Source organism: Myxine glutinosa, chromosome 9, assembly GCF_964187855.1.
Source record: "Myxine glutinosa chromosome 9, kmMyxGlut1.1, whole genome shotgun sequence".
In the NCBI taxonomy this organism is placed as follows: domain Eukaryota; kingdom Metazoa; phylum Chordata; class Myxini; order Myxiniformes; family Myxinidae; genus Myxine; species Myxine glutinosa.
In genome coordinates, this window is record NC_136269.1 from 84,948,332 (window position 1) to 85,236,689 (window position 288,358).

Here is a 288,358-nt window from a genome sequence, read left to right on the forward strand (position 1 = left end):
TCAAAAAGGTTTGTTTTTTTTTACAATCTTTATGGTATGAGGAAGGAAGAGAATGGAAAGAACATCCACAGAGGTTATTTCCAGGACCTTGGCAGCTTTAAAGCCAAGAATCAGGTAAGGACAATAGCTCAATAGAAGATAAATGGCTGGTGTGTGTGTGTGTCTGTGTGTGTGTGTGTGTGTGTGTGTGTATGTGTATGGTTGTCTGTGTGTGTGTGTGTGTGTCTGTGTGTCTGTGTGTGTGTGTGTGTGTGTGTGTGTGTGTGTGTGTGTGTATGTGTGTATGTGTATGGTTGTCTGTGTGTGTGTGTCTGTGTGTGTGTGTCTGTGTGTGTCTGTCTGTGTGTGTGTGTGTCTGTGTGTCTGTGTATGTATGTGTTTGTGTGTATCTTTGTGTGTGTGTATGTTTGTGTGTGTGATGTGTCTTTTCATTGTGTCATTGCATTGACTTTGCTATTGTCTGTCAGAAGGACTGCAGGAGATGCCTGGAGACTGGATGGCATTGTCAGCATCGAGCGGCATGCAATGCGGACCATCGATTGATTAACATCAGGCTGAATATTAAAGAATGAAGTTTTGCAGTGAACGCCTGGACAGAGGATCAACAAGGTTTGTTCTTTCCAATTTGTATGGTCCGAGTAAGGAAAATAATGGAGAGAATACCCACAGAGGTTATTTCCTGGAGCTTGTCAGATTTAAAGCCAAGGAGTCTTGCAAGGAGGATTACATCATTACATATACCTGCACTAAGTTTGAATTGGATCACTTCAGCCGTCCTCAAGTTATAGACCTTTTTCAGACTTTGACCTTTGACCTCTTGACCGCAAAATCTAACAAGTTCACCTTTACATCATTCTCCATAAGTGTACCAAATTTGGTCAGAATCCCATTACTGGTTCACAAGTTATCCCGGTTGCAGGATTTTTACCTTACGTGACCTTTGGTCATGGGCCTTTGGCCTTTGACCTCCTGACCCCAAAATCGAATCAGTTCATCTTTACCTCATTATACATATCTGCGCCAAGTTTGACTAAGATCCCTCTAGCCGTTCTCAAGTTATCACGGTAACGAAAACCTATCACGGACGGACGGACGGACAACCTGAAAACATAATGCCTCCAGCGACTTTGTGGGTGGAGGCACAAAAAGGGCATAGATTCCCAGTGGTTCGTAATTCATAAGGGAATTTTTAATTTATTTGATGAATGCGAATGCACATCATTACAGTTTCATTTAAAATGCTTACAAATAAAAGAATAAGAACAGCTGCAGGTCCTATTTCCAATTTTTAGTGAAGATACGGTACCTGCAGTACGAAGTAACTTTTGATGTCAATGATGATTTAGAATCCAGTAAACTCGATGAACTCCTCTGAAGAGGATGCAGGTGAGGGTACTCATGAGTTGTGCACCTAAAGGAGGGTAGGTGAGGCCACTGAAGAGGATGCATGTGAGGTCACTGAAGAGGATGCATGTGAGGTCACTGAAGAGGATGCATGTGAGGTCACTGATGAGGATGCAGGTGAGGTTGCTAATGAGTTGTGCACCGAAGGTGATGCAGGCGAGGGCGCTGATTGTGTTGAGGTGGGATAGTGGGGGGCAAAACAATGGCCGATTGTGAGCTGTTTCGCCGAGTTCCAGGTTTCAGTGTAGCTCTTTGTATATGAGAGCAAAACATCATCCAACTCCCTCTTGAACCGGAGGTGCTGCTCCATCACAGGGTCAGCTTCTTGCAACCTGCCAGAGACTGACCTCATATCCTGCAGCACCTAACCAGGAACTTGATAGTCAGGTTAGGCTTTGCCACCTGTTCCTCCTCTTCACTGCCCTCCTCCTTGGAAGCCTTAATGATGGTCTCCAACTCCACAGTCAGCTTCTCACCATGCGAGGCGATGACCTCCTCCAATTCCACAGGCTGCATGTCGTTGAAGCCTTCCCCTCCCACCTCCTGTGCCAACCTGGCATTTGGCTGCCTTTCTTCTGTGGTGTCAGGAAAGTCCCTGAAGAACGACAAGAATAATAGTACATGGAATCAAAAATGTTTACAGTGGATGAAAACCACAACAACGGAAGTGACGAATCCGTAACAGAAGGATACAGCATCATCGGTTTAATCATGCAGTCCCTTTTGGTGTTGGCACAGAGAAGAAGAGATACCCGCTCCTTTGCAGCCTTAAATTTCCATGCTGTCCTCTCTTGCTTCGAGATGAAAACCCTCGTGGGCACTTTCTTCCAGAACAGGCCGGTCTTGTTTGCATTGAAGACCTGCTCCATTACATACCCCTTCTTCTCGATAAGCTACGTGAGTCGAGCAGGGAAACCTTCACTCCTTCATTCCTCTTTTCTCCCGCCTCTGGAACAAACTCCCTCACTCTCTTCAATCCCACTCCTCCCTCCAGGTCTTTAAAACAGCTGTTCACCACCATCTCATCTCTTATCTTCCCCCATCCAAAACCTTGATCTTTTCTACCCCCGATAATTTCACCCCAATTCCACTTTTTTGAAATACCAACTTCTGTCCTGGAAGTCCTTGGTGTCCTTGTGTTTTATACTTCTCCCACCCCCCCCCCCCTCCTTCCCATGCCTCCTCCCCCCAAGCCCTCTCCTTCCCACACATCTCCTGATGTCCCTGCCCTCAAATGTTGTGTTTGTGTGCTTCCCCTGCTCTCCCCATCTTGTCTACCGCTCCCTCTTTTTATATATTTAGTTTGTCTGTCTGATTTGTTTGTGAAATAAATGTTAGCTCTTTCACGAGCTTCGATTCAGTATACAAAAAAACAAACAAAAAAAAACATTGAGATGCCTCGTGTTCTGCTGGGGCACACTCGCCTGTGAACTTTACATTGCGGAAACTGTACTGCTGATTGAAGCGCTCAAACCATCACCTACTGGCTTGGAAGGGACTGGGGCCACTCATACCCATATCACTTGTGTTCGCAGCACCACCTGCACCAGCGAGACTATCATAAATTTGCTCTGCCTTTTTTGCGAATCAGAGGTCCGCTTGAAGGAATGGTCCTCTGGGCATTGTCCTCTATCCACATGTTGAATGCCTACTCCATTGCTTCTATGTGAACGTCCCTGATAGTGTGGTATGAGGTGTCATGAAAAACAGCTCCCGTGCGATTTGCGTGCTAAAATTGATTTTTTTGCTTTGTTGGATTGATTTTAGGTCAATTTATTCGAAAATAATGGGGTTCAAATTTTCCGACCCCTGGACCCCCTTTTAAGGGGTGTTTTGTTTCCAGTGACCCCCGGGACTGACCATGCGACTTTCTCCCCTAACAACTGAGAGATTTTATCGATCTCGGGGTCGTTAGAGAGGTTTTCGATGACGCTAAATCCATTTATGATACTTTCGAAGCCACCGGAAGTGGCGATCCCCGACTTCCGGTTAGGTTCCATGCCAAGGTCAAGGTCATTTCGAAGGTAGCGATAAAACCTGGTCATATAGTACCACTCTCTGAGGGTTTTCATGCACGAGAAGACGGCTGAAGCAGTTATTTTTGCGATCAGACTGGCCAGTCACAAATAAATCTACGTTTTAAAGCCATTCTTAGTCAAATTTAGAAAATATTTACCGAAATAGCAAAAGTCTTACAAATGATATAAATACAGAACTATGTGTGTTTAGCTTGTTTAATGTCACAAAATGTTTTTGTTTACACAAGTATGTAATAATGTAACACAATTCCTCTAAATTCTCAAGATAACACATCCGAGAATCATGCAAGATAATTTTGATAATTAAATAGCTTTTAAACTAAAATTACTGGACGGATTATTCGTCAAAATCTTCGCTAACTATATCATTTCTTACCAAATGTACACAATTATCGACACAAGTAGTTAAGAAATGTAACACAATTCCTCTAAATTCTCAAGATAACACATCCGAGAATCATGCAAACTAAACTACTGTACGGATTATTCGTCAACGTCTTCGCTATGTATATCATTTCTGACCAAATTTACACAGTTATCGACATAACATTTACATAGAGGAGTGCATGGAAGACCGTTCTTCCAACAACTGCATCTGCCTTTGCAGCTTGATTTACATTTACATTTCGTAAGCTCAATCACAGCTTTTGGGGCAGGGAGGTTGAGACATCCCACCGGAACATATAGACCTTTCTTTACAGTCCATCCATTTTGTTCAATAGAAGGCAGAGTCGGGCAGTTTGTAGTATATGATTTATCCCGCATGGCGATGTAATTTGCGCGATGGATGTGGGGCAATAACGCAGCGCGAGTAGGAGGTAACATCTCTCCCTCTAAGTTTTTTGACCGAAATAGTTCCCATCTAAGCGCCGGTAGGGTTGTAGGACCGGTCGAGCAGTATACGCGACAGACAAACTTCTCCAAATCCTTGACCTGAGAGGGCAGTTCACCATTCGTCAGCGTGGTCGGGATAGGACCCTCACCAAGCTCCCGGAAGCAGCTGATGGCAGGATCATCTTCATCAAGCTTCATGTCGGCACCAACCCAGGTCTTCTTGGTGATTCCCATGAATTTCCCACCCCAGTCAGCGCCAGAGAAATTGTGGAGTCCAATCAGTCCTTGACATTTCCGAAGACCTATTACTCCAACTCGGTCCACGACATCAATTTCGCGGTACTTCGTTCCCTTACCAGTTAAAAACTTCAGACGAGCTTGAGCTCCAAGACGACCACAAGAGACCAGGTCCAGGAGAAGCGTGAGGACGTCTGTGTCGGGTGACCAAACACATATGTATCTCTCAGCACTTTCAGCGATAGAAGCCAAGACTTGATGAGGTATCAGTGTATCAGCTTCTTCGTGTGAATGATCTTCTTCAAAATTGTGACCCTTGATCTTGGTGTTGTACACGACGACTAGTTTGAAGGTATTGTTACCGGAGAAGTGTTCCAACAAACCCTGAGCGAACATAGAAGTCAGTTTACTCTTAGAACTTGATGCAGACAGAATCTCCTTTAGAGACATTGTGAGCTTCATATCTGGGTGGATGGCATATTCTGTGGAGGTCTTACTTCTCTTCTGGCGCGTCTTGTTCTTCAGAGTTTGATCCAGATAACGATCAAATACCACTCGAGCCTCATTGTAGCCTGTCATCATGTACTCAATCCGCTTGATAAATGTGTCTTGGAGGTCCGATAGCTTTCGCATTATCGTTGTTTTCTTCATACTCTGAACCACAGCCATGGCGTCAATGACAAGAACTCGCGATGGACCATCCGCCGGAGATATATCGAGAAGAGGAGGCGATTGAAGTGGTTGCCCCTTCGCCCCTTCAACGGCATGCATCAGACTGGCCTTGTCCGTCGGAATGTACAGAGACCCATCAACAGCGCAAAGGGAGCGGGGTAGCACTGACATCTCATACTCTCCGATTGTCTCTTCTAGTTTTGGCACCAGCTGAGGCCGGCTTCTTTGGATGATAAGAAATCTGCCGAGCAGTTCACGATCTTCACGCAACTTGATGACCTTATCACCAACGCAAACTTTAGTTTTCTCCATCAAGTTCGAAAAGGTTTTTAGCTTCAGTTTCTTCATTGGGTCCCAAACCGAAAGTGTTGATGTGGGCAGTAATCTGTCTTGAACGAAATCGTTAAAACATTTCTGTCCCTTCCCTGCAAATTGCAAGATATCGTCTTTCGCATCTTCTGCAACAAGGGCTGAAGACACCAGGCTCTTCAAAGCAGGCTTTACTGTAAACGGATTGCCCGCACAATGCAACTCGATGGAGTGACGGATCTTCAGAGCGTTTTCTCTCGATCTCACTGCAACTTGTCCCGAAAGCTGGTAATGTTCACTTCGCTCAGTAGATTTAGAGGCTTGAGGGAAACTGTTGAGATACTGCTTCACTATACGAGCGAGGTGAGGTGTGGTAGTAAGAAGTCGGTCTAGGGCAGCTTCGTCTTGGCTCAATCCAACCATCCTGCCGTGACGCTTCAACCCTTTGATCTCTTGCTCCAGGGCCTGGTCGGTGAAAAGATGAGTGAAGGGAACTTCTGATTTTGCCACAACGAAGTCTCCTGATTTCAGGGCCTCCCATGTAACTGGATCATCCTCTTCCAGAGCATTCATTTGTGCAAGATGGACTGGCATTAGGCAAGCATAATTCAGGAGATCGCGCGCGAAGAAATACTTGATGAGGTTCTCTAAGGCAGCCAAGTAACCTTCCCAGTCAGCTGAACGGCAGGCACCTATGAGATGCAAAAGACTTTCCACTTGCTCGAGGTACTGGTTGAGAAATTGAGCGGGCTCGCCGATGTTGTCATCTTCTTTCTCATGGGGATTTTCTGAGTACGAGGACCGGATGTCGTTGTAGATATCAACCATGTCTTAGCTACGGTCGTGGAGAGCTTTCTTGAGAGCAACACATTGGTCACGAAGTGGTTCAGGTGGATGATCAGAGAAAATGGCGTCAAACTTCATCATCATGATCGCCAGGCTAGTCGTGATGTGGTACTCAACTCCTCGCTTGTATGCCTTGCCACCATAGACCCCACGAAGACCTGCAGAAGTGTATGTGCCGCTTTCAATCGCACACGTGTCAATGCCACTTCCGTCGATTGTTTTGCCAAGAGCGTGCAGGGCAGCAAACGCAATATGCAGAACGCCCGCTCGGAGAATCCAGTTGGTGTTATTCACTGACTGCTGAATCTTGAGGGCGCGGCTGTAAAGATCAAGATCGAGCGTTATGAGGGTTCTTCTCTCAGGACCAACCACAAAAGCAGATATGCCCTGAGTCAACATCAGAACAGTATAGAGGGTCGAGTAATCCGTTGGAGAAGTCTTGAATAGCGGAGCGATCACTTCTGTGTTAGTCGGGCTCAGACTCTGACAGGAGCGTGATAACAGAAGAGATTTAGTAGCACTCCATGTTGGCATAACTTCTTCCTTTGCTAACTCCTTACCTTTAAGGATTCGTTTTGTCACTGAAAGAATAGGATCGTTGGAATATCTGGGGTTTTGACCTGCGGTCTGACCTTGCAGTTCTTCAGTCTCTTGCTGCTCTATATTCTACACACGTTGGTCATTTAGCTTTTCACCACCTCTGTCATCAGTACCGTAGTAGTTGGCAAGCGCCCAGGTGTGAGTGAAGTCTTTGGAAATCTTACTCCTCCGCTTTTCTAGATGGTAGACCTCAAATCGAATTGGTTTAGGTTTAATGATTGGCTCTTGCTGGTACTTGACTTCGAACGCGAGTGGTGCCAGTGCGAGAAGTTTCTCTGGGATGACAAGTGGTTGGTTGATGGGCTCGCCATCTTCTGCTCGCTGGTTGATCACGATCACTGTGCCATGGAATGTGTTCTGTCCAGTCGGTGTGTCTTCTAAGAGGTCGATGTTATCAACAGCGAACCAGATGTTCAATCCCTTCTTGATGAAATGAGGCAGACAAAATCCACCAGCCTCCTTCATTCGCTGAAGAACGCCTTGCTCTATGCGCTTTTCGAGATCAAGGAGCCTCTGGTAGTCACTCCCAATGTAAACTTCTGATAGGTTATTGACGAGGTTTTTGTCACGAACTCTGGAATGAATGGTGAGCGGCAAGCCTATTGAGAGGGGCGTCTGGGCAGTTTGCTGAAAGATTTCGTTTTGTTTTGGCTGATGCTTTACCTGGCGATCGGTTCGAGTATTCTGGACGAGAAACTGGCAAGCAACATCAACAGTTTTGTCCACTTGTGCAATGCGCATTTCAGAAACTTTGAGAACATGACGGCCAAATAGGAGATGAGTGAGGAAGAACTGGAGAAGTGGAGGATTCTCAAAGTCTTCAAACATTCCCCTGAACGACCAGCTTCGATGCTGCATTATCTCTTCCCTTAGAATGTTTGCCATGTTCTTCAAGTTGCCAACTGTGTCGTCGTTATCCAGCTGTGCAGACCTCAGTTGCATGGCCTTCCTAACCGCCAGTGAAAGAACGAGGTTGTCAGGCTCATTTTTGCGTAGTGATTGGACGAACTGGATATTCGGAAGCCATTCAGTAATGAGCTTTTTCAAATGCTTGCGGTAGTTGGTTGTCTGATTGATCTCTACATTATACCTCTTCAAAATGGACAAATATGCACCATTCACTTCAGCCATGTTCAGAGTAAGATCGTCCGCAGTAAGAGTATTTTGGACGGAGAGAAGCAACTGTTCATCACATAGAGAGCCAATAAGCTGGGTATTACTACGATCTTTTCGCGTTAAAGTGCGCTGCGCGTATCGTAAACATTTCCTATGATAGTATTTTTCAAGAGCAGAGGCATCCCCAGCGTCTTCTAACTCGGACACGCAAGTTCTGATGCGGGCATTCCTGAGTCTTGAGCTTTATTTCGAGGAAGTTTTCACCCATCTTGTCAGAGTAAACGCGATGGAGAGGTTCTGATATGTTATTAGAACAAAAGCTACATGACGAGAACAGACACACCTTTTCCTTCGGGATGGTTTTTGTTCTTTTAGGTCGGGTAGTCAGCCACACTGGAAGGTCGTCCAGGCCCACGCGCAGGGCATGCAGGAGAATCAAACCGGACTCGTTTAACCCTTAGCCGTTCAATCATGCTTGTGTTGACGATGGGTTTTCGACATTCGCTATGATACCATACTGATTTCCGTTCAGATTCACCTAAGCTAGCTAACCGATCTGTAAGTCGCTTAATATCACCCTGACCCAAAGACAGTCGCTCGTTAGCACAATAAATAAGTTCGCCAATCATATCAGGATTGTTTATCAGTCTCTTCTTTGATGTAGCTCCCTCATTGCAGATGATGCACACGCTGTTCTTCTCAGACATGACCTCTAGATGGTTTTGTACTAGTCTCTGTCAGCCTTCTTTCTGAAAAACAAACAAAAAAAAGCCTTGAGCATTTTACCAATATTTTTTTGTCCTTATCTCGCGACAGGGCATCTAGATCGCAAAAATAACTGCACCAAACGTCTTCCTGTGCCTGAAAACCATCAAAAAGAGGTATTACATACCTAAGTTTATTGCTACAACTGAAATGACCTTGACCTTGGCATGGAACCTCACCGGAAGTCGGGGAGCGCCACTTCCGGTCGCTTCGAAAGTATCATAAATGGATTTAGCGTCATCGAAAACCTCTCTAACGACCCCGAGATCGATAAAATCTCTCAGTTGTTAGGGGAGAAAGTCGCATGGTCAGTCCCGGGGGTCACTGGAAACAAAACACCCCATAAAAGGGGGTCCGGGGTCGGAAAATTTGAACCCCATTGTTTTTCAATATTTTGACCTCGAATTAATCCAACAATGCAAAAAAATCAATTTTAGCACGCAAATCGCACGGGATTACACTTCATACCACACTATGACCTGGGTAACCACTTTGGTGCTGGGCAATGCGCTCGCTGCGACACTTTCCCGAATCTCCTTCTCGTTTTTCTTTATGTAGCACACAGTCGACTCTTTCATGCCAAATAGTGCCTGTCCACAGACGCCACACTGTCACCTTTTGATAGTTGGTCAAGCTGCTCCATTTTCTGTCGCAGGCTCATGACTTTTGTCTGCCTCTTGGGAGCGGACACATCTCCTGCACTACTCAAACACTTAGGACCCATAATCGAATGATGTGCGCAAAAGTTCACGAGTGTGAGGAATCACAGCAGGTCAAGGCAGCAGACAGAAGAAAGAATGAAATCTCGGACACGCTGCACATGTGCAGGGGTTGTGGATAGATGGAGGATGGGTGGGTGGTGTGACCATTGTTTGTGGGGGATGGTTGGCGGGGTTTTTGCATATGTACAGATGCTTTATGCGTGGCTAGTGGCAGATGGTTTTAGAACTGTTATGTGCGCGGCTAGTGGTAGATGGTTTTAGGACTGTTATGTGCACGGCTAGTGGCAGATGGTTTTAGAACTGTTATGTGCACGGCTAGTGGCAGATGGTTTTAGAACTGTTATGTGCGCGGCTAGTGGTAGATGGTTTTAGAACTGTTATGTGCGCGGCTAGTGGTAGATGGTTTTAGAACTGTTATGTGCGCGGCTAGTGGTAGATGGTTTTAGAACTGTTATGTGCGCGGCTAGTGGCAGATGGTTTTAGATCTGTTATGTGCGCGACTAGTGGCAGATGGTTTTAGAACTGTTATGTGCGCGGCTAGTGGCAGATGGTTTTAGAACTGTTATGTGCGCGGCTAGTGGTAGATGGTTTTAGAACTGTTATGTGCGCGGCTAGTGGTAGATGGTTTTAGAACTGTTATGTGCGCGGGTAGTGGCAGATGGTTTTAGAACTGTTATGTGCGCGGCTAGTGGTAGATGGTTTTAGATCTGTTATGTGCGCGACTAGTGGCAGATGGTTTTAGAACTGTTATGTGCGCGGCTAGTGGCAGATGGTTTTAGAACTGTTATGTGCGCGGCTAGTGGTAGATGGTTTTAGAACTGTTATGTGCGCGGCTAGTGGTAGATGGTTTTAGAACTGTTATGTGCGCGGCTAGTGGTAGATGGTTTTAGAACTGTTATGTGCGCGGCTAGTGGTAGATGGTTTTAGAACTGTTATGTGCGTGGCTAGTGGCAGATGGTTTTAGAACTGTTATGTGCGCGGCTAGTGGTAGATGGTTTTAGAACTGTTATGTGCGCGGCTAGTGGTAGATGGTTTTAGAACTGTTATGTGCGCGGCTAGTGGTAGATGGTTTTAGAACTGTTATGTGCGCGGCTAGTGGTAGATGGTTTTAGAACTGTTATGTGCGCGGCTAGTGGTAGATGGTTTTAGGACTGTTATGTGCACGGCTAGTGGTAGATGGTTTTAGAACTGTTATGTGCGCGGCTAGTGGTAGATGGTTTTAGAACTGTTATGTGCGTGGCTGGTGGTAGATGGTTTTAGGACTGTTATGTGCGCGGCTAGTGGTAGATGGTTTTAGAACTGTTATGTGCGCGGCTAGTGGTAGATGGTTTTAGAACTGTTATGTGCGCGGCTAGTGGTAGATGGTTTTAGAACTGTTATGTGCGCGGCTAGTGGTAGATGGTTTTAGGACTGTTATGTGCGCGGCTAGTGGTAGATGGTTTTAGAACTTATGTGTGCGGCTAGTGGTAGATGGTTTTAGAACTGTTATGTGCGTGGCTAGTGGTGGATGGTTTTAGAACTGTTATGTGCGCGGCTGGTGGTAGATGGTTTTAGGACTGTTATGTGCGCGGCTAGTGGTAGATGGTTTTAGAACTGTTATGTGCACGGCTAGTGGTAGATGGTTTTAGAACTGTTATGTGCGCGGCTAGTGGTAGATGGTTTTAGAACTGTTATGTGCGCGGCTAGTGGTAGATGGTTTTAGAACTATTATGTGCGTGGCTAGTGGTAGATGGTTTTAGAACTGTTATGTGCGTGGCTAGTGGTAGATGGTTTTAGAACTGTTATGAGCGTGGCTAGTGGTAGATGGTTTTAGAACTGTTATGTGTGCGGCTAGTGGTAGATGGTTTTAGAACTGTTATGTGCGCGGCTGGTGGTAGATGGTTTTAGAACTGTTATGTGCACGGCTGGTGGGGGATGGTTTTTGCACCCATTGAACCGCGAATCCATGGAATCTGCAAGTGTCAAGGTTGTGCAGTAGTGTGCAGTAGTGTGTGTGTGTGTGTGTGTGTGTGTGTGTGTGTGTGTGTGTGTGTGTGTGTGTGTGTGTCTTGCTCCTCTACCCGCCTTAGACAATGGAAAAAATGCTAATTTTTTTTTTCTAATGCTTTCTTGTTAGAAGCTGTTACTCTAATGCTAATTCCTGTTTCTTGGATGTTTTCCTGCTATGTTTTCTTTCTTTATTTATTTTTATTTTGCTTTATCCTTATCTATTTCTAACCTTCCCTTTGCCCCTTAGAGTGGCTTTATGTTTTGTTTGGGGCGATTTCCATAAAAAAGAAAAAAAAAAGAACTAGCTATTTCAATGAAGGCCTCTTCAGAAGAACTTGGAAAGTTTGGTCAGGATAACCGATTATGTAACTGAAAAACCTTTTCGGAAATCTTTGTAACACACCACAATAGCTGTGTGGTAATTGCTAATTGTGGCGAAAGTTAACGCCTTATCAAATAGGGAGATGAGGAAATCAGCCTGCTGAAGGGGCAACACCCAGATCCACCTCTTTATCCTGGCACCCTCTACCGAAAACTGCCAAATGAGAATCATGGGTAATTGAGGCGGCTTCCTCGATGGCACAAGGCAGCGAACCTTCCAGAAAGGCCTGCCTCTTCCTCGTATCTCCTCAGATCTGCCATAGTGCTATCTGAAGTTGGGCCCGGGTTATTTGTATAATTCCCGAGAAGGGTTGTGAGAGGAGGTCCTCCGTGAGAGGCAGGAACCTCAGTAACCCCACTAGGAGGCACAAAAGCTCCCCAAACCAGGGGCATCTGGACCATCAGGTTGGATGGTCAATAGATGGTCTTATTGATGTTTGAATCCATATTGACGATTCAATCTCTCTTTCTCCCCTCCCTTCCCTGAGCCGAGATTGTGCCTCTAAAACGTGATGCTGGCATCCGACGTTTATGTTGGATCCACACACATGATTTTTTTTTCAATTTAGATTTTCGTGCTTGTGTTTCAGGACGGAATTGTAATCGTAAATATAAACAGATTTGTAATGACTCTGCAAAGGTTAATATGCAAACAGCTTCTTTACGAATTCAAGTGTTGCCATCCTCAGTCCTTTTCATTAGTGTTGTGAACTTTTTATTTTAAATAACTCGTGAATTTTCCGTGAAACAGTTCTCTCTTAAATACGGTACATTCATGAAACTTAAGGTCAACCAGGACCAATGGGCCTAAATGATGAATTTGTTGTTTTTATCGGCTATGCAGTGTACAAGTGAAAACTACTCAACATGCGGAAACTCTATCTGGTTGGGCTCTGGTGACCATCTCTACAAGCAGCTTTTCGTCATCTTTTTGGGTCCAACGTTGGTGCAAAGTCCTTCTTTCTTTTCTTCAACGGTGAGATGGAGATGAAAATTACAGTGGTTGTGCATCACTTTGATGGGTGGGATTGGGGCCCATCAATCTTTTCCTTTGGTAGCTTGGTTGTGGATGATTTATTTTCCTTTATGCCATAACGTTTTTTAGCATTTCAGATTTTGCCATCAAGTTTCAACAAAGCTTTATTATTAGAATATGAAGAAGATTAATTAATAATGAGGTCAAAGTCACAGGAAGTACAAAGTGCCACGAGTTAGCGTGAGATGCCTGGGTTTTGCTATCGCTTCCATGTTTCTTTATTTTTATGGGGGAGCCCGAGCCCATAAGGCAATGCCGTCTGGAACAGCTTTTGTCTGTCTGGGCCCACAAATGTACATTAATCAGAGCTGAGCATCTGGTCACATTACAGGGGGACGTGTTTAGTAACCATTACAGTTGCATATTTTACTAAACGGAAATGTAATAACCTTCTGTGGAACGTTTTGGGGTCCCAGCGGGTGTAGAAAGGTAGATAGGAGGTTTCAGAAAGTCCTCCATACAATTACAATTTTGAGTGTCCTCAATACCTTTAGAATTACCCTTTAGAATTACTCTTGAGAATTAACCTTTAGAAATTCCCATTTAGACTTCCCGTTTAGAATTACCCTTTAGAATTGCAATTTAAAATTCCCATTCAGAATACCATTTATAATTACCCTTTAGAACCCCCTGGAATTAGCCTTTAGAATTAGCCTTTAGAATTAGCCTTTAGAATACCCATTTAAAATTCCCATTCAGAAATACCATTTATTACTACCCTTTAGAACCCCCTGGAATTACCCTTTAGAATTACCCTTTAGAATTACCATTTAGAATTCCCATTTAAAATTATCCTTTAGAATTCCCATTTAGAAAATTCCCGTTTAGAAAATTCCCATTTAGAATTCCCATTTGGAATTACCTTTAAAAATCCCACTTAGAACTACCATTTAGAAATACCCTTTAGAACTCTTTGGAATTACGCTTCAGATTTACACTTTAGAACCCTTCAGAATTACCCTTTAGAATTTTCCGATATAATTTCCCAATTGAATTACCCTTTGGAATTACCATTTAGAACTCTTTGGAATTACCCTTTAGAATTTCCATTTAGAATTCCCGTTTAGAATTACACTTTATAACCCTTTTTTTTTTTTGTACTCAAGATCGAGGCTCGTGTAAGAGCTAACATTGATCACAAAAAAGACAAACTGACATAAAACATAAGATAAAGGGAGTGGGAGACAATATGGCGAGAGAGAGGGCAGCACACAAGTACAACAGTAGAGAACAGGGACATCGGGAGATCTGTGGGAGGGATAGGGCTTGGGGGAGGAGGCATGAGGTACGGGAAGGGGGGGGGGGGGTGGGAGAGGTATAAAACACATGGACACTGTTAGGACTTCCAGGAAAGAAGTCGGAACTTCAAAAAAGTGTATCTGGGGTGAATTAACGGGGGTAGAAAAGATCAAAGTTTAGGATGGGGGAAGATAAGAGATGGTGGTGAACAGCTGTTTTAAAGATCTGGAGGGAGGAGTGGGATTGGTGAGAGTGAGGACGTTTGTTCCAGAGGCGGGAGAAAAGAGGAATGAAAGAGTGAAGGTGAGTAGAGAGTCTTGATTTTGGCAGTTTAGCCATAAGAGTGTTGCAGGCAGATCTTTTGCGACCTGTAGGAATATTTGGTGGACAGATCACAGACAGAGCTGGGGGAGCTAGACCGGAGAGGAGTCGGTCAAAGACAGAAAGACCACCAACCTGCCTGCGGTGGGTGAGTGAAAGGCCCTTGGAGTTAGCTTCATCGTGGGAGATTCCAATCGTAACGTGTGTGCGTGCGTAAGCGAAGGACCGCATTCGAATTTGGTGTGTGGGTGCAACCCACGTCAAAATCCAAGATGACCGCCGCCATGTATGTCTGACGCCATGTATTGCTTTTTTTTTTTTTTTTTTTTGTATACTGAATCGAGGCTCGTGAAAGAGCTAACATTTATTTCACAAACAAATCAACCAGACAAACAAAATATATAAAAAGAGGGAGCGAAAGACAAGATGGGGAGAGGAGGGGAAGCACACAAACATAACATTTGAGAGCAGGGAGATGTGTGGGAGGGAGAGGGCTTGGGGGGGGGGGGGAGAAGGTGTGGGAAGGTGGGGAGGGGGGGGGGGGAGAAGTATAAAACACAAGGACACCAAGGACTTCCAGGACAGAAGTTGGTATTTCAAAAAAGTGCATTTGGGGTGAAATTAGCGGGGGTAGAAAAGATCAAGGTTTTGGATGGGGGAAGATAAGAGATGGTGGTGAACAGCTGTTTTAAAGACCTGGAGGGTGGAGTGGGATTGAAGAGAGTGAGGGAGTTTGTTCCAGAGGTGGGAGAAAAGAGGAATGAAGGAGTGAAGGTGAGCAGAGAGTCTTGATTTTGGCAGTTTAACCATAAGAGGGGTTGCAGGCAGATCTTGTGCGACCTGTAGGAATATTTGGTGGACAGAGCACAGAGAGAGCTGTGGGAGCAAGGCCGGAGAGGAGTCGGTAGAAGACAGAAAGGCCACCAACCTGCCTGCGGTGAGTGAGTGAAAGGCCCTCCGAGTTAGCTTCATCGCAGGAGATTCCAGGGCAAGAAGGACCTTGGTCGGGGAGGTGGCCAAGAACCCAAATGACCACTCTGACAGAACTACAGTGTTCCTTGGCTGAGATGGGAGAACCTGCCGGAAGGACATCAGTCTTTGCAACACTTCACAAATCTAGGCTTTATGGGAGAGTGGCCAGACTGAAGCCACTCCTGAGAAAAAAGGCACATGACACCATGTCTGGAGTTTACAAAAAGGAATGTGAAAGACTGAGAGCATGAGGCATAAGATTCTGTGGTCTGATGAGACGAAAATTGAACTCTTTGGCCTGAATGCAATGCGCTACATCTGGTGGAAATCAAACAAAACTCATCACCCATCTAACACCATCCCTGCCATGAAGCATCATGCTATAGGGATGCTTTTCAGTGGCAGCGTCTGGGGGACTTGTAATGATAGAGGGAACAATGAATGAATGGATCCAATACAGGCAAATCCTTGAGAACCTGCTTCAGAGTGAAAAACACCTAAGACTGCGGCGAGGATTTACGTTCCAACAGGACAATGACCCCAAGCATGCAGCCAAAGCAACATTGGAATGGCTTCAGAACAAGAAAGTGAAAGTCCTTGCGTGGCCCAGTCAAAGCCCAGACTTGAATCCCATTGAGAATCTGTGGAAAGACTTGAAGATTGCTGTTCACCGACGCTCCCCATCCAACTTGACAGCGCTTGAGCAAATCTGCAAGGAGGAATGGGAGAAACTCATCAAATCCAGAAGTGCAAAGCTGATACAGACATACCCAAGAAGACTCAAAGCTGTAATCGGTGCCAAAGGCGCTTCTACGAAGTTTTAACTCAGGGGGTTGAATACTTATGTAAATTAGATATTTCGGTGTTTCATTTTTTTTTTATTTAGTAATGATTTCTAAAAAAACAAGACCGAAAGTCTAACAGCGGCGTAGCCGGGCTTGTAAAATATTGTTGCGGATATGAGATTGGCCTCCATCCATATCCGCTTGTAAATATTCCCCTATTTCCCCAATACTTCCCAACTATCCCCAATCCCCCATTCCCTAGTCCCATTTTCTGTAAACAACACTCTGTAGACCCGACCTTCCCCTATTTCCCCCATTAAATGTCGCATCCAGGTCCACCGCATCTCACGTAGACAACTATAGGACATCTTGCTAGTTATTCTTAGTCTATGTCAGTTAAGGACTCGTTTCCATTAATTCTGACTCTTCGTTGCACCAGAATGTGATTGTATGGCACCGTTAGAAAGTTTAGGACCTCCCAATACCTCCCTGCAGCTCTTCCTCATGGTACAACAACAACAACAACAACAGCGGCGGTGGCGCGGGGAGTGTGCGTCCTCACTCCGGCTTGGTTAGCCGCCATTGAACATGTGCTCCGACGGGGTTACCACACAGGGGCTCGCTGTCAGCTCCTCGTCAAGGGCGGAGCCTGGTAACCCCCCGCACCCAATAGAAGCGGCGGACCGATTCCATCTGGGGCGGAGCCAACGAGCCGAGGGCGTGTCACTCCCCGCTGAGCATGCGCAGGAAGAGGGAGGTGACGTCAGATGCGCCCTCAGCTTGGAGAGAGAAGACGCCACCTCCGAGCGCGGCAATACCTCCCCGCATCTCTGGACTGGACCGAGCTGTATCCTGTCCCTGAGCCAAGGTGCACCTTGTGCTATCAACCGACCTGTCCTTCCTTGCCATCAATCCCTGTGTAAGTCAGTCTTGTCCCGTTTGTCTGTGGTCTGTCGGGGATAAGATAAGACTGTGTCTAAGTGCCCATCTTTTCTGTGCTTTACCTCTTACCTTGTAATCTACCCCTTTTTTCCACCACCAATTATATCCTCCTCCGGAGGTCTTGAGAACTGTACCCCTTGTGTGGTTGCATTTATCCCAGCCGTTGTGTCCTTTCCTTCATTGATTTAGCGTAGCGCGATTCGGCCAACGTTCGAGTGGAATCGGGCGGGATCGGGTTCTAATCGGGGAGTAACTGTTCGGACGCGGTAATACACCACCGCTCGGTCAATATAACATCTGTCCGCGATCCGCAACAATTGGTGTCGGGAAGTGGGATTGGACCCGAAGCGCGCTTCACGCACTCGAAATTATTAACGGCGAAATTTGATTTTGTTTTACAAAAATAAAAACCCGAATTTTGAAAGTCGCGCTATGGCGGATCAAGACGGCTGGGTTCCGGTAGAGGAGAGTGAGGCAGGGTCGATCCAGGACCAAATTGAGGGACAAGAGGAGAGCGAAGCAGTGAGGGCGGCAGGTTCGCAAAATAGCGCCTCGCACATGGCTGCGGCGGCCGCACCCGCTGCACAAGTGGGAGGGATGGCCCAAATGCAGGCCCTCATGGAGCAATTTATGGCGCAAATGCAGGCGTCCCTCAACCTGCAGAAGGACGATATGAGGGCTAATAGTGAGCAAATGAGGGCTGATAGTGAGCGATTGGGTGAGCGATTGGAGGGCCAAATGGGGGTAATGGGGAACCGGATGGATGCTCAGGGTGAGCGATTGGAGGGCCAAATGGGGGTAATGAGGGACGAAGCGAGGGGTACCGGTGAGGGGTTAGAACAAAGGATGGGGGCCCAGATCGGAGGGTTAGGGAGTAGAATAGAGGGATTAGACAATAGATTAGGGGAAATACAGGAGGGGTTAATTGGGGGTAGAAAACAGAATGGCCGCTCAAGAGAATCAAATGGAAGGGATGCAAAAGGGGTTAGAGGGGTTAGAAAACAGTATGGAAGGCAAATTGAGGGACATGAGGGACCAAGTGGAAAGGGAAGTTTAAAAAATGGGGCAGCAGATAGAGGGGGTCAGAATGGGGGTAGAAACTAAGTTGGATGCTCACAGGGAGGAAATGGAGCAGATGAGGGTGGCATCTGGGCAGGAGATGCAAGTGATGGGAGAAGAGATCAGAAGAGGTGTGAGTGAGGAGGTCGGAGGAGTGCGCGAGGAGGTGAGGCACTGTAAGGAGCGCATGGAGAAGGAGGTGAGAAAGGGGACTGTAAAGTTACAAGGGGGCATAGAGGACCTGACGCAGGAGGTGGAACAGCTGACGGTGGGACAGACTGAGTTAGTGGAGCAGGTACAAAGGAACACTGCGGTACTAGGAGGGTTAAAAGCGACACAGAAAGAACTAAAAGACGACTTGATAGCGACGAAGAGGGAATGTCAGATGGTACGTGAGGGACTGACAACGAGGTTGGACGAGGTGACAGAGGTAATGGAGACGAAGGACCGGCAGGTGAGGACGCACATGGAAACGGTCAAGGTAGCCTTAGAGGACGAGCTTGAGGAGACGTACCGGGACATAAAAGAGGTGAAGCAGAAATTAGAAGAAGTGGAAGAAGGGGTGAGCGAAATTAAGAAGCGACGGAGAGAGGATAAGAAAGAGATAAAGGAGGAAGTAAAAGAATTGGTCCAAAGTCTGTGTTCGGATCGTGATGATGTGCTCATTAACCGGATGAGGGATTCGCAGGTGATGGAGGAGAAGCGAAGAGAAAGAGGACCCGGTGTAAGTGGTGACCAATATGGTCGTGCGTATGATGCGCCAGGTGATTTAAGAAGCTTGGGGGTCGAGATGGACCCGGGTGTTCGTGAGAGGCCGTTGGTGAAGTGTGCGACAGGTCTGGTGTGCGAAAAAGGAGGTGTGCGAGAAAGTCCGACCCTGGGGTGTGTGAGGAAAAAGTGCGTGCCAAGGAGTGAGGGTGCTGTCGAGAGTGAGTCGGTCGTAGCGCGTGTGCGAGGGAGCACATGGAAGCGCGGTGTGGTAAGTGTTACGGAGGAAGTGACGGGAGAGTGTGCGCAAGAGTGTGCGCGAGAAAGGTGTGTAACGGACAGGTGCATGGGGAAAGAGTGCGCTGTCAAGAGTGAAGGAGAATGCACGCCTGTGGTGAGAGTTACAGAGGATGTAACGAAAGAGTGTGCGCAAGAGGATGCGCGAGAAAGGTGTGTAACGGACAGGTGCATGAGGAAAGAGTGCGCTGTCGGGAGTAAGGGTGAGTGCGTTGTCAAGAGTGGTGGTGAGAGTAGTGAGAGTGACAAGGAGCGTGAGTTGGTTGTGACAGGTGAGCGAGGATGTACACCTGGAATGGAAGGATGCACACCTGGAATGGTAGAGCGTGTGTGGGAATGCACACTTGAGTTGGTCGTGAGGCACGTGGTTGGGTGTGCGAGTAAGAGCACACCTGTGATTGTCACAGAGGAGGTGACCAAGGAGGGGGCGCGAAGAGGTGTGTTGGTGAGGTGTGCGAGCAACGAATGTGTGCCAAAGTGTTCGGTGGTCAGGTGTGTGACCAAGGCTGGGAGTGGAATGAGTGTACCTGGGTGTGTTAGAGAAGGTACGACGAGGAGCATGGAAACGGCTGGATGTATGAGCAAGAGAGGGGTAGCGTATGCATGTAAGCATGCAGGTGAAGCATCGACGGTAACCGGGTTAGAGGTTAGAACGACTTATAGCCGAATCGGGCCCTCGGTGCGTGCCGGGCTTCGCGTGCCGCGAGAACCAGCGGGGATCCGAGCCACGGCGGGTTCGAAAGGACCGCCGTACGCGATCCACGCTGGGCCTCGCTTTGAACGGCCGCGTCCGTGCTCCACTAGGCGGAGCGGGCAGCCCGATAGGAAGGGTCGTCATGGCGACCACTTTTTGTTGAGGCATTCCGGCAGGTCGAGATCGGGCCATGGGATGGCTCCGTGCCGAGATGGTGCATGGGATCTCGGCCCGGGTAAACCTCCTTCCCTGCACCGAATGCGGGACGTATCCAGCCGCTGGCACCAAACAACCCGCATTCCTGGCTTGGCTGTACGGAGCCGGGCTTTGGACAGGAATTGGCGCACCGAGAGGCATTAGTGAGTAGACTGTGTGATGAGGTTAGTGTTTTGGCCCCGAAATTAGAAAAAAAACAAAATTTGATGATTGGCAAAGGATTGGCAGTAATGATTGGCAGATGATGGGTAGTGATTGGCAAATTTTTGATTTGTTGAAATTTGATGTGCAAAATTGGTAGTGGGAGATGCCCGATGTGGTGGGAGGGCAACTCTGTCATCCCTCACAAAGTGGGGGCAAAGGAGCTATAGTTTATGGGGTGTATGGCAGTGAAAACTAGCCCGGGTGGGCTAGGTTATATTGTTAGGGATCTAGAGATGACATTAGGTAACGTTAAGATTAGTTAGTGACTGATACCTGTAGTGGGGACGCAGGTAGTTTAGTGTGGATGATAATGACGAGGGAGCGCAATAGTTTAAAGGGACGACTGGGAAGCGCAAGTTTCAGAGGGGAGTAGTTAGATGAGATGATGCTGTGTGAGAACTGGACAGGTGTGTGGAGCAGTGAGGGAGTAGTGAGTGTTGTGGATCAGCGCGAATGCGCTTGGGGAGAGAAGGGTGCAGGTGGCACCAGGTGTGAGAGCACAGGTGTGCAAGTACAGGTGTGTGGAATATATGGAGCAGAGAATGAGTGGTGTGGAGAGAGTTGGAGTAAGTGGTACGGAGTGGTGTGCATGGTGCGAAGGTGTGAATGGGGGAAGAGTGGACCCCCATCACGGATAGGTAAATTGTGGTTGGATATTGGCATTTGTGGTGCGGTTGCAGAATGGTATTGTGGATGGGTGCATTAGTGTTGTGGAAATGGCTGGGCGTGTAGCCTGTTAGTGTGTGTAGTTGGTTGGGCGCTCCACCACTGTGAGGATGTCGGCCAGGTGAGGCCGCAGGTGGGCTCTGGGAGCCGTTAGTGTCAGTGGGTGCCTGAGGATCCCGGGTGTGGATCGGGCAGCCCGTGCCAGAGAGGGCACTGAGGGGGTGAGAGTGCGAGAGGGCCTTCCCCAGTTAGTTAGGTTAGGGTGAGGAGCAGGTAAGCTCGGGTGGCAACTACAGTGGTGGAGGTGTGCAGGTGGGTAGACCTGCTGGGAGAGCTACACGTCACAGCCCAGAAATTGTGCGAGGGCACCGGGAGATGAATCGGGGGGGAGTGAGACCCCAAATTGAGAAGCACCACAGTTTGGTCAATGGGAATTGGTTTTTAGAACCCATAGTGTAAGTTGGCCAATGGATTGGCAGGGAAAGACCCCGGGTAATGTAAAGTTGTTAAAGTCATTTAGGAAATAGTTAGGATTGATGAACCTGTCGCACCATACGCAGCCACTTACCTGAGGTGATGATGATGACTCCACACCTGTGTTCCTTTGTTCTGTGTTGCAGGAAATAAGAATTGCTTGTTGGATTGGTGAGACGCATCACGACGTGGATGAGACATTGGGGTGATTCCATCTCTCCCTCCTTCGGAGGGACTGATGATGAATTGGTGATGGCAAATTTTGATGTTGAATTGGAGATGGCAAATTTTGATGAGAGTTGGAAATGGCAAATTTGATTGGTTAGGAGGGAGAGAAGACGAATTTGGTTTATGGGAGGAACGGGGAAGACAGTAGGGACGTTTGTTGATGTGTAAAGTAGATGTTTATGGGTAGTGTTGTGTTTTGTGGATACAGTAAGGGGTAAGGGAGGGGCAATGTAGGTTACCTGGTGGGGGGTGGGGGGCGTACGGTAGGAACGTACCTGTCTCACCTGGTTCCCATGTGCCCCTAGTGTGCATTACCTAATATTGCGTGCACTTTTGCGCCCTTACCACCTTACTCACTTGTCTTTTTTTTGTCTCCCACCTCCGAGGATCTGGCTTTGGGGCAGAGAGAGAGGAGAGAGAGGTGCTGGCTCCGCAGTTGTGGGCCTGTACTTTCGCTGCTTGCTGCCTGGATCGATACACCATATGGACCGCAATTTTTGTGGCCGCCCACCATGGACCGCAGTTCTTTTGCGGGCAAGCACCACCCGTTGATGGACCTCTGGGTCAACCTGGCACCTATGCCATACAGGTGAACCACTTATAGTTGGCCCCCCTGATGGCCACAATTTAGAAATGGACGCGGTTGGCGCCTTTCTTTATTTTTAAAGAAGCCAGAAGGCCAAGTACACCACATGAAGGCAAGACCAGCGGCAGAACATCGGCCGGCTGCGACACCACCGGTGACCATGGACACTTGATTGTGCATTATTGTTGAACACTTTATTGGTGCACCGGATGGTGCTGACTGTACATGATGGGGTGGTGCTTTTGGTGCTTGGATGGGGTGCTCTGCACATTATTAAAGGCCGTAGGGCCACAGGGCACTCGTGGGTTGGTGTATCGATGCTGGCATGCGTGCTCTCTCTATGCATAACATCTGCATGTGTTCCTCAAAGAACAGGTCCTGGATCGTAGTGTAAATATCAGTCTTGTGTAAATAATGCTCCCTACCGGCTGTATGTTTAGTTTGAGGATTCTTTCCGCGATTCGGTTATCCTGTGGGTGTGTTTCTGTGAGGAGAAGGGTGCAACGTCGCAGGGGGACATATTTACTCATTTGTGAACATCTGTAAAACTGTCGCACTCAGGGTTGAGTTAATAGTAGAGGGAACTACATCTGAGTGCCACACTAAAGTAAGTAAAAATTTATCGGGTCGGGACGCCCCGAGGTAGAGAAGGGTGCAATGTTGCGGATATGAGATTGGCCTCCATCCATATCCGCTTGTAAATATTCCCCTATTTCCCCAATACTTCCCAACTATCCCCAATCCCCCATTCCCTAGTCCCATTTTCTGTAAACAACACTCTGTAGACCCGACCTTCCCCTATTTCCCCCATTAAATGTCGCATCCAGGTCCACCGCATCTCACGTAGACAACTATAGGACATCTTGCTAGTTATTCTTAGTCTATGTCAGTTAAGGACTCGTTTCCATTAATTCTGACTCTTCGTTGCACCAGAATGTGATTGTATGGCACCGTTAGAAAGTTTAGGACCTCCCAATACCTCCCCGCAGCTCTTCCTCATGGTACAACAACAACAACAACAACAGCGGCGGCGGCGCGGGGAGTATGCGTCCTCACTCCGGCTTGGTTAGCCGCCATTGAACATGTGCTCCGACGGGGTTACCACGCAGGGGCTCGCTGTCAGCTCCTCGTCAAGGGCGGAGCCCGGTAACCCCCCGCACCCAATAGAAGCGGCGGACCGATTCCATCTGGGGCGAAGCCAACGAGCCGAGGGCGTGTCACTCCCCGCTGAGCATGCGCAGGAAGAGGGAGGTGACGTCAGATGCGCCCTCAGCTTGGAAAGAGAAGACGCCACCTCCGAGCGCGGCAATACCTCCCCGCATCTCTGGACTGGACCGAGCTGTATCCTGTCCCTGAGCCAAGGTGCACCTTGTGCCATCAACCGACCTGTCCTTCCTTGCCATCAATCCCTGTGTAAGTCAGTCTTGTCCCGTTTGTCTGTGGTCTGTCGGGGATAAGATAAGACTGTGTCTAAGTGCCCATCTTTTCTGTGCTTTACCTCTTACCTTGTAATCTACCCCTTTTTTCCACCACCAATTATATCCTCCTCCGGAGGTCTTGAGAACTGTACCCCTTGTGTCGTTGCATTTATCCCAGCCGTTGTGTCCTTTCCTTCATTGATTTAGCGTAGCGCGATTCGGCCAACGTTCGAGTGGAATCGGGCGGGATCGGGTTCTAATCGGGGAGTAACTGTTCGGACGCGGTAATACACCACCGCTCGGTCAATATAACATCTGTCCGCGATCCGCAACAATATTATAAACCACAAACATATGATTAGCTTTTTAAACAGTCGCTAATGTTGTGAATAACATTAAACAAATAAATTTGGAGGAATCCTGACATCTGCGAGGTAAGATTTTACTTGCAGAACTCAGCAAAGATCTACTGTAATCTATATACCCCACAATGGCTGGGTAAATAGCATGACCCTTCCTGCCGCAAAAGTGGCGTTTTTCATAGCTGCCTTTTGAAACCCACCAATTAAGGTTTTGTTTTGAAAACCACCAATTAAACCCACTTTTCCTGCTGTTCAACATGAAACTAAAAGGGAGGGAGACCGGGGTGTGCTCATTTACCAAGCAGCTAGCTAGCGCTTGCCAAGCCAGCCATTCCTTAATGGTTTTGAATGGAGTGCTTGCTCAAATGCTTAAACCACTTGGCGATCTCTCCACAAAAACTTGGTAAATGAACACACACCCAATGCTCTTGAGACCCGACCATAGAGAGACTGTAATCTCTATACCCCAAAGAGGAATGACCCTTCCTGCCGCTCCCGTAGTGAGCGGGTGTACCGTGTACTATTAAATTAAAATGTCGGTCGGTGGAGTCAGCCGTCGTACGCCGTAATGACATCATAGACGTAATGACTGGCTTGACAGATGGACATAAAACTGTAGCTGCTTTAATATATAAAAGATGATATATTTTAACCTCCAGTAACTTTGCAGTTTACGAAGGGATTAGTGTTGCGATTAGATTTACTATAATATTAACGTTACGTTATTATTATTACTATAAAAAAACCGATGTGAATTCCTTACTTCTGCAGTTATTAATATTAGTGCCGAACACCGCTCATCATTGATTCATAACCATACACCGCTTCAATCCATTAACTTTGTATTCACAACATTGGGATTAAAGTGTTATGGTTATAATTACTATTTTGTTATTATTATTATTACAAAAACGATGCTACTGAAACGATACACAACTGTATTAATAAACCTGGGCATAATTTGTCTGAAGTGACCCAAAGGTGAGGCATGAAGCCTAAGGCCTATACGTACCGTATTGTTGCAAGAGCCGTAACGCCGATGCTTTCGATATTTGATGATCATTTTAACAATCGGTTGGTTTGTGTTTCACACTGAATGAAAAACGTGAAGGTAGAGCATGGTGATTGTGATATATGACAGGTTCGACGATATGTTCGGCCTGAACGACATAGGAATCAAAATGGCGGTGTGCGGAGAGTCAGCCGCCGTACTGCCGTAATGACATCACCCTGTCATGTGACCAGATCCTCAGCTCTGATTGGTATACGTTTGAGGGGACATACATACATACTATACATACAACACTCTGTAGACCCGACCTTCCCCTATTTCCCCCATTAAATGTCGCATGTGTACATACATATGGACGGACAAACACTGTTCTAGACGGCTTTGCCCTATACTCTATAGGACACCATAAAAATTCCACTTTGATATTAAGGGGTATTATGTGTAGATCAGTGACAAAAAAAATCTCAATTTAATCCACTTTAAATTCAGGCTGTAACAAAACAAAATGTTAAAAAAGTCAAGGGGTGTGAATACTTTTGAAGGCACTGTAGATCATAATGAGCATCTGTTCAGGGGGTGACCAGCTTTTGCCACAAGCCTGGATCTGGATGCCAATAGAGTACAGGTCTATAAGTTAAAGAGACTGAACTTTTTACAGTAGATGACCGAGGAAATAGATAGATTGGTGGACATTAAATATCCCACCTCCTTTCCTTCATTTTTTTCCCCTATACCCTTTAACTGGATTTAAGTGGACAACCTTTCGTGGTCTCACCACTCGGCCATCATTTGTATCTCCATGCTTTTTGAAAAAAATGGGGGTGGGGGGGGGGGGGGGGAGGGGATATTGTAATCGGCTCCATGTGTCTGGCCATCCGTCATGCTATCTCCTAAACAGTTGTGCAAAAATTCACCAAACATGGTAGTTATGATCACCACATGGCAGGAGGAGCAAGAGTAGTACAATTTTGGCCCGCCCCGTGGGGCAGGGTCAAAAGGTCAAATACCAAAAAATGCAATTATAGCCACATTTTAAAAAGATTTTATATATGCAATCAACATTGGGAGACGCATGAAATATGTAAAGATTTTTTGGATTTAACGTCTGGTTTATGCCTAAGGGATGGGGACTTATGGTCACAGGGGTCAAAACGTGAAAATTAGTTTAACTTAAAATTTGATATTGAGTCATTCCTGGTGGAACCTTTTGCCATCTTTCAACTTTGCTTTTGCGACTTTGCTCTACTTGTATTTGTAGGTGGCTCCTTGTATGATATTCATTAAAACACAAGCACTTGTTTCTTTGCATAAAGCACCCCATGTCTCAGGCAAAGCAGTCTTATTTGATTATGTCTCCATATTGAGGGACGGTGATCGAGTCAAAAGACAAGATTAAAATAAGCATTGGGAGACGGTGGGAGAATGTATTATGTATGTTCGCAAACATATAATGTTCTCGTGGAGTGCCAGCAGAGGGTGTTCTAGTTGTGCCAGCAGAGGGTATTCTAGCGGAGTGCCAGCAGAGGGTGTTCTAGCGGAGTGCCAGCCGAGTGTGTTCTAGCGGAGTGCCAGCCGAGTGTGTTCTAGTGGAGTGTCAGCAGAGGGTGTTCTAGTGGAGTGCCAGCAGAGGGTGTTCTAGCGGAGTGCCAGCCGAGCGTGTTCTAGTGGAGTGCCAGCCGAGTGTGTTCTGGTGGAGTGTCAGCAGAGGGTGTTCTAGTGGAGTGCCAGCCGAGGGTGTTCTAGCGGAGTGCCAGCAGAGGGTGTTCTAGCGGAGTGCCAGCAGAGGGTGTTCTGGCAGAGTGCCAGCAGAGGGTGTTTTAGTGGAGTATCAGCAGAGTGTGTTTTCGTGGAGTATCAGCAGAGTGTGTTGTCGTGGATTATCAGCAGATGGTGTTCTAGTGGAGTATCACCAGAGTGTTTTCCAGCGGAGTGCCAGCAGAGGGTGTTCAAGCGGAGTTTCAGTAGAGGGTGTTCTCGCGGAGTGCCAGCCGAGTGTGTTCTAGTGGAGTTTCAGTAGAGGGTGTTCTAGTGGAGTGCCAGCCGAGCGTGTTCTAGTGGAGTGCCAGCCGAGGGTGTTCTCGTGGAGTGTCAGCAGAGGGTGTTCTAGCGGAGTTTCAGCAGAGGGTGTTCTAGTGGAGTGGCAGCCGAGGGTGTTCTAGTAGAGTGCCAGCCAAGGGTGTTCTAGCGGAGTGCCAGCCGAGGGTGTTCTAGTGGAGTGCCAGCAGAGGGTGTTCTAGTGGAGTGTCAGCAGAGGATGTTCTCGTGAAGTGTCAGCAGAGGGTGTTCTAGTGGAGTGCCAGCAGAGGGTGTTCCAGTGGTGTGTCAGCAGAGGGTGTTCTAGTGGAGTGCCAGCCGAGGGTGTTCTCGTGGAGTGTCAGCAGAGGGTGTTCTAGCAGAGTTTCAGCAGAGGGTGTTCTAGCGGAGTGCCAGCCGAGGGTGTTCTAGTGAAGTGCCAGCCGAGGATGTTCTAGTGGAGTGCCAGCCGAGGGTGTTCTAGTGGAGTGCCAGCAGAGGGTGTTCTAGTGGAGTGCCAGCCGAGGGTGTTCTAGTGAAGTGCCAGCAGAGGGTGTTCTAGCGGAGTTTCAGTAGAGGGTGTTCTAGTGGAGTGCCAGCCGAGCGTGTTCTAGTGGAGTGCCAGCCGAGGGTGTTCTAGTGGAGTGCCAGCCGAGCGTGTTCTAGTGGAGTGCCAGCCGAGCGTGTTCTAGTGGAGTGTCAGCAGAGGGTGTTCTCGTGGAGTGTCAGCCGAGGGTGTTCTCGTGGAGTGCCAGCCGAGGGTGTTCTAGTGGAGTGCCAGCAGAGGGTGTTCTAGTGGAGTGCCAGCCGAGGGTGTTCTAGTGGAGTGCCAGCAGATGGTGTTCTAGCGGAGTTTCAGTAGAGGGTGTTCTAGTGGAGTGCCAGCCGAGCGTGTTCTAGTGGAGTGCCAGCCGAGGGTGTTCTCGTGGAGTGCCAGCCGAGGGTGTTCTAGCGGAGTTTCAGCAGAGGGTGTTCTAGTGGAGTGCCAGCCGAGGGTGTTCTAGTGGAGTGCCAGCCGAGGGTGTTCTAGTGGAGTGTCAGCTGAGGGTGTTCTCGTGGAGTGTCAGCAGAGTGTGTTCCAGTGGAGTGTCAGCAGAGGGTGGTCTAGTGGAGTGTCAGCAGAGGGTGTTTCAGGGCAGAGGGCAGAGGGTGCAAACATATGGTTTGCAAACATATACAGTCATGTGAAAAAGTAAGTACACCCCATGTAAAGTTTTGACTTTTACAACATATTTCAACATACAGCTATTCGATCTTCATTTCAACAATATTGATGATAAAGGTGATATAATATAACAAATATCATAAAACATTTACATTTTGTAGTCCATTGTATAATTTAAATAAACATAAATGCAAATTTCGCATGTGGAAAAAGTAAGTACACCCCGACATTTATCACTACTTCAAATACCTAAAATTGGAATCAGGTGCACCAGCTCACGTGCAAATGATTACAACATCGTCAGAGAGGATCTTGGAGGAACCTGTCTTATTTAAACCTCAGACATTTAGTTTGGCTTGCTCTTTGTTGTTGAAGTGTGCGACGTCACCAGGCCTCGATCAAAAGAGCTCTCTGAGGCCTTCAGAAAGAAGGTTATAGATGCCTACGAGTCTGGGAGGGGATTTAAAAAGATCTCCAAACAATTTGAAATCAATCATTCGACTGTCCGGAGAAGACAAGCGTTACGCCTAGGTCCCCCGACGTTGAAGTTATGTGAGTTGACAAAGTGGAAGACGCAAGGCGGCCATCTTGGATTTTGATGTGGCGACCCAATTTTCAATAGCGTTCTCCCTTATGCGTAGATACACCCACACACCAGATTAGAAGTTAGTAGTTCGTTTATTTTTCAAGATATTTCGTTCACAAGGTTCAGACATATATATATGGTGGCGGCCATCTTGGATTTTGACGTGGCGACCCAATTTTCAAGAGCTTTCTTCCGTATGCCTAGATACACCCACACACCGGATTAGAAGTTGGTACTTCGCTTATTTTTCAAGATATTCCGCTCACAAGGTTCAGACATACATGGCGGCGGCCATCTTGGATTTTTACGTGGCGACCCAATTTTCAATAGCGATCTTCCTTATGCGTAGATACACCCACACACCAGATTAGAAGTTGGTACTTCGCTTATTTTTCAACATATTCCGCTCACAAGGTTCAGACATACATGGCGGCGGCCATCTTGGATTTTGACGTGGCGACCCAATTTTCAATAGCGTTCTTTATTATGCCTAGATAAACCCACACACCAGATTAGAAGTTGGTACTTCGCTTTCAAGATATTCCGCTCACAAGGTTCAGACATACATGGCGTCAGACATACATGGCGGCGGCCACCTTGGATTTTGACGTGGGTTGCACCCCACACGAAATTGAAATTCGGTCCTTCGCTTACGCATGCACGCACGGACGCACACACGTTCGCACGCACGCCTGCACGCACGGACGCACGCACACACGCAAGGACGCATGCACACACGGACGGAGGGGAAAACCATAGTCCCCCTTTCGCTCCACGGTGCGATGGGGGACAACAACTGCCAACTTGTTCAGGCCAGGCTGCCCCAGCAAGTTCAGTCCGAGAGCAGACCGCAAGATGCTGAAAGAAGTCTCGAAGAACCCCAGAATGTCATCACAGGACCTACAGGTAGCTCTTGCCACTGTTGATGTCAAAGTGCACGAGACTACCATTGGAAAGAGGCTGCACAAATTTGATCTACATGGGAGGTGTGCCAGGAGGAAACCTTTGCTGTCCAGAAAGAACATCAAGGCAAGACTAAAGTTTGCCAATGAACACCAAGGCAAAGACCAGCACTTCTGGAACAATGTGCTCTGGACAGATGAGTCAAAGGTAGAGCTATTTGGCCACAGTACCAGAAGACATGTTTGGCGAAAACCAAAGACAGCATTTGACCACAAGAACCTGATACCAACTGTAAAGCATGGTGGTGGAAATATTATGGTTTGGGGCAGCTTTGCTGCATCAGGGCCTGGGCAGCTCACCATCATAGAATCCATTATGAATTCTTCATTGTACCAGAGGGTGCTTGAGGATAATGTGAGGCCATCTGTCGGAAAGTTGAAGCTCAACCGAGGGTGAACCTTGCAACATGACAATGACCCTAAACATACCAGTAAATCCACCAAGGAATGGCTGAAAAGAAGGAAATGAAGGGTTCTGGAATGGTCAAGTCAAAGCCCGGATCGAAACCCCATCGAAATGTTGTGGGGGGATTTGAAACGAGCTGTGCATGCAAGAAACCCCTCAAACATCGCACAGCTGAAATAATTCTACATGGAGGAGTGGGCAAAAATTTCTCCCAGTCGATGTCAGAGACTGGTAGACAGTTATAAGAAACGCCTACTTGAGGTTGTTTCTGCCAAAGGGGGCAATACCACCTATTAGAGCCAAGGGTGTACTTACTTTTTCCACATGCGAAATTTGCATTTATGTTTATTTAAATTATACAATGGACTACAAAATGTAAATGTTTCATGATATTTGTTATATTATATCACCTTTATCTCTCAATATTGTTGAAATGAAGATCAAATAGCTGTATGTTGAAATATGTTGAAAAAGTCAAAACTTTACCTGGGGTGTACTTACTTTTTCACATGACTGTAACCCTGGCCGAGTCATACCAAGGACTTTAAAAAGTACGTGTTCCTTCCTTGCTTGACACTCAGCCATTAAAAAAGATTGAGCACAGACAAACAACCACGGGTTGGCAACCTATGTGCAGACTTGATGAGCCCATTGCATTCCTCCTGCGTTGAAGCTCCTTGTCAGGTAGCTCATTTAAAGAATTGTATGTAACATAAAGAACGGTTGATTTGGAGGTAGCGCTGAGTAAAGCAGCTTTTCGTGCACATCCTAAGTTCCCTTTTGGTATCTCTCCCACGATGAGGCTGAAGCACAAGGTCTGTTGCTTTCATATCCACGCAGTTCGGTGGTCTTCCTGTCTTTTTTCACCACGCCTCCAACATTGCTCCATCTGCTGTTTCAGTCCTCCTACCCTCCCCAGCAACTCCAAGATGCAGTAACCCATCCTGGTTCAATTTCCAAAATCCAGGTTGGCTGCAACTCTCAACTCTTATTCCTCACTTCTCCCATCTCTGGAACCTGGATATAGCAGAGGCTGTTCTGTCTTATCCTTCGCTTCAGGGCTTCAAGCAAGCAGTACAACACCATCTCTTATCATCCCCAATTCTGACTCTTTATTACCCCCATTAACCTTTCTTAACCCAACGATCTTACTTGCTAGTTTCAGTATTTCTTCCCCCTCCTTCCTGACATTCATCTTATCCTATTAGTTCATTCCCTTGATGTTTCGTCTACTGTATGATGTTTGTCTTGCTCTCTGATCTACCTTACTGTTGCTCCTGTCAAGAAAAAAAGGTCAACCACAAAGTGCAGAATTGCAGATCATGTAGACCCGATTGGTATACAAGCTACCCCCCTCCGTGAAGGTCATTAATGAGCCCGCTGGGTTTTTGAGGACAATCCTATAAAAGCGTGGAGATTATCCTGAGACTGGCTCGTTTTCCACAAGCTTGGGATGCAAAACCTAAATATCACTGTTGATCCCTTCAACATGAGTGGTGTGAGGTCTTCAATCTGCAATGTACTGACATTTTCTGGTTTGTAGTTTGCGGTTATGTAATCTACAACTTCAAAGTGTGGTGGTGGTTTAACAGTGAAGGTAACTGCCTTAATATTTCAAGGTTCAAGTCCCGGTCGTGCCACAAATAACAACAGGTGGTGTTATTGATGAGTACCAGTTCTGGGAAAAATGAGCCATTCGAGTATCCTGCGTCGAGGGGTGAGTGACCCTTCCAGGATTGTGCCCCCTAGCCAATGAAACTGCCTCAGTAACCCTATGCGTCAGACGGTGTGTAAGGAATGATTATTATTATTAACCCACAACCCCTAGCTCATAACTCCAGCTGGATTGAAATGTACAACCTCCAGTGGTTTCACCAGTAGGCCGCCATTTTTGTATACGTTGATAGCCCCTTATCCGATACATTCATTACAAACATAATCTAAACTAGGGGGTGTGCGGGGGAATTTGTTGTGCTTTTATTATCGCGCTTCCATCAGGAAGTTGACATTATGTGGCCTTTCCCATTTAGGAATAGCTGTGACTGCCATTTCCGTCAGGGTTGGGTGAACAGGGTGGACATGCAGGTACTCCATTGTCATTATCATGCAATGTCGAGGCAACTGCCATAGCTGTCATGTGGAAAGAAGTACATGCCTGGGTCAAATGAGAGTGTTGATCCCCTCCATGCACGGAGATACGTTGGAGATGTAAAGAGGTCACCAGGTGGTACAACATCCATGTCTGGGACGCTGGTATCCCGTTAATTCTATATCGTGCACAGTGAGCGTTTCAAGGGAAATACCCCTGAATTTCCAAGCAAATCGCTCCAAGGGAAATGACACATGCGGAATGAGTAATGATTTACAAAGCTGAAAGTTGGAAGGTTTTTTTGCTCGTTATTTCGTGTTCATTGCAAATCCACCAAAAACGCAAAGCGGTAACTCCAGGAAAATCTGGAGAGCATTGCGGAGTGATCGTGGACTTGCTCAATAAGAATGTCGAGGAGGTGCAGTAGGCATCTTCAATGTTGGCAGCAACTGCATGTCAGTAATCAGCAGATTGTGAACCAGGCATCAGCAAAGCTTCAACACCACGTTCTGAATGCCCAAGGGCGACCGGTGGTTTTTAATGAGATTCCTTGCGGATCCCCTGCAGGTGTAATAATATAATGTTCCCTGGAAATGACGCCCCCTGCTTCAGTCGAGATTTCAGATGGCAGAATATGTCGTGAGATGTGCATGAGAGGTACTTCAGGCAGTGATTGATGGATGATGTAGAAACAGTAGAGAAACTGTAACTGGATATTTATTTCATCTGTATGCATCAATCAGGGGGTGCCATATTGAGAATTAAAATCGAGAAAAATCAAGGTAAAGGAAACGAGAAAAAAAAAGAGTTTGGGATAGTGTTCGATGGAAACAGGATGGAAAATGATAGGAGTAAGGAAAGAGAAGGGGGTGGTCATACGAGGGAGGGTGGAGAGGGGACGGGGGTTAACCTTTGCTATTATATTGCTTATCTACTAAATGTAGACAGTCTAGAAGGAAATATACATTTTTACACACTTTTATTTAGCTTCATCTGAACTTTGTTTACTTGTCCCGTTTCAAATCTTTGAGCCGTTCGTTTTATCGGTTCCATACGTCCTAGAGAGCTGAAATTTGGCCAACGGTGCTCTTTTCTGGTACAATTACATCTATCAAAATTTAATTAAAAAACTAGAAAAAAAACAAAAAAACATTTGGTTTAAAAACTTTTAAAAAAGGAAAAAATGTGTGTAGCCCTAAAACATGTTTTTTCGTTTACTTGTCTAATCTTAAAAGAATACGCTATTTACAAATTATTGGGAACACATCCTTCCCACACAGTTTCCGATCATTAAGTTGTGCAAATGGTGTAACAGTTCATTTTCCAAGATGGCAACTCATCTCCAAGAAGTACCAATGATGACTCAACCCCAACTTCCCTTTCCCCGCCCTCCAACCCTCCATGTTGCTTTCCAATTGCTGCACCTCCGACTGCAGGCCCATACTCTCAACAGAGCATTAGAGCCACTAACCACGAACGTTTCCCGTGGCGAAGAACCAATTAATTATGGATAGGTCGCCACTCCAAAACGGTGTGGAAATTCCAACTAAGCTTACATGGGAATCAAACCCACGGCAGTTAGGGCAATTAAAATGAGGCTTTACCTGCTACTGTACTGCTCACATACTGCAGGTAGTGCTAATTACAGAAGTAATTCCAAACAGTTTTGGCCATGAGGCCCACGGTACTGACACGCAATGAACCAATTTTTTCCAATGTACTATGGGATCATTTTACATCCACAACTTAAATGCAGATGGACAGCTGGCTGCACATCTCCATACAACCTTTTGCAACCCCATTCTGTGCTGGCACTCCACGAGAACACCCTCTGCTGAAACTCCACGAGAACATCCTCTGCTGATACTCCACGAGAACATCCTCTCCAGATAATCCACTAGAACACCCTCTGCAGATACTCCACAAGAACACCCTCTGCAGATACTCCACGAGAACACCCTCTGCTGAAACTCTGCTAGAACACACTCTGCTGACACTCCACTAGAACACCCTCTGCTGGCACTACACGAGAACACCCTCTGCTGATACTCCACGAGAACACCCTCTGCTGATACTCCACAAGAACACCCTCTGCTGATACTCCACGAGAACACCCTCTGCTGATACTCCACGAGAACACCCTCTGCTGATACTCCACGAGAACACCCTCTGCTGAAACTCCGCTAGAACACCCTCTGCTGATACTCCACGAGAACACCCTCTGCTGATACTCCACGAGAACACCCTCTGCTGAAACTCCGCTAGAACACCCTCTGCTGATACTACACGAGAACACCCTCTGCTGATACTCCACTAGAACACCCTCTGCTGATACTCCACTAAAACACCCTCTGCGGATACTCCACTAGAACACCCTCTGCAGGTACTCCACTAGAACACCCTCTGCTGATACTCCACTAGAACACCCTCTGCTGATACTCCACGAGAACACCCTCTGCTGATACTCCACTAGAACACACTCTGCTGACACTCCACGAGAACACCCTCTGCTGGCACTCTGCGAGAACACCCTCTGCTGACACTCCACTAGAACACGCTCTGCTGGCACTCCACAAGAACACCCTCTGCTGATACTCCACTAGAACACCCTCTGCTGGCACTCCACTAGAACACCCTCTGCTGGAAACTCCACTGGAACACCCACTGCTGACACTCTGCTAGAACACACACTGCTAGAACACACACTGCTGGCACTCTGCAAGAACACCCTCTGCTGATACTCCACTAAAACACGCTCTGCTGATACTCCACTAGAACACCCTCTGCTGATACTGCACTAGAACATCCTCTGCTGGCTCTTCGCTGGACACCCTTGGCTGGCAGTCCACGAGAACATCCTCTGCTGGCACTCCATTGGAACATCCTCTGCTGGCACGCCACTAGAATATCCTCTGCTGATACTCCACAAGAACACTCTGCTGATACTCCACAAGAACACACTCTGCTGACACTCCACAAGAACACCCTCTGCTGACACTCCACAAGAACACCCTCTGCCGAAACTCCACTGGAACACACTCTGCTGAAACTCCACTAGAACACCCTCTGCTGAAACACGCTCTGCTGATACTCCACGAGAACACCCACTGCTGACACTCTGCTAGAAAACACACTGCTAGCACTCCGCAAGAACACCCTCTGCTGATACTCCACTAAAACACCCTCTGCTGATACTCCAGTAGAACACCCTCTGCTGATACTGCACTAGAACATCCTCTGCTGGCACTCCGCTAGAACATGCTCTGCTGGCACTCCATTGGAACATCCTCTGCTGGCATGCCACTAGAATATCCTCTGCTGATACTCCACAAGAACACACTCTGCTGATACTCCACAAGAACACCATCTGCTGATACTCCACTAAAACACCCTCTGCTGGCACTCCGCTAGAACACCCTCTGCTGGCACTCCATTAGAACATCCTCTGATGGCACGCCACTAGAATATCTTCTGCTGACACTCTGCTAGAACATCCTCTTCTGAAACTCCACTAAAACACCCACTGCTGAAACTCCACTAAAACACCCACTGCTGACACTCCACTAGAACACCCTCCGCTGACACTCCACTGGAACACCCTCGGCTGACACTCCACAAGAACACACTTTGCTGATACTCCATGAGAACACCCTCTGCTGACACTCAACTAGAACATCCTCTGCTGACACTCCATTAGCCCACCCGCTGCTGACAATCTGTCATAACACCCACTGGTGACACTCCATTACAACACCCACTGTGGACACTCCATTACAACACCCACTGGTGACACTCCATTGCAACACCCACTGGTGCCACTCCATTACAACAACCTCTACTGACACACCATTAGACCACCTGCTGCTGACTATCTGTTATAACACCCACTGGTGACACTCCATTACAACACCCACTGATGACACTCCATTACAACACCCACTGGTGACACTCCATTACAACACCCACTGGTGACACTCCATTGCAACACCCACTGGTGCCACTCCATTACAACAACCTCTACTGACACACCATTAGACCACCTGCTGCTGACTATCTGTTATAACACCCACTGGTGACACTCCATTACAACACCCACTGATGACACTCCATTACAACACCCCACTGATGCCACACCATTACAACACCCACTGGTGACACTCCATTACAACACCCACTGATGACACTCCATTACAACACCCACTGATGCCACACCATTACAACACCCACTGGTGACACTCCATTACAACACCCACTGATGACACTCCATTACAACACCCACTGGTGACACTCCATTACTACACCCACTGATGACACTCCATTACAACACCCACTGATGACACTCCATTACAACACCCACTGGTGACACTCCATTACTACACCCACTGATGACACTCCATTACAACACCCACTGATGCCACACCATTACAACACCCACTGGTGACACTCCATTACAACACCCTCTGCGGACACTCCATTATAACACCCTCTGCTGACACTCCATTAGAACACCCTCTGCAGACAATCCGTTAGAACACCCTCTGCTGACAATCCGTTATAACACCCTCTGGCGGCACTCCGTTACAACACCCTCTGCTGACAATCCGTTATAACACCCTCTGGTGGCACTGCGTTACAACACCCTCTGCTGACACTCCATTAGAACACCCTCTGCAGACACTCCATTGGAACACCCTCTGCTGACACTCCATTAGAACACCCTCTGCTGACAATCCGTTATAACACCCTCTGGTGGCACTCCGTTACAACACCCTCTGCTGACACTCCATTAGAACACCCTCTGCTGACAATCCGTTATAACACCCTCTGGTGGCACTCCGTTACAACACCCTCTGCTGACATGCAGTTTTTCATTAAGTTTCACCCTGTTGGGACAGATCCCAAAATAGACAATGGTCAGCACTCCACAAAGTTAATTATACTGCCACCCACCCTACCTTGTGTAACGTAGACATTTTACCCACTGAAAATGGTGGTAGAAGGGGCTTTGGTGCCATTAATTTATTGCAAATGCATGGGGGTTACATTGAGGAAATTAAAAATGAGATAAAGGAAGGGAGAGATCATGAGCGACAAAGGGGGCCAAGGAAGTGTGGGAGGGAGTTAGAAAAGGGATATAAGGTTTTGAGGAAATGAAAGTAAAGCAAGGGAATAGGTAAGGAGAGGAATAAGTATAATTGTGAGATTTGACCAGGCCCAGGGTACCAGAGCGCAGGAGGCTGGAGGTAAGGGAGAGGGTAAGTGAAACATTCCACTATGTTAACTTAGATAAGAAATATCCCCTTTGAAGATAGTAGGTATGCAACCTTAAAAGGCTCACCTCTGTGGATTGAACATCTTGTTTATGGTATCAATGTATACATTGAAACATTATTCTATTTCTAAAGAGCTGATATGCTGGAAAATACGTCGTTTTATAGTAGGTGTCAAACTTTCAACTTTTTTCACCAATAATTTTCTAAATCAGAGTTAATGACTATATGAGTCCTCTCTCGCGCTCTCTCCCTCTGAAGTCAAAATAACAAATGGAATCTGCTGGACACTGAAAGTTCAGCTCCATTTTATCTTGAAGTGATATCATCCAGGGTATTACACCAACTCAACTAGAACGGCACTCGGTAGAGCTCCACCAGGCTGAACATGAGTTTATGTTTTGTATCCCACTGTAGCCTGGTGTTGGCTTAGCGGTTAGGGTGCCGGCTTGGGATCCTAGGATCCTCGGTTCGAATCCCGGTCGATCGCTGAATTAACGCCAGGGGGGTTGACTCAGCCTGTCATCCTTCCGAGGTCGGCAAATTGAGTACCAGCTTGCTGGGATGAATGATCACGGTGTGTACCCTGGTTTAGAATAGGTACACCGTATCCCTGCGCATCGTAAGAGGCGACCAAGGGTTGGCGTCAGGAAGGGCATCTGGCCATAAAAAAAAACATTGCCTCAAACAGGGAACCATGATTGTCATGGGGCCCGCAAGGCAAGGCTAACCCCCACTCTAGTGGGGAAAATGGCCTTAAAACGATCATTCATTCATTCATTCATATCCCACTGATGATAGGCCCTATCTACATCTGGACCATTCGTCCTTGTCACACAACAGAAATCGCATCGGCTTGTTCTTGTCACCTACCCAACTCATCCACGAAGTGGTCATAATCTGTCCACCACTTTTTGAAATACTATTACGTTTGTGGGGGTAGGGGATGAAATACCGTAGTGGAGATAGGATTGTATAGTAATATCATGGACCGTGTACGAGTAGGAGACATCTCGATGTATTAAGTAGGGAAACTGTGAGCTTAAGATGATTCTGTCTTCACAGAGGGGGGCAGGGGGGGGGGTGGTGGAGCTATGTTAACTAGGTAGGGTCTAAGGCTAATTTCTCCCAGTATGTGATTGCCCCCTGTGATCTTTTCCTACGTTTTTACAAGCAACAATAACCACAAACACCATTAAATCACCATAACCGCCGAAAGTGCCGGACATTGCCGATCGGCGAGTAGCCACGCCTTAATGAAGCTCACGCCAAGCTAAGCCAGCAGGCCATGCCCCGAAGTTCGTCATTGGTCGTGGAGATGGGGTAATCCAATACAGCTGGGCGATTGGACAGACACAGAGTGACGTCAGAGCAAGAAGGTTCAAAAATGAAGAAGAAGGCTGTCTGTCTCTGTCTCTTGGCATGGACAAGAAGGCTGCGCCATTTTTCCTTTGCTCGTGCTGGTGCAATTTTGCTCGTGGACTTGAGCAGAATGCCAGTTTTGGTTGTTCGGCTGGGTCGTGGAGTTAGTGCGCTTTGAAGGAGAGAGAAAGCAGAATCGCATTCTGGGAGTTGTGGCATCGAGGAGGAAGGTTGGCCATCTTTGGTTTGCGCCTGTGAGGAGAAGGCTGGCCTTTTTGGTGCACTTTTGATGGGTGAGGAGCTCTTGGCTGTGTGGGCAGCATTGTGAGGGAAAGAAGAAGAAGAAGAATTGCTGACTCACTCTCTCTCGGTCTGGCTTTCGGCTCGGTCACTTTGTCTCGTGTGCACCTGTGAAGAGAACTTTTCGGAGCTTTGTAGAGCCTTTGCCATAGTCCGTGGGCTGAGTAGGGTTTACATGCACCCCCCCCCCCACAACTTAACTTCCCGGGTATGTCCATGTACCCCCCACCCTAGGGGTTAGGAAAAACCATGTTAACAGAAAATAACTCATTCCCTCATAGTTTGACCTCTGGTGACCTCATTTGCATATAACACATATCATTGTAAAGAGTGTCCCAGGACAAACATTTTGAGGGGTCATATGCAACCATAGGATGACTAGGTAAAAAGTTATGGCCATTTGAATTTCGCCTACCCCTAATTTTCGGAAATCACTGACACAGGGGGGGTAACATCACAATATGCGTGGGGGGTACCTTGGGAATGAGTTTTTTTCTGTTAACATGGTTTTTCCTAACCCCTAGGGTGGGGGGTACATGGACATACCCGGGAAGTTAAGTTGTGGGGGGGGAGGGGGGGGTGCATGTAAACCCTACTCAGCCCACGGACTACCACGTTGAAGGAGGGGGGTGTTGTTGGACTAAAGGAGCTAGGGTCCATGTGGCACGGGACAGCGGAGAACGAAAGGTGGCCGTTTGGGCTGCTTGCTTTGCACCTGGGTGTTTTCAACGCGCGGTCTCGGCGCCATTGTTGGAGAGTTTTCCGCGCGGGTGGCTGCACGGAGTGCCGAGACCATGAAGCTCCCAGGCGCATTTTGGACCAGAGCCGAGTACCGGCCGATTCAACAAAACCTTTTATTTTTATTTCATTATTCCCCTGTTGTGTGTTTGTGTCTGAGTGTAGACGTCTCACATTAGGATTTATTTTACCTCAACCTTTATTTTGCAGTGCTTGACTTTCATTAAATCATTATTGTGGCATCTTTTATTTGTTGTCTTGTTTGCATGGTGTTGGGTCCGATAATAAACCCGTGTGGCTTCCGTCTGAGGTAAGCACTTGGTTCCTTCACCCGCGCATGACGGACCAACTGCCAGTTTCGGCTACGCGCATCAGCATTAAGGACCGTTCGGTTATTCGTCACCCGGCGGTGTTAACCACAGGGGCTGACACGACAATACCATGCTATATATGTTTTTGGCACAATCTCTCAATGGTGAAGAATCACTTAGAAAAACTTTAAAACATTAGTATCCAGATCTTCATAAAAATCTCATCAATTCGTCCTTGTCAACACCCAACCTGTCCACCAAGTTTTGTCATAATCCATCCATAACTTTTTCAGATATCCTGCTATCATTAGATATCATTAGATATCAGACAAACAGGGGTGAAAAAAAAAAACCTCCACCCACCTTCAGTAGTGGAGGTAATTATATGGTGTCTTTTTAAGCTCAAATTTTGTTCACGATTTTGTTTTTATATTGCCGTTAATTCTTCAGGATTTGTTTTGTAATAGGCACTTCATATCTCTTTAGACCACTTGCTATCCCCCACAATTCCTTCTCATTAGATCACGTGCTATCCCCCACAGTAATGGAATACCAATGGTGGTGTTAAGAAGTTCCGAGCTCTTGAACCCCAGCGGACAGAGGATTGGTGACATATGTGTAGGACATTGCGTCTTTTTTGACATGATGCTGCTGCTCTGTAAGAAAGGAAATACGACTCCCATGTAGGTGAGATGGATGGGAGGAAGGAATAACTGTGAGTAAATCAAGTGTTGCAAATTGGGCACACCTTTAAATCAAACTTCAACAACTCCGAAGGACACAATAAAAAGGTTCTTCATCAAAAGGTGTCCCAGCAGAGGCCACACAAAGCACGTTCGCACTGGTAGCAGTGGTGTATTTTTGCAGTATCACCAACTACCAGCAGGGACAGGCTCAGAGATGAGAACATTTGAAGGAACAAGGAGAATATGGTAGAATATATCCCAAAACATTAATGGGAATAAGTGAAAGTATGATAACCATCCTACAAATGCACACCTGATTATTAAGTTGATGATTATGTCACAAATGGTTACATACCTTCATTATGATCATAGTAATGTGCAAAGCTAATAAAACAATGATTGCTTTCCAGTCTGCCTCTCTAAATACCCCAATTGTCATAAATATAAAATTAATGCATTCAGAAAATTAGTACAGTATGAAACAATTATCAAATTTAATGACCTCTCTGCTTTTACAGCCACTTTTGATAACAAAATTGTTCACATCTGGCAATCTTTATTTTAGTTACGATGTTATCATTATAGGCCTTTTTATTACATGATCATTGGTAATGATTTAAATGAAATCACAGCGTAATCATCAGAAATTATATAATTGTTGCTCCGACCATTTGGTTCATGTCGGTTCGATGATGAGCAGTAAAGATAAATAATATTAAAGATGATGTGTGAGGTTTTTAATTAGATTATTAATACAAGTAATCATTGTAATAATGCTTGCGATGATTAAATTATAAGGATGATAGCATTTGTGACGTCAACGAGCAGGTTAAAGACGATGACAATAAATATTATACATCCGTGTTGTTGCAACCTGCACCCAGTTTCCACCATATCGCAGAATACAAGTGCAAGCCAAGGTCTGCTTTATTGTCTAAAGCTGTGTTCCTTAAAGTAAGCATTCATACTATGTAAAACTTACATCCAGAACCGATAACCGCACACACATAAAACAGTGAGAAATAGGGAGCTTACAGGACACTTACAAAGCTTTTTTTTTTTTGCGGAAGGCGACTCAGCTATATACCAAGCATCTTGTTTTTACAAATAGACATATTCGATTAAAAAAATCAAATACAAAACAAATGGCCATAGGTAATAGGGGAGTGCAGTTTTGCCAACCAATAACTCTTGTAAACACACAAATCCACACATAGAGCCAGCAACGCGGTTCCCTCGTCCCTTAGGGGTGAAGTGTTCATGAAACGCAAACACAGCACGAGAAGTTACGACGGAATGATTGGTGAAGAGTCGGGTGGTGAATATTGAGAATTTAAATCAAAGTTAATGATGCACACACGAAGGTTGATAATGGTGTAATAATAACAATTAATTAATTAATTAATAATAATACAATGTGAAAGTGACAGTATCAGGATTGCTATCTTACAAGATCGCACATTCGAGCATTGCGTAGAAATAAATGAGGGTTGCCTCCGTTGGTGAAACCCAAACAGATGGGGAAAAATGGCTGCCTGCATTTCCAGTTGCACATGGAATCCTAAACACAAAGCTACCCCTTGTACCGAGCGTGTCGAATGGCAAACCGGCTTAAGACAGTACAATGGCCTGATAGAAAAGGTCGGTAAATTACATGAAAGCACCTTGTCAAGCCTAAGGACAATGAGACGGTTTCCTTTTTCCTATTGTAAATGTATTCAAACCCACAACATATGATTATCTGGGTGAAATTTTGCATTCGTTATTTTCATGACTCTACGACCCAGGTTAAAATTGGAGATTTATTCTGAAACCAATGAGAAAAGTAGTGCTCCCAATGACCCACAAACCGGCCTCTGGCCTGTGCTTCAGTGTCGAGGCTCTCGTGATGGGACACAGAGAGCCATGAGGCCTATCCTGCACTAGGCTAGTACAGGCCGCAACCACGCAGGTTGTTAGCAATAATGATGTCGGTGACGGCATCAAACACCACCTGGATGTTGCCGGTGTCTGTGGCGCAGGTCATGTGACAGTATATCTCCTTATTTGGAGAGCGGTTCTTGCTCTCATACTGGGCCTGCACATATGCAGCAGCATCATCAAAGGTGTTGGGACCTGGAAAATGGGATAGGAATGGTTAATTATTGGTTAACCAATGCAAAGTAAAGATACAACCGTCGCAGGATTGAAAGATAGATAAACCTTTTGCCCTTTCACTTTAGAGCCAAAGATTTATTAAGTAGGTAAATGTGGCAGAATGTCAACCCCCTACCTACAACCTACAACCACCAAGCCCCATCCAACAACAGTTTGTGTTTCATCTTCTTCTATCTTCTATCTATCTTCTTCTATCTATCTTCTTCTTCTTCTATCTTCTATCTATCTATTCTTCTATCTATCTTCTATTATATTATTTGTATATATATATAAAAGAAAGTTTTTGTTTGTTTGTTTGTTTGTCTGCACGCGCTAATCCCCTGAACAGTGAAAGATAGGAGGAAACCTCTGAAACAAAAAATGTCGGGACGGGCCCCAGGAAGGTTATAGGCTAGGTGGCGAGGCCGGTCGAGGCCCACCTCGGCCAGGCTGGGCCCATTTCGCAATTAAAAGCTGAGCTGAATTATAGTAGTCAATCTTATACGGCCGCGAGTAAAAGCTGAATTATCGTAGTAAATTCATTCAAAAAGAACTAAAAATGTAGGGACTGGCCCTGGGTAGGTTATAGGCTAGGTGGCGAGGCCGCTTCGGCCGGGCCTGGCCCATTTCGCAATTAAAAGCTGAGCTGAATTATAGTAGTCAATCTTATACGGCCGCGAGTAAAAGCTGAATTATAGTAGTAAATTCATTCAAAAAGAACAAAAAATGTCGGGACTGGCCCCGGGAAGGTTATAGGCTAGGTGGCGAGGCCGCTCCAGCTGGGCTGGGCCCATTTCGCAATTAAAAGCTGAGCTGAATTATAGTAGTCAATCATCTACGGTCGCGAGTAAAAGCTGAATTATAGTAGTAAATTCATTCAAAAAGAACCAAAAATGTCGGGACGGGCCCCGGGAAGGTTATAGGCTAGGTGGCGAGGCCGGCCGGGGCCCACCTTGGCCAGGCTGGGCCCATTTCACAATTAAAAGCTGAGCTGAATTATAGTAGTCAATCTTCTACGGCCGCGAGTAAAAGCTGAATTATCGTAGTAAATTCATTCAAAAAGAACCAAAAATGTCCAGACGGGCCCCAGGAAGGTTATAGGCTAGGTGGCGAGGCTGGTCAGGGCTGCCTCGGCCGGGCTGGGCCCATTTCACAATTAAAAGCTGAGCTGAATTATCGTCGTCAATCTTTTACGGCCACGAGTAAAAGCTGAATTATAGTAGTAAATTCATTCAAAAAGAACCCGGGCAACGCCGGGTGCTTTCGGCTAGTCTCACTATAAAGGAAAATCATGAAGAAAGGATAACAAAAATATATTGCATGTTGTATTACAGAGTCTGCAACCGTGTATATTAAGCTTTGCAATTGAAGTAATTCCATCATGAGTATGTGCAACTCAAGCACTGCTCGACAGTGCATACCCGTGTACTCGGGGAAGCAGATGGTGAGGGCGGACTTCTTGATCTTTTCAGCAAAGAGGTCCTTCTTATTGAGAAAAAGGATGATTGAGGTATCGATGAAGAACTTGTTGTTACAGATGGAGTCGAACAGCATGAGGGATTCGTGCATGCGGTTCTGAAAAGCAAGAAAGCTTCGTGGGTAATCGGGTCTCTGGCACAACCCAAAACACCACCGTAACGTGGCCTAAACAACCCCTCCACATCTCTGCTCACCCCTATAAATGTCAAACAAAACCTAATGATTATTTTACCTTCACCAATGATGAATGACTATACCATTAAATAATAATACAAACTCTTCGAATTGTACCACAAAACCATTGCATTTTAATGACAAGCAGAGAAGGCCAGAGAAACAGATGCTGTGCATTCGATTCGTTTTGCATAGTGGTTTCCCTTCCAAACTGGTGTTGGGCTAGCGGTTAGGGTGCCGGCTTAGGATCCTAGGATCCTGGGTTCGAATCTCGGTCGATCGCCGAATTAATGCCAGGGGGGTTGACTCAGCCTGTCATCCTTCCGAGGTCGGCTAATTTGAGTACCAGTTCACTGGTAATTCCCTGTTTGTCGTTGAAGGCGGCAAAAAGGGTTGGCGTCAGGAAGGGCATCCGGCCGTAAAACATTGCTTCAAAAAGGGGACCAAAAAACAACAACTACCACGGTCCCCGAAAAGGCCAACCCCCGCTTTGCGGGGAAAAATGGCCTCTAAACGGTGGTTTTTTCCCTTCCAAACTGTAGACATATACCGTGTCAGCTAAACATGAGAATTAACCATATTCATAAATTATTGCTGCCTTGGGTTGAAAAAGAAACGCATTAAGGTGCACGGAACCACTTTTCCGAAGCATGTGCAACAAAACAGTACAAATGAAGGGAAACTGATCTGAATATTAAATTCCGTTCACTATGGTAAAATAAGAGGGCAGTCTGAGTGCATGTTACATGTGTGCAAAAAATTACAAAAAAAAATAACATGACATGTGGGTCTACCTGCTTCCACACTCCCAAAACCAATGGGAGGTACTTCATCAAAATAACAACTCATTAGTATTTGCGTGTGTGTTTATGAATGGGCTGGCGCCTGGCAGAACCTTAGAGGTGTAGACCCTGGAAGTATGAGCACTCACCTTTGAGTTGTCTAGCCTGGCTTTGAATCTCGACCAAGCCATAAACTCCCATCCTGATTTTTATACACTGAGCGATTCATCAGTGTGTGCCCCATCTATCGGAAGGGCGTTAAGCAGGAGGACCCCTCTGCCAGCACTGGTCGTTGGTGGATTTTCATGATACCTCGGTGTCTTTTGCGAAGAGTAGACGAGTCATTGTCGGCATCCTGAATGAATTACAAATTTCTGCCACAGTCGACCGTCAAACCAGGCTATTTTCAAGAAATGGGTTATTTTATGATATGGGGCATCATGACCTAACTATGCGGTCTTGTTTCTAGTGAACACCGGCACATCTAGAGGAATTTCTGTATGAGAGTCAATATAGTGAGCAAGCGTTGCAAAACAATCATAACTGGAGATTTCATGGAACACCTTACGTTACCTCGTGCAATCCTGAGAAAAATGACATGGGAAGAGTATTTTCAATCCTTGCTTTTCAATCCTTGCTTTACGATTGTGCCTTGCAATCCTTGCCAACACAATCTATATTAGCTTTGTTCATGAACTTTAAATATCAGGCATGAAGGTAACCATACAAGCCAGTGTGTCAAATGGAACATTCCAGAATTGAACCTTCTGCCAACTCTTCCCAGAGAACCTGACGATTTTGGAACGATATTTTTTAAAAACATGCCCCAAACAGATCTTTTGGACGAACTTAACTCTGTGGTTGCATCGTTAGGTGCTGCCATTTTGTCTGAATCTCGCTGTTCTCCGCCATCAGAGCACGCGGCAAATTTGATTGGTCGAGACGGCGTAAGTTTTTCCCCCAAGTACGGCTAAACTGGAGGTTTTTGGAAGTGCAAACAAGGCAATTTGTGTTCTACAGTGTTCAAATATATAATGCAATTGAAATAGAATAAAAGTTTTAAAGACTGGAGAACAAAACAACACAAAGCATTGAATCAGAAGTTTACCATCACTGAGGCACCCCCTTTTACACCACCACATTTAACATTTAACTAGAATGGCACTCAGTAGAGAGCATACCTCCGCCAGGTGAACAGTTTACGTTTTGTATCCCAGAGTAGACCAGAAAATCACAATACAGAACCACGTTTAATCAAAATCATCCGTCCACAACTTTTTGAGATATCCTGCAATATATCGTTTTTGGCCCTATCTCTCAATAGTGAAGAATCACTAAAAACATTCTAGTAGCTGGATCCGAATCCGGATCTTCACCAAAATCGAATCATTTCGTCCTTGTCACACACACTACCACTCTGCCAAATTTTGTCTGAATCCGTCCACAACTTTTTGAGATATTTTGTTCACAAACAAACGGACAAACGAGACAGACAGGGGTGAAAACATAAACTCCATCCACCTTTGGTGGCGGAGTAATTAGTTATTCATGCCTGTTGTTTGTGTCCTTTATGACGTCACACAAAACAGTAAGTTTACTTTTTTGAATGGTTTTCAATCTTGTTTCACTGCCAGACAGGCAGACTGAAGCAATTGCTTAGCTCCTCTGTGCTACACACGTGGGGTTATTGTTCCAACAGCGAATGTGAGTTGGTGTTTGTTTGGGTTTCCCACCTCACTGTAGATTATAAAGTGAGTGCTTCGATGACCAAAAGCACTTTATGGTGGAAGTTACAATTGATGAGACTTACGGGAGTAAAAACACCAAACAAACGCCCACACCAGTCGTACATTAAGTGGCAGTGGCAATCAAAAACAACTTGTAAACTAAATACGTGAATCGGTTCCCAGCAAATACCGTATTACAACAAAAAACGTCTCAACCCCACCCACACACACACCCACACACACACACACACACCCACACACACACACACACACACACACACACACACACACACACACACACACACACACACACACACACACACACACACAACCAGGTACCCAAGCAAATCTCTGAACCACAACCACATCCAGGGCATTGACTTTTCTTTAAACACAAATACATGGTATTGAAGGAACTGCGCTCCAACGCGAGTCGAAAGAATTGACGCGACCAAAGACGGAATTCGTCCGAGTTGCTTTATTGAAACAAAACAGCTCAGGTATTCTGACAAGCCCGTTTATCGGGCAGCAATATATATACACATTTATGTCGGGAAGTTTGCCCGGCAAAAGCTATACCGGGCATGCCGGGTGTCAAGGGCGAGCCTTGGAAAGGCGAGGCTGGGCGTGCCCGGGCGCTCTGGGCGAGCCCTGGAAAGGCGATAGCGGGCATGCCCGGATGCTCTGGGCGAGCCCTGAAAAGGCGATAGCGGGCATGCCCGGACGCTCTGGGCGAGCCCTGGAAAGGCGAGAGCGGGCATGCCCGGGAAAGACGAGACCGGGCGTGCTCGGGAGGTTCGGGCGTGCCCGGGAACAGTGAGTCCGGGCATGCCCGGGAGAGGCGCGTCTGGCCGTGTTCTGGCCGGTGCAAGGCGATTGTGTGCATCCAGCGGTAACCGCTACACACGCCCCTCCAGAATCGACCTGCACCGGCAGGGTCAATTTAAGGGGGGTCCGGATGACCCGGGACTCGGCCCCCAGTCCCGAGGCACCGTCCTGCTCTGCGACGTCTCCCAGGGCCAGCCTCGCCCCATCGTGCCCGTTTCCTGGCAGCGCCGCATCTTCGCCTCCATCCACGGCCTTTCTCACTTCGCCTCCATCCACGGCCATCCAGCTACGTGTCCGCCGCACGGAGTGCCTGCACCGAGGCGTCGGTGGTCTGGTCGGCCGCCATGAGCGCGAAGTCCACGCCGACCCGGGACCGAAGCGACCCCTGGAGGGTCGTGGGGAGGGGTCCGACGTGGTGGTGGGTGGTCGAGCGGGGGGAACTGTGGACGGGGGGGCGGCCTCGCCGCGGAGGAAGGGCCAACCGTGGTGGTCGGTCGACGTCCATGTGCGCCGGTTTGAGGCGGTCCACAGAAATCCGGTCCGGCCGGCCGCCGAAGTCGACGATGAAAGACTTGTCGCCCCGTCACAGGACCCGGAAGGGCCCGTCGTACGGCGGCCGGAGTGGCCCCCGGTGCGCGTCATGACGCACAAAGACGTACTCCGCTGTGCGAAGCGCCGGGGGGACTTAGGACTGGGGGCCACCATGGCGGGATGTCGGCACGGGGGCAAATCGTCGGGCGGCCTCCTGGAGGTCCGAGCGCTGGCGAGCGGCGCACCAGGGACTGGTAGCGTCGGGCACGAATTCGCCCGGGACGCGGAGCGGCTGGCCGTAGACGAGCTCGGCGGCGGACGCCTGGAGGTCTTCCTTGGGGGCCGTGCGAAGGCCCAAAAGGACCCAAGGCAGCCGGTCGGCCCAACCGTCATCCTGAAGGCCGGCCATGAGTGCGGCCTTCATGGAGCGGTGAAACCGCTCGCACAACCCGTTGGCTTGGGGGTGGTAGGCCGTGGTGCGGTGCAGCGTGACCCCCAACGAACGGGCGACCGCGCCCCAAAGCTCAGACGTGAACTGTGGGCCGCGGTCGGACGAGATGTCCGCTGGTGCGCCGAAGCGCGCGACCCAGGTGGCGATGAACGCCTGCGCCACGTCGGCGGTGGTGGTGGAGGCGAGGGGCACAGCCTCCGGCCACCTGGTGGTCCTGTCCACCATGGTGAGCAGGTGGGTGAACCCCCGCGAGGGGGGCAGGGGACCCACCAGGTCCACGTGGACGTGGTCGAAACGCCGTTCAGGCACGGCGAAAGGTGCCAGCGGGGCCTGGGTGTGGCGGTGGACCTTGACTCGCTGGCAGGCCGTGCAGGCGTTGGCCCAGTCGCGGATGTTTCGTCGAAGGCCGTGCCAGACGAAACGCGCCGACACCAGCTTCTGAGAAGCTTTCCGGCCCGGGTGAGAAAGGCCGTGGATGGAGGCGAAGATGCGGCGCTGCCAGGAAACGGGCACGATGGGGCGAGGCTGGCCCTGGGAGACGTCGCAGAGCAGGATGGTGCCCGCGAAGGGAATGTCGGCCAGGCGGAGGCCCGTGTCCGCCGCACGGAGTGCCTGCACCGAGGCGTCGGTGGTCTGTTCGGCCGCCATGAGCGCGAAGTCCACGCCGAGGTGGCCCGCATTCGCGCTGGCCCGAGAAAGACAGTCGGCCACGGCGTTGTCTTTGCCGGCGACGTGCCGGATGTCCGTGGTGAACTCCGACATGGCGGAGAGGGGGCGCTGCTGGCGGGCCGACCACGGCTCCGTGACCTTAGCCATTGCGTAGACCAACGGCTTGTGGTCGACGAAAGCCGTGAACGGGCGGCCCTCCAGGAGGTGTCGGAAATGGCGAACGGCCAGGAATAGCCCGAGCAGCTCGCGGTCGAACGTGCTGTAGTTTAACTCGTTCGGCCGGAGTTGCCGGCTGAAAAAAGCGAGTGGCTGCCAAACCCCATCCACCCATTGCTCATGGACGGCGCCCACCGCGTAGTTGGAGGCGTCCGTAGTGAGGGCGATGGGCGCGTTGAGCACCGGGTGAGCCAGCAGCGTTGCGTCGGCGAGGGCCCGTTTGGCGCTGGCGAAGGCCGCGTCCATGGCCGCGGACCAAACAATGTCATGCTTGGCCGGCTTGCCCCGAAGGCCCTCGTAAAGGGGCCGCATGAGCTGAGCAGCGCGGGGCACGAATCGGTGATAAAAATTCACCTTGCCGAGGAACTCTTGGAGGGCCTTGATGGAACGGGGACGCGGGAACGTGGTGATGGCCTCGACCTTGGTCGGCAGCGGCACGGCCCCGGTCTTGGTGATGCGGTGGCCCAAAAAGTCAACGGTCGTCGCGCCAAAGTGGCATTTGACCGGGTTGACAATTAAGCCGTGGTCGCTGAGGCGACCGAACAGTGTTCGGAGGTGGAGGAGGTGCTCGGTGCGGGACGTGCTGGCGACGAGGATATCGTCCAGATAGACGAAAAGAAACGGCAGGTCGCGCAGCACGCCGTCCATCAAGCGCTGGAACGCCTGGGCTGCGTTCTTGAGGCCAAACGGCATCCGCAAAAATTCGAACAGGCCGAACGGCGTGATGACGGCCGTCTTCGGGACGTCGGCCGCCCGGACAGGTACCTGGTGGTAGCCTCGTATCAGGTCAAATTTCGAAAAGATGACCCGTCCCGCCAAACGGGCGGAAAAGTCCTGAATATGCGGGATCGGGTACCTGTCGGGGGTGGTAGCGTCGTTGAGACGGCGGTAGTCGCCACACGGGCGCCATCCACCCCCCGGCTTTGGCACGATGTGCAGTGTCGAGGCCCACGTGCTATCGGAGCGCCGCACGATGCCGAGGTGCTCCAACGCGTCGAACTCGGCCTTCGCCACGGCGAGCTTGGCCGGGTCGAGGCGGCGGGCCCTGGCGTAGACCGGCGGGCCCGTAGTGGGTATGTGGTGCTCGATCACGTGCCGCACCGCGACGGCCGAAAACGTCGGCCGCGTGAGGGCCGGGAATTCCGCGAGCAGGCGAGCGAACTCGTTCGCTGCCGGGAGGGCGCACGCCAGTTCGGTCAGCGTGGAGCTGCTCATCGTGCACGCCAGGGAGCTGAAGGTCTCGGCGTTGACAAGGCGACGACGTTTGACGTCGACCAGCAGCCCGTGCGCGCAGAGGAAGTCGGCGCCCAGCAAAGCCATGGGGACGCAGGCGGTCACAAAAGTCCATTGAAAACGCTGGCTGCCGAAGCAGAGGGTGACGACGCGTGGGCCGAAAGTGCGTATGGCCGAGCCATTAGCAGCGACCAAAGAGGGGCCGCAAACGATCAGTTGGGCGCCGGTGTCACACAGGAAACGCCGCCCAGACGCTTTGTCCCGAATAAACAGCAAGTTGCCCGAGTGGCCGGCGCTCATGGCTGGGAATGAACGCCGGCCCGGCCGTTTCCCGACCTGCCGAAAGTGCACGGGGGCCGGCACGTCCGAGCCTTGTGTCCGAACCTGGCGTGGTAATAAGACCACGCCCGGTCAGGTGGAGGCCCCGGCCGTCGTGTCGGAAGCGGGCGGTGCGGCGTGGCGGCCACCAGTTGCACCGGCAGTTCGGCCTCCAACCGCGCAGGGCGCTCGGGCGTCGTGGTCGTAGCCTCGGACGGCGGCGGGCTCCAGGTAACCGCGCCGATGTGCTGGCCCGCCGAGGAGATCTTATCGGCTTCCCTGGCGAGGGCGCGGGAATCCGTGATCAACGTGCCAGCCAGGGCGAGGCGTACCGGGTGAGGCAGCTGGCGAAGGAACAGCTCGCGGAACAGAAAATCCGGAGAGTGCTCACCGAGCAACGAGAGCATATAGTCCATGCGCTCTGACGGGCGCGTGTCGCCGAGCTCGGGCGGAGCGAGCAGGCGCCGTGCGCGTGCTGCCGGTGAGAGGGCGAAAGCGTCGAGGAGGAGTGTCTTCAGCACGTCGTATTTGTCAGCAGCCAGCGGGTGCTCGAGGAGGCTCAAGGCGCGGGCCACGGTGGCGGAACCGAGCGCCGCCACAACATGGTGGAAGCGGGTGTCGTCCGCGGTGATGCCTCGCAGGGCGAACTGAGAGTCCGCCTGAGCGAACCAAACAGCCGCGTGAGCCTCCCAGAAGGTAGGCAGTTTAAGCGTCACTGCCGTATCCATGTCGGTAGGTCACCAATGAAGGAACTGCGCTCCAACGCGAGTCGAAAGAATTGACGCGACCAAAGACGGAATTCGTCCGAGTTGCTTTATTGAAACAAAACAGCCCAGGTATTCTGACAAGCCCGTTTATCGGGCAGCAATATATTGTTGTGGATATGAGGACTGTATATTTTTTTTGATTGTGTGCTGTATTGTTGTGATTATTGTTTATTCTGTGCCTCCTGCCTCCGGAGCTGTGTAAAGACCAAAAGGGCGTCCCATAGTCCACAAGCATACACGTCAGCCAAGTAATAGAATATACCTGTTGATAGTTATCTCTTATTCTGTGTTTTAGCGTAAGGCTGTGTCTTCCATTAATAGAAATACTCCATTGCACCAGTGAAAGAGATAGATTCCCTTCCATTCCCCCCTTTCCGTCAATTGCAATTTGAAGCGCCTTCCGCATTTTGGTCGGTTTTTTTCCCTTCATCCGCCATTGACCACGAGGCAGGGTTGGGGGAAGGAAGGCGTTTCCCCACCTCGTCAGAGAGGGGAGGAGTGAACCAGCCCCGCTCGACCAACCATGAGCCAGGGGTTTGGCTACAGAGGGCGGAGGAAGAGCGGTCGGGGAGGTTCGCAAAGGTTGAGGGGCGGGGGCCTATATAACCCAAGGCAGGGCGTGTCCAAAAAGAGAGAGATGCGTTTTTACAGAGGAGAGCAGAAGACAGGAAGGCCTGGAGTTGGACTTTGAGTTGGTCTGAGTTGGTTGGGAGTCGGTCGTCAAGTGCAGAGTGGTGAAGAGTCAGTCAGTAGAGGTGGTGGTCAAGTGGTTGCGTTGGTTGCGGTGAGGAGTCGGTGGTAAAGAGTGAGGGACCAAGAAAGAGAGAGAAAGAGTCCTGAAGCAAGAGAGGAAGTTGTTGGACTGGGTGGGACTAAGGAAGGAGAGAGAACCCGTCACACCAATCCCCCAAGCTCCGCGTTGGCTCCACCAAGCGTTCACCTCCAGCCATCCACCTCCTGCAATTCCCCGCGTGAGTCAGTGTCTTTTGTTTGTTCTGTCCTGGGTTAATTAAGTCTGTATAAGCTAGTATTTTCCCTGTGTCACCTGCGTCTTATGTGCTTGTAAATAAACGTGACTGCTTACTTTTTGCTTGTGTGTAAATAGTCAATAAATTCAGTCGTATTTCCAAACCTTTCTTTGCCTTCGTTTTCCTCTTTGCATTGCGTCGTTTTCGTCTTTTCCCTCATTGAGCAGCTGGGGTGCGATACGGCCAAAGTCTGGGTGAATCGGGTGAGTTTTGTTAGGTCGCGGTCTTACACCACCGCTCGGTCTATAACATCTAACCGCGATCTGTAACAATATATACACATTTATGTCGGGAAGTTTGCCCGGCAAAAGCTATACCGGGCATGCCCGGGTGTCAAGGGCGAGCCTTGGAAAGGCGAGTCTGGACCTGCCCGGGCGTGTTTGGCTGCGGCCTGGCAAGTCGAGGCTGGGCGTGCCCGGGCGCTCTGGGCGAGCCCTGGAAAGGCGATAGCGGGCATGCCCGGACGCTCTGGGCGAGCCCTGGAAAGGCGATAGCGGGCATGCCCGGACGCTCTGGGCGAGCCCTGAAAAGGCGATAGCGGGCATGCCCGGACGCTCTGGGCGAGCCCTGGAAAGGCGAGAGCGGGCATGCCCGGGAAAGACGAGACCGGGCGTGCCCGGGAGGTTCGGGCGTGCCCGGGAACAGTGAGTCCGGGCATGCCCGGGAAAGGCGCGTCTGGCCGTGTTCTGGCCGGTGCAAGGCGATTGTGTGCATCCAGCGGTAACCGCTACAGTATTCATCTATTCATTGGCCAATTGAATATTAAAAGACCAGTGTGAGGTATGGATATATATATTTTTTGTCTTCTATAAGGCATTTATACATTTTATCGAGTTTATTTTTTAATTTAATGTCTCGGCTCATGGAAGAGCTGTAATAGTGAGAGCTCATTAAAAAGGTGATGGGTGTGCAAACAAAAGGTTAATTTTTTTCATTAAAAAAGGATTTTATTTGTAGCAAATGTAAAAATTCGTTAATATGACACATAAACAAATATAAACCAGTTATATTCACCTGACAAACGTTTTTACCTTCTTCATTCATAGGGCCAGGGTTTGTCAATTCATTGGTTAACAATTCTGTTTATGATGTATAGTGCCACACTCTGTTACAGAGCATCGTTGATGCCCAAGCAGTTTCCTGGCAAGGGTTTTACTGGGTGGTTTGCCATTGCTTTCCCAGCAGTAGTTAAGGCAGGAATTTGTAACTTGTTCAGGGTGCCGGCGATAGCCCGCCGACTCTTCGCAAAGGACACTGTGGGATCTTTAGCATCCACCAACGAATTGCCGGCAGACGGGGCACCCATTTAACGTCCATCCGAGGGATGGCACACATATTTATGAATCGCCTTGACTGTGAAACACCAGGAAGACAGTTTGTAGCTGGGTCAGGATTCTAACCCAGGCTAGACAGCACAGAGGCGAGTGTGCGTACCTCTAAGCCATTCTGCCAGCCCTGGTTAACAATGCCGAGATAAAATTTCGATGCTATGGCATTTTTGAGTTTATGCAGAACTACAGTCATGTGAAAAAGTAAGTACACCCCATGTAAAGTTTTGACTTTTTCAACATATTTCAACATACAGCTATTTATTTATTATTATTATTATTATTTTTTTTGTATACAAGATCGAGGCTCGTGAAAGAGCGAACATTAATCACACAGAAAGACAAACCGACACATAAAACATATAACATCGGGAGCGGTAGACAAGATGGGGAGAGAGGAGGAAGGACACAAACACAACATTATTTTGAGAGCAGCGAGACCGAGAGACATGGAGACATCGAGAGATCTGTGAGAGGGAGAGGGCATTGGGCATGGGAAGGGAGGGAGGAGGGGGAGGGGGGGGTGGGAGAGGTATAAAACATATGGACACTGCCAGGACTTCCAGGAAAGAAGTTGGAATTTCAAACAAGGTGGATCTGGGGTGAATTAGCGGGGGTAGAAAAGATCAAGGTTTTGGATGGGGGAAGATAAGAGATGGTGGTGAACAGCTGTTTTAAAGAACTGGAGGGACGAGTGGGATTGAAGGGAGTGAGGGAGTTTGTTCCAGAGGCGGGAGAAAAGAGGAATGAAAGAGTGAAGGTGAGCAGAGAGCCAAGATTTCGGCAGTTTAACCATCAGAGGGTTGCTGGCAGATCTTGTGCGACCTGTAGGAATATTTGGGGGACAGAGCACAGAGAGAGCTAGGGGTGCAAGGCCGGAGAGGAGTCGGTAGAAGACAGAAAGACCACCTACCTGCCTGCGGTGAGTGAGTGAAAGGCCCTCAGAGATAGCTTCATCGCTGGAGATTCCAATAATTCTGAAAGCTTTGGTTTCGACAGCGTGAAGCCGAGCTAGGTGTGAGGCAGGAGCACCGGCCCATAGGGGAGAACAGTATTCCATTGAGCTGCGGATGAAAGCCTTGTATGTGGTGAGGAGCTCAGGTGTGCCAAGGATTGATCTTCATTTCAACAATATTGATAGATAAAGGTGATATAATATAACAAATATCATGAAACATTTACATTTTGTAGTCCATTGTATAATTTAAATAAACATAAATGCAAATTTCTCATGTGGAAAAAGTAAGTACACCCTTGGCTCTAATCGGTGGTATTTCCCCCATTGGCAGAAACAACCTCAAGGAGGCGTTTCTTATAACTGTCTACCAGTCTCTGACATCGACTGGGAGAAATTTTTGCCCACTCCTCCATGCAGAATTCTTTCAGCTGTGCAATGTTTGAGGGGTTTCTTGCATGCACAGCTCGTTTCAAATCCCCCCACAACATCTCGATGGGATTTAGATCCGGGCTTTGACTTGGCCATTCCAGAACTCTCCATTTCCTTCTTTTCAGCCATTCCTTGGTGGATTTATTGGTATGTTTAGGGTCATTGTCATATTGCAACGTCCACCTTCGGTTGAGCTTCAACTTTCCGACAGATGGCCTCACATTATCCTCAAACACCCTCTGGTACAATGAAGAATTAATAGTGGATTCTATGATGGTGAGCTGCCCAGGCCCTGATGCAGCAAAGCTGCCCCAAACCATAATATTTCCACCACTATGCTTTACAGTTGGTATCAAGATCTTGTGGTCAAATGCTATCTTTGGTTTTCGCCAAACATGTCTTCTGGTACTGTGGCCAAATAGCTCTACCTTTGACTCATCTGCCCAGAGCACATCGTTCCAGAAGTGCTGGTCTTTGCCTTGGTGTTCATTGGCAAACTTTAGTCTTGCCCTGATGTTCTTTCTGGACAGCAAAGGTTTCCTCCAGGCACACCTCCCATGTCGATCAAGTTTGTGCAGCCTCTTTCTAATGGTAGACTCGTGCACTTTGACATCAACAGTGGCAAGAACTACCTGTAGGTCCCGTGATGACATTCTGGGATTCTTAGAGACTTCTTTCAGCATCTTGCGGTCTGCTCTCGGGCTGAACTTGCTGGGGCGGCCTGGCCTGAACAAGTTGGCAGTTGTTTGGAATCTTCTCCACTTGTAGATGATCTTCCGGACAGTCGAATGATTGATTTCAAATTGTTTGGAGATCTTTTTCAATCCCTTCCCAGACTCGTAGGCATCTATAACCTTCTTTCTGAAGGCCTCAGAGAGCTCTTTTGATCTAGGCATGGTGACGCCGCACACTTCAACAACAAAGAGCAAACCAAACTAAATGTCTGAGGTTTAAATAAGACAGGTTCCTCCAAGATCCTCTCTAACAATGTTCTAATCAACAAGATTCTAATTTTAGGTATTTGAAGTAGTGATAAATGTAGGGGTGTACTTACTTTTTCCACCTGCGAAATTTGCATTTATGTTTATTTAAATTATACAATGGACTACAAAATGTAAATGTTTCATGATATTTGTTATATTATATCACCTTTATCTATCAATATTGTTGAAATGAAGATCAAATAGCTGTATGTTGAAATATGTTGAAAAAGTCAAAACTTTACATGGGGTGTACTTACTTTTTCACGTGACTGTATGTACCTTGTGATACATATACGTTTGTTTGGTGTATGGGGTGCAAGGGGCTTTGGGGTACAAAATAGAGAGAAATATACAACACAACAACAACATGCATTTTAAGGCCATTTTCCCTGCTAGAGCGGGGGTTAGCCTTGCGGTCCCCATGACAATCTTCTCCATCTTGCCCTATTTTCTGCATCTCTCCTTGTTAACCCCCTTGCCCGCATTTCTTCTTCCACCATCTTTGGCCAAGTCTTTCTCGGTCTTCCCCGTCCTCTACTTCCTTCTACATTCATTTCCATCACTCTTCTCAACCAGTCACTTTCATCCTTCCTCAACACATGACCAAACCATCTCAACCTGTTCCTCTTCACAACATCAATCACAGGCTCTATTCCCATCATTTTTCGCAATTCATCATTTGTCTTCCTCTCTCTCAACGATATTCCGCACATCCATCGAACCATTCGCATTTCCACCCTTTCCAACCTTCGTTGCTGCTCAACGTTCATTACCCATGTCTCGCTCCCATAAATCATAACACTTCTCACACATGCAGCATACACCTTTCCCTTCAGCTTCAACGACACTCCCCTCCTCATTAGCACGCCACTCAGTTCCCGAAACTTCTTCCATGCACATCTCACTCCAGCAACCGTTGCCGAGTCTGATCCACCTTCTCCATTCAGCATGTCTCCGAGGTAGCAAAATGTTTTCACACCTTCCAGCTTCACACCGTCTCCAAGATCCAACTCAACATTTCCTCCATCTGCAGCTCCCTCTGTGCACACCTTACATTTGAATGTAGTTGCCACACTGGTTAATGACCCTCTCAGACCACTACATTTTTGATGAACCCACTCAGCGCACATTGTGCATTGAATGGAGTTCACTCCGACACCCTTCCTGCACACAGCACAGGGCCACTTCCCAGTTCTTTCCACCTCACCACATGCTTTACCACTTGCCATCACCTTCGTCTTTCCGATATTCACCTTCAGACCTTTTGTCTCCATACATTCCTTCCACTTGTTCATCTTTTCCTTCAGTCCATCCATACTTTCCGCAATCAACACCAGATCATCTGCATACAACTCCCACGGTAAACCCTCCTTTACGTTCTGAGCCAGCACCTCCATCACAGCTACAAATAGTAGCGGACTTAGTACCGACCCCTGATGCACTCCCACCTTCACCTCAAACTCACCACTGTTCCCGTCCTTCGTCCTTACAGCTGTGCGTGCTCTTTTGTACATTGCCATCACTACTCTGTTCAACCATTCCTCCACTCCTAACTTCCTCATTGCCCATGTCAATACTTTGCGTGGAACCCTATCGAATGCTTTCTCCAGATCAACAAACCCAAGAAACAACTTCTTCCTCTTCTCCATGTACTTCTCCTGCAACTGCCTCACAATAAAAAGCGCGTCGTTCCTCTTAAAATAGAGAGAAATATGTGCAGCACAATATGTGCAGTATCCAACGGTCACAAGCATCCTCAAAAGTTTCTGTAAACAAGTATTGAGGTTAAACTTACAATGCAATTATGGGAACAGGCAGACAATAGGAAGACAGATGCACAATATTAGGGAGATAGAAAATATGGTGGGTATGGACCAGTGTCAAATGACAAAGGAGATTCCACAGATGAAATGAAAGTTGAAAGAAATGGAGATGAGCAGATAAGTACAAGAGTGACATTCACTATATTAATTGATTTTAAACACAAGTAAATAACCTTGCCTTGCACATTGTCAGTGAAATATCTTGCACAATGCCAAGTGTACACTCCTCCCCCAACTTTTATTTTAAAAAATTATGGTTCCCACCCCTCCTTCCCTTTCCTCTTTATGGTATGGGCAGCTTTCTTTTTACAATGTGTTCAAAATCCCAGTGATGACCCACCTACCGTTCATCAAAAGATGCCTTAGGATCGTTGAGGTCCATCAGCTAATGTTAATAGACGAGTCAACCAGCTTAACATCCATCCTAGGGATGGCACACTTTGCGTATCAATACCCTGCATGCGATGCACCAATCTGGAATAATTGGGCCATATGGAATGTCTGCCTTTCACACAACAAATGGACCTCTGTGTAGCTTCACAGAATCCTACCATGATCACCTCTTCTCAACTGTCCTTTTAGCTTGTTGGAAAGTAGTTCAACCCACGTCCAATTAGATACACACCACATTGTTGAACATTACACATTACCCAACTCTTTCCTAATACCCCTCACCTCCTTTAACGTCTTATAAATAAAGCTGAATTTGTGTCTGTGAGTCATAAGCCTGAAGCTCATAAGCTTTTGTGCCCCAGTGGGAGTACTTGACAAATTGGCAAGTTTAAAATTTTTCCATTCAGCGGTTTCCGAGAAATAATGTTTTTATTATTTGCGTTTAATCCAAGATGGCTGTCATACCACGTGACCTATGACGTCACCATTATCATAAACACATTCTGCATAGGTGTCACTCCTACCCTGAAAATTTCGTCTCAATTGGACATGTGGTTGCTGAGAAAAATGAGGTTTGCCCGTACAGATGGACGGATGGACGGATGGACGGACGGACGGACAACCCGAAAACATAATGCCTCTTGCCACCTTTGGGGGGCAGAGGCATAAACATTTTTATTGAAATTCTCCCTAAACAAGGATGAAAGCTACTCAAGGCTTTTGGGTTGTATACAGTCCAGGAATGTAATTGGTAATCAGCACTCACACTGGCTACAATCAGCCTGTGTCAATTACCAACACCGATATGGCGATATCATCCCAGCACAAATTATATATCATACGAGCAAAGGTACCCGGCTCCATCTCTCCCTATGAACTTCCACCCTTCCCCTCCCTCTGCACCCTGACCCCTCCCTCCTATCTACTGGCGCCTCCATTCAGACTCCCATCCCACTCCTTCCCCTATCCCTCCCTCTGGACTCACTCCCCTTCCCCTCCCTCCAGACTCTTACCAAACTGCTTCCCCTCCCTCCTCCACCCTTCTCCCATCCAACCCCTCCCCTCCCAACTCTTTGCTCACCTTCACTTTTTCATTCCTCTTTTTTCCCGCATCTGGAACAAACTCCCACATTCTCTTTAATTCAGGTCTTTAAAGCAGCTGTTCACCACCATCTCTTATCTTCCCCCATCCAAAACCTTGATCTTTTCTACCCCCATTAATACACCCCAAATCCATCTTTTCCAAATTCCGTTTTCTTTCCTGAAAGTCCTAGTGGTGTCCATTTGTTTAATATCGTGTACCCCACCCCAGTCCTCTCCCTTCCACAGATCTCCCGATGTCCCTGTTCTCTACTGGTGTTGTGTTTCCCTCTCTCTCTCTCTCCCTCTTGTCTCTCACTCCCTTTTTTATATGTTTTATGTGTTAGCTCTTACACAAGGCTCGACTTAGTATACAAAAAAGACTCCTCCCTCCTCCCTCCTCCCACCTGACCCCTTCCTTTTCCTCCTCCTCCCCTCACTCATGGGAGTGGGGAGAGAAGGCAATTTCCTAGTTACGAACACTTCGACTTACGAACAAAAACAATATAACTCATTCATCAGTCGAGAGCTGCGTGTGTGTGTGTGTGTGTGTGTGTGTTTGTGTGTGTGTGTGTGTGTGTGTGTGTGATTGTGTGTGTGCACATGCATGTGAGATTATAAAGCATAACATATCATTCTCTTTGCTAACTCTCTCACATTCTCTCCCTTCTTCTCTTCCTCCCTGTCCCCTCTCTCTCCCCCGCTCCTCTCCCCCCTCCCCCAACTTTATCTCTCCCCTACCCCTTTCTGTCTGTCTCTCTCTCTGTCTTTCCACCACCTCCCTCTCTCTACCCACCCCTTTCTGTCTCTTCCCCTCTCTTAATATATTCCCGTCAGCAAAGCGACCCTGCGTTGCCCAGTAACGCCGGGTATGTGTGTTAGTATGGTATAAAAATATTCATCCTTGCCACAAAAAAAGAATAACTTCCTCATCACAAGTCCAATTTTTATTCCATGATAGCCATCAAGGAGCACGTATAGGACATCAAAGTAAGCAGGAATTGCTTTTGATATTTACCTGAAAATCATTGCAGGTAAGAGTTCCTGAAGGGATAATGAGCATTCTGATTTAAAATGTTATAATAAATAATTGTTAAAGGTAAAACCTGGCCAAAGGAATACCTGTTGCCATGGAAACAAGGCTGGGAATGCAATATAGATACTGTGCATTTCCTGTATATGTGTATCGCTGGGTAATAATTGTAGCTGTATATGTATCACATGATAATTAATTTGACTGTATAAGTATTACATGGTTAAAAAAAAGAAAATTGACTAATAAAAAGCAGTCCTGAATGCAATTTGTGTTAAATGTGAAGTTAGTGCATATCATAAGCTGATCTATGGCAAGGAGCACACACCATTTTTCATGGGGTGACGAATAAGGCAAAAAATAAATAAACAAAAACATATTTTGGAATAAAATCAAAAACTTGGATCGGACAGAAGAGCGTTGAAGCGGAATTGTTGTAAGAATGGAGCAAAAAGGGGCCAAAATGTGTGCAATGCAAATGCCAATTAACGTGTAATATTACACAGTAGGTGAGATGAATTACTCCCATACACATCAATTCCAGAGGAAGCTCTTTGGAAGAAATGTTAAGAAGAAGCTGGTTATGTATAAAATCAACAAAATAATTGCTTTTGATATCAGCTCATCTCCCGGGTATTAATTGTCGCAATTCAACACTCGAGCACCTTATGATTGTAATGGATGCAAGTGTACAGACATATCACCTGCCCTTTCTTAGCCGTGCCTGACATACGTGACCAGAGTATTTCAATTGCTGTTTATTGATCCTCAACCCAAAAGACAGACGATTGTTAATTATTCAGGAAAAATTAATTTTTCCATGACTCTAGTGGGGGTGAGGGGGTGGGAAGGAGGGGTATCTACTTCGAGTAATAGACTGCATCACAGCAATAGTTCCTCGTACTGTAAACAATGTATTTGAAGGTTAAGTTATTGATTCTATGGTAAGCGACAGTTACCGATGTGATATTTATTGGTGCTTTGAATGACATGTAGTACAACATAGATGCTGCATGTTCAAATGATAAACGTTGCACCACCATACTCTGGGTTACCATTTATGTATGCTGCTGTACAGTCTTAAAAATGAAAAAGAGATGAAGCAAAATATAATAAACTAGCAGAAGCCCATGGTAAAAAATACCACAATATAGATAAAAAGAAAAAAAGGAAACCTTTTATTCTTGTGCTGAAAGAGTACAAAAATGGGAGGTTATATATTTCTTAACAGAGAATAAAAAAATGTTTCCAGGAGTGATAAAGGCAGTGGTATGTTGCCTATACACCGCCCGAATTTAAAAAAAATTTGTCTGAGTGAAATAATATTGTTTTCTCGAAGGTTTGGATTACTTTGAAGCAACTTTTACTTCGTTATTTTTCTTCCTCAGTGTTTCCTTGTTTAAGGGTAAGACACTGGACTGTTCTGAAGTGGCCAGCAATGAGTCCAGATCTAAATCCGATTGAACACCTGTGGGGAGATCTTAAAACAGCAGTTGGGAGAAGGCACCCTTCAAATCTGGGAGAACTGGAGCAGTTTGCACAAGAAGAGTAGGCCAAACTGCCAGTAGAGAGGTGTCGGAAGTTAATTCATGGCTATAGGAAGCGCTTGACTGCAGTTATTTAATCCAAAGACTGTGCTACCAAATATTAAGTCTTGGGTGTCAATAATTTTGTCAATGCCATTTCTTTTTATTTTCTGATTTAAAAGGATATATTAGGTTCTGAATCAAAAAGAAAGGTTCTGTAATATTAACAGTGAAATAAAGAATTGTGGAGACCAAATACTTTTGTCAATTTCAACTTATTTTTAGAGAAAATAGAAAATTGTGAGTTATTTGAAAAAGGTTCAAGGGTGCCAATATTTTTGCCCACGACTGCACATATATATATATATATATACAGACTTGGCATTTAATATGGAATATTTTTTTTGTAGGGGTGAACTTACTTTTCAAGTTGACTTAGAACCAAAAGTTCATTGGAATTATGTTGAAACTATTCTTGATTTTGTTTATGTGACCTTTAAAAGAAACAAAAACCACATTTGACATTTCGAAGCAAATAAATTGATCCTTGAAAGTGATGTAAACTGATATCGAACTCAATTCATGGACAGTACTGTGTTAAACTTCTGTACATTATCCAGAAGTATCTCTTTATTTTGCACATTAGCCAATTTTTTTTTCAACAAAAACAAAAGCTAAATTATGACTGGGATTATGGACAGTAAAATTACAGTTCAGTACTTCATGTAACCCCCACGAGCATTCAGGAGAGCACGTACACGTCGAGGCATGCTGTTCACGAGATTTGCCAAGGTTTGGACAGGAATCGCTTGCCATGCAGTGACAATAGCCTACTGCAATTCACGCACAGAGGTCGGCTGCTGGTCCAAGTTGTCGATTTGACGCGTTAATTCTGCCCAAAAGTTCTCTATCGGATTCATATCCGGGGACATGGCAGGCCACTCCATATGCTCTACACCATGGTCAGCAAGAAAGTGTTGGGTCATGAGAGCACGATGAGGCCGTGCATTGTCATCTTGGAGGACAAAGTTTCCTCGAAAGGCTGCACAAGCAAATGGAACAATGTTTCTTCCAGAATGACCCTGTGCTTGAACTGGTTCAGGTTTCCATTCAGAACAACCAGGTCAGTTTTGCCCCCTGCATGAAAAGCAGCCCAAACGGTCACCCCACCACCTCCAGCTTGGCCTCTTGGCACTATACAATCTTCGTTGTGGGCTTCATGCACTTGTCTGCACACTCGGGCGCGGCTATCTTGACAATAGACCAGAAATCTAGACTCGTCACTGAAGGCCACGTGATTCCAGTGTCCTGGCTGCCATTGACGGTGCTCTCTGGCCCACTGCAATCGGCGCTGGCGGTGTTGTCTGGTCAGGCATGGCTTTCTCAGGGGACGCCTGGCACGATAGCCTGCTTGAACCAGTCGTTGGTTGACTAGCCTTCTGGATACAGGCACATTTGTCAGTTGCTGCCACTCAGCCTTAAGCTGATTACCTGACTTGGTACGGCCATTGCAGACTAACCGGTGCAGCTGGCAATCATCTCTCCTTGTGGTTCTGCATGGACGTCCTGGCCTCGGTATTGGAGTAGGGACACCCCTCTGAGCATTTCGTTTCAGGATCTTTGACACCTGACCTTGAGTGATGCCATACTGCCGAGCAATAGCACGCTGTTTCATGCCAGAATTTCGTAAAGCCCCCACTCCATGACAAACAGCATTGTCAAGTTGACGGACCATCTCCAGATGAAGCGGCAATAACTTTTGTAGATGTGCAGCAATTGTTTTCCACTAATACAGAACGCAACAACCCTTATATACCCGATTGTGAAGCCAATCGTCAAATGTACCTGTCCTTACATTTTGTCACGCCACCTGTGATATCATCCTGTTATCAGTGACGTGGTTCTTTCAACAAAGACATCACCGAAAGGTAAAATAAACTCACCAGATTGATATACTGAGTTCAGAAAGTAAACCCAAGTCAAGAAAAAAAAATTATTCCATATTAAATGCCAAGTCTGTATATATATATACAGTCACGTGAAAAAGTAAGTACACCCCATGTAAAGTTTTGACTTTTTCAACATATTTCAACATACAGCTATTTGATCTTCATTTCAACAATATTGATAGATAAAGGTTATATAATATAACAAATATCATGAAACATTTACATTTTATAGTCCATTGTATAATTTAAATAAACATAAATGCAAATTTCGCATGTGGAAAAAGTAAGTACACCCTACATTTATCACTACTTCAAATACCTAAAATTAGAATCAGGTGCACCGGCTCAGGTGCAAATGATTAGAACATCGTTAGAGAGGATCTTGGAGGAACATGTCTTATTTAAACCTCAGACATTTAGTTTGGTTTGCTCTTTGTTGTTGAAGTGTGCGGCATCACCATGCCGAGATCAAAATAACTCTCTGAGGCCTTCAGAAAGAAGGTTATAGATGCCGACGAGTCTGGGAAGGGATTTAAAAAGATCTCCAAACAATTTGAAATCAATCATTCGACTGTCCGGAAGATCATCTACAAGTGGAGAAGATTCCAAACAACTGCCAACTTGTTCAGGCCAGGCCGCCCCAGCAAGTTCAGCCCGAGAGCAGACCGCAAGATGCTGAAAGAAGTCTCGAAGAACCCCCAGAATGTCATCACGGGACCGACAGGTAGCTCTTGCCACTGTTGATGTCAAAGTGCACGAGTCTACCATTAGAAAGAGGCTGCACAAATTTGATCTACATGGGAGGTGTGCCAGGAGGAAACCTTTGCTGTCCAGAAAGAACATCAGGGAAAGACTAAAGTTTGCCAATGAACACCTCAGCAAAGACCAGCACTTCTGGAACAATGTGCTCTGGACAGATGAGTCAAAGGTAGAGCTATTTGGCCACAGTACCAGAAGACATGTTTGGCGAAAACCAAAGACAGCATTTGACCACAAAAACCTGATACCAACTGTAAAACATGGTGGTGGAAATATTATGGTTTGGGGCAGCTTTGCTGCATCAGGGCCTGGGCAGCTCACCATCATAGAATCCACTATGAATTCTTCATTGTACCAGAGAGTGCTTGGGGATAATGTGAGGCCATCTGTCAGAAAGTTGAAGCTCAACCGAAGGTGGACCTTGCAACATGACAATGACCCTAAACATACCAGTAAATCCACCAAGGAATGGCTGAAAAGAAAGAAATGGAGGGTTCTGGAATGGCCAAGTCAAAGCCCAGATCTAAATCCCATCGAGATATTGTGGGGGGATTTGAAACGAGTTGTGTATGCAAGAAACCCCTCAAACATCGCACAGCTGAAAGAATTCTGCATGGAGGAGTGGGCAAAAATTTCTCCCAGTCGATGTCAGAGACTGGTAGACAGTTATAAGAAACGCCTACTTGAGGTTGTTTCTGCCAAAGGGGGCAATACCACTTATTAGAGCCAAGGTTGTACTTACTTTTTCCACATGTGAAATTTGCATTTATGTTTATTTAAATTATACAATGGACTACAAAATGTAAATGTTTCATGATATTTGTTATATTATATCACCTTTATCTCATCAATATTGTTGAAATGAAGATCAAATAGCTGTATGTTGAAATATGTTGAAAAAGTGAAAGCTTTTCATGGGGTGTACTTACTTTTTCACGTGACTACATATGTGCAGTGTCTGTGTTGTGTTGTCTTGTCTTGTCACTGAACTACTCCGTCAAACTTTGGTGTAATCATACCAAACTTCTGGTTTTGTGGGGCACCTATACCAGAAATAAAAATATTATAAACCACAAACACATATGATTACCTTTTTAAACAGTCACTACTGCTGTTTAAGACTGAACTGAATGGGAGGAAATTCGACATTCTTGAGGCATTATGTGCATATCGCGTACCCCACAGACAAACAGACCCGAGCCTACATCTACTGTAATCTATATACCCCAGAGGCCAATAATATTACCCTTCTTGCCACTCCCATAGGGAGTGGGTGTACTAGTGAGGAAAACACAATGATACACAAGCCTGATGAGTTTGGTTATTAAGATGAACAGGCTGTAATCCCCAACAGTGCGTATAAACTGGAAAACTAGCGGAAAAATAATTATTCTAACAGAGCAAGCACACAATACATTTGTAATTCAATATGTCATTGCGTGCACAGTACAGTAAAGAACCACACAACATCAGAGGAAAAGCACAATTAGGAAAGAACAGAAGTGCATGGATCATGCACACGTCTCAAAGCTGAACTTCAAAGCATGTACATGGTACAAAATAGAAGTACACACCTTTCATATACAGCATGTATCTGAGGTACAAAGCACATACATGACAAAACTAAAACACAGCATTTGCACAACATCATGGAACTGAAGCACACAACACTTTGGCCTACTTAACACTTGGGCGTAGCCCCACTACTCCTCCCGGGACTATCGCAGCATGGATATGCCACAGAACTGGAGTGCACAGCATGTAGCCAGCATGCAACTAACATGTGCTTAGTCCTTGCTAAACATTCATCTCACTTTGCTTTTCATAAAGAAGGCATGGCTCTTTTAACACAATGATTCATTATCGTGCATTTTATTTTCCTTTTTACTGCAACATCCCAGTACAAAGTTTTTTGGCATTACGGATACTTTTACACGATTGCTGCTATGAAGAATCATGTATACACCGGTGACGGCCGGTGTACACGTTACCATTTTATGGTTGCCTTGTGCATCAAACTCTGCTATCATACCGGCAATAACATTAACATGTTACATAATTAACATTTCTGATTTAGAAACGATATTGTACACGCTCCTTTCCGATTCCACCTCTACGCACTGCATGATGTGATCGCTAGGCACTGAAGAGGGCCCGGTAATGACGTGAGCCAAAAGGGAGTACTCAGTTTTCACTCGGTTTTTAATTTTTTTAAATTTTTTTTGCATACAGAATCAAGGCTCGTGTAAGAGCTAACACATTAAACATGAAAACATTTACAGACACATAAAACATACAATGAAGGGAGTGGGAGACAAGAGGGGGAGAGAGTAGGAAGCACACAAGCACAACAGTAAAGAACAGGGACGTCGGTAGATCTGTGGAAGGGAGAGGGCTGGGGGAGGAGGGGGAAGGGTTACATGGAATAAAGCAAATGAACACTACCAGGAATTTCAGCAAAGAAGTTGGAGATTGAAAGAGGTGGATTTAGGGGGTTTTAACGGGGGTAGAAAAGATCAATGTTTTGGATGGGGGGGGGGGGGGGGGGGGAGATAAGAGATGGTGGTGAACAGCTGTTTTAAAGACCTGGAGGAAGGAGAGGGATTGAAGAGTGTGGGGGAGTTTGTTCCAAAGGCGGGAAAAAAGAGGAATGAAAGAATGAAGGTGAGCAAAGAGTCTTGATTTTGGCAGTTTCACCAGACTGGGGTTGCTGGCAGATCTTGTGTGACCTGTAGGAATATTTGGGGGACAGAGAACAGACAGGCAGGGGGAGCAAGGCCGGAGAGGCGTCGGTAGAAGACAGAAAGACAACCTACCTGCCTGCGGTGAGCGATTGAAAGGCCCTCAGAATCAGCTTCATCGTGGGGGATATCAATGATTCTCAATGCTTTGGTTTCAACCGCGTGAAGCCGGGCGAGGTGGGAGGGAAAAGCACCAGCCCAGAGGGGAGAGTAGTATTCCATTGAGCTGCAGATGAAAACTTGGTATGTGGTGAGGAGCTCAGAAGTGCCCAGAAAGGACTTCGCACGACGGAGGATGCCCAGCCGGCGAATGGCTTTGGAGGTCAGCTTGGAAATGTGGTTTTCCCAGGAAAGATCATGGCAGATAGTGAGACCCAAAAGCTTGAATGACAGAACTTCTTCAAGAGGATTGTTGAGAAAGTAGATAAGAGGGTTTTCCAGACGTTCTTTTCAGAGAGACAGAGTGAGAGTGTGAGATTTGTCAGGATTGAAAGACATGTTCCACTTGTTTGACAAGTTTCTGATTTTGTCCAGGTCTGCAGAGAGTGAAGAGGCTGCTGCCTGTCGATCTGAGGTTTGAGATATGGAGCGGCAGAGAGTGGAGTCATCAGCAAATGAGAGAATAGAGAGAATTTTCCAGAGAGTCGGAGAGATCATTAATGAATACCAAAAAAAGCACAGGGCCCAGAACACTGCCTTGAGGAACTCCAGACTGGACAGGAATGGGAGATGAGAGAATTCCATTCAGGGCCACACGTTGGCTGCTACCAGAGGAAGTCTGCAAGCAATGCATGGAGGTTTCCATGGATACCATAGGAGGAGAGTTTGGTGAGCAGGGCCGGGTGCCAGACCGTATCGAAGACACAATATATGTCAAGGGAGACAGCTCTGATTTCCTGTTTGGCATTGAGGACCTCCGTCCATTGTTGAGACAGCATAAGCAGCATGTCCAGAGTAGAATGACCTGGTCTGAATCCAAATTGATGATCTGAGATCAAGCCATTTGAGAAGAGGAAGGATTTGATATCAGGCGTGATGATGGATTCCATGACCTTGCTGATGATTGGGAGCAGGCTGTTTGGTTTGTAGTTGCAAACATCTGTTTTGCACCTTTTTGTGTAATGAGGTAATGATGTCTGATTTCCAAGCAGATGGCAGATGACCTTGAGCAAAAGAGAGGGTGAATAGAACAGATGAGGGTGAGATAGAGTGACAGGTTTGTAGGTTGTTTGTTTTTGTACACCCTCCTTTCCTTTTCCATCTCCAGGCATTGCATGACGTCATCACCGGACACCGAAGGGGGCCCGGCGATGACGCGCACCAAAAGGGAGTACTCAGTTTTCACTCCGGTTTCTTTATTTCTTGTTAGTTTGTTTGTCCGGGTGATATCTCAGCCATCCTTTGAGCTAAGAAGCTGAAATTTGGGCACGATAGTGAGCACGTGCTTTGGCAAAAACGGGATTTTAATTTTTTTTTTATTAATCAATCAATGGACTACAGTAATTACTTAATGATTATCGGTTTAGTAAGTATTTATTCATTTTGTTTCTCATCTGGGCAATATCTCAGGCGCCTTTTGAGCTCGGAAGCTGATATTTGGACACGACAATGACCAAGTGATTTGGCCATAAAGGATATTTTTGACTTATTAATTAATCGATTAATTATTTAATTTTTCGATTAAGTTCTTAATTAATGATTTATCAAAATGTTACAGATTCAGATGAAGCAGTGGTGGTTTAGGTATTCTATTAGCCAATTGATTAAGAAATTATTTATTTTACGGTTATTATTTATTTATTTTAATTACACAATTAATCAATCAATTATTGTACACCTCTCCCTCCCAATTCTGTTTCCATGTGCTGTGCTGCTGCACTGCTAGGTGAGGCACCCCGGCAATGTCACATGCTAGAGGATATGTTATTTATTTATTTGGCATGGGGGTGGTATACTTTTAATGTAAATCACTGGGACTCTAACTAAACCACCACGGTGATTGCGTTCCAGATATCTTGTTACCCCCGCACGTGAAGCGAAAAGTGGGGTTAAGAAATTGATGGACTTTGTCTGTCTGTCTGTCCATCTACAAACATCAGTTTATGATGGAGGAACAACTCAATTGCAATTGAATGTTATATTTTAAACATAGGGGCAACACAATACCCCTGGCGCTCACCTGGTCGAATAAACAGTATACTGCACCGACTAAAGGTATTTTAAACCAATTTCAATGGTTGCTAGAAGACAGGGCAGCATGTAGAATCATACTAACATAATCATAAGACTTCAAACAAACAAACCAAACAAAATACCTATTTTGGGGGGGAACCCCCCCCCCACTCCTCCTGGGGAGCAATCCCATATACCTCCTAAGACCTCAATTTTTCTAATGCCTTGAACAAACATTGGTACATCATGGGTGATTAAGGTTGTGGTGAAGTTTCATCGCAATTGCGTGTGTAACTTTTGAGACGAAAGCAAATACCTATTTTGGAGGGCAACCCCTCCCTCCCCCCGTATACTCTAAATGAGGCGGATTTTTTTTTAATGCCGTGAACCTACTTTGGTACAACACGTGTGGTGAAGGTTGTGGTCAAGTCTCATAGAAATAGTGTGTCTAATTTCAGAGGAAAAAGCAAATTCCTATTTTGGGGGGTCAAACCTGGATCCAATTTGACCCCGGTAAACCCCCTTAGATCCCGATTTTTTTTTAATGCTGTTAACAAACTTTAGTCACAATACAACAAATATAATTTGTGCCAAGTTTGGTCACAATCCCTTCAGCGGTTTCGGAGAAGAAGTTGCAAGTGTTTACGACGGGCTGACAGACGGACGACGCGCCATCGCATAAGCTCACCTGAACTTCGTTCCAGGTGAGCTAAAAACAAGAATCGGAACATGAATTGGAAAATCATCAGTACTTTGGCTCTGAATTTGACCCGATCATGCATGCACAGAGAGGATTTCGATTAAAAAATTAATTTTTTTACTCTGCCTGTCTGGCAGTCAAAAAAACTAGACAATCATTCCAAACAGGAAACTTACTGTTTTTGGGGACATCATAATGGACACAAATAACAGGCACGAAGAACTAATGTAGCGTGTTAAATCAGGTGGTGTAAAAGACGCTGCATCAACGGCAGTAAACTTCGCAAAACATTGTTCCACAACCTTTAAAATCTAAATTTTTTCAGTTGAATTACATAACAGTACTTGGAATACTGAAGAAACTAATTTGCCTTTTTGGCAATTTCAAATCCCTACCTTTTAGCAGTATTACCGCTCCCTCTTTTTATATATTTTGTTTGTCTGGTTGATTTGTTTGTGAAGTAAATGTTAGCTCTTTCACGAGCCTCGATTCAGTATATACCAAAAAAAAAAAAATATATTTTTGAATAAGATATTATGGCATTTTACGTCATCAGGACCCATCAAATTTGCCGCTCGCAGACCCCACCCATGTCCTTTTTCACAGTTCTGCACGGCGTAAAGTGTTCTATGAACTCTAGTTGTTTTATATTATTTGGATTTTGTTGTTTTTGCATCTGCCTCACTGTTTCATTTCATCAAGTTTTGGCGACTGCACTTGAATATTGTTCGGCCAAGAAACTATCTCGCAGAATGCATCCAAATAATAAAGGCCTAACTGAATCACGTAACCTGCGAATACCAGACTAAACCAAATCCACTCAAGCATGCCAACACTGTCAAACATGACCTCCTACCATTGGCTGCTTAAAACACAAGCTTCTCATTGGCTTAAAAAACACAGCTTGCTGCTGATGGATCTATCATCGTAGTGCATTGCTAACGAGAGCAGCCAGTGGGAGTGAGAGGGCTTGGGGGGAGGAGGCATGGGAAGAGGGTGGGGGGGGGGGAGGAGGCATGGGAAGAGGGTGGGGGGGGGGGAGGAGGCATGGGTAGAGGGTGGGGGGGGGGAGGAGGCATGGGAAGAGGGTGGGTGGGGGGGGGGGGGGGTTGGAGAGGTGTAAAACACATGGACACTGCTAGGACTTCAAGGAAAGAAGTCGGTATTTCCGAAAAGTGGATCTGGGGTGAATTAACAGGGGTAGAAAAGATCAAGGTTTTGGATGGGGGAAGATAAGAGATGGTGGTGAACAGCTGTTTTAAAGACCTGGAGGGATGAGTGGGATTGAAGAGAGTGAGGGAGTTTGTTCCAGAGGCGGGAGAAAAGAGGAATGAAGGAGTGAAGGTGAATAGAGAGTCTTGATATTGGCAGTTTCACCAGAAGAGGGTTGCAGGTAGATCTTGTGCGACCTGTAGGAGTACTTGGGGGACAGAGCACAGACAGGGCTGGGGGGGGGGGGGGGAGGCTAGGCCAGAGAGGAGTCGGTAGAAGACAGAAAGACCACCAACCTGCCTGCTAAGTTATGCTCCAAGTTACATAATAATTATTATAAGTTAAGTAATTATGTTTTATTTATATAATTATAATAATTTATATAATTATGCTTTAAAATGATGCAACAATGGCATTGAGTCATGGCCGACTAGTTTCAGATACTTCAGAGTATTGTGCAATGCATGTAATACCCATTAAAAAGAATGCCACAAACATATTTTAAAGTGTATTTTTAAATAACTTAAGTTGTGATGAATGACTCTTCGAGGTTCAGCATCATTGTAGAATTATTCACTGTGCTGTGAAGTGCGGATTGACTTTGGCTGCTGATTAAACTACCATAGAGGACTAAACGAGTGGAGGGATCAGGGTTTCGCGTGTGAAGATGTCAGGAATCCTTGCAAACCAATTTATTTGGCTGTGTCAGATGTCAAGTTTTGAAGGCACCATGAGATGTTTTATGGAGAGAAGTGCTGAAAATGGTAAAACTAAGATACGTGTAAGATGAGACCATATCTCTGTGAAGGATTTCCTATAAAGCATAAAAAAACAACAGCACAGAAATTGCTAGATGTCTGAATAAAGAGCACACACAAAAATAACTTTACATTACAAACCACTTTCACTAAGAAAAACACGAATGCTCCAAACAGCCACTATTTTCTTTCCGAGAAGTGGAAGCCCATTTACAACAATTTTCATGTTTTTTGGGGGGTTTTTTTGTATACAAGATCGAGGCTCGTGTAAGAGCTAACATTGATCACAAAAAGACAAACTGACACATAAAACATATGATAAAGGGAGCGGGAGACAAGATGGGGAGAGAGGGGGAAGCACACAAGTACAACATTTGAGAGCAGGGACATCGGGAGATCTGTGGGAGTGAGAGGGCTTGGGGGGAGGAGGCATGGGAAGAGGGTGGGGGGGGGGGGGTTGGAGAGGTATAAAACACATGGACACTGCTAGGACTTCAAGGAAAGAAGTCGGTATTTCAAAAAAGTGGATCTGGGGTGAATTGACGGGGGTAGGAAAAGATGAAGGTTTTGGATGGGGGAAGATAAGAGATGGTGGTGAACAGCTGTTTTAAGGAAAATGTTTTTTTTGTTTTAAGGAAACAGCTGTTTTGTTGTTTTGTGGCATCTGACAGAAAAGGTGTATGTTTAGCACTGCCACCATACTTTGTGGGTGGCAATGCTGAAGAGAACATGAAACTTAAACAGTAAGAGCAATGATTTGTGAATACAACACAAGCATATTTTGGCCTTTTAGGAATTTCCCATCCAAGAACACTCACACTCGGTGGTGTAATGGTTAGAGGGTCCGCTCTGAGTTTGGGAGTTCGGCAGTTCGAACCCCATCCAAGTCATACTATGGACTTTCAAAATGGTACGTGATAGAGCATTGACAAACCCCAAAGGTTGACATCCATAGAGGAGGAAATTCCTTCTTAATTTCCCTGCTGAGTGTGGAGAGAAAAGCAACATCATCAAAAAGACTCAGAATACTCTGGAAAGTGACATCACTTCCCCAAAGCTCAGTGGCTGTGTTTATCTGAAGTCATGTAGTTGTTTCCATGTGTATGTGTGATTTGTGTATGCAGCTCCACTACCTTAGACCTTGTAAACTAAATAAAACACACCTCATGATGCTGGAGCCCCCAAGTTCAAATGTCGTGAAGTGTTTATTTATTTGTCATCTCCTAATGTTATTGGAATTTCAAGTAAAAGTAACGGTGATATATTTTCATGTCCTTGTGCTCCTTGTGATATATGTGCAAGCTGCTCCATAAGCGTCGGACACAAGACACTTTCGTCAGAGAAACTAAATACAGCAAGCTCATCACAGTCAAAGTAAATATCTGATTGAATCAATAGGAATTGGCAATATTCTGCTGCCAATTCTGCCCTTTGTCTAGTCTCTTATGCTGCTAGATTAGCTTGCACATAAACATTGCTTGAAGGACAAGAACAAATAAAAATTGTACTGTCTGTGGGATTAAAATAATGCCAGTGAGGAATGACAGAATACCTAAAGAAGAGGAAAGTAATGAAGAACAAGAGCCGGAATTGCTTTGCAATACATATCCCCTACCGGTGTGATATTTTCTAAATCCAAAAAGAGCATAACTGTGAAAAATTGACAAAACGTCCTGAAACTCGAACTTGTTCCGTAACTTATCATAATAAAGCCATTTACCAAGTTTCAATTGAATATGTTTAAGGGTGTGGGAAAAAAGTCCTGAAAAACCACATGTGGGACGGATGGACGGACAGACGGCGAGCCAAACCTATAGTCCCTTCTGTTGAAACCGGTCGGGAGCTAATGATCAGCACACACCACAAAATATCACGTTTAGCAAGATTCATGAAGGTCAAGGACGATACAAGAATGTTCAGCAAGGAGACTAGACATTATGGATGATAAAAATAAACTTGACAGGATGAGCAATTGGTACACCCTAGTTTATGATGAATCCATTCGCACATCCCATCTTGGCACGGTTTACTTTGTTTTGAAGAAACAGAAACCTTCAGAACAGATTGCACAACGTTACCGATTGCAAGACAGTAAAGCATGAACTGCGGAGATGGTTACGCATGGCCCGTTTGTGAAATGACGGAGCAGAAACATCCATCAAAGGTGGCCTAGTTTGCAAATGTGTTCCTAAAGTTACTCCTTATATCAACAAATAACAACTAAACTAAAGCAATATCCTTATATCAACTAAATTACCCTACGATATATTCAGCTTTAAGAGGAATGTCAATTCCTACTTCCTACATCTTTGAGGTTCCATCACATTTTACCTGACTTTTGCTACTTCCTGTATCTTGGATGTTTCTTGTTACTTTTTTCTTTTATTTTGTTACCTCCACCACCGAAGGTGGATGGAGGTTATGTTTTCACCCTTGTCTGTCTGCCTCAAGATATCTCAAAAAGTTGTGGACGGATTCCGACGAAATTTGGCGGAGAGGTAGCGTATGTGACAAGGACGAAATGATTAGATTTGGTGAAGATCCGGATTCGCATCCGGCTAGTAGAGTTTTTTAAGTGATTCTTCACAATTGGGAGATCGGGCCAAAAACGATACATAGCAGGATATCTTAAAAAGGTATAGACGGATTCGTACGAAACTTGGTGGACCGGTTGGGTGTGTGACAAGGACGATTCGATTAGATTTTGGTGAAGATCTGAATATGGATTCGGACACAAGAATTATTTAATTTTTAAGTGATTCTTCACCATTGGGAGATCGGGCCAAAAACTATACATAGCAAGATATCTTAAAAAGGTATGGACGGATTCGGACGAAACTTGGTGGACAGGTTGGGTGTGTGACAAGGACGATTCGATTAGATTTTGGTGAAGATCTGAATATGGATTCGGACACAAGAATTATTTAATTTTTAAGTGATTCTTCACCATTGGGAGATCGGGCCAAAAACTATACATAGCAAGATATCTTAAAAAGGTATGGACGGATTCCGACGAAATTTGGCGGAGAGGTAGCGTATGTGACAAGGACGAAATGATTAGATTTGGTGAAGATCCGGATTCGCATCCGGCTAGTAGAGTTTTTTAAGTGATTCTTCACAATTGGGAGATCGGGCCAAAAACGATACATAGCAGGATATCTTAAAAAGGTATAGACGGATTCGTACGAAACTTGGTGGACCGGTTGGGTGTGTGACAAGGACGATTCGATTAGATTTTGGTGAAGATCTGAATATGGATTCGGACACAAGAATTATTTAATTTTTAAGTGATTCTTCACCATTGGGAGATCGGGCCAAAAACTATACATAGCAAGATATCTTAAAAAGGTATGGACGGATTCGGACGAAACTTGGTGGACAGGTTGGGTGTGTGACAAGGACGATTCGATTAGATTTTGGTGAAGATCTGAATATGGATTCGGACACAAGAATTATTTAATTTTTAAGTGATTCTTCACCATTGGGAGATCGGGCCAAAAACTATACATAGCAAGATATCTTAAAAAGGTATGGACGGATTCGGACGAAACTTGGTGGACAGGTTGGGTGTGTGACAAGGACGATTCGATTAGATTTTGGTGAAGATCTGAATATGGATTCGGATACAAGAATTATTTAATTTTTAAGTGATTCTTCACCATTGGGAGACCGGGCGAAAAGCGATATATGGCGTGATATTAAAAACAGTTGTGGACGAGTTATGAATAAACTTAGTGGACGAGTTGGTTAGATGATTGGTTCAGGTCCGAATCCAGATCCGGCCTATCAGTAGGATACAAAACATAAACTGTGGAGGTATGTGCTCAGCCTGGCGGAGGTATGCACTCTACCAAGTGCCTTTATAGTTTTGCTTTGCTTTATCCTCATCTTTATCTAACCTTCCCATCGCCCCTTACCTGGAGTGGCGTTATGCCTTGTTTGTGGCGATTTCCATTTTTTAAAATGGCAGAAAAAACGATTCAGATTCGATTGTCCACCATATCGACAAAGATAGCAGGTTTTCCTGTGACATCGCTCGATTCTGACAGGCCAAACCCACACAACCACCACTCTTTTCTTCTTCGTTCCATTAATTAATTTTCATCTGCAAATAATTGCAACCAGTTTTATGCTTACCAATTCCATTAACTAGCAAATGTTGAAACATGACGTCACGGTATCATGAGGTGCGTTTAAACTGCTAAGCTAACCAGATTTTTCAAACACTATCCACCAATGAACTTGATCTTACGATTGATCACACCCGTTTTTACATAAATAGAGTCCGAAGAGGTGGGTGCAAACAGACATTGTAAATAATTGTAATAGATTCACCGGAGTAAAAGTGTTTGTACCAAAATAAACTAAAGCTCGTGACACATTTCAAACAGCGTAGATCCGATGACATTTTTCCAGGTGGTACACTATGTGCAGATGTTGTTGTCATCCAATTTGATAAAGTCAGCATTGTGGTATTTTTGAGATGGATCAATTCGTCATCAAAATAGTTGAATAATGGAGTAAGATAAGTCCAATCCCCTAGGATGGACATTAAACGGGCGGCCCATCTACCGGCATTAGTTGGTGGACATTCAAGATCCCACAGTGCCCTTCTTGAAAAGTAGGTGAGCTATCGCTGACACCATGAACAAATGACAAATTTCTGCCAAATCACCTTCAGTCAAAAGTCAAGCTTGGCCAGCAGTTTTGTGAAAGACTTGGGCTGAAAACGTTCCCCAGGCCAAACCCACAAGAGGATGGGAATAATTGGGCCTATTAGCAATAGTAGTTGTAGTATCAGTAGTAGTCATAATAGTAGGGGGGGAGAGGTATAGCAAGATAAGTCCAATTATACTTCCCTGAAGAACATCAACGGAGTCTACCTTGATTGAATACGTAAAGTTGAGGAATCCATCACCCATCCGCACACAATCTACCTACAAGTCCTATCAACATCCCTGTACCCCTCTATCGCCAATGCATCCATGAACCCATCCAACCCCAATTTAAAGCGATTCACCCCCTCTCCCACCACCACCTTTCCAGGGAGACCAATTCCATGCATTAACTACTCTAACTGAAGGACCCCTGTCTTACTAATGTTCTATCATCTTATTTACCCTCAAGCTGTGGCCCCTGGTCCTAACACTATCCATTTTGCTGAAAACCCCCAATGCACTGATCTTGGCCACACACCTAATTTTCTTAAACATCTCAATCACACCCACTCATAATCTCCTGTCTCCTTGAGGCATGTCTCATAGCTTGGTCTAGTTGGCCCATAAATAAATCTATGCTGTACTATCTCTATGGTAGCTATGTTCTTCCTCAGATGTGGGAACCAAAACTGCACACAATAGTCTAGATCAGTCGTTCTTAACCCTTTTCTCACCCCGGACCGGCAAATGTCACGATAAATGACCGCAGACCGCCAATTGAGAACCACTTAATTAATGTTCTTTACTGTCTATACTTCAGCACGCCATACAACTCTGTGAACATTTTACATTAATATTGTGGTTCTTTATAAGTACTAAATCTATATGAACAACAGTCAAAGAATACTTATCAATTATACCTGGTTGAGCCTGTGGAACTTCCTCACATCAGGTGGGGAGGACTTCAGGTGGCGGAGCACTTTGTAAAGAAAATATGCAGCTCTGTGGAATAAATATAACCCTACCTCTGGTTAAGGTGTGTGTGAACTGTGAATCGTCCTGTTAGTGTTATGACAATAAGATGTGCACAGAAATGCTGTTTGTTTTTGAAGTGAACATTACCTCGGAAAAAGAAATATTACCTCAATGTTCCCTTCACAACAACACGATCGCTTCGGAAAAAATAAATATTATTATTACCTTCACAACAACAACAACACGATCGCTTCAGAAAAAATAAATATTATTATTACCTTCACAACAACAACAACACGATCGCTTCAGAAAAAATAAATATTACCTTCACAACAACAACAACACGATCGCTTCAGAAAAAATAAATATTACCTTCACAACAACAACAACACGATCGCTTCAGAAAAAATAAATATTATTATTACCTTCACAACAACAACAACACGATCGCTTCAGAAAAAATAAATATTACCTTCACAACAACAAGAACACGATCGCTTCGGAAAAAATAAATATTACCTTCACAACAACAACAACACGATCGCTTCGGAAAAAATAAATATTACCTTCACAACAACAACAACACGATCGCTTCAGAAAAAATAAATATTACCTTCACAACAACAACAACACGATCGCTTCAGAAAAAATAAATATTACCTTCACAACAACAACAACACGATCGCTTCAGAAAAAATAAATATTATTATTACCTTCACAACAACAACAACACGATCGCTTCAGAAAAAATAAATATTACCTTCACAACAACAAGAACACGATCGCTTCGGAAAAAATAAATATTACCTTCACAACAACAAGAACACGATCGCTTCGGAAAAAATTAATATTACCTTCACAACAACAACAACACGATCGCTTCAGAAAAAATAAATATTACCTTCACAACAACAACAACACGATCGCTTCAGAAAAAAAAAAATATTACCTTCACAACAACAACAACACGATCGCTTCAGAAAAAATAAATATTACCTTCACAACAACAACAACACGATCGCTTCGGAAAAAATTAATATTACCTTCACAACAACAACTAGAACGGGCACTCGGTAGAGCGCATACCTTCGCCGCAGCTACTGTTCTGTACTGTACTAAAATACGATTTTGACCTTTTCGTGACCTTGACCTTGACCTTTGACCCGATTGCTCCCAAAATCTAATCAAATGTGTCCCGTATAATAACCAATCATCCCACCAAATTTCATGCAATTCGGTTGAATACTTTTTGAGTTATGCGAATAACATACACACACACACACACACAGACATACAAATAAATACACAGCGATCAAAACATAACCTTCCGCTTTTGCGAAGGTAACAACACGATCGCTTCAGAAAAAATAAATATTACCTTCACAACAACAACAACACGATCGCTTCAGAAAAAATAAATATTACCTTCACAACAACAACAACACGATCGCTTCGGAAAAAATTAATATTACCTTCACAACAACAACTAGAACGGGCACTCGGTAGAGCGCATACCTTCGCCGCAGCTACTGTTCTGTACTGTACTAAAATACGATTTTGACCTTTTCGTGACCTTGACCTTGACCTTTGACCCGATTGCTCCCAAAATCTAATCAAATGTGTCCCGTATAATAACCAATCATCCCACCAAATTTCATGCAATTCGGTTGAATACTTTTTGAGTTATGCGAATAACATACACACACACACACACACAGACATACAAATAAATACACAGCGATCAAAACATAACCTTCCGCTTTTGCGAAGGTAACAACACGATCGCTTCAGAAAAAATAAATATTACCTTCACAACAACAACAACACGATCGCTTCAGAAAAAATAAATATTACCTTCACAACAACAACAACACGATCGCTTCAGAAAAAATAAATATTACCTTCACAACAACAACAACACGATCGCTTCAGAAAAAAATAAATATTACCTTCACAACAACAACACGATCGCTTCGGAAAAAATTAATATTACCTTCACAACAACAACAACACGATCGCTTCAGAAAAAATAAATATTATTATTACCTTCACAACAACAACAACACGATCGCTTCAGAAAAAAATTAATATTACCTTCACAACAACAACAACACGATCGCTTCAGAAAAAATAAATATTACCTTCACAACAACAACAACACGATCGCTTCAGAAAAAATAAATATTATTATTACCTTCACAACAACAACAACACGATCGCTTCAGAAAAAAATTAATATTACCTTCACAACAACAACAACACGATCGCTTCAGAAAAAATAAATATTACCTTCACAACAACAACACGATCGCTTCAGAAAAAATAAATATTACCTTCACAACAACAACAACACGATCGCTTCAGAAAAAATAAATATTACCTTCACAACAACAACAACACGATCGCTTCAGAAAAAAAAAAAAATTACCTTCACAACAACAAAAACAACACGATCACTTCAGAGAAAGAAGTCGTTCAAGGCCTGAAGGCCAAAAGCCTGAGGCCCATACATGCTATGGCCTTATCAAGGCTTGTGATGGCTATCGGCTGCAACCTTTCGATATATATTTGATAATCCTTGCTTTACAGTTTACACTGAAGGGAAAACTGAAATGGAAGGCACAACGATTGTGAATACTGTGTAACGCTTCCGCAGATGGCTTGGGCCGAGCAGGAACAGGGTGGCCGAGGGGCGAGACCAGCTGTGCAGCCAATGGGCGTAGTCCTTCGATGAACCGCCCACCGATTTACTAATACTAGTACCCGACTGCAAAGCCGCAATGAGCCGGCAAAGCCAAAGCCTCTTGCCACTATTTTACCCATCACTATGGCATCAGTAGGTTAGGTAGTTGGTAGTAGGTAGGTGTAGTAGGTACCGTGCCTGGTAAGACATGGTAAAAGAGAAGAGCAGACAGTCCTCCCCAATACCTACATACAATAAATGTCACAAGAAGCTTAAGGAAGTAACTATACGATGTGCCAGCTTAGGGCCTATTTTAAGAAATTTTAACTGGGCTTAATATACGTTTTCACAGTATGTGTGTAGTCTTCTAACTTCAGTCGCTGTCAGGACTGGTTCTCTCCGGGCACTGCGGCTTCCTCCACCAGAAGAAGTTAGCTTGCAGTAAGATCAGTGCCGACAGATCAGACGATAGCGCCGTTTCAACGGCAATGTGTGACTGTCGTTAATCAAACCGTGTCGATGGCGCTGATTGGCTGACCTAAGCTGATCGCTGATTGGTCAGCTCACAAAATTTCGCAAATTCAGACCGAAAATGACACCATTTGCATTCTGGATGAGATTAAAATTGATAAAATTTACTTCTTGATTAATTCGGTGAATTCCATCTCAACTTCGGATATTTCCGGCCATGAAAAACTATCCCCTACGGCCGCGAGATTTCTAAAAAAAAAATCTTCGTCAATTTTAGAATATTTGACGCCGTTTTCACCGTCCGAAACGCGTAATAAGCTTTTAAAAAATATCTTTTCAAAACCTCGAATCTCATTGGTTCCGGTGTTTGGGGACGATTTTCGTTGAAGATAACGAGGTTGGTCTTAAAGTATTTCAATTACAAATTAGAGGTGCATAACATTGTGAATCAAACAAAGATGGGTGAAACAAACTCCGATTGAACTTTTTCGCAATTGTTTTATGCATACTTCCGCATCCGGAAGATGGCGGCCTTCATTGAGTGATTTGGTTTCTGAAATATTTTTTCAAATGCTCGCATCTCATTGGTTCCGGTGTTTGGTGACGATTTTCGTTGAAGATAACCAGGCCCGTGCGGGCCGAGGTTGGTCTTAAAGTATTTTAATTACAAATTAGAGGTGCATTAGATTGTGAATCAAACAAAGACGGGTGAAACAAACTTCGATTGAACTTTTTTCAATTTGTTATGCATACTTCCGCATCCGCAAGATGGCGGCCTCCATTGAGCGATTTGGTGCGTCACAGCTTCGGAATTCTAAAGCCAAGGGATCCAGCATAATCTGGTTTTCAACATAATACGTACGCGTTTATTCACAACACCGGCTTCGCCGGCTATGAACATACATACATACATAGGCCGTCCAAACATCCAATCCAAAACCACAGTTCAGCTATTTGGTTTGTAGATACCTTGTTTATTTGCCAAACACATGTGCGCACACAACTTTACACAAGTTCAGACATAGTAATCAACAGTATAATGGAAAAGACAAGTATATGGCTATATATATATATCAAATTAATCCATTTTGAGTTCTCCAACCATTAATGAGCAAAATTAATAATTGGAGAACTCAAGATGGATTCATTTGATTTTAATCCCAACCGCAAGTCATTACTATATATATATATATTGTTGCGGATATGAGATTGGCCTCCATCCATATCCGCTTGTAAATATTCCCCTATTTCCCCAATACTTCCCAACTATCCCCAATCCCCCATTCCCTAGTCCCATTTTCTGTAAACAACACTCTGTAGACCCGACCTTCCCCTATTTCCCCCATTAAATGTCGCATCCAGGTCCACCGCATCTCACGTAGACAACTATAGGACATCTTGCTAGTTATTCTTAGTCTATGTCAGTTAAGGACTCGTTTCCATTAATTCTGACTCTTCGTTGCACCAGAATGTGATTGTATGGCACCGTTAGGAAGTTTAGGACCTCCCAATACCTCCCCGCAGCTCTTCCTCACGGTTCAGCAACAACAACAACAACAACAGCAACAACAACGGCGGCGGCGCGGGGAGTGCGCGTCCTCACTCCGGCTTGGTTAGCCGCCATCGAACATGTGCTCCGACGGGGTTACCACGTAGGGGCTCGCTGTCAGCTCCTCGTCAAGGGCGGAGCGCGGTAACCCCCCGCACCCAATAGAAGCGGCGGACCGATTCCATCTGGGGCGGAGCCAACGAGCCGAGGGCGTGTCACTCCCCGCTGAGCATGCGCAGGAAGAGGGAGGTGACGTCAGATGCGCGCTGGACTTGAAGGAAGAGAGACGCCACCTCCGAGCGCTGCAATACCTCCCCGCATCTTTGGACTGGACCGTGCTGTATCCTGTCCCTGAGCCAAGGTGCACCTTGTGCTATCGACTGCCTGTCCTTCCCTGCCATCAATCCCTGTGTAAGTCAGTCTTGTCCCGTTTGTCTGTGGTCTGTCGGGGATAAGATAAGACTGTGACTAAGTGCCCATCTTTTCTGTGTCTTTCCCTCATTACCTTGTAATCTACCCTTCTTTTCCACCACTAATTATATCCTCCTCCGGAGGTCTTGAGAACTGTACCCCTTGTGTCGTTTCATTTATCCCAGTCGTTGTGTCCTTTCCAAATCATTGATTTAGCATAGCGCGACTTGGTCAACGTCGGGTGGAATCGGGGTCTAGTCGGGGAATAACTGTTAGGTCGCGGCAATACCACCGCTCGGTAAGTAACATCTTAAACCGCGATCCGTAACAATTGGTGTCGAGGAGTGAGATCGGACCCGAAGCGCGCTTCACGCGCTCAAAATTATTAACGGCGAAATTTGATTTTGTTTTACAAAAATAAAAACCCGAATTTTGAAAGTCGCGCTATGGCAGATCAAGACGGCTGGGTTCCGGTAGAGGAGAGTGAGGCAGGGTCGATCCAGGACCAAATTGAGGGACATGAGGAGAGCGAAGCAGTGAGGGTGGCAGGGTCGCAAAATGGCGTCCTCGCGCACGAGGTTACGGGCGCGCAAAATGGCGCCTCGCACATGGCCACGGCGACCGCGCCCGCGACCGTAGTAGCGCCGCTGGTAGATTTGAACCTTTTTTAATACAAATGAAGGCCCTTATGGCCCAGAATAGCGAGAAAATGAGGGAGGACATGGGGGCCAATAGCCAATGGTTAGAACAAAGGATGGGGTCCAATAGCGAGAAATTGAGGGAGGACATGGGGGCCCAGATCGGAGGGTTAGGGAGTAGAATAGAGGGATTAGACAATAGATTAGGGGAAATACAGGAGGGGTTAATGGGGGTAGAAAACAGAATGGCCGCTCAAGAGAATCAAATGGAAGGGATGCAAAAGGGGTTAGAGGGGTTAGAAAACAGTATGGAAGGCAAATTGAGGGACATGAGGGACCAAGCGGAAAGGGAAGTTAAAAAAATGGGGCAGCAGATAGAGGGGGTCAGAATGGGGGTAGAAACTAAATTGGATGCTCACAGGGAGGAAATGGAGCAGATGAGGGTGGCATCTGGGCAGGAGATGCAAGTGATGGGAGAAGAGATCAGAAGAGGTGTGAGTGAGGAGGTCGGAGGAGTGCGCGAGGAGGTAAGGCACTGTAAGGAGCGCATGGAGAAGGAGGTGAGAAAGGGGACTGTAAAATTGCAAGGTGGTATAGAGGAGTTGACGCTGGGAGTAGAACAACTGACAGTGGGACAAAAGGAGTTGGGGGACCAGGTAAAGAAGAACACAGCGGTAATAGAGGGTTTAAAATCGACACAGAAAGAGATGAAAAAGGACGTAGGGGTAATTAAAAAAGAGTGTCAGACGGTACATGAGGACCTGACGAGGAAAATGAACAAGGTGGTAGAGGTGATGGAGGTTAAAGAGCGGGAGGTGCGGGAGCACATAGAAAAAAATAAAGTGGCCTTAGAGGACGAGCTTGAGGAGACGCACCGGGAAATAAAAGAGGTGAAGCAGAAATTAGAAGAAGTGGAAGAAGGGGTAAGCGAAATTAAGAAGCGACGGAGAGGGGATAAGAAAGAGATAAAAGAGGAAGTAAAAGAATTGGTCCAAAGTCTGTGTTCGGATCGTGATGATGTGCTCATTAACCGGATGAGGGATTCGCAGGTGATGGAGGAGAAGCGAAGAGAAAGAGGACCCGGTGTAAGTGGTGACCAATATGGTCGTGCGTATGATGCGCCAGGTGATTTAATGAGCTTGGGGGTCGAGATGGACCCGGGTGTTCGTGAGAGGCCGTTGGTGAAGAGCGCGACAGGTCTGGTGTGCGAAAAAGGAGGTGTGCGAGAAAGTCCGACTCTGGGGTGTGTGAGGAAAAAGTGCGTGCCAAGGAGTGAGGGTGCTGTCGAGAGTGAGTCGGTCGTAGCGCGTGTGCGAGGGAGCACATGGAAGCGCGTAGTGAGGAGTGTTACGGAGGGTGTAAAGGGAGAATGCACGCCTGTGGTGAGTGTTACAGAGGATGTAACGGGAGAGGGTGTGCGAGAAAGATGTGTGACGGACAGGTGCATGGGGAAAGAGTGCGCTGTCAAAAGGAAGGAAGAGTGTACACCTGTGGTGAGTGTTACAGAGGGTGTAACGGGAGAGTGTGCGCGAGAAAGGTGTGTAACGGACGGGTGCATGGGGAAAGCGCATGCTGTCAAGAGTAAGGGAGAATGCACGCCTGTGGTGAGTGTTACAGAGGATGTAACGGGAGAGGGTGTGCGAGAAAGATGTGTGACGGACAGGTGCATGGGGAAAGAGTGCGCTGTCAAAAGTAAGGAAGAGTGTACACCTGTGGTGAGTGTTACAGAGGGTGTAACGGGAGAGTGTGCGCGAGAAAGGTGTGTAACGGACAGGTGCATGAGGAAAGAGTGCGCTGTCGAGAGTAAGGGTGAGTGCGCTGTCAAGAGTGGAGGTGAGAGTAGTAAGAGTGACACGGAGCGTGAGTTGGTTGTGACAGGTGAGAAAGGATGCACACCTGGAATGGTAGAGCGTGTGTGGGAATGCACGCTGGAATTGGTAGTGAGGCACGTGGTTGGGTGTGTGAGTGAAAGCACACCTGTGATTGTCACAGAGGAGGTGACCGAGGAAGGGGCGCGAAGAGGTGTGTTGGTGAGGTGTGCGAACAACGAATGTGTGCCAAAGTGTTCGGTGGTCAGGTGTGTGACCAAGGCTGTGAGGGGAATGAGTGTACCGAGGTGTGTAAGGAAAGGTACGAGGAGCATGGGAACAGCTGGAGGTATGAGCAAGAAAGGGGTAGCGTATGCTTGTAAGCATGCAGGTGAGGCATCGACGGTAACCGGGTTAGCGGTTAGAGCGACTTTTAGCCGAATCGGGCCCTTGGTGCGTGCCGGGCTTCGCGTGCCGCGAGAACCAGCGGGGATCCGAGCCACGGCGGGTTCGAAAGGACCGCCGTACGCGATCCACGCTGGGCCTCGCTTTGAACGGCCGCGTCCGTGCTCCACTAGGCGGGGCGGGCAGCCCGATAGGAAGGGTCATCATGGCGACCACTTTTTGTTGAGGCATTCCGGCAGGTCGAGATCGGGCCATGGGATGGCTCCGTGCCGAGATGGTGCGTGGGATCTCGGCCCGGGTAAACCTCCTTCCCTGCACCGAATGCGGGACGTAACCAGCCGCTGGCACCAAACAACCCGCATTCATGGCTTGGCTGTACGAAGCCGAGCTTTAGAAGTAAATTGGCGCACCGAGAGGCATTAGTAAGTAGACGGGTGACGAGGATAGTGTTTTGGCCCCGAAATTAGAAAAACAAAATTTGATGATTGGCAAAGGATTGGCAGTAATGATTGGCAGATGATGGGTAGTGATTGGCAAATTTTTGATTTGTTGAAATTTGATGTGCAAAATTGGTAGTGGGAGATGCCCGATGTGGTGGGATGGCAACTCTGTCATCCTTCACAAACGTGGGGCAAAGGAGCTATAGATTATGGGGTGATGGCAGTGAAAAACTAGCCCGGGTGGGTTAGGTTATATTGATAGGGATCTAGCGAAGATGACATTAGGTAACGTTAAGGTTAGGTAGTGACTGATACCTGTAGTGGGGACGTAGTAGCTTAGTGTTTGATAATGACGTGGGAGCGCTGAGTGTAAGGGACGACTGGGAAGCGCAAGTTTCAGAGGGGAGTAGTTAGATGAGATGATGCTGTGTGAGAACTGGACAGGTGTGTGGAGCAGTGTATGAGTAGTGAGTGTTGTGGATCAGCGCGAATGCGCTTGGGGAGAGAAGGGTGCAGGTGGCACCAGGTGTGAGAGCACAGGTGTGCAAGTACAGGTGTGTGGAATAAATGGTATGGAGTATTGGAATGAGTGGTGTGGAGAGAGTTGGAGTAAGTGGTACGGAGTGGTGTGCATGGTGCGAAGGTGTGGATGGGGGAAGAGTGGACCCCTTTTCACGAGTACCCGGGGAGGGTAGTTTAAAGAATAGTTAGAAGGTATAGGTAAATTGTGGTTGGATATTGGCATTTGTGGTGCGGTTGCAGAATGGTATTGTGGATGGGTGCATTAGTGTTGTGGAAATGGCTGGGCGTGTAGCCTGTTAGTGTGTGTAGTTGGTTTGGGCACTCCACCACTGTGAGGATGTCGGCCAGGTGAGGCCGCAGGTGGGCTCTGGGAGCCGTTAGTGTCAGTGGGTGCCTGAGGATCCCGGGTGTGGATCGGGCAGCCCGTGCCAGAGAGGGCACTGAGGGGGTGAGAGTGCGAGAGGGCCTTCCCCAGTTAGTTAGGTTAGGGTGAGGAGCAGGTAAGCTCGGGTGGCAACTACAGTGGTGGAGGTGTGCAGGTGGGTAGACCTGCTGGGAGAGCTACACGTCGCAGCCCAGAAATTGTGCGAGGGCACCGGGAGATGAATCGGGGGAGTGGGACCCCAAATTGAGAAGCACCACAGTTTGGTCAATGGGAATTGGTTTTTAGAACCCATAGTGTAAGTTGACCAATGGATTGGCAGGGAAAGACCACGGGTAATGTAAAGTGGTTAAAGTCATTTAGGAAATAGTTAGGATTGATGAACCTGTCGCACCATACGCAGCCACTTACCTGAGGTGAAGATGATGACTCCACACCTGTGTTCCTTTGTCCTGTGTTGCAGGAAATGAGAATTGCTGTTGGATTTGTGAGACGCATCACGACGTGGATGAGACATTGGGGTGATTCCATCTCTCCCTCCTTAGGAGGGACTGATGATGAATTGGTGATGGCAAATTTTGATGTTGAGTTGGAGATGGCAAATTTTGATGAGAGTTGGAAATGGCAAATTTGATTGGTTAGGAGGGAGAGAAGACGAATTTGGTTTATGGGAGGAACGGGGAAGACAGTAGGGACGTTTGTTGATGTGTAAAGTAGATGTTTATGGGTAGTGTTGTGTTTTGTGGATACCGTAAGGGGTAAGGGAGGGGCAATGTAGGTTACCTGGTGGGGGGGGGGGGGGGCGTACGGTAGGAACGTACCTGTCTCACCTGGTTCCCATGTGCCCCCAGTGTGCATTACCTTATACTGCATGCACTTTTGCGCCCTTACCACCTTACTCACTTGTCTTCTTTTTGTCTCCCACCTCCGAGGATCTGGCTTTGGGGCAGAGAGAGAGGAGAGAGAGGTGCTGGCTCTGCAGTTGTGGGCCTGTACTTTCGCTGCTTGCTGCCTGGATCGATACACCATATGGACCGCAATTTTTGTGGCCGCCCACCATGGACCGCAGTTCTTTTGCGGGCAAGCACCACCCGTTGATGGACCTCTGGGTCAACGTGGCACCTATGCCATAGAGGTGAACCACTATAGTTGGCCCCCTGACGGCCACAATTTAGAAATGGACGCGGTTGGCGCCTTTCTTTATTTCTAGGGAAGCCAGAACACCAAGTGGGCTCCAAGGCAAGACCAGTGGCAGAACATCGGCCGGCTGCGACACCACCGGTGATTATTGAACACTTTATTGGTGCACCGGATGGTGCTGACTGTATGTATGGGGTGGTGCTTTTGGTGCTTGGATGGGGTGCTCTGCACATTATTAAAGGCCGTAGGGCCACAGGGCACTCGTGGGTTGGTGTATCGATGCTGGCATGCGTGCTCTCTCTCTATGCATAACATCTGCATGTGTTCCTCAAAGAACAGGTCCTGGATCGTAGTGTAAATATCAGTCTTGTGTAAATAATGCTCCCTACCGGCTGTATGTTTAGTTTGAGGATTCTTTCCGCGATTCGGTTATCCTGTGGGTGTGTTTCTGTGAGGAGAAGGGTGCAACGTCGCAGGGGGACATATTTACTCATTTGTGAACATCTGTAAAACTGTCGCACTCAGGGTTGAGTTAATAGTAGAGGGAACTACATCTGAGTGCCACACTAAAGTAAGTAAAAATTTATCGGGTCGGGACGCCCCGAGGTAGAGAAGGGTGCAATGTTGCGGATATGAGATTGGCCTCCATCCATATCCGCTTGTAAATATTCCCCTATTTCCCCAATACTTCCCAACTATCCCCAATCCCCCATTCCCTAGTCCCATTTTCTGTAAACAACACTCTGTAGACCCGACCTTCCCCTATTTCCCCCATTAAATGTCGCATCCAGGTCCACCGCATCTCACGTAGACAACTATAGGACATCTTGCTAGTTATTCTTAGTCTATGTCAGTTAAGGACTCGTTTCCATTAATTCTGACTCTTCGTTGCACCAGAATGTGATTGTATGGCACCGTTAGGAAGTTTAGGACCTCCCAATACCTCCCCGCAGCTCTTCCTCACGGTTCAACAACAACAACAACAACAACAGCAACAACAACGGCGGCGGCGCAGGGAGTGCGCGTCCTCACTCCGGCTTGGTTAGCCGCCATCGAACATGTGCTCCGACGGGGTTACCACGTAGGGGCTCGCTGTCAGCTCCTCGTCAAGGGCGGAGCCCGGTAACCCCCCGCACCCAATAGAAGCGGCGGACCGATTCCATCTGGGGCGGAGCCAACGAGCCGAGGGCGTGTCACTCCCCGCTGAGCATGCGCAGGAAGAGGGAGGTGACGTCAGATGCGCGCTGGACTTGAAGGAAGAGAGACGCCACCTCCGAGCGCTGCAATACCTCCCCGCATCTTTGGACTGGACCGTGCTGTATCCTGTCCCTGAGCCAAGGTGCACCTTGTGCTATCGACTGCCTGTCCTTCCCTGCCATCAATCCCTGTGTAAGTCAGTCTTGTCCCGTTTGTCTGTGGTCTGTCGGGGATAAGATAAGACTGTGACTAAGTGCCCATCTTTTCTGTGTCTTTCCCTCATTACCTTGTAATCTACCCTTCTTTTCCACCACTAATTATATCCTCCTCCGGAGGTCTTGAGAACTGTACCCCTTGTGTCGTTTCATTTATCCCAGTCGTTGTGTCCTTTCCAAATCATTGATTTAGCATAGCGCGACTTGGTCAACGTCGGGTGGAATCGGGGTCTAGTCGGGGAATAACTGTTAGGTCGCGGCAATACCACCGCTCGGTAAGTAACATCTTAAACCGCGATCCGTAACAATATATATATATATATATATATATATATATATATATATATATATATATATATATATATATATACTTGGCATTTAATATGGAATATTTTTTGTGGGGGTGAACTTACTTTTCAAGATGTCTTAGAACCAAAAGTTCATTGGAATTATGTTGAAATTATTCTAGATTTTGGTAATGTGACCTTTAGCAGAAACAAAAACCACATTTGACATTTCGAAACAAATAAATTGATCCTTGAAAGTGATGTAAACTGATATCGAACTCAATTCATGGACAGTACTGTGCTAAACTTCTGTACGTTTTCCAGATGTATCTCTTTATTTTGCACATTAGCCAAAAATTCTTTTAACAAAAACAAAAGTTTAATTACAACTGGGATTACGGAGAGTAAAATTACAGTTCAGTACTTCGTGCAACCCCCACGAGCATTCAGGAGAGCACGTACACGTTGAGGCATGCTGTTCACGAGATTTGCCAAGGTTTGGACAGGAATCGCTTGCCATGCAGTGACAATAGCCTGCTGCAATTCACGCACAGAGGCAGGCTGCTGCTCCAAGTGGTCGATTTGACGCGTTAATTCTGCCCACAAGTTCTCTATCCGATTCATATCCGGGGACATGGCAGGCCACTCCATATGCTCTATACCACGGTCAGCAAGAAAGTGTTGGATCATGCGAGCACGATGAGGCCGTGCATTGTCATCTTGGAAGACAAAGTTTCCTCGAAAGGCTGCACGAGCAAATGGAAGCAATGTTTCTTCCAGAATGGCCCTGTACTTGAACTGGTTCAGGTTTCCATTCAGAACAACCAGGTCAGTTTTGCCCCCTGCATGAAAAGCAGCCCAAACGGTCACCCCACCACCTCCAGCTTGGACTCTTGGCACTACACAATCTTTGTTGTAGGCTTCATGCACTTGTCTGCGCACTCGGACGCGGCCATCTTGACGATAGATCAGAAATCTAGACTCTTCACTGAAGATCACGTGATTCCAGTGTCCTGGCTGCCATTGACGGTGCTCTCTGACCCACTGCAATCAGCGCTGGCAGTGTTGTCTGGTCAGGCGTAGCTTTCTCAGAAGGACGCCTGGCACGATAGCCTGCTTGAACCAGTCGTTGGTTGACTAGCCTTCTGGATACAGGCACATTTGTCAGTTGCTGCCACTCAGCCCTAAGCCGATTAGCTGACTTGGTACGGCCATTGCGGACTAACCGATGTAGCTGGCGATCATCCCTCCTTGTGGTTCTGCGGGGACGTCCTGGCCTCGGTATTGGAGTAGGGACACCCCTCTGAGCATTTCGTTTCAGGATCTTAAGTGTCAGGATCTCCAGAGGAAGCGGCAATAACTTTTGGAGACGTGCAGCAGTTGTTTTCCACTAATACAGAACGCAACAACCCTTGTATACCCGACTGTGAAGCCAATCATCAAATGCACCTGTCCGTTCATTTTGCCACGCCACCTGTGATATAATCCTGTTGTTGACTTCTTGCTGCGACAGACAATCAGTGACATGGTTCTTTTAACAAATAAATCACCAAAGTGTAAAAGAAACTCACCAGATTGATATACTGAGTTAAGAAAGTAAACCCAAGTCAAGGAAAAAAATATATTCCATATTAAATGCCAAGTCTGTATATATATACATACATACATACATATATATACAATATACATATACATATACACGATGTATATACATATACATATATCTATATATATAAAAGAAAGTTTTTGTTTGTTTGTTTGCTTGTCTGCACGTGCTAATCTCCTGAACGGTGAAAGATAAGAGGAAACCTCTAATACAAAAAATGTCAGGACGGGCCCCAGGAAGGTTATAGGCTCGGTAGCGAGGCCGATTGAGGCCCATTTCACAATTAAAAGCTGAGCTGAATTATGGAAGTCAATCTTCTACGGCCACGAGTAAAAGCTGAATTATCGTCGTAAATTAATTCAAAAAGAACCAAAAATGTCGGGACGGGCCCCGGGAAAGTTATAGGCTAGGTGGCGAGGCCGGTCGAGGCCCCTCCCTTATATAAGAGAAAAAGGGGTGGGGACACCAAAACCACCAATCAATGCCATTGTGGAACAACTCGTGCCATTCAAATTTAAACCGTAAATCAAAAACAAAAACCGTTGCATTGATTGGTGGTTTCGGTGTCCCCACCCCTTTTTCCCTTATATAAGGGAGGGTATAGAGTTGTTTTACATTACTCTTGAGAAAGGTCAGTGGATGCACGTTTATCCGTGTTGCTGATCGAAACGTTGAGCAGTTATTTATTTGCTCATTAAAGGTTGGAGAACTCAACATGGATTCATTTCATATACCGGTATATATATATATATATATATATATATACAGTATATATATATATATATATATATATATATATATATATATATATATATATATATATATATATATATATATATAATGTATGTATATATATATATATATATATATATATATATATATATATATATATATATATATATATATATATATATACACTAGCTTGACCCGGCTCATTGCGCTCGCCTCACCACGCTTCGTTACTGAGGAACGGGCTTATTTTAGCTGAGGATAATGACTGTACCTGAGTTGCTGTGTTGTCATGCATGATTTACGCCAATCATATTACAAACAATTATTTTGCACAAATGTATTTGTAATATACGTGATATTACATTTTATAAACAATTCAAGTTGAAGACTTAAGTTGAAAAAAAAATCTTTCAAAAAATCTTTTAAAAAGGAAATATATATATTGGAAATTTTTTCAAAAATATACCTTTAGGACATACACACGGGAGAGGTAGGTGCATACCAGAAATTTGGTAGGATTTCTCAAAAGTTTGAGGAGTAGTTCAATGACAACACAACACTGGAGAGGACAGGACAGACACTGTCTCTGGCCTAGATAGGTATCATTCTGTACGGATGGGTATACCCAGGGGTACACCTATCTCGGGTACACCTATCAGGGGTACACCTCTTTTCCTGCAAATGTGCCGGAAATAGCGGCACCTTTGTTGGTAACCCATTACAAATCATCTTCCTTTATCTTCTTCATAATATAATGGTACCAATGAAAAGACAAGTGTGATGAAGCATTTTTGAATTTTGAGTATGATATGCTGTGATTATAGTAATTATATGTAAAAATTATAAAGTGCATTTCCAAGAATGTGCCGCAGCACATGGCCCACCAAAGGTGGGCCGACAAGGGTACTTCTGAGTGCCGCTCATTAATATATTACATAATGAAAGCATTTTATAATTGTTTTTGATAATAGCAATTAAAAGTAAACAATCAATGCACCTATACATACATTTGGAGAAAGAAAAACATTCTCGCAAAGGTAAATTTATTGACTTTTACTTTTCAGTGAGAAACCTGAGCTTGCATTTCTCTCAAGTTTGGCGATACAAGGCTCTGTTTTTGTCAGCGCAAGCTGCAGATTGTCATGCACATGAAGTCTTACAAGGTTTCGTTGCTTTGTCTCAATAATGATCATGGCAGTAAACCCCACCTCACACAAATATGTGGTTGGAAATGGTAGAAGAGCTTGCCGATAAAAACAAAAAAGATCCTTGTTTTTACCGGCAAGCACTTCTACCATTTCCAACCCCGGAAAGAGAGTGGAAATGTGCCCCAAAAGCAGTGACGGAAAGAGAGTGGCAATTATATGTGTGGGAAAATTGTATGGTTGGTCAGGGTCGCCCAGATGGCAGAGCGTTGGTACGGTTTTCCAGAGGACCTGGGTTCGATTCCTGGGCTAGGCATGTAATTTTCCCATATATTTTTCCCATATATTTTCCCATATATTTTCCCATATATTTTCCCATATTATTTTTTAAAAGATCCTGCTCGTTGCACTGCCACACCTTGTACCACCATGGCGCCTAAGAACGGATCAAACCTAAAGATTGGGTGGAGGCTCAGAGTGGGTTCTTTGCTTCGTGCGTGAAATATATATACATTGAAAATGTAGCTAGAACCACGCTCCGTAAATTCACAAATATACACAGTATAAAGGGGAACCGTTTCCAATTGCTACATAAGTTTGACGACTCATGAATATTAATGGCCAATCCATCCTTGAATCCTGAACAAATTTAGATACGTACTACAATTAAATTGCTACAATAAACAGGTTTTGTTGCGGAGTAAATTACAAAAGGATTCTGAGTAAGTGGTGTCACTTCAATCAAAAGTGGTGTCAGCCGAACCCCACGCCTTCATGGCTTCGCACACGCAGCATCTAGGTGCAGAGTATGGACCCCTGTTCCCTTCATTAACCTCCCCCCCCCCCCCTCACCCCACCCCCTTTCGAAAACTCCTGGATCGGTCCCTGGAGTACATGATACATATATACACTTCCTCCATTATATATCGATTCCTCAGGCGTCACTGCATGTGAGTGGCAGAAAAAAAAAACATACATATATATATATATATTTTTTTTTTTTTTTTTTTTTCCTTCTGGTATTACTCCACAGACCGGTAGCTCTCCTTCCGCGGACCGACAGCAGTCCATGGAATACTTTCCTGAATCTGATTAACCCACCCCTCAAACCCTCTCTACTATATATTGACCTTACCTCCAGGTTTTGTCACCTACTCATAACTAATTTAAAAGCAAACCCTTGACCCTACCATCCAAGTTGTTGAATTTAATTTTGAATAATAGTGGCGCCAATACTGATCTTAGAGGTACCCCACTACTTTCATCCTCCCAGCCAGACATTCTCCCACTCACAGCCACTCTTTGCTGCCCATCACCAATAATTCACTTTCCAATCCAGTTAGCTACCTGACCAACCACTCCACAAGCCCTCAGCTTGCCTAACAACCTCCTATGTGGTACCTTATCAAATACCTTCTGAAAGTCAAGATATACTACATCCACTGCACTTCCCTCATCCACCCAATCTGAAAGTATGACGTGTAACTCCAATTTGTTAAACAAGACCTCCCTTTCATAAATCCGTGCTGACTACCTTTAATTAGTTTGAAATTACTCAAATAGTTCCTTAATTAATGTCTTCACCACCTTTCCCACAATTGAAGTCAAGCTAACAGGCTATAGTTCCCCCAATTATTCTCTGGAACCATTCTTAAACAGTGGTGTTACATTTGCTATTCGCCAATCCTCTGGTACCTGTCCAAACTCCAACGAGCTATTAAAGATATTCACTAATACGCTTATCTGCTCTTCCACCTCTGTCAATACTCTTGGATGTATATTATCCAGTTCAGAAGCTATCATCCCTTTCAAAGGAAATATTTTGAATAATAGTGGCGCCAATAGGAGGGGGGAAGGGGGGCGGGAGGGGGAACAACCAAAACATGCTTGAACCACAAGCAATCTCCTTGAAACACCTGCAATGTAACGGAAACTGCCATTTTCAAAATAAATATACCAGCACGGAACAATGAGCTGCGCTCACCAATCCCACTGACCTTATTAGTACAATATAAAGAAGTCAATTTTCTTGCTTTAGACTTCACAAAACTGTCCAAATCGGATTAACCCACAGGCCAATTATAAATCGGTACAAAAGAACTTGCTTTGTAAATAAAGTGCAAATAAAATTACAGATTCGGTATATTGCATCTCAAATCGTCACAAATTTTGCCCAGTTGATTGCTTATGGTACAATTTTGTTTCCCCACCACTTTCTAATCACAAATGATCACTCAAAGGCTTTTAAGGTTTTTGTACATATTTTTAAGGCTATACAGTGGGAATAAAAATGACTCAAGGGGGTTACCTATAGGACTACTTTTGGCTAACCAAATACCAAACAAGTACACATACATTCAAAGTACACCGCCCCATGCCAAATAATTAAATATGCTGCAGCGCGGCATTGCCGGGGCGCCTCCGGCGCCCGGCAATACCGCAGTGCAGCTCATTGAGGCTGCATTGGGAGGGAGAGGTGTACACTAATTGATTGATTAATTGTATAATTAAAATCAATAAAAGATTATCACAAAATATTTTCATAATCAATTGGCTAATCGCATAACTAAACCAGTAGTGCTTCATCCGAAGATGTATCTTTTAGAAATTTAATTAAATAAGTCATTTATAAAAAATTAAATAATTAATTGATTACTCAATAAATAATTAATCGATTAATCAATAAATACTTAATAGATGAAATGATTAATCAATAAATCAAAAATATCCTTGATAGCCACATCACTTGGTCACTCATGTCCAAATATTAGCTTCCCAGCTCAAAAGGTGCCTGAGATATTGGCCAAATGAGAAAGAAAATAAATAAATGATTAATAATGAAAATAAATAAATAATAATCATAAAAAAATTAAATTATTAATCAATTTGGTCAGAGAACACATAAACTACCACTATTTCATCAGAATCTGTAACTTAAAAAAAAAAAATTTTTTTGTCATTAATCGAATAATTAAATAATTAATCGATTAATTGATTAATTAATAAATCAAAAAATATCCTTTGCAGCCAAATCACCTGGTCATTGGCATGTCCAAATATCAGCTTCCTAACTCAAAAGGTGCCTGAGTTAATAATGGTCAGAAGATAAATGAAATTTAATTAATTAAATAAGTACTTAATTAAACGCTAATAATTAAATAACTCCTCAATTAATTGATTATTCAAAAAACAAAAAATACCGTATTTGACAAAGGACTTGCTCACTACTGTGCCGAAATTTCAGCTTCCTAGCTCAAAGGATGGCTGAGATATCGTCCGGACAACCAAGAAAACAAACAAACAAGAAAACAAGAAAACAAACAAGAAACCAGAGTGAAAACTGAGTACTCTCTTTCAGCGTGCGTCACTGCCGAGCCCCCTTTGGTGCCCGGCAATGACGATTTGCAATGCCTGGAGATGGCATAGGAAAGGAGCGGTGTACAATATAATTAACTTGCACAAAATTCTACTGCAGTCTTATACTGATAAACTTTTCCTCGACTGTATAATTAGTCAGGGGGTCAAATGCATATTTTGGCCTGACCTGGAAAGTGGTTCCAAAGTTTTTTTTCTCAGTGTTTTCATGTTATATAGGTATTGTACTCTATGAAACTGCATGATGGCATTCTCCCATCATTGAGCATTTTCATATAACAGGCTTTATACAATTGCGGCTATCGGGACGCAAAACACTGGTTTTATGGGGGTGGGGAAAATAGAAATACCCTTATATCTTTACAAGCATTCAAGCTAGGGTCTTGATTTTTTGCATATGGGTGTATCTTGACCATACCTATTCGTGGGTCAAAGGTCAAAGGCATAGGTCAAGGTCAAAGGTCAAATATCTGGGTCAAACGTGTACAACTCAGCATTGTTTATACACTGTGATATATTTCTCATTATATTGAACCTGTATCCATTGTTATAACGTCTAATGTCTTGTTATAAGGTCTCATGAGCTCAATACTGAATGAAGAAATGCTAGACTACATAATATTTATTGAGTTCTTTATGATTTTATGTTCAAAGATTACATCAAATCTGGTTACGTAAATGATCTGTATATGGTGTAACATAACTCCCACAACTCTCCCACAACATGTTCGACAGCATTTCACCAAAGGGGACCACGTTGTGGGGCACATTGATGGCATATGGAATGGAATCTGGTCTGATATGCTCATCGAGACCACGTTCATGAGATATGGCAAAGGCAAGCACGGCATAATAGGCATCACACTTAACCCCAAAGCTTTGAAATCTTGGGCATTGAGCCTACATGTCTGCAGTCAGATAGCTACCGATGTAGCTGAAATGCGAGGTGATGAGAGTGCAACCAGGCAGGCAAGCGTGCACAAAGAAGAAAGCAAATCTAGGATAAAATCTGATGCAAAGGATCGACAGGACATAAGAGTGAAGATGGCTCAGTGCATACCACCACTTGACCACTAGCAGCACCCAGAGGGATCAATTGTGAACATATACACAAAGAATTAAGTTAAGCACCCCCCCCCGTTTTTTTACAACCTCGCACATTACAAGTTTGTTGTCGTCAAAACAGTGTAATATACCCATGATATTGCTATATTTTCTGGAGAAGTGATATTATGGTCACATAAAAACATAACAATCATGCCGTTTTCAATATTGTATTCTGAATAATTTAAGGTGAAATTTTTTGTGAATTTTAGGCATATTTTCACCTCAATTTAAGTATGGAGCTATAGGTCCATCACGGACAGTGTGGATGACGTTTATGTTTTCTAACGTACAGTCATTGTTCTGAGAAGACCTCTAGCGATCTTTGCGTCAATAACGTGTGTAGGACCCACGTGATCGGATCACTGACTCAACCAATCACTTTTTTTCACTTTGATCACTCCATTCCATCAATGGATAATTGCTAATGTCATACCAATCATTATTTGATCTCACATACCTTAGAATATATGCCAATGTATACATATACACAAAGAATATATATTAGGGGGTGCTTACCTTCATTCGTTGTGTAGGGGTGCTTAACTTAATTCTTTGTGTATAGTTACTGGAAGGGTACAATCATCTTCAACAGTTAATGTTCACAAATCAATTGAAATCGGGAGCAAACAATCCGGGGAATTTACAGAGGCTTCACCTCGAGGCTTTCATCACAAGATTGAAAGAAGGATAACTTCAATGGCAGACACGAAGAAGTCTGTAAATATCGGCACACAGAAGGTTTTTGATACAAACCTAATCTACAGTCGTGTCATATGTCTGCAGGCCAGTAATAGGGATATAGACATTGACCATCTGATGTCCCATGAATTGGCTCCACTGCCAACGGCTCTTTTTGTAGACTCTGGTGACATGCGGATATCCACATCTAAATCCATCTTGAAAAGAGATATGAAAACTGAGGTGTCATCAAGAGTAGCCCATGAAGAAATAGAAGTCACTGTTGTTGATGGGTGTGCCCTTCTCTGGATACCTGGTTGGCCTGCTGTTGGAAATGTGCAGACTTACATTGATGCCTTCAAGCACAAAATAGCAGAGAAGCTCTCCAAATGTGATGTCTATATCGTCTTTGATAGATACACTGAATTCAGCACCAAAGATTCAACACGATTAGCCAGAGGTACTGGCAGGGTGCATCAGTTGACACCCTCAACACCAATCCCCGCACAGAAAGCAGTATTGACTGTTACAGGCAATAAGAAGCAGCTCATCAAACTGATATGCGAGGACTTGCAAAGAGATGAAGACTTTGTTCAGAACCATACACAGGAGCACACACTTTTGATAACAGGACAGGAGGAAACTATCGAGATTAGCGAGGGCATTGTCATATGCCCTGGTGTTGGGCATATGATGGCATACAAGGGCATACCAGGCATACCAGGGCATATACCCTGGTGTTGGGCTAGCGGCTAGGGTGCCGGCTTAGGATCCTAGGATCCTGGGTTCGAATCCCGGTCGATTGCTGAATTAACGCCAGGGGGGTTGACTCAGCCTGTCATCCTTCCGAGGTCGGCTAATTGAGTACCAGTTCACTGGTAATTCCCTGGTTTGTCGTTAAAGGCGGCAAAAAGGGTTGGCGTCAGGAAGGGCATCCGGCCGTAAAACATTGCTTCAAAAAGGGGACCGAAAAACAACAACAACCACGGTTCCCGAAAAAGGCCAACCCCCGCTTTGCGGGGAAAAAATGGCCTCTAAAGGTGGTTATTTTTATATTTATTGTCATAGAAAGACGAGATCTGTATACCAGTCATGAGGAAGCTGACAATATTATAGTGCAGCAGGCATTTATGGCAGCTTCAGAGGGGGCATCCGGTGTAGCTGTGGTGGCTGATGATACAGATGTGTGGGCCCTTCTGTTGCACCACTATCTGGAGCAGAATCTTGACATCCCAATTATAATGCAATCTCCTATACATGGAAGAAGTGTCATAGACACAACCGCTGCCCAATATGCAGACCTCATTCCAAACCTGCTTGCAGGACACTCCTTATCTGGCTGTGATACTGTAGCAGGATGCTTTGGCATCGGGAAGAAGAAGATGTTGAACACTATAAAACAACACTTACTGAGTCTTCTTGGAGAAATTGAGGCCCCCTGGCCTGAAGTAGTGAAGCAGGCAACTCAATTCGCTGTTGCTACTTAAGGTCAGAATAGCTGCCATACTCTCTGTGAGGCTAGAGCAACGGTATGGAAGACCAGAATAGGCAAGGGGAGCAGCACAATGCTAAAACTCTGTTCACTCCCACCAACTGATGCTGCTTTCCAGGAAAATCTGAAAAGAACACACCTACAAACTTTCTTGTGGAAGAATGCCTTGAGGTCTGAGCCTCAGAAGTTAGACCCGTTAGAGTATGGATGGAGCAAAGATGCGGATATGCTCTGCCCAACTACAGTTCCTGCAGGAAGTGAACTGGTCCCCGAGTACATCCAAAAGATCATCAGTTGTGGCTGCTCCAGTGACACACCATGTGAAAGTATTCGATGTGGGTGCAACAATGAGATGGAATACTGCTAATGGAATACTGCTCTCCCCTCTGGGCTGGTGCTCCTGCCTCACACCTAGCTCGTCTTCACGCTGTTGAAACCAAAGCGTTCAGAATCATTGGAATCTCCCGCGATGAAGCTAACTCCAAGGGCCTTTCACTCACTCACCGCAGGCAGGTTGGTGGTCTTTTCGTCTTCTACCGACTCCTCTCTGGCGTTGCCCCCCCAGCTCTCTCTGGGCTCTGTCCCCCAAATATTCCTACACGTCGCACAAGATCTGCCTGCAACCCTCTTATGGTTAAACTGCCAAAATCAAGACTCTCTGCTCACCTTCACTCCTTCATTCCTCTTTTCTCCCGCCTCTGGAACAAACTCCCCCACTCTCTTCAATCCCACTCCACCCTCCAGGTCTTTAAAACAGCTGTTCACCACCATCTCTTATCTTCCCCCATCCAAAACCTTGATCTTTTCGACCCCCGCTAAATTCACCCCAAATCCACTTTTTTGAAATGCCAACTTCTGTCCTGGAAGTCCTTGGTGTCCTTGTGTTTTATACTTCTCCCACCCCCCCCCCCACCCCCCTTCCCTTGCCTCCTCCCCCCAAGCCCTCTCCCTCCCACACATCTCCCTGCTCTCAAATGTTGTGTTTGTGTGCTTCCCCTTCTCTCCCCATCTTGTCTTCCGCTCCCTCTTTTTATATATTTTGTTTGTCTGTTTGATTTGTTTGTGAAATAAATGTTAGCTCTTTCACGAGCCTCGATTCAGTATACAAAAACAAAAACAAAAAGCAGGAAAGACTTGCTCAGTCTTTTGTGCCTGTCAGCAACAGGACGCAGCATCAGTATGTCACAACAGAGTGAATACTATATCACCTGATAGTGATGATGAAACAAGCGATGAAGGGGAAGATGGTGATGATTACAATAACACTGATGATTGATGATGTTTGTGATATAAGAATGATTTTAAAACCAAATACAGAATATGTACAATTTTGGTGGTTTAGTAACCTATGAATAGGTACACCATATACAGATCATTTACGTAACCAGATTTGATGTAATCGTTGAACATAAAATCATAAAGCACTCAATAAATATTATGTAGTCTAGCATTTCTTCATTCAGTATTGAGCTCATGAGACCTTATAACAAGACATTAGACGTTATAACAATGGATACAGGTTCAGTATAATGAGAAATATATCACAGTGTATAAACAATGCTGCGTTGTACACGTTTGACCCAGATATTTGACCTTTGACTTTGACCTTTGACCCACGAATAGGTATTGTCAAGATACACCCATTTACAAAAAAAATCAAGACCCTAGCTTGAATGCTTGTAAAGATATAAGGGTATTTCTATTTTCCCCACCCCCCTAAAACCAGTGTTTTGCGTCCTGATAGCCGCATTTGTATAAAACCTGTTATATGAAAATGCTCAATGATGGGAGAATGCCATCATGCAGTTTCATAGAGTACAATACCTATATAACATGAAAACACTGAGAAAAAAACTTTGGAACCACTTTCCAGGTTCAGCTCCTGGCCCCCTGACTAAATAACCCTCAAATGCTTAGGGAAGATTCCATATTACTGTTTAAGTCTTTTCGATGATTGTCATCACTATCCAGAGATGTTTGACAAAACAAAATCGAGGGCAGCTAGCTAGCTATATTATTTAAACTGTGACAACAATCCAAGGGTTGTTTTTTTGTATACAAAGTCAAGGTTCGTGGAAGAGCTAGAACAAAGAACAGATCTGAAAGCAACAAAACAAACAGTAGTAACACCAGCAACAAGGCCAAGGGACAAAATAGATGGAGATGGACAAACAAAGGATGCAGGTAAGAATGCGGGGTTGGGAAGGGTGCAGGGGTGGACAATATGGATACAAAAGATCTCAGGAAGGAAAAACTGGAGGATTGGGATGGTTTAACAATGGAATGAAAGTTCATGGATGATCTGAGATGGTGATGAACAGTTGCCTTGAAGACCTCGAGAGAAGAATGAGATCGTCATTATAGGCCCATAGACTCAGCTTCATTGTGCAAGATTATAATGAATTGAAGGCCTTGGTTTCTACAGCGTCAAGATGAGCTAGGTGTGAGGCAGGGGTGCCAGCCCAGAGTGGAGAGCAGTATTCCATCAAGCTGCGGATGAAGGCCTTGTATGTGGATAGGAATTCAGGTGTTCCAAGAAAGAACTTCACACGACGGAGGACGCCCTGTCGGCAGCTGGCTTTGGAGGCCAATTTTGAAATGTGGTTTGCCCAAGAAACATCATGGCTGAGTGTGAGACTCAATAATTTGAGTGAACTTTTTTCTCTCAAAATGAGGTCAAACTTTGTCAAATATTCGACTTGGAAGGCTCAAGGAGACTGATAGTGGAATCTTTTTCCCAAACTTTTATTTACTAGAACAGCACAAATATTTTCTAGTTCAGTCATCAATGCTAATGTCATTATTTTGTTTTATTGCGTTTATATTTAGCTCACTTGGAACTAAGTTCAGGGGAGCTTATGCGATGGCGCGCCGTCCGTCCATCATTTTGTAAACACTTGCAACTTCTTCTCCGAACCCCCTGATGGGGTTGTGACCAGATTTGGCACAAATGATAGTTGTTATGTTGTGACTAAAGTTTGCTCACGGCATTAAAATAATCGAGGTCTAAGGGGGTCTACCAGGGTCAAAGTGGGTCCAGGTTTGACCCCCCCAAAATAGGTATTTCCTTTCTTATCTGAAAGTACACACACGATTTCGATGAAATTTGACCAAAACCTTTACCACCCAGGATGTACCAACGTTTGTTCACGGCATTAAAAAAATCGGGCCCTGAGGGGGTCTATGGGGGGGGGGGGGTGGGATTGCCCCCCAAAATAGGTATTTGCTTTGTTCTCAGAAACTACACAGGCAATTCCGATGAAACTTGACCACAACCTTCATCACCCGTGATGTACCAACGTTTGTTCACAGCATTAAAAAAAAAAACACAAGGGCAATACCCCTGACAGTATACTGCACAGACTGAAGGTATTTTAAACCAATTTCAATGGTTGCTAGAAGACAGGGCAGCATGTAGAATCATACTAACATAATCATAAGACTTTAAACAAACAAACAAAAAAATACCTATTTTGGGGGGCAACCCCTTCCCCCACTCCACCTGGGGGGCAACCCTATATACCTCCTAAGACCCAATTTTTCTAATGCCTTCAACAAACATTGGTACAAATTATTGTTTTGTTTCAAATTGTTTCAAATTAAAGTGTTATAAAATATTTTTTGATCTTTTAAGAGGGTAACAGGATGGCTGTTGAACCAGTATAAAACGTAGAGCACTTGAACTCATCAATGTTACCTCTGTTCAATGTTTGTGGTGTAAAACGTGATGAGTTCAAAATAAAGCTGCTGATTTAATTCGCAGGAGTAAAATTTTGTTTCACTAGGAAAAAGAATAGAAAGAAAACTAGCACTTGACTGTGCTAAACTAATGATATTCGTTTGACAATAAACAAACAGATGAATGGACATCCGATAGAATAAAAGGATCGAACTTTTCAACCCGAGATCAACGTTATCAACATCTGTCTTCAATTCATAACACTGGAGGAATAGCTTTGTGCTGTGCAACAAATCATTGCTGCAGCATGGCTCCATGTTTACTCCCACAAGACAAGAAATATAACTCGCATTTTTGTGAATGGGATTTAAGAGTTGCTTGAACAGAAAGGGATATTTGCATACCAAAGCAATTAATCTGCATCCCAATGGTGTACGGCTCTCCCCTTTAGGCTGGCATACATGTGGCCACGCCTCACACCTTGCACTTATGTATGTCGTGGAAACCAACACCCTCAAAATCGATGGAATGTCCCACGAAGAAGCCGGGCCTCTGGGCGTGTTACTCTCGCATCACAAACAGGTCGGTGATCTCTCTGTCTTCTCTCGCTTTCATTCTGGTTTTGCACCTTTTGCCCTTTTCTTTCTCTGTCCCCTGCCCCTGCTGCCTCCCCCAGGTTTCTGCAGGATGCATGGAATTTGCTCATAATCCACATCTGGTGAAACTTCCAAATCCAGGCTTCCAAATCCAAATTCCAATTCCAAATCTAGGCTTACTGTTCACCTCCACTCGTTTGTTCCACTTTTCTCTCACCTGTGAAACCAAGCTCTTCAATCTGTTCAATCACATTCTTCCCTCCAGTTCTCAAAAATGGCTCCACACCAGACCCTTCGGTCATTCCCATCCACATTGATGATCTCTTCTGCCATCATTAACCCTCCCAAAGGACATGCCTTCCTTTCCAGGTTATTGTGTTTCCTCGTCCTCCTCACTCTCTTTTTCGTTTTATTTCCGTTTCATCCCCGGTTTTCCCTTCTTTACCTCTTCCACTGAAAGGTGAACGTTTCTGTATGTCACATGTCTATACCACCTGGTCGAGTTAGTCACAAGTAAGAAGCCTATTGTTTTTGAGGGCAATAGGTCAAAGGTCAAGGTCACATAAATCGTCAATTTTCATCCAATTCACTTGATATATATATTTCATCCAATTCACTTGAGCAACTTAACCCTTGTTTAGGGCAAATTTCTACAAACAAATTTTTTTAAATAACGTTGCATTACAGATGTTTCAAGAAGATGTGCATAAACATTCTTTATAAACAGCTAGCAATTATGTGATATAGGTGGAAAAAATTTGGCTCGGTAATTTGGAAAACATGTTCATGTGGCAAACGGTTCTGAAACAGGGCGTTATCAAATTTATTTTGCTTTGAAACTCAATCAGAGAAACAAACCATTTCTAAAGCACACCAGATTCATATATTAAAATAAACAATTCCTTTAGAAAAAGCCGGTCGTATAAAGGAAAACGTGATCGCTCGTTCGCTGCTGAGGTTAAACGTTAAAACCTACTGTATCTATACTTCCTGGCAGAGTACGTCTTGACGTCATACGTTCCAGGTGTACCCACCCAAATGCATCAAAGCGTCAGTTAAATTTATTTCTTCACATTTCAACGACTGATCGATTTACTTACTGTATGAACATGACGTCAAGACGTACTTCAGGCGAGGAGGTCAGAGTCAACCGCCGATCGATTTACTTACTGTAACAACGATTGTTCAGAATCCCTTTGTAACCCCAGGACTCACTACTGTATCTACTATATAAGAGAGCCGTTGGTCTGTCTGTCTGTCTGTCTGTCTGTGTGTGTGTGTGTGTGTGTGTGTGTGTGTGTGTGTCGCCATTATTCTCAGAGATGGCTGAACGGATCTTTGTCAAACTTTCAGAGGTTCATCAGTGAGTGCCTGGGAGTGTTTTAGGCAATATATATATATATTTTTTTAAAGTTCGTTTTTTGGAGATTAAAAAAAAATCTCAATAGTGCAGAAGCCTTTTAAATTAATGACACTTATAATTATATACAAGCACACATTCAATATAAATACATACAAAACAAACATTTGAACACAAATAATCAAACAATTCCGGAAGTGTACGAAGTTGGTAGTAATGAATATATACACATACAGTCACGTGAAAAAGTAGGTACACCCCATGTAATCTTTCGACTTTTTCAACATATTTCAACATACAGCTATTTGATCTTCATTTCAACAATATTGATAGATAAAGGTGATATCATATAACAAATATCATGAAACATTTACATTTTGCAGTCCATTGTATAATTTAAATAAACATAAATGCAAATTTCGCATGTGGAAAAAGTAAGTACACCCTTGGCTCGAATAGGTGGTATTGCCCCCTTTGGCAGAAACAACCTCAAGTAGGCATTTCTTATAACTGTCTACCAGTCTCTGACATCGACTGGGAGAAATTTTTGCCCACTCCTCCATGCAGAATTCTTTCAGCTGTGCGATGTTTGAGGGGTTTCTTGCATGCACAGCTTGTTTCAAATCCCCCCCCTACACCCCCCCCCCCCCCCCCCACAACATCTCGATGAGATTTAGATCCGGGCTTTGACTTGGCCATTCCAGAACCCTCCATTTCTTTCTGTTCAGCCATTCCTTGGTGGGTTTACTGGTATGTTTGGGGTCATTGTCATGTTGCAAGGTCCACTTTCGGTTGAGCTTCAACTTTCCGACAGATGGCCTCACATTATCCTCAAGCACCCTCTGGTAAAATGAAGAATTCATAGTGGATTCTATGATGGTGAGCTGCCCAGGCCCTGATGCAGCAAAGCTGCCCCAAACCATAATATTTCCACCACCATGCTTTACAGTTGGTATCAGGTTCTTGTGGTCAATGCTGTCTTTGGTTTTCGCCAAACATGTCTTCTGGTACTGGGGCCAAATTGCTCTACCTTTGACTCATCTGTCCAGAGCACATTGTTCCAGAAGTGCTGGGCTTTGCCTAGGTGTTCATTGGCAAACTTTAGTCTTACCCTGATGTTCTTTCTGGACAGCAAAGGTTTCCTCCTGGCACACCTCCCATGTAGATCAAATTTGTGCAACCTCTTTCTAATGGTAGACTCGTGCACTTTGACATCAACAGTGGCAAGAGCTACCTGTAGGTTCCGTGATGACATTCTGGGGTTCTTAGAGACTTCTTTCAGCATCTTGCAGTCTTTTTTTTGTTTGTTTTTTTTGTATGCAGAGTCGAGGCTCGTGAAAGAGCTAACATTTATCAAACAAACAAATCAAACAAACAAGCAAACAAAGTATATAAAAAGGGGAGCGGTCGACAAGATGGGGAGAGAAGGGGAGGAAGCACACAAACACAACATTTGAGAGCAGGGACATCGGGAGATGTTTTTGGAGGGAGAGCGCCTGGGGGGAGGCAGGATAGGTATAAAACGCAAGGACACCAAGGACTTCCAGGAAAGAAGTCAAAAGTCACCTCAAAAAAGTGGATTTGGGGTGAAATTAGCATGGGTAGAAAAGATCAAGGTCTTGGATTGGAGAAGATAAGAGATGGTGGTGAACAGCCGTTTTAAAGACCTGGAGGGAGGAGTGGGATTGAAGAGAGTGAGGGAGTTTGTTCCAGAGGCGGGAGAAAAGAGGAATGAAGGAGTGAAGGTTAGCAGAGAGTCTTGATTTTGGCAGTTTAACCATAAGAGGGTTGCAGGCAGATCTTGTGCGACCTGCTCTCGGGCTGAACTTGCTGGGGCGGCCTGGCCTGAACAAGTTGGCAGTTGTTTGGAATCTTCTCCACTTGTAGATGGTCTTCCGGACAGTCGAATGATTGATTTCAAATTGTTTGGAGATCTTTTTAAATCCCTTCCCAGACTCGTAGGCATCTATAACCTTCTTTCTGAAGGCCTCAGAGAGCTCTTTTGATCTAGGCATGGTGACACCGCACACTTCAACAACAAAGAGCAAACCAAACTAAATGTCTGAGGTTTAAATAAGACAGGTTCCTCCAAGATCCTCTCTAACGATGTTCTATTCATTTGCACCTGAGCTGGTGCACCTGATTCTAATTTTAGGTATTTGAAGTAGTGATAAATGTAGGGGTATACTTACTTTTCCCACATGCGAAATTTGCATTTATGTGTATTTAAATTATACAATGGACCACAAAATGTAAATGTTTCATGATATTTGTTATATTATATCACCTTTATCTGTCAATGTTGTTGAAATGAAGATCAAATAGCTGTACGTTGAAATATGTTGAAAAAGTCAAAACTTTACATGGGGTGTACTTACTTTTTCACGTGACTGTGTATATATATATATATATATACACACAGATGTACATTGCTGTATATATTAAATTTACATTGCATTTGTTTTTGGAATTTAGCCAGAGAAGTGCAGTACACAATTGCCTTGTATTTTTATTAGGCGTCAGTCGGCTGGCAATCAGATGCAGACAAGACTGCTCAATGGTCAGCTTGAGTGTTACAGTAAATTCATTAATGTTCAGGTTTATGTCATGTGCATTTTGACTTATGCTTCCATAAAAACGCTTCATTGTCTTGTGCAGCACCCATTAAAAGGGCATCATAACAGTAATGTGCTGGACATCACACCTACCGTGGTTTCATCCTCGTGCAGAACCTGGTCATAACCGCTGAGTGCCACACAGAAGATAATGGCTGTCACATCCTCAAAGCAGTGGATCCATTTCTTTCGTTCTGAGCGCTGTCCCCCAACGTCAAAAAGCCTGTAGTGTGAATTGGGTGAGGGTCAAAAGCCAAAATGTGAGTGGAAGGATCATTGTGTATGTATGGACAACAGCATTTCAGCAAGCTTACAAGTGCTAGAACTGTATTTGGAGGTATTACCAGGGTGTAAGAGATGTAATAAGTATTCTATTGTTGCCTTCCTCGGGCAGAAATATATACTGTTGCAGTTTTGAGGAGTCCCAAAGAGATCCTCACATAATTAAAGCTAGTTATTTAATTGTATACTGTTTAGTTTAACTGTCAAAATCCATGCTGATAGGTCTGCATTGTGATTATGTAGTTAGAGATCCCATATGTGTTATTTTCCCTTTCCAGAAAGCCATTTGCCAGATCTCACAGCATCACAAGCAAATCCTTCTCACAGATGCTCTCAAAACCACTTCAAACAGGTTTCATGAACGCCTGAGACCATATATCGGACCAAAAGCTAAGACCGCCCCTCCCATTGACCAGGGGCAGGGGTTGGGTGGGAGGTGAAGCTTGAGTTAAGGGGTGGGGGGGGGGGGGGGGGATTTTGGCTCTATAAAATAGGCAGAGTGGAGGAGTGTTTTGTGTTTTGACAAAAGACACACTTCGACAAAAGTGTGTTTTTTCGAAGGAGCAGTATCTTTCAAGAGAGGGGGAGAGACACTGAGAGGCTCGGAGACTCCGCCGTCTCAGAGATTTAGATGTTCAGAAGCTTTCCGGAATCTGTGAGGTTGCTCGCTTCTTCATCTTCACAAGCACAGGAGGGTCCTTTGCGTTCTTCTATCTGTTCTTCCTTTCACTTTGCTCGCTTATCGTTGTTTCTTTCTTTCGGCTTTAGAGTGCTTTTCCTTATTATCTTTGGAGCGACTCGATAGCCATGTTCTCTGGCGGCACGACTCCGACCCAAAGCATTTTTTGTCACTTTCCTTCACACTTTATTTATTAATTTCTTACCACTCACTATCTTTGCTTCACTATTTGTTCTTCGTTCTTCATTCTTTCCTGCATCTTCTGTTTCTGTCCTTTTGCTGTCTTCCTTATTTCTTCCCTTTCTGCCCTTGTGCACCTTCACCTTCACGTGCCCACAAGCTATGTGGCTGAACTCTCCGCCTCATCTACATCACCCGGGTGTCCCACCAGGAGACGCGTTAAAGACATTCACCGATGGCAACATTCACGGATGGATGGAAGACAGGAAATGAAGACCATTAAAGATGGGAAACACAGGCGCCACAGCTGTACGAGAAGCGGGAGCAGAGCACAGAGGTTCCGGTTTCAGTCAGGACATGGGAGCCAGAATAAGCAACAACACCAGCCCCACCAGAATGGTGTGAGGTGTGCAGCAGTCTATACTGGCCCCATCGATCTCTTTATGTCCTCATCTCATCCATCTTACTTGCCAAACACCCATCTCTCCCTTCCACATCAGATGCATGATGCCAGCCTACTATAGAGTGATAAGTCACTGTTAAGGCTTCCAAAGGCAGGTATGTTGAGTAGGGGATAATTTGGGAATGTATACATGCTGTGATTAATTGTTAAACACATATGCCACTTGATTGTTTTCTCTCTTGCTCTCACCCATCTCTCCCTTTTTATTTCTCTCAACCGTCTCTCCCTTCCACATTGGATGAATGATGCCGGTCTTCTGTACTGTACTGCCTCTGGCACAGTATGATGGCAAGATAAATCTGGGGGGTGTTTCTGGCGCAGTTTTATTATGTGGCCCACGGGAGTGTTTGGGGCCAGCACAAAAGTGGGGTACGCTTGGTGGCAGCACTACGTGGTGTGGCAGCTGAGGTGGCTGAGGTACTGATGACGATGTCAGATGGTGCTACATTGTTGAAAGACCTCTTTTCAGTTCTAAAAAGCGGATTTGACATAGAACAGCACAGCGAGCTTGTTAAAGGTCAGCTCGTGGTGCAAAAGAGGAAGGCGGGTGAATCGGCAGGGGAAGTGGACGGACTAATGATCGTGCATTCGGGCATGGCAGCAGCTGGCCACCCAAGAGAGCCTGCCCCTGAATCACTTCACCCAGGCTTTGCCGGACCTGGATCTGAAGGCCCAGCTGTCTGTATGGCACCCGGCGACCATATGCAACGCAGGCGACACCGCAGCCAATGGGAGGTGACGAGGCCCTCGCAAAGGGGTTTGTACGCTGGGAGCTGTTTGGGGTTTGTACACTGGGAGCTCGGGCGGTGCCCCTGGCACCGTATGATGGAAAGAGAAACCTGGGGGTGTTTCTGGCGCAGTTTTATTATGTGGCCCACGGGAATGTTTGGGGCCAGCACAAAAGTGGGGTACGCTTGGTGGCAGCACTACGTGGTGTGGCGGCTGAAGTGGCTGAGGTACTGATGACGATGTCAGATGGTGCTACATTGTTGAAAGACCTCTTTTCAGTTCTAAAAAGCGGATTTGACATAGAACAGCACAGCGAGCTTGTTAAAGGTCAGCTCGTGGTGCAAAAGAGGAAGGCGGGTGAATCGGCAGGGGAAGTGGACGGACTAATGATCGTGCATTCGGGCATGGCAGCAGCTGGCCACCCAAGAGAGCCTGCCCCTGAATCACTTCACCCAGGCTTTGCCGGACCTGGATCTGAAGGCCCAGCTGTCTGTATGGCACCCGGCGACCATATGCAACGCAGGCGACACCGCAGCCAATGGGAGGTGACGAGGCCCTCGCAAAGGGGTTTGTACGCTGGGAGCTGTTTGGGGTTTGTACACTGGGAGCTCGGGCGGTGCCCCTGGCACCGTATGATGGAAAGAGAAACCTGGGGGTGTTTCTGGCGCAGTTTTATTATGTGGCCCACGGGAATGTTTGGGGCCAGCACAAAAGTGGGGTACGCTTGGTGGCAGCACTACGTGGTGTGGCGGCTGAAGTGGCTGAGGTACTGATGACGATGTCAGATGGTGCTACATTGTTGAAAGACCTCTTTTCAGTTCTAAAAAGCGGATTTGACATAGAACAGCAGAGCGAGCTTGTTAAAGGTCAGCTCACGGTGCAAAAGAGGAAGGCGGGTGAATCTGCAGGGGAAGTGGCGCACTAAGGATCGTGCATTCGGGCATGGCAGAGGCCACGCAAGAGAGCCTGCCCCTGAATCACTTCACCTAGGCTTTGCCGGATCTGTACCTGAAGGCCCAGCTGTCTGTATGGCACCTGGCCACCATATGCCACGCAGGCGACACCGCAGCCAATGGGAGGTGGTGAGGCCCTCGCAAAGGGGGATTGAGCTCCTCTCAGGTGGGACCTACAGTAAACAGGTACATGCCTGTGGGTTGAGGTCTATATATTGGGTATGTTAAACTGGTGGGACCCACGAGGTCCAATGGGTCTGTGGAAATGACCATAGTGGGCCAGGGGTCTATATTGGAGGACATGGTCCAGGTGCTGATTGGCAGGCTTCTAGCGAGAACGGGAACATGGCAAGCAGTTCCGATGGTGGGACCACTGGGGCCAGCAATAAGTAGGGGCAATTTGCAAATTTTAAAAGATGGAATCCTCAATTATCTACCTCAAGGCATAAATCCTACAAGACAGAGGATGAAAGTGGAGAAGACATAGGATAACGGAATACTTTTATGTGGACAGTTCAGTAGTGCAAGTCCAACGCAATTTGCACTCCTGGGATGAATCGCCACGGGAGCTACGAAAGGCGGGCATGAACCCAAGGGAGCATCGAGGCAAGTGTGTGATAGTTCTTTGAGACACAGCAGGTTAATCATCCGTCATGCACATTGGTGTGGCACAGGGCGAAGTATGGCTCGGGCGGAAGAGGAGAGGATGGCCTGATGGTCGGGAGATGACATAAGCGTCTCTTACACCAAAATCCTATACCTCTGCATTTTATTGACAAATTGATTCGATTTTGGTGAAGATCCAGATACAGATCCAGATAATAGAATTTTTAACTTTTTGCATTCGATTCTCCTCTGCCAGTCCCCTTCTCTGCCGGTTCTTTCTGGCGTCCAAGCGTCCTCAGAACTTTGTATTAGCTCTCCTTTTGCCTTGCACTGTGATGTCAATAGGCCTTGCCCCATTAGTGCTCATTGGCCATTCATGCATCACCTGAACCTAAACCCCATCACTAAGCTTCTTGGTTCATCCCGAATGTTCCAGATCTTCCGAAAGCATGCCTGAACTTGTACTCTTGTCTGCTTGCAAGGCCGCGATAAAAGACAGCTTACAAGGGATTATATCATAAAAAGGGATTGTGGAAAAGCGGTTTTATACACAAACTTTGCGAAGGGTTATAACATGGCTATCTCGATGATTAAAAGCAACACATTCCTGGACACAGAGTGGTTTTACTTAACACTTATTCTAAAACATAAATCACACTTATTCTAAAACACTAACTACTCTATTCTATGCATTTTAACCCATCGAAGTCACTTCTGAAACAATATATATTTAGAAGTCACTCCCCTTGGCTACAATATATATATATATATATATATATATATATATATATATATATATATATATATATATATTGTTACAGACGTGGTGGTGGATGTTATTTACCGAGCGGTTTGGTATGACCACGTCTGCACAAGTTACCCGATTATACCCGAACGTTGACTAATCGCGCTACGCTAGATCAATGAAGGAAAAGACACACGGCTGGGATTAAAATGACACGACCCCAGGGATACGGTTCTCAAGACCTCCGGAGGAGATTATATTCGTTCGGAAGGTTAGATTACAACTACAAGAGGGACAGCAAAGGAAGATAGGCACTTAGACACAATCTTATATTAACCCCAACAGACGACAGATAAACGGGACAAAAGGCTGACTCACACGGGGATTGATGGCTAGGAAAGGCAGGATCGATGGCTCCAGGTGCACCTGGGCTCAGGGACAGAATCGGCTCGGTCCGGTCCAGAGATGCAGCATGCAGGGAGGTCGCAGCGCTCGGAGGTAGTGACTTGCTCTTCTTCAAGCTGGGGGGCGCATCTGACGTCACGTCCGGTGCGTCGCTTCGTATATCCGGCGGGGAGTGACACGCCCTCGGCTCGTTAGCTCCGCCCCAGATGGAATCGGCTCGTTGCTTCTCATTGGGTGCGTGCGGGGGGGTTACCGGCTCCGCCCCTTGACGAGGGGCTGACAGGGAGCCCCTTCGTGGTAACCCCGTGGAGCGCATGGTCATGGCGGCGAACCGAGCCGGTGTGAGGACGCACACTCCCCCCGCGCGCCGTTGTTGTAGTTGTTGTTGTAGCTGTAGTTGTTGTTGTTGTTGTTGTTGTTTGGGGAAGAAGATGGGAGTAGGTAAGGGAAGGTCCTAAACTCACTACTGGTGCCATATAATCACATTCTGGTGCAACGAAGAGTCAGAATTAATGGAAAGGAGTCCTTAACTGACATAGACTAAGAATAACTAGCAAGATGTCCGAAAGTTGTCTACGTGAGATGCGGTGGACCTGGGCACGACATTTAATGGGGGAAAAAGGGGAAGGTCGGCTCTACTGATTGTTGTTTACAGACAATGGGACTAGGGAATGGGGGATTGGGGATAGTTGGGGAGTATTGGGGAAATAGGGGAATATTTACAAGCGGATATGGAGGCCAAATTCCATATTCGCAACATTGCACCCTTCTCTACCCTCGGGGCGTCCCGACCCGATAAATTTTTACCTACTTTAGTGTGGCACGCAATGTAGTTCCCTCTACTATTAACTCTACCCTGAGTGCGACAGTTTTACAGATATTCACAAATGAGTAAATATGTCCCCCTGCGACGTTGCACCCTTCTCCTCACAGAAACACACCCACAGGATAACCGAATCCGGAAAGAATCCTCAAACTAAACATACAGCCGGTAGGGAGCATTATTTACACAAGACTACGCTGATATTTACACTACGATCCAGGACCTGTTTTTGGAGGAACACATGCAGATGTTATGCATAGAGAGAGAGCACGCATGCTAGCATCGATACACCAACCCACGAGTGCTCTGTGGCCTACGGCCTTTAATAATGTGTAGAGCACCCTTTCCAAACACCAAAAGCACCACCCCATCACACAGTGAGCACCATCCGGTGCACCAATAAAGTGTTTATGAATCATTGTGTGGTGTTGCAGCCGGCCGATGTTCTGCCGCTGGTCTTGCCTTCGTGTGGTGCACTTGGCCTTCTTACTTCTTTTTAAAAATAAAGAAAGGCGCCAACCGCGTCCATTTCTTTATTGTGGCCGTCAGGGGGCCAACTGTTAGTGGTTCACCTGTTTGGCATAGGTGCCACGTTGACCCATAGGTCCTTCCACGGGTGGTGCTTGGCCGCAAAAGAGCTGCGGTCCATTGTGGGTGGCCACAAACATTGCGGTCCATATGGTGTATCGATCCAAGCAGCAAACAGCGAAAGTGCAGGCCCACAACTGCGAAGCCAGCACCTCTCTCTCCTCTCTCTCTACCCCAAAGCCAGATCCTCGGAGGTGGGAGACAAAAGAAGCAGACAAGTGAGTAAGGTGGTAAGGGCGCAAAAGTGCACGCAATGTAAGGTAATGCACACTGGGGGCACATGGGAACCAGGTGAGACAGGTACGTTCCTACCGTACGCCCCCCCCCCCCCCACCAGGTAACCTACATGGCCCCTCCCTTACCCCTTACTGTATCCACAAAACACAACACTACCCATAAACATCTACTTTACAAATCAACAAACATCCCTACTGTCTTCCCCGTTCCTCCCATAAACCAAATTCGTCTTCTCTCCCTCCTAACCAATCAAATTTTGCCATTTCCAATTCGTCATCAGTCCCTCCTAGGGAGGGAGAGATGGAATCACCCCAATGTCTCATCCACGTCGTGATGCGTCTCACAAATCCAACAGCAGTCCTTGCTTCCTGCAACAGAACAAAGAAAACACAGGTGTGGAGTCATCATCATCACCACAGGTAAGTGGCTGCGTATGGTGCGACAGGTTCATCAATCCTAACTATTTCCTAAATGACTTTAACAACTTTACACTACCCGGGGTCTTTCTCCGGCCAAACCATTGGCCCTCTTACACTATGGGTTCTAAAAACCAATTCCCATTGGCCAAACTGTGGTGCTCTTCAATTTGGGGTCTCACTCCCCCGATTCATCTCCCGGTGCCCTCGCACAATTTCTGGGCTGTGGCGTGTACCTCTCCCAGTGGGTCTACCCACCTGCACACCTCCACCACTGCAGTTGCCTCCGAGCTTACCTGCTCCTTACTCTAACCTAACTACCTGGGGAAGGCCCTCTGGCGCTCTCCCCACTCGGTGCCCTCTCTGGCACTGGGCTGCCCGATCCACACCCGGGATCCTCAGGCACCCACTCACAACTACCGGCTCCCAGAGCCCACCTGCGGCCTCACCTGGCCGACATCCTCACAGTGGTGGAGTGCCCAACCAACTACACACACTAACAGGCTACACACCCAGCCATTTCCACAACACTAATGCACCCATCCACAATACCATTCTGCAACCGCACCACAAATGCCAATATCCCACCCACAATTTACCTGTACCCTCTACCTAACACTTACACTACCCGCCCCGGGTACTCGTGAAAGGGGTCCACTCTTCCCCCATTCACACCTTCGCACCATGCACACCACGCCGTACCACTTACTCCAACTCTCTCCACACACCTGTACTTGCACACCTGTGCTCTCACACCTGGTGCCACCTGCACCCTTCTCTCCCCAAGCGCATTCGCGCTGATCCACACACTCACTACTCATACACTGCTCCACACACCTGTCCAGTTGCACACCTGTGCAATCACACCTGTTCAACTCTCAACCACACGGCATCATCTCATCTAACTACTCCCCTCTGAAACTTGCGCTTCCCAGTCGTCCCTTTAAACTATTGCGCTCCCACGTCATTATCATCCACACTAATCTACCTGCGTCCCCACTACAGGTATCAGTCACTAACTAAACTTAACGTCACCTACTGTCATCTTCTAGGGCCCTATCAATATAACCTAACCCACCCGGGCTAGTTTTCACTGCCATACACCCCATAATCTATTGCTCCTTTGCCCCACCACATGGGAAGGGTGGCAGGGATGCCATCCCACCACATCGGGGGTCTCTCACTACCAATTTTGCACATCAAATTTCAACAAATCAAAAATTTGCCAATCACTACCCATCATCTGCCAATCACTACTGCCAATCCCTTGCCAATCATCAAATTTTGTTTTTCTCCAATTTTGGGTCCAAAACACTAACCTCATCACTCAGTCTACTCAATAATGCCTCTCGGTGCGCCAATTCCTGTCCAAAGCCCGGCTTCGTAAAGCCAAGCAATGGATGCTGGTTGTTTTGTGCCGGCGGCAGGATGCGTCCGGCACTCGGTGCAGGGACGGGGGCTTACCCGTGCCGAGATCCCACGCACCACCTCGGCGTGGAGCCATCCAATGCCCCGATCTAGACCTGCCGGCACGTCTCACCAAAAAGTGGTCGCCATGACGACCCTTTCTATCGGGCTGCCAGCTCCGCCTAGTGGAGCACGGACGCGGCCGTTCAAAGCGAGGCCCAGCACGCACCGAGGGCCCGATTCGGCTATAAGTCGTTCTAAACTCTACCCCGTCTAACGTCGATGCTTCACCTGCATGCTTACACCCCGCAGCCCGTTCCTTACTCACACATCCAGCCGTGCCCATGCTCCTCGTACCTTTCCTTACACACCCAGGTACACCCTTTCCACTCACAGCCTTGGTCACACACCTGACCACCGAACACCTTGGCACACATTCGTCGCTCGCACACCTCACCAATACACCTCTTCGCGCCCCCTCCTCGGTCACCTCCTCTGTGACAATCACAGGTGTGCCCTCATTCGCACACCCAACCACGTGCCTCACTACCAACTCAAATGTGCCTTCCCACACACGCTCTACCATTCCAGGTGTGCATCCTTCCATCCCAGGTGTACATCCTCGCTCACCTGTCACAACCAGCTCACTCTCCTTGTCACTCTCACTACTCTCACCACCACTCTTGACCACGCACTCACCCTTACTCTTGACAGCACACTCTTTCCTCATGCACCTGTCCGTCACACACCTTTCTCGCGCACACTCTCCCGTTACACCCTCTGTAACACTCACCACACCGCGCTTCCATGTGCCCCCTCGCACACGCGCTACGACCGACTCACTCTTGCCAGCACACTCACTCCTTGGCACGCACTTTTTCCTCACACACCCCAGAGTCGGACTTTCTCGCACACCTCCTCTTTCGCACACCAGACCTGTCGCACACTTCACCAACGGCCTCTCACGAACACCCGGGTCCATCTCGACCCCCAAGCTTCTTAAATCCCCTGGCGCATCATACGCACGACCATATTGGTCACCACTTACACCGGGTCCTCTTCCTCTTCGCTTCTCCTCCATCACCTGCGAATCCCTCATCCGGTTAATAAGCACATCATCACGATCCGAACACAGACTTTGGACCAATTCTTTTATCTCCTCTTTTATCTCTTTCTTATCCCCTCTCCGTCGCTTCTTAATTTCGCTCATCCCTTCTTCCACTTCTTCTAGTTTCTGCTTCACCTCTTTTATTCCCCGGTACGTCTCCTCCAGCTCGTCCTCCAAGGCTACCTTGACCGTTTCCATGTGCGTCCTCACCTGCCGGTCCTTCGTCTCCATCACCTCTATCACCTCGTCCAACCTCGTTGTCAGTCCCTCACGTACCATCTGACATTCCCTCTTCGTCGCTATCAAGTCGTCTTTTAGTTCTTTCTGTGTCGCTTTCAACCCTCCTAATACCGCAGTGTTCCTTTGAACCTGCTCCGTTACTTCTTTTTGTCCCTCCGTCAGCTGTTCCACCTCCTGCGTCAGGACCTCTATGCCCCCTTGTAACTTTACAGTCCCCTTTCTCACCTCCTTCTCCATGTGCTCCTTACAGTGCCTCACCTCCTCGCGCATTCCTCCGACCTCCTCACTCACTCCTCCTCTGATCTCCTCTCCCATCACTTGCATCTCCTGCCCAGATGCCACCCTCATCTGCTCCATTTCCTCCCTGTGAGCATCCAGTTTGGTTTCTACCCCCATTCTGACCCCCTCTATCTGCTGCCCCATTTGGTTAACTTCCCTTTCCGCTTGGTCCCTCATGTCCCTCAATTTGCCTTCCATACTGTTTTCTAACCCCTCTAACCCATTTTTCACTCCCTCTATCTGATTCTCCTGGGCAGCCATTCTATTTTCTACCCCCTCTAACCCCTTTTGCATCCCTTCCATTTGATTCTCTTGAGCGGCCATTCTGTTTTCTACCCCCATTAACCCCTCCTGTATTTCCCCTAATCTATTGTCTAATTTCCCAAATTTCTCGTCTAATCCCTTAAAATTGTTGTCTAATCCCCTAAAATTATTGTCTAATCCCTCACCAGTACCCCTCGCTTCGTCCCTCATTACCCCCATTTCGTTATTCATTACCCCCATTTTTGCTTCTAGCCTCTCCATAAGGGCCCCCATTTGCAACATAAAAAGGTTCGGATCCACCAGGGGCGCTGCCACGGTCGCGGGCGCGGTGACCAGCGAGGCGCCATTTTGCGCTCCCGCAATGTCGGGCACAACGACGCTATTTTGTGCGTCTGCTACCCTCGCTGCTTCGCTCTCCTCGCGTCCCTCAATTTGGTCCTGGACCGACCCTGCCTCACTCTCCCCTACCGGACCCCAGCTGTCTTGGTCTGCCATAGCGCGACTTTCAAAATTCGGGTTTTTATTTTTGTAAAACAAATTCAAATTTCGCCGTTATAATTTCGCGTGGGAAACGCGCTCCGAATTGATTCTACTACAAATTTGGGCCTAATAAATTTAGTCCCGGGTTCGAATTCCACTCCTCGACACCAATTGTTACAGACGTGGTGGTGGATGTTATTTACCGAGCGGTTTGGTATGACCACGTCTGCACAAGTTACCCGATTATACCCGAACGTTGACTAATCGCGCTACGCTAGATCAATGAAGGAAAAGACACACGGCTGGGATTAAAATGACACGACCCCAGGGATACGGTTCTCAAGACCTCCGGAGGAGATTATATTCGTTCGGACGGTTAGATTACAACTACAAGAGGGACAGCAAAGGAAGATAGGCACTTAGACACAATCTTATATTAACCCCAACAGACGACAGATAAACGGGACAAAAGGCTGACTCACACGGGGATTGATGGCTAGGAAAGGCAGGATCGATGGCTCCAGGTGCACCTGGGCTCAGGGACAGAATCGGCTCGGTCCGGTCCAGAGATGCAGCATGCAGGGAGGTCGCAGCGCTCGGAGGTAGTGACTTGCTCTTCTTCAAGCTGGGGGGCGCATCTGACGTCACGTCCGGTGCGTCGCTTCGTATATCCGGCGGGGAGTGACACGCCCTCGGCTCGTTAGCTCCGCCCCAGATGGAATCGGCTCGTTGCTTCTCATTGGGTGCGTGCGGGGGGGTTACCGGCTCCGCCCCTTGACGAGGGGCTGACAGGGAGCCCCTTCGTGGTAACCCCGTGGAGCGCATGGTCATGGCGGCGAACCGAGCCGGTGTGAGGACGCACACTCCCCCCGCGCGCCGTTGTTGTAGTTGTTGTTGTAGCTGTAGTTGTTGTTGTTGTTGTTGTTGTTTGGGGAAGAAGATGGGAGTAGGTAAGGGAAGGTCCTAAACTCACTACTGGTGCCATATAATCACATTCTGGTGCAACGAAGAGTCAGAATTAATGGAAAGGAGTCCTTAACTGACATAGACTAAGAATAACTAGCAAGATGTCCGAAAGTTGTCTACGTGAGATGCGGTGGACCTGGGCACGACATTTAATGGGGGAAAAAGGGGAAGGTCGGCTCTACTGATTGTTGTTTACAGACAATGGGACTAGGGAATGGGGGATTGGGGATAGTTGGGGAGTATTGGGGAAATAGGGGAATATTTACAAGCGGATATGGAGGCCAAATTCCATATTCGCAACAATATATATTGTTATGAATTTTGGGGTACGGGGATATATCGATTCAGGTAGATCTGTGTAGATATCATGCTCCGGTGTCGTGAAGAAGAAGAACCATTTCGATGTACAGTAAGTCAGGGACCTGTCCAGCCCGAATGTCGGATTAAGTGTATCTTCGTCCCCATTAGGTTAGATTTTTAAAAAAAGTTGTTGATCGTCCCCGCCCGACCCTACGAAACACACCCGACCCAAAACTTTTTTTATTTTTTATTTTGAAAAAAATCATAAAAAACGATCTTTTCACATTCAAATTTGGCGCCGTTCTGCACCGCATGCGCAGTGCGTGCTGTGCAGAGCGTCGCAAGTGCATCGGGCAACTTCACCCATTTTACGTTGGCCAGTCATGGCGGCTATTGTGTGAGATTTTTCCCGCTGAAATCTGTGTTGATTCGTGCTAGAATCGGCTTGAAATGCCTATTGTGATCGCATCAATAGCCCGTGAGGGCTCTTCCAAGACGGTGAAGGACTGGTTTGCATGCAATATCGAGTTGGATGTTACAATCTCGGACTTCTATGCAGAGTTCTCAGATGGCAAGTATGATGGGGATCGGGAGCCATTGCCTGACGATACACGCGGTACTTTTGTCAAAGTATTCGCCGGCCCCAGTAAAACTGACATGACGAAAGTTTCACCAGCTTGCAAAGTTTCTGATGTGACAAAGACTCTTGGCTCATTTCTCAAATTTGTGTTGGCTGCAGACACGGCCACGGATCACAGGATGGAACCCGATGAATGAAGAAATAAAATCATTTTGAGGAGAACGGAGTCTTTATTTCATATTTTTCCATGTCAACAAAACTCAATGGAAAGTAGGAAAAAAATATAAAAAATAAAAATAAAAACCTCCCTCCCTACCCAAACTTTTGAGAAAAAAGGACGCTCAACAACTTTTTATTTTTATGTGGCCTTACGAGGAATGGGGTATGATAAGTAGAATGGGGACTAAGCGAATTCCCTGGTGTGTCAAACCTGTGGTCATTCCATTGTCCCATATGGCAACACACATAGACACGTATATTAGGAATCCATTCCCATTAGCGCACACATTAATTAATCCCCCTACGCCACAATAACAATGGAACTGACAGGAAGAACAGTCAGGAAGCGGCTGCACATTGCGCACCATGGCGATGGAACATTGCTCAGGCAGGCAATAGCCAGGCCCAGAAGGACTCGTGATTGACCAGGGGGAGGGGCGAGTAAGAAGCTGTAACGCTTCTCTTTAACGAGTAAGAATATATATAGAGGCTGGTCTTGGCTTAGCGGTTAGGGTGCCAGCTTGGATCCAGGGTTCGAATCCCAGTCGATCACTGAATTAACACCAGGAGGGTTGACTCAGCCTGTGACATACCTTCTGAGGTCGGCAAATTCAGTACCAGTTCGCTGGTAATTCTCTGTGTGTCGCAAGAGGCGACTAACAGGGTTGGCGGCAGGAAGAGCATCCGGCCATAAAACATTGCTTCAAAAAGGGGACCACGGTGCCCAAAAAAGGCCAACCCCTTCTTTTCTTCTTCTTCTTTAGGTTCATTACTTTTCAAAACTTACTTTTCAAGATGACTTAGAACCAAAAGTTCATTGGAATTATGTTGAAATTATTCTAGATTTTGTTAATGTGACCTTTAAAAGAAACAAAAACCACATTTGACATTTCGAAACAAATAAATTGATCCTTGAAAGTGATATAAACTGATATCGAACTCAATTCACGGACAGTACTGTGTTAAACTTCTGTGCGTTTTCCAGAAGTATCTCTTTATTTTGCACATTAGCCAAAATTTTTTTTAACAAAAACAAAAGTTAAATTACGACTGGTATTACGGACAGTAAAATTACAGTTCAGTACTTCGTGTAACCCCCACGGACATTCAGGAGAGCACGTACACGTTGAGGCATGCTGTTCACGAGATTTGCCAAGGTTTGGACAGGAATCGTTTGCCATGCAGTGACAATAGCCTGCTGCAATTCACGCACAGAGGTCGGCTGCTGGTCTAAGTGGTCGATTTGACGCGTTAATTCTGCCCACAAGTTCTCTATCGGATTCATATCCGGGGACATGGCAGACCACTCCATATGCTCTACACCACGGTCAGCAAGAAAGTGTTGGATCATGCGAGCACGATGAGGCCGTGCATTGTCATCTTGGAAGACAAAGTTTCCTCAAAAGGCTGCACGAGCAAATGGAAGCAATGTTTCTTCCAGAATGGCCCTGTACTTGAACTGGTTCAGGTTTCCATTCAGAACAACCAGGTCAGTTTTGCCCCCTGCATGAAAAGCAGCCCAAACGGTCACCCCACCACTTCCAGCTTGGACTATTGGCACTATACAATCTTTATTGTAGGCTTCATGCACTTGTCTGCGCACTCGGACGCAGCCATCTTGACGATAGACCAGAAATCTAGACTCGTCACTGAAGATCACGTGATTCCAGTGTCCTGGCTGCCATCGGCGGTGCTCTCTGGCCCACTGCAATCGGCACTGGCGGTGTTGTCTGGTCAGGTGTGGCTTTCTCAGGGGATGCCTGGCATGATAGCCTGCTTGAACCAGTCGTTGGTTGACTAGCCTTCTGGATACAGGCACATTTGTCAGTTGCTGCCACTCAGCCCTAAGCCGATTAGCTGACTTGGTACAGCCATTGCGGACTAACCGGTGCAGCTGGCGATCATCCCTCCTTGTGGTTCCGCGGGGACGTCCTGGCCTCGGTATTGGAGTAGGGACACCCCTCTGAGCATTTCGTTTCAGGATCTTTGACACCTGACCTTGAGTGATGCCATACTGCCGAGCAATAGCACACTGTTTCATGCCGTAATTTCATAAAGCCACCACTCCATGACAAACAGCATTGTTGAGTTGACGGACCATCTCCAGAGGAAGCGGCAATAACTTTTGGAGACGTGCAGCAGGTGTTTTCCACTAATACAGAACGCAACAACCATTGTATACCCGACTGTGAAGCCAATCATCAAATGCACCTGTCCGTACATTTTGCCACGCCACCTGTGATATAATCCTGTTGACTTCTTGCTGCGACAGACAATCAGTGACATGGTTCTTTTAACAAATAAATCACCGAAGTGTAAAAGAAACTCACCAGATTGATATACTGAGTTAAGAAAGTAAACCCAAGTCAAGAAAATATATATATTCCATATTAAATGCCAAGTCTGTGTATATATATATATATATATATATGTATATATATATATATATATATATATATATATATATGTATATGTATATATATATATATGTATATATATATATATATGTATATATATATATATATATATATATATATATATATATATATATATATATATATATATATATATATATATATATATATTGTTGTGGTTTTGAGAATAAAGGCAACCCCCCTTTAGTTAGTTGCACCACAACATGTAGCCTCGCTTTAGTTCAGTTATTTCTTATTAAATGTGAAGTATAGTCTCCTTCCCAGTGTTAGTATGCGTTGAGACAGATAAGTAAGGGTAGGCCTCATTGGGCCTGGAATGCCATGTGCTGGGCCTATAACAAGTCGAGGAGGCCCGAGGGAGGAGATAAAGGGGAGTGGCCAACAACGGCAGCCAATGGCAGCTAAAGGGGAGTGGCCAACAACGGCAGCCAATGGGAGCTAAAGGGGAGTGGCCAACAACAGCAGCCAATGGGAGCTAAAGGGGAGTGGCCAGCAACGGCGACCAGGGGATGTCCTTGTAACATTCTAGTGGGACTCCGGGGGGGGGGGGGGCTATACAACCCGGCCCCGGACCCCCGAACTCTCTCTCTGCCCCCAAACTCAAGAAGCTCTCAGCTCTCTCTGCCCCGAAGGTCGAAGCTCAAGGTCTCTCTGCGTTCTGCCTCTGCTCTCTGCTGCCATGTTATAACCGCTCTCGCAGGACGATCTCTCCCGTGGCCCTATACTCCAACGATCTCCCTGCCTGGACGCCCTGCACGTGCGCTTCGCCTCACTGACTTTGGGACACGCTGCGGAGAGTCCCGTGCGTGCACGACTGGAGGCCGACGTCCTTGCCGCGAACATCCTCGGGGGACACGCCCAACGAGCCGTCCGGGGCGAGCAGCACCAAGCGGCCGCGCTGTGAGCGCGTCCTCTTCTTCCTTCCTTTCCCCGCGTGAGTCAGAGGGCCCTTGTCCGGGAATTAAGTAAGAACGGTTAAGTTTCTATCCTGTGTCTCTTCTCTCTGGCCATTGTACAATTGTGTAATAAACCTGTGTTTTGCTTCCAACTTGGCCGTTCACGTCTCTTCACCATTGGCCTCGCATTGCACGAGATAAAACCCCTCAATCGGGTTCATAATAATTAACGGCACGAGTAACGTGACACGCAAACCGCTCGGGCGTATCAACCCAGCGTGACTCGTGTGAGGTTCAGCCCCCGACCTCGTGGCGGCGTGTGTATCGAAGGTACTCGGGTATTTGACCAGAAACCCTTCCACACGCTCGCTGCGGGGTTGGCGGCTGGAATTGCTCAGCAATCCGCCCCCCACGAGTGTATAGTGGGTAGCGGCCTCATGAACTCGAAGCTTGAGGGGGAGAAGAGTTTAACCCCCCCTTAGTACGTCGACGGGCTCGAGATCCGCAACAATATATATATATATATATATATGTATATATATATATATATATATATATATATATATATATATATATATATACTGAAACGCAAAAGAAACTTACCACCTTTGAAACCTTTAAATATCAACAATAACACTGCGTGTAGTAAATGTGTGAACTTATTTGTGGACAATAGTGTCCTCACTGTCAGACAAAACGGTCACGGATGGTCACTTGAACCTTCAATGGTCACTTCATAGCACAGCTGTTGAACAGCCGTTTTGACTGTCAGTGATTAGCCAAGAGGTACGGGATGATTTTAATGAGCTGCACGTGATGTCTTGATATTGGCTTTAAAAAGGCCAGTGCAAAATGGGCATTTTGACCGAAAAATTTGACCATTTTGACCAACTTCAAAAAGACCGAAAACACAAAAGAAACTTACCACCTTTGAAACCTTTAAATATCAACAATAACACTGCGTATAGTAAATGTGTGAACTTATTTGTGGACAATAGTGTCCTCACTGTCAGACAAAACGGTCACGGATGGTCACTTGAACCTTCAATGGTCACTTCATAGCACAGCTGTTGAACAGCCGTTTTGACTGTCAGTGATTAGCCAAGGGGTACGGGATGATTTTAATGAGCTGCACGTGATGTCTTGATATTGGCTTTAAAAAGGCCAGTGCAAAATGGGCATTTCAATCAACATGCCACGATTGTCAAGGGATCAACGGCAGCCTGCCCTGGGCATGCTGCAAGGTGGACTGAGCTACCGTGTGGTGGCACGTCGCCTTGGCTGTTCACACCAGACGATATCGGCCCTGGTGGACAGAGACACCCTCCACAACTCTGCAGATGACAGACCTCGATCAGGGAGGCCAAGAGTCACCACTGCAAGGCAGGACAGGCAGATGGTCCGAAGTCACCTGCGGGATCGATTCCGTCCAGCATCCCGCAATGCGGCAGAAACTCCGGGGCGTGCAAACCCACGGATCTCCAATGATACTGCACGAAGACGACTGCATGACTATGGTCTGACTGCCAGAAGACCATACAGAGGCCCCGTGATGACGGTTGCCCATCGCCGCAACCGTCAGAGATGGAGCCAGCAGCATCAGCGGTGGACCTTGGCGCAGTGGAACGAGGTCGCTTTCAGCGATGAGTCAAGGTTCTGTGTGGACAGTCCTGATGGGCGTGAGTGTGTCTGGAGAAGAACTGGCGAGCGATATGCCGATTGTTGCGTGCGTCAAGCCAACAGGTGGGGTGGCCCAAGTGTGATGGTGTGGGCAGCCATATCAGGCCGGTACAGGACGCCACTGGTGGTTGTGGATGGGAATCTTAACGCCCAGCGGTATGTGGATAACATCCTGCGACCTCATCTGCTGCCATTCCTGCTAGACCACCCAGAACTGAGAACCTTTCAGCATGACAACGCTCGTCCCTATGCTGCTCGCTTTACCACTGCATTTCTCCAAGGCGAGAACATCAACACCATGCAGTGGCCTGCGCTCTCTCCTGACCTGAATCCCATAGAGCACCTGTGGGATGAGCTTGGGAGACGCGTAGTTGGCAGGGCCAGGACACGGGCAGAGCTGCTTCAGACATTGAGGACTGAGTGGGACAGAATCCAGCAGCAATCCATCCAAAGACTGGTAGGCAGTATACGCCGACGATGCACTGCCTGTATCCAAAACAATGGTGGCCATACACGCTATTGAAAGGGGACTGACATTGCACCCTGTGCTGTTCTGTACTGTAGAACAAACTGATGAGATGGTGTATCTTGGTCAAAAACTTGACATGTCATCAATAAAATGCCAATGTTTCAATTAGCAATTGTTGGTTTGTTTTATTTTGAACTGTTACAATTTTATTACATTTCAAACAAGTGGTAAATTTCTTTTGCGTTTTCGGTCTTTTTGAAGTTGGTCAAAATGGTCAAAATGGTCAAATTTTTCGGTCAAAATGCCCATTTTGCACTGGCCTTTTTAAAGCCAATATCAAGACATCATGTGCAGCTCATTAAAATCATCCCGTACCACTTGGCTAATCACTGACAGTCAAAACGGCTGTTCAACAGCTGTGCTATGAAGTGACCATTGAAGGTTCAAGTGACTATCCTGACCGTTTTGTCTGACAGTGAGGACACTATTGTCCACAAATAAGTTCACACATTTACTATACGCAGTGTTATTGTTGATATTTAAAGGTTTCAAAGGTGGTAAGTTTCTTTTGTGTTTTCAGTCTTTTTGAAGTTGGTCAAAATGGTCAAATTTTTCGGTCAAAATGCCCATTTTGCACTGGCCTTTTTAAAGCCAATATCAAGACATCACGTGCAGCTCATTAAAATCATCCCGTACCCCTTGGCTAATCACTGACAGTCAAAACGGCTGTTCAACAGCTGTGCTATGAAGTGACCATTGAAGGTTCAAGTGACCATCCGTGACCGTTTTGTCTGACAGCGAGGACACTATTGTCCACAAATAAGTTCACACATTTACTACACGCAGTGTTATTGTTGATATTTAAAGGTTTCAAAGGTGGTAAGTTTCTTTTGCGTTTCAGTATATATATACGTAGTGTGTTCAAAAAGTATCCGACCTTTATTTCTCGTGCGTAAAAAAAAAGAAGCTAGGGAGGCGTTGATTGGTGCATGTATGTAGGCGATCCTAATGCGCACGCGTGAATTTTTTCCCACCTGCAGAAGCTGTCATTCGACGGCAGACCGCCGATGAGTGAGGACATGTAAGCGAGCGCCGTCGGATTTTCGTTTTTGACAAAATGACGGAAAAACTTGAACAACGCTACTGCATCAAATTTTGTTTTTTTTTGGCCTCGGGGATGTTGGATGCTTCCATTGTGATGACTGCAACTTCGTTTCTGGGTCGTACCCATAAACCCAGGACTCATCGCCAGTGATCACTGTGTTGAGGAAGCTGGGATCGCTGTTCACAGTCTCCAGCATGTCCTGTGCGATCTCCAAACGGAGTTGCTTCTGCTCAATCGTTAGCAGCTTTGGTACGAACTTCGCTGAGATTCTCCTGAAGCCCAAATCCTCCTTCATAATGGAATGAACGGTGTTGAATCTTGCGGATCGTTTCCACTTGGGAATCGCCAAGCTTTACACAAAATTGTGCAAAAAAGCACAATATATATATATATATTAGCAATTTACCCACACTTCAGGTGGATGGCGTAAGTGAATTATTTGCTGAATAACGTATATGCTGTAAATAAAACCTGTAAAACCTGAATATCTTGTCTTCTCTCTCTATCTGTCCTATCAACCCCTGGTGAGTAGAATAAGGCCTAGATAATTAAGTTTGCCCTGGTTCCGAGGGAGCGGGTATTATTTTTACTAATTGGCCTCTGTTTGATTTACCGCCGCTTGCAGCCATGCTCATTCCCTTTCTACCCACCCCCATTTATTGTTAATAAATCCCTGTTAATTGATGAGAACATGTGTCATGGCCATTTGGGGAACACAGAACACCAAGCAGGTATAGTTAATTGACAATAAGCTTGTTATTTGCCAATTAGCTCGTTAAAAGCAGGCTCGCCAGTCTTTAGAGACCCCATGACCATATATATATATATATATATATATATACTAGCTTGGCTCGGCTCGCTACGCTCGCCTCACCAAGCGTCGATACAATTAAAGTTGACAAAAAAAATTTCCCAAAAAAATTCCCCCCCAAAAAAAAAAAATTGGAAAATTTTGCAAAAAGAACAACCCTTAGGACATACCGATGGGAGAGATATGTGCATTCCAGAAGTTTGGTACGATTTCACAAAAGTTTGAGAAAGTAGTTCAGTGACAACACAGGACAGGACAGACGCTGCACAAATATATATATAGATATATAAATAAAATATATAAATAAATATAAAATTCCAAACAACTGCCAACTTGTTCAGGCCAGGCCACCCCAGCAAGTTCAGCCTGAGAGCAGACCGCAAGATGCTGAAAGAAGTCTCTAAGAACCCCAGAATGTCATCACGGGACCTACAGGTAGCTCTTGCCACTGTTGATGTCAAAGTGCACAAGCGGTTCTTATTCATACCACGCTTAGTCAATGGCGAAATCACAAAGACGATCGAATTGGAAGGAAGAACAAAATTTATTTACACTATACAATGGTAGAAGAAAAGGGGACACAGAGCAGCCTTATACAGTGTTACTTAATCCCCAGGACAAACGGGCCCGTCTCACACACACTCACACGGGGATTGCTGGTGGGTAGGTTGATGTTCACCAGCATGTCCAGGGATGGCTCCCATGCAGCTCTCTCGGTCCCCGGCACGTCCCTTGGACATGGATGTAGGTGAAAGCAGGAGCTCTCCGCGTGTCGTCTGAACAGAGCGGGTTATCACGGGGCGAATGGTAGGGAGCGGACTTTGGCGTGGCTGGCGGTTATTCACTTGTGGCTATGGCCGCGCTTACTCGCGTGGGTGAAAAGCGCAATATGCGTTACCGGCGCGTCTGGCTGCACCCGCGTACTTTGTACAGTTAAACGCCTCTTCTTCTCTCTCTCTGCGCAAGTCCTCAAACAATGCGTGTATCCTCTGCAAGTTCTTTTCAACGCGCTTATCCTCTCCAAGTCCATTCGCCACTGGTACAAGTCCTTCAAGTCCTTTACGAGCAAGTCCCTCCCAACAAGTCCTTTCGAGGGCTTTGCGCAGCGGGTTATATAGGCACGCCCCGCGAACCCTCTGGAACTCACCAGATGCGCTTCACCACGCCCTCTCATGCCATGCCGCTCGAGCTCTGATTGGCTGGTGGCTCTTACCGTCATCGCCTCGCCGCTCCCCGACCTCAACGCTGCCCCCACCTTTTTTAGGCCTACCTCGTGTTACTCGACTAGTGGTCAGCCGAATGGGGCGTGGGCTGGATTACGCCCATAGAGGTAGAATTGGAGGGTGGACGCAAAATGAATGGGGCCTACTCTCCGGTCTTTACACAATGCAGGCACTAAGAGGGGAAATGGCCTATTCTTACACATACTAAGACATAACTATACTACAAATGGGCCTTTATGTTGCTCGTGTGACTAACTATGGGGGGCAACCCTTTAACCTTTAATGACTTCAATGTGCCAATCTCAAAACCGCAGCAATATATATATATATACGTGTATATATATATATATATATATATATATATGTGACAAGGACGGCTGCCCGTTCGTCCGTTCCCTGTTACGCTGATTGGCTGTGTGACGCTGGGTGCACTGTGATTGCAAGATTGTAAGTGCACTGTGATTGACGCTCGGTGCACTGCAAGATTATCGTTTAGGCTTGTTAAAAGCTGATATTCGAAATTTCATTCACTATTTTTTGTGATTGGAACTCATGGCCTTAATAATTATGTCGAAATCTAAAGTGACATCAGAAAATAATTTGAAATTTTTAAAACCCAATATATAATTAAATAATACACTCCACAGGACGTGAGGTAAAACTGCTCCAAACCTGCAAACAGAAGTGTTATATTCACAATCGCCATGAGCTCCCTATAGCTTTCTCATCAGTGTGAAAAAGAGCAACAGCGACTATTAAAAGCATCATCAAATGTCGAAAGCAGCCCATCGGCATCACAGACGTTCTGAAGCACAAAGTTTGTGTAGGCCTCAGGCTTCAAGCCTACTCGCCGATAGGATAATTCCTTTATGGCCTAGTGGAATTGGGATCAATCCAAGCTATATGAACATGATGTATTATATATGCACATAAACAATAGCAATGTTTTGGCTTCATTACATAACCCGTGTTGTTATTTTTTGGAGTCATTGAGCAATCAAGCCAGCGTTCTGTGCCTATGCACCCCCCATGGTAATCTTCAATCTGATAACTGGGGAGGAGGGGAACACGCACACATTCATGCACACATCCAAGGCACCCAGTGCCAGAGGCAGCACAGAAACCCCAAAACTTCACTGAACCTCCTCCATGTTTGACTGTAGGGAAGGTGTTCTTTTCTTTGAAGGCTTCATTTTGTTTTCTGTAAACACAGAGATGATGTGCTTTACCAAGAACTCTAATTTGGTCTCATCTGTCCACAGTACATTCTCCCAGAAGGATCTTTGCTTGTTCAGGTGTATTTTGGAGAACTCCATTCGGCTTTCTTATGTCTCTCTCTCAGCAGTGGCGTCCTCCTGGGTCTCCTACCATGGAACCCCCTTTCATTGAGTTGGCGACGGATGGTGCGAGTTGAAATTGTCGTACCTTGTGTCTGAAGGTCAGCTTGAATCTGTTTGGCAGTTGATTGAGGTGCTTTCTCCACCATTCAAACAATCCTTCGCTACAATCTTCGATCAAGTTTTCTCTTGCAGGCACGTCCTGGGAGGTTGGCTACAGTTCCATGGGCCTTAAACTTCCTGATAACATTGCGTACATTGGACACAGGAACATCAAGGTCTCTGGAGATGGACTTGTAGCCTTGAGATTGTCCATGCTTGGCTACAATCTTGTGTCTGACCTCCTCGGACAATTCTCTGGTTTTCTTTCTTTTCTCCATGCTCATTGCGGTACACACAGTGACACAAAACAGCATGATGACTCCTTTTCTCTATTCAAACTGGATAAATAAGTGATTTTTATATTGCAGGCACCTGCAACTCACCATGGGTGAGTTAAATTCCAAAGTAAACGAGAATCACCTGCTTGAAATCTAATTATTTCTGACAACTTCTAAAGGGTGCCAATAATATTGTCCAGGCCATTTTAGGATTTCTGTGTGGAATAAGCTAAGATTTAGTAATTTCTTCAGCTTTTTTGTTTTGTTCAACTGCAAACCAAAGACATATGTGGATACCAAAATATTTTTTAATTTCAACAATTTTCTGGAAGAAATGGTGCATTATTTGAAAAAAGTGCAAGGGTGCCAATATTTTTGGCCAGGACTGTACACAGAAGGTGTAAATCTCGCCTAACGTTTTGACCCATTCATGTTTAGAATCCTACTCCGACCCGTTCCCCGTTCCCTCATTGCAAATAATTCATCGGATGTAATGCATAACTTTGTGTGTATAATCCTTTTGTTTTGTTGACTTTTGTGTTTAAAGGGCTCATCTGGTGACCTTTAGCCGACTTCACCATTGCGGTGGTGAGCTAATTGGCTGCTTAGCATGGGTCATTACACACAGAGACAGGTATGGTAGGGAAGTTTAAGATTGGAGGGAAGGGGAAAGGCATAGCGTAGATACAGACACTTGGGCAGGGAGACTAGATCTTTCTAAAGACGTCCTCGACTATAATATATATTTCTTCCACCAAGTATTATTTTAGGAGGGTGGACACTTATCCAACCAACTAGTTTTGTATTTTTGTTTAATTTTCTGAAATTTGTAGAACTTGTTTTTCACTTGGAAGTCGTGGGTTACGATGTGTAAACAAGCGTTACGCCTAGGTCCCCCATCGGTGAAGTGATGCGAGTTGACAAAGTGGAAGACGCAAGGCGGCCATCTTGGATTTTGACGTGGCGACCCAATTTTCAATAGCGCTCTTCCTTATGCCTAGATACACCCACACACCAGATTAGAAGTTGGTACTTCGCTTATTATTCCCCTACCGGTGTACACCGGAGGGGACTATAGGTTTGCACGCCGTCCCTCCATCCGTCAGTCCGTCAGTCCGTCAGTCCGTCAGTCTGTCAGTCCGTCAGTCCGTCAGTCCGTCACGCAAAGAACAGTTTTCCGGACTTTTTTTCTAAACGCTTAATGCTAATGATTTCAAACTTGGTACATGGTTACCTCATGATAGGTTACAGGTCAAGTTCGAACTTCACGACGTTTCGATCATTTTAAACAAAGTTATGGCACTTTGAACATTGCTAATTCTGATAATTCTGATGATCCTTAACTCAGTGCCATTTTAAGTTTTAATTTCCTTTAAAAACCAATTTCTCTGCAATAATAGGACCTATTGAGATAAGATTTTCACCATATGATGGACTCGGTCTGTAGAATATTTTAGTGGTAATTATGACGTCACAGGTCACGTGGTTCGGCCGCCATATTGTTTTTCGTGAAAACATGAAAACCCCTTTTTCTCTGCAACGGCTGAACAGATCGAGGCCAAACTTTGCAGGCAGAATCGCATACCCATGACGAACAAAAACTTCAGCGTGTGACGTCATGCGTCACATGGTTTCAGAGTTATGACATTTTTAAGCACTAGGGCATGCCCGTACTATATCTATATCTAAAATTATATCCCCCCCCCTCTATTTACATGAAATGGTTTGGTCCAAAGCGAACGGCTTGCGAGTACGGTGACAATCCCCCCCCTCTATTTACATGAAATGGTTTGGTCCAAAGCGAACGGCTTGCGGAGTTTGGTAAAGAAATCGCCATAGCATGCACAAACGCGCATGAAAGCAAAAGAATCGCAAATTAGTTTTAATTAGTTTTAAAACATCGTTTAACGCCAACATAGCGGCAACATAGTTTGCCAACGTGAAATAAATGAATACGCTCTCAAATGTGCCGTCCAAGGCAGAGTCTGTTCGCCACGTTCGGCACACGTGATAGCTCGCTGCTCTCTGATTGGTTGAATCGTTTTTTGGACATAGCTCGGTAACTACTTCTCCGATTAATATGAAACCTTGAAAAGGCACATCCTCGGGTCCCCAGCAATATACCTGGCAAGTTTAAAGTATATCGGACCCGTGGTTGTCGAGAAACAGCGGTCACAGACATACAGACATACAAACATACAAACATACAAACATACACACAGAGATTACTGGAATTATAGATAGATGAACCTTTAAAACCAAGCTCCTCCCTCATTTTTTATCCAATCGAGGGGAAACTTCACAGATCTGTTCAGCACTAAAATGTCCTTTTGGAATTTGCGATAGGGCACATGGTTTGGCAGATATTGTTAATTAAATGAAAATATTTTAAAAAATGGATATCTCTTGTTTATTCTCGAGTTCTCCTCAAGCCACACAGCGCGTCCTCAGCCTCGTCTCGCGAACGTCAACAGCGCGACGCAGCGCGTGCTTTCCGGAGGGGCGGAGCCAAGCCGAGCAACATATATATACACGTCGATCATTGATCGTGAACCGAAAAATATCATAAATTACTGATGGTTTCAGAGTTATGACGTTTTTAAGCATGAACCTTTAAAACCGAGCTCCTCCCTCATTTTTGATCCAATCGAGGGGAAACTTCACAGATCTGTTCAGCACTAAAATGTCCTTTTGGAATTTGCGATAGGGCACATGGTTTGGCAGATATTGTTAATTAAATGAAAATATTTTAAAAAATGGATATCTCTTGTTTATTCTCGAGTTCTCCTCAAGCCACACAGCGCGTCCTCAGCCTCGTCTCGCGAACGTCAACAGCGCGACACAGCGCGTGCTTTCCGGAGGGGCGGAGCCAAGCCTAGCAACATATATATACACGTCGATCATTGATCGTGAACCGAAAAATATCATAAATTACTGATGGTTTCAGAGTTATGACGTTTTTAAGCATGAACCTTTAAAACCGAGCTCCTCCCTCATTTTTGATCCAATCGAGGGGAAACTTCAAAAATCTGTTCAGCATGTCAGTCTACTAAAATGTCCTTTTGGAATTTGCGATAGGGCACGACGTGGTTTGGCAGATATCGTTAATTGAACGAAAATACACTGGAAGAAATGGTGCATTATTTGAAAAAAGTGCAAGGGTGCCAATATTTTTGGCTATAACTGTACACGGAAGGTGTAGTATTGTGGCCACTGTAGTATTGATGCCTCGAGTATTGTGGCCATTGATGATGTATGATATTGCGATTGGGCATGTAGAGAGGTTGGAGGTTGTGGTGAGCGGGTTTGTGAGGAGGTGGTTGGGAGTGCCACGCTGTTTGACGTACATTGCCTTTTATGGTCAGGGTGGAAAACTCCAGTTTCCCTTGTCATCATTAACCGAGGAGTTTCAGGTGGTGAGGGTGCGGGAGTTCATGATGTTGCGGGATTCAAGTGATGCAGTGGTAAAGAATGCTCTCCCAGAGAAGAAGGGAAGTCGGAAGTGGAATGCAAGGGCAGAGGTGGATGAGATGGAGGAGCAGTTGCAACAGGAGGAGGTCATGGGGATGGTACAGCAAACAGCATGGGAAGCATGGCTTGGGGTGGATGAAGCATGAGCGATGGGGAAAGGCATGTGTGAAAGAGAGGAGGAAGATGGTTGAGAGGGAGGTGAGAAGAAAGGAAGAGGAGGGGAGATATGTGAAAACAGTCGGTCAGGCACAGCAAGGTGCTTGGACTAAGTGGGAAGGTGTGCGGGTGAGAATGTTGAAGTGGCAAGAGATTTGGAGGATGGAGCCAATATTGCTGAATTTCCTGTTGCGGGCAATGTATGATGTGCTTCCGTCACCAGTAAACTTGAGATTGTGGGGGTTGTTGCAGGAGGAGAGATGTTATTTGTGTGGAGGTGTGGGAACGGTGCAGCATGCACGAGAGGAAGAGAGGAAAGTACAGTGAGCTGGAGGCAGAGTGCCGGGAGAAGGGTTGGCGAGTTTCGTGTCAGCCATTTTTAGGTGGGGTGTGGAGGGTATATTGGCAATTCCTTTTCTGCATTTCTTGCTCGGCTAGGAGTGTGTGGGACAGAAAGAAGGAGGATGTGTGACAAGGTGGCCCAGGTTGCCTTGAAAGGCTCATTTTGTATATGGAGGAAGTTTATGGAGGCACGTCGAACGGTGTAGGTTGGTTGTGCGTGGTTTTATTTTTTATTACTATTATTATTTCTTATTTTGTGTATATGAGTGGGTGGGTGAGGATGTGTGTTTTTGCATGAATGAATTTTTGCATGAGTGTGTGTTTTTGTATGTTGAGTGGTGTATGTTGTAAGGGTAGGTAGTTGGTGTGTGTGTGTGTGTGTGTGTGTGTGTGTGTGTGTGTGTGTGTATGTATGTGTGTGTATGGGTGTGTATGGGTGTGTATGAATGAACTGGTGTGTTTTGTTGGTGAGTGGTGAAGGGTATAAAGGTGGGTGTTTGAGTGTTCCACCATGTTTGTTTGGTGCTGTGGATTCTGGATGCGGAGGTGTTGTTGTTGTAGTCTGCGTTCGCACTGCCTGGGGGTGGGGGTATGTACGCATCCAGGTGTAGTTGCTGCATGTGGATGTGTATGTGCCCCTGCTGGCCCACCTGAGCTGACTGTATCAAGGTTGAAGGGCTGAAACGGGATGATGCTGAGGACCTCGACTGAGGACCCGGTCAGTGCGGAACACTTGTGACCAGGTGTGTTTTGAACTTATATATACAGACTTGGCATTTAATATGGATTATTTTTTTTTTCTTGACTTGGGTTTACTTTCTGAACTCAGTATATCAATCTGGTGAGTTTCTTTTACACTTTGGTGATTTCTTTGTTAAAAGAACCATGTCACTGATTGTCTGTCGCAGCAAGAAGTCAACAACAGGATTATATCACAGGTGGCGTGGCAAAATGTAAGGACAGATGCATTTGATGATTGGCTTCACAGTCGGGTATACAAGGGTTGTTGCGTTCTGTATTAGTGGAAAACAACTACTGCACGTCTCCAAAAGTTATTGCCGCTTCCTCTGGAGATGGTCCGTCAACTCGACAATGCTGTTTGTCATGGAGTGGTGGCTTTACGAAATTACGGCATGAAACAGCGTGCTATTGCTCGGCAGTATGGCATCACTCAAGGTCAGGTGTCAAAGATCCTGAAACGAAATGCTCAGAGGGTTGTCCCTACTACAATACCGAGGCCAGGACGTCCCCGCAGAACCACAAGGAGGGACGATCGCCAGCTGCACCGGTTCGTCCGCAATGGCCGTACCAAGTCAGCTCATCGGCTTAGGGCTGAGTGGCAGCAACTGACAAATGTGCCTGTATCCAGAAGGCTAGTCAACCAACGACTGGTTCAAGCAGGCTATCGTGCCAGGCGTCCCCTGAGAAAGCCACGCCTGACCAGACAACATCGCCAGCGCCAATTGCAGTGGGCCAGAGAGCACCATAAATGGCAGCCAGGACACTGGAATCACGTGATCTTCAGTGAGGAGTCTAGATTTCTGGTCTATCGTCAAGATGGCCGCGTCCGAGTGTGCAGACAAGTGCATGAAGCCTACAACAAAGATTGTATAGTGCCAAGAGTCCAAGTTGGAGGTGGTGGGGTGACCGTTTGGGCTGCTTTTCATGCAGGGGGCAAAACTGACCTGGTTATTCTGAATGGAAACCTGAACCAGTTCAAGCACAAGGCCATTCTGGAAGAAACATTGCTTCCATTTGCTCGTGCAGCCTTTCGAGGAAACTTTGTCTTCCAAGATGACAATGCACGGCCTCATCGTGCTCGCATGATCCAACACTTTCTTGCTGACCGTGGTGTAGAGCATATGGAGTGGCCTGCCATGTCCCCGGATATGAATCCGATAGAGAACTTGTGGGCAGAATTAACGCGTCAAATCGACCACTTGGACCAGCAGCCGACCTCTGTGCATGAATTGCAGCAGGCTATTGTCACTGCATGGCAAGCGATTCCTGTCCAAACCTTGGCAAATCTCGTGAACAGCATGCCACAACGTGTACGTGCTCTCCTGAATGCTCGTGGGGGTTACACGAAGTACTGAACTGTAATTTTACTGTCCGTAATCCCAGTCGTAATTTAACTTTTGTTTTTGTTAAAAAAATTTTTGGCTAATGTGCAAAATAAAGAGATACTTCTGGAAAACGTACAGAAGTTTAACACAGTACTGTCCATGAATTGAGTTTGATATCAGTTTTCATCACTTTCAAGGATCAATTTGTTTCGAAATGTCAAATGTGGTTTTTGTTTCTTTTAAAGGTCACATTAACAAAATCTAGAATAATTTCAACATAATTCCAATGAACTTTTGGTTCTAAGACATCTTGAAAAGTAAGTTCGCCCCCACAAAATAAATATTCCATATTAAATGCCAAGTCTGTATATATCCAGGGTGAGCCAGAAATATGGTCATTTTTGAAATTCGTGTCAAGGAAATAAAAAATTGTATTTCAAAATAAATTCATTCATGATATTGAAGTCCATAACATGCATTTATTTATTTATTTATTTATTTTTACTGATTTTGCTTTATTTTTTTGCAGGGAGAACACTTGAGTGACCATGTGGAACTGGTCGGGTGAAGAACGCGCTTTCGTTATCACAGCTTTTTACAAGAATAATGATAGTGCAACTGCTGCACAACGTCAATTCAAACTCCATTTCAATGTTCAATCAAATTATGAGTTCAGAAGTTTGAGAGGACCGGTTCAACTCAAAGTCACAGTGTGGTGTGCACTTTCGTCGTTCGGCATCATAGGGACTTACTGCTTTGAGAACGATAACGGAAATGCCGTCACTGTTACTGCAGCTCGATATACCAATATGGTTTCTAACTTCCTCTCCAGAGAATTAAACAGATTTGCAGAAGTGAGTCCAATGACGTGGTTTCAGCAAGATGGTGCAACCTCCCACACTGCCAGTGTCCATGACTCCTGTAAGGGCGCTCTTTGCAAAGCATGTCATTTCCAGAAACGGCGATATTCCAAGGCCAGCGAGGTCACCCAATTTGACTGCATGTGATTATTTATTGTGGTCATATCTAAAGGACAACGTGTATGTTAACCGTCCACAAACTCTTCATGAACTTAAGGAAAACATCAGACGCAAAATCAATGATATTGACGTGGTCATGTTGCAGAACGTCATGAATAATTGGCGTCCAAGATTGGAGGAATGTTTCAGCCGAAATGGTGCGCATCTCCTAGATGTTCTTTTCCACAAATAAATGGCATGTTATGTACTTCACTTTCTTGTAAGAATTTGTTTTTAAATACAACTTTTTATTACCTTTACACGAGTGTTAAAAATAACCATATTTCTGGCTCATCCTGTATGTATGTATATATATGCATATATATATACATATATACTCTTTTTATGGAAGGGTACATAGGAGGGTAGAAGGAAGCATAGAATATGCAAATGTCTCTACATTGCAATACAAAATCGTGTGCCTTTCCCAGCATATGGGCCTGTTTGAATATAAATGTCTCTACATTGATTTCACCTATCCTTTTCATTGCTTGTAATATATAACTTTGAAAGGTAGTGTTTTTTTTTAAGCTATATGCTATAGGGTTGATATGCTGAGCACCTGAAGTGGAGGTTTTTGAAGGTGAAGTGTGTCTCCACAATTCCCGTAGTTTTCACCCGGGTGCGCAGGATGTCCTGTTCGGTTGGCTGATAGGAATCATTTCCGATCCGATCAAGGCTGTCCAGGTAGCTGTGTATACAAGTAGTAGCACCAGCATCTCGATCAAGGTATTTTCTGGCTCGATGAACCCTTCGACCCCACAGCTTAAATAATACACAAGAAAACAGACACAACTTAGGCCATAAAAACCATCATGTCCATGTGACATCCAAATCCCAGGGTTTTTTGGGTACTGCTGATTTTTCATAGCTCACATTTTAGTGCCCACCTCAAGTTGCTCTTGTAGCAATGAAGTCATCTAGAACATGTGGACTGGCACCACAAGTAGACCAAAGCAGAAAGGTTACCTCCCCGATGTGGTCATTAGTAAGCCAGCTTGGTTTTCACCAACAATCCGAATACAACGTGGTAATTCTCTTGAGACTATTTCCAGAACCTCAGAACTGAAACATTGACGCTGCTACCTTTGCTGCTACTTTCGAGCAACATTCAAACCCTCTAGGACACATCTGCATATGAGGGCACAGTAACTCTCATATCGTCTTACAAAAGATCTTTACGAAAGACTAAAGAGTGAAGCTATCTTTGACATAATTGGCAAAACAACTGGCTTAATGTGATATCAGAATGAAGGTGTGATCCGAGATACAGTGCACCCCTTCTGGTATCACAGCAAAATATAGTAGAAATCAAATAAAATCCAGAACAGAACTCTACTATCTGGGTCACTTTCATATACCAGCAGTCTTATAATAGACAAGCTTCACAAATGCATGACCAATATCTGGTCAATTGGACTCTCCCATCTCATTCCTAACGTTTGCAGTGCACTTTGCACTATTCTTGTTATTTTATAAACTAGTGGTCCTTACTATTGTGCAGAGTCATTCAGCTGGTACTCGCTTGCACGACTGAAGCATTCCTGAAGGCCAGAATCAACCCACAGCCGCTTCATGGCACCGAGAAGCTCAGGAGAGTAGGGCTCGGTATCCTCCATACGACTCACCACATCGCACACCATCTTAGCATCTGCCTGCGTACACGATATGCACCATGGTACAAATTTTAGATTTCACCGGGTGTTCACATTTTTGGTTTAATTCTGTCGAAATGCAATTACCAAAACTATTTCATTTAAACCCACTCATGCTCGGAACATGTCGCTAACAACTACACTGCTACGTCCGAGTAATCCATGAACACAAGGCTATGAGGCGCAGCATATATCAGTTGGCCTACCACCAGTACCAGCATGACATAAGCTTGGTAGAGAGCAATCTAACATTTATTTGTATTATATACACAGACCATCTTGAAGCAAACTCGGCAATGAAAAATTACAACGAATATACAACTCTGCAGCCAATGTAACCCTTACGTACCCAAATAAATGCATTACATTTATCCCAAATAAACTTCACAATGCCACATCAGATGATAATAGTGTTACGTTTATGGGGGTAGATGGAAGAATCCCACAGTAAAGGTAGGATTGTATAATTATATAGCATGAACCGTGGACGCGTAGGAGAAATCTCGATGTACTTAAGTAGAGACACTGCAGCTTAAGATTGTTTATTTGTCTTCACACAAGGGGTGAAGCAGTGATAAATTAGTTATGGATTAAGGTTAGTTTTCCCCAGTATATGATTTTCCCTCTGTCGTTTTCCCTAATGTTTTACATTTACAAATGCCGGCCATGCTAAATCTCCGTTAAACCACAACAACGGTCCACTGCAAGCCAGTGTCCCCCCCCCCTCCCTCCACTGAGGGGATTATCTCCCCCCCCCTCCTCCCCCCACTTTCTACTCGAATATAACATAAAATGCATTGCTCTGTACAATCCATACAGGCCCGGATGCGGGATGTTCTCCAAATACATCTTCTAATTATGTATAAATCAATATTAACTTTCCCCAAATAAGTTATCTCTTAAATCGACACTGCGCTGGTGGGCATTATTTAATAACAGGAGTGCATGAAATAAATTTATTTTGCCACATTAATTTTTGCCAAAAGCCACATTTATTTAATAAATAACATGTAGGCCCGTGCATGTCGTGCTGGATTTCATTGGTCAAAGCACGGAGTGCACGGTGCACGCATGCGCTAAAAATGTATCATGTGATTAGTGATTACTGAAAGTGTGATACAGGTATACATTTCAGCTGCAGTGCAGTGTGACTATGTTCCTTCATGTTTTCTTACGAAGGAGCCTCTTTGCTCGCCCATAGTGAAATTGTTAGGTAAGAACATTTTATTTAGTTATTACATTGGAGAAAGTGCTAACTGAGCCAGAATTGCTTAAATTTTGGTGAAGATTCAAATTCGAATCCTGATACAAAGGTTTTATTTTTTATTTTTAAAGTGATTCTTCACCATTGAGTGATATGGCCAAAAACTATATATAGGATGATATTTCAAAAAGTTGTGGACGACTTATGACAAAACTTGGTGGATGAGTTGGTTAGGCAACCAGAACAAGCCAATTCGATTTTGAGTCACGTCCGGATCCATATCTGACCTATCAGAAGGATACAAAACGTAAACTGTTCACCCTGGCAGAGGTATGTATGCTCTCTGGTTTATAAGTGCCGTTCTAGTTTATAAATGTTGTAGTCCAAACTTTATAGATGTACTCACATTGTAATGGTACATCACTGTACATACTTTATTGACGATCTAACATTCTAATTAGTACATATGGTCAAATGTGTCTTGCGGCCATCAGGCTGATCGACAGTCGTTGTCCTGCCCACCCCTCTTGACACTTTTGCCCAAATCATTGCCCAAAGCGTAAATATTCAGTTAACTTCGGCACATAGTGGTTGATGAACGTTGTGGTCAAGTTTCATCGAAATAGTGTGTATAGTTTCAGAGGAAAAAGCAAATTCCTATTTTGGGGGTCAAACCTGGATCCACTTTGACCCCGGTAAACCCCCTTAGACCCTGATTTATTTTTAATGCCGTGAACAAAGTTTAGTCACAACACAACAAATATAATTTGTGCCAAATGTGGTCACAATCCCATCAGCGGTTTCAGAGAAGAAGTTGCAAGTGTTTACGGACTGACGACGCTCCATCACAAAAGCTCCCCTGAACTTCGTTCCAGGTGAGCGAAAAATGTAATTTTTTAATGAAAATTTTGAAAAGAAAAAAAGATGCACAGCACACAAGGGGGTAAAGAGTGTTATTTGATGTGAAAATCCTCCACAGACGACTCATTGGTTGGTACTTTTATAGGTTTACAAATTCGTATCTTGGTAGGTTTTAATTTTTGAGGAATTGTGTGTCATTCTTACATAGGAAGTATTCCAACTTCCTGATATATCATCAATTCAATTTTACATTTTATATAAGATTTCAAATTGGTCACTATTAATGCGATTATATCAAATTCATGAAAATGACAAAAAACATAATCATCTTCGTCATAGCCACTTCCCACTTCAAAATAATTTTCCCAGAAAATGTGCCCCCCCCAACCCCTACTTTTAAATAGCGATCAACGCCCCTGGCCATTTTTCAGGGTAAAACTGTCTCGGTTATCCGTCATTCTGCGGTCTTAATCACTGGTGGCAGGACATTTTTTGTCAAAGAGTGGTATTTGAACCCTCTGAGGACAATTTGGTGTCAGAATGTAGGATAAGATCAGAGTAGTGATGGCAATGTATGAGAGAGTGCGCAGAGCTGTAAGGACGAAGGACGGGAACAGTGGTGAGTTTGAGGTGAAAGTGGGAGTGCACCAGGGGGTCGGTACCAAGTCCACTACAATTTGGAGCTGTGATGGAGGTGCTGGCTCGGAATGTAAAGGAGGGTTTTCCGTGGGAGTTGTTGGATGCAGATGTTCTGGTGTTTATTGCAGAAAGTATGGATGGACTGAAGGAGAAGATGAATAAGTGGAAGGAATGTATGGAGGTGAAAGGTCTGAAGGTGAATATCGGAAAAACTACGGTGATGGCAAGTGGTGAAGCATGTGGTGAGGTGGAAAGAACTGGGAAGTGGCCATGTGCTGTGTGCAGGAAGTGTGTCGAAGTGAACTCCATTCTATGTACAATGTGCACTGAGTGGGTTCATGAAAAATGTAGTGGTCTGAGAGGGTCATTAACCAATGGGGCAGCTACATTCAAGTGTAAGGTGTGCACAAAGGGAGCTGCAGATGGAGGAAATGTTGAGCTGGATCTTGGAGACGGTGTGAAGCTGGAAGGTGTGAAAACATTTTGCTACCTAGGAGACATGCTGAATGGAGAAGGTGGATCAGACTCGGCAACGTTTGCTAGATGTGAGATGTGCATGGAAGAAGTTTCGGGAACTGAGTGGCGTGCTGACGAGGAGGGAAGTGTCTTTGAATCTGAAGGGAAAGGTATATGCTGCATGTGTGAGATGTGTTGTGATTTATGGGAGCGAGACATGCATAATGGATGGAGAGCAGCAACGAAGGCTGGAAAAGGTGGAAATGCGAATGGTTCGGTGGATGTGTGGAGTATCGTTGAGAGAGAGGAAGACAAATGATGAATTGCCAAAGATGATGGGAATAGAGCCTGTGATGGATGCTGTGAAGAGAAACAGGTTGACATGGTTTGGTCATGTGTTGAGGAAGGATGAAAGTGACTGGTTGAGAAGAATGCTGGAAATGAATGTAGAAGGAAGTAGAGACGGGCGAAGACTGAGAAAGACTTGGCTAAAGGTGGTGGAAGAAGAAATGCGGGCAAGCGGGTTAACAAGGGGAGATGCAGAAAATAGGGCAAAATGGAGAAGATTGTCATGGGGCCCGCAAGGCTAACCCTCGCTCTAGCCGGGAAAATGGCCTTAAAATGCCCGTTGTTGTTGGTCTAATGTAGGATAAGAACCCGGTGGACACTCGGTTTCCGGGGTGCGTGTAGTTATAACGATCGTCTCTCTCAGCAGGGGGAGGTGATTGTAGTACCGAGGTTTCCAAATTTATTGGTGTCGGGTGAGAGCAGGAGCAGCGCCTGGAAATTTAAAAGGAATTTTTTTTTCTGAGGTAAAAATCTAATAAATGCTGATAGCCTAATAATAGTTAAAATAATAATCTAATAATCTAATAATAATGATAGTTTAATAGTCTAATAGGGAAAAAGCCGCTGAACAAACAAAATGGTGGAGCGGCAAGAAGGCAGTGAGCAAGCCAAGGGTTGAAGGTAGCATCGACGAGTCTGGCATTTCACTCAGGCCGACTGGCATGGTCTTCAAGTAGCCATCAATCATCTGGACTGGTCTCCCATCTCTACTGCCTCTGACATCAACTCATCCTGGGAATTCTTCCAAAGTAAACTGCTCTCTCTCATGCACAGATTTATCCCATCTCGTCTTCAGTTGTCTTACCCTTCCTCCCGTCCATGGTACACTGAATCTTGTGGTGAGGCAGTTGCCCTGAAACAACTTGCCTCTGCCTCTTGGAAGGCTAATCCAACTGAAGGAAATCTCAGTTACTTCCACCAAGCTCGGAACAAGTGTGTGTCTACCCTCAGAAGAGCCAGGAAGCACTATCTCTCGACTCTGAAGACTGAACTCTAAAAGCTGTCTCCTTCCCCCAAATCCTGGTGGCGTCTGGTCAAATCTGGTTCTGGTGTTTGTTCCCCCTCCATCCCCTCCCTTACCTCAAATGGCTACACAGTTGACACCGCACGTGACAAAGCCGAATGCCTCAACTCTGTGTTTGCCTCAAAATCTTATGTCCCAAACCCATCTCTCTCTGTTCCCTCCTGACCCAGTCGAACCCAGCTGCTCCTGGACTTTGTGTCCTTCTCTCCTGACAAGGTGGAGAAGTTTCTGTCAAACCTCGACTCTGATTCTGCAACTGGAACAGACGGCATCAGCCCTAAAATCCTGCTTTGCCGCTCATTCACCCCCTCTCTCTATTCTCTTCACCCTCTCTTTTGCTCAAGGTCATCTGCCATCTGCTTGGAAATCAGACAACATTACCGCTTTACACAAAAAATGTGCAAAAACAGATTCTTGCAACTACAGACCAATCAGCCTGCTCCCAATTATCAGCAAAGTCATGGAATCCATCATTGCTTCGGATATCAAATCCTTCCTCTTCTCCAATGGCTTGATCTCTGATCATCAATTTGGATTCAGACCAGGTCACTCTACTCTGGACATGCTGCTTCTGCTGTCTCAACAATGGATGGAGGTCCTCAATGCCAAACAGGAAATCAGCTCTGTCTCCCTTGACATATCACGTGCCTTTGATACGGTCTGGCACCCCGCTCTGCTCACCAAACTCTCCTCCTTTGGTATCCATGGAAATCTCCATGCATGCCTTGCGGACTTCCTCTCTGGTCGTAGTCAACATGTGGCCCTGAATGGATTTCTCTCATCTCCCCCTTCCTGTTCAGGCTGGAGTTCCCCAATGCAGTGTTCTGGGCCCTGTGCTTTTTCTGGTCTTCATCAATGATCTCTCTGACTCTCTGGAAAATCCTCTCTATCTCTTTGCTGATGACTCCACTCTCTGCCGCCCCATTCCTCATCCCTCAGGTCGGCAGTCTGCAGCCTCCTCACTCTCTGCAGACCTGGACAAAATCACAGACTGTCAAACAATTGGAACATGTCTTTCAATCCTGACAAATCTCACACTCTTACTATGTCTCTCCGAAAGGACTGACTGGACAACCCTCCCATCTACTTTCTCAACAATCCTCTCCAAGAAGTTCTGTCACTCAAGATTTTGGGTCTCACAAACTGCCATGATCTTTCCTGGGAAAACCACATTTCCAAGCTGGCCTCCAAAGCCAGTCGCCGACTGGGCATCCTTCGTCGTGCGAAGTCTTTCCTTGGCACACCTGAGCTCCTCAACACATACAAGGCTTTCATCCGCAGCTCAATGGAATACTGCTCTCCCCTCTGGGCTGGTGCTCCTGCCTCACACCTAGCTCGGCTTCTCGCTGTTGAAACCAAAGCTTTCAGAATCAATGGAATCTCCTGTGATGAAGCTGATTGTGAGGGCCTTTCACTCACTCCCCGCAGGCAGGTGGCCTAGCTCCCCCAGCTCTGTGCTCTGTCCCCCAAATATTCCTACAGGTCACACAAGATCTGCCAGCAACCCTCTTCTGGTGAAATTGCCAAAATCAAGACTCTCTGCTCACCTTCACTCTTTCATTCCTCTTTACTCCCGCCTCTGGAACAAACTCCCTAACTCTCTTCAATCCCACTCCTCCCTCCAGGTCTTTAAAACAGCTGTTTACCACCATCTCTTATGGGCATCATCCAAAACCAGCTGACTGGGTGTGGGTACCCGCATCCAAAACCTTGATCTTATCTACCCCCGTTAATTCACCCCAGATCCACTTTTTTGAAATACCAACTTCTTTCCTGGAAGTCCTAGCAGTGTCCATGTGTTTTATAGCTCTCCCACCCTCCTCCCCCCTTCCCATGCATTCCTTCCCCCCCCCCAACTTCCCATGCCTCCTCCCCCCAAGCCCTCTCCCTCCCACAGATCTCCCGATATCCCTGTTCTCTGCTGTTGCACTTGTGTGCCTCCCTCTGTCTGTCCCCCCATCTTGCCTTTATTGTATGTTTTGTGTGTCGGTTTTATTTTTTATTTTTTGTGATTAATGTTCGCTCTTACACGAGCCTCGATCTTGTATCCAAAAAAAAAAAAAAAACCTGAACAAACGAACGAAATACAGGAAGGAGTAAAGAATGAATTGGGCTCACAGGAGAGGAAACGCTTGTTGGGAAATGGCCTGGGTGAACATCGTGCAGGTGTGAATGTTGCTTTGCTCCAGGGGAAAGAGAGAGCACGTGATGAACGAGGTAGAGGGGGGTAGTTTCGGCTCAGTGGTGTGAAGAAGCCACATCCCGGGGTGTGCGGGTCGGCGCTCACGTGTGCGCGGTTTGGCCCGTCGGGGGCTCCGCTGGCACATCCGGGACCGACAGTGGACAATGCGGCTCCAGCTCCGGGGTGCGTACAGGTGGCCGAACCTGAGCCGGCGAACCAGATGTCGGAGCCTGCGGTGTATGTATCAGCGGGCGAGCCTGCACGGGATGGGTGCAAGGCTGCATCCGTCGCCGTGGGTGAGCTGGGACCGGTGGTCGACTCGACAATTTTACAATTTTATGTGTGTGGTTGATAAAGAATTGTGTTTTGCGAGTGTGTAAATGATTAGTGTGTATGCAGGCCATGGCAGGTAGGAACACCTTTCCTTTTACCTGGTATTGCAGATCAAAAACTGAATGGCAGTGTGGGAGAAAAGGACATTTGGGATTTTGTGGGTGGGGAAGGTGTGCATGTCCGCAGATATGGACAAGCTCTGGAGGAGCTGTGGCTGCAGCCCCTCCAACCCCCCGCCCCCCCCCATCCCCCCATCAGGTAATTCGTCCCTTGCAGCCAGTGGTGTCTGGAAATGGGGACCCGTCGAAGGGGGTCTGGTTGGGCGACCAGTGGGTACGGAGACCCCTGGCGAACCGGGAGAGGCCAAGGGAGCCTGGATGGTGTGGAGACCCTCTCCGGCGGGACGTACAGCAAAGGAACTGTTTGGCTGTCAGGAGCCGTGTAGTTTAAAGGGGGTGGGGGGGGGAGGCAAGCACGCCAGGCACGTTTCCGGACACTAAGCCCCTCCTTAATGGACCTCATAGGCAGGCCCCGCCCAGTAGAGGTGGCCAGTGAGTGGGCGGTCAAGAAAGGCCGTGAAGCCACGCCCCAATTGTTGTGATTGGCCAAGAGGACCATGGGGTGATTTGGAATGAGCTTTGGATTGGTCGATGTGACGTCAGAAGGGAGAGCTTGAAGACGAAGGTTTCGCCATCTTTGGTTTTGTGCTTGAGAACAAGCTGGCCAGGTTTTGGTTCTTTGTGTGGTGTTCTGGTGGAGCAGGATGCTAGCGATTGTGTGCGCTGTGAAGGAGAGGTGGCAATCGGAAGGAGCATTGGGACTGCAGGGCTCACTCGGGAGCTTAGAGGAACCGAGGAGAGAGAGGGGCCATCTTCGCCTCATGCCCTTGGCGCCTTCGTCACCGGCGCCATCTTGTGCACTTCCCAAGCGGGAGGCTCTGAGCCTCGTCACCGCTGCCAACCTCGGAAAAAGGACCCATTTGGACCACCGATAAGTACCTGCCGGCCAAATGGGGATTTTATTTTATTTTATCTTTCCCCTGTGGGTCCATCTTTGAGTCCGTGTGTGGAGGTACCTCAGTTAGAATTTTAGGTTACCTCAACATTTATTTCACCCCTTGCTTTATTTTCATGAAATCATATTTATTGAATTTTCCTTGTCTTCTTTACTTGTTTGTGGTTTCGAAATAGACCCCTGTGTTCCGTTCAAGTAAACACTTCGCCTTCCTTCATTCCGTACGCGACAAACATACCGCGATTTTTCGGGGTGCCGCCTCGGGAGTAAACTGTCTCGGTTATCCGTCATTCAGTGGTCTTAATCGCTGGGGACAGGACAATAGTTTCAAATGATCCTAGAAAATATGAAATTGTGTGAAATGTCATAGTTTACAATTTTAAGTTTAAGGCTCCAGACAATGTTTTTTCCACAAAGTAGCCTTCCAGAAAGGTAATTTGGGTTCTGGCTTTTTAAACTGTCAAGTCCAAACACCTTGACCATGGATTCCATGAAGTTAAGATTGCATGACTAAACGAGAACAGCGCTCAGTAGAGTGCATATCATTGCCAGACTGAACGGTTTACGTTTTGGATCCCACTGATCGGCCAGATCTGGATCCGGACCTGAACCAAATTCGAACTGGTTTGTTCCCGTCACCAAACCAACTCATCCACAACTTTTTGAGAAATCGTGCTATATGTCGTTTTGGCCCTATCTCTCAAGAGTGAAGAACCACTTAAAAAATTATAGGATCAATATCTGAATCTTCACCAAAATGTAATCGATTCACCAAATTTTCACCAAATTTCGTCCAAATCCATCCACAACGTTTTGAGATATCCTGTTCACAGACAAACAGAAAGACAGACAAACGGGCAGACAGGGGTGAAAACATAACCTCCATCCACCTTTGGTTGAGATAATATTGAGTAATAATATTGACACTTGGATTTTCTTGCTACTTTGTGAAAAATGATCTCCCAAAGTGTCATTTTTCACATCTTGTGACTTGGCGAACTAGAAGTATAATTCCAGAGGCTGCTTCCTGCAATACAAGTCCAAGTCATTGGAGGCCCAACTCCTCACCCTTGTGAATAGTCAATAGATCACCAAGCAAATGAATCTCGAGTCATTCAGGCATAATAGGATGGTATATCTTTCAGAAATACAGTACAGTTATGCTTCCCACTCTTACTGACATGAGTAGGCGACAAAGCTGGCACTTACAAGTCAACTTTGAGGAGCTGAGATCTGAATAGATAAAGGCTTGTGGTGAAAGTACAAGTAAATAAAATCATTGTTGTATTAGAAAACATATACCTGCAGATAAGCTTCAGCATACCGTTTTACATCGTTTCCTTTACCCCGGGGAAACATTGAGCCTATCTAGTGCCACGTAGTTTAGCATAAGTATCCCTGGAAGATAAAACTTTGCCTTATAAAAGCAAATCAAGTAGAATGTATCACACCTGCTGACCAAAGCAAATCATCACATAAACATAGCTTTTTGGTGTCGTATGTCTCACCCGCCGATCTTTGTCTCCATACTCTATCCCCAACGTGTCCATAGCACGCACAATAGCTGCCAGTGACTGGATGGTATTACTGTACACGACAGGCCTGTACTGTTTCACGTCATCACCAGAAAAGCCATCCTCGTGGATAATCCTGCAGGAACGATGTGATGCATTCACTCAAGCGAACAGGTAAAGAGATCAATTTCAAAATAAACAGCACAGCATATTCACCAGTCATCATCACTTGTTTCTACCACATTCAAAATCATTGGTCGAAATAAAAATGGAATGGGCTGGATAGGGAGCAAGAAGAACAGACAACTGGTGGACAACAATAATTACAAACTGGCAACCCAGAGAAAGCCCTGGAAGAAGCAGAGGTAGACCAAAGGTCAGACGGAGAGATTAAATTGAAAAATTTAAACATGAGTACAATGGCCTCAAGTTGCATTGAATAGGACAGAATGGACCTTGTGGAATGTGGAGGGAGGCCTTCATACTGCAGTGTTCTAAATAGGCCGGTCAAGTCCAGTGAACATCGTTATCCTTTTCCATCACTCAATACACAAGGCACAATCAGCTCACTCAATGCTAGCTCATGAGAAACCAGTGCAGGTCCTATAGCGAATGGCGTGGGCCTGCAAACCAGTGGGAATTCCAAGCACATACCATCTGTTGGCTCCTTCGTCTTGTATCACATTTGGTGCATTATCAGTTTGCAATACATCATCGTTACTGGCTGCCTATAGTTACATAAAGATGCAATTCCACTGTAGCCAGGCAGAGAAACAGTATAAAGTTTGCATTTTTATGCTGACATACCCTGAGGAAAGTACGAGAAGGCTTAAACTTTCCCTTTATCACTGTCGGAGCCAGAGGCAAAGAATGTCCTGTATTTTCATGTCAAAGGTGACAAGCATCTGCTCTCTCTCCTGCAAACGCTACCTGTCCCAGTCCATCTGCTACTCACCATCTGACCGTCTCCGGGCATGAGAGTGGACATGTTGGCCAAAGTGTGTGCAAACCCCGCGAGAGTGCCAAAGCATTCCTTTCGCACTAGTTTCCGAAATGAATGTGATTTTCACAGCGTGATATATGGTATAGTATTCCAAGGCACCCTCACAGCTCCTGAACACATCAAGAGCATTTACCAAAAGGTCAGAAGCCTGTTATGCATTTTTAATCCTCGTATGAGATTCAAACTAAGCTTTATGGGCTGATGGCAAATTCCTTTTGCGGTCGATCATCGTAAAATCGCACATCACCGGCACGACCAAAACCGAAGTGATAAAAGCATAACCCCATACACAGCAGTGTTGGAGACCTTCCACGAGACCTTAGCCTTCACAAATCAAACTGCATACATTAAAAAATAAATAAATAAACAGCCACACATGTAATCCTCAGCGTAACCATAGCAACCCACATCCCTTTGTGTCCATCTGTGATTATATCTGCTCAATATGGTACCACTTGCCAGCGTTCTTACATGATGGTGAACACGAGAAAAAGTGAGGAGGTGCGAAGAAAAATTGTACCATGATGCAGTTATAGCGGATGCTTGTCACACCGAGGCCGCAAAGCAATATCACACTCTCGGACATGTTGTATTGACCAAACAATTAAGTTAGTAATTTTGTGCCTCTGAATTGACCTCACAACCTGCATCCACCCAGGGTCTCCGATCAGTCACAATGTCTCCATGTTTAACGGTGTGCAACAGTGGAAAGGGGGAGCGTTAAAAGATCGGTGCCCATCCATCTCCTATGAATAGATAAGCGATATATCAACATATGAGAAGTCAAATCAACGTGCATCAAGGAAGCAAGTGTGGATGACATATCTGCGGGCATCCACACTGACCGAAAATTGCGAAAGATGATGGGAATAGAGCCTGTGATTGATGCTGTGAAGAGGAACAGGTTGAGATGGTTTGGTCATGTGTTGAGGAAGGATGAAAGCGACTGGTTGAGAAGAGTGATGGAAATTAATCTAGAAGGAAGTAGAGGACGGGGAAGACCGAGAAAGACTTGGCTAAAGATGGTGGAAGAAGAAATGCGAGCAAGGGGGTTAACAAGGGGAGATGCAGAAAATAGGGCAAAATGGAGAAGATTGTCATGGGGACCGCAAGGCTAACCCCCGCTCTAGCAGGGAAAATGGCTGTTGTTGTTGACTGTTTTTGATGAAATGACTGTTGTTGTTGTTGTGTATCCACACTGACCGAAAAAAGGAAAAAGGCACGGCGGTTAAGGTGACAATAATCCGATTGTACATTGAGTGAGTAAAATATTCCAGCAAAGTGAATGTCAAGAAAAATATCAACATGCAGTGTTAGCACTAACAATGATTGAAACCAGGCGGCAATTTGATACGGAGCTGGATCCTGCATCATTGATGCATGGATCCTATGGAGCTGGATCCTGGCGTGATTTTGCAAAAAGGCGGCAACGCACAAGTACAGGCAGCTGCTCGTACAGTCAATGAGGAACTCCCTGCAGTCTGGAGCCGGAGTCGTATTCCCTTCCCCGGAGACCGTTTTGCAGACAAAACCTCTGTAAGCGTGTCATACATGACAGTATATTATTTATAATGCTTGCTAGAAGGGCAGGTGCAACATGACCAAAGTCGTCGGTCTCTGGACTACAAAGTGGTGTAATTTTTACCGTCGCAATCACAGGAATCACTTGAACTACAGCATATAATGACCTGTTATGTTGGCGACTATATGCCAGCTGGTATAGTGATTATGCAAATGGGATTGCCAGTGTTATGGCGCTTGTGCGGTTGTCATTCTGGCTTATTGACTAAGGGACTGTGTTTCCTGGAGCTAGCTGCCATACCGTCAGGCCTATGCCACAGGTTGCCCATTTTGGAATCTTATTGGCCTTCTGGGGTTCGGTCGCTTTCCCGAGCTTCCAATTGCCCGGTGGTTGTGAGAACGGAAAAGCTCTTGCAACTAATGATGTCACATTAGGAAGCACAAAGCCATATAGCCAACTGGTTATGATCCATAAATGTTTTAACATTGCAAGGGTTTTTCCTATACCGTATATTATGAAGTATAAGTGTACCTCTGTGTAAATAATTCTCATGGCTGAGTTTCCCTTCCCCAGGTTCAAATCCTTGTGATTTAAAATCCTTTTGGACACTGCCATGCGTGAACAAAGGAGCACAGCATCATAGAATGCCTGCCCGTTCCTTCAGACTGGATATTAAGCCAGCTGTACTCCAAGCCTGAACTCGTTTATGAATGTTTTATGGCCTAGGACATCTTTTGATTAAGCAGCTACCCTTTTACAAACCCAAGAAACCTTATATAAATCAGAAACAGGGTTAAACAGCCTTACCTACCCTCAAAAGATCCCTTTCACAGTCATCGATGTGTGTGCCATTCATCAGATGGATGCTAAGCAGGAGGACCCATTTACCAGCACGTCATTCGTGGAGGTTAAAAATCCCACGGTGTGTTTCCTAAAGACTGGGAAAGTTGTCGCCGGCACCCTCAACAAATTCCAAATTTCTACCCAACTAAAACTGCGGATGGCAAGTGGTCTAGTCTTCGTGGGCATCCCTTGACACCAGATTATACGATCTCAGAGTGTGGTTGTTATCTGGCCAGAAGCTCCTCCACCAGAAACAAATCCACACACCCAAGTTGTTCGCATGTCACAAGTGAATGACTGTCTTCAACTATGAAGACGTTATTCCATGATGATATTCATATTATTATTATAGTATTATTATGACTAGCAGGCACTCCCGCCCTACGGGTGGGAGTACCCTTCTCGACCCACCTACGGTGGGCAATGTGCTGCAGCACATTCTTGGAAAAACACTTTTTTCTTTTTGTCTTTTTGGAAATAATAATTATTTTTTATCAAAAACATGTCATACAATATAGGAAAGAGATTTGTAATACCGGCTACCACCAAAAGTGGCACTATTTCCCCACATGTCTATTTTGGGGTCTCAGTGACATCTATGTCATTTCTTTGGTTTATTTATGTCTGTTTATGGATGTATATATGTATACTATCGGTCAAAAGTTTTAGAACACCTCAATTTTTTGTTTTTATTGTAATTTACGCAGTTTAATGTCCAGTGAATAACCTGAAATGGTACAAAGGTAAGCAGTGAACTGCTCGAGGTTAAAAAAAAAGTTTAGGTTAGCAAAAACGGGAAAATCATGTAAATTGTACAGTTGTATTGTAAAAAAAGGTCTTCTTCAGGGAACAAGTAATGGGTTAACAACTTACAGCTGTTCTGCAGCAATGTAAGTAAATTAAGCCTTGAAAGTTGATGCAAACAATTCCGACAAGTGTCCCAACCTCTGCTGATTACTTGATTACACACCCCCTGTGATTACACACAGACCTGCTTGAGGAAAAGCAGGTCTGTATAAAAGCAGGATTGGAACAGACCTTTATTACATCCTCTGAAGCATTATTTGGACAATATTGCACTGCAGGAAGTAGTATATTGGAAACTGGAGGAAACTGACAGGAAGAGGTCTGGCAGACCCAAAGCCACAACAGAATCAGATGACAAGTTTCTGAGAGTCAACAGCTTGCGTGATAGGCGGCTCACAGGACAACAGCTTCAAGCACAACTTAACACTGGTCGAAGTAAGCAAGTCTCAGTTTCAACTGTGAAGAGAAGACTTCGAGCTGCAGGTTTGACAGGTCGAGTGGCACGAAGAAAGCCATTGCTAAGATGGCAAAATAAGAAAAAGAGGCTTGCCTGGGCCATTAAGCACTGCCAGTGGACGACTGAAGACTGGAGGAAGGTCTTATGGACCGATGAATCAAAATTTGAAATCTTTGGTTCATCACGCAGGGTTTTTGTTCGCCGTCGAGTAGGCGAAAGGATGTTTCCTCAGTGTGTGACTCCAACTGTCAAACATGGAGGAGGAAGCGTGATGGTCTGGGGCTCTTTGGCTGGATCCAGAGTCGGCGACTTGCACAAAGTGACTGGCACCCTGAACCAAAAGGGCTACCACAGCGTTTTGGAGCACCATGCAATACCCTCTGGTATACGCCTAGTTGGTCAGGGGTTCATCCTACAGCAAGATAATGACCCAAAACACACCTCCAGGCTATGTCAAAACTACCTTCGAGGAAAAGAACAAGACGGTAGGCTTCAAATCATGGAATGGCGAGCACGGTCTCCAGACTTAAACCCCATCGAGCTGGTTTGGGATGAACTGGACAGAAGGGTGAAAGTGCAACACACCTACAAGTGCAACACATTTGTGGGAACTTTGCATCAGTGTTGGGAAGAACTTCCCGAACAATATTCGATTTCCATTGTAGAAAGAATGCCACGAGTGTGTTCGGCGGTTATATCTGCAAAAGGTGGCGACTTTGCTGAGTCAAAAATTTTAAATTAAATTTTATTAAACAAAATGATTCTATGATTTCTTTTTTTTATCTCCAATTGTTTATTTGTTCTATGCTTAATTTCAGAGTACATTGAGACATTAAACTGCGTAAATTTCAATAACAACTGGAAAAATTGAGGTGTTCTAAAACTTTTGACCGGTAGTGTATGTATATATGTATGTTTGTCTATGTATGTTTTGCTCCATTGTACTCATAGTAAGAACATTGTTATATAAGTAGATACAGTGTGTTATTAGTAAGGAATCCTCCGTTCTGAGGTAATGAAGAATAAAATGTTTCCTTTGTATACATGTTCAATGCAGAACATTTCATGGTTATCGACCAAGAGACCCAACAAAACCCTGAAACAAGAGACATGCATTACAGGGTACACAATCTTACATGTATAGTATACATATAGTGAGTACATACTGTACATGGTGTGATTTATAGAGAAAAGAAAAATTCGTTGCAATGGGGCAGAGAGGAATATCAGGGGAGTATGAAATGGGGAAGGGGGTGCGATATCACACACATGGGGTTCAAATGGCCCCAAAGAGAGACGACAATCCAATAAATGCAGAGGATTTTAAAATCTCTCAATATATAAGTAAGTATGGTGTAAAGGGAATATTTTCCTATTACAAACTACTCTACATATATGAACTCTATGCTTAGTTGAGTCAGTAATTGGGTTAAACAGCCTTATACCCTCAAAATATCCCTTTCACATTATCTGTCTTTGGTCACTAGTCACTTTGGTAGTCACTTTAACGCCAAATTGTTACTTTCTTTTCGCAGTATACAACGGCCAGAAAGTCGATTGTTTTGGGCGTTGTACATGCGAAGGTACACGGATCACCTGGTTACCTATCAAAGGAATAGCTCTTATTTATCCGCCTTAATTGTGTCACAGTGCGCCAAGTTGTTAGACAATTAGGAGATTTGGCTCAAATGCTTCGGAGGAGGCAGCTGGGACCAGCCTTCTGTTCTTCTTACGCCGTTAAAGTGTTGGGGTATTAATGGTGATATGAAAAAGTCAGCATCATGTAATGAATGCAACCTGTATCTGTTGTTATCAGAACATCCATTTACTAATGGTGATCATTTCCCCCTGTCGGAATCCTCAGACGTTCAGAACCAACGTGGGGAAACCTATAAAAGGTGAAAGTAGAGGAGCTGTCCAATGCAGCACCTCCTGACGTCATTCATTATTGGTACATGTTTGTGATGGATACCGGACCTCTTACAGGGAACTCGTCATTTGATCATTCTCCATCTGATCATTCCTCCCCAAATTAATCATTCTCTGTCTGATCATTCTTAACCATTTGATCATTCCCTGTCTGATCATTCTTAACCATTTGATCATTCCCTGTCTGATCATTCCTTCCCCAATTTGATCATTCTCTATCTGATCATTCCTTCACCCCCCCCCCCCCCCTCCCCATTTGATCATTCTCTATCTGACGATTCATCCCACAATTTGATCATTCTGCGTCTGTTCATTCATCCCCTAATTTGATCATTCTCTAACCGATCGTTTCTCCCCCAATTTGATCATTCTCTACTTATCATTACTCCCCCAATTTAATCATTCCCTGTCTGATCATTCCTCCCCCAATTTGATCATTCTCTATCTGATCATTCCTTCAACCGCCTCCCCCCCCCCCCCCCCCCCCCATTTGATCATTCTCTATCTGACGATTCATCCCCCAATTTGATCATTCTCTGTCTGATCATTCATCCCCTAATTTGAAATTTGATCATTCTCCAACCGATCATTCCTCCCCCAATTTGATCATTCCGACAGCAATTTGATAATTCTCTGTCTGATCATTTCTCACCATTTGATCATTCTATATCCCTTCACCATAATACGACACTGGTCCCTACTCCCCCCCCCCCCCCCCAAATTTGTTCATTCTCTATGTGATCAATCCTCATCATTTTATCATTCTCTTTCTGATAATTCTTCCCCCAACTTGATGATTCTCTATATGATCATTCCTCACCATTTGATGATTCTCTGTCTGAAAATTCCTCTCCAAATTTGATCATTCTTCATCTGATAATTTCTTCCCCAAATTGATCATTCTCTATATGGTCATTCCTCCCCCATTTGATCATCTCTGTCTGATAATTCCTCCTCCAATTATATCATTCTCTGTCTGATCATTCCTCCCCCAATTAATCATTCCTCCCCCATTTGATCATTCTCTGTCTGATCATTCCTTCCCCAATTAGATCATTCTCTGTCTGATCATTCCTCCCCCAATTAGATCATTCTCTGATCATTCCTCCTCCAATTAATCATTCTCTATATGGTCATTCCTCCCCCATTTGATCATTCTCTGTCTGATCATTCCTCCCCCAATTAATCATTCTCTATCTGATCATTCCTCCCCCAATTAATCATTCTCTATCTGATCATTCCTCCCCCAATTAATCATTCTCTATTTGGTCATTCCTCCCCCATTTGATCATTCTCTGTCTGATAATTCCTCCCCCAATTAATCATTCTCTATTTGGTCATTCCTCCCCCATTTGATCATTCTCTGTCTGATAATTCCTCCCCCAATTAATCATTCTCTATTTGGTCATTCCTCCCCCATTTGATCATTCTCTGTCTGATAATTCCTCCCCCAATTAATCATTCTCTATTTGGTCATTCCTCCCCCATTTGATCATTCTCTGTCTGATAATTCCTCCCCCAATTAGATCATTCTCTGTCTGATCATTCCTCCCCCAATTAATCATTCTCTGTCTGATCATTCCTCCCCCAATTAATCATTCTCTATATGGTCATTCCTCCCCCTATTTGATCATTCTCTGTCTGATTATTCCTCCCTCTAATTGATCGTTCTCTATCTAATCATTTCTCCTCAAATTAATCATTCTCTATATGGTCATTCCTCCCCCAATTAGATCATTCTCTGATCATTCCTCCTCCAATTAATCATTCTCTATATGGTCATTCCTCCCCCATTTGATCATTCTCTGTCTGATCATTCCTCCCCCAATTAATCATTCTCTATCTGATCATTCCTCCCCCAATTAATCATTCTCTATTTGGTCATTCCTCCCCCATTTGATCATTCTCTGTCTGATAATTCCTCCCCCAATTAATCATTCTCCATTTGGTCATTCCTCCCCCATTTGATCATTCTGTCTGATAATTCCTCCCCCAATTAATCATTCTCTATTTGGTCATTCCTCCCCCATTTGATCATTCTCTGTCTGATAATTCCTCCCCCAATTAATCATTCTCTATTTGGTCATTCCTCCCCCATTTGATCATTCTCTGTCTGATAATTCCTCCCCCAATTAGATCATTCTCTGTCTGATCATTCCTCCCCCAATTAATCATTCTCTGTCTGATCATTCCTCCCCCAATTAATCATTCTCTATATGGTCATTCCTCCCCCTATTTGATCATTCTCTGTCTGATTATTCCTCCCTCTAATTGATCGTTCTCTATCTAATCATTTCTCCTCAAATTAATCATTCTCTATATGGTCATTCCTCCCCCAATTAGATCATTCTCTGATCATTCCTCCTCCAATTAATCATTCTCTATATGGTCATTCCTCCCCCATTTGATCATTCTCTGTCTGATCATTCCTCCCCCAATTAATCATTCTCTATCTGATCATTCCTCCCCCAATTAATCATTCTCTATTTGGTCATTCCTCCCCCATTTGATCATTCTCTGTCTGATAATTCCTCCCCCAATTAATCATTCTCCATTTGGTCATTCCTCCCCCATTTGATCATTCTCTGTCTGATAATTCCTCCCCCAATTAATCATTCTCTATTTGGTCATTCCTCCCCCATTTGATCATTCTCTGTCTGATAATTCCTCCCCCAATTAATCATTCTCTATTTGGTCATTCCTCCCCCATTTGATCATTCTCTGTCTGATAATTCCTCCCCCAATTAGATCATTCTCTGTCTGATCATTCCTCCCCCAATTAATCATTCTCTGTCTGATCATTCCTCCCCCAATTAATCATTCTCTATATGGTCATTCCTCCCCCTATTTGATCATTCTCTGTCTGATTATTCCTCCCTCTAATTGATCGTTCTCTATCTAATCATTTCTCCTCAAAATTAATCATTCTCTATATGGTCATTCCTCCACCAATTTGATCATTCTCTGTCTGATTATTCCTCACCATTTGATTAATATATATCTCATCATTCCACACCATTTGATTAATCTCTATCTCATCATTCCTCACCATTTGATTAATATATATCTCATCATTCCACACCATTTGATTAATCTCTATCTCATCATTCCACACCATTTGATTAATCTCCATCTCATCATTCCTCACCATTTGATTAATATATATATCTCATCATTCCACACCATTTGATTAATATATATCTCATCATTCCACACCATTTGATTAATATATATCTCATCATTCCACACCATTTGATTAATATATATCTCATCATTCCACACCATTTGATTAATATATATCTCATCATTCCACACCATTTGATTAATATATATCTCATCATTCCACACCATTTGATTAATATATATCTCATCATTCCTCACCATTTGATTAATATATATCTCATCATTCCACACCATTTGATTAATATATATCTCATCATTCCACACCATTTGATTAATCTCTATCTCATCATTCCACACCATTTGATTAATCTCCATCTCATCATTCCTCACCATTTGATTAATATATATCTCATCATTCCACACCATTTGATTAATATATATCTCATCATTCCACACCATTTGATTAATATATATCTCATCATTCCTCACCATTTGATTAATATATATCTCATCATTCCACACCATTTGATTAATCTCCATCTCATCATTCCTCACCATTTGATTAATATATATCTCATCATTCCACACCATTTGATTAATATATATCTCATCATTCCACACCATTTGATTAATATATATCTCATCATTCCACACCATTTGATTAATATATATCTCATCATTCCACACCATTTGATTAATATATATCTCATCATTCCACACCATTTGATTAATATATATCTCATCATTCCACACCATTTGATTAATATATATCTCATCATTCCACACCATTTGATTAATATATATCTCATCATTCCACACCATTTGATTAATATATATCTCATCATTCCACACCATTTGATTAATATATATCTCATCATTCCACACCATTTGATTAATATATATCTCATCATTCCCCACCCTTTGATCATTCTCAATTTTATCATTGAACCATAAGTTGGCAATACTAGTGCAGGCTACATTGACTCAATGGCCTCCTCTTGAGTTGAAGTTCCTTGTTCCGAAACATAATTACATTATTATTATAGCCCATCATTTGATCATTCTCCACCTCATTATTCCCCCAATTCCAACCCTAATTTGATATTTCTCTATGTCATCATGAACTCCCCTCCATCACATCATTCCACACCATTGCATCCCTCTTCATTCCTCACCATGATTTTTCTTAATCTCATCATTCCGCTCCATATAGTCACTCTCCGTCTCAGCATTCCCCATCATGTGATCATTCTCAATCTCATTCCTCTTATTTCATCATTCTTCACTCATCATACCTACTAAACTTTCCATCGGCTCATTCTTTCATAATACCTAAACATGTGATCATTCTTCATGTTAATACAATTATTCTCTCATTATGCCCAATCACTTGATCCTTCTCAGTAATTTGATCATTCTCGATTTCATTTGTTCATTTCATCATGGCACATCGTTGACAATCCTCCTCATCTTCCCCATTTTCGTCATCACTCCTGTTATATCTCAAGCTGTGGTCAAAGTACAAGGAGATCCACCAAATATTTGGTGTGAAGAGCAATGACAATCCCCAGGGGCAGATCCAGGGGGTGTTCACTGGGTGCACGTGAACTGAACGCCCCCCCCCCACCCCTCCTCCCTTCCCCCTCCACTCCTACCTTTTTTTTTTTTACCTCCGCCATCTGGAATGGGCTGAGGTTGTTTTCACTGCTGTCAGTTTGTTTGCGTGCAGGATATCACAAAAAGTTATTGACGGATTTAGATGAAATCTGTTGGGCAGGCTGAGTGTGTGACATGGACGAATTGATTTGAATTTTGTGGAAATCCGATTCCGGATCCAGATAGGAGAATTATTAATTTTCTAAAGTGATTCTTCACCATTGAGTGATTGGGCTAAAAACTATACATAGCATGTTATCTGAAAAAGTTGTTGACGGATTCGGACGAAACTTGGTGGGCAGATTCAGCGTGTGACAAGGAAGAACTGATTCGATTTTGGTGAAGATCCGGATCAGGATCCAGATACGATAATTATTTAATTTTATAATTGATTATTCACCATTGAGTGATTGGGCTAAAAACTATACATAGCATGTTATCTCAAAAAGTTGTGGACGTTTTATAACTAAACTTGGTGGATGAGTTGGTTTAGCGACAATAAGAAGCCGAATAGATTTTGGTTCAGGTCCGAATCCAGATCCGGTTTATCAGTGGGATACACAACATAAACTGTTCAGCCTGGCGGAGGTTTGCCCTCTATTGAGTACTGATCTAGTCTGTCACATGATCGTTGTGCGAGATATTATTGGACAATGGACAATCATAGGCATCTATGTCTTTCACGCAGCAATGAATCCAAGCCATGTTACTTTTCCCTTGTAGCTCTGTGTTAATTCCTGATACGCAGTGTTCAGATTTGTTGTAAAATATTGTCATTTTACATCTTTTAGCTAAATTTTGTCAAGTGGAAAAAAAAATAGAAGACGAATCATTGACTTGAATAAGGCTTGCTGGTAGATTTTGAGATCTGTGAATATTTTAACCTCAAGTGACCCCCTCACCCCCCCCCCACCCCCCTAAAAATTTTCTGGATCCACCCCCTGATAAACCGAGGAAGAGCAATTGCGAATCGCACGTTGACGTGTGAATGTCGAACACAACACCATCGCACTATTCTGCACACCATACACCGCCCGACGTGACGTAAAGCTCGTGAGTGCACGTTTGTGACGGACGCCGGACCTCTCGGACTAAAGGTCGTGTCACCGATGCACGACCGCGCATTTGATGCCTCCCGCAGGTTCAGGTGTCGCCACGAGACGGGATAAGGTTGTGGCGGCGCTTGCGGGTGGCGATTTAATGTCCTTATCTCGAGATCCGTCGGCTTTATGCGCCACAGCAATTAAAGCCGTAAATCTGCCTCAGAACCCGCTCCCTTGATCCGCCGATATGGCGGCGAGTCGAGTTTGCAGGGAATCGTATATATCCGCGATTATAATTAAATGGATGCGCCAAATCACCCCGCAGTCTGGCGGCCAAATCGGGCCCGGCTCGCTCGACCATCCCGAATCGGAGCCGGTCGAGCGCGACGCGGGAATCTCGATCCGGTTCCGCAGGAAGAAGCCGCGATCCGTGAGCTGCACCGAGGTGTGCGCGGCGGAAGTGAAGACCGCTAACGCTTTGCTTTGCAGCCATCTTAACGCGCGTCCACGTCGACGAGAGAGTCCTTAGCGGGCGAGCGGTACACGTTCTCGCCACTCCCGGCTCTGAGACCAGGAAAAACATGGCGACGAGCCCGCTTCAGCGCTTCTCCCCTGAATCGCGCGCGCTGGACTCGCGATTCGGCGAGGGGTGGGGCAGGTATAAAAAATCTTGATAATATAAAAAGGCGGAATTTCTTGCTTACTTCATCTGCTTCACGATGGTGCTCTTTCCGGACTCCCCGGCTCCTGCAAACATGCAAACGGGAGCACGATTAATGAGCGCGAAAACATTTCAACACCCACCGAGGTGGACAGCTCCGTCGCGTTTCCTCACACGGCATCTTTCCCCTCACCGAGCAATAGCAGCTTGACATCTTTGGCCGCGGTCACCCCATCCTCCTTCAGGTTCTTCTCTATCTGCTTGCTCCGCTCCAAAGCAGCCCGCTCCTCAGCGCTGAGCGTACATCCCATGATGCTCCTTCTATTTCTAATCTTATTTCACTTTATTTTATTTACCCTCCGTCAAATCTCCTCTCTTCTTACTCGAATCCCAACAAGGAGCACGCCCGGCGCTCCCTGCTGCGCTCGCTCTCCGCCGTCTCGCGATAGTGCGATGGGGAGTGGGAAGGGGGGGGTGCGCGTGCGCGCGTGCGGTGTGTGTGCGTGTGCGCAGGGGTGCACGCGCGAGTGTGCGCGGGATAGCCACAGCCGCCGTGGGTTACGCGCTCCGAGACGCTTGGGATGGAGGGGGCTCGCGATGGGCGCCACAGACAACAAAGTGGGGAGCGATGGGCGCGGCGGGCGACCTGCGCACAAACGGAGTGATGCCCACCCAGCGTGATGACGTGTCGCGGTAGGAGCGTCGTTGTGCCGGAGCATCGAGCGAGACGCGTCGTGACGCCGTTCTCGCGGCGCGCGATGCGTATGACGTCATGTACCAGGGTGCGGTTCGTTGTGCGGATGCTCCGTGTTGAGTGCGTCTCCCCAATCCTCCCACTCCCACCGAGATTATTCTTCCCCCCCACCCCCCATCATCCTCATTCTTTGCACATTCATGTTTTCCAGTTTTTATTTCTTCCATTTCACTGTTTTTTTTTTCTTCCTCGTTTCTTCCAGGACACCGGGACTGCTATGACATAAATGTATGAGTTATGTATATGAGTAAACAAATGTATATGAGTGAATGTATATGAGTTATGACTATATGAATAAATTATGAGTTATCATATAATGATATAACGATGTTATTATAGAATGAGTTATCATATAAAGTTAGTTATGAAGTTATCATATAAATGTATATGAGTTATGTATATGAGTAAATAAATGTATATGAGTGAATGTATATGAGTTATGACTATATGAATAAATTATGAGTTATCATATAATGATATAACGATGTTATCATATAATGAGTTATCATATAAAGTTAGTTATGAAGTTATCATATAAATGTATATGAGTTATGACGTGTCTCCTCCATGAAGACCCCATTGTGAAATAAGACCCCATTAAAAAAAAAAAAAACTTTTTCCGAGTACATTCTGCTTCTCCACCGTGGTTTACACCACCTTGGTTTACTTCTCCCGTGACGTACTTACACCTCTCATGACGTACATCTGATGTGAAAGAGGGAAAGTCGCTCGAAACAATTGTGCAAGTTCGGTTTCTCGATATTCCATCGAATGCAGACTCAAAGGGAAATCGAACGAGCAATACTATTGCTGCATTGGAAGTTGTTCGGATATTCGAAATTGCGGTCTAATTCTTGCCAAGGTGCAGGTTCACACGAAACGACCTTTTTAATGGAGGACGCAGCATTTGGGTGCGATTGAGTTACACGACAACGTGGACATGCAAGCAACCACCTTCCTCCTCTATCGATTATGATACGAGTTAATAACGTTAGTAGTCACGTGTGACCTGCAGGCTGGATGGCTTAGTGCTGTCTAGCCTGGGTGGGAATATCGACCCAGGTATAAATTGTCACCTGATGTTTCACATGCATCAATGCTCTCGGATGGACGACGGACGTCAGACCGGAGGACCCATCTGCCAGCGCCGGTCACTCTTCTTCCTCCTCTTCTTCCTCTTATACTTCTTCTTCTTAAATTTTTTTGCCCCGAGTCGAACTTGCACAAACCGCGGCTGGCTCTTCGTGAAAGACTTTAATGTCCACCAGTCGTGCTAGCAGAGCGTTTCCCTCAGTTCAACGTCCATCCCATGGACCTGCCGCTGTTGTGATGCGATAACCGCGCCTGCAATCCCCATCATTAATAATCGGGGCGGGAATCGAACTCAGCCGAGATGGCTGCCACGCCATAAGTTGGCAAGAGGTAAGACGACCACGCTCTCCCGGTTTAAAACAAAAACAAAAACATTTGCCATTTTATATTTACCAATTTTAACTAACTTGTTGCGTTGCGATCCACGTGCTGAGCACACGACTTGGCTTGAGTGTTTGAGCGTCGCCGTCGCATCGATCGTCGCGATTATGCCAAATGCGGGACCAGCATGCACGCTCCGGCACTCAGAGCGAGCGCCTCGCAATCAATAATAAACAAGTTAATTGCTTCGGAAGGAAAGTTCGTTCGGGGCCGCGGAGCTGCAGCGTCGGCGGCACCCGGTCGGTGCGGCTGATATATCGCCGGCACCAGGAGCCGCAGCGACAATGGAAGCCGGAGGGGTTTGCATCATTGCATCCCTTCCTAACCCTCTTAAAAATTCGAATCGACCATGGCTGCTCATTGAGGTTTGTTTTCGTTTGTCATCGTCGACTCGACTCCGAGTTGTGTTACACTTAAGTGAGTGCAGTTTCAAGCTAAATGGTATTCATAGAATATGTCAACTTGGTGTGAGCCAACTCTTCTGTTTTTGAAGGGTTTTTTTCTTTAATCCAATATGGCTGCCAGACCAATTGAGCAATGACGTCATACATTTATATTCTCTAATATAATTGTTGCGTCGTTCACGCTCAATAAATTTCAAACTGATCAGACTGAGCTTTGTCACTGTCGAATTATGACGTCATAATTAAGGCACCAATGACGTCATCGTTAACAACACCTATTCCCCATATGGAGTTATTTACAATGAGCCACGTTTCAATTTTTAAAATGCTGACCTGGCACACACTTTACTTTACTGAAATGCAGACACAAATGTTATATTTTCGTCAAAAATCGTCAGAATTTCGCCAAATATGTTTTGGTCGTGTGTTAATATACCTCAGAGATTGACAAATCTGAAATCAGAATTTTATTTGAGGTTAAAATGACCCCGTGAGGTCGCTCTGTACTTTGCCTGCTCGTCATGTACAGTGTCATAATTAATCCATGCCCACTCTATAAGACTCTTCTTCTTCACGCAATAACAACTTGTAGCTTCCAGACCGTACATCCAATCATCTTGAAATTTTGCACACATGTTACACTTCATTACCTCTACTGTAATACTAGTACCTGACTGCAAAGCCGTAATGAGCCGGCGAAGCCAAAGCCTCTTCCCACTATTTTGCCCATCACTATGGCATCAGTAGGTTAGGTAGTTGGTAGTAGGTAGGTCTAGTAGGTACCGTACCTAGTTCAAAATGACACCATTTGCATTCTCGATGAGATTAAAATTTATAAAATTTCCTTCTTCATTAATTCGGTGAATTCCGTCTCGACTTCGGATATTTCTGGCCGTGAAAAACTATCCCCTATGGCCGCGAGATTTCTAAAAAATCATTCTTCGTCAATTTTAGAATATTTGACGCCGTTTTCAGCCCCCGAAACGCGGTAATAAGCTTTTTTGAAATACCTTTTCAAATGCTCGAATCTCATTGGTTCCAGTGTTTGGTGACGATTTTCGTTGAAGATAACCAGGGCCCATGCGGGCCCAGGGAACGAGGTTGGTCTTAAAGTATTTTAATTACAATTAGAGGTGCATAGGATTGTGAATCAAACAAAGATGGGTGAAACAAACTCCTATGGAACTGTTTCACAATTGTTTATACATACTTCCGCATCTGCAAGATGGCGGCCTCAATGGAGCGATTTGGTGCGTCAAAGCTTCGAAATTCTCAAAGGATTCAGCAAAATCTGGCTTTTCAACATAATACGTACGCGTTCATTCACAACACCGGCTCCGCCGGCTATAAAGTTTCACGTCGATCAATGAAGCGGTTCAAGAGTTATAATTTTTTAAAAATATTTTCGTATAATTATTTATATCTGCCAAACCACGTGACCTATCGTAAATTCCAAAAGGTGATTTTAGTAGACTGATATGCTGAACACATCTGTGAAGTTTCCCTTCGATAGGATCACAAATGAGGGAGGAGCTTGGTTTTAAAAGTTTATGCTTAAAAACGTCATAACTCTGAAACATTGTGATGCATGACGTCATTCTCGCTGACTTTTTTGTTTGTCATGGTTTTGCGATTCTGCCTGCAAAGTTTGGCCTTGATCTGTTCAGTCGTTTAGGAGAAAATTGGATTTTAGTGGTTTTTCGCTCAAAACAATATGGCGTCCGAACCACCTGACCTACGACGTCATTATAATTTTATTTCTGCATCAATTTATACCGAGAAGATGCTCAAAAAATTTCATCCTGATTGGATAAAGTTTTTTACTTGTCGAATTATGACGCCGTAATGGAGACACCTTTGACACCATTGGTTTTTCCAAGATGGCGCCCGTACCACGTGACTCGTGACGTCATAATATTCACTAAAATATTCTACAGGAGGAGTCCCTCCTATGGTGAAAATTTCATGTCAATTGGACCAACGGTTGCCGAGAAAATGAATTTTTAAAATGCAGACGCACGTACGTACGAACGACGGACGGACCCGAATGCTTAACCTTGCCTTTCGCTTCGTGAGCGCAGGGTAATTACACCCAACCCAAAACCACGACGAACTCTGGGAACACTGGATTCGGCAGAGGATTGACGAGACAAAAGGAAAACCTGTTCTGCACAAGCTTAGCTCACGCATGTGGCCCAGCGACGTCCACATTGGCTCCTTGATCAGGTTGGCCATTGGGCGCGGGTGCGCAGCAGTTCAGTGCAGTCCTGGCCTTGCTGACCATTGGCATCGCCCTCCAGGAGCTTTTGTGCCAGCCAGCAAAGGCTCGCAGCACCAGCATGAACCGACAGCGCAAACCGATAGCACGAACTGACAGTATGAACCGACAGGTGGTGAAGGACTGCATGAATCACTGGACTCCTCAACAACCCAGCGCACTCGCTGTCCACCTTTTAGATATCCCACGGGCCCATTCCAGCATTCGTGGGGCATGCTCATTGGACCACACAATCGTGGCTTTTTTTTTTTTGGTATACAAGATCGAGGGTCGTGTAAGAGCTAACATCAATCACAAAAAAAAATTAAAAAACGGACACACAAAACATACAAAAAGGGAGCGGGAGAAAAGATGGGGAGAGAGAGGGAAGCACACCAGTACAACAGCAGAGAATAGGGACAACTGCATATCTGTGGGAGGGAGGAGGCTTGGGGGGAGGAGGCAGGGGAAGGCCGGAGGGTGGGAAAGTATAAAATACATGGACACTGCTGGAACTTTCAGGAAAGAAAAAAGTTGGTACTGTATTACAAAAATAAAATGGATTTGGGGTGAATTAACGGGGGTAGAAAAGATCAAGGTTTTGGATGGGGGAAGGTAAGAGATGGTGGTGAACAGCTGTTTTAAAGACCTGTAGGGAGGAGTGGGATTGAAGAGAGTAAGGGAGTTTGTTCCAGAGGTGGGAGTAAAGAGGAGTGAAGGTGGGCAGAGAGTCTTGATTTTGGCAATTTCACCAGAAGAGGGTTACTGGCAGATCTAATGCGACCTGGAGGAATATTTGGGGGACAGAGCACAGATAGAGCTGTGGGAACTTGGCCGGATAGGAGTCGGTAGAAGACAGAAAGACCAGCTACCTGCGTGCGGTGAGTGAGTGAAAGGCCCTTGGAGTTAGCTTCGTCGCAGGAGATTCCAATGATTCTGAAAGCTTAGGTTTCAACAGCGTGAAGACGAGCTAGGTGTGAGGCAGGAGCACCAGCCCAGAGGGGAGAACAGTATTCCATTGAGCTGCGGATGAAAGCCTTGTATGTGGTGAGGAGCTCAGGTATGCCAAGGAAGGACCTCGCACGACAGAGGATGCCCAGTCAGCGACTGGCTTTGCAGGCCAGCTTGGAAATGTGGTTTTCCCAGGAAAGACCATGGCAGATCGTGAGACCCAAAATATTGAGTGACAGAACTTCTTGGAGAGGATCGTTCAGAAAGTAGATGGGAGTCTTTTCGGAGACTTTGTCCAGTCGGTCTTTTCGGAGAGACAGTAAGAGTGTGAGATTTGTCAGGATTGAAAGACATGTTCCACTTGTTTGACCAGTCTGTGATTTTGTCCAGGTCTGCAGAGAGCGAAGAGGCTGCAGACTGCCGATCTGAGATATGAGGAATGGAGCGGCAGCGTGTGGAGTCCTCAGCAAAGAGATAGAGAGGATTTTCAAGAGAGTCAGAGAGATCATTGATGAAGACCAAAAAAAGCACAGGGCCCAGAACACTGCCTTGAGGAACTCCAGCCTGAGCAGGAAAATGGAGATGAGAGAAACCCATTCAGGGCCACACATTGACTACGACCAGAGAGGAAGTCCGCAAGCCATGCATGGAGATTTCCATGGATACCATCGGAGGAGAGTTTGGTGAGCAGAGCGTGGTGCAAGACCGTATCGAAGGCACGTGATATGTCAAGGGAGACAGATCTGGTTTCCTGTTTGGCATTGAGGACCTCCATCCATTGTTGAGACAGCAGAAGCAGCATGTCCAGAGTAGAGTGGCCTGGTCTGAATCCAAATTGATGATCAGAGATCAAGCCATTGGAAAAGAGGAAGGATTTGATATCCAAAGCAATGATGGATTCCACGACTTTGCTGACAATTGGGAGCAGGCTGATTGGTCTGTAGTTGCAAGGATCTGTTTGTGTAATGCGGTAATGTTGGCTGATTTTCAAGCTGATGGCAGATGACCTTGAGCAAAAGAGAGGGTGAAGAGAACAGAGAGATGCTGAGGTAGAGCGGCAGAGCAGGATTTTAGGACCCGTGGGCTGATGCCATCTGGTCCAGTTGCAGAATCCTCGTCGAGGATTGACAGAAATTTCTCCACCTTGTCAGTAGAGAAGGACACAGAGTCCAGGAGCAGCTGTGTACGACTGGGTACGGAGGGTACAGAGAGGGACGTGTTTGGGACACAAGATTTTGAGGCAATCACAGAGTTGAGGCATTCAGCTTTTTCACGTGCGGAGTCAGCTGTGTAGCCGTTTGAGGTAAGGGAGGGGATGGAAGGGGAACAAACACCAGAAACAGATTTGAACAGACACCACCAAGATTTGGAGGAGGGAGAGAGGTTTGAGAGTTCAGTCTTGAGAGTAGAGAGATATTGTTTCCTGGCTATCCTGAGGGTAGACACACACTTGTTCCGAGCTTTGTGAAAGAAACTCAGATTTCCTTCAGTTGGATTAGCCTTCCATGAGGTGAGGGCAAGTTGCTTCATGGATGGGAGGAAGGGTATGACAACTGAAGACGAGATGCGATAAATCTGTGCATGAGAGAGAGCAGTTTACTTTGGAAGAATTCCCAGGAAGAGTTGATGTCAGAGGCAGTAGAGATGGGAGACCAGTCCAGATGATTGATGGCTGCTTGAAGACCGTGCCAGTCAGCCTGAGTGAAATGCCAGACTCGTCGGTGCTGAGGAGGTTCTCTGAGAATGGCCAGAGAGATGTCCACTTTAACAAGGAAATGATCAGAAAAACTGATTGAAGCAGAAGAAGAGCAGCAGACATTTGCAGGGAAGTTAGTCATAACCAAGTCTCGAAGAGAAGATACTTCTTTTACTGAGATCCGGGTTCGGAAATTGACAGATTGTGTCAGTCCCAGTGAGTCGCAGAAGTCCTTTGCTGAGGTGCCATGGCTGGTGTGAGAGGAACCCACACCCAGCCAGCTGGCATGATGACAGTTGAAGTCACCACATATGAGGGAGAGATAGTTGGGATGAGTGGATAGAAGTTGGTCCATGTTGTCAGACAGGGAGATGTAAATGGAGTCATCACTGTTTGTAGGACAGAAAGGAACACATATGAACAAAAGGTGGGAGCGGAGAGGAAGCCATAGCCAGTGGTACTCCTGGGGGTTGGGTGGAGAGTGGACAGTGCAAGGAGAGTGAGGAAGAGAGTTTTTGATAAATATAGCAACCCCACCACCAGGACGAGGCTCAGGTCTATCATATCGGAGGAGGGAGTAACCAGGAAGAGATATTAAAGAATCAGAGACGTCTTGAAGGAGGAAAGTTTCTGTTCAGCAGATTACGTCTGGTTTGTTTGAAGCAACCTGTATGGAGAGATCATTCAGGTTTGAGCGAAGGCCCCAGATGTTTGAGGTCCATACCGTTAAGGAAGAGGGAGGGAGAGCATCGGGTACATGACAGGGGAGTGGAGGGGTAGGGTAAGATTAGGTGTGAGAGGGGGAGGTAGGGAGAGCTGTTGATAGTGTGTCGGAGATTGCAGAAGAGTTAGGAGAAAAGGAAGGATGAGGAGGACAAAAGGTTTGATGGTGAAGGGAAGAGGCACAGTGAGGTGTTGTTTGAGGGGGGGGAGGGGGCAGAGCATAGTCGAAGGTTGGAGGAGGTGGAGGTATGTGATGGAAGGGAGAGGAAGTGGGGAGGAGGCAGCTTTGAGGAGGAGGTGGTTGGGGGGAGATTTGGAGAGAGATTGTAGGAGGGGAGATTAGAAGAGGAGGGGTGAGGAGGGAGTTTTGAAGGGGAGGGGTGAGGTGGAGTTTTTAAGTGGAGGGGTGAGGGGGAGTTTTGAAGGGGAGAGGTGAGGGGAAGTTTTGAAGGGGAGGGGTGAGGAGGCAGCTTTGAGGAGGAGGTGGTAGGGGGGAGATTTGGAGAGAGATTGTAGGGGGGATATTAGAAGAGGAGGGGTGAGGGGGGAGATTAGAAGGGGAGAGGTGAGGGGGGAGTTTGGGCGGGGAGGGGTGAGGGGGGAGTTTAGAAAGTGGACGATTTATGAAAAACGAACATTTATTACAACTTGGGTTTATTGTGATTTTCAAATCAGAGATCCGTTTGAGAACGATAGAGGAGGGGTGGAATGAAGGTGAGTTTCGAGAATGTAGGGAGGAATGACTGTAAGAGATTGAATTTTTTTTTGAAGTGGAATGATTTGAAGAGGAAATTGAAAAAAGCCTTTTAAATAGGAAGAAAAAAAGCGTGTTGTAATAAACCATTGAACTAGAATGCCACTCAGTAGAGCGCATACTCCCGCCGTGGGTGGCCGCTGCTGAACCCCATCTTCCAATGGTAAAAATCCTTCAAAAAATTCCTGGATCCAGAATAATATCCTGTGCTTCACCAAAAACTAATCAATTCTTCCTTATCCCAAGGGCAATCATCCCACCAACTTTCATCCAAATCCGTTCAGAACTTTTCCAGATATCTTGTTCACAAACACTCTAACACACGAACATACGAACACACATATGCACACACACACACACACACACACACACACACACACGCACATACACACACACACACATGGACGGACATGATTGAATGCATTACTCCCTGGCGGGAGTAATAAAATACTGCAGGGGAAAGTTTCAACATATTTCAACAAATGTTGTGTTTGTGTCCTTCCCCCTCTCTCCCCATCTCTTCTACCGCTCCCGATGTTATTTGTTTTGTGTGTCTGTTTGTCTTTCTGTGTGATTAATGTTCGCTCTTTCACGAGCCTCGATCTTGTATACAAAAAAAAACAAAAAAAAAAAAAAAAACCGTGTAAACAATCTGGGAAAAGTCTCTGAAGTGAGGGCGTGGATCAGAGAAAGGGGAAAGGGTTAAATGAGATGAAGGAAACTAGAATTTAAAGAGCGAGTTACGGCTGGAGATAGAAGGAAGAGGTGGAAGAGAAGGAGATAAAGGGAGCGGGGTGATGAGAGATGGGAGAAGGAAATAATAATTTTTTTGTTTGTTTGTTGTTGTTTTTTTTGTTTGTTTGTTGTTGGTTTTTTTTGTATATGGAATGTTAAACAAAGGATAGATATTCGGGGAAGTTAGGGGGAGAAAAGGAAATCTAAGAAATAAGCAATACAGCGAAGGAGAGAACCTGGGTGAAGGAAACCTCAAGTTACCAGGCCGCACACGTGGCGGTGCGAGCAGAAAACGATTTAATTATACACAAGTTTGCGAATTGCAAACCAAGATTAACTCGAAAACACACAGAACACATACACAATGAAATTACGAGCGGAAATTTGACAAAGACACAAATTGGAAAATACTTAAAACTTTGAAGCCTTGCAGACGTCGAAGTCGCTTCCTTGCTCGAGGGACCGGAAACGGAAGTCCTAAAGATGGGGAATCAGGAGGCTTATGGGGAATCAGGCCTTTCACTTATGTGCTCGTGGCCTTGCACAGACCCTGCGATCGATCGCTCGTGGGTTATGCTCATTGGCCATTGCGCCGGGGAATTTCCACACTGAGACAGATAACTGGGGAAGGTAAAATAATGTAGAGAGGCGGAGCTTCGACACAAACACTTGGGGTTGGGGCAAGGGGACCAAATCTTTCTTAAGAAACGTTCTAAAGAAACGTGCTCGACACGTTTTATTATTTATAGGATACTAGCCGAAAGCACCCAGCGTTGCCCGGGTTCTTTTTGAATGAAATTACTACTATAATTCAGCTTTTACCCTCGTCCATAGAAGATTGACGACTATATTTCAGCTCAGCTTTTAATTGCCAAATGGGCCCAGCCTGGCCGAAGCAGCCTCGACCGGCTTCACCACCTAGGTATAACCTTCCAGGGGGCCGTCCTGGCATTTTTAGTTCTTTTTGAATGAATTTACTACTATAATTCAGCTTTTACTCTCGTCCGTAGAAGATTGACTACAATAATTCAGCTCGGCTTTTAATTGCGAAATGGGCCCAGCCGGCCGAGGTGGCCTCGACCGGCCTCGCCACCTAGCCTATAACCTGCCCGTGGCCCGTCCCGACATTTTTTGTTTCAGAGGTTTCCTCCTGTCTTTCACCGTTCAGGAGATTAGCGTGTGTAGACATACAAACAAACAAACAAAAACTTTCTTTTATATCACACAAGCCGAAAGCACCCGACGTTGCCCGGGTTCTTTTTGAATGAATTTACTACTATAATTCAGCTTTTACTCGCGGCGGCGGTAGAACATTGACTACTATAATTCAGCTCAGCTTTTAATTGCGAAATGGGCCCAGCCCAGCCGAGGCGGCCTCGACCGGCCTCGCCACCTAGCCTATAACCTTCCCGGGGCCCGTCCCGACATTTTTGGTTCTTTTTGAATGAATTTACTACTATAATTCAGCTTTTACTCGCGGCCGTAGAAGATTGACTATTATAATTTAGCTCAGCTTTTTTTTTTTGGTTTTTTTTTTTTGTTTGTTTTGTTTTGTTTTGTATACAAGATCGAGGCTCGTGAAAGAGCGAACATTAATCACACAGAAAGACAAACAGACACACAAAACAAATAACATCGGGAGCGGTAGACAAGATGGGGAGAGAGGGGGAAGGACACAAACACAACATTTGAGAGCAGGGACCGAGAGACATGGAGACATCGAGAGAACTGTGGGAGGGAGAGGGCTTTGGGGGGGAGGCATGGGAAGGGGGGGTGGGGTAGGAGAGGTATAAAACATATGGACACTGCCAAGACTTCCAGGAAAGAAGTTGGAATTTCAAACAAGGTGGATCTGGGGTGAATTATTGGGGGTAGAAAAGATCAAGGTTTTGGATGGGGGAAGATAAGAGATGGTGGTGAACAGCTGTTTTGAAGACCTGGAGGGAGGAGTGTGATTGAAGTGAGTGTGGGAGTTTGTTCCAGAGGCGGGAGAAAAGAGGAATGAAAGAGTGAAGGTGAGCAGAGAGCCGAGATTTCGGCAGTTTAACCATCAGAGGGTGGCTGGCAGATCTTGTGCGACCTGTAGGAATATTTGGGGGACAGAGCACAGAGAGAGCTGGGGGAGCAAGGCCGGAGAGGAGTCGGTAGAAGACAGAAAGACCACCTACCTGCCTGCGGTGAGTGAGTGAAAGGCCCTCAGAGATAGCTTCATCGCGGGAGATTCCAATGATTCTGAAAGCTTTGGATTCAACAGCGTGAAGCCGAGCCAGGTGTGAGGCAGGAGCACCAGCCCATAGGGGAGAACAGTATTCCATTGAGCTGCGGATGAAAGCCTTGTATGTGGTGAGGAGCTCAGGTGTGCCTAGGAAGGACTTCGCACGACGGAGGATGCCCAGTCGGCGACTGGCTTTGGAGGCCAGCTTGGAAATGTGGTTTTCCCAAGAAAGATCATGGCAGATGGTGAGACCCAAAAGCTTGAGCGACAGAACTTCTTGGAGAGGATTGTTGAGAAAGTAGATGGGAGGGTTGTCCAGTCGATCTTTTCGGAGAGACATAGTAAGATTGTGAGATTTGTCAGGATTGAAAGACATGTTCCACATGTTTGACCAGTCTGATTTTGGCCAGGTCTTCAGAGAGTGAGGAGGCTGCAGACTGCCGATCTGAGGGAAGAGGAATGGAGCGGCAGAGAGTGGAGTCATCAGCAAAGAGATACAGAGGATTTTCCAGAGAGTCGGAGAGATCATTGATAAAGACCAGAAAAAGCACAGGGCCCAGCACACTGCCTTGGGGAACTCCAGCCTGAACGGGAAGGGGAGATGAGAGAAATCCATTCAGGGCCACACGTTGACTACGACCAGAGAGGAAGTCCGCAAGCCATGCATGGAGATTTCCATGGATACCATAGGAGGAGAGTTTGGTGAGCAGAGCTGGGTGCCAGACCGTATCGAAGGCACGTGATATGTCAAGGGAGACAGCTCTGATTTCCTGTTTGGCATTGAGGACCTCCATCCATTGTTGAGACAGCAGAAGCAGCATGTCCAGAGTAGAGTGACCTGGTCTGAAACCAAATTGATGATCAGAGATCAAGCCATTGGAGAAGAGGAAAGATTTCATATCCGAAGCAATGATGGATTCCATGACTTTGCTGATAATTGGGAGCAGGCTGATTGGTCTGTAGTTGCAAGGATCTGTTTTTGCACCTTTTTTGTGTAAAGCGGTAATGTTTGCTGATTTCCAGGATGCTGGCAGATGACCTTGAGCAAAGGATAGGGTGAAAAGAACAGAGAGAGGGTGAGATAGAGCGGCAGAGCAGGATTTTAGGACCCGTGGGCTGATGCCATCTGGTCCAGTTGCAGAATCAGAGTCGAGGTTTGACAAAAACTCCTCCACCTTGTCAGGAGAGAAGGTGACAGAGTCCAGGAGCAGTTTGGTTCGACTGGGGAAGGTGGGAACAGAGAGAGATGGGTTTGGGACTAAGGATTTTGAGGCAAACACAGAGTTGAGGCATTCGGCTTTGTCACGTGCGATGTCAACTGTGTGGCCATTTGAGGTAAGGGAGGGGATGGAGGGGGAACAAACACCAGAAACGGATTTGACCAGACGCCACCAGGATTTGCAGGAAGGAGACAGGTTTGAGAGTTCATTCTTGAGTGAGGAGAGATAGTGCTTCCTGGCACTCCTGAGGGTAGACACACACTTGTTCCGAGCTTGGTGGAAGGAACTGAGATTTCCTTCAGTTGGATTAGCCTTCCAAGAGGCAAAGGCAAGTTGTTTCAGGGCAACTGCCTCACCACAAGATTCAGTGTACCATGGACGGGAGGAAGGGTAAGACAACTGAAGGCGAGATGGGATAAATCTGTGCATGAGAGAGATCAGTTTGCTTTGGAAGAATTCCCAGGAAGAATTGATGTCAGAGGCAGTGGAGATGGGAGACCAATCCAGACGATTGATGGCTGCTTGAAGACCGTCCCAGTCGGCCTGACTGAAATGCCAGACTCGTCGACGCTGAGGAGGCTCTCTGAGAATGGCCAGAGAGATGTCCACTTTGACAAGCACATGATCAGAAGAACCGATTGGAGCAGAAGAAGAGCAGCAGACATTAGCAGGGAAGTTAGTCATAATCAAGTCTAGAAGCGAAGATACTCCATTGGCTGAGATCCGGGTCGGGAAATTGACAGACTGTGTCAATCCCAGTGAGTCACAGAAGTCCTTTGCTGAGGTGCCATGACTGGTGAGAGAGGAACCCACACCCAACCAGGTAGCATGATGACAATTGAAGTCACCACATATGAGGAAGAGAGAGTTGGGATGAGTGGATAGAAGTTGGTCCATGTTGTCAGACAGTGAAATGTAGATGGAGTCATCACTGTTTGGGGGACGGTACAGAACACATATGAACAAAAGGTGGGAGCGGAGAGGAAGCCGTAGCCAGAGGTACTCCTGGGGGTGAGGAGGAGAGAGGCAGTGCAAGGAGAGTGAGGAAGAGAGTTTTTGATAAAGATAGCCACCCCACCACCAGGCCTAGGCTCAGGTCTATCATACCGGAGGAGGGAGTAACCAGGAAGAGATATTAAGGAATCAGAGACATCTTGAAGGAGGAAAGTCTCTGTTAAGCAGATCAAGTCTGGATTGTCAGAAGCAACCTGTATGGAGAGATCAGTCAGGTTTGAGCGAAGGCCCCGGATGTTTGAGGTCCATACCGTTAATGAAGAGAGAGGGGGAGCATCGGGTACAGGACAGGGGAGGAGAGGAGTAGGGTAAGATGAAGGATGAGAGGGGGAGGTAGGGAGAGCAGTTGTTAGTGTGTCAGCGATTGCAGAAGAGTTCCAAGAAAGGGAAGGATGAGGAGGATGAAAGGTTTGAAGGTGAAGGGATGAGGCACAGAGAGGGGTTGTTTGAGGGGGGGCAGAGGAAAGAAGAAGGTTGGGGGGGGGGTGGAGGTATGAGATAGAAGGGAGACGAAGTGGGGAGGAGGCAGCTTTGAGGATGGGGGAGGAGGGAGAATTGGAGAGGAATGGTATGGGGGGAGATTTGAATGGGAGGGGTTGGGGGGGAGTTTTGAAGGGGAGGAGTGAGGGGGGAGTTTAGGAGGGGAAGGGCAAGGGGGGAGTTCAGGAGTGGAAGGGCAAGGGGGGAGTTCAGGAGTGGAGGGGTAGGGGGGGAGTTTAAGAGTGGCGGGGCAAGGGGGGAGTTTAGGAGTGTAGGTGCAAGGGGAGGGATTTGGATGGGAGGGGCAAGAGGGGAGTTTAGAAAGTGGATGATTAATGAAAGACGAACATTGAAAACAAATTGGGTTTGTTGTGATTTTCAAGTTAGCAATCCGGTTCAGAATGATGGAGGAGGGATGGAATGAATGTGAATTTAGACCATGTAGTGAGGGAGACGTATAAGATATTGAATTTCTTTTTTTTGAGGTGGAATGAGTTGGAGAGGAAATTGAGAAAAGCCTTTTAAATAGGAAGAAAAACAGCGTGTTGTAAAATACCACTGAGTAAAACACTGAAGGGGAAAGGTTATACATATTTAAATAATATTTAAACAGAACCGTGAACAATCTTATGTGCACAAAAATACCAACGGGGGGAGAGCCGAGAGGGACCACCACGAGTCACGTGAAGGGCAAACGGTGGATGGCAAGGAGTTAATGGGGGCGGGGCGAACAGCACACCTGGACAGAAAATACAGGATGAGTCAACAGTACACGTGGAGAAAGGAAAATAAATGTTTTTGGTTTTTTTTTTGTTTGTTTGGTTTTTGGGGGTGGGGGGGGGGGAGGTGGGGATTTAGAACGTTAGACAGAGTATTATGTTCGGGGTAGAAGGGGAAAAAACTAAGAGCCAAGCAAAACACGATTAAGATAACAAACACCGACGGGGGTACAACTACAAGGCCGCACACGAGGAGCAGAACACGATTAAATAATTACAAGTTACAGGAAATTCAAACCAAAAGTAACTATAATCAAAACAATAACGCATGGATGATAAAATAACGAGTTGAAATTTGACAATCTATCTGGGGAAATGGGGGAGAAACACGTGGTCGAAGAACGAACGAACGAACGAATAAGAATGAATAAACGAATGAGAACAGAGAAGGAAATGTTTTTTTTTTGGATTTTTTTGAGTTGTGATTTACACAAGGAAGAGGGCTATGGGGTGAAAAGATTGGGAAAACAGAGAACGAAAGTTATTGGATCACAAAAACACGGACCGCTGAGAGAAAAACAAAGCCTCAAAGTTGTACAGTGTTCACTGTACAACTACAAGGCCTCAAAACACGACCCGAATTAACACGATTTTCAATACAGGTATGAAAGATTTGCACCGAAAATCTTCGTCGGGAGACAATATATACACCATAAAATAAATAGTTATAACGAAAATACAAATGGGAACAATTACTTAACTTCGATTTCGATGGATAGCATGGAGAGCTGAGAATAAACGAACCCTCGCCAGCAAGACCGGAAACGGAAGCGAAATGGGCCCAGCCCGGCCAAAGCGGCCTCGACCGGCCTCGCCACCTAGCCTATAACCATTCCAGGGCCCGTCCCGACATTTTTAGTTCTTTTTGAATGAATTTACTACGATAATTCTGCTTTTACTCGCGGCCGTAGATGATTGGCTACTATAATTCAGCTCAGCTTTTAATTGCGAAATGGGCCCAGCCCAGCTGAAGCGGCCTCGACCGGCCTCGCCACCAAGCCAATAACGTTCCCGGGCCCCTCCCGACATTTTTAGTTCTTTTTGAATGAATTTACTACTATAATTCAGCTTTTACTCATGGCCATAGAAGATTGACTACTATAATTCAGCTCAGTTTTTAATTGCGAAATGGGCCCAGCTCGGCCAAGGCGGCCTTGACCGGCCTCGCCACCTCGCCTAAAACCTTCCCTGGGCCCGTCCCGACATTTTTTGTGTCAGAGGTTTCCTCCTATCTTTCACCGTTCAGGAGATTTGCGTGTGGAGACAAACAAACAAACAAACAAACAAAAACTTGCTTTTATATATACTGTATATAGATATACAAAAACGACAGGCATTGTAAGGCCATTTTCCCTGCTGGAGCGGGGGTTAGCCTTGCGGTCCCCATGACAATCTTCTTCATTTTGCCCTATTTTCTATATCTTTTTTTGCCCATTTTGCCCTCACCACCATCTCTTATCTTCCCCCATCCAAAACCGTGATCTTTTCTACCCCCACTAATTCACCCCAGATCCACCTTGTTTGAAATTCCAACTTCTTTCCTGGAAGTCCTGGCAGTGCCCATATGTTTTATACCTCTCCCACCCCCCCCCCCTTCCCATGCCTCCCCCCCAAAGCCCTCTCCCTCCCACAGTTCTCTCGATGTCTCCATGTCTCTCGGTCCCTGCTCTCAAATGTTGTGTTTGTGTCCTTCCCCCTCTCTCCCCATCTTGTCTACCGCTACCGATGTTATTTGTTTTATGTGTCTGTTTGTCTTTCTGTGTGATTAATGTTCGCTCTTTCACGAGCCTCGATCTTGTATACAAAAAAAAAAAAAAAAAAAAAAATCTCCTCTTGTTAACTCCCTTGCCCGCATTTCTTCTTCCACCACCTTTAGCCGTCTTTCTCGGTCTTCCCCGTCCTATACTTCCTTCAACATTCATTACCATCACTCTTCTCAACCAGTCACTTTCATCCTTCCTCAACACATGACCAAACCAGCTCAACCTGTTTCTCTTCACAGCATCCATCACAGGCTCTTTTCCCATCATCTTTCACAATTCATCATTTGTCTTCCTCTCTCTCAACGATACTCCACACATCCACCAAACCATTCGCATTTCCACCCTTTCCAGCCTTCTTTGCTGCGCTACATTCATTACCCATGTCTCGCTCCCATAAATCATAACATTTCTCACACATGCAGCATACACCTTTTCCTTCAGCTTCAACGAAACTCCCCTCCTTTTATAGGTTACTAGCCGAAAGCAACTGGCGTGGCCGGGTTCTTTTTGAATGAATTTACTCGTATAATTCAGCTTTTACTCACGGCGGCGGTAGAACATTGACTACTATAATTCAGCTCAGCTTTTAATTGCGAAATTGGCCCAGCCCGGCCGAGATGGCCTCGACCAGCCTCCCCACCTAGCCTATAACCTTCCCGGGGCCCGTACCGACATTTTTAGTTCTTTTTGAATGAATTTACTGCTATAATTCAGCTTTTACTCGTGGCCATAGAAGATTGACTACTATAATTCAGCTTTTACTTGCGGCCTTAGAAGATTGACTACTATAATTCAGCTTTTACTTGCGGCCGTAGAAGATTGACTACTATAATTCAGTTTTTACTTGCGGCCGTAGAAGATTGACTACTATAATTCAGCTTTTACTTGTGGCCATAGAAGATTGACTTCTATAATTCAGCTTTTACTCATGGCCGTAGAAGATTGACTACTATAATTCAGCTTTTACTTGCGGCCGGAGAAGATTGACTACTATAATTCAGCTCAGCTTTTAATTGCGAAATGGGCCCAGCCTGGCCGAGGCGGCCTCGACCGGCCTCGCCACCTCGCCTAAAACCTTCCCAAGGCCCGTCCCGACATTTTTTGTGTCAGAGGTTTCCTCCTATTTTTCACCGTTCAGAAGATTAGCGCGTGTAGACAAACAAACAAGCAAAAACTTTATTTTATATATATAGAAAATATACTGTGCTTATGTATATATGCACAATGCACATGTACTATGTAACCACTCTTACGCTAGCACGTACTGTAGAAGAACCACCTTTAGAGGCCATTTTTACCTGCAGAGCAGGGGTTGCCCTTTTTCGGGCACCTTGGTCCCCTTTTTGAAGCAACGTTTTGCGGCCGGATACCCTTCCTGCCACCAACCCTGTTAGTCACCCTTTGCTCGACACTAACCCTAACCCGAACAACTCAGGTGAGAATTACCAGTGAACTGGTACTCAATTTGCCGACCTCAGAAGGATGATAGGTTGAGTCAACCCCCCCCCCCCCCCCGGTATTAATTCAGCGATCGACCGGGATTCAAACCCAGGATCCCAAGCCGGCACCCTAACCGCTAGGCCAACACCAGGCCAGGATGTACTATGAAATAACTATTCTAATCTATCCCCCATTTTACCCCTTAGATCATATCAATAACAATATCGGTGTGTGTAGAGTGCAGGTATTCCATAGGTATGTAAAGTTCCAAGTTGTCCTGCAATTTTGCTTCCACAAGGTCGAGTAATGCATGCAGATTAATAGTTTGGACGGAATTTCTCTTTAGTGTGGTGGTAACCTTATCTATACTCCCGTGCTTCCTGCCTTAATGGATGTGCTGAAAATCAAAGTGGTGTCAAGTGAGATAACAAAGGGGGTTGAAAAGAGAATAATTGTGAAAATTTCGGTCAATGAAAACATAAACCGTGTGGGAAATTTCAGAGGATTGACCCCGACAGTTATGGTGACGTCAGAGCCGCGGTGTTTGTCAAGGACATCCACAATTTACTGGTGCAAATCATTTAAATTTCTATGTTTCACGTGGGCAATGAAAAATAATGAAATGAAAGAAGGACGTGAAAGTATACAGACTAAACCACTGCTGTGTACAGACCGGCTACCTAGATCAACAACGCAAACAACGACGATGGTCTATGCTCGTCATCTCTACTACTATTACTACAACTACTACTACTACTACTACTACTACTACTACTACTACTACTACTACTACTACTACTACTACTACTACTACCATCCATGAGTCCAGTGGCCCGCACCAGTTTTCCCTCTTCAATACCTAAATCATGAGCATTGCAGCTCATTGCGACTCCACCTCACTCAAGTCTGTCACCACCACTTTTTTCCATGCACCTCAATATCGGTCGGCCCTGTCTCCTGGCAAATGCATCCACATTAAAAACCTGCCTTACCACATTCCCCTCCTCCCTCCTAACTCTCCACCAAAGCAGACGTGTCTCCTGTGCCTTTTCCCAAAGGTCCCTTACGGATTCCCACCTCCCGACATCCTCATTCGTCTTCCTTTTCCTATGAGAAATACCTATCAGCCCTCTCAGCATCCGCATCTCCATCATTTGCAGCAATCTCTCCTCTTACTTTCTCAAGGCCCTGGCCTCCATGCTCCATATGGGAGAACTGGTCTTATTACCATTTTGTAAATAAAAAAAATGGGTCCATCACACCAGCTCAGAAATGAACACTAGTCTTGGAAGGGTTATATAAAGGGGCCCCCGACATATATAGGTTAAAACCCATCAGTGCATAAAGTTTTCTGTGTACCTTGAAAACTAAAACACATAAGAGAATGTGCATGTGTGTGAAATCTAATTTGTTTAAATTTTTAATAAAGTTTGCATGTACTATGTACCAACCAATTGCAGACATGTTGGGTGTGATGTATTCTTCAGGACAAGTGTTGGACAAGCGCGATGTGTGTACACATTATAGGCAACAATTCGATTTTATGAAGGAATTGTGCACATGTGCAGTGCAACCTATTTTACCAATCCCTTTTGGACCATAATTCCACATTACATAAACTTGCAATTGTTGACATTGCAGACATATTGTACAAACGTGATATGTACATGATGAACACTGATGATAATTAGAGATGATGGATGAATTGTATATGTTCACCTACTTCTGCAATAGAATAGAAAACTCATATTTTGTTTGGCATTTTAATTTTTTTACAGAGAAATGAAGGACTGCGAAGAGGTCCCTTTGAAACCAAGAGACTGTAACTGCATTGAAAATACATTTACTTCTTCATGTAGCTGTATGAATCCAATTGGCGCCCCTTTATATAAACTTTTCTAGAGCATTACTTGGTTCCTCCTAAGAACACAAGGGTAGTCCAGCATGCACAGGAGATTTTTTTTAAATGTCCCTTCTTTTCTATACTTTGCCACATGGCACATACCATATATAAAGGGGTCTTTTCTATACCCCTGGCATTTTACCCAAGAATATATAAAACCAGGAAGGCAAAAATCGAGAGGGATGCAGTGGAACACAGTTCTGTAGGCCCGAAGGGCTTAATACGCTCACGCATTGTTTTAAAAGTTTAAGGAAACCTGGACCATAAATGATGCACTTTGCAGTTTTTCCCTAGCAGGTACTTTACTCTTATTTGTATAAATGTCTTATTTTGTTTTTTGGTGTTCCTCTACCTCTCCAACTGTCTTGGTAGTGCTTTCTCTTTAAAATGTTATACTGTAGCGGTTCCCGCTGAATGTACACAATCGCCTTGCACCTGCCAGGACGCGGCCAGGGCGCGATCGCCATGCCGGGCTCGTCCGGACGGGCCCAGACGCGCCTCTCCTGGGCATGCCCGGACTCACTGTTCCCGGGCACGCCCGAACCTCCCGGGCACGCCCGGTCTCGTCTTTCCCAGGCATGCCCGCTCTCGCCTTTCCAGGGCTCGCCCAGAGTGCCCGGGCACGCCCAGCCTCGACTTGCCAGGCCGCGTCCAGGACGCCCGGGCATGTCCAGACTCGCCTTTCCAGGGCTCGCCCAGAGCGTCCGGGCATGCCCGCTCTCGCCTTTCCAGGGCTCGCCCAGAGTGCTCGGGCACGCCCAGCCTCGACTTGCCAGGCCGCGTCCAGGACGCCCGGGCATGTCCAGACTCGCCTTTCCAGGACTCGCCCTTGACACCCGGGCATGCCCGGTCTCGGTTTTCCCGGGCAAACGCCCGGGCATAAATGTGTATATATATTGCTGCCCGATAAACGGGCTTGTCAGAATACCTGAGCTGTTTTGTTTCAATAAAGCAACTCGGACGAATTCCGTCTTTGGTCGCGTCAATTCTTTCGACTCGCGTTGGAGCGCAGCTCCTTCAATACCTTGTCTTCTGCAGTTCAAACCATGGACTTGCAGGGATGAGGAAGTTGTGCGACATTAAACAAGAAACTGCCTGAGCTTTCCTCAGCCCTGAGTGCAAACCTCTAAAGCCTTTTCAACAAAAGCACAACTACTACTACTCGACTAATACCACTATTACTACTACTAATACTACTACATCCGATCATGTCATACATCACTTGTTGTGATTATTTTCCAAACAGTTCTGTCTTTGTGAGTTTGAGCCCATCATCCTTCGATCTCCATTGGCTTCAAGTCATTGGAGACTTGATTTCCAAGTCATCCTCGATTTTCCTGACACCCTATTTGTTTCCAATCAATGACTTGTCTTTGGAGTCTGGTTCCTTCCATTCTTATCATTGATCCAAACCACCTCAGTCATCGTTCTTTCAAAATCCCACTTGCAGGTTTCCATTTTGTCAGTTTCCTAAAATAGCTAATTTGCTAGCTTATTCTCACAACTTTCTGGAGATTCGTGGAATCCATGTTGTTCCTGTAAGCAGGTCATATCTCTTCTCTATACAACATCACATATATGACATATTGCTATGTAGAGCTGGATCGTAATCCTTGTGCTAAATCTTTTGCTTTTCCAAATATTTTTCAATTTGCGAAGTGATGCAGCTTTTGAAATCAAATATCTCACTTCATCTTCCCCGATTCCATCCTCAGTTACTGGACTCCCCAGGTAGATGAATCTGGCTACTCTTTCCAGTGGGCTCAATACAGTCTTGACATTTGAATTATCATGTTTAAGCCCCATCTTCACTAAGTTTGTTACTGAAGGTGGACGCAGGTTATGTTTTCACCTCTGTCTGTTTATTCGTCTATGAGCATGATATCTCAAAATTTATGGATGGATTCGGAAGAAATTTGGTGGATAGGTTGGGTGTGTGGCAAGGAGGAATTGGATCCATTTTAGTGAAGATCCTAATTCTGGATATGGATGTATGCGGATACAGAGGTATGCGCTCTACGGAGTTCCATTTGTATTGGTTTTCAGATATAAAAAATCTCTGCAATGGTATAAAACCACACAAACATGCATAATATTTGGCCCCAAGCACTTCTCCAACATTGGCACACACAAAACTGAGACTTTTTAATTTTACAACCATGTAACTTTATCCTTTTGCCCCTGCTCCCCATTGCCATTCATGAAATGAGTATTTTCCAAACCATTCATGCCCTCCTTTTCTTCTGAGAACTGTGTACAGTTTGGTTGAAATTCTACACCATTATTCCTACCCACCAAACCTCCACTGCACGACACGGAAGAATTGAAGACGGAAGCCCTCTGAGGTTTGGTGTAAATGATTGGTCCCCAGGATGGAATTATTGAGGCCACCATGGCGGAGGACTTCATGAACAGGACGACACTGAAGAGGACGATAGGGATAATTTTGTGAGCATATCTGGCAGGACATGTTTCCATTGCAGGGGATTTCGTGGTCGTGTAGGAAAGTTACTTTAAAAGTAACATCTGTCACCAAAAGCAGCAGCTCTGACGACTGTGACTCAGCATAATAGCTGTAATCAAACAGCAGTCTGTGCAAATCATAATTACACACAATGCAAGGGTAATGTTGCAGCATTACCTCGTACCTGCAATAATACTTTGGTGTAAGCACATTTTCGCATACTGAAGGTACCATGTAAAAAAATAAGTAATGAAAAAAAATTAAATTAAATAAAGGGAAAAAATTATTTACAATGAGTGTGACGTTTGCAATTGATGTAAATGTTCATCTTGTCGGAAACCCCTCGTACAGATGCGGGGATTACTATTGTCCGAGCGCATGGCCCTCACTCTTTGGGGATTAACGGAGCCTTTTCAAACCTGCAGAAGGATTTTACTCAGAGGGCATTAAACGCAGTGTAATCTGTGCAAAATGCTCAGGTGTTTTGTAATTTGCAAAGGTATCATCCTTGCCATGTGGGAATCGCTCCTTTACAATTGTACTCACCTGTTCGCTCACTCATCTAATCCTACCTATCTCAAGCACCAACATCGCAGTTCCACTCTACTTGATAGGCCAAAAAGTGTTTATCATCCACCAAGAGTCCTTTTTCACGTTAAAATTTAACCCACGACTTGTGTATAACTGACCTCCACACCTTGGAAGCGCATCATTGTGACGTCACAATGCCTGTCACGTGACAACGTTTTTAGTGATGTTTTTTTCCCACTTTTTTCCGAGCTTTCGGGGTTTTTTTCTTCTTCTGATATCAGCGTCAAACATTGTGCTGGTTTATTTACCATCGTGGGCACAGCCACACTCGTCTCTAAGCTGTCGAGCCTGCGTTTGAATCCAGACCCAGCTAGAAACTGCCATCCAGGCAGCTTGATTCATCAATGCGTGTGCCATCCCTCGGATGTGCCCTGTCTGCTTGCATTGGTTTGGTGGTCGTTAAATATCCAACGGTATCCTTCACGAAGAGCATACGAGCTCCACTGGCACCATGAACAAATTCCACATTTCCGCTCCAAGCTACACGGGGCACTTCATCAGCAGCACAGCCGCATTCCGAGCAATGATGCACACCAAATGAATGGATGGGCACAGCATGACACCTCAAGCAATCGGTCAAGTCAACAAAAGCCTCCGAGTTGCTGAATTACTTTGGAACACATTGGAGTATTGCATTGGAATACGAGGAGGGTAAACATAAACGTGGGCTGCAGCTCACCTGGGCCTCCTGGTTGTACAAAATCGTGACTAGCAGGTTACTCTGACATTTTGACCACAGGATGACTTACAATTACATTTCGTGAATATACCTCAGAGATCTTCAATTTGCCCTAAAAAGTAACTTAATCACCAACGTTAATCGAAATCCAGTGCGTACATTTTAATGGCTTAAAAAGGCTGCCTTTTTCATTTTCACTCATCGGCGTAATATATGATTTGAACTATTGATGTCATGATGACATCGTTGGACGATGTTTGGAGTGGGCTTGATACATCAAATGAAACTGCATATCTGCGATCATAAAGCAATCGCCAAGGGTAAGCTAACCCGGACCTGAAGAGGCCTACCCTTGGCGATCGCCCGCGATTTACCCTTAACCCACAATGATGGCTTTTCAGACCACCACATGAGACCACCTTGACCTTCAACATTCAGGGATAGAGTGTAAGAAAGTGTGTCCTCATCTACAGGCTATCCGTACAACTCAACAACTACACCAACAACTACAACTCAAATCACTGGGTACTGAAACCTCAATTAGCAATGCCTCCTTTTCTTTTTTGTATCTGAGTATTTTGTATCTGAGTCTGATCGCAGTGCTTTGCCTTCTATGTTTACGCTGGATGGGATAATCAGGTCATACATGAGCATTAGGTTTTTGTTTTCAATGATGGCTTTCGTTTCATGTTTCCATGATTTTTGTGGAACTGGCATATTGAAATTTTTGTAGATGTGCCAGTGGATTACTATTTAAAAAAAAAAAACCTTGTTGTGCTTATACTACTTATATTTATACCTATGCCACTGTACATACCTTATACAGCTGTTCTGGCATGAGTCGTTTTTGGCAGCTACGTTGAAGTAAAAAAAAAAAAAGATCTGATTAACACGAAACATTATTTGTGGCATCTACGCTGGGCCAGGGCTTTTGAAGTTTGCCATCTTCACCAGTTGTTGTCTTGTCTTTTCTGCATCAATTATTACTGGGGGCATTTCCTCGAGATGTTGCTTCTTCTCTTCCAGATTTTGGCTCCATTCCACCTCCTCATTGTGTTCTTTTCGATCTTCATAAATTCCTTTCCAGAATTGTTCAAGTTCATCTTTTTGAAAATGGGATGGCACAATCCGCTTCCATTTCCCTACTTCACGGTAGAATATTTTCGGGTTGTTTTCAAACACCTGGCCTTGTTTTCTCCTCATGTTATCCTTGTTGTAGTTTTTTTTTCCCTTGCTACCACTTCGATTTTAAGTTTGTTTTCCAGCAAACATTACCTCTAGGTCTTTTTAGTAAATTTTATATTTGTATTTTATTTTCTGGATTCTCCTATTTAGTTTTGGCCTTTGATTTCCTCTTTGGAATTGTTGTATTTGTCCTGTCTTCTTTCTAAGCATCTCCCTCAGTCTCTCAAGTCTTTACTTCCATGGTGGTGCAAGGTTTGCTTTTATTTGTGTGACCTGTTCTGTCCTTACGGTGTTTCATTGTTACTTTTTCCTGAATGTATAGTGCTGCTGCAAAATTCACTATGTTTATTTCTTTCAGAGAGGTTGATTTTGGTATTATTTTTTGAAAAGATTTGTTTTATCTGCTGATTAGTGCTTTTGTGTGTTTATTATTATGTAGTCAAATTATTCGTGGTCTTTCTTCAGTTGATGTCATTTAAGAATTTGCATATTGGGTCACTCAATTGGTTCACCAATCAAAAGGTAGAAGTCATTTATTTGTTTGTTTTAGATCAAAAGATCAAAGGTCAAGGTTTCATAAAATCGTCAATTTCCATATGATTGACTTGAAAGTTGAGCAGGGTTTTCACTTTGCGTCATTGAAGCATATTGCTTTTGAAGTCAAAATGTCAAGATGGCCTAAAATTGTCAATTTTTTGTATTTTTTTAAGCTGTTTTCATCATGTTTAGCATATGGAAGAATAAATCTGAATACAAAGCGGGAGTGGACGGACTATGCAATTTGAGATGCTTTATAGTTATTTTTTAAATCAAAAGGTCACAGGTCAAGGCTGCACAAAATCGTCAATTTTTAAAAAATCTGATTAGCCTGAAATTTTAAGAATTTGCATATTGGGTTACTGAATTGGTTCACCACTTAAAAGTTCGAAGACGACAGTTTTTTTCTTTAAATCAAAAGGTCAAAGGTCATGTTTGCATAAAATCGACTATTCACATCCGATTGACCTGAGATTTTAAGAATTTGCCTATTGGGTTACTGAATTGGTTCACCAATCAAAAGCTAGAAGCTTATTACCCTCGCCTGAGGAGAGGGTATTGCATTTGAGTCCATTTGTTTGTCTGTCTGTTTGTTTGTCTGTCTGTCTGTTTGTTTGTCCGCACATAATAAATATGATTTTCTCTGCAACCATTGGTCCGATTGACAGGAAATTTTCACCATATGTGCAACGCCACCTGTAGAATTTTTAATGATAATTACGGCATCATAGGTCACGTGGTATGGGTGCCATCTTGGAAAAACCGAAAAAGTTTGCACCTCTATATCTCCAAAAGCGCTCCATAGAAAAAATTGAGACATGGCTCATTGTAAATAACTCTCCAAGGGGAATAAAATATGTTAATAATGATGTCATCGGTGCCTCCATTATGACATCATAATTCAACAGGTACAAAACTTCATCCGATCAAGATGAAATTTCTGAGCATCATCTAGGGATAAATTTGTGGAGAAAAAAAAATGATGACGTCGTCAGTCACGTGGTTCACCCGCCATATTTGTTTTAACACAGAAGCCTTAAAAACACTGCATAACACATCCTGGCAAGGGTCTGCAATCTCTGATTGCTCTTTGTAGTTGTTTTTGTAGATCAAATGGTCAAAGGTCAAGGTTGCATAAAATCATCAATTTGCATCCAATTGACTTGGAATTTAAGCAAGGTTTGCATATTGGGTCACTAAACCATGTTGCTTTTGAGGTTGAAAGGTCAAGATCGCCGAAGATGATTACGTTTTGTATTTTTTAGCTGTTTTCATCATGTTTAGCATATGGAAGAATAAGTCTGAATACAAAGCGGACGCAGACTGGCTTTGCATTTTCCAATGCTTTCTAGTTAAATTTATGTTGTTGACACCAAATCACTACAGCCTCAACATAGGTTGTAGATCTTCACAATACATATTACTTGATCGTTCACAATACACGCACAAGATCTTCACAATACATATTACTTGATTGTTCCCACTGAAAAAGGCCAGGTAGTGTATAAACATAAGACCCAATTAAAGCCCGAAGGCTAATTATCTGTTTTTATCTGTGGTCAATTTTTTATCCAAACATAGCCCGTGGCATATTGTGTAATTCTAGAGGTTTCTAAAGGGTTTCTAGGCTTTGCCGATTTCATATTAAAAATAGCATACTGAACCGCTTCCTTTGGACACAAGTGCCATTCTTTTTTAATGTTATATACTAGCAGGAGCACCCGGCATTGCCTGGTGATGTTATAATCCTGTTGACATTTTGAAGAAATCAATTTGGGTTTTTATTTTCTACTTTTTATGGGTGCCTAAAACACTTCCCTGCGCCCACCTACGAAGGAATTTTTTTTTTTTATTACTATATCACACACACGCACACACACACCTCCACACCCCCTTCCCCCCCCCCCCCCCCACACACACACAATAATCGGGGTAATTTTATATTACCTTTCACATAGCTGCAAAGGCTCAGGTACTATAGAGTGATTTTTTTAAACCCCCAAAAAACGAACTTTTTTTTCTTCTTCAAAAATCAGAAATACAAATTTTTTTTGGCCTAAAACACTCTCCATAGAAGGAAAATTCTTCCCGCTCACCCGAAGTCCTCTCCATACCCACTCTCCCCCTCTCTCTCATTGCTTATGTGCATATATAATACATTGTGTTTATATAGCTTGGATTGATTCCAATTCCACTTGCCATGAAGGAATGATCATATAGACCTCAGGTGTTTCTTGATGCATTGCTGTCTAGTTTTGGTGTTATCCTTTGCTTTTGCATTTAGAGTCATTAGGCATAAACCAGCATGAATATCAGGAACTGTCTATGAAAAAAAAGCAAGCAATTTGGAAGCTGAAAGTACTAGTGCTGCAGAATGGTGGAAGAATTGTGCACTTTAGGTGAAAAGCATGAAACTTTGCACAGTTATAGAGTTTTACCTACTGAACAATATTGGATATAGGGCCAACTGATTTTTTTCAAAGATGGCCGCCATTTTCAAAATGGCCGCCTCCATGGGTGAAACTTACCGATACAACCATATAAATGAATATATTTCCTATGATTGGGTTGAAAATTGACTATAAATGTAAAATGTCACCAACTTTTACCTTACGGTTCACATGTTCTTCATTTCTTAGCCAAGATGGCTTCCAAATTTCAAAATGGCTGCCACATGATAAAATGGTGACAAACATATGAAACTGTATTATGGTAATTGTATCATGCATCACAGTTAAAGTTCTTAAAGTTATTCTGTGTATTATCTCATGCATTCATCCATTCATTCATCCTTCATTTTCTTCTTTCAGATCAATATCTCCATACTACAGTGCATGGCGCCCTTCGTAGTATTAGACTGTAGCTAATAGTTGTAAAAGCAGTGGTGGTGGTATAGTAATCAAAATACTAACAATGGCTAAATCTTTCAAGATGTTAGACCCCAGACAACGTCCAGAAACTCCAACAACATCTGAATCATCGGCGCCGATAGATTGGACAAAATGCATTTTGTGTCGAGAGACAGCAAAAGAACCACTGTGATGCCCAGCCGATTCAAAAAGGACTGATATTGACATTGATACACTTTTTGATAATCTTGCAAGTAATTTGCTAAGATTCAAAGAGCTGCGGAGTCTTCCAGATAGTATAAACTTAGCAAGGTTCGACAATGGAAAAGGAGTTGCTACGACTCTAAAGTCTAATGGAGCTAAATGGCACGAAAAATGCAAGGATAGGTACAACAATACCAAACTGCAATGGGTAGAAAACAGGAAAAGAGATGAGAGTAAAACCAGCAGTGACTCGCCAAAAAGAAAGTCACTCGCTGCAGCAGTGGTGGTGCAGCCAGAACATCGCAAGACACTTGCTTCTTTTGTGGTGAAAAATCAGATAAACTTCATAAGGCATCGACGGAGAAACCAGACAGAAATGTTCGGTGATGTGCAGAAATTGTGCGAGACCATATGTTAGTTGCCAAATTGAGTGCTGGAGATATGATGTCCCAAGATGCAATGTACCACAGCAATTGCTTAAAAACACTCTACAAGAAAGCAGAGTCAGTGAATTGTTCTGACAGTAGAGAAAGTCCTTCTGATAAACAACTGCACGGCATTGTCCTGGCGGAGCTGCTTTCGTATATTGAAGACTGTCGTGCAGAAAGAATGGAGAATGACGTAGCACCGATGTTCAAACTAGCAGATTTAAATCAGATGTGCACTTCAAGGCTAAATGACCTGGGAGCAGACACATCTACTCGAGAACACTCGACCAGACTGAAAGAACGAATATTAGCCAACATACCTGACTTACAAGCCCACAAGCAAGGCAGAAACGTACTTCTTGCTTGTCAGGATGACATAGGACTGGCACTAAAGAGGGCATTTGAAAGTGACTTTGACGAGGAAGCTATCGTGTTGGCAAAGGCAGCTGAAATCGTTCGTAAGGACATTTTGAAGCATGAGAAATCTGTATTTACGGGGAAATTCTCCCAGGAGTGTCAGCACCAATCAGTCCCTAAGTCTCTGATGACCCTCGTTGGGATGATAATGGGCGGACCAAACATAGTGCAGCAATCAAGCAATGCCACTGATACCCAGGCGATATTAACTGTATCGCAGCTTATACGCCAAAATGTCATCATTCGACGTCGTGAAGGATCCACCTCCCACTACCATGTGTGGATCGCGAGACACCCCTGCCTATTTAGGTCGGACTCCTCATCCATGCCAGGACGAGAAAGCATGAGTTAATGGAAAGAATGTATGACCTTGGGCTCTCCGTATCATATGACAGAGTACTGACCATTTCAAAGGATTTGGGTAATGAAGTTTGTGCACGATATGGAGCAGAACATGTTGTTTGTCCTGCAAACGTACGTCATGGTCTATTCACCACAAGTGCAGTTGATAACATCGACCACAATCCTACTTCCATGACCACTCAAGGGGCATATCAGGAATATCCCTCTTATCCATTTTGAATATTGTTGCATTGTTGAAATATGCAAACATCAGTATATAAACTAACTATGCAATTTCACGGTTAAAAAGCATGAAAAATATGAAATTGGCACATTTGAATATACTGTATAAGCAAGTAAGAAATTAGTATTTTTACTCAGTGGCGGCCATTTTGATTTTCAGCACATCAAAAGCTACATCTGTGCCAATTTTCATACTTTTCACCCAAAATGCACAATTGGTCTGGTATATTGCACCATTCTGCAGCACTATAGATATAGTACGGGCATGCCCTAGTTGTTGAAATATGCAAACATCAGTATATAAACTAACTATGCAATTTCACGGTTAAAAAGCATGAAAAATATGAAATTGGCACATTTGAATATATAAGCAAGTAAGAAATTAGTATTTTTACTCAGTGGCGGCCATTTTGATTTTCAGCACATCAAAAGCTACATCTGTGCCAATTTTCATACTTTTCACCCAAAATGCACAATTGGTCTGGTATATTGCACCATTCTGCAGCACTATATAGAACCAGAGCACAAAAATTGGGCATTACAAATACAACAATTTGGAATATCTTGAAAAAGAAAGAAACCACTAGTGTACTTAGCAATAGACAACGGCCAGGTCTGCCAAGGAAAACAACTGCAGTTGATGACAGAAATATCATCAGAGCTGTGAAGAAAAACCCCAAACAACTGTCACTGACTTTACCAAAAACCTCCAGAGCGCATGGGTGAAAGTATCACAATCTACCGTTCTGAACCTCCTGTTTCTCCTGAACCGAGCTTGTTTCTGTCAACAACCTTTTGCATTTTATTCAGCATCATCTTGAAAAGCATTTTGCTGGCATTGCACAGTAGGGTTACTCCTCTCTAGTTCCCACATTGCGTTATGTCCCCTTTCCTTGATAGTCAATTGAGAGATCCCTTCCTGTCCATTCCTCTCTCTCATATTGTCTGTCATTGTTCACTCTATTCAAAACTTCCTTGATATCTTCTTACCATCCTTCCATCTGCTTCATCTCTGAAATGAGTACATGTCCTTGTTTACTGGCTGGCTTACTGGCTATCACCCCCCTCCCCCTCCCCCACCCCCAACCCCTCTTCAATGTCTGTGGTTAACTGGCTGGATATCTTTTAAACGGTCATCATGTCTCCCTTCTTAGCTGCTGTCTCTGTTTCTTCCACCATGTTCTCTATGTAACTCATTTTATCTCTACTAGGGCATGCCCGTACTATATCTATATCTAAAATTATATCCCCCCCCTCTATTTACATGAAATGGTTTGGTCCAAAGCGAACGGCTTGCGAGTGGTGACAATCCCCCCCCTCTATTTACATGCAATGGTTTGGTCCAAAGCGAACGGCTTCCGGAGTTTGGTAAAGAAATCGCCATCGCGTGCACAAACGCGCAGGAAAGCGAATGAATCGCAAATTCGTTTTTATTAGTTGTAAAACATAGTTTAACGCCAACATAGTTTGCAAACGTGAAATAAATGAATACGCTCTCAAATGTGCCATCCGAGGCAGAGTGTGCCCGCCACGTTCGGCACACGCGATCGTTCGCTGCTCTCTGATTGGTTGAATCGTTTTTTGGACATAGCTCGGTAAGTAATTGTCCGATTAATATGAAACCTTGAAAAGGCACATCCTCGGGTCCCCAGCAATATACCTGGCAAGTTAAAAGTATATCGGACCCGTGGTTGTCGAGAAACAGCGGTCACAGACAAACGTACAGACAGAGATTACTGGAATTATAGATAGACTAGGGCATGCCCGTACTATATATAAGCTAGGACGTGCCCGTACGTGGGTGCCCGTTCCTTGCAAAAAAAAAAAAAAAAAAAAAAATTTGTGTAGGGGTGTGTGTGTGTAAACATCCTAGGGCGTGCCCGTACGTGGGTGCAAAAAAACATGCGTGCAAACAACAACAACAAAAAAAAACTTTGAAACCACGTGGCAGTAACGACCACAGAACCCCCCCCCCCCTCTATTTACATGAATGGTTTGGTCCATTCGCAACGACCACAGAACCCCTCCTCTCTATTTACATGCAATGGTTTGGTCCAAAGCGAACGGTTTGGTCCATTCGATGTGATTCGATGATTCGATGTGAATGGTTTGGTCCATTCGCAACGACCACAGAACCCCCCCCCCCCCCTCTATTTACATGAATGGTTTGGTCCATTCGCAAAGCCCTCTGCAAGCTCTCTGATTGGTTGAATCGTTTTTTGGACATAGCTCGGTAAGTAATTGTCCGATTAATATGAAACCTTGAAAAGGCACATCCTCGGGTCCCCAGCAATATACCTGGCAAGTTAAAAGTATATCGGACCCGTGGTTGTCGAGAAACAGCGGTCACAGACAGACAAACGTACAAACGTACAAACGTACAGAGATTACTGGAATTATAGATAGATGTAACCATGAAGATTTCTTCACAGCTTTGCCTTCATTGACGTTTGTATTTTGCAGGCCTTCCTTTATCCTCTATGTTTTGTAACCTTAGAGTTTCTGTTTCTTCCTCTCTTCAATTAGATTCCATGTTTGGGTGAAATCCATGGTTTATTTTTAGTCTTCCTAACTCCAATCACTTTCTCTGCAGCTTCTCTATTCACATCATTAATCAATTTACAAGCTTCATCTATCACTTCAAAGTCAATGTCATTCCCTTCTTATAATGCTGCAAATCTGTTCTGTACATCGATGTTGTATTTCGAACAACAATCCCAAATTATGCACTTGCTGGCCATTAAATACAGACTTGGCATTTAATATGGAATATATTTTTTGTGGGGGTGAACTTACTTTTCAAGATGTCTTAGAACCAAAAGTTCATTGGAATTATGTTGAAATTATTCTAGATTTTGTTGATGTGACCTTTAAAAGAAACAAAAACCACATTTGACATTTCGAAGCAAGTAAATTGATCCTTGAAAGTGATGGAAACTGATATGGAACTCAATTCACGGACAGTACTGTGTTAAACCTCTGTGCGTTTTCCAGAAGTATCTCTTTATTTTGCACATTAGCCAAAAATTTTTTTTAACAAAAACAAAAGTTAAATTACGACTGGGATTACGGACAGTAAAATTACAGTTCAGTACTTCGTGTAACCCCCACGAGCATTCAGGAGAGCACGTACACGTTGAGGCATGCTGTTCACGAGATTTGCCAAGGTTTGGACAGGATTCGCTTGCCATGCAGTTACAATAGCCTGCTGCAATTCACGCACAGAGGTCGGCTGCTGGTCCAAGTGGTCGATTTGACGCGTTAATTCTGCCCACAAGATCTCTATCGGATTCATATCCGGGGACATGGCAGGCCACTCCATATGCTCTACACCACGGTCAGCAAGAAAGTGTTGTATCATGCGAGCATGATGAGGCCGTGCATTGTCATCTTGGAAGACAAAGTTTCCTCGATAGGCTGCACGAACAAATGGAAGCAATGTTTCTTTCAGAATGGCCCTGTGCTTGAACTGGTTCAGGTTTCCATTCAGAACAACCAGGTCAGTTTTGCCCCCTGCATGAAAAGCAGCCGAAACGGTCACCCCACCACCTCCAGCATGGACTCTTGGCACTATACAATCTTCGTTGTAGGCTGCATGCACTTGTCTGTGCACTCGGACGCGGCCATATTGAAGATAGACCAGAAACCTAGACTTGTCACTGAAGATCACGTGATTCCAGTGTCCTGGCTGCCATTGACGGTGCTCCCTGGCCCACTGCAATCGACGCTGGCGGTGTTGTCTGGTCAGACGTGGCTTTCTCAGGGGATGCCTGGCACGATAGCCTGCTTGAACCAGTCGTTGGTTGACTAGCCTTCTGGATACAGGCACATTTGTCAGTTGCTGCCACTCAGCCCGAAGCCGATTAGCTGACTTGGTATGGCCATTGCGGACTAACCGGTGCAGCTGGCGATCATCCCTCCTTGTGGTTCTGCGGGGACGACCTGACCTCGGTATTGGAGTAGGGACACCCCTCTGAGCATTTCGTTTCAGGATCTTTGACACCTGACCTTGAGTGATGCCATACTGCCGAGCAATAGCACGCTGTTTCATGCCAGAATTTCGTAAAGCCACCACTAAATGACAAACAGCATTGTCGAGTTGACGGACCATCTCCAGGGGAAGCGGCAATAACTTTTGTAGACGTGCAGCAGTTGTTTTCCACTAATACAGAACGCAACAACCCTTATATACCCGATTGTGAAGCCAATCGTCAAATGTACCTGTCCGTACATTTTGTCACGCCACCTGTGATATAAACCTGTTATTGACTTCTTGCTGGGACAGACAATCAGTGACATGGTTCTTTTAACAAAGAAATCACCGAAGCGTAAAAGAAACTCACCAGATTGATATACCGAGTTCAGAAAGTAAACCCAAGTCAAGAAAAAATATATATTCCATATTAAATGCCAAGTCTGTACTTGTTTTTTGTATACAAAGTCGAGGCTCATGGAGGAGCCAGAACATAGAATGGATTATAAGGTAACAGGGCAAAATGAACAGTAAAACTCTCAGGGAGGGGAAACTGGGAACTTGGAAAGAGGTCGGCTTGGGAAGTGTTAATGGGGGTATAAAAGATCATGGTTTTGGATTGGGGGTGATCTGAGATGGTGGTGAACAGCTGTCTTGAAGGCCTGATGGGAAGAATGAGATTGAAGAGGATGTGGAAGTTGTTTGAAGAGAGCATACAGTGCCTTCAAAAGTATTCACACCCCTTGACGTGTTTCACATTTTGTTGTTACAGCCTGAATTTAAAATGGGTTAAGTTGAGATTTTGTTTTGTCACTGATCTATACATAATACCCCATAATGTCAATGTGGAATTTTTTTTATTTTAGAATATGTTTTTACAAAATAATGAAAAATGAAAAGCTGAAACGTCTTGAGTCAAAAGTATTCAACCCCTTTGCTATGACACTCCAATTTGAGGTCAGGTGCATTCAATTTCCTTAGATCATCCTTGAGTGGTCTCTACAACTTGATTGTGGCTCACTTGTGGCCAATTCAATTGATTGGCCATGACTTAGAAAGAAACACACCTTTCTATATAAGGCCCCACAGTTGACAGTGCATGTCAGAGCAGAAACTCTACCATGAAGTCCAAGGAACTGTCCATAAAACTCTGAAATAGAATTGTGAAGAGGTATTGATCTCGGGAAGGGTATAAAACAATTACTAAAGTGTTGAGAGTTCCCAAGAGCACAGTGATCTTCATCATTAGAAAATGGAAAGAATATGGAACTACCCAGATTCTTCCTAGAACTGGGCATCTGACCAGACTAAGCAACTGGGCAATAAGGACCTTGGTCAGGTAGATAACCAAAAACCCAATGACCACCGTGACAGAACTACAGAGGTCCTTGGCTGAGATGAGAGAACCTGCCAGTAGGCCAACAGTCTCTGCAGCACTTCACAAGTCTAGGCTTTATGGGAGAGTGGCCAGAAGGAAGCCACTCCTGAGAAAAGGCACATGACAGCACATGTGGAGTTTCTAAAAAGGCACATGAGAGACTGAGATCATGAGGCATTTTCTGTGGTCTGATGAGATGAAAATTGAACTCTTTGATCTGAATGCAAAGCACTACATGTGGCGGAAATTGAGCACAGCTCATCACCCATCTAACACCATCCCCACCGTGAAGCATGGTGGTGGCAGCATCATGCCATGGGGATGCTTTTCAGCAGCAGGAACTGGGAGACTTGTAAGGATGGAGGGAACAATGAATGGAGCCAAATACAGGCAAATGTTTTGAGGAGAACCTGCTTCAGAGTGAAAACGACCTTAAACTGCGGTGAAGATTTACGTTCCAACAGGACAATGACCCCAAACACACAGCGAAAGCAACACTGGAATGGCTTCAGAACAAGAACATGAAAGTCCTTGGCTCAGCCAAAGTTCAGGCTTAAATGCCATTGAGAATCTGTGGAAAGACCTGGAGATTGTAGTTCACCGACGCTCCCCAACCAACTTGACAAACCTTGAGCAAATCTGCAAAGAAGATGACAGAAAGTCCCCAAATCCAGATGTGCAAAGCTGACACAGAGATACCCAAAAATACTTGAGGCTGTAATCGCTGCCAAAGGCGTTTCTACTAAGTATTGACTCAGGGGGTTAAATACTGTTGTGTGACTACCCTGTAGTGAACACCGCAGGGCGACACGGATGACCAAACGAGCTTTACTCCAAGGCGTTCAATCCAAAAATGACGGTAATCTTTACACATGGGGGAAAGGAGGATGACGAACTTACCTGGACAGTTTCCACCTGACGTCTTCGCACCTGGATCAATTAACTCAAACGACACAGAATTTACTGTATAAAAATACCCGCTTTATTGAAGAGATGCCGGTAACAAAATGATGCACGATAAAATTAAGTCCTAACTGGAGCGCCCCCATACAGACTCAAATACAAACAATAGTAAAAATAACTGTGAAAATAAATGTGTTCATTTGTGGGCACTTAGCTCCAAGCTGCTCTTGAATATCGTCAGGAATCGTCCCGGTTCATCACAGGCCTCCATGTCCTTGCGAGGGAATCCGCAGGCTGCACCGCCCATGGGCACAAAGCGAACAGGCCGCGCCCGCTCGGTCGCTCCAGCCACGCTTGTCCTCACGATCTCGTTCACCAATACCAACACCAAAGCCAGAAGATGCGAGGAAGTCCAGAGCCTCGACGGTTCTCTATCAAAGTCCAGACCCAAGAGAAAGATGTTGGGATACGACCGTTCGTTATCAAAGCCAGGACTCGAGAGACAAAGAAGCAGAGAGAGAAAATGTCGGGCAGAGCGTTCCTTTATACTCAAGGCTCTCATGTCCTCTCACGACGTCTCCGTGTCCGCTCCTATCAGCGAGTGCCATCTTAGCAGCCCTTACTTGAACATAATTCCGGACCAATTACTGCTCTTCGGGGCGTGACCTCACAGACCTCCTGTGCCTGTGTGCTCACCAGTTCGGTGTTATCAGCGGTAGTGCTCAATGTCCTGCTTCCGGTTGGTTTTTATTTAGTGTCATAAATGCGCGATTTCTTGGCTATGTGTGTGCTGCTGATGTCATAAGGAACAGAGGAAAAATAACAGCGGCCATTACATACAGGGGATGCATTATTATTAATCCATAACTAATTAACATAACCCCACCCCTTGTGATGGGAACGAAGATACGCTCTTCCACGACATACAGTCTACCGGATCCCTACTTATGATACATGAGGGTTTCTTCTTCTTCACGACTGTCAGAGCAGACTACCTATGCAATTCTAACTGGACTAAGATATTGCCTACTCCCCCACCCCCCACAAACGTAACAATACTTATGTAAGTTAGATATTTCTGTATTTCATATTTAATTATTTTGTAAAAATGTCTTTTTTTAAATTCCACTTAAACATTATGGGGTATAGGGTGTAGATCAGTGATGAAGAATCTCTATTTAATCTATTTTAAATTCAGGATGTCATACAAGAAAATGTGAAAAAGTCCAAGAGGTGTGACTACTTTGTGAAGGCACTGTATATAAATTGGTTCCACAGACGGGAAAAAAGATGAACCAATGAGTGGGGGTGAGCAGTGGTTCTGGACTTTGGAAGTTTCAACGGAAGTGGGCTACTAACAAATGATGTGCCCCCTGTATAAACCTGGGGGAGAGAGTGGGGACAGAACATGGAAAGAGCAGAGGGCGAAGGACCAGGAAGAAGACGGAGAGACCATCGACCTGTTTGCGATGTGAAAGTGACAGTCGCTTCATCTCAGGAGATTCCAGTGATCTTGAAGGCCATGGTTGTTTCCAAGGCTTTTCCAATCAAATGTTCCAATATTTGCCAACGAGATGGAAATAGAGATATGGTGTCCATTCCTGATGACCTTTATTTTTTCACAACCTCTGATATACAATTTGACGTGCTGTGTAAATGATGTTTCCCCAAAGCACATTAAACTGCCACAATGGCGTTCTGCATTCCCACGTTTCCTCTTCTTATTGCATCTTGCGTGCACACCCGAACAAATCACCAGGTAGTTAACTTTAATGACCGACAGTGCAATGATATTCCCTTTGAGACTTCTTCCTTACGAGCATGTTGCACCAAGTCGTGGCAACCCCAAGGGACGTTTCTGTGCAGCTTGTGCATTGGGGCGTTTCATGTCTTCAGCATATTGGGTTTCCAGCTTCACCGATTCGTTTTGCTCATCAATTCCAACGTTACTTTTCCCTTCGTTGCATCGTGGATTCTTATGTTTATGAACAGATAGCTATTGATTTTGATGTCATCTGTGCGTTTTCCTCTGGTTTGGATCCATCCATCGCAGGCAGGTTGGTGGTCTTTCTGTCTTCTACCGACTCTTCTCTGGCCTAGCCCCCCCCCCCCCAACCCTGTCTGTGCTCTGTCCCCCAAGTATTCCTGCAGGACGTACTGCCAGCAACCCTCTTCTGGTGAAACTGCCAAAATGAAGACTTTCTGCTCACCTTCACTCCTTCATTCCCCTTTTCTCCCGCCTAGGGAACAAACTCCCTCACTCTCTTCAATCCCACTCCTCCCTCCAGGTCTTTAAAACAGCTGTTCACCACCATCTCTTATCTTCCCCCATCCAAAACCTTGATCTTTTCTACCCCCGTTAATTCACCCCAGATCCACTTTTCTGAAATACCGACTTCTTTCCTGGAAGTCCTTGCAGTGTTCATATGTTGTTGTTTTTTTACCCTCTCCCACCCCCACCCCCTTCCCACGCCTCCTCTTTAATCCCTCTCCCTTCCACAGATCTCCCGATGTCCCTGCTCTCAAATGTTGTACTTGTGTGCTTCCCCCTCTCTCCCCATATTGATTCCCGCTCCCTTTATTACTCCACTACTGGTGTACACCAGAGGGGACTATACTCGTAGGTTTGTACGCCATCCCTCCGTCTGTCAGTCCGTCAGTCAGTCACGCAAAGAACATTTTTCCGGACTTTTTTTTCTAAACTTTTAATGCTAATAATTTCAAACTTGGTACATGGTTTCCTTATGATATCTGTGATCGGTTGGTGGATAGGCGTGCAGTAGTCGACTGTTGATTTGCTGGGTGGGGGAGAACCAGTTGCAGAGGTGAAACCCCCTAGCCCAGGCACAGGCTGCAGGCCATTGCCATGCCATGCAGGCACCAGGCACAGACCGATCACAGACAACGCAGTTGTTCGTGAGCTACTGAAGCGTTCCGAGGCAGCAACTGCTGAGGTGGGTCAGAGATGGGTCCTGAATACATTTGATCTGGGTGTCTGCATGAAAGCCCTTCCCATCATCTGGCGCTGGCCAAATGAATTTGCTAGTCATGTAGTAACGATTGGACCCTTCCACACATCCATGAACTACATCGGGATGCTCACTGGACACAAGATGCGTGGTTCTGGATATGCAGAGATTCTCTTTGAGGCACAACTAGTAACAAGTGGATCTCTCAAAGGTGTTCTCAGTGGAAAGGCCTACGCAAAGTCCCTCTTTTGCCTCAAAACAGTGTGTGAGGCAATGGAGAGGCTGTTGATGGAGAGATTCACTGAGGAGGAGAACATCATGATCTCTGACCCTGCTGTGCTTCTCAGAATGACCCAGTCTTGCAACCGAGAGCACCTCGATGAAGCCCTCAAAGACCCCTCAACTCTACTCCTCATCAAAAATTTGCATAAAATTTGCATAATTTTGCATAAAATTTGCAGCAGTAATTTGCATAAAAATGGTATGTGGGACATTTTTTCAGCTTGGGGCCATAGCTAGTCATTTTCTACACATTTTTTCCAATCTAGAAACACTGATTAGAAGTATATCTCCGGGGGGTGCAGTGGGACCTAGTCTTCCTACTAGACTAATAAGTTACAGATCAAGTTCGAACTTCACGACGTTTCGATCATTTTTGACAAAGTTATGGCACTTTGTTTATTCTAGAGTTCTCCTCAAGCCGCACCGCGTGCCCTCAGCCTCGTCTCGCGAACGTCAAAAGTGCGACACAGCGCGCGCTTTCGGGAGGGGCGGAGCCAAGCCGAGCAACATATTGTTGTGGAACCGGGGTCGGCGCTCCCCTTACCAAGGGGGGGGGGGGGGTGTTAATCCCCTTGTCTTTTACACTGGCCAATTCTCCCGGTCCTTTAGAAGATATCGCGCTCCTTCCGGTCGGAAGCAGGGCGATACTCCTGCCCGAGCCACGGACAAGATGGAATATTGCCGAGCGGTTTTAGCAGTCTGAAGCTCGAGCCGTTAGTGGCAGTCTAAACCCGATTCTAAGCGGTTCCTATATCGTGCCACAGGTATTCAATTGGGGACAGGACGAAAGCAAACGGACGAGAGGAAACCAAAGTGAAAGGAGAACAAATATTTATTTATTACGTACACGAACCCCGAAGAGGAAATGAAAGAAGGTAGAATGTACAAGCAGAGGAAATAAAAGGACATAGGGCAAGCTTACACAGTCTTATATAACACTCCCAGGACAGAACAAACACACTCACACGAATGGGGAATAGCAGGGAGAAAGGTTCAGGCGATGGGATCCGGTCCAGTCTCCGGGTCCGCAGGCAAAGAACGGCAGGCAGCTTCGCGTGTCGTTTGGCGCACGACTGGACCTTACATCTGCGAGGGGATGGAATGCCGCGTGCATATATCGTGCCAAACGCTCTCTCTCTCCCGAAAACTCAATGTCCGTATCAAATGGAGCGCTCCCGGATCAGTCCGTTAACAATGCAATGTGCTCGCTCGCCCGACCTCCGCGCAGTCCTTTTACAATAAGCCAGGAGTCCGTGGCGCCGTTCTTTACAAGCAATGGTCCCCTGCGCAGATCTGATCTCAAAAGCAGTCCTCGTGCTTGCGTTTATATAATGCGAGCAAATATCACTCTGCGCTCCGCCAGGCCACGCCCGTCGGTCAGATTACATCAGCCCTGGTTGGCTGGTGGGGGCTTACCGGCCACGCCCTGGTGGTGAGTTTATGTGGCCACACCTCGTTCTTGGCGCTCCGCCCCCTTCTTCTCCAAGCTTGACCGCGTGCGTGATGGCGTTTGGAGCGAGCGCTAAGGCAGCGATGACGGCTCAATGCAGCGAACGCTGCTAACCCAGCCACGTGATAATTTGGAGAGAGAGAGTGAAAATTAGCGAAATCTGGCCTATCTTATTTGATTAATGCAAACGCAGAGTCAAACTATTGGGAACAGATCCTTAACTAGAACACATACTAATGAGATATCTAAAGAGGTTTCTATGTGTCCTACGTGTTGCAATATGACCTAACTAGGGTGCGACCTTTGACCTTTACACAAAAATGGGAATATTTACAGGGCATTATTTATAAGGGATTATTACAAATATTTACAAAGTGGAGGGTTCTAAAAACCGCAACAATATTTATACACATCGATGGTTGATCGTGAACTGGAAAATATAATAAATTGCTGATACTTAGCGACTCGAAAGGTTCTTTATCAACAACGTATTTTCTCGTGCTTCTGCTGACCTGTCTGCAAGGTGTATAAATCGAAGTCCCGAGAGCGAATCACAGGTGAGCCCGTGCTGAGGTAATTAGCGATTGGGAACGATTCAGAACCTGTGGGTAAATAACCCTTGGTAATTTCCCCAACAGTTTTACGGACGACAGACTGCCGGTAGGGGACATGTATTGCGGCGCAAAACTCAGAATGCTTGTTTTGTCTGATGTGTCCGTTTTTTTTTGTCATTAATGTTAGCTCTTACACGAGCCTCGAGGCGCATGCGATTTGCACTTCTGGAAGAGGAAGAGACTTCCGGAAGACACTTCCGGTCGTTCGATTTGGACTCTTCTCTGCTCGGAAGCTCTTCTGCCTCTTCCGTTATCCAGCAGACCTGCAGAAGAGGCGGTTAGAAGAGGAAGAGGAAGAAGAGTCGGCAGGGGAAGAGGAAGAAGAGTCGGAAGAAGAAGAGGAAGAAGAGGCGGAAGAGAAGAGGTTATACTTAAGCAGCAAAACTTGCAAGTGAAAACACAATCTGGATATTTGCATCAACTTGTGATGTAGCGTCATCTTTGTCTAATTCTTCCATCATGAGCGCGAGTAATACATGTTTGGCCGCCATCTTGCTTCTCTTCTGCCTGTTCGGCGCAAAGCAATCTTCCGGAAGAGGCTTCTGTCTTCGGAAGAGACCAAATCGCACGCCCCTTCGATCTTGTATGCAAAAATTAAAAATCCCGCTGCAGCGCACAAGAGGTCTCAATTTCCCATCAGTGACAAAAAAATCTCAATTTCTATCCATTTTAAATTCAGAATGTAACATAAAATGTGCAAACGTGAAAGGGTGTGAATACTTTCTGAAGGCACTGTAGCATGATGTCTCAAAAAGTTGTGGACAGATTATAACAAAACTTGGTGGATGAGTTGGTTAGGTGATAAAAACAAGCCGATTCGATATTGGTTCAGGTCCGAATCCAGATCCGGCATCAGTGGATACAAAGCGTAAGCCATGGGCGGACTGGCCATAGGGCCTTTGGGCAATGCCTGTTGGGCTGGATAAAAAAAACTTCTGAAAATTTTTTTGTCACGGAAAACTTCTGCCTCCATCCCCGGGGATTCCCCGCTAAATATCAAAAGTTCAAAAGGTCGCCCCTGACGCCTCATTATAATTACTAGCAACGGTACCCGCCCAGTAACACGTACCAGAGAAAAGAAATCGTTTGCGCAATGGGCTCTCCAATATTCGATGTGTTCACGGTTTCAATTACGTAACGTTTGTGACGATGTTTGTGACTTTTGTGTTCATGACGGTAGTGTTTGATGTGACGGTGTGAACGTAAATTTCGTAATGTTTTTCGTTTTTATTTTCGTAGTCGTTTAATGAACGTTTAATGTTTAATGAACGTAAGAATAATGTTTAATGATCATTAGATGAATGAATGAATGTTGTGAATAATGCCATGGCGTCGCGTTGGCAGCGGTGACAATATAAAAATGTTTGCCAAGAACTTCAAAGAGAGAAAAGGAACTTTAATCAGCAATGTCGTCTATCCTGAAGTTCTCAGGTGAAGAAGAGGTACCGTACAAAATCATTCAATTCTTTTTTCCTAAAGAAAAGCGTGTAGCGGTTACCGCTGGGTGTACACAATCGCCTTGCACCTGCCAGGACGTGGCCAGGGCGCAATCGCCATGCCGGGCTCGTCCGGACGGGCCCGGACGCGCCTCTCCCGGGCATACCCGAACTCGCTGTTCCCGGGCTCGCCCGAACCTCCCGGGCACGCCCGGTCTCGTCTTTCCCGGGCATGCCCGCTCTCGCCTTTCCAGGGCTCGCCCAGAACGCCCGGGCATGTCCGCTCTCGCCTTTCCAGGGCTCGCCCAGAGCGTCCGGGCATGCCCGCTCTCGACTTGCCAGGCCTCGTCCAGCACGCCCGGGCAGGTCCAGACTCGCCTTTCCAGGACTCGCCCTTGACACCCGGGCATGCCCGGTCTCGCTTTTCCCGGGCAAACGCTCCGGCATAAATGTGTATATATATTGCTGCCCGATAAACAGGCATCGGAGAGTACCCGAGTTTGATATGTACAATAAAGCAACTCGGACGAATTTCCGTCTTTGGTTGCGTCAATTCTTTCGACTCGCGTTGGAGCACAGCTCCTTCATTGGTGACCCCGAACATGGATACGGCAGTGGCTCTTAAACTGCCTACCTTCTGGGAGGCTCACGCGGCTGTTTGGTTCGCCCAGGCGGACTCCCAGTTCGCCCTGCGAGGCATCACCGCCGACGACACCCGCTTCCACCATGTCGTGGCAGCGCTCGGCTCCGCCACCGCGGCCCGCGCCCTGAGCCTACTCGAGCGCCCGCCAGCTGCTGACAAGTATGACGCGATTAAGACGCCAAAGCCGGGGGGTGGATGGCGCCCGTGTGGCGAATACCGCTGCCTCAACGACGCTACCACGCCCGACAGATACCCGATCCCGCATATCCAGGACTTTTCTGCCCGTTTGGCGGGACGGGTCATATTTTCAAAAATTGACCTGATACGGGGATACCACCAGGTACCTGTCCGGCCGGCCGACGTCCCGAAGATGGCCGTCATCACGCCATTCGGCCTGTTCGAATTTTTGAGGATGCCGTTTGGCCTCAAGAACGCGGCCCAGGCGTTCCAACGCTTGATGGACGGCGTGCTGCACGACCTGCCATTTCTTTTCGTCTATGCCACTTCGGCACGACGACCGTTGACTTTTTGGGCCACCGAATCACCAAGACCGGGGCCGTGCCGCTGCCGACCAAGGTCGAGGCCATCACCGCGTTCCCACGTCCCTGCTCCATCAAGGCCCTACAAGAATTCCTCGGCATGGTGAATTTTTATCACCGATTCGTGCCCCGCGCTGCTCAGCTCATGCGGCCCCTTTACGAGGCCCTCCGGGGCAAGCCGGCCAAGCATGACATCACCTGGTCCGCGACCATGGACGTGGCATTCGCGAGCGCAAAGCGGGCCCTCGCCGACGCAACGCTGCTGGCTCACCCGGTGCTCGACGTGCCCATCGCCCTCACTACGGACGCCTCCAACTACGCGGTGGGCGCCGTCCATGAACGATGGGTGGACGGGGTTTGGCAGCCACTCGCCTTTTTCAGCCGGCAACTCCGGCCGAATCTTGTTAAAATACAGCACTTTCGACCGCGAGCTCCTCGGTCTATTCCTGGCCGTTCGCCATTTCCGCCACCTCCTGGAGGGCCGCCCGTTCACGGCTTTCGTCGACCACAAGCCATTGGTTTACGCAATGGCCAAAGTCACGGAGCCGTGGTCGGCCCGCCAGCAGCGCCACCTCTCCGCCGTGTCGGAATTTACCACGGACATCCGGCACGTCGCCGGCAAAGACAACGCCGTGGCCGACTGTCTTTCTCGGGCCAGCGCGAACGCGGTCCACCTCGGCGTGGACTTCGCGCTCATGGTGGCCGACCAGACCACCGACACCTCAGTGCAGGCCCTCCGGGCGGCGAACACGGGCCTCCGCCTGGCCGACATCCCCTTCGCGGACACTGTCCTGCTCTGCGACATCTCCCAGGGCCAGCCTCGCCCCATCGTGCCCGTTACCTGGCAGCGCCGCATCTTCGCCTCCATCCACGGCCTTTCTCACCCGGGCCGGAAAGCTTATCAGAAGCTGGTGTCGGCGCGTTTCGTCTGGCACGGCCTTCGACGGAACGTCCGCGACTGGGCCAATGCCTGCACGGCCTGCCAGTGGGCCAAGGTCCACCGCCACACCCTGGCCCTGCTGGCACCTTTCGCCGTGCCTGAACGGCGTTTCGACCACGTCCACGTGGACCTGGTGGGTCCCCTGCCCCCATCGCGGGGGTTCACCCACCTGCTCACCATGGTGGACAGGACCACCAGGTGGCCGGAGGCCGTGCCCCTCACCTCCACCACCACCGCCGATGTGGCGCAGGCGTTCATCGCCACCTGGGTCGCGCGCTTCGGCGCGCCGGCGGACATCTCGTCTGACCGCGGCCCACAGTTCACGTCCGAACTTTGGGGCACGGTCGCCCGTTCGTTGGGAGTCACTCTGCACCGCACCACGGCCTACCACCCCCAAGCCAACGGGTTGTACGAGCGGTTTCACCGCTCCATGAAGGCCGCACTCATGGCCGGCCTTCAGGACGACGGTTGGGCCAACCGGCTGCCGTGGGTCCTTTTGGGCCTCCGCACGGCCCCCAAGGAGGACCTCCGGGCGTCCGCCGCCGAGCTCGTCTACGGCCAGCCGCTCCGCGTCCCGGGTGAGTTCGTGCCCGACGCTACCAGTCCCTGGTCCGCCGCACGCCAGCGCTCGGACCTCCAGGAGGCCGCCCGACGGTTTGCCCCCGTGCCAACGTCCCGCCATGGTGGCCCCCAGTCCTACGTCCCCCCAGCGCTTCGCACAGCGGAGTACGTTTTTGTGCGTCATGACGCACACCGGGGGCCACTCCGGCCGCCGTACGACGGGCCCATCCGGGTCCTGCGACGGGGTGACAAGTCCTTCGTCGTCGACTTCGGCGGCCGGTCGGACCGGATTTCTGTGGACCCCCTCAAAGCGGCGCACATGGACGTCGACCGACCACCACGGTTGGCCCTTCCTCCGCGGCGAGGCCGCCCCCCGTCCACAGTTCCACCCGCTCGCCCACCCACCACCACATCGGACACCCCCCCCCCCCCCCCACGACCCTCCAGGGGTCGCTTCGGCCGGGTCATCCGGACCCCCTTAAATTGACCCTGCCGGTGCAGGTCGATTCTGGAGGGGCGTGTGTAGCGGTTACCGCTGGGTGTACACAATCGCCTTGCACCTGCCAGGACGCGGCCAGGGCGCAATCGCCATGCCGGGCTCATCCGGACGGGCCCGGATGCGCCTCTCCCGGGCATGCCCGAACTCGCTGTTCCCGGGCTCGCCTGAACCTCCCGGGCACGCCCGGTCTCGTCTTTCCCGGGCATGCCCGCTCTCGCCTTTCCAGGGCTCGCCCAGAACGCCCGGGCATGTCTGCTCTCGCCTTTCCAGGGCATGCCCAGAGCGTCCGGGCATGCCCGCTCTCGCCTTTCCAGGGCTCGCCCAGAACGCCCGGGCATGCCCGCTCTCGCCTTTCCAGGGCTGGTCCAGGACGCCCGGGCATGTCCGCTCTCGACTTGCCAGGCCTCGTCCAGCACGCCCGGGCAGGTCCAGACTCGCCTTTCCAGGACTCACCCTTGACACCCGGGCATGCCCGGTCTCGCTTTTCCCGGGCAAACGCTCCGGCATAAATGTGTATATATATTGCTGCCCGATAAACGGGCGTTGGAGAGTACCCGAGTTTGATACGTACAATAAAGCAACTCGGACGAATTTCCGTCTTTGGTCGCGTCAATTCTTTCGACTCGCGTTGGAGCACAGCTCCTTCAAGCGTACAGTTGATATCACTAATCACGATTTGAAACACGATGGAATAATATTTACCGATATGAACAGTTGTAGCGGTTGCCGCTGAGCATACACAATCGCCTTACACCTGCCGATGACGCAACCAGGGAGCGATCACTGTACCGGGCTCGCCCAGGCCGGCCGGGCATGCCCAGACTCGCCTTTCCCGGGCTCGCCCAGGCCGCCGGGCATGCCCAGACTCGCCTTTCCCGGGCAAACGCTCCGATCGGCATGCCGCGCCCGGCTTGGGAGGCGTGGCTTCCGGCATGACGTGTTTGATTGTGCTTATATATATTGCTACCCGATAAACGGGCTTTTGAGAGTACCCGAGTTTTCATTTTACCAATAAAGGAGCTCAGACGAATTCCCGTCTTTTGGCGCGTCAATCCTTTCGACTCGCGTAGGAGCACAACTCCTCACTGGTGACCCCCGACATGGACACGGCAGTTACCCTTAAACTGCCTACCTTCTGGGAGGCTCACGCGGCGGTTTGGTTCGCCCTGTCAGACTCCCAGTTTGCCCTGCGAGGCATTACCGCAGACGACACCCGCTTCCACCATGTGGTAGCGGCTCTCAGCTCCGCCACCGCGGCCCGCGCCCTGAGCCTCCTCCAGCACCCGCCAGCCGCTGACAAATATGGCGCGATCAAGATGCTCCTCCTCGACGCATTCGCCCTCTCACCGGCAGAACGCGCACGACGCCTGCTCGACCTGCCCGAGCTCGGCGACACGCGCACGTCTGAGCGGATGGACTACATGCTCTCGCTGCTATGTGAGCACTCCTCGGATTTTCTTTTCCGGGAGCTGTTCCTCCGCCAGCTACCTAGCCAGGTACGCTTTGCCCTGGCAGGCACGCAGATCACGGATCCCCGTGCCCTCGCCAGGGAAGCCGACAAGATCTCCTCGGCAGGCCAGCACATCGGGGCAGCTACCTAGAGCCCGCCGCCGTCTGAGGCGACGCCCATGGTGCCCGAGCGCCCGGTGCGGTTGGAGGCCGAACTGCCAGTGCGACTGGCGGCTGCCACGCCGCGCCGACCGATTCCAACACGACGGCCGGGGCCTCCACCTGACCAGGCATGGTGTTATTACCACGCTAGGTTCGGACAAAAGGCTCGGACATGCCGACCCCCGTGCACTTTCGGCGAGTCGGGAAACGGCCGGGCCGGCGTTCATCACCAGCCATGAGCGCCGGCCACTCGGGCAACTTTCTTTTCATCAAGGACAAAGCGTCTGGGCGGCGTTTTCTTTGTGACACCAGCGCCCAACTGAGCGTCATACCCGCCTCCGAGCAGGACAGGCAGACCGCCGTTTGCGGCCCCTCCTTGGTCGCTGCCAACGGATCGGCCATCCGCACCTTCGGCCTGCGCAACGTCACCCTCTGCTTCGGCAGCCAGCGCTTTAATTGGACCTTTGTGACGGCAAGAATGCCCATGGCTTTGCTAGGCGCCGATTTCCTCTGCGCGCACGGGCTGCTAGTCGACGTAAAACGGCGTCGCCTCGTCAACGCCGAGACTTTCAGCTCCCTGGCATGCACAATGAGCAGCTCCGCGCCGACCGAACTATCATGCGCCCTCCCGGCAGCGAACGAGTTCGCTCGCCTGCTCGCAGAGTTCCCGGCCCTCACGCGGCCGACGTTTTCGGCCGTCGCAGTGAGACATGGTATCGAGCACCACATACCAATTACGGGCCCGCCGGTCTACGCCAGAGCCCGCCGCCTCGACCCGGCCAAGCTCGCCATGGCAAAGGCCGAGTTCGACGCGTTGGAGCACCTCGGCATCGTGCGGCGCTCCGATAGCGCGTGGGCCTCACCTCTGCACATCGTGCCGAAGCCGGGGGGCGGCTGGCGCCCATGTGGCGACTACCGCCGCCTCAATGACGTTACCACCCCCGACAGGTATCCTGTCCCGCATATCCAGGACTTTTCCGCCCATTTGGCGGGGCGGGTCATTTTCTCGAAAATTGACTTGATATGGGGATACCACCAGGTACCTCTCAGGCCGGCCGACGTCCCAAAAACGGCCGTCATCACACCTTTCGGCCTGTTCGAATTCCTGAGGATGTCGTTTGGCCTCAAGAACGCGGCCCCAGGCATTCCAGCGCTTGATGGACGGCGTGCTGCGCGACTTACCGTTCGTCTTCGTCGACCTGGACGACATCCTCGTCGCCAGCACGTCCCGGGCCGAGCACCTCCTCCACCTCCGAACACTGTTCGGACGCCTCAGCGAGCACGGCTTAATCGTCAACCCGGCTAAATGCCACTTCGGCACGACGGCCGTTGACTTTTTGGGCCACCACATCACCAAGAACGGGGCCGTGCCGCTGCCAACCAAGGTCGAGGCCATCACCAAGTTCCCGTGTCCCCGCTCCATCAAGGCCCTGCAGGAGTTCCTCGGCATGGTGAATTTTTATCACCGTTTCGTGCCCCGCGCTGCTCAGCTCATGCGGCCCCTTTACGAAGCCCCCCGGGGCAAGCCGGCCAAGCATGACGTCGTCTGGTCCGCAGACATGAACGCGGCATTCACAGGCGCAAAGCTGGCCCTCGCCGACGCAATGCTGCTTGCTCACCCGGTGCTCGACACTTCCATCGCCCTCACTACGGACGCCTCCGACTACGCGGTGGGCGCCGTACATGAACAATGGGTGAACGGGGTTTGGCAGCCACTCACTTTTTTTAGCCGGCAACTCCGGCCGAACGAGCTAAAATATAGCACATTTGGCCGCGAGCTCCTCAGTCTATACCTGGCTGTTCGCCACTTCCGCCACCTACTGGAGGGCCGCCCGTTCACGGCTTTCGTCGACCACAAGCCGTTGGTTTACGCGATGGCCAAAGTCACGGAGCCGTGGTCGGCCCGCCAGCAGCGCCACCTCTCCGCCGTGTCGGAGTTTACCACGGACATCCGTCACGTCGCCGGAAAAGACAACGCCGTGGCCGACTGTCTTTCTCGGGCCAGCGCGAACGCAGTCCACCTGGGCGTGGACTTCGCGCTTATGGCGGCCGACCAGACCGACCAGACCGCAAGCCCTCCGGGTGGCGGACACGGGCCTCCGCCTGGCCGACGTCCTCTTCGCGGACACTGTCCTGCTCTGCGACATCTCCCAAGGCCAGCCTCACCCTGTCGTGCCCGTTACCTGGCAGCGCCGCATTTTCGCCTCCCTCCTCGGCCTTTCTCACCCGGGCCGGAAAGCTTCCCAGAAGCTGGTGTCGGTGCGTTTCGTCTGGCACGGACTTCGACGGGACGTCCGCGACTGGGCCAACGCCTGCACGGCCTGCCAGCGGGCCAAGGTCCACCGCCACACCCAGGCCCCGCTGGCACCTTTCACCGTGCCCGAACGGCGTTTCGACCACGTCAACGTGGACCTGGTGGGCCCCCTTCCCCCATCACGAGGTTTCACACACCTGCTCACCATGGTGGACAGGACCACCAGGTGGCCGGAGGCCGTTCCCCTCGCTTCCACCACAACCGCCGACGTGGTGCAGGCTTTCATCGCCACCTGGGTCACCCGTTTCGGCGCACCGGCAGACATCTCTTCGGACCACGGTCCGCAGTTCACCTCCGAGCTTTGGGGCGCGGTCGCCCACAACCTGGGGGTCAAGCTCCACCATACCACGGCCTACCACCCCCAAGCCAACGGGTTGTGCGAGCGTTTTCACCGCTCCATGAAGGCCGCGTTCATGGCCGGCCTTTAGGACGACGGTTGGGCCGACCGGCTGCCGTGGGTCCTTTTGGGCCTCCGCACGGCCCCCAAGGAGGACCTCCAGGCGTTCACCGCCGAGCTCGTCTACAGCCATCCGCTACGCGTCCCGGGCGAGTTCGTGCCCGACGCTACCAGTCCCTGGTCCGCGACTCGCCAGCGCTCGGACCTCCAGGAGGCCGCCCGACGGTTTGCCCCCATGCCAACGTCCCGCCATGGTGGCCCCCAGTCCTACGTCCCCCCAGCGCTTCGCACAGCGGAGTACGTTTTTGTGTGTCATGACGCACACCGGGGGCCACTCCGGCCGCCGTACGACGGGCCCTTCCGGGTCCTGCGACGGGACGACAAGTCCTTCGTCGTCGACGTCGGTGGCAGGTCGGACCGGATTTCGGTGGACCGCCTCAAGCCGGCGCACTTGGACGTCAACCAACCACCACGGTTGGCCCTTCCTCCGCGGTGAGGCTGCCCCCCGTCCACGGTTCCCCCCGCTCGACCACCCACCACCACACCGGACCCCCCCCCCCCCCCACGAACCTCCAGGGGTCGCTTCGACCGGGTCATCAGGACCCCCCTTAAGTTGACCCTGCCGGTGCAAGTCGATTCTGGGGGGGCGCGTGTAGCGGTTGCCGCTGAGCATACACAATCGCCTTACACCTGCCGATGACGCAACCAGGGAGCGATCACTGTACCGGGCTCGCCCAGGCCGCCCGGGTATGCCCAGACTTGCCTCGCCCGGGCATGCCCAGATTCGCCTTTCCCGGGCAAACGCTCCGATCGGCATGCCGCACCAGGCTTGGGAGGCGTGGCTTCCGGCATGACATGTTTGATTGTGCTTATATATATTGCTACCCGATAAATGGGCTTTTCAGAGTACCCGAGTTTTCGTTTTACCAATAAAGGAGCTCGGACGAATTCCCGTCTTTTGTCGCGTCAATCCTTTCGACTCGCGTAGCACACACAGCTCCTCACAGTGATGTGGTTTTTTAAAATTGAAATTCTAAAAATACTGTTTAGATTTTGATGATTTGCGTGTGATATTTAACGGATGTTAAAAAAAATCGCGCCTCCAAATTGAAGCCCCGCCCTTAGGGCGGGCACCGTTGCTCGTCATATATAATGGCGACACAACAATTTTTACCGCTTTGCTTTGAAGAACAGTAATGAAGGGGGAGGAGCATGTTAATATGTCTGGTTGAAGGCTGTGGGCTGTGAGGTGAGGGGGTTTTAAGCCAGATTTTAGTCTTACAGCCGCCATGTTGGTGTTCACTGTCACTGCGATGCGAAGCGAAAGACGCCTCAGAGCTGTTACGTTCACAATCGCTATGTCGTATGTACTCCCGATACGTGTTTCCTTCGATTGTAAAAACTACCAAATCAACAGTAAAAAGGATTTTGAGCCCACAGGCCAAGTAAGTTTAGATAGGTCTACTGACTACTGATCTAGTATTGATAACAATGTCGCGAACTGACTTACGGTGCTAATATATTTTTTTTTTTTTCAGCATCTGCATCTCTAACCAACAATGGATAAAGCAAACCAGAAGAGAAGAAAAGGAGGTGCTGAGAAGGAACGTGATCGAAAGAAAAAGAAACTGTCAGATAATGCTTCAAAGTGCAGAAACCTTTTGGATCTGTTCAAGTGTATTAATACTGGGCCTGGTGAAGTCAGTGAACACGGGGATAAGGATACTGAATCGGTAGCTGGACCATCAGCAGCTGAATTGGTAGATGATCAATTGGCAGCTGAATCAGTAGATGACCAATTGGCAGCTGAATCAGTAGATGACCAATTGGCAGTTGAATCAGTAGATGACCAATTGGCAGCTGAATCAGTAGATGACCAATTGGCAGCTGAATCAGTAGATGACCAATTGGCAGCTGAATTGGTAGATGATCAATTGGCAGCTGAATCAGTAGATGACCAATTGGCAGCTGAATTGGTGCAAATTGGTGAACACGAACAGGTGCGGTCAGCTGAGAGAGATGTACCTGCTGCAGCTGCTGCACTTGCAGAGGAGGGATACCCCTCGATTGACTACTTTAAGAAACCACGTAGAGATGAAGATTGTTTGCTGTTTTGGAATTACCACCCTAATCAAAAAACTGACAACCGAGTGGTCAAGAGGTGTTTCATGCGAAAAGATGGTACAAACAGATGGTGGTTGTCATACAACAAGGACAATCATTCTCTTCACTGTTCAGTGTGCTTGGCGTTTTCCAGCACCTCAGACTGGTCCACGTTCATCGAGGGAATGACTGACTGGCGACATGTACATACACGTGTTGAAGAACATGAACGCTCTTCTTTTCATTTGAGATGCTCTACAGCATACCTGGTAGATCGACAACAGTCCAGCGTTTCTCACCTGCTCGCACGTAGCCATCATGATGAGGTTAGAAAGAGACGACAAGTGATGGAAAGAGTTGTGGATGTGGTCAAACTCATTGGTAAAAGTGGATTGAGCTACAGAGGAAGTAATGAAGAAGCAGCATACACACTTGACAATGAGGAGATCGACCATGGTACATTTCTGGAAGTTGTAAAACTACTTCGGAAGTATGATTCCTGCACAGCCGATCATCTCTCTCACGTTGTCCAGAACAGCAAGAAGCAACATGAGAAGGCAAAGAGTTCACGAGGTCGAAGCTCCTTGGTAACTTTGCTGTCTAAAACTACAGTGAATTGTGTTATCACAGTTATCCGGGATAAGATACGTCAGTGGATTTCTGAAGAAGTAACAGACATGTTTTCTGTGGAAATTGATACCACTCAAGACATCTCAACTCAAGACCAGTGCTCTGTTGTTCTTAGATATGTTGATAGCACTGGCACTATCCAAGAAAGATTAGTGAGTGTGGTGAAATGTGAGGAATCTACTGGCGAAGTTTTGTGCAACTTGTTTCTGAAGTCTTGTTAGGACTGAATCTTGGCCTCAAGAACTGTGTTGGAAACTCAACTGATGGTGCAGCAAACATGCAGGGGCGCTACAAAGGCTTCAGTACTCTGCTATCAAAGGAAGCTCCAATGCAGATCCATGTTTGGTGCCACGCACATGTGTTAAATCTCGTTGTGACTGAAGCTACAAATGTTGTGGTGACTAGCGCATCACTGTTCTCACTACTGAATAACATTGCAGTATCTTTCGGGAATCTTATCAGCGAATGAACATCTGGAGTCGACACTCCACTACTGTGAAACGAATGGGAACTATCGGAGAAACTAGATGGTGGTCAAAGGATGCCGCCTTGAAGAAGGTTTTTGGTTCATTCAACAACCCAACTGGAGCGCTTTTCATGGAAGTTATCACCACTCTTAATGCCATACTAGTTGCTGACCAGATCCAAGCAGCTGTTAAGGCCAAGGTGAAGGGATACATTGCCAGTCTCCTGCAGTTTGAAACAATTCTGACTGCACAAGTATATCTGCAAGTATTCTCCCGCACTACAGCGCTCTCCAAGTATCTACAAACTGTGCAATTGGATCTGCTGACTGTGCACCGGATGGTGGTGTTACGGATTCGTCACTTCCGTTGTGGTGGTTTGCATCCACTGAAAATATTTCTGATTCCATGTACTATTATTGTTTTCAAAAGGTTTATTGTTCATGAACTGTTTTTAGTAAGGGCATTTTATGAGATATTTCACAAATCTGTTAACTAAATTGTTACCAAAAAATTTCTTCACCAATATGTTTGTAAAGGTGTGTAATAACATGTGTTAAAATGTTGAAGTTCAACTCCCGTGGGAAACCCAGAAAAAAAGCTGTTGAATTCGGGTACCGAAAAATTATTTTCGAGAATTTTTTTTTTTTTTAATCGGCCCTTAAGTAACTTATGAGGGGTCAAATAAGGGTTTTTCATGATTCTGAGTTGATTGTTAACATTTATATTTTCACTTTTACATTTACACACAAAGTAGCTTTTATTTCACATACATATATAATACTCAAGAGTTATTTCTCATTCACAATGTCAGAAGTTTCAACAGTCATTGTCTATGTCTTCTTCAGACTCAACAACATCATGACTGCAGTTTCTGCATGTAATGCCATTACAGACTCCACAGGCCGAGATGCACGTGACCCCATTCTTCTTGCAGCTGCATCGCCGGTTGCTGCAATCTCCATGACAATTACAGCTCGTGAACTGCAATAGCTCCTCAGGAGCCATGGGGTCCAGTGTTGGAACTGGCTCATACCCATGCACACCTATTGTCCATCCATAGTCACTGGGGTTCAGAGACATGCTGCAGAGACAGAGACATGTTCAGAGACATAGGCAAAGGTGGTGCCGGAGAGGTGACTTCGATCCAACCCATTGAGTGAAAGGGAGTGTTTCCGTGAATAGAGACAATGTTTAAATCTATATTGTCTCCAACAAACTGAGTGACTGCATTGTTTGTTTCCCCAACCTCCATAAAGACCACCTGATCATTACTTGACAATTCACTTTCACTGGCTGGCACTTTGGCTGTCATCACTGATTGATCCTCAAGCGCAGCATCAACCGCAACCTCATCATTGATCTGTTCATCGGTTTCCTCCACAATGGTGTCAAGAGTGCCAGAAGTATCTGGAACATCATCTCCACTCCTACTATTAAGGAAGCAGTATTTGTAGTTTTGTGTCTCCGTGTAAGACTCAGTGTATCCCAGCCGGTGGAACTTGTTGAGCATCCATTTTGACCCAAATCTATGATCAAGTTGTATGGCAAGCCCCATTTGGTGTGGCAATACTCCAGACCGAGGTCGACAGGCCTTAATAAAATTCTGCCCCCAAACGGCAACTCTTTCGTCTGTCTTGACAATCGGTCTCAAGAACATCTGAAGGCTTGCAGGAACAAGTGTCAGCTGACTATCGATGTCAGTCATACTGTGTGTGGTGGGGTATGACTTTGGACCTAAATCAATCAAGGCAATATCATTGGATATGAACTTGAGTGCCGTCTTTATGATCTGAGTCTTCTCATCTCCATGATCAAGATTAGCATGATGCCCTCGCAGAATATTGTCGGTGCCATCTTTGAGACAGAGTACATCTGCCCTTCTTTCCTGTGTTGTGAAATACAAGGTGTCTTCGTATTTCTCTAGAAGTTTTATCTTTAGCCAATGCTTTGAATAAGAAAGGCTCTTCTCTGGTGACTGATCAAACTCCTGCAGCTTTTCATGGACTTGGTCCATGTTCATTACCCCATGCTCTAATTCTGAGTCTAACCATTCGCAGAATTCAATAAAAACTGCCTCTCGCTCCTCATCAATACTCCTCTGTCCTCTCTTCCTTTTTCCTTCCTCATCAGTCTTGGACAAACTGTCACCTCTCGCAAACATAAGTTTGCATCGCAAATGGTACAGTGTTTCTTCTGCTACCAAGTCGTTGATCCCTTCCAGGCGTCCAGTGACTTCAGTGCCCCAGTCATCCCCGCGACTCCGTGCTGTCTTCAGCAAGCTTGCCTTCAGTGTATCTGCAGTCAAATTATCTGGCACTCTGTATTTCTTTCTAGCTTGTGCTGGATTATTTTTGTAGAGCTGGGCTGGTTGGTTGCAAAGAATGCATACATCCTTATACAGGAGGTCAACTGACTGTGATCTTCTAGAACTGCAGCCAGTTGATGAACTGAACTCACAAGTAGTGCGTCTTCTCTTCAACTTTGATGACTCTTTCTCTGCCTTTGATGCTTGAGCTGACTTCTTGGTGGTTGCAACAAAGTTGCTGTACAGATCATTTTTACACTTCTGGTGGTACCTCAGTTTTCCTTCCTTTTGAGCCTCCTTCATACGTTCCACAACAGTAACATTTTCGACAGTTTCTGCTTGTTTCAATAAAGTTGAGTATCCCTTTGGAGTTGCCTGTATGAGCCTTTCAGCTGGTGTATCCGAGCGTGCACAGATGAAGCAATTGAGCACAGGTGGAGTAACGTCTTCATCCATATTGCTAGACTCCATGTCCTGCAAAGTAGAAAATGAGATATATTTAGAAATTATTTTTCCACAAAGGAGTGTCTGTGGTGAAATATAAATGTTAACAATCAACTCAGAATCATGAAAAACCCTTATTTGACCCCTCATAAGTTACTTAAGGGGCGATTAAAAAAAAAAAAATTTCTCGAAAATAATTTTTCGGTACCCGAATTCAACAGCTTTTTTTCTGGGTTTCCCACAGGAGTTGACCTTCAACATTTTAACACATGTTATTACACACCTTTACAAACATATTGGTGAAGAAAATTTTTGGTAACAATTTAGTTAACAGATTTTCATATGTTTCCCTTACTATTTCAAAAGGTAAAAAAGTTAATGTTAAAAGAAACAGGAAACCGGATCGGGAACCGGATGACGAAGAGGAAGAGGAGAAAAAGAAGGCGGAGCCAGTGAGTCGGACAAGAAGGAGCCGAGCTACTTGCGGTCTGGAGCGAACGTTGGCGAGCAAGAGTCACGAGTGAACTTTTGGGTTCCCGGGAAAGGGATCCCTGCGACAGAGTTGTCATCGCTGTGACCGATCAACCTGCGTGTCCGGTTTTTGGTGGTGGATTCCGAGGAGAATTATCGCCGGGCCGTTACGTCTTAAGAGCGGGTCGTCGGCCATTTTGACTCACGCGCGTCGAGCAAGGTCATTGCTTCGTCAGCCGTTTTCACCGCTTTCAGACGTATCTGGCGTGTGTGTGCACCGTGGCTTCTGAAGATTAATTTGCGGTTCGCCGACTGTGAGCCGTGAAAGTCCATACCTGAGGATGTGATTTCCCAGTCGCCTTGAGGGCGCCTTTGTGCAGCTTTGGGGCTGTGTGACTGTACTTGCCATCCGCAAGGGATTCTGGTCTCGATTGGACATCGTTCTGGCGATCGCTGGAGCGAATCAACTTTGGGCTTGAAGCCGGGAATAAGAGACATTGGGGATGTTCTTGTTTCACTCACTTGGAGCACAGTGAGTTATATATCACAAAACTGATGGTACCATCATAGGACATATTGATTGTACTTTTGATTACTATTATTGTTGTACTGTTATTCTTGTGTGATTTTAATACAATATTTGTTTGTGAGTAACAATTGGGTTGGCTTCTCCATTGATCTTTGACATACAGAATAACACATTTTTCTGCCGTGACACCTCTCGGGGCTCGGAGGTACACCATGACCAGGGGGTCGGGGAGGAGCACGTAACAGTGGATGAATTGCTAGAGAATATTTAGATGCTACGGGATGACTTCCAAGCTTGTCATGATGCAGCTGCAAAGTTTGTTCAATGGGATAATGACCAGTCGGATGAAATGGATGTAAATCTTGTTATGGAAGAGTCCCTTCCTATAAAACGGCAAAGACAGCACAAACGTATTGATGGCGAACTGTTCATAGATGAGGCTACATCAGCTTCTGACCCAGTAAAGAAGTATCGCATTGAAGTGTACAATCGAATAGTGGACACTATTGTGAGCAGCATTGAGCAGCGGGTTGACAGATCAGCAACATCAACATTGTATGCTGATCTCTCACTTCTTCACCCAAGGAACTTTGATCAAGTGCCATCGGGAGCTATGGAAGAGCTGCATAAACATTTGCTGAGATTTGATGATGGTGTTACTGCGGAACAACTACGAAAAGAACTGCGAAGCCTTGGAGAACAATGGTCAACACTGAAACAATCAGTAGCAGATGCTTATGCAGTGCAGGGGGACAGTGAGTCTGAACAGGACAGGAAGACTCTGCCAAGTACATGTAAGTCATGTAAAGCCTGTCCTCTCTGCTGCTACAAGGTGCTCCTCAAGTTGAACCTCTTCATTGATGTCTACAAGAGCATTGGGCTTGCCGACAAGCTGCTGCTAACGCTGCCTGTGTCACAAGTGGCATGTGAACGGTCTTTCTCTGCTTTGAAGAGAATCAAAAGCCGTCTGCGAAGTACAATGACACAAGAACATCTTGAGGCGTTCATGTTGATGTCTGTGGAAAAAGGGATCCTGGCCAAACTTGAAACTAAGGATATCATTGATGGTGTGGCTGCCAGAAGCAGCAAACTGCGCAGGCACCTACTCTCTTAAACATGACATGTGCTTGTGTTACTGAAAATAAATTTAGTTTTTAGTGGATTTTATTTCGTTTTTTTTTTTTCAAGCATTTCGTCTATTTTCTCAGATAAGCAACATATTAATGAATAATGGGCCGACCTTGGTGAAGGATGCCCGGGTCGGTTTTAAGACCCAGTCTGCTACTGGCGTAAGCTGTTCATTGTCTGAAGACAACAACATCTTGAGTCCACCAGAGGTTCTATTGGGTTAATATGGGGCGCGATATGCAGGATTAGTGTCGAGCATGCGACGCCTGTCCTGCTCGAGTGACCGACACAGAGGATGAGGTCCCTGCTACAATTACACCAGGTAGGAGCCCCCTTTACCGGGTTGCTGTGGACATCCTCGGACCACTACTTTGCACCCGCCAAGGTAACAAATACATCCTTGTGGTTTATGGACTATTTTACCAATTATTGGCAAAAGGCCGATGCACACCCCAACCAAGAAGAATTTGTAGTAGTAGAATTTGTATGTCGGAATGGGATTCTGGAGAGCAGGGACGAAATTTTGAGTCAATTGTTGAACAGAAGTGTGCAGTCTCGTGTCAATTAGGAAAACAAGAAGAACACCCCTAAGACCTCAATCTGACGGGATGGTGGAAAGGTTCAATAAGACCTTAATCCAACAATTGGCCTTGTCTACCACCACCCGTCAGGACGACTTGGACGATCATCTCCCGGATTTGGTGATGGTCGACTGGACCAGTTAGTCCTGAGCCACCGCAGGCAGCCCAGCGCTGTACTGGTAGTAGCACCTATATGTAGTACAGTAGTAGCAGTGGTAGTAGTAATTGTAATAGTAGTAGTGGTAGTAGTAGTAATTGTAGTAGTAGTAATTGTAATAGTGGTAGTAGTAGTAATTGTAATAGTAGTAGTCATAGTCGTAGTAATTGTAATAGTACTAGTACTAGTAGTGGTAGTAGTAGTAGGAATTGTAATAATAGTAGTAGTAGTAGTAGTAGTAATTGTAATAGTAGTAGTAGTAATTGGAGTAGTAGTAGTAGTAGTCATAGTAATTGAAATAGTGGTAGTAGTAGTGGTAGTAATAATTGTAATAGTAGTAGTAATTGTTATAGTAGTAGTAGTAGTAATTGTAGTAGTAGTGGTAGTAGTAATAGTAGCAGTCATAATTGTAGTAGTAGTAGTAATTGTAATAGTAGTAGTAGTCGTAGTAATTTCAGTAGTGGTAGTAGTAGTAGTGGTAGTAGTAATTGTAATTAATTAAATTGTAATAGTAGTAGTAGTGGTAGTAGTAATTGTAATAGTAGTAGTAGTGGTAGTAGTAATTGTAATAGTAGTAGTAGTGGTAATAGTAATTGTAATAGTAGTAGTCGTGGTAGTAATAATTGTAATAGTAGTAGTAGTGGTAGTAATAATTGTAATAGTAGTAGTAATTGTAATAGTAGTAGTCGTAGTCGTAGTAATTGCAATAGTGGTAGTAGTAGTAGTGGTTGTAATAGTAGTAGTAGTAGTAGTAGTAGTAGTAGTAGTAGTAGTAATAGTATTAGTTGTAGTAGTAATTGTAATAGTACTAGTAGTGGTAGTAGTAGTAGTAGTAGTAATTGTAATCGTGGTAGTAGTAGTAATTGTAATAGTGGTAGTAGTAGTAATTGTAATAGTAGTAGTAATTGTAGTAGTAGTAGTAATTGTAATAGTAGTAGTCGTAGTAATTGTAATAGTAGTAGTAGTAATTGTAATAGTGGTAGTAGTAGTAGTAGTCGTCGTAGTAGATTGTAATAGCTACTACAAATTGTAATAGTGGTAGTAGTAGTAATTGTAATAGTAGTAGTAATTGTAATAGTGGTAGTGGTAGTAGTAGTAATTGTAATAGTAGTAGTAATTGTAATAGTAGTAGTAATTGTAATAGTGGTAGTGGTAGTAGTAGTAATTGTAATAGTAGTAGTAATTGTAATAGTAGTAGTAATTGTAATAGTGGTAGTAGTTGTAGTAGTCGTGGTAGTAGTTGTAATCGCCACTACAAATTGTAATAGTAGTAGTAATTGTAATAGTGGTAGTAGTTGTAGTAGTCGTGGTAGTAGTTGTAATCGCCTCTACAAATTGTAATAGTGGTAGTAGACAACCAATACTTCCTTTCGGCACGACTGATACAACAAAATACATCGCAAACATTGACCATTTTAACAAAATGTAAATGCAATGGCGCAATTCACGTGTCGGTTCGCTTTGTTTTTAAATAATCAAATGCGGCGGGTCGAAGGCGTGATGACGTCAATGGATATTCTCCAATGGTCAAAATTGATTAAACCCAGACCAAATTTCAAAAGCTGTCTCGTATAATATTTTAGCAATGTGAACAAAGCAGGTCGAAGTTGGCGGCTGTTAATTGTGATCTCCCCAAAAACAATTGCGCCCAACGTGGGGCTCGAACCCACGACCCTGGGATTAAGAGTCCCATGCTCTACCGACTGAGCTAGCCGGGCACAGGTTATAGTCCTTGCTAAATGTCCTTCTGAAGATATGGACATATAAACGGTCAAAAAGAATGACACATATGAGAGACGACCGTTTAATTTTTTAAACATCGACAATGAACCACGTGCTTTGTGTAGCGATGGTTTAAAACTTGATGATTATTTCCTCGGGCATCGAAATGAGAAGGAAAATCTCAGTGACAAACACGCTGCCGTTGAGCTTTCTCATCGACATTATGAATCACTGCGTCGTCCGTTAATTGCGAATCGGCGCGAAAAGGAAAGAGGGAGAAATTGAAATCCGACTTTAATTTTTCCATTATACTCCATTAACATTTATCCGGTTACATTACATAATTGTATTATATTTTGACAAGTAAGAGAACAGAATAACAATAAATTAAATTATAAAGCAATAATCAGGAAAACAAAATGCATCATGAGCTATATTTTAATAGACTGAGGATCGCATATTGTGTCGTGCACGATTCGAGAAACAACTGCGATAGTTGATTAAAGAAGAAACTTCGTGCACAAAGCATTTTGTGCAACACCTGTTCTTACTGAAAGTAAACGCTACTTGCGTGAAGCAGCAACGACAGGTACCCATGTCTGTTGCGATGCATGCCATCATGGCCACCATATAATAATAATAATAATGCATTTATTTTATATAGCGCTTTTCAGGAAGCCCAAAGACGCTTTGACAGAGTGCAAAACATAACGCATAGCAAAACATAAAGACAATTGCAAAAAAAGAAGAATCAATAGGGAAATATTCAAAGCACAAAGGAGGGAGAAGGAGAGGAGATAGTCAGGGGTTAGATGCTGTGGGTTAAATGTTGAATGCAGTGTTGAACAGGTGGGTCTTGAGTGATGTTTTGAATGTGGTGAGTGAGGAGGAGTCTCTGATGGTGTGAGGTAGCGAGTTCCAGAGGGTGGGAGCAGCGATGGAGAAGGCCCTGTCCCCCCAGGATCTAAATTTGGTCCGGATGGGGGGGGTCAGGAGGTTGGTACCAGCAGAGCGGAGGTTGCGGGTGGGAGTGTGTCTGGAGAGGAGGTCAGCCAGGTAGGATGGGGCCAGGTTATGGAGGGCTTTGTAGGTCAAGAGGAGGATTTTGTACTGGATTCTCTGGGAGATGGGGAGCCAGTGAAGCTTGTAAAGGACGGGGGTGATGTGGTCACGGGTCCGGGAATGGGTGAGTAGACGGGCAGCGGAGTTCTGAATGTATTGGAGTTTATTGGTGATTGTTGAGGGTGAACCATAAAGGAGGCTATTGCAGTAGTCCAGACGGGAAGTGATGAAGGCGTGGATGAGGGTTTCTGCAGCCACAGAGGAGAGGGATGGACGGAGACGGGCGATGTTTTTCAGGTGGAAGAAGGCTGTCTTTGTGATCTGTTTAGTGTATTTGTCGAAGGAGAGGGTTTGGTATATTACAATATATTGTAATATTACAATATATATTTACATGTATACATGTAATTTACAATGTAATTTACTTTACAATATATATGTAATATTACAATATATATTACAATATATTACAATATATTGCACGAAACAAAATCAACAATCTCAAAACAGAAAAAGGAGAAATCGGAGTACAAAAAGAGTAGACAAAAAGTAAAATTTAATCCTCAACAAAAATTCAACAGTTTCTTACATGTAGTTATTTCAAAAAAAATATCCGTGTGAACCCTCTACCCCACGCCCCCAAATAGAGAGGTCAAACTACACCCATGGCCGCCCAGGTGACCTATCAGATGTCCTCTTCAAAGTCTGATCCAGGGCAGACACTTCCGGCTTCGTTAACAACTCATAATTAACATAAATCCAATATGGCCACCGCAAACTCGGCTGCAACTGGAATTTGACGTCTCAATTATAGGCAGTCACTGCTACGAATTGAACATGTGTGATATATTGATTGATACTTCTGATGATCAGGGATTGAATGTAATTGAAGAAAAGCATGGAAAATCACCATAAACTTTGTGATGCCCTGAGAGCAGAGTAATGATGAGAAAAGCGATGAGAATTACACCATAAACTCTGTCATGTCCTGAGAGCAGAGTAACTTTGACACAAGCTATGATAATGACACCGCAAACTCTGTCATGCCCTGAGAGCAGAGTAACTTTGACACAAGCTATGATAATTACACCGCAAACTCTGTCATGCCCTGAGAGCAGAGTAACTATGACACAAGCTATGATAATTACACCGCAAACTCTGTCATGCCCTGAGAGCAGAGTAACTATGACACAAGCTATGATAATTACACCGCAAACTCTGTCATGCCCTGAGAGCAGAGTAACTATGACACAAGCTATGATAATTACACCGCAAACTCTGTCATGCCCTGAGAGCAGAGTAACTATGACACAAGCTATGATAATTACACCGCAAACTCTGTCATGCCCTGAGAGCAGAGTAACTATGACACAAGCTATGATAATTACACCGCAAACTCTGTCATGCCCTGAGAGCAGAGTAACTATGACACAAGCTATGATAATTACACCGCAAACTCTGTCATGCCCTGAGAGCAGAGTAACTTTGACACAAGCTATGATAATTACACCGCAAACTCTGTCATGCCCTGAGAGCAGAGTAACTTTGACACAAGCTATGATAATTACACCGCAAACTCTGTCATGCCCTGAGAGCAGAGTAACTATGAGAAAAGCTATCAGAATCAGCATCAAGTCTTTCATGCCCTGAGAGCAGAGTAACCATAACAAAAGCGATGATAATTACACCATAAACTCTGTCATGCCCTGAGAGCAGAGTAACGATGACAAAAGCTATGATAATTACACCACAAACCCTGTCATTCCCTGAGAGCAGAGTAACTTTGACAAAAGCTATGATAATTACACCATAAACTCTGTCATGCCCTGAGAGCAGAGTAACGATGACAAAAGCTATGATAATTACACCGCAAACCCTGTCATTCCCTGAGAGCAGAGTAACTTTGACAAAAGCTATGATAATTACACCATAAACTCTGTCATGCCCTGAGAGCAGAGTAACGATGACAAAAGCTATGATAATTACACCGCAAACCCTGTCATTCCCTGAGAGCAGAGTAACTTTGACAAAAGCTATGATAATTACACCATAAACTCTGTCAAGCCCTGAGAGCAGAGTAATGATGACAAAAGCTATGATAATTACACCGCAAACCCTGTCATTCCCTGAGAGCAGAGTAACTTTGACAAAAGCTATGATAATTACACCACAAACCCTGTCATTCCCTGAGAGCAGAGTAACTTTGACAAAAGCTATGATAATTACACCGCAAACTCTGTCATGCCCTGAGAGCAGAGTAATGATGAGAAAAGCGATGAGAATTACACCATAAACTCTGTCATGCCCTGAGCGCAGAGTAACTATGAGAAAAGCTATCAGAATCAGCATCAAGTCTGTCATGCCCTGAGAGCAGAGTAACCATGACAAAAGTTATGAGAATCAGCATCATCTGTCATGCCCTGAGAGCAGAGTAATGATGAGAAAAGCGATGAGAATTACACCATAAACTCTGTCATGTCCTGAGAGCAGATTAACTTTGACACAAGCTATGATAATTACACCGCAAACTCTGTCATGCCCTGAGAGCAGAGTAACTATGAGAAAAGCTATCAGAATCAGCATGAAGTCTTTCATGCCCTGAAAGCAGAGTAACCATGACAAAAGTTATGAGAATCAGCATCAAGTCTGTCATGCCCTGAGAGCAGAGTAACCATGACAAAAGCTATGATAATTACACCATAAACTCTGTCATGCCCTGAGAGCAGAGTAACTTTGACAAAAGCTATGATAATTACACCGCAAACTCTGTCATGCCCTGAGAGCAGAGTAACGATGACAAAAGCTATGATAATTACACCGCAAACTCTGTCATGCCCTGAGAGCAGAGTAATGATGAGAAAAGCGATGAGAATTACACCATAAACTCTGTCATGCCCTGAGAGCAGAGTAACGATGACAAAAGCTATGATAATTACACCGCAAACCCTGTCATTCCCTGAGAGCAGAGTAACTTTGACACAAGCTATGATAATTACACCGCAAACTCTGTCATGCCCTGAGAGCAGAATAACTTTGACAAAAGCTATGATAATTACACTGCAAACGCTGTCATGCCCTGAGAGCAGAGTAACTTTGACACAAGCTATGATAATTACACCGCAAACTCTGCCATGCCCTGAGAGCAGAGCAACTTTGACACAAGCTATGATAATTACACCGCAAACTCTGTCATGCCCTGAGAGCAGAGTAACTTTGACACAAGCTATGATAATTACACCGCAAACTCTGTCATGCCCTGAGAGCAGAGTAACTTTGACAAAAGCTATGATAATTACACCGCAAACTCTGTCATGCCCTGAGAGCAGAGTAACTTTGACAAAAGCTATGATAATTACACCGCAAACTCTGTCATGCCCTGAGAGCAGAGAACCGTGCTGCTCTGTGTAAGCAGTGGCATGAGGGTAAGATTTCTCAGGCTGAACCTGAGGGTTTTGCACTAGCAGATGCAGTAACATACATTACTGAAGAAGAGTCGGAGGAGCCGTTCTAAGTGGTCAAACTTGCTAGTGTAGCGGCTACCGCTGGCTTTTCACAATCGCCTTGCACCTATCAAGGACGCGGAGCGATCACCATGCCGGGCTCGTCCAGGACGCCCGGGCAGGCCCGCGCTCAACTTGCCAGGCCTCGGTCGGGACGCTCGGCCACGCCCCCTCTTGCCTTTCCTGGGCAAACGCTCCGGGATAATGTGTGTATATATATTGCTGCCCGATAAACGGGCTTTTCAGAGTACCTGAGTGTTTTGTTTGAATAAAGCAACTCGGACGAATTCCAGCTTTTTGTCGCGTCCATTCTTCCGATCGACGTGGGAGCCCGAGCTCCTTCATTGGTGACCTACCGACATGGACACGGCAGTGGCCCTTAAACTGCCTACCTTCTGGGAGGCTCACGCGGCGGTTTGGTTCGCACAGGCGGACTCCCTGTTCGCCCTGCGAGGCATCACGGCCGACGACACCCGCTTCCACCATGTGGTAGCAGCGCTCGGTTCAGCCACCGCGGCCCGCGCCCTGAGCCTCCTCGAGAGCCCGCCAGCCGCTGACAAATACGGCGCGATTAAAAAGCTTCTCCTCGACGCTTTCGCCCTCCCATCGGCGGAACGCGCACGGCGCCTGCTCGACCTGCCCGAGCTCGGCAACACGCGCCCTTCCGAGCGAATGGACTACATGCTTTCGCTGCTCGGCGAGCACTCTCTGGCAATCCTGTTCCGGGAGCTGTTCCTCCATCAGCTGCCTAGCCCGGTACGCCTCGCCCTGGCAAGCACAACGATCACGGATCCCCGTGCCCTTGCCAGGGAAGCCGACAAGATCTCCGCCGCAGGCCAGCGCATCGCAGTAGCGACCTGGGGCCCACCGCCGTCCGACGCAACACCCATGGCGCCTGAGCACCCGGCACGGTCGACGACCGAACTGCCGACGCAATTGGCGGCCGCTACACCGAGCCGACCACCTCCAGCACGACGACCGGGGCCTCCACCTGACCAAGCATGGTGTTACTATCATGCCAGGTTCGGACAGAAGGCCCGGACATGCCGACCCCCGTGCACCTTCGGCAGGCCGGGAAACGGCCGGGCCGGCGTTCATTACCAGCCATGAGCGCCGGCCAAACGGGCAACTTACTGTTCATCACGGATAAAGCGTCCGGACGGCGCTTCCTGTGCGACACCGGCGCCCAACTGAGCGTCATACCCGCCTCTGACCAGGACAGGCAGTCCGCGGTTTGCGGCCCCTCCTTGGTTGCGGCCAACGGATCGGCCATCCGCACCTTCGGCCCGCGCAACGTCACCCTCTGCTTCGGCGGCCAACGCTTTGCTTGGACGTTTGTAACCGCAAACGTGCCCATGGCTCTGCTAGGCGCCGACTTCCTCTGCGCACACGGACTGCTGGTGGACGTCCAACGGCGTCGTTTAATCAACGCCGAAACCTTCAGCTCCCTGGTATGCACATTGAGCAGCTCCGCGCCGACCGAGCTGGCATGCGCCCTCCCGGCGGCGAACGAGTTTGCTCGCCTGCTCACGGAGTTCCCGGCCCTCACGCGGCTGACGTTTTCGGCCGTCGCAGTACGGCATGGGATCGAGCACCACATACCAACCACGGGCCCGCCGGTCTACGCCAGAGCCTGCCACCTCGACCCAGCCAAGCTCGCCGTGGCCAAAGCCGAGTTCGACGCTTTAGAACACCTCGGCATCGTGCGGCGCTCCGATAGCGCATGGGCTTCGCCACTACACATCGTCCCAAAGCCAGGGGGCGGCTGGCGCCCATGTGGCGACTACCGCCGCCTTAACGACGCTACCACCCCCGACAGGTATCCGATCCCGCACATCCAAGACTTCTCCGCCCGTCTGGCGGGACGGGTCATTTTTTCGAAAATTGATCTCATACGGGGATATCACCAGGTACCTGTCAGGGCGGCCGACATCCCTAAAACGGCAGTCATCACGCTGTTCGGCTTATTCGAATTCTTACGGATGCCGTTTGGTCTCAAGAACGCAGCTCAGGCGTTCCAGCGCTTGATGGACGGCGTGCTGCGTGACCTGCCGTTCCTTTTCGTTTACCTGGACGACATCCTCGTCGCCAGCACGTCCCGGGCCGAGCACCTCCTCCACCTCCGAACACTGTTCGGGCGCCTCAGCGAGCACGGCCTCATCGTCAACCCGGCCAAATGCCACTTCGGCACGACGGCCGTTGATTTTTTGGGCCACCACATCACCAAGAACGGGGCCATGCCGCTGCCAACCAAGGTCGAGGCCATCACCACGTTCCCGCGTCCCCGCACCATAAAGGCCCTGCAGGAATTCCTGGGAATGGTGAATTTTTATCACCGCTTCGTGCCCCGCGCTGCTCAACTCATGCGGCCCCTCTACGAAGCCCTCCGGGGCAAGCCGGCCAAGCACGACATCGCCTGGTCCGCAGCAATGGACGCGGCCTTCCAAAGCTCAAAGCGGGCCCTCGCTGACGCAACACTGCTCGCTCACCCGGTGCTCAACGCTCCCATCGCCCTCACCACGGATGCCTCCGACTACGCGGTGGGCGCCGTACATGAGCAATGGGCGGACGGGGTTTGGCAGCCACTCGCCTTTTTCAGCCGGCAGCTCTGGCCGAACGAGCTCAAATACAGCACGTTTGACCGTGAGCTCCTCGGTCTACACCTGGCCGTCCTCCATTTCCGCCACCTCCTGGAGGGCCGACCTTTCACGGCGTTCGTCGACCACAAGCCATTGGTTTACGCAATGGCCAAGGTCACGGAGCCGTGGTCGGCCTGCCAACAGCGCCACCTCTCCGCCATGTCGGAGTTTACCACGGACATCCGGCACGTCGCCGGCAAAAACAACGCCATGGCCGACTGTCTTTCCCGGGCCAGCGCGAACGCGGTCCACCTGGGCGTGGACTTCGCGCTTATGGCGGCGGACCAAACCACCGACACCATGGTGCAAGCGCTCCGGGCGGCGGACACGGGCCTCCGCCTGGCCGACATCCCCTTCGCGGACACTGTCCTGCTCTGCGACGTCTCCCAAGGCCAGCCTCGCCCCATCGTGCCCGTCACCTGGCAACGCCGCATCTTCGCCTCCCTCTACGGCCTTTCCCACCCGGGCCGGAAAGCTTCCCAGAAGCTGGTGTCGGCGCGATTCGTCTGACACGGCCTTCGTCGGGACATCCGCGATTGGACCAGCACCTGCACAGCCTGCCAACGGGCCAAGGTCCACCGACACACCCAGGCCCCGCTGGCACCTTTCACCGTGCCCGAACGACGTTTCGACCACGTCAACGTGGATCTGGTAGGCCTCCTCCCCCCATCACGGGGGTTCACACACCTGCTCACCATGGTGGACAGGACCAGCAGGTGGCCGGAGGCCGTTCCCCTCGTCTCCACCACCACCGCCGATGTGGCGCAGGCTTTCATCGCCACCTGGGTCGCCCGCTTCGGCGCACCGGCGGACATCTCGTCAGACCGTGGACCACAGTTCACCTCCGAGCTGTGGGGCGCGGTTGCCCGCAGCCTGGGGGTCAAGCTCCACCGTACTACGGCCTACCACCCCCAAGCAAACGGGTTGTGCGAGCGATTCCACCGCTCCATGAAGGCCGCGCTCATGGCCGGCCTTCAAAACGGCGGTTGGGCCGACCGGCTGCCGTGGGTCCTTTTGGGCCTCCGCACGGCCCCCAAGGAGGACCTCCAGGCATCCACCGCCGAGCTTGTCTACGGCCAGGCGCTACGCATCCCGGGCGAATTCGTGCCCGGCGCTACCAGTCCCTGGTCCGCAGCTCACCAGTGCTCGGACCTCCAGGAGGCCGCCCGACGGTTTGCCCCCATGCCAACATCCCACCACGGTGACCCCCAGTCCTACGTCCCCCCAGCACTTCGCACGGCGGAGTATGTTTTTGTGCATCACGACGCACATCGGGGGCCACTCCGGCCGCCGTACGACGGGCCCTTCCGGGTCCTGCGACGGGACGACAAGTCGTTCGTCATCGACATCGGCAGCAGGTCGGACCGGATTGCGGTGGACCGCCTCAAGCCGGCGCACGTGGACGTCGACCAACCACCACGGGTGGCCCTTCCGCCGCGGCGAGGCCGCCCCCCGTCCACGGTGCCCCCCACTCGACCACCCACCACCACACCGGACCCCCCACACGACCCGCCAGGGGTCGCTTCAGCCGGGTCATCAGGACCCCCCTCAAATTGACCCTGCCGGTGCAAGTCGATTCTGGGGGGACGTGTGTAGCGGCTACCGCTGGGTTTTCACAATCGCCTTGCATCTATCAAGGATGCGGAGCGATCACCATGCCGGGCTCGTCCAGGACGCCCGGGCAGGCCCGCGCTCAACTTGCCAGGCCGCAGCCAGGACGCTCGGCCACGCCCCCTCTCGCCTTTCCTGGGCAAACGCTCCGGGATAATGTGTGTAATTATATTGCTGCCCGATAAACGGGCTTTTCAGAGTACCTGAGTGTTTTGTTTGAATAAAGCAACTCGGACGAATTCCAGCTTTTTGTCGCGTCCATTCTTCCGATCGACGTGGGAGCCCGAACTCCTTCACTAGGATGTATAAATCTCGTTTAGAGTTCTTAGGTGGTGAAGTACCAGAGCAGCGGGTTCATATAGCACCAGTCTTCAAAATCACATAATTTTGCAGATACCCTGGTTGACCTGCTGCACTGGTAAGCAAGGTGCGCTTTGTCTTGCAAACGAGAATGCTGTGGTAGGGCAGGTGATCATGAGCTGATTTATAGCCCTGATAAGGATGCGAACATCTTGTCTCAGGCCGCAAAGATTGTCAGGGAGCACATGTTTGATAGGCCACAGTAGTTTGAGAGGGAGTTTGGGAATGATTCTCAACAAGAATTTATTCCTCCCACATTATCTGCACTGGTTCACATGATCGTCAATGGTCCGACCATAATCACACAAGATGCAGATGAGCAGCTTATACAAGATCACAGAAAATCTGCTTCACTGTCAATATCTCAATTGCTCATTTTCAATGCCGTTAACAAGAAGGCAAACCAATCAATCAATCAATTCGGTTTTATTAGAGTCAAAGAAAAAACAAAAAAAATGTACATGACTGTAGTCCAAGGACTAATAATGTCAAGTTTACAATATAAATAATTTCACATAGTAACATAGTAAATAATTTTCATAATAATAACAATAATAACAACATAACAATAATAATAACATAATAATAATAATAATAATAATAATAATAATAATAATAATAACTAGCCGAAACCCGTGGAACATCCATGGAAGGGAGGATGTGGTGTATGGATAGAGTGTACCATTATGGATGGCATCGGGGATTTGCTTGTCCGAGTAAGAGTTAGGAAGAAATAAATAAATGTATTATTATTATTATTATTACTAGGGCATGCCCGTACTATATATATATCTAAAAGTATATCCCCCCCCTCTATTTACATGCAATGGTTTGGTCCAAAGCGAACGGCTTGCGAGTACGGTGACAATCCCCCCCCTCTATTTACATGAAATGGTTTGGTCCAAAGCGAACGGCTTGCGAGTACGGTGACAATCCCCCCCCCTCTATTTACATGAAATGGTTTGGTCCAAAGCGAACGGCTTGCGAGTACGGTGACAATCCCCCCCCTCTATTTACATGAAATGGTTTGGTCCAAAGCTAACGGCTTGCGGAGTTTGGTAAAGAAATCGCCATCGCGTGCACAAATGCGCAGGAAAGCGAATGAATCGCAAATTAGTTTTAATTAGTTTTAAAACATAGTTTAATGCCCGAGCGAGTTTAACGCAATCGCAAATCGCATCGCAAAGCGAAAGAATCGCAAATTAGTTTTAATTAGTTTTAAAACATAGTTTAACGCCAACATAGCGCCAACATAGTTTGCCGACGGGAAATAAATGAATACGCTCTCAAATGTGCCGTCCGAGGCAGAGTCTGTTCGCCACGTTCGGCACACGTGATAGCTCGCTGCTCTCTGATTGGTTGAATCGTTTTTTGGACATAGCTCGGTAACTACTTCTCCGATTAATATGAAACCTTGAAAAGGCACATCCTCGGGTCCCCAGCAATATACCTGGCAAGTTTAAAGTATATCGGACCCGTGGTTGTCGAGAAACAGCGGTCACAGACAAACATACAAACATACAAACATACAAACATACAAACATACAAACATACACACAGAGATTACTGGAATTATAGATAGATTATGAGAATGAAGAGTGCGTATATGAACAACGATCGCCGACACCGGCACAAATGCATGCTCTGGATTGTCCACTCAGTGGACGGCTTGCTTCGCCTTCGCCCAGCAGACGCCAATACGATGGCGTCGTAAGATGGCGTCGTATCGGCAGTTAATCGGATGCTTTTGGGCCCCAACGTCGGCTAATTCAGATTTTTCGAGTATGTCTGTACGTGATAAACAGAGAGCGCGGTTCGTAGATCATAAATCCATTAGTGCCGTGGGCATCGGGTCACTGGGTGCGGCGTAAAAGGGATAACAAAGTCGAGTCCTTATGCTATTATTATATAGATAATAACAATATGTTATTAATAACATAATAACATAGTAAACAATAATTTCACATAGTAAATAATTTCACATAATAATTTCACATAGTAATTGAGATACTTTATACAGACAGAAAAATAAATCAATGATCTATTTGCATTGATGAATCAATCAAAACCGAAGAAATTCATTTAAAAGGTTGAAATGCTTCGGTCAATATACAGTATAAATGTCAATAATTACATTCAAAATATCTAAATATTTGTATTAAATAACCTACACTGACTTAAAAATAGTATAATATATAACATTACAAAAATTTAAATATTCAATCAATTAATCAAAGTATTTCAAATTATGCGTCTTATTTCAATTATGCAGGAAAAATGTATTTACTTTGTGTCAAATAGCACATGCTGTTAATAAAAATTAAAATCTTTCGAGATTATTACAGAAATTCGGAAAATCAACAAAACAAAACAAAAGGAATTAATTTTAAAAGTTAAAATACATTAATCATGCTCCGCAAATTATGCATTTTATTTCAATAATACAGGATAAATATATTTACTTTGTATTAAATTACACATGCTGGTAATAAAAGTTGAAATCTTTCGAAATTATTGAAGAAATGCAGAAAATCAAAAGAAACAGAAAAAAAAAATTCATTTAAAAGATTAAAATGCATTAATCCTGTTTCAACTGGACGTTTAACAGTTTCACGAGAGCAGGGACTCTAGATTGTTTATATCGCTGAGTTCTTGATTCGAGGAATGCGTATGTGGTGAGAATTTCTGAGTCCAGTTCGAGAGAGGCTTTGCCGTTCAGCTGGAAGCAGATCACGATGTTGCAGGGAAGCCAGGATCGATTTCGTGAAGTTGGGGAGTATATCATTTCTTCGTGTAGCCAGGGAAGGAATGCCGAAGCTGCTTAGGAGTTCCTCGTAATGATGTTGATCAGGGTACGCGATCATCCTAAGAGCTCTTCGCTGCACTCTCTATATGCTATCAGACAGCTGTACTTCGCCTAATATTACAAAATGTTCGCCTAATATTACAATATTACTTCGCCTGCTGTACAAAACAAGACAAGTTCACCTAATATTAATCACAGGGCAGATAAGGAGACTCCACTAGCTGTGCACATTGCACTGAAAGTACGCACCAAAACAGAGTGGGGGTATTGTTGATAAACTCCACGGGCTGGGTATCTGTGTATCCGATGAAAGATTGGGCCAAATCTCAACTGAGCTAGCTAACTCAGTCAAAGCAATGTTTGAGGGAGAGGGTGCCCCCTGTGGACCAAAGTTTAGAAAAGGGTATTGTTACCATTGGGAGAGTGAGGTAAACTTTGACAAAAACCCCACATGTTGAGATGCAGTGGAAGCCGGCTGTGCACACGACTGCAATTTATCTCACCCAACCCAAGACTGCAACCATCCCAGGCATTGTCAGGAGTGTGACGACTTATCGTGAGGGAGTCAAGTCGATATTAAAGATAGCTAAACTGCCCCACAGCCCACACATATACTGAAATACAAGACTATGCAATCAACATGGATGCGCTCACTGTCCCTAATGTAAATGGACCGTGTAGACCTGGAAATAATGATACCCATGACACTGAAGACCATGCTCACATTGCTGGAGTGGGTCTTGGACATATAGGAGTAGAAGATACTACAGCCGGCACACTGGACAATGAGTGGAATGATCATGGCCGCAAGACACTAAAACAGGATAGTATTGCGAAGGATGATTGTGTGTCCTGGGTTGCATTCCTTGCTGCAACGTCACTGACCAAGGCATTCCGCCAACCAAGGCAGCTCTGATAGAGCGTGTCAAGAGAGTGACATATCAAGCTGGGTAGGTGTGGGGCCAGCCTCTTGTTACCAATAAAGAGTTGCCTCGTTCCGGTTCATGGTGTTGGATTGAGACAGAGTAAGGATGGGAACCATGTCGGACTCTTCTTCTACGAGCCACCAAGGCTTTGGATGAGCTGGTTAATTGTGTGTGTCGGGTAAGCCGCACTGGTAACTGCTCTTGCTACATACAGCAAACGCTTACTGTGCATCGCCCATTGCAAGTGTTGTGGTATGTGCTATGAACGCCCGAGTCCACCACCACCCCCAAAGCACCACGTCTGTGAGAAAATCGCATGATGTATCACGTTTGGTACTCTTCATTGCATTTTGAAATAGGATTGTAATTTAATGGTTTTTAAATAAACCATTGTAGCGGCTACCGCTGGGTTTTCACAATCGCCTTGCACCTATCAAGGACGCGGAGCGATCACCATGCCGGGCTCGTCCAGGACGCCCGGGCAGGCCCGCGCTCAACTTGCCAGGCCTCGGTCGGGACGCCCGGGCATGCCCGGGCAGGCTCGCCCTCAACTTGCCAGGCCGCAGCCAGGACGCTGGGCCACGCCCCCTCTCGCCTTTCCTGGGCAAACGCTCCGGGATAATATGTATATATATTGCTGCCCGATAAACGGGCTTTTCAGAGTGCCTGAGTGTTTGGTTTGATTAAAGCAACTCGGACGAATTCCAGCTTTTTGTCGCGTCCATTCTTCCGATCGACGTGGGAGCCCCAGCTCCTTCATTGGTGACCTACCGACATGGACACGGCAGTCGCCCTTAAACTGCCTACCTTCTGGGAGGCTCACGCGGCGGTTTGGTTCGCACAGGCGGATTCCCTGTTCGTCCTGCGAGGCATCACGGCCGACGACACCCGCTTCCACCATGTGGTAGCAGCGCTCGGTTCGGCCACCGTGGCCCGCGCCCTGAGCCTCCTCGAGAGCCCGCCAGCCGCTGACAAATACGGCGCGATTAAGAAGCTTCTCCTCGACGCTTTCGCCCTCCCATCGGCGGAGCGTGCACGGTGCCTGCTCGACCTGCCCGAGCTCGGCGACACGCGCCCTTCCGAGCGAATGGACTACATGCTTTCACTGCTCGGCGAGCACTCTCTGGCATTCCTGTTCCGGGAGCTGTTCCTCCGTCAGCTGCCTAACCCGGTACGCCTCGCCCTGGCAAGCACGACGATCACAGATCCCCGGGCCCTTGCCAGAGAAGCCGACAGGATCTCCGCCGCAGGACAGCGCATCGCAGCGGCGACATGGGACCCACCGCCGTCCGACGCAACACCCATGGCGCCCGAGCACCCGGCACGGTCGACGACCGAACTGCCGACGCAATTGGCGGCCGCTACACCGAGCCGACCACCTCCAGCACGACGACCGGGGCCTCCACCTGACCAAGCGTGGTGTTACTATCATGCCAGGTTCGGACAGAAGGCCCGGACATGCCGACCCCCGTGCACCTTCGGCAGGCCGGGAAACGGCCGGGCCGGCGTTCATTACCAGCCATGAGCGCTGGCCACACGGGCAACTTACTGTTCATCATGGATAAAGCGTCCGGACGGCGCTTCCTGTGCAACACCGGCGCCCAACTGAGCATCACACCCGCCTCTGACCAGGACAGGCAATCCGCGGTTTGCGGCCCCTCCTTGGTTGCGGCCAACGGATCGACCATCCGCACCTTCGGCCCGCGCAACGTCACCCTCTGCTTCGGCGGCCAACGCTTTGCTTGGACGTTTGTAACCGCAAACGTGCCCATGGCTCTGCTAGGCGCCGACTTCCTCTGCGCACACGGACTGCTGGTGGACGTCCAATGGCGTCGTTTAATCAATGCCGAAACCTTCAGCTCCCTGGTATGCACATTGAGCAGCTCCGTGCCGACCGAGCTGGCATGCGCCGTCCCGGCGGCGAACGAGTTTGCTCGCCTGCTCACGGAGTTCCCGGCCCTCACGCGGCCGACGTTTTCGGCCGTCGCAGTACGGCATGGGATCGAGCACCACATACCAACCACGGGCCCGCCGGTCTACGCCAGGGCCCGCCGCCTCGACCCAGCCAAGCTCGCCGTGGCGAAGGCCGAATTCGACGCGTTGGAGCACCTCGGCATCGTGCGGCACTCCGATAGCGCGTGGGCCTCGCCACTGCACATCGTGCCAAAGCCGGGGGGTGGATGGCGCCCGTGTGGCGACTACCGCCGTCTCAATGACGCTACCACCCACGACAGGTACCCGATCCCGCATATCCAAGACTTCTCCGCCCGTCTGGCGGGACGGGGCATTTTTTCGAAAATTGATCTCATACGGGGATATCACCAGGTACCTGTCAGGGCGGCCGACGTCCCTAAAACGGCAGTCATCACGCCGTTCGGCTTATTCTAATTCTTGCGGATGCCGTTTGGTCTCAAGAACGCGGCTCGGGCATTCCAGCGCTTGATGGACGGTGTGCTGCGTGACCTGCCGTTCCTTTTCGTTTACCTGGACGACATCCTCGTCGCCAGCACGTCCCGGGCCGAGCACCTCCTCCACCTCCGAACACTGTTCGGGCGCCTCAGCGAGCACGGCCTCATCGTCAACCCGGCCAAATGCCACTTCGGCACGACGGCCGTTGATTTTTTGGGCCACCACATCACCAAGAACGGGGCCGTGCCGCTGCCAACCAAGGTCGAGGCCATCACCACGTTCCCGCGTCCCCACACCATAAAGGCCCTGCAGGAATTCCTGGGAATGGTGAATTTTTATCACCGCTTCGTGCCCCGCGCTGCTCAACTCATGCGGCCCCTCTACGAAGCCCTCCGGGGCAAGCCGGCCAAGCACGACATCGCCTGGTCCGCAGCAATGGATGCGGCCTTCCAAAGCTCAAAGCGGGCCCTCGCCGACGCAACACTGCTCGCTCACCCGGTGCTCAACGCTCCCATCGCCCTCACCACGGATGCCTCCGACTACGCGGTGGGCGCCGTACATGAGCAATGGGTGAACGGGGTTTGGCAGCCACTCGCTTTTTTCAGCTGGCAGCTCCGGCCGAACGAGCTCAAATACAGCACGTTTGACCGGGAGCTCCTCGGTCTACACCTGGCCGTCCGCCATTTCCGCCACCTCCTGGAGGGCCGACCTTTCACGGCGTTCGTCGACCACAAGCCGTTGGTTTACGCCATGGCCAAGGTCACGGAGCCGTGGTCGGCCCGCCAACAGCGCCCCCTCTCCGCCGTGTTGGAGTTTACCACGGACATCCGGCACGTCGCCGGCAAAAACAACGCCGTGGCCGACTGTCTTTCCCGGGCCAGCGCGAACGCGGTCCACCTGGGCGTGGACTTTGCGCTTATGGCGGCGGACCAAACCACCGACACCACGGTGCAAGCCCTCCAGGCGGCGGACACGGGCCTCCGCCTGGCCGACATCCCCTTCGCGGACACTGTCCTGCTCTGCGACGTCTCCCAAGGCCAGCCTCGCCCCATCGTACCCGTCACCTGGCAACGCTGCATCTTCGCCTGCCTCCACCGCCTTTCCCACCCGGGCCGGAAAGCTTCCCAGAAGCTGGTGTCGGCGCGATTCGTCTGGCACCGCCTTCGTCGGGACGTCCGCGATTGGACCAGCACCTGCACGGCCTGCCAACGGGCCAAGGTCCACCGACACACCCAGGCTCCGCTGGCACCTTTCACCGTGCCCGAACGACGTTTCGACCACGTCAACGTGGATCTGGTGGGCCCCCTCCCCCCGTCACGGGGGTTCACACACCTGCTCACCATGGTGGACAGGACCACCAGGTGGCCGGAGGCCGTTCCCCTCGTCTCCACCACCACCGCCGACGTGGCGCAGGCTTTCATCGCCACCTGGGTCGCCCGCTTCGGCGCACCGGCGGACATCTCATCAGACCGCGGACCACAGTTCACCTCCGAGCTGTGGGGCGTGGTCGCCCGCAACCTGGGGGTCAAGCTCCACCGTACTATGGCCTACCACCCCCAAGCAAACGGGTTGTGCGAGCGATTCCACCGCTCCATGAAGGCCGCGCTCATGGCCGGCCTTCAAGATGGCGGTTGGGCCGACCGGCTGCCGTGGGTCCTTTTGGGCCTCCGCACGGCCCCCAAGGAGGACCTCCAGGCATCCACTGCCGAGCTTGTCTATGGCCAGGTGCTACGCGTCCCGGGCGAATTCGTGCCCAACGCTACCAGTCCCTGGTCCGCAGCTCACCAGCGCTCGGACCTCCAGGAGGCCGCCCGACGGTTTGCCCCCGTGCCAACATCCCACCACGGTGACCCCCAGTCCTACGTCCCCCCAGCACTTCGCACAGTGGAGTATGTTTTTGTGCGTCACGACGCACATCGGGGGCCACTCCGGCCGCCGTACGACGGGCCCTTCCGGGTGCTGCGATGGGACGACAAGTCGTTCGTCATCGACATCGGCGGCAGGTCGGACCGGATTGCGGTGGACCGCCTCAAGCCGGCGCACGTGGACGTCGACCACCCACCACAGGTGGCCCTTCCGCCGCGGCGAGGCCGCCCCCCGTCCACGGTGCCCCCCACTCGACCGCCCACCACCACACCGGACCCCCTCCCACGACCCGCCAGGGGTCGCTTCGGCCGGGTCATCAGGACCCCCCTCAAATTGACCCTGCCGGTGCAAGTCGATTCTGGGGGGACGTGTGTAGCGGCTACCGCTGGGTTTTCACAATCGCCTTGCACCTATCAAGGACGCGGAGCGATCACCATGCCGGGCTCGTCCAGGACGCCCGGGCAGGCTCGCCCTCAACTTGCCAGGCCGCAGCCAGGACGCTGGGCCACGCCCCCTCTCGCCTTTCCTGGGCAAACGCTCCGGGATAATATGTATATATATTGCTGCCCGATAAACGGGCTTTTCAGAGTGCCTGAGTGTTTGGTTTGATTAAAGCAACTCGGACGAATTCCAGCTTTTTGTCGCGTCCATTCTTCCGATCGACGTGGGAGCCCCAGCTCCTTCACCATATAGATTTAAAGATTGTGTATCATGAGTATCATAGTGACGTTCAACATGGCACCGTCAGAGGATGCCACCTTTCTAACAAGTCAGTTCGTCAAATTTCTGCCCTGCCAGAGCTGCCCCGGTCAACTGTAAGTGCTGTTATTGTGAAGTGGAAACGTCTAGGAGCAACAACAGCTCAGCCACAAAGTGGTAGGCCACACAAGCTCACAGAACGGGACCGCCGAATGCTGAAGAGCGTAAAAATTGTCTGTCCTGTTTTGCAACACTCACTAGCGAGTTCCAAACTGCCTTTGGAAGCAACGTCAGCACAACAACTGTTCGTCGGGAGCTTCATGAAATGGGTTTCCATGGCCGAGCAGCCGCAAACAAGCCTAAGATCACCATGCGCAATGCCAGGCGTTGGCTGGAGTGGTGTAAAGCTCGCCACCATTGGACTCTGGGGCAGTGGAAACACGTTCTCTGGAGTGATGAATCACGCTTCACCATCTGGCAGTCCGACGGACGAATCTGGGTTTAGCGGATGCCAGGAGAATGCTACCTGCCCGAATGCATAGTGCCAACTGAAAAGTTTGGTGGAGGAGGAGTAATGGTCTGGGGCTGTTTTTCATGGTTTGGGCTTGGCCCCTTAGTTCCAGTGAAGGGAAATATTAATGCTACAGCATTCTAGACGATTGTGTGCTTCCAACTTTGTGACAACAGTTTACGGAAGGCCCTTTCCTGTTTCAGCATGACAATTCTCCCGTGCACAAAACGAAGTCCATACAGAAATGGTTTGTCGAGATTGGCATGGAAGAACTTGACGAGCCTGCACAGAGCCCTGATCTCAACCGCATCGAACACCCTTGGGATGAATTGGAACGCCGACTGTGAAACAGGCTTAATGGCCCAACATCAGTGCCCGACCTCACTAATGTTCTTGTGGCTGAATGGAAGCAAATCCCTGCAGCAATGTTCCAACATCTAGTGGAAAGCCTTCCCAGAAGAGTGGAGGCTGTTATAGCAGCAAAGAGGGCGACCAACTCCATATTAATGCCCATGATTTTGGAATGAGATGTTCGACAAGCACATACAGGTGTGATGTTCGGGTGTCCACATACTTTTGGCCATGTAGTGTATATCATTATGAAGCTGATCAAATACAAATCCATCATTAATTGATAAATAAGTCATCAATGAATCTAATGATGTTTCCACATCTTCGTGCAGTTGTTAGTTTATTCCTGCACATATTCCAGACCCAATAAGACACGTACATGTGCAGGAACAAATTTGCAAAGAAAGGGACCGGATATGAACCCATGTGTATCCATTTGCAAAGAAAGGGGTCAGATATGAACCCATGGGTATCCATTTGCAAAGAAAGGGGCCGGATATGAACCCATGGGTATCTATTTGCAAAGAAAGGGGTCGGATATGAACCCATGGGTATCCATTTGCAAAGAAAGGGGCCGGATATGAACCCATGGGTATCCATTTGCAAAGAAAGGGGCTGGATATTAACTCATGGGCATTCATTTGCAAAGAAAGGGGCCGGATATGAACCCATGGATGGGTGTTCATTTGCAAGGAAAGGGGCTGGATATGAACCCATGCGTATCCATTTGCAAAGAAAGGGGCTGGATATGAACCCATGGGTATCCATTTGCAAAGAAAGGGGCTGGATATGAACCCATGGGTATCCATTTGCAAAGAAAGGGGCTGGATATGAACCCATGGGTATCCATTTGCAAAGAAAGGGGCTGGATATGAACCCATGGGTATCCATTTGCAAAGAAAGGGGCTGGATATGAACCCATGGGTATCCATTTGCAAAGAAAGGGGCCGGATATGAACCCATGGGTATCCATTTGCAAAGAAAGGGGCCGGATATGAACCCATGGGTATTCATTTGCAAAGAAAGGGGCCGGATATGAACCCATGGGTATCCATTTGCAAAGAAAGGGGCCGGAAATGAACCCATGGGTATCCTCATTGTCTGCTTGAGAATCTTGTCAAATGTCAAGAAACTGTTGTTTAGGAGAATCTACCACTTTCAGTTTATTTTTGAAAAACGACCTGAATATTGATTTTCCCAGTGTACACAACCCTTGGTGTCTCTCTCTTTCTGGAAGTTTGCTCCACACTTCTTTATGTTGTTGTATTTTTGCTATATTGATCATTTCCACCCCTTTGTTATCAAACATAATTTTGATGACGTCATTTTATTTTCTGCAATTAACTTATTTAGGCTTCCCTTTGTACGTTATATGGTCAATCATGTGCAGAATTGCCTCCATGTATTTGGAGTCCCTCTTGATCATCTTCTTCTATTAACCTGTTAACGATTTGCCAAGCTTCTTTCAGTTGTTGTTTTTTAAAATCTTATTTCTACTGCTGTTAAGTAATGTACATTTATTTGATTTGTTAAGACCTAACCAATCACTTGAGATATTTTTGTGGTGTGTCTGTAACTCGATGTTTACATCCATAATTATGTGTCTCTGAGAGTCTTGTGGAAAGGTGTTATAAGGGGAGTGGTTGAGGGTGTCTTATAAGGGGGTTGGTGTGGGGGTTGTGGGGTGAAGGATGAACAAATACCAACTACAGCACATTCACTTATTGACAAGACTGTCACAGACATCACAATCATTATGCATGCATACAATCACCCATCCATAGCTAAACTCGCCACCAGTCCTGTCAATGTCCATGTACCCCTATATCCCCAATGCTTCTACATACGTATATAATGCCATTGTAAATATTTTTTACTGTTTCTGCTGCCAATACCTCTCCAGGGAGACCATTCCATGCATTAACTTACTCCCTGAGTGAAAGGCCCTTGCCTTATTCCCATCCGAATTATCCTCTGAAGTTGTGCCTCCTTGTCCTGTCAATAGCATTTGTCCCTCTTCAAGGCATTTATTTATTTACTACAGGGAGTCCAAAAAGTCGCGAATCATGGCCAAATCATTTATTTGTAAGGGTGGCTACATCAGTTGTTCGAAATGTGTCCCACCAATCTCAAAACATGTTTGTAAACGGAAAAGCAGGTTTCTCGGAACGTTCTTCAACATATCCGGGCTAATTGTTGAATTAAATAATTTAATTAACTATGATAAATAATCATTTAAATAATTTCCTATGATGTGCGACTTTGTGGACACCCTGTATATGATACTAGCAGAAGTACCCGGCATTGCCGGGCGGGGGAGTGGAGGGGAGGGGAGGGGAGGGGAACGGGGAGAGCAAGCCCCTTGGTAAAGCGAGCGATTTTTTTTCATAGCGTCATAGCGTCATAGCGTTCATAGCGTCATAGCGTTCATAGCGTTTATAGCGTCATAGCGATTTTTTTTTTCATAGCGTCATAGCGTCATAGCGTTCATAGCGTTCATAGCGTCATAGCGTTCATAGGGTTTCATAGCGTCATAGCGATTTTTGTTTTCATAGCGTCATAGTGAAGGAACTGCGCTCCAACGCGAGTCGAAAGAATTGACGCGACCAAAGACGGAATTCGTCCGAGTTACTTTATTGAAACAAAACAGCTCAGGTATTCTGACAAGCCCGTTTATCGGGCAGCAATATATATACACATTTATGTCGGGAAGTTTGCCCGGCAAAAGCTATACCGGGCATGCCCAGGTGTCAAGGGCGAGCCTTGGAAAGGCGAGTCTGGACCTGCCCGGGCGTGTTTGGCTGCGGCCTGGCAAGTCGAGGCTGGGCGTGCCCGGGCGCTCTGGGCGAGCCCTGGAAAGGCGATAGCGGGCATGCCCGGACGCTCTGGGCGAGCCCTGAAAAGGCGATAGCGGGCATGCCCGGACGCTCTGGGCGAGCCCTGGAAAGGCGAGAGCGGGCATGCCTGGGAAAGACGAGACCGGGCGTGCCCGGGAGGTTCGGGCGTGCCCGGGAACAGTGAGTCCGGGCATGCCCGGGAGAGGCGCGTCTGGCCGTGTTCTGGCCGGTGCAAGGCGATTGTGTGCATCCAGCGGTAACCGCTACACACGCCCCTCCAGAATCGACCTGCACCGGCAGGGTCAATTTAAGGGGGGTCCGGATGACCCGGCCGAAGCGACCCCTGGAGGGTCGTGGGGAGGGGTCCGACGTGGTGGTGGGTGGTCGAGCGGGGGGAACTGTGGACGGGGGCGGCCTCGCCGCGGAGGAAGGGCCAACCGTGGTGGTCGGTCGACGTCCATGTGCGCCGGTTTGAGGCGGTCCACAGAAATCCGGTCCGGCCGGCCGCCGAAGTCGACGATGAAAGACTTGTCGCCCCGTCGCAGGACCCGGAAGGGCCCGTCGTACGGCGGCCGGAGTGGCCCCCGGTGTGCGTCATGACGCACAAAGACGTACTCCGCTGTGCGAAGTGCCGGGGGGATGTAGGACTGGGGGCCACCGTGGCGGGACGTCGGCACGGGGGCAAATCGTCGGGCGGCCTCCTGGAGGTCCGAGCGCTGGCGAGCGGCGGACCAGGGACTGGTAGCGTCGGGCACGAATTCGCCCGGGACGCGGAGCGGCTGGCCGTAGACGAGCTCGGCGGCGGACGCCTGGAGGTCTTCATTGGGGGCCGTGCGAAGGCCCAAAAGAACCCACGGCAGCCGGTCGGCCCAACCGTCGTCCTGAAGGCCGGCCATGAGTGCGGCCTTCATGGAGCGGTGAAACCGCTCGCACAACCCGTTGGCTTGGGGGTGGTAGGCCGTGGTGCGGTGCAGCGTGACCCCCAACGAACGGGCGACCGCGCCCCAAAGCTCAGACGTGAACTGTGGGCCGCGGTCGGACGAGATGTCCGCTGGTGCGCCGAAGCGCGCGACCCAGGTGGCGATGAACGCCTGCGCCACGTCGGCGGTGGTGGTGGAGGCGAGGGGCACAGCCTCCGGTCACCTGGTGGTCCTGTCCACCATGGTGAGCAGGTGGGTGAACCCCCGCGAGGGGGGCAGGGGACCCACCAGGTCCACGTGGACGTGGTCAAAACGCCGTTCAGGCACGGCGAAAGGTGCCAGCGGGGCCTGGGTGTGGCGGTGGACCTTGACCCGCTGGCAGGCCGTGCAGGCATTGGCCCAGTCGCGGATGTTTCGTCGAAGGCTGTGCCAGACGAAACGCGCCGACACCAGCTTCTGAGAAGCTTTCCGGCCCGGGTGAGAAAGGCCGTGGATGGAGGCGAAGATGCGGCGCTGCCAGGAAATGGGCACGATGGGGCGAGGCTGGCCCTGGGAGACGTCGCAGAGCAGGACGGTGCCCGCGAAGAGAATGTCGGCCAGGCGGAGGCCCGTGTCCGCCGCACGGAGTGCCTGCACCAAGGCGTCGGTGGTCTGGTCGGCCGCCATGAGCGCGAAGTCCACACCGAGGTGGACCGCGTTCGCGCTGGCCCGAGAAAGACAGTCGGCCACGGCGTTGTCTTTGCCGGCGACGTGCCGGATGTCCGTGGTGAACTCCGACACGGCGGAGAGGTGGCGCTGCTGGCGGGCCGACCATGGCTCCGTGACCTTAGCCATTGCGTAGACCAACGGCTTGTGGTCGACGAAAGCCGTGAACGGGCGGCCCTCCAGGAGGTGTCGGAAATGGCGAACGGCCAGGAATAGCCCGAGCAGCTCGCGGTCGAACGTGCTGTAGTTTAACTCGTTCGGCCGGAGTTGCCGGCTGAAAAAAGCGAGTGGCTGCCAAACCCCGTCCACCCATTGCTCATGGACGGCGCCCACCGCGTAGTTGGAGGCGTCCGTAGTGAGGGTAATGGGCGCGTTGAGCACCGGGTGAGCCAGCAGCGTTGCGTCGGCGAGGGCCCGTTTGGCGCTGGCGAAGGCCGCGTCCATGGCCGCGGACCAAACAATGTCATGCTTGGCCGGCTTGCCCCGGAGGGCCTCGTAAAGGGGCCGCATGAGCTGAGCAGCGTGGGGCACGAATCGGTGATAAAAATTCACCATGCCGAGGAACTCTTGGAGGGCCTTGATGGAACGGGGACGCGGGAACGTGGTGATGGCCTCGACCTTGGTCGGCAGCGGCACGGCCCCGGTCTTGGTGATGCGGTGGCCCAAAAAGTCAATGGTCGTCGCGCCGAAGTGGCATTTGACCGGGTTGACAATTAAGCCGTGCTCGCTGAGGCGACAGAACAGTGTTCGGAGGTGGAGGAGGTGCTCGGCGCGGGACGTGCTGGCGACGAGGATATCGTCCAGATAGACGAAAAGAAACGGCAGGTCGCGCAGCATGCCGTCCATCAAGCGCTGGAACGCCTGGGCCGCGTTCTTGAGGCCAAACGGCATCCGCAAAAATTCGAACAGGCCGAACGGCGTGATGACGGCCGTCTTCGGGACGTCGGCCGCCCGGACAGGTACCTGGTGGTAGCCCCGTATCAGGTCAATTTTCGAAAAGATGACCCGTCCCGCCAAATGGGCGGAAAAGTCCTGAATATGCGGGATCGGGTACCTGTCGGGGGTGGTAGCGTCGTTGAGAGGGCGGTAGTCGCCACACGGGCGCCATCCACCCCCCGGCTTTGGCACGATGTGCAGTGGCGAGGCCCACGCGCTATCGGAGCGCCGCACGATGCCGAGGTGCTCCAACGCGTCGAACTCGGCCTTCGCCACGGCGAGCTTGGCCGGGTCGAGGCGGCGGGCCCTGGCGTAGACCGGCGGGCCCGTAGTGGGTATGTGGTGCTCGATCCCGTGCCGCACCGCGACGGCCGAAAACGTCGGCCACATGAGGGCCGGGAATTCCGCGAGCAGGCGAGCGAACTCGTTCGCTGCCGGGAGGGCGCACGCCAGTTCGGTCGGCGCAGAGCTGCTCATCGTGCACGCCAGGGAGCTGAAGGTCTCGGCGTTGACAAGGCGACGACGTTTGACGTCGACCAGCAGCCCGTGCGCGCAGAGGAAGTCGGCGCCCAGCAAAGCCATGGGGACGCAGGCGGTCACAAAAGTCCATTGAAAACGCTGGCTGCCAAAGCAGAGGGTGACGACGCGTGGGCCGAAAGTGCGTATGGCCGAGCCATTAACAGCGACCAAAGAGGGGCCGCAAACGATGTCCCGCCTGTCCTGCTCGGAGGCGGGTATGACGCTCAGTTGGGCGCCGGTGTCACACAGGAAACGCCGCCCAGACGCTTTGTCCCGAATAAACAGCAAGTTGCCCGAGTGGCCGGCACTCATGGCTGGGAATGAACGCCGGCCCGGCCGTTTCCCGACCTGCCGAAAGTGCACGGGGGCCGGCACGTCCGAGCCTTGTGTCCGAACCTGGCATGGTAATAACACCATGCCCGGTCAGGTGGAGGCCCCGGCCGTCGTGTCGGAAGTGGGCAGTGCAGCGTGGCGGCCGCCAGTTGCACCGGCAGTTCGGCCTCCAACCGCGCAGGGCGCTCGGGCGTCGTGGGCGTCGCCTCGGACGGCGGCGGGCTCCAGGTAACCGCGCCGATGTGCTGGCCCACCGAGGAGATCTTATCGGCTTCCCTGGCGAGGGCGCGGGAATCCGTGATCAACGTGCCAGCCAGGGCGAGGCGTACCGGGTGAGGCAGCTGGTGAAGGAACAGCTCGCGGAACAGAAAATCCGGAGAGTGCTCACCGAGCAATGAGAGCATATAGTCCATGCGCTCTGACAGGCGCGTGTCGCCGAGCTCGGGCAGAGCGAGCAGGCGCCGTGCGCGTGCTGCCGGTGAGAGGGCGAAAGCGTCGAGGAGGAGTGTCTTCAGCGCGTCGTATTTGTCAGCAGCCGGCGGGTGCTCGAGGAGGCTCAAGGCGCGGGCCGCGGTGGCAGAACCGAGCGCCGCCACAACATGGTGGAAGCGGGTGTCGTCCGCGGTGATGCCTCGCAGGGCGAACTGAGAGTCCGCCTGAGCGAACCAAACAGCCGCGTGAGCCTCCCAGAAGGTAGGCAGTTTAAGCGTCACTGCCGTATCCATGTCGGTAGGTCACCAATGAAGGAACTGCGCTCCAACGCGAGTCGAAAGAATTGACGCGACCAAAGACGGAATTCGTCCGAGTTGCTTTATTGAAACAAAACAGCTCAGGTATTCTGACAAGCCCGTTTATCGGGCAGCAATATATATACACATTTATGTCGGGAAGTTTGCCCGGCAAAAGCTATACCGGGCATGCCCGGGTGTCAAGGGCGAGCCTTGGAAAGGCGAGTCTGGACCTGCCCGGGCGTGTTTGGCTGCGGCCTGGCAAGTCGAGGCTGGGCGTGCCCGGGCGTGTTTGGCTGCGGCCTGGCAAGTCGAGGCTGGGCGTGCCCGGGCGCTCTGGGCGAGCCCTGGAAAGGCGATAGCGGGCATGCCCGGACGCTCTGGGCGAGCCCTGGAAAGGCGATAGCCGGCATGCCCGGACGCTCTGGGCGAGCCCTGAAAAGGCGATAGCGGGCATGCCCGGACGCTCTGGGCGAGCCCTGGAAAGGCGAGAGCGGGCATGCCCGGGAAAGACGAGACCGGGCGTGCCCGGGAGGTTCGGGCGTGCCCGGGAACAGTGAGTCCGGGCATGCCCGGGAGAGGCGCGTCTGGCCGTGTTCTGGCCGGTGCAAGGCGATTGTGTGCATCCAGCGGTAACCGCTACAATAGCGTCATAACGTTCATAGCGTCATAGCGTCATAGCGTTCATAGCGTCATAGCGTCATCACGTGATCGCTCTGAGCGAATCAGCGCCCACCTGCCCTGATTCCGTTGATTCCGTGCGCTGAAATGCGCTTAGGTAAATATGAATAAAAAATATGGATCGTCAAATATTTTGAGTTCGGCCATGTTCGTCCCAGGCTCAATGGCCATGTCTATGCCAAATATCAAGCACGTAAGCCTCTCCGTTTAGGAGTCTATAGGTAACATTACACACACACACACACACACACACACACACACACACACACACACAAACTGTGTTTTATATATATAGATTATCCTTAAAAACAAAACACAACAGTTTACCACCAATTTAACTAAAATTTAAATCAAACCACAGGCCTCAAGTCATATAAGCACCCTTTATTATGACTTAAAAAACAACAACACCCTGAAAAATTTCCTTTATCGTGAGATCTTACGATATGATTTAAGAAAGCATTACAATTAACCAACCTCATTCTGGTTCCATATGTAGCGATGAATTTTCTCGACAAACGAAATCCCATCTGGAGCTGAACTGTGTAAGACATCATGGAAACGCCAAGCACGAGCATCATGTCAGATTGTGGAAAGGGCAGCCATGTTGAACTATTGCTTGTGAAATGTGTGAAACAATTACCGGGATAATCGGTGAATCAAAGAAGCCTGAACATTGCATCTGGGATGGAAAACTGATTAGATTTTAAAGGATAACAGCGCACACTGCCAAAAATGATTTCATTTGTTTTTAATCTCAAAAACTTTAATTGGGAGTGACACAAGAAAACTTTTCTTGTTTAAATCAATTATTTCTTTGTAAGAAAATCATTTTTGGTAGTGCTGGGACTCTAACGCATTTGATTTGGACTTTCGTAAGCACCGAGAATGATTTGGAAGTTCATGGAAAGATGTTTGGAGGACGTGAGAGACAAAATCTACCTTCCCTACCTTGATGCTATTTTGGGGTGAAATGGGCACATTTGAGGACCACCTGTTTCATCAGAGAACTGTCTTGAAATGTCTGAATGACAAGGGAATAAAACTCAAACCCACTAAATATGTGAGTTGTTCAATAATTATGTTCGCTATCTATTTAAAAGTGATTCTTCCCCATTGAGAGGTGGGACCAAAAACGATATATAGCAAGATATCTAAAAAAGTTGTAGAAGGGTTATAACAAAACTTGGTGGATGAGTTGGTTTGGTGACAAGAACAAGCCGATTAGATATTGGTTCAGGTTGGGATGCAGATCCGGCATCAGTGGGATACAAAACATAAACTGTTCAGTCTGGTGGAGGTATGTAGTCTAGCAAATGCCATTTTCGTTTATTGTGCATTGCTGTGTCCCTCCATGTCCCACCCAGTAAATCTACAGCTTTTCCTGCAAATTTTATCACTTTTCCTCTCCGACTATGCTATTTTTACTGGAACCTTGTACAAAAAAAGCCTTGTCCTTTGACTGAATTCCGAGTGCCGTTCTAGTTACTTTTGTTATTAGAAACGGCCTTGAAGAAAACACCACAATTAGCTATCTTAACATGGATATTGGATATACACCTTAACATGGATTTTGCCCAAGGTGGAAAACCCCCTTGGAGAGAGGGCAGGGGTAATGAAGTTGCAACAACTTCCATCGTGAGACCCTTTGTCCTCTTGTCAAGTTTGGTTGAGATTGGATAAGACCGAATGCAACGCGGTCAGACAGACAGACAGACAGACAGGCACCAAATTGCATATTTTAGTATGATTACGAATTATGCAGCAACATTTTTTCCACATGAACATTTTTATTCATAACTGAAGAGATCACATTAAACACAGTTATTGTTAAAGGAGGTTACATGTCAGGAATACCTGGAAAAGACATGTACAAATCAAAATTCACTGGTTTCAAAAGTATTGCCATGTCCGTAGCCGATGAACACCAGCCTTGGACGAATAGCCAAACCAGCTTTAACTCCACGGCAAACAAGCCAAAGATGACGGTTAATTTTGGCGTGCGTGTGAATGAAGGAATTCGAGATGTTTAGTTAAACGAAACACACGGGTTTAATCTGGAACCCACAACGAATAAACAAACATGACAAATAAAATGCACCACAATAATTTAATGAAAATAAATGCAATACGAAATTGTCAAAATTAATGTTGAAGTGAAAACTAAAATTCTAACTGAGTTACCTCACACGCTGACTCAAAACAAACAAGGAGACAGATAATAAAAAATAAATGTTCCTTTAGCCGGCCGGCACTCAGCTTTGGCCTTTTGCCTTTGGCACACACTTTAGCTGGCCGGCACTCAGCTTTGGCCTTGACGAGGACGTTTATGAGCTTGGTGGTCGTTGAAGCTGGTGTAGCCACTCACGCAGGCTGTCTCGCGTGGATTTTTGGAGGAAGCGCTCCAAAAATGGCGACGTCGATCACCGTGCGTCGGAGATACTGCAAGCATGAGGCGAGCAGACGAGACATCCCTCTTTTGCTTCCACCGTCTGGGGTAGCAGACGTGGCCTTCAGCTTCCTTGCGAGCCAACACACCCAGGTCCACCAAGCGCACGATCAGTTCCTCCTCCACCTCTTTTCCCTGTGACAGTCCACAACAATGGCGCCCGTTCCTTTTTCAGAAAGCACCAGCCGAGCCCAGAGAGAGAGACGTGCTCTTACTCCTCTGACTAGAAGCTTTTTGGCTCTGACGTCATCCGACCAATCGCAAAGCTTGGGGCATGACCTCACGCTGTATGTGTCCATGTGGGTGAGCTTACTTGTTGATCGGCAATGTCCGGGTACTGTGGTGGTTTAATGAAAGTTTTGCATAGCCGGCCTTGTAAATGAAAAACGTAAGGGAACGTGACAAAGGGAATCACATACTGGGGAAAACTAACCTTAATCCCTCGCTAGTTAACACAGCTTCACCCCTCATAAGCAATCACATAAGTGAAGTGAAGACACATAAGCAATCTTAAGCTCCAATTTCCCTACTTAAATACATTGAGATGCCTCCTTCTCGTCTACGGTCCATGCTATAACTATACAATCCTATCTTTACTATGGGATTCCTCCATCTACCCCCACACATGTAATAGTATTCAGCCCCTTAGGTCAGTACTTGGTGGACGCACCTTTTTGCAGCCATGACTGCTATGAGTCTTTTTGGGTCGGTCTCTACCAGCTTTGCACAGTGAGATGGTGATATCTTTGTCCATTCTTCACATGAAAATTGCTCGAGTTCTGCTAAGTTTGATGGGGATCGGCGATGGACTGCAATCTTCAAGTCTCGTCATAAATGTTCAATTGGGTTGAAGTCAGGACTTTGACTAGGCCACTCAATAACATTTTTTTTTTGTATACAAGATCGAGGCTCGTGAAAGAGCTAACATTAACACACAAAAAAAACCGACACATAAAACATATAACAAGGGGAGCGGTACACAAGATGGGGAGAGAGGGGGAAGCACACAAGCACAACATTTGAGAGCAGGGACATCGGGAGATCTGTGGGAGGGAGAGGGCTTGGGGGAGGAGGCTTGGGAAGGGGGGTGGAGGGGTGGTAGAAGTATAAAACACATGGACACTGCAAGCACTTCCAGGAAAGAAGTTGGTATTTCAAAAAAGTGGATCTGGGGTGAATTAACAGGGGTAGAAAAGATCAAGGTTTTGGATGGGGGAAGATAAGAGATGGTGGTCAACAGTTGTTTTAAAGACCTGGAGAGAGGAGTGGGATTGAAGAGAGTGAGGGAGCTTGTTCCAGAGGCGGGAGTAAAGAGGAATGAAGGAGTGAATGTGAGCAGAGTCTTGATTTTGGCAATTTCACCAGAAGAGGGTTGCTGGCAGATATTGTGCGACCTGCAGGAATATTTGGGGGACAGAGCACAGACAGAGCTGGGGGAGCTCAGCCGGAAAGGAGTCACTAGAAGACAGAAATTTATTTTCTTCTCATTCAGCCACTCCAGTGTGGCTTTAGCTTTGTGCTTTGGATTATTGTCTTGCTGAAATGTGAATCACCTACTCAGTTTCAGATTATTTGCTGACTCAACCAGGTTTTCATCAAGGATTCTCCTGTACTTTGCACCTTCCATTGTCCCTTCTAGCCTGACAAGCTTGTCAGTCCTTGCTGATGAAAAGCAGCCCCATAACATGATGTTGCCACAACCATGCTTGACAATAGGGATAGTGTTGACTGCGTGAAGTGCAGTATTAGGCTTGTGCCAGATGTGATGCTTTGAATTTAGACCACATGGTTAAATTTTTGGCTTGTCTGACCACAAAACCTTTCTCCACATGCCTGCAGTATCATCAAGCTGCTTTTTCACAAACTATATATGAGCTTTTAGAAGCATCCTTTTCAGTAATGGCTTGTTCTTGCCACCTGTCTATAGAGGCCAGCTTTGTGAAGGGAACTGGATATTGTTGATTGATGAACACTGACCTCCATCTCAGACATATAACCTTGCAGATCTTTCAACTTCATTGTTGGATTAACAGTGACATCCCAAACCAGTTCAATGCTTGCTCGGCTGCTGCGTTTTAATGGGTGACCTAATCTGGGTAGAGTATGGGTGGTATATGATAAATCTTCCACTTCTTAATGATGGATTTCACTATACTCAAAGGAATAATGAATGACTGTGAAATCTCCTTATTTTGGAATTGAATAATAATGGAATTATTGAATAATAATTATTATTATTGAATAATAATTTTGAATAATAATTTTTGAATATTGATTAATCTTATATTGTTGATTAGTATATTCTTATTATATTTATTATTTAAATTATTTTTTATTATATGTATATATAATTATTATATATATATTATTATAATAATTATTATATATAATTATTTATATATAATTATTGGTATTATATTTATTATTATTTATTATTATTATATTATATTTATTATTATATTTATTATGATATTTATTATTATTGGTATTGATTATTATATATTATTATATTAATTGGTGGTATATTATTGAATATTGATTGTTTGAATAATAATTGAATATTGAAAGGAATAATGAATTGTGACTCTTTGGAACGGTTCTTCTCCACCACTATATGTCTGACTTCTTTGGAAAGCTCCTTGGATTTCATGTTTGCCTTGTTGGTTGACCAAGGGAGTTGCATCTTAGAACTCCTTAGCTTAATTTTTAAGTTAAACATCTGATTCCATACAGGTGACACCTATTACAGCTGTTTTGTAACCTTTCAAAAAATAAGCCCAGGTGGCATCTAAATGTGAAAAGTTTGGAGGGGGTGAATACTTCTGCCGGTCACTGTATATCGTTTTTTGCCCTATCTCTCAATGGTGAAGAATCATTTAAGAATTTATAGTATTCGCATACTCCTGCCTGATGCTGTTAATTTTCCTCCTCATGTTCTACCCCATTATATCCCACTCAATTGGCATTAAAGATGTCATGGAGGCACAAGAAGCCGTGGCGCAAAGATAATGCTGAAACATTTGCAAAGACGTAAAGCCGACTTTTTGAAATTTGGAGCTGAAGGGCAATATAGGTCTTACATGATTTGAAAAAATAATCGTGCTAATTTCTGCAAGCATACACGAGAAATGTAGTGCTAATCTCCATAAGGAAGACGAGAGATTGTTCAGTGGCAAGAAACAACGTTTTGTTTTACAGGCCCAAGGACAATGACGGGATTGCCAAGGCCTTTTTAACACCAAGCTCTCAATGCATCATGATGATTGTGATGGAAAAATTGCCAGAGCTCATTGCAAAGCAAATAATAATACAAAAATATCATCGCACATAATACAAAAATACAACTCTTCATCGCACACAAGAGTAAACCATGGAAGCAATCGCCTTGGCATAAACTATAGTTGCTGTGGTTACACAATATTTCATTAAAGGTACATCATCCATATCTATTATAACACCAGATGGTATTCATAGAATACTTACACTGCGCAGTCAACTTGTTGCGAGCCAACTCTTCTGTTTTTGAACATTTTTTCCCTTTGATCCAATATGGCTGCCAGACCACGTGAGAGATGACATCATAAATTTATATTCTCTAAAATAATTGTTGCATAGATCACGCTCAATACATTTCAAACTGATCAGACTAAGCGTTGTCCCTGTCAAATTATGACGTCATAACTATGGCACCAATGACGTCATCGTTACGAACACCTATTCCCCATAAGGAGTTCTTTACAATGAGCCATGTTGCAATTGTTTCCATGCAGCGGTTTTGGAGGTGTAGAGGTGCAACATTTTTCGGTTTTTCCAAGATGGCGCCTGTACCACATGACGTATGACGTCATTATTATCATTAAAATATTCTACAGGAGGAGGCGTTCCTATGGTGAAAATTTCGTGCCCATCAGACCAACAGTTGCTGAGAAAAAAATTCACAATCATCGGATAAGTGTTGTACTTGTCGAATTATGACATCATAACGAAGGCACCGATGACATCATCATTAACATATCTTATTCCACAAGGGGGGTACTTGACAATGAGCCATGTTTCAATTTTTTCCATGGAGCGGTTTTCGGAGATATAGAGGAGCAACCTTTTTCGATTTTTTCCAAGATGGCGTCTGTACCACGTGACCTATGACGTTATAATTATCATTTTAAAATTCTACAGGAGGAGGCGCACATATTCGGAAATTTTCGTGTTCATCGGAATAACAGTTGCAGAGGAATTTTTTTTTTCATACTCATCAGATCAAGCGTTGTACTTGTGGAATTATGACGTCATAATGGAGGCACCTATGACATCATCATTAACATATCTTATTCCCCATGGGGTGGACTTGACAATGAGCCATGTTTCAATTTTTTCCATTGAGATGTTTGGGAGATATAGAGGTGTAAGGTAAGGTTTTTCCAAGATGGCGTCCACACCACGTGACCTATGACGTCATAATTATGAATAAAAAAATTATACAGGCGGGGGCGCTTCTGTGGTAAAATTTCGTGTCAATCGGACCAACGGTTGCCGAGAAAATGAATTTTTAAAATGCAGACACGTATGGCGTACTGCACACGTACGCACATGAATGCTTAACCCTGCTTTTCACTTCGCGGGCGCAGGGTAACAAGTATAAGGTTGGCACAAGATGAAAGAAGAAAGAGAGGATGCTTATATGAGCATGAGGTGTACAGGATGGAGGGGTTTTCAAAATGTCAGCCATTTTGTATATGTCATAAAGAGATGGCCTCTAATACCGAATCCTCTCCTCACCACTACTAATTTTTAACTGCTACAATTATTGCCACTTTCTTGTGGGGTCGGCCAGGGAAGCATTTTGACCAAAGTCATTCACGAGCTGACTGGCAAGGCCTGGCATTGAACTTGCCAGATTTGACCTTCAGATCCCTCTGGTCAACAATATGTAATCTTAATTTGTACATCCAAGTTTAATTATAAAGAATGCTTTATTATGTATCAAAAAGTGAAAAAAAACATGCATTTCATAATCAAATACAAAGGCAGATTGCGAAAATGTAAACACCGGTGCAGGATCTACAAACATCAGTTGTTAACATTTTGGAGCAGTAACATTGTAAGAGGCAGACAAACATCGTATATATGCAATGGGCAAAAACAACATTATCCTCATACATGCATCTGAAAGAAACAGACATGATGCAGTATAAAATATTTGTACAAAAACGAATTGCATTTGCTTATTTGTAAATGAGATGCAACATTCAAGATAAGCCAGACCACCACCTTAGGCACTTTTACACACACACACACACACACACACACACACACACACACACACACACACACACACACACACACACACACACACACACACACACACACACACACCCGCACACACACACACACACACACACACTTGCACTCTTTTCGGAGTTTGTGCTTTACTGTGGGATGTGTGCTGACGTTTTAACAGCGTTTCCCAAAAACATCAATACTAATAAATCTTGGCTTCAAACGTTTCACGCTAATTCCGAGCTAGGATTTGATAGTGAATGGAGATAAAAGCCTTGCTGTTCTCCATTCTGCAATGGCTAACAACATTTCTGTGGTAGTGCGTCAGTTTCAATTTGCATAGTTTGTGTTCAAGAGCAATTTCAAAATTATTAACTGAACCATTATTGTGCAATAAGAGTGCACAAGTGCAGAAGAAACTGTGACAACACCTCAAAGCCACATGGGATTAAAGCAATCTTGAAGCATTTTATTAAACATGTCTAGACATGAATAAGTCACATAAATCTAAAGGAAATAAAAAAGTGACGAGGTTAAATAGTGCAATGTTGCAGCACCACGAGCTGCTTGCTGTAACAGTTTGGAATTACCATGGAATAATGATAATGTAATGGGGTTGGAGGTTCCATTCTCAACTTTTCATGTAACTAAAACTCTTTTTGGAAGTGCTACACTTTCCAACGTCATGGAAATTATCAACATTCCGAAAAGTAAGTGAATATTATCAATTATTGAGTATACCCTCAATTACACACTTGCAGCCAAATATGGTGGTGCCCGAATGTTGAGGTTGTGTCCAAATAAAGCAGAAGGTTTTCCAAAGTATTTGAATTTGAAGCTTTTGTAAACCGAATGCATCTGAGCAGAATTTCTTCGTCACAATCCGATAGTCAGTTTAAAAAGCCCAGCTGGCTCTCTAATGACCTGTCAGGTATTCTTTATACATCATGGTGGTCCACACCTCGTGGTTGACTCTTAATGCCCTCATAGCCATTTTGGACGGGCACTTACGTACTACTGATTAAAAGGCAGCACAACCCAAAATACCCTTAAATGTATAGAAGAAGAAGAAAAAAGTGCCTGCAAATGAAACAAGAAGGAGTTATAATTTATAATTTGGGTAAAAATCATTCAAAGTATGTTGACTTTTTATTCTTTCTTGGGACTTGCAGACACATGTCTCAATTCATGTTACAAGATAGACTCAAGAGAAAGAGGATCCTTGAATTGAGACAAATCTCTGTCCTCCCTGTCTGCTGATTAACCTCTCAGTAACCAGTAAAGGAATTGTGGAACTTTAAACATCAATGAGTATCATAACTAATTTTAGATTAGACCGAGTCGCTCTCCAACTCCGGTTTTGTAACTCATTGCAGTAATGGCGTTAATCAAGCTGGCATTACACTTATCAGTTTCTCTTACAAAAGGAAAATGCATATATATATATACAGACATGTGAAAAAGTAAGTACACCCCATGTAAAGTTTTGACTTTTTCAATATATTTCACCATACAGCTATTTGATCTTCATTTCAACAATATTGACAGATAAAGGTGATATAATATAACAAATAACATGAAGCATTTACATTTTGGAGTCCATTGCATAATTTAAATAAACATAAATGCAAATTTCGCATGTGGAAAAAGTAAGTACACCCCGACATTTATCACTACTTCAAATACCTAAAATTAGAATCAGGTGCACCAGCTCAGGTGCAAATGATTAGAACATCGTTAGAGAGGATCTTGGAGGAACCTGTCTTATTTAAACCTCAGACATTTAGTTTGGTTTGCTCTTTGTTGTTGAAGTGTGCGGCGTCACCGTGCCCAGATCAAAAGAGCTCTCTGAGGCCTTCAGAAAGAGGTTATAAATGCCTTAGGAGTCTGCGAAGAGATTTAAAAAGATCTCCAAACAATTTGAAATCAATCATTCGACTGTCTGGAAGATCATCTACAAGTGGAGAAGATTCCAAACAACTGCCAACTTGTTCAGGCCAGACCGCCCCAGCAAGTTAAGCCCGAGAGCAGACCGCAAGATGCTGAAAGAAGTCTCTAAGAGCCCCAGAATGTCATCACGTGACCTACAGGTAGCTCTTGCCACTGTTGATGTCAAAGTGCATGAATCTACCATTAGAAAGAGGCTGCACAAATTTGATCTACATGGGAGGTGTGCCAGGAGGAAACCTTTGCTGTCCAGAAAGAACATCAGGGCAAGACTAAAGTTTGCCAATGAACACCTCGGCAAAGACCAACACTTCTGGAACAATGCGTTCTGGACAGATGAGTCAAAGGTAGAGCTATTTGGCCACAGTACCAGAAGACATGTTTGCCGAAAACCAAAGACAGCATTTGACCACAAGAACCTGATACCAACTGTAAAGCATGGTGGTGGAAATGTTATGGTTTGGGGCAGCTTTGCTGCATCAGGACCTGGACAGCTCACCATCATATAATCCACTATGAATTCTTCATTGTACCAGAAGGTGCTTGAGGATAATGTGAGGCCATCTGTCGGAAAGTTGAAGCTCAACCGAAGATGGACCTTGCAACATGACAATGACCCTAAACATACCAGTAAATCCACCAAGGAATGGCTGAAAAGAAAGAAATGGAGGGTTCTGCAATGGCCAAGTCAAAGCCCGGATCTAAATCCCATCAAGATATTGTGGGGGGATTTGAAACGAGCTGTGCATGCAAGAAACCCCTCAAACATCGCACAGCTGAAAGAATTCTGCATGGAGGAGTGGGCAAAACTTTCTCCCAGTCGATGTCAGAGACTGGTAGACAGTTATAAGAAACGCCTACTTGAGGTTGTTTCTGCCAAAGGGGGCAATACCACCTATTAGAGCCAAGGGTGTACTTACTTTTTCCACATGCAAAATTTGCATTTATGTTTATTTAAATTATACAATGGACTACAAAATGTAAATGTTTCATGATATTTGTTATATTATATCACCTTTATCTGTCAATATTGTTGAAATGAAGATCAAATAGCTGTATGTTGAAATATGTTGAAAAAGTCAAAACTTTACATGGGGTGTACTTACTTTTTCACATGACTGTATACATAATGAGATGTGTGTGTGAAGGTTTTTCTTTAATTTCTATAGAATCCCACACTCCCAGACAAATTCCCCTCAAATTTTGCATACGTGCTGGGGGTGCACAGTGTTAAGTCATGGGCACAAGTCCCCTCTCCCCCAACCCCCACAAGAAAATTCTCTGTATGTGTGTGTACATCTGAAAATCCTAGAAAAAAAAACCAGCTGGCCCAATTTCCACCAGATTTTGCATATGTGCTGGGGGTTTCAAATTTGAACCTTGTGGGCTCACCAGGGTCAGGTCATGGTTACAAATAAAAATCACTTCCCACCGGGATAATTTTTTGCTACAGCTTTAACCCTTAAAGCACGTCGGGCAGCAATCATAGTCGATGTGTGTATGCAAATGAGTTTAAACTGATGTCAACCCAAAGAACGAATCATGACCTTTCTTACAATGTATAATACCCGGGTAACTTATGAAAGCTTGCTTCTAATTGGTGGAGAAAAGCCGATGACAAAAACACATTTCTGGCCTACTAAACAGTCAATCCTCATGGGTTAAACACCAATCTTCTTGAAGGTTAACTACAGTCTAAGTAACTCGATCTTGATCAGGTGACGGGCAAAGTGATGCACAACTTTCTGCAGGGAACTTTCTGCAGGGCTTTGCTTATAGCTATAGTCTCCATAGCTATAAGCAAAGCGCACAAGATAGAGATGGGGGGGGGGGGGGGGAGGATGAGACTTACCTCTATCAAGGTCAATTCTAAGGCACTTTCCTAGAGTTCACCAACATACATTGGGTTTCAGACATCTGTTAAAAATCTAACAATACTGTATACTGTTCAACATTTCAATTGTCACCATGGAAATTGGCTGGGTGTTCGTACCTCTCACATCAGCCATGGCACATCAGCAAAGGACTTCCATGACTCCATGGGACTGGCTCACTCTGTGAACTTCCAACCCAGGTTTCTCCTAACGGCAAATCCTCCCTTTTGGATTTGGTGATGACCAACTTTTCCGCAAATGTCTCCTGCTCTCCCTCTGCTTCAATTGGTTCATCTGATCATGTGCTGGTGAATTTCAACATTTCTCCAGCTATTTTCAGAGAGCTGCCTCAATGCCGGCGAGTCTGGCATTTCACTCAACGAGATTGGCATTGACTGCAAGCAGCCATCTCTCTTCAGGAATGGGCTCCCAAATCTACTGATGTTAACTCAGCCTGGGAATTATTCCACAGAAACCTGCTCTCTCTCTCTCATGCACAAATTTATCCCATCAGTTTTCCTACCCTTCTTCCCGCCTATAATACACTGAATCATGTGGTGAGACAGGTGCTCTGAAGCAACTTGCATTCTCTTCCTGGAAGGAAAATCCGACCGAAGGCAATCTCAGTGCATTCCAAAAAGTCTGCAACAAGTGTGTGTCCATTCTCAGAGATCCGGAAAGCAACATCTTTCCAACCTCAAGAATGAACTTTCAAACATGTCTGCCTCCTCTAAAACCAGGTGGCAGCTTATTAAGTCTATCTCTGGAGCATGCTCCGCTCCATCCCTTCCCTTACTTCAAATGCCACTACAGCCGACTCAGCAAGTGAGAAGCTAAATGCTTCAATTCTATGTTTGCTTCGAAATCTTGGGTCCCCAACACCTCACTCTTGGTACCCATCCTTCCCTGTCGGACCCAACTGCTCCTGCACCTGAGAATGTGGAGAAGGTTCTTTCACCCCTCAACGCTGAATCTGCCACTGGACCAGACGGCATCGGCTCATGTTTATTAAAAACCTGCTCTGCTACTCTTGGACTTTCTCTCTCTCTGCCCTTTTCACCCTGCTATTTGCACTAGGTCATCTTACATCTGCTTGAAAATCAGCCAATATCAGTGCATTACATACAAATTACATACAGGTGCAAAAACGGATCCACTAAACTACAGACCTATCAGATTACTTCCAATCATTAATCAAGGTCATAGAATCCATCATAGCAGTTGATATGAAATCTTTCCTTTTTTCCAACAATCTCATCTCAGATCACCAATTTGGTTTCAGACCAGATCACTCCACCTTGGACATGTTGCTTTTACTTACCCAACAATGGATGGATGCCCTCAATGTCAGACATGAGTTCAAGGCCTTCTCTCTGGACATACCTTGCGCTTTTGATACAGTCTGGCATCCCGCCTTTCTCTCCAAACTCTCTGCCTATGTCATCCAAGGCCAACTCCACACATGGCTTATTGACTTCCTCTACTCTCATAGCCAACGTGTGGCACTCAATGGAATGCTTTCATCTCCTCTCCCTGTAATGGCTGGTGTGCCCCAAGGCAGTGTTCTGGACCCAGTCCTATTCCTGATCTTCCAAAATGATTTATCTGACTCTTTGGAAAATCCTCTCTATCTCTTTGCTGATGACTCCACCCTCTGCAATGACATCCCTCATCCTTCAGACAGGCAGGCCGCATCCTCTTCCCACTCTGCAGACCTTGACAAAATCTCAAGATGGTCAAACACTTGGAATATGTCTTTCAATCCTGGCAAATGTCAAACTCTCACTATCTCTCTTTCTGAAAGGACCGTCTGGCAAACACTATGATCTACTTTTTTAGCAATCCTCTTGAGGAAGTTCAGTTATCAAACTCCTGGGTCTCATGATCAGCCATGATCTTTATTGGGCAAACCACATTTCAAAGTTGGCCTCCAAAGCCAGCCCTTAACTGGGCATCCTCCGTCATCCTTCCTTGGCACGCCTGAACTCCTATCCACCTACAAGGCATTCATTTGCAGCTTGATGGAGTACTGTCCTCCCCTATAGGCTGGCTACCCTGCCTCACACTTTGCTCCTCTTGATGCTGTGGAGACCAAGACCTTCAAGATCATTTAAATCTCCCGCCATGAAGGTGAGTCTATGGGTCGGTCACGTCGCCATCACAAACAGGTCGGTTGTCTCTCTGTCTTCTACTGTATCCTTTCTGGTCTTGCACCATCTGTTCTTTCTGTGCTTTGTCCCCTCCAGGTTTCTGCAGGGCATACATGGTCCACCATCAACCCTCTTCTGGTAAACTACCTCAATCCAGTAACACTGCTCACCTCCACTCATTTGTTCAACTCAATTTTTTCGCACCTGTGGAATCAACTTCCACACCCTCTTAAATCTCATTCTTCCCTCCAGGTCTTCAAGACAGCTGTTCACCACCATCTCAAGATTGTCCCCAATCAAAAACCATGATCTTTTCTACCCTTGATAACCCCACCCAAATCCCTCCTCCTTCCAATTTTCCAGTTTTCCCTCTTTAGAGTTTCCTTCTGTATCCATCTTGTCCACCCCATGCAGCATGTTTTGCATCCTGTTTCTGTCTTTTTTGTCCTGATCTATTCACTATACTAGCTCTTGCACGAGCCTCGACTATAGATACAAAAAATAAATCTATGGATCTCCATGTCAGAGGTTCAACAAACTGGGGGGAATTCAACTTCTTGGCCAGAGATAATATTTTAAAAAGAGGACTTTTGCATCTAACACATTAAATTTGAGTCACGAGGTCATAATGAATGATTAGCTGGTTTATGAATATTATTTCATTAGCAGGCAAATTGTCAAATTCAAAAAATAGTTACTGTTTTAACTTAAAAATTTACCAATGGGAGTGATTAAGGACTTCACATTAAAGTTTGAAAGTTAACTTTGATCAAAACATGCAGGAATAAAAAAGAGTAAAAAGTATTAGTCATAGGTGCAAAGCAGATTAGCGACTCAAATCCCATTTCCATCTTTCCTTCTCTCTAGTTTTGTAAACAAACTCTTAAAGATATAATATCTGCTGGCTTCATTCCAGGCCAGGCTCTGCCAGCAAGCACAAGCACTGCTACATGATGCAATGAAATGTTGTGGAGAGAAGGAAAGCGAGCAGAAAGTCTATGTTATAGAATCTGCAAGATGCAGTGTTTAAGGTGTGAGGCAGAAATGAATACACGTTTAAAAGTTGGGGATGGGGAGAAGAGGGGGCTGTGGGAGGGGGTTGGAGTGGTTGGGTGACGACGACAAACGATGAGGGAGCTTAGCGTAACTTCAGTTCATCAGCACTGTTCAACCCTCCGGAGTTGGGGCTTGGATCAAGATGTCTTCGGCTCTGTCAAAACAAGAACAAACACTGACGAAAACCGCCAAACCAAGCAACAACCATGAACGATAGCATGCATACAGAAGAGGTCATTGGTGCATCGTTTCTTCTATTTGTTTGCATTATCTTGTCAACATCAATCTGAAATTTGCATTCAATCTGCAATTAGAAAAATGGATATAAATCTGAAGTTCACAATTATTAACAATGATCTCAGGCTCATGTAGGAGCTTGTAACAAATCACATGCTGATCAAAGACTTTAGAAGGCACCGATATACTTTTCCGATCTTACAGTGTGCAATGGACAGGTCAACATCACGTGCTTATGAGAGGCAACATCTCTCTCGCTATTCTCAGAGAGCCGCCTCAATGCTGGCAAGTCTGTAAGTTCCCTCAGGCTGACTGGCAGGGACTGCAAGCTCTCTTCAGGACTGGTCTCCCATATCTACCGCCGCCGATATTAACACAGCCTGGGAATTCTTCCACAGAAACCTGCTCTCTATATGTACGGATTCATTCCATCTCGTCTTCACTTATCCTACCCTTCTTCCCGCTCATGGTATACTGAATCCTGCGGTGATGGTTGCCTTCAAACAGCTTGCCTTCTCTTCCTCAAAGGCAAATCTGACTGAAGGCTACCTCAGATCATTCCACAAAGCCAGCAACAAGTGTGTGTCTACTCTCAGGAGAGACAGAAAACAACATCTGGACAACCTCAATATTTAACTTTCAAATTTGTCTCCCTCCTCAAAGACATGGTGGTGCCTTGTTAGGTCTGTCTCCGGTGTATGCTCCCCCTTCCATATATTCCCTCCCTTCAAATGGCACCACAGCCGACTCCACCCGTGAGAAGGCCGAATGCCTCAATTCTGTGTTTGTTTCCAAATCTTGTGTCCACCACCTCTCGCTTGTTGAACTCACCCTACCCAGTCATACCCAACTGCTTCTCGACTCTGCGTCTTTTTCATTTGAGAAGATGGGGAAGTTTCTGGCAACCTACGACTCTGATTCTGTAACTGGACTGGACTGCATCAGCACACGTGTGTTGAAAACTTGTTCTGCTACTCTTGCACATCCTTTTTCTGCTCTGCTCATCATATTTCTGCCCAGCATTATTTTTTAGCCCAGCCCTGTTCCTTATCTTCATCAATGATCTTTCTGACTCTGGAAAATGCTCTTTGTCTCTTTGCTGACAACTCCATCCTCTGCCATAACTTCCCTCATCTTCCAAGTAAGCAAGCAACAACCTCTTTCCTTTCTGCAGACCTGGATAGATTCACGAGCTGGTCAAACACCTACACTATGTCGTTCAATCATGACAAATGTGACACTCTCACTCTGTCTCTCCGAAAGGTGAACCATCCAATCTACGAACCCTTAACCATCCTCTTGAAGAAGTTTAGTCACACAATCTTTTGGGCCTCATCATCAGACATTAGGTTGCACAAACCACATATCTCAGTTGGCCTCCAAAGCCAGCCGCTGACTGGACATCCTCCATCGTGCAAAGTCTTTCCTTGGCAAATCTGAACTTTTATCTACCCATAAGGTCTTCATCGGCAGCTGGATTGAGTACTGCTCTCCCTTTTGGGCTGGCTCCCCTGCCACACACCTTGCTCAAGCTTAATGCCATTGAAACCAAGGCCTTCAAAATCATTGATATCTCTCATGATTAAGCTGAGTCTTTGGGCCTATCACTTCACACCACAGACAGGTCGGAAGTCTATCTGTCTTATATTGCCTACTCTCTGGTCTTACAATCTCTGCTGTATCTGTGTTCTGTCATCCTTTCCTTCCCCCATGCTTCTGCATGGTGTATGCAGAAACCCCCTTTATGCAGAAAATGCAGAAACCCAGTAACCCACTTCTGGTGAAACTCCCAAAGTCCAAACTCACTGCTCAACTTCACTCATCTGTTCCTCTTTTTCCTGCTTGTGGAACCAACTGTCTCAGTCTGTTCAATCTCCTTCTTCCCTCCAGGCCTTCAAGACAGCTGTTCACCACCATGTCAGGTCATCCCCAATCCACAACTATGGTCCTTTATACCCCCATTAACCTTCCCAAAGCCCATCCCTTTCCGGGTTACCATTTTTCCTTCCACTTTTGTGATTCATAGTTTGTGGCTGTATCTATCTTGTTCACCCCTGTGTCCTCCATTGAAGGTCGAAGGAACTGCCTGCAGAGCTCAGAGACAGGATTGTGTCGAGGCACAGATCTGGGGAAGCCTACAAAAACATTTCTGCAGCATTGAAGGTTCCCAAGAGCACAGTGGCCTCCATAATTCTTAAATGGAAGAAGTTTGGAACAACCAGGACTCTTCCTAGAGCTGGCCGCCCGGCCAAACTTAGCAATCGGGGGAGAAGGGCCTTGGTAAGAGAGGTGACAAAGAACCCGATGGTCACTCTGGCTGAGCTCCAGAGATCCTGTGTGGAGATGGGAGAAACTTCCAGAAGGACAACCATCACTGCAACACTCCACCAATCTGGGCTTTATGGCAGAGTGGCCAGACGGAAGCGTCTCCTCAGTGAAAGACACATGAAAGCCCGCTTGGAGTTTGCAAAAAAGCACCTAAAGGACTCTCAGACTGTGAGAAACAAGATTCTGTGGTCTGATGAAACCAAGATTGAACTGTTTGGCCTCAATTCTAAGCATCATGTCTGGAGGAAACCAGGCACCGCTCATCACCTGCCCAATACCGTCCCAATGGTGAAGCATGGTGGTGGCAGCATCATGCTGTGGGGGTGTTTTTCAGCAGCAGGGACTGGGGGACTGGCCAGGGTTGAGGGAACAATGAATGGAGCAAAGTACAGAGATATCCTTAATGAAATCCTGAAACAGAGCGCTCAGGACCTCAGACTGGGCCAAAGGTTCACCTTCCAACAGGAAAATGACCCTGAGCACACAGCCAAGACAATGCAGGATTGGCTTAGGGACAACTCTGTGAAGGTCCTTGAGTGGCCCAGCCAGAGCCCTGACTTGAACCCAATCGAACATCTCTGGAGAGACCTGAAAATGGCTGTCCACCGACGGTCCCCATCCAACCTGACAGAGCTTGAGAGGATCTGCAGAGAAGAATGGCAGAAAATCCCCAAATCCAGGTGTGCAAAGCTTGTCGCGTCATACCCAAGAAGACCCGAGGCTGTAATCGCTGCCAAAGGTGCTTCAACTAGGTACTGAGTTAAGGGTCTGAATACTTATGTCAATGTGATATTTTAGTTTTTTCTTTTTAATAAATTTGCAAAACTTTCTAAAATCCTGTTTTCTCTTTGTCATTATGGGGTATTGAGTGTAGATTGATGAGGGAAAAATGAATTTAAACGATTTCAGTATAAGGCTGCAACATAACAAAAATGTGAAAAAGTGAAGGGGTCTGAATACTTTCTGAATGCACTGTACATGTCCATTTCATTGTGACCTAATCACGTGATGCTGTGTGGTGGCAAAACTTTTCACATAGGGATCCAACGTAGACGTAACATTTCACAACCAGGTATGTCCACCTCCGGCAGCAATCAATGCATTGTACAGTCATCACATTGACCATATGGGTACTCAAATCTGAGCCTGGGGAATGGCATTCTACGCCCAAATTAGCTCCTGTTCCAACTCATGAGGGTCTGTAACTGTCTTGGCAAGATTCAAACACGACGATCAATGATAAATTGGATTTAAATCTGGCGAGATGGCAAGCCAGGGTAACATTGACAATACGTTCCTTGTTGAATGGTCCTGTGACCAGAAGTATTATCATGCATAAAGATGATTCCTCGAGAATGTTGTTGAAGGCTTGGCAACACATATTGCGACAAGATCTCATTAATGTATTGAACTGTTGTCAGATTATCACGGATACGGATTAAGTCGGTGTGGAAAGATTTCAGGAACACCACCCCACATCATGACATTTCCACATTCAAATTTGCGTCTTCCTGTACACAGACTGCGGCATAGCGCTCATTGCGTTTTTTGTAGACCCGTGCACGGCCATCATGCCTTTCAAGGAGAAAGCTAGATTCATCACTGAGCATACCACTTGCCCATTGCCTCCGTTTCCATTAGATGTGCTGATTTGACCACTGCAAGCTTGCTTGGGTGTGTCGTGGTTCAAGTCTTGGATGCTGAACAGGAGGATGAGCACAGATCCCTGTGTCACGGAGATGCCTCGAGACGGTGTTGACGTTTATCCTGTGAGGTCCATGGAGGGTGTTTGCAGTACTCTGGGCAGTTTGAAATTGATTCCATGGATAGATCGTGTGAATGTCTCTGTCCTGAACGGTAGTCGTTATGCTGGGATGTCCACTTTCGTTATCCCGGGACGTCCACTTTTTGGCATATTACTTGTTGATCCAGTGTCTTGATAATGTCCTCGGAGGTCATAAACAGTTCCTCACCTCACCTTAAAGAGCCTTGTAACATGACCAGTGGAAGAACCAGCTTGAAGGATGTCCAATTATTTCATTTCTCTCATTTTTTTTTTTACCACATTGGCATTGTGATGGATTGTTAAAGAATGTAATTAGTGCATTTTAGATGATCCACATGCTCGTGTGTCACAAAGACTGTTTGAAATATGCTCAGAATGTTTCACATTACCACTAGACCCCAAGAGTACATGAATTGCACGTAATGAATGATTATTAGGCTATGAGCCGAGGGGTCGACCATGCTCAATCAGAGGGAGGATGGCTAACAGTTATTTTTGGCAAGGCCAAGGTCCCTAGTGCTGAAAAAAATGTGATAGCAGTGTGAAACTCTTAGCCGTATCTGTGTTATCATCACATTTGTCAGATCACCCATTTATCGCTTTTCGGGTCATTTTTCCCGCTTAAGATTTAGGGGGTGGGGTTAGTTTTTTGGCTCTCAAATAATATCACATGTATATATCAGCTAGTGTGGTATATCAGGTAAAAGGTTATTGAATTACCTTTCAAATGATGTATAGAAAGTGCCTGTGTGATCTATAGTAACCTCTTTATAATGATTATTAAAACATAATTATTTCCACCATCTCTCAAAACTTCATCACAAAATCCCCAATTTTAGGAACAAAAATAGGCAAAAATCAAAAGGTATGTAAAAGGTATGTTTCGATTTGAGACACACATACAGTATAATTAGAGTCAATATCCTCACACATATGATCATGATGTGCTATGAAATTCAATGCAATATGTGTAGACATGCTAATACGAATGTTGTCATCAATGTCAATATTTTCATTATATTTTAGGTCATTTGCAACCATGACAGCGGTGCACGACATCTAATGTATTTCTCTTTGTAGATTTGTTGGTGCAGAATACATTTTAAAGCAACTATAGCAACTGATGCTAATTTGTAGTAGTGGTGGTGGTGGTGGTCTCATTCGATATTATGTCTTTCCAGGTGAGACGGTGGTGGTGATATTGGTGGTGGTGAAACAGAGTGTACCACAGATAGACAATTGAACAAATACTTGCAATGGAGATTGCGATCACTCAGAAAGTTCCCAAGGACGTTTGTATCATTCATAAGCTATCGTTAGATGTCAAACCAGAAGATCCGTTCATAAGCCCTCAAACATTCGATTCGTGGACTACATTGCTGGATGCGGCCAAAATACGGAACCATGCACCCATTCTCGACCTTGCTCAGTCGCTGCCAGAGAAGGAGATTCCCCGAGTATTCTACCACAGGCAGTACAGGAGCGTGTTCACCATGAAGCGAGATTTGGAAGCACTGAAACGAAAAGCTGAATCCAATTTAACCGACGATGCTGCTGCAACATGTTCAGCGAGCAAGAGACAAGCCAGAAGGGCATCTTCGGAATCACGCATCTATGAACCGGATTGTATATTCTGTGGAAAGACCAAGTGGTGCAAGGGAACGTCATCCCGTGAAAAGTTGAGCAAGGCTGTTGATCTGAGAGCAGATGAAACACTGCGAAACAGCGCCGTGCGTAAATGTGACACGAAAATCATGGCTGCCACAAGTAGAGACATTGAAATCGTTGAAACGTTGATATCGTTGGTCTTGGTTGATATCGTTGAAACGGTCTTGCTTGCTCTACTGCGCGCTTCCCGAGAAGGTAATTGGCCATTACATCTATCTGCTATCCAAGCCATGATTCCTTGGTGCTTCACATACGACAAAATCAACTATGCACGGTATTTATCAGCATACTACGCACAAATGACAAACCTTCCAACGCAGCACCCTGGCATCTTCCAAGCGTTCTCGGATGGGTACTTCTCAGTTCAAATGTCAAAAAGCAATCTGTTTGGACGCATTCCAGTTGACCAAACTACTGAGGTCACTGTCAACAAAGACACACAGACACCAGGTGGCACAACCAGGTTCAACTTGAAATCTGGAGCAGTGAAGCGCTACTATGTCACATCCGAACACAGGAGTGCGTTTCTCCGCCAGATGAGGGAAATGGTGAATGTGAGCAACACACACGTACAACACGCGGATCTGCAGCAAACACGGATCAAGAAAGATGAGGACGCTGTATCATCACTGATAACTCTGATCCAGAGTTGGGTGAACCCATTCACTATGGCCAGCTCTCTCATCAGTATTTCCACCGCACGCGCAGCCCCTCCAAATATTGCCAAGGATCTGGAGAAAGCATGGGAAGTCGGACACAAGTGCTACACAAACTTCAAGATTGAGCGACTTGAGAGCAACCCACCAATCAAGAAATTCCACGACCCTTTGCAACTGAACAAGCTGAAGACTTTCAGCAACCTCACTAAGAAGAAGGAATGCAGAAGCAATGGCAGGGCAGTAATTCTTCAAGCAGACAGAGCTCTATTTGGTAGAATTATCGTGATGGCACAGGGCCGAGATCTTCACATGGCAGAGGTGCTATCTCATCCTCTAGGTCCCTTGCCATGGGCCCTGGCGACACCCGAAGGCCTTCTACGGAAAACCAACAAAGCTGCCCTAGCCACGGCCTTGCAAAGGACTGTGACCCCGGCTGAAAGGATACCCGACAATTCGGCAACAATTATATTGACGGGATGTTCCTTATACAGAAGGTGGCAGGTGATCAAACTACATTTGCCGAAGTGGCCATGATTGTCCTATCCATGGCCCTGAAGGATGGATGCAGTAGCCAGAGGATCGATGTCGTCTTTGACACCTACAAGGAGACTTCCATCAAAAACAGCGAACGGTTAACCAGGGGGGAAGAACTTGGACTTGAGCTGAAAAACATCACGGCATCTCAAATTGTAAGGCAATGGCGCATGTTTCTCAGCTATGTTGGGAACAAGTCAAGTCTTATCATGTTCCTGGTCGAAGAGTGGAAGAAACCAGAGTACATCAGACGCCTACAGGGAAAGGTTCTCTTTGTAACATGCGATGACAAGTGTTATCAGATCACATCTGATGCTAGCCAAGAAGTAGTGGCCCTGGAAAGCACACACGAGGAAGCAGATGGTCGTCTGTTCTTGCATGCTGCCCATGCTGCCGCACATGGATACCAGTCTGTGCTTATTAGCTCAGATGACACCGACGTACTTGTCATTGGCTTGGCATTTCATACCAAGATTCATGCCAAGTTGTTTCAGAAATGTGGCACCAAAGCAAGGGCTAAAATCCTAGACATAGGGAAAATAGGAAAGTCAGTCGGCACAAATGTATGTCAGGCCCTAATTGGAATGCATGCCTATACCGGATGCGACACAGTCAGCACGTTCGCTGGACGAGGAAAACTGACTGCACTAAAACTCATCAGAACCAACAAAGATGTGCAGGATGCATGTACACAGCTGGGAGAGGACTGGGACGTCAGTGAGGAACTGATGGATAAATTGGAGAACTTCACTTGTCTCATGTACGCACCGAAGTCGGGGACAGTGAAGGTGAATGACTTGAGATATCACCTGTTCTGTGCCAAGAGGGGAGAGATCGACAGTCACCAGCTACCTCCGTGCAAAGACTGCTTAACCAAACATGCACAGCGAGCCAACTATCAAGCCGCTATTTGGAAGAGGAGTCTCAAGATGGATCCAGCAGTACCGAGTCCAATCGGGAAAGGATGGCACTGGGATACCCAGGATGGTCGCGTGCAGCTGGCAGTCGACTGGATGCAAGGACAGCCCGCACCACAGGCGGTTCTGGATTTACTGGCATGCACCTGTTCGAAAAGATGCACACTACCCATGTGTGTCTGCATGGCCAGTGGTTTGAAGTGCACAGACATGTGCAAACTCACCACATGTGACAACCAGAGAGTGTATGGTGAGAGTGATGACAGTTCGGCAGAAGACGATGAAGAAGACGACGACGATGACGAGGATAACTTCTGAATTGTAGAACTGTATGGAGAAAGATCATGTACATATGTGTAACAAATATGGTGTACGCTGAATTGATAACTCGTGTACTTTATGGTATGATGTCTATAAATATATGTTGCTTAAATAGAAAGTACATTGTTTTCCTTTGGTTTACTTTATGTATAGCTGGTAATATAAGAGAACCATACAACACTACAAGATGTGTTGTTGTATGGATATGATGCAACACTACAAGAAACGTTTGCATGAATATGATGTAAATTATCTCGCCAAGTTAGGGTACATCAGGATACATACATATACATGGAGTAGGTTAATCATCACATGCATCATACGTCTGTGGTATATTCAAGAACACCACATACAGTTTGGTCATAATGCCTTCATATTTTTAGAATTAGACATTTCTGACACCAATTTCAGTACTTTTTGGCCTATATATGGCTGACATCCCAATATTATATATACTATTTTTAGACCAATAATGGTATACAAACTATATACATGCTGTCGGTCAAAAATCGTAAAATGTAAATCAATATATCATAAGAGCGGAAAGATATACATTTATGGATTTTAGGTCATGCTTACAGCAACTACTGTATATTGGATTTTCTCATCTTTATCAAGGTGTATGAGATTTAAGGCCCAAATTTGACTTTAATCATACTGTGTGTTTCTCAAATTCAAAAATTCATTTAATATCCGCCAAACTGAATTTTTGCCTAATTTTGTTTTCATTGGGGATTTTGTGATAAATTTTTGAGGGTTGGCGGAAATAATTATGTTTTAATGATCATAAAGAGGTTACTATATATCACACAGGCACTTTCTATACATCATGTGAAAGATAATTCAATTACCTTTCACCTGGTATACAACACTAACTGATACATATAGGAGATATTATTTGAAAGCCCCAAAACGAACCCTACCCCCTAAATCTTAGGCGGAAAAATTACCGAAAGCGTTATTGGGGTGGTCTGACAAATGTGATGATAACACAGATACGGCTAAGAGTTTCACACTGCTATCACATTTTTTTCAGCACTAGGGTCTCTGGCCTTGCCAAAAATAACTGTTAGCCATCCTCCCTCTGATTGAGCATAATGTCGAAAATTTGAGGGTCTGGCTCATAGCCTATATTGCATGAGGCAATTATGGAACGTGGAAACTTGCAATCAGGAGTTCTCGACATCCCTCGTGCCAAAAGGCCCTTGGAATAAATTCTGGAACACACCTTCAACAATTAAATCATCAATGCTACATGTTCGGTTTTTTTTATGGCAGAGAGTACTATGTTTCACAAATAAACCTCCAAGCTCTCGTGATGTGAGCGGTCACGTTCATCGAACTCCCGCGTGCGACGTCGCACCTCTTCATACTCCTGTTGGGCCAACACGTCCTCCTGCTGGTGAACATAAGGGAACATTACGAGATAAACCAGGTATCATGTAATACCGAGCATTAAGCTATCCCCACTCTAAAATACCCGACACATATCCCTTCAATTTGTTAAATCGACTTGTTAAATCTCATTGGCCATGCTTACTGGTACTGGGCCTCATGCAGTCACGAGTGTTACATGTACTCTTACAATGTTCCACATCCCTTACGTTTTCTAAATGTCACACAGCACTACAGTATTACTTATGGCACATGATATAAATTGAGTTTGTTAACATTTGCTTCCAAATCCTACATTAATGAACGTGTACGGTAAAGTCGATACTTCATTATTATCTTCACTCAAATAATTGAGAACATTATCGCTCTCATTCATGTCTGTCAATATGTTACAATCATCACAGCTCATGCCGTCATAGTCCGCCACATTGTATGCCAACTGGTAGATGCACAACAAATGCACCAGTCAAACATACAAACAAACACACAGACACTTTAATAATCAGAGTAAAGACGAGGCATTTTACCTGTCGCTTCAATAAATTTAGGAATAAAGTGGTGAGAGTTATCCAACGTGAAGGATGTGCTGTCTCTCCCGTCCCTTTTGCTCGAACTAAGGGTAAAGCCTGAAACGTCAGCGCCTTGTGATTCTTCACGGCGGCTAACTTCAACCTTTTTATTCTTGTTTTAGGGTGTTACTAAGCCTGGTGTTGGCTTAATGGTTAAAGTGGTGGCCTCAAGATTAGCGGGCGAGCGGCGGGTCCAGTGAACACCCCATGGACCTCATCCATACTCGAACCCTGACCCGTAACAGTATATTAACATAATATTAAGGTGGCTGGCCTAAGATCTCAGGGTCTTGGGTTCCAGCCCCTGTCGTGGCGTTAAAATAACACCAGATGGGTTCACTCAGCCTGTCATCCTTCAGAGGTAGGCCAAATGAGTACCAGCTTACTGGAAACAGGGGAACTGCCAGTAGCCAAAGCTCCAAACAAAACAACAACAAAGTGTTACCTGCCCTACAACCAAAGGTGTCACCCAGTTAGCAGCCTTACCCCAGCTCTCTCCTCATCATATTCCAAAAAGGCCATTCCATCTAACCGCTGTAGATCTATACAGCCCTTCCAAATGACGCACACACCATTTAGAATCATCGGTGCCTTCACGTGTACCTGCAACAAAAGAACAAACGGTACTTTCATTATTCTACTCAGATTGCTTTTTGTTGACAAAATGGTGGATGTACAGTCACGTGAAAAAGTAAGTACACCCCATGTAAAGTATGACTTTTTCAACATATTTCAACATACAGCTATTTGATCTTCATTTCAACAATATTGATAGATAAAGGTGATATAATATAACAAATATCATGAAACAGTTACATTTTGTAGTCCATTGTATAATTTAAATAAACATAAATGCAAATTTCGCATGTGGAAAAAGTAAGTACACCCTTGGCTCCAATAGGTGGTATTGCCCCCAATGGCAGAAACAACCTCAAGGAGGCGTTTCTTATAACTGCCTACCAGTCTCTGACATCGACTGGGAGAAATTTTTGCCCACTCCTCCATGCAGAATTCTTTCAGCTGTGTGATGTTTGAGGGGTTTCTTGCATGCACAGCTCGTTTCAAATCCCCCCACAACATCTCGATGGGATTTAGATCCGGACTTTGACTTGGCCATTCCAGAACCTTCCATTTCTTTCTTTTCAGCCATTCCTTGGTGGATTTACTGGTATGTTTAGGGTCATTGTCATGTTGCAAGGTCCACCTTCGGTTGAGCTTCAACTTTCCGACAGATGGCCTCACATTATCCTCAAGCACCCTCTGGTACAATGAAGAATTCATAGTGGATTCTATGATGGTGAGCTGCCCAGGCCCTGATGCAGCAAAGCTGCCCCAAACCATAATATTTCCACCACCATGCTTTACAGTTGGTATCAGGTTCTTGTGGTCAAATGCTGTCTTTGGTTTTCGCCAAACATGTCTTCTGGTACTGTGGCCAAATAGCTCTACCTTTGACCCATCTGTCCAGAGCACATTGTTCCAGAAGTGCTGGTCTTTGCCTAGGTGTTCATTGGCAAACTTTAGTCTTGCCCTGATGTTCTTTCTGGACAGCAAAGGTTTCCTCCTGGCACACCTCCCATGTAGATCAAATTTGTGCAGCCTCTTTCTAATGGTAGACTCATGCACTTTGACATCAACAGTAGCAAGAGCTACCTGTAGGTACCGTGATGACATTCTGGGGTTCTTAGAGACTTCTTTCAGCATCTTGCGGTCTGCTCTCGGGCTGAACTTGCTGGGGCGGCCTGGTCTGAACAGGTTGGCAGTTGTTTGGAATCTTCTCCACTTGTCGATGAGCTTCCGGACAGTCGAATGAATGATTTCAAATTGTTTGGAGATCTTTTTAAATCCCTTCCCAGACTCGTAGGCATCTATAACCTTCTTTCTGAAGGCCTCAGAGAGCTCTTTTGATCTAGGCATGGTGACGCTGCACACTTCAACAACAAAGAGCAAACCAAACTAAATGTCTGAGGTTTAAATAAGACAGGTTCCTCCAAGATCCTCTCTAACGATGTTCTAATCATTTGCACCTGAGCTGGTGCACCTGATTCTAATTTTAGGTATTTGAAGTAGTGATAAATGTAGGGGTGCACTTACTTTTTCCACATGTGAAATTTGCATTTATGTTTATTTAAATTATACAATGGACTACAAAATGTAAATGTTTCACGATATTTGTTATATTATATCACCTTTATCTATCAATATTGTTGAAATGAAGATCAAATAGCTGTATGTTTAAATATGTTGAAAAAGTCAAAACTTTACATGGGGTGTACTTACTTTTTCACGTGACTGTATGCTCCAATATCCAAGCAGGATGTCGAGGTAATGCATTTTCTCATCACAGCACATCTCTTTATGACATTGTCTTTGCCACACTTCCCAAAGGCGCAAGTATTTCATAAAGTGGCCTCTTGGCTCTCAACAACTTAATTTTAAGAGAAAATGAAATACTTTTCCGACATGGTTTTGGGCAATGTCGTCCAAGCACCACTATAGACGACCATGCACATCTCTCTACACTTCTACAAGACACGATACGGTGGCCATATTTTGAATGTGACTGTCGAGTTATGACACCACAATGATTGGTAGTTTTACTTACAAACCCATTTTTTAAATCTCTACCTTCAAGTTGTTTCAAGACCTACCCCTGAGCTCATGGCTTGATCAGGGTCATGTGCACTGACAGAGCAATGTTCTGCTGTGCTCAAACAGCACAACGGCCACCTTGAAGGCTTTAAGGGTCCATGACGGCATAACTTAACAATGTTCTGAAAGCCCATTATATGTTTAAGTCACAGCTTTATCACGTTATGGCGGTTGCCCACCTTAAGCAGAACACCAGCCTGTAGACATACTGTACACGGTGTTCCAAAAAGACCCAGACAACTTTGGTTGTTAATATATTTAGAACCACAAATTATACAATGATACCCTTTGGTTTATATGATACAGAAACTCATACAGTTGTGTACACACCACCAATACACTTCAATATGAGCTCCGTTTGTTGTGAGCAGGACATCAAGGTGGTACACGAGTTCCTGCAATGTTCGGCTCAGCATCTTTGCGTCCAGTAGAGTGCATGCAGCTGTGATCCGAGAATGAAGATCCTGCAGGTTTGCCACCTTGGTGTTGTCGACATCTTTGACAAACCCGCACAGAAAAAAAAAATCAAGGGGGTTATGTCTGGTGATTGTGGTAGTCAAGCGGTTGGTCTGTCTCAGCCAATCCAGTGACTTGGAAAATTTTCATTCAGGATGGCACGAACGACTGAGGCCCAATGAGAGTTTGTGCCGTCCTGTTGAAAAATGATATCGGGTTGTAGGTCTTCAATCTGCGGGAAGGCGAATCTCTCCAATATGTTCATGTAAGTTGTTGAGATCTCTGTATCCTCCGCAAAGAACTGGTCGTAGTCAACGTGTGGCCCTGAATGGATTTCTCTCATCTCCTCTTCCTGTCCAGGCTGGAGATGCCCAAGGCAGTGTTCTGGGCCCTGTGCTTTTTCTGGTCTTCATCAATGATCTCTCCAACTCTCTGGAAAACCCTCTCTATCTCTTTGCTGATGACTCCACCCTCTGCCGCTCCATACCTCATCCCTCAGATCGGCAGTCTACAGCCTCCTCACTCTCTGCAGAACTGGACAAAATCACAGACTGGGCAAACAAGTGAACATGACTTTCAATCCTGACAAATCTCACATTCTCACTATGTCTCTCCGAAAAGACCGACTGGACAACCCTCCCATCTACTTTCTGAATAATCCTCTCCAAGAAGTTCTGTCATTCAAGCTTTTGGGTCTCACTATCTGCCATGATCTTTCCTGGGAAAACCACATTTCCAAGCTGGCCTCCAAAGCCAGTCACCGACTGGGCATCCTTTCCCATGCCTCCTCTCCCCAAGCCCTCTCCCTCCCACAGATCTCCCGATTTTCCGTGTTCTCTACTGTTGTACTCGTGTGCTTCCCTCTCTTTCCCCATCTTGTCTCCCGCTCCCTATATTATGTTTTTTTTTATGTGTCAGTTTGTTTTTTTGTGATTAATGTTAGCTCTTACACGAGCCTCGATCTTGTACACACACAAAAAAAAAAAAACCGGACCCACCAAGTGGTCATGGAGAAGGCCGTACAACACATTAACCTTTGGACTGTTGCGTATGTGTTCAATGATCATATGAGGGTTTTCAGAGCCCCAGATCCCCACATTGTGTCGGTTGATCTTCCCCGATACATGAAGCAACCTTCGTCTGTGAACATAACCTTTTCCAGGTAATCTTCGTCATCCTCTAAGCGACTGAGCATTTCCAAGGCAGTCGCCTTGCGTTTGGGTCCATCATTTTGTTTGAGTTCCTGCAGAATCTGCACCTTGTCGGCATATAGCTTCAGTCTTTCATGCAAACGCCTGTGTACATTGGTGGTTGGTAGTCCCAGTTCTCTGGATGTGCATCGGATTGATTTTCTGGGACTTTGTTGAAATTATTCACGCACTCGTTCAACGTCTGCTGCACTTGTGCTTGGTCGACCGTTACTTTTTTGTTTCTGACAACTTCTAGTCTCCTGAAACCTCTTGTAGCACTCTCTGACAGTAGTCCGCGATGGCGCATTCCTTCCATATCTTCTATGGAAATTCCACTGAACTTTTGTGTCGGATGTTGTCTCGATGAACCATTTGACGCGCTGAACTTTCTCCTATGGAGTCGCCATTTCATTTTACATTAAACCAACAGACCTGAAAACAAAGAAAACCGTATGAGTTTCTGTATCGTATAAAACAAAAGGTATCATAGTATCATTCGTGGTACTAAATATATTAACAACCAAAGCTGTCCAGGCCTTTTTGGAACACACTGTATCTTATGTGGGATTGTGCAAATGTTTATTTTCTTTACTTCTCCTGCAGCCAAGTGCAACACTACCATAAAACTCACAAGCAGAAGCACAACATAAGAACTCTCCTATGACAGTGTAACATCTCCTTCACCCACGCCCACCATGCCAGGCTCTTGTTCGAAATCCACAAATTCCCGGCTGGGCAAGGGTCTCTGCCCATCAGCAAGCGTGCCGGCTGGCAGGAACTGCAGTGAGAGGTTGGTGCCTGTCGCCACGAATGCCTGGAACGGGCACAGTACATAATTAATTATTGTAGTTACACGCTGCCAGATTACGGGACGATATGTATTATAATTCACATATTACTTACGCACGGAGACCAAAATTTCAGCTGGTTTGCGTACGTAATATGTAGATGTACCCTTTAAGTTTGCAAATAAAGTCATGGCATAACCGCACCCAGGAGGGTCAGAGCTGCACACAACTCACCACGTCCGAATGGCCCTCCCGACATTCTGCTTGGAAGTGCATTTGACGCTCTTCGGGTGGCCGGTCCCGGTAACCTGTGTATTTTACCTGCGCACACAAAGTAGAGCAAAGGAGGGCTTGAGTCGATAAACCCGTCAAACAGACGGTCATTCCTCGCCACTCTTCTCTAATACGTAGAGCATTAGCACGTCGACGAACTATACACCGAGTTTAAAACATGGAAACTCTCATGACATAAACACGGCACGTATTTCCCGCGGAAACCGTCGCGATGCTCACCTCGCACTCTCGACTCAACTTCCTGAAAAACTCCTCATTTTCAAACTTCTGTCGCTGATCGGGAACTACTCTTGGCATTATATACGAGTTCAAACCGTTATCTTAACAAGTATATTGAGTGAACAACAAAACTACCGACAAATAAACAACGAGGAAAGTAAACGCGCCAACGTGTCCGCTCTGGACGGGTCGGGGGCTCCCGCCGCTCCGGAAATGCCCAAATATGGAGTTGTCCTGTCGAGTGACGAAAAAGAAATTTCCGCTGAACCACGCCCCGTTTCTACCAATGGCACGTTTTCTCTTGTCGTCCAAATGGAGAGAAAATGCGGTATGCTTCGAACGAAATGACTGCAGAGAACCATTTTTTAAATCTACACAAATATGGCAGAATTATTCTCTTTGTCTTCTTCCTTGGACGTTGAAATTCCAGGCAGAGCTTCAGGATCCCCCTCCCCCCTCCACCGAATTCCTCCCCCTTTCCCTCCCTTTTTACTTTTATTTTATCTTCAAAACAAAAGTTATTTCCCTTCTTTTCCCACACTTCTGTAAATTGCTTTCTCTCCCATCATCCCCATTTTATGGCCTTATTCTCAATCTGTCGGTTCTTAATTTGGCCCCTCCTGCTCCCCTCCCACCACGAGATACAGACTTGGGAAAATTGTTCAAATTATACGAGAAGAGGGAAATGAATAAATGAATGGAGGTGATTATTGCGCAATTATAGTTGGGGTATAGAATTATAGCAGGGTGAGTCATCAATGTGTGTGTTGTCCCTCGGATGGACGTTAAGCCGGGCGTCCTACCTGCTGGCATTAGTTGGTCGAAGTTAAAGATCCCACTGCAGCGTCCTTCGTGAAGAGTAGGTGAGCTATTGCCGACACCCTGAACAATTTGCATATTCCTGCCCTAACCTTAGTCGATCGTCACACCTGGCCAGCTGGTTCGTGAAAGACTTGCGACAAGCTTCCCCCGACCAAGCCCACAATAGCGATTAGCGTGGGAATAATTGTGGCAGGTAAAGAAGAAGAAGAACATGGTAACATTGTGGGGTTGTACGTGGTATAACTCAACACGTTCACTCTGGAGAGTGAGCAGAGTGGTGCGAGACAGCGAGGGTACAAAGAAGAGGAAGACTATGATAGTGCAAGACCAACAATTTGCCTGGAGTGAGCATTAAGAAGCAGATCCTGAGACTTAACCCAGGGAGTTATAACCTCCTATCAGAAAATGTCAATAACATGACGGAGAAAAAATGAGATGTAATAGAACGACATTCAGTATACAGCAGATATTTTATAGATCTCGGTAGATTTTTTAGTGATTCTTCACCATTGAGTAATAATGACTAAACTTGGTGGATGAGTTGGGTAAGTGACAAGAACAGGCCGATTAGATTTTGGTTTATGCCGGATCCAGACCTGGCCAATCAGTGGGATACAAAACGTAAATAGTTCAGCCTGGCAGAGGTACGCTCTCTACCGAGTTTAGTCTAGTTTATGTAGTGCATTGATGTTGGCCGATTTCCTGTTGATATTGGATAGAAGATGACCGAGGACAAATGACAGAATAAAAAGGGCAGAGATAGGAAGTGCAATAGCAGCAGAGCAGGTTTTTAGGACACGTGAACTCATGCCTTCCGATCCAGTAGAAGTCGGAGTCGAGGATTAAAAGAACCTTGTCCACTTTCTCAGGTGCAATTGGGTATGACATGGAGATGGAAGAGTGGGTATACAGAGAGTAATGGGTTGAGGACACAAACATTGTCACATGTTGAGGCCACCAGTCACGGATGACTCCATGACTCGAGGTTGCTGATAAACCACGAATGCCAATCAGATTACCAAATCTCCCAGGGTCCTCCGTCTGCCACGATTTACCTGGGGGTGACGTGGCCAACCTAACCGAGGATCGTGCCTTCCATTATTACTCACCTTATCTTATCTAATCAGGGGCAGCCAAGCGAACTGCCGAGTATGGACCGGCTAATGATGTGGTGCCAATTGGTTTGCGAAGAGCGGCCCTGCTATCACTACTACACCTTACCTGAGTCAATAGGAAAAGAGATGTAGCGCTGTAACGGGCAAGTTGGAAACAGCTGTTTACCAAAATAATTAACACGAGTATTTACAAGCAACAATAAAACAACACATTTATGATTTACAATGGTCAAAAAGAAAGTAATTACAAGCACAATCATAATTTACAAGCACAAGTCACAATCAAAGAAACCACACAGTCAATAATCACAACCTGAAAAACTTTATCACACTTACCGCTTAATCCCATTTCCATTCTTACTTCATCATTTACACACAAAACATGAGCCCAGCAGAATCATACTCCGAAGAAAGGTAGAGAGGAAGAAATAGAGGGGAGAATAGATTCAGGGCTTAGGGTCAGCCCTTATCTTACTTGGGCACAGTCGACAGATGGGTACCAATCCTGATATAGGTAGGAGAAGGGGGACAGGGGGTGATGGTCAGCAGTTGTGGTGCGGTGTGATGCAGTGCAACCTCATCCTCCAGCAGAGATCTTGGCTTGGCCTGGCCGCCTTTCACCACTTGCACGGCGCTTCATGCCCAGTGCAGCATGGGTCATTCCCTCAGGGCAACGGTCTCTCCCTTAGGGCAACACGGGTTTCTCCACAGATGGCAGGTGAGCGATCCTTCCTCCCACCTTTCACCACTTGCATGGCGCTTCATGCCCAGTGCACACAGGTTGCTCCCTCAGGGCAACGATATCTCTCTCAGCTCAACGGTTTTCCCTCAGGGTAACAGAGTTTCTCCTCAGATGACAGGCAAGCGATCCTCCTGGCTCACAGCAGATCTCTGGTTCGATTACAAGGCTACGAACAGAGCTTGCATTCCGCCTTTATAGTCGCTTAAATGGGGTGAGCCTGGTCCCACACGGAGCATCTCCATTTGCACGCCTCCAGACACTCCACCCTGCTCTACTGTCAATGATCCGTGCTTAGTGCTCGCTGCTCAGGGGCCCTCCTCACTGAGTGCCCTGTTCCTTGCATTTCCCTCCAAGAGAGTTCAAGCTGAGAGGACTTGGCTGTTTTCATGTGTGGTGTTCGTGTTTAATAAATGAGGTTTTTGGGTTTTTTGTTTTGTTTTGTTTTTGTTTTTTTGAATGGAATTTTTCCCACCACAAAACCTACAAGGCCACTCTAGGTGGGGGCTACGCAAAGGCCAAAAGCAGAACAACCAGCCCCTTGCACTGAAACAAGACAATGTAGAAAGTTGTCTCTTTACAGAACAAAAAAGGCTGGGAGGGGTGAACTAGTCTGCTTCGAGACAACAGTGCCTCAACCCACATTTTTGGTAGACTGCCGACCAAGACTAACGAGCTCAACCCACCCGGGTTTGAAATCAGAGTTGTCCTTCTCCCAGGCAGACTGCCGTCCAAGGCTAATGAGTTCCACCTACCCGGAGCATGCCTGGTTTTAAGGTGCCAGACACCCGACTTTCACACCTCCGCATTTAGTTAAAAAACAGGGGCCGGCATGAGAAGCCATGTGGTCAAAGTTTGATATGGATATTTTAAAACTGAGACGCAGACCGTATGGGATATTTTAAGGATGAGGAGTTGCTCAGTTCTCCACCTCCATCTCGGTCATTCCTAAACCATTTGACTCCTGTTGAATAAATGTGCCGTGAGGGAGGAAAACTTTTGTTTATGAGGTGGAATCAAAGGCAAAGCATGTACTGTACATGTTTATTAAGAGTCGCTAATGTCTCAAATGTGTCTGGAGAGATAAATAAATCAGATTGGAACTGTGTCTAACTGTGCCTGGAAAGAGGAAGATCCGGGTAAAATACTGTCTAAAATGTGCAACGGTTGCCAACCTAATGCTGTGAATGTGAAGTTATGAAAGTGGGTGAAGGTGGAAGAGTATTGTCGTGTCGCCGGTGATTGAGATCACCGGTGACAGATAGCCAAATCGGTCTTTAACTCCGAGGCGAGTAGCCAAAATTGGCCGTCAGTTTGTCATGCGTGGATGGAAGGAAACAAAGCGTTTACCTGACGAAACACTAGGGTTTATTCCCGAACCCACAAAATATGCAAACAGCACAATAATTTGATAATTAAACGATTTAATAACAAAATAAAGCAAAACGAAATGAATCATGAGGGATAATAAATCCTACTTTGAGGGACCTTCCATGCTGACACAAAAAAAGACAAGGGGACAGATAATAAAATAAAATTAAATTCCCTTAGTCGGTCGGCACTCAGCTCTGGTCCGCTCTTTTAGACTCAACTCAACTCAACAACAACCCAACTCAGCTCTTTTAGGAAATTGGTGGTCGTTGAAGCTCGAAGACACCGCACGGTAAGCACACAAGATGGCGGTGGCGCTGCGCCCGTAGCAGCCACCGGCGTGAGGCAAACAGACAGGACGACCTCCTTTGGCTCGCTCGTGGCCTCCCCGCCTCCGAAGAACAACACAGCCGCCAAAACCTCCTCCCTTCCACTTGCAAAGCTCCCAAAAAGCACCAAAAGCTTTTACAGTTCTCCTCACAGGCACCCACACAGGCAAAACAAGCTTCTCTTTTTTTCTCTTCAAGCTCCTCTTTACCAATGCCCATTTCCCTCCAGAACCTTCTCTCCCTCTCATCACACCGACCAATCGTCGAGCTCTGTTGAATCACCCCATGTCCTCTTGACCAATGACGAACATCGGGGGCGTAGCCTGCTGGATCCGCTCTTTTGGAGGCGGTGCTTAGTCCAATCGCAATGTTCAAGCTCTGTCAGCATGCAGTGGATGGTTGTTGTGGTTTAATGGAGATTTGCATGGCTGACCTTGTAGTAGAGGTAAAAACGTAGGGAAAGGGCCACAGAGGGCAGTCACATACTGGGGGTAGACTACCTTTTATCGGTACCTAGTTAACACAGCTTCACATCTCGTGTGAAGACACATAAACAATCTTAACCCCTCTGGAGTCCACAAGCCGATTCTATCGGCTTCACGCATGCGCCAAAATGTCTACAAGCCGAATTTATCGGCTCTAACCGCATTCAAATTTACCAATTACCGCCTACTGGATTCGATGTGTGTGTAATGGTTTAATAGTAGACTCCAGAGGGTTCAGCTACAGTGTCCCTACTTAAATATGAGTACATCGAGACGTCTCCTACGCGTCCACGGGCGTATTATTATGCAGTATAATAGTGCATACTCTATTATACTGCATAATAATAGCATAGACCGTGGACGGTTATTATTATCTATCCCTCACAAACGTAACAGTATAATAGCCGGCGAAGCTGGTGTTGTCAATAAACGCGTACGTATTATGTCGAAAACCAGATTATGCTGTATCCCTTGGCTTGAGAATTCCGAAGCGCAATGGAGGCCGCCATCTTGCGGATGCGGAAGTATGCATAACAAATTGAAAAACGTTCAATAGGAGTTTCTTTCACCCGTCTTTGTTTGATTCACAATCTTATGCACCTCTAATTGATAATTAAAATACTGTTACGGACGCGGTTAAAGGATGTTATTTTTCCGAGCGGTGGTATTACCGCGACCGAACAGTTATTCCCCGACTAGAACCCGATTCCACCCAAACGTTGGCCGTATCGCACCGCGGCTGCTCAATATGGAAAACTCTAAAGCAACCGAATACAAAGAGGAAGAAGACGTACAGAAGGGTA

At 46.3% G+C, this 288,358-nt stretch overlaps 2 protein-coding genes and 1 non-coding gene across 5 annotated transcripts; all 3 read right to left on the reverse strand.

The window, feature by feature from the left end:
• Positions 1-41,492: 41,492 nt before the first annotated feature.
• On the reverse strand, positions 41,493-164,603 carry LOC137435274 (guanine nucleotide-binding protein G(o) subunit alpha). Its single transcript, XM_068128902.2, has 8 exons — positions 164,177-164,603; positions 164,027-164,069; positions 150,934-151,075; positions 141,204-141,364; positions 140,272-140,400; positions 109,464-109,593; positions 44,579-44,732; positions 41,493-43,136 (listed from the first exon to the last, which is right to left on the reverse strand). The coding sequence occupies exons 1-8, from the start codon at positions 164,292-164,294 to the stop codon at positions 42,949-42,951; spliced, it is 1,065 nt and encodes a 354-aa protein (XP_067985003.1). The 5' UTR covers positions 164,295-164,603; the 3' UTR covers positions 41,493-42,948.
• A 60,849-nt stretch (positions 164,604-225,452) lies between these two features.
• On the reverse strand, positions 225,453-225,525 carry TRNAK-CUU (transfer RNA lysine (anticodon CUU)). The gene has a single exon. It is a non-coding gene; the product is annotated as a tRNA-Lys (tRNA).
• Positions 225,526-259,328: 33,803 nt separating this feature from the next.
• Positions 259,329-282,908, reverse strand: LOC137435273 (core-binding factor subunit beta). Of its 3 annotated transcripts, none has more exons than XM_068128901.2 (6): positions 282,695-282,908; positions 282,416-282,502; positions 282,088-282,207; positions 277,582-277,698; positions 276,435-276,527; positions 259,329-266,835 (listed from the first exon to the last, which is right to left on the reverse strand). In XM_068128901.2, exons 1-6 carry the CDS (start codon positions 282,770-282,772, stop codon positions 266,764-266,766), a joined length of 567 nt encoding a protein of 188 aa, XP_067985002.1. In that variant the 5' UTR covers positions 282,773-282,908; the 3' UTR covers positions 259,329-266,763. The 3 variants fall into 3 exon arrangements, 2 of the variants coding, with proteins under 2 accessions (XP_067985002.1, XP_067985001.1); XM_068128900.2 differs by having other exon boundaries at positions 276,435-276,530; XR_013624549.1 differs by lacking the exon at positions 259,329-266,835 and adding an exon at positions 270,057-271,470 and having other exon boundaries at positions 276,269-276,530.
• Between the last annotated feature and the right edge of the window lie 5,450 nt (positions 282,909-288,358).

What these genes read in the sequence shown, in the direction of transcription:
- LOC137435273 (XM_068128900.2), bottom strand. Translation starts at nt 282,772, where the DNA reads ATGCCAAGAGTAGTTCCCGATCAGCGACAGAAGTTTGAAAATGAGGAG. An exon ending in AGTTGAGTCGAGAGTGCGAG is followed by an intron (nt 282,503 to 282,694) that starts GTGAGCATCGCG and finishes TTGTGTGCGCAG; the next exon opens with GTAAAATACACAGGTTACCG. An exon ending in TCGAACAAGAGCCTGGCATG is followed by an intron (nt 277,699 to 282,087) that starts GTGGGCGTGGGT and finishes CTTTTGTTGCAG; the next exon opens with GTACACGTGAAGGCACCGAT.
- LOC137435274 (XM_068128902.2), bottom strand. Translation starts at nt 164,294, where the DNA reads ATGGGATGTACGCTCAGCGCTGAGGAGCGGGCTGCTTTGGAGCGGAGC. An exon ending in CTGAATGACTCTGCACAATA is followed by an intron (nt 140,401 to 141,203) that starts GTAAGGACCACT and finishes TTGTATACACAG; the next exon opens with CTACCTGGACAGCCTTGATC. An exon ending in TGCACGAGGATGAAACCACG is followed by an intron (nt 44,733 to 109,463) that starts GTAGGTGTGATG and finishes CTTGCTTTTCAG; the next exon opens with AACCGCATGCACGAATCCCT.